Below are 288,358 nucleotides of genomic sequence, written 5' to 3' on the forward strand. Positions count from 1 at the left end.
TTTAGTGGGTGTAGTGCACTTCAGGCAGGCGGACCCAGGCCTATCCCCCTCCCTACCTGTTACATTTGTGGAGGAAAGAGCGAGCCCTCCAAAACCCACCACAAATCCACTGTACCCACATCTAGGTGCCCCCCCCCCTTCATCCATAAGGGCTATGGTAGTGGTGTACAGTTGTGGGTAGTGGGTTTTAGGGGGGGGTTGGGGGGCTCAGCACACAAGGTAAGGGAGCTATGCTCCTGGGAGCATTTTATGAAGTCCACTGCAGTGCCCCCTAGGGTGCCCAGTTGGTTTCCTGGCATGTCAGGGGGACCAGTGCACTACAAATGCTGGCTCCTCCCGTGACCAAATGGCTTGCATTTGGTCATTTTTGACATGGACGTCTTTGGTTTTGAAAATCGCCGAAAATCAGAAATGTCCATGTCTAGAGACATCCAAATCTAGGGACGGTAAAATTTAAGGATTTGGATGTCCCTGACAGTATTTTCTAAATGAAAAATGGACGTCCATCTTGTTTCGATAATATGGGTTTCCCCACCCCTCCATCGGGACGTTTTGCGAGGATGTCCTCAACAAAACTTGGGCGTCCCTTCTGATTATGCCCCTCATGGACTCCCAGTGTACATAGAGATGCTGAAACTACCGCTAGATATTTGGTAAATACCCTGGGAGCTGATGCAAGGCCAAAACACGTGATACTGGAAATGCTATGTGCCCAGACAAAATTGGGATGTGTGTGTAAGCATTCTTCAAGTCCAGAGAGCATAGCCAATCATTTTCCTGAATCATGTGGAGAAGGGTGCCCAGGGAAACCATTCTGAACTTATCTTTGACCAGGAATTTGTTCAGGGCCCTTAGGTCTAAGATGGGACGCATCCCCCCTGTCTTCTTTTGCATAAGGAAGTACCTGGAATAGAAACCCCACCCTTCCTTTCCTGGTGGAACGGGCTCGACTGTATGGGCCTTTAGAAGAGCTGAGAGTTCCTCTGCAAGTACTTGCTCGTGCTGAGAGCTGAAGTAATGAGTCTTTGTCACTAACGCAGGGTGGAACCAAGACAGACTATTTGAAGAACCCACCGGTTGGAGATTACACGGGGCAACATTTTGTGGAAAAACCTCAGTCTCCCCCTGATCGACAAATCATCCAGAACAGTCACTGTTACTTTGGCTATGCTCTGCTGCAGCCAGTCAAAAGCTCACCCCTTGCTTCGACTGGGGAGTTGCTGGGGCCTTAGATGCACACTGTTGATGTGAACGAACACACTGGAATTGAGCCTGTGGAGGCGGGCGAGAGGAGACGGTGTACGTACGTCTCTGTGAATAGTAGACACCCCTCCTCGACTTCTCAAAAGACCTCCTAGAGGAGGAGACAGATGCAGAAGGTGTCCGGCGGGAGAGAGAATGTTTCTTGATTTGGACAGCAACCTCCTCCTCCTTCTCTCCAAAAAGGGTATATCCCTGGCACATGGCATCCACCAACCTCTGCTGAACTGTTGGCTCCAAGTCAGAGACACGCAGCCATGATAGTCTGCGCATCGCTATACTCTGGGCATTGATCCTGGAAGCCACATCAAAAGTGTCATAGGTGCTCCTGGCCAAGAACTGATACAACACTTTCTGCTGCTTGGCCAACTGGCGAGGCAATTCAGTGTGCTCCAGAGGGAGAGTGACTGCCAAATCTAGCAGCTTGCACACCGAGTTCCACAAGTACATGCTCATGAAGAGATGAAAAGATTGAATAAAGGGAGATGAACATAGGGGCCTGAAACATCTTTCACCCAAAAGAGTCCAAGGCTCTAGCTTCCCTGCTCAGGTGCACCGAAGCATAATCTCTAGAATTCTTGGCCCTTTTGAGGGTGGATTCAAACTCCAGGGAATGAGGCAGCTGAGGCTTATCAAACCCAGGGGTACTCTGAATCTGGTGTCAATTTTCTTGGGAAGTACTGGGACAGACAGAGGAGACTCCCAATTCTGCACGACATTCATGTAAGACCTCGTGAAGTGGGACTGCCACAGCCTCTCTAGGAAGAGACTCGTGATCCAGGACCTTGAGCATCTTGGCCCTGGGCTTGTCCTCCACCCCCAAAGGAAATGGAATGGCAGCTGAGATTTCCTTAACAAAAGAGGGAAAGGAAAGGCTTTCTGGAGGAGACTTTCTCCTTTCCTTGGAGAGGAGGAATCAGATGGTATCCCATAAGACTCCTCCTCTGAGAAGTACTGAGGGTCATCATCTGACTCCCAAGAGTGCTTCCCATCAGTATCAGTCAAAATCTCCTGTGGAGAAGGCTGAGACCGAACCTGTCTTGACCTAGAGGAGCCATGTCCCTGAGAGGGGCATTGAGGAGTTGACTCCCGCATTGACTCCGGCGAAGCTTCCTCCACCAACATCGAGGGAGTGCCTCTTTGGGCAGAAGTTGACTCCAGGGCCACACGACACCAGCGTCAGAATCCACAGCACAGGCTGAGGGTCAAGCAGGATTGCAATGGGAGGCATGGCAGGCACAGGCAACCACGACGCTGATGCACTCGAATGAAGCCAACCACCAGTTCAGGGAACAAGGCCTAGATGCACTCATCGAGGGCCAACACCGGGAAAGGCTGGGGCTCTGGCTTAGAGACAGACTTCAGAACTGCTGGGGATTGAGACGGGAGGCTGGTCCTGGCTGCAGGGAAACCGTTGCACCAGCACCTCTTGTATGGAGGGGGAGTGGTCCTCCTGGTGTCAACGTTTCTTGGGTACCGACTCCCTCAGCGCCCTGGAGCTCTTGGCATTGTGTGTCAAGGGAGATTGATGCCGATGCTTCTTGGCCTTCACCCGATGCCGGTCATCCAGGCTCCTCGGTGCCGACAAGGAAGACATCAAATCCTCCCATCGCCTCGGGGTCGGGTCTGACAAAGGTCAGTCCCAAGGGCTCAGTACAGCAGTTGGCACCAAGGCAGATGGAGACCCACTCAATGCACAACTGCTCCCAGTGTCTACAGGTCTAGCAGCCATACAGACTGATGCTCCCGATGCTGTTGCAACACCCGAAGCTGATGCCGATGCTGCTGTCGAGGATTCGAACTGAGCTCAAAAAATCTTTTCTTGAGCCTCTCTGGCCAACTATGGGCCAGATGCACTAAACTTAACGAGCAATTAACGAGCCATTAACGAGCAAGTAGTAAATCCCGGCATGCACTAAAGGCCATTTTCCGACGATGGTAGCAGCTAACAAAAACGGAATGCAGATGAGCAAATTGTGTAGAAACCCCATTGTAATGAGATGCACTAACCTTTTCCGATTGCCTTAACGCTGGAAAATCTAACAAGAGGTCTGTACTTGTTGTTGGGGCTGCGCAGGATTGAAATGTTACAAAAAAAAAATGGGGGAAAAAAGTGCTCGACCTGGAAGTCTCACAGCATGTTTAGCTCAGCCCCCCCCCCCCGAGGTCGTCCTTTACTATATATATAAAAAAAAAGATGAGCTGTGCCTATGGACATCCTTTATGGACGTCCTTCATCCCCCCCCCCCCGAGATCGCCGCCACTCAAGATCGCCACCCATCCCCCTCCCCCCGAGATCGCCGCCGCTTGAGATTGCCGCCCATCCCCCTCCCCCTGCATTGAAATGACAGCTTCCCGCAGCCCCGGCCTCCCCGCCATCTGAGGCACCCCCTCATCTGACGTAAGACGAGGGCGGGCCAGGGAGGAAAGGAGGGAAATCCGAAGGGAGGCGATCAGCTATTGCCTGCTGCAGTGCCTTCACATGGAGGTGAGAGGCGCTGTGAGGGCACGGCCCGGTGGCAGACGGAGGGGGGCGGGTGGAGGGGGGAGCGGCGGCGGCGACAACCTCAAGGGGGGGCGGCAGGGGCGGTGCCTCAGGGGTGCCTCGGATGGCGGGGAGGCCGGGGCTGCGGGAAGCTGTCATTTCAATGCAGGGGGGAGTGGGGATGGATAGCGATCTCGAGCGGCGGCGATCTCGAGGGGGGATGGGCAGCGATCTTGGGGGGGGGGGGGTGAAGGACATCCATTAAGGATGTCCTTGGCATGTGCAGATCAGCCAGCATAATGCTTGGCTGCTCTGCACATGCTTGATAGGCCGACTGGCCGACTGTTTAACGATGGAATAGAGAATGCAAGTGAGCTACAACGAGCAGCTCATTTGCATTCCTTGATGCATGCCCGTTCCTTACTGATTCGCTAAGGGAATCGGTAAGGGAAGGGCTCTAACGATTGTTTAGTGCATCTAGCCCTGAGTCCTTTTCTTCATGTAAAGACACAGAACACAGTTGTAAGGGCTATGATCAAGCCCCAAACACTGAAGACACCAAGCATGGGTGTCTTTACCAGAGTTGGTCTTATTGCACTGGAGACAGCACTTAAAGCCACTGGGAACTTTCATGGACATGGAAGGAAAAACCTCCGTGTCAAAATCAAATGATTCGATGGTGCCGAAAAGGAGCAAAGCACCAGAGAAAAAACAAAGGGAGAACCTGACTGAAGTCAAGGCCTAAATGCAGCCTGAAGACATGGAAAAGGAAAGGAAACTTAAAAGTGGGCAAAAGTAACTAAAAAAATATGGAAAGGGAAAAAGGAAAATCTGAACATAGGAACAAAAAAAAAAAACATGGGGGGAAAAAACACCAAAAAGAACTGAACAGCTCTTTCTGAACCGGGCCTGTGAGGAGCAGAGAAAAATGGTATGCACTCCCCACCACGGTAAAAAAAGATCTGCAGGTACCTGTAGGGTATGTTATATACAAGAGGTAGTTAGCTGACAGAACACTACTAAATAGCAATATCCTGGACTCGTGTCTAGGCGAGCGTACCTCTTTATCCGAATGATAAGCTAGCTGTGCTGGAAAATGGAACAATGCCACAGAAGCAGAGGTGTATCTGGCCTCCAGCGGTAGGGGGGGCCAGAGCCAGAGGGAGGGGGCACATTTTACCCCCCCCCCCGCCGCCACCGACCCCCCCACCGCCATTACCGGACCCCCCCACTGCCACCAACGACTCTCTCCACCCCCCTCCCCCGCTGCCGTTTCTTACTTTTGCGCCGAGGTCCACTTCCTCCTGGGCCTTTAAAAATATTTCTTCAGCTGGCGGGGGACCCAACCCCCCGCCAGCCAACCCGAGGTGATGTCTTTCAAGTTCTTCGTCTGCTGTGGCCGCCGTGGCCGCCGTGCTGGAGTTGAGCGGCTGAATCCAGTTCGGAGTCTGACGTCGCACGACGTCAGACTCCAAACTGGATTCAGCCGCTCAACTCCGCACGTCGGCCACGGCGGACGAAGAACTTGAATACGTCACCTCGGGTTGGCTGGCAGGGGTTGGGGTCCCCCGCCAGCTGAACAAATATTTTTAAAGGCGCAGGAGGAAGCGGACCTCGGCGCAAAGAAAGGGCAGCGGGGGAGGGCTGGCGGCGGGAAGGGGGTGGAGAGAGTCGTTGGTGGCCTTTGTGGGGTGTTGCGTCAGTTGTAGGTAGAGTAGGTTTTGGGTGTGTGGTAGTATATATGGATTTATTTTTTAGGGTAGAGAAGTTTGTAGGGTGTTGGGGTAGTTTGGGGTATTTTTGGTGGGACAATTGGGAGTAGGTTTATGGAGTAGGGCAGTTTGTAGGAAGTAGTTTTAGAGGGTGGGGAAGTTTAGAGGTAGTGTGTCAGTTGCAGGGGATATTTTTTTGGGTGTGGAAGCAGTATGAGGGGATGGTATGTCAGTCTGGGGGTAGTTGTAGGGGACAGTTTGGGGGATATGGCATTTTGCAGTATGGTGGAGCAATTGCAAATCTGGAATTCCTTTTCCAATAGAAATGCATTTGGGCCATTTGTTTTTTTTTTTTTTTTGGGGGGGGGGGGGGGTCATTTCTCTGGAACCCCTGGTCCAATTTGACCCAGTTTGTCTTTTTGCTGTTTTTCTCCACATGCCAAGTTTTATCCTATTCCAGTGGTGTGCTGGAGCAGGCTCTCACAGGCTCGCAAGAGCCGGTTGTTAAGTTCTTAAGAATTTTGGGAGCCGGTTGTTAAAGAAGGGCCCTCCATGGCTACTTTAACAACTGGTTCCCAAAATGTGGGCTTGGGCCCCTTGCTGAATTCTGTTTTACTTTGCTGGTGGGGATGCTGAGCCCTGTCATCCAAGTAAATAGACTGCTGCTGCTCCCCGTGCTTTGTTTCCAGCTCTGGGCAGCAGGCTGAGACTTCTCCAGCATGTGAGAGAAGTTCCAGCATGCTGCTCAGAGCAAGACGTTGGGAGTGGTGGCAGTTCATTTATTGGCTGCCAGCAAAGGTATGCCTAGTGTGCCTGCACGAAGGGAGGGAGGAGAGAGAGGCAAGTGTTGCTCCCTCCTCCCCCCCCCCCCCCGGCCACCCTTGGCCCTTTCAACTGCAGAGCTGGCTACGTCCGGAGAAAGAGCCTGTTGTTAAAAATTTACCAGCACACCCCTGTCCTATTCCATGAATTATTTTCCGCTACAGAAGCTAGAACTTCTTAATTGGATTTTGTGTGTGTTTGTTGGGATGGTGGGGGGCAGCAGATTACATTTCTGGAACTCCCAGTCATGTTTGGCCCATTTTCAAACTTGTGTCTTTTTTAACCTGTTTTTACCTCATGTTAGACTTCATCCCATTCTAATAAATGTTCAGAGAGTTATTTTTCTCCCAGACAGAAGGACAGACAGACAAATATTCTTGACTCCCTTTTGTATAATTCTTTCCAACTTCTGTTGGGTTGGAAAGAATAAAATATAAGGTGGGGTTTCAGCTTCCAGAATGTAAACCATAGTTCCTTATTTCTGGCCTGAGGTAACCTCACAAACATAAGGAAATTAAATGACTCATGTTTACTAAACTGCATTGTGTGCTGCGCAAATGGAAACACAAAAATACAAAACGGAGCCTGTGCTATCTAGTTCAACACATGTAACCTCCTCCGAATTCTGTGACGGACAGGTTAAACTAGTGTTTTGGTTCATGGCTGACGTCATTAACCCTGCTGATTGGTCAGTGATGATTTCATTTTTTGTTACATACGGGCATTTACTGATCTCCTCCTCAGCCCTCCACCCTCCACTTCTTTCTCATTGACGAAAACAAATGGACATTCCACATCTCGTCCTTCTCAGCCGTGCTTTCACCCATTAGTTCCAAGGAAGATCAATCAACTTCATCAACCAATCACGTTAGAGAAGAGGTTTAGACTAGCCCCACTTATACCCGCCTATTCAAGTTCGGTCGCGTTTCAAAACTTCAACAATACTCCGATTCTACTCTTTGGCCGGTCTTTTTTTGCTTCATTTCGGTAAGACGCGTAAAGTAAAATAAACAATGTAAGCTCGGAGACTGTAATGATCGCATACCTAATAAACTAAACCATAGAAGTAACTTACCTCTGTGTGTTTAGGAAGTAAATAACTGCATTGGAGTGAGCGATGAGGACGGCCACAGTATCCATGAGCTCAGGAATCCCAAAATACGTGCTCGTCTATTCGAAAGCTTTACGGGGCACGGACCCGATATCTTTTTAACGGCATTTTCCCTGACAGCTCCCAGAGCCAATCGCTTCGCCCCTGTTTGGCAGCTGCCTGACCAATCGGAGGCGTAGGAAGGTGGCTCGCGCTCTCCCCCTCCCTCCTCTCGCCGTTCCGTTTTCACCACCACCAGCAGTTGCTGCTAGAAGTTAAACGGACGGCGGATATAGGCCGTTCCATGGCGTGGACATGGTCGTTTAGCGTGAAAGCCGAATGAGAGAAAAGTTTCTTTGGTAAGAGGGGGAAACCTTTTCTTTCTTGTTGTTTTAATGAAATGAAATAGGTTGGGGGAAGGCAGCAGGTCAGCGGCCCGTGTTTGCTGGTGAAGTAGATGGAAGCGGTGCGGGGGCTTTACTGAAGGAGGAGGAGAAGGCGCGTTGCCCCCCCTATTAGGCCTCGTCATGGTTAGCGAGGAGAGTTGTAGTAGCTCACTTTCCAGTGCTTAGGAGCAGGGGGGTCTCGGGTTAAGGCTGGAGTAGTAGTAGTTCGGGTTAAGCAGTGTAGCCGCGGGCAGCAGTCCGGGGTGGGGAGGCCGCGTTAGGAGCTGATGGGAGAGTAGATTAAACGTAGCTCTGGGCCTTGTGTTGGAGCTAAATGGCGATGTGAGAGCGTTTGTCTTAACCGTTCTGGTTACTTTAGGGTCTGTTGGTGAGATTCGTTGTGGCCTGTGTTTGTAAATGTTGAAGCAGGTGCTCGGGTTTATTTTCCTTTCGTGTTTAAAGACCCTTCCGTGATATATGGTGGTTGTGTAGATATGTCTGGGTGTAAAAGCAGCTTTTATTCTATCTAGCCTTCTTTTGTATGGGTGTGTGTAAATATTCACCGATTATGACCTTACAAAGGTTGTTCAGTAGAAGATTTCTGCTAGTAAACTTTTATTGGTTTCTATATCTAAAATGATACATGGGATTTAAGTCTTATTATCTGTAGAGTAATGGGAGGCGATACTCTTCCTAGGCTGATTTTCAATTAGTACATCTTAGGCTTTTTTGGGGAGGATGTGATTTAAAATATTTTAGGTTACCGTTATATTTGTTTATCTTATGACGTGAAACCAGCAGTCTTATCACATTTGTTCTTAATTCAGATCTAGACTTTTTTTTTTCAAGTAAGTTCGTTTTCCTAAACGAAAAAATCCCTGTTTGATCATTGAAAGGGAGGTTAAATAAATTATTTGAAATGAAGTGTCTAATAGGACTCCCGTGCTTTCATGAAGGGAAGCTACAGTTTTTTTTGTAGTTCTTTGAAATAATCTATTGCAGTATTGGGAGGAGAGGAGGATAATTACTTGTCCAAGAAGGGAGTTTTTTGCCTCGGGTCAATGTTTACACTGTCTGAAGGGAGATTAGTGATGATGGGAAGGTCAGTTGGAGGCCTAACAAAACCGCCCAGTTTAATCCCTCAGTCGTAGGCTAGGACTTTGCTATTTCAGAGCAGTTAGAAAATCCATCCATCCTGAACGAACTTGACACGAATCTACTGCCAAATGTGTATCATTTTCCCTTTGCTGGATTGACCTCATTGTAGAAGTCTCCAATGCGATAGCACAGTTTTGTTGATGTTATATTAAGCAACATATATTTAGATGTAGACTTTCTTTTCAACAAATAAGTAATGTGTTAAACTTTTTTGAGAGCTTGAGATTATAATAGTGACCATGTAAGGAGTCCGAAAAGGCTCTTATTTAAACAAATACAAGACCTGGGTATTTAAAAAAAAAAAAAAAAAAAAAAAGGGCCATCAACAGTGGTAAACACCAGCTGTGTTTTCCTGCAGGCCGTTAAATGTTCAATCATATGCCTTGTTTTTGAAGCCCAACAAAATACTTTTTTTTCCAGGTGCATTGTGCTCACAACTTATTAGTGTGGATTTATGTTTTGGGATGATCTTGCACACACCCGCACAGGCTTAAAGGACTTCCTGCAATTCAAAATGTCAGATTCTTGAACAGACCTCAACCTGCCATCGTTTTGGCACATCCTTCTTCAGGGGTAGTTCGGCTCTGTTTCTGGAAAACAAAAATAAATGCCATTTGTTCATAGTAGTACATCTGTGGAAATAGCTTGTGGCAAAGTCTGCATTACCACCTGCATTGTAATACAAATTGCTGCTGCAGGCCAGCTTGCCCCATTCCCTGTGTGCACTGCAAATTGATAAACTGATATTTTACCCTGTTCTTTCAAATAATTAAGGAGAGGCCACTTGATATTCAGATCTAAAACCCATGAGTCTGTATTGTTTAAAAAAAAATCCACTGCTGTTAACATTTAAGAAACATATTTTCAATATCATTATTGTGGGCAATGGATAAACACAGTCTGATGGTGAATTTTAAAAACTAGTGGATCTGTTTTAAACAGTGGGCCCCTCCAACTATCGCCCCGCCCCATCTCCCTCCTACCCTTCCTCTCCAAGATACTTGAATGTGCCCGTTCACAGCCGCTGCCTCGATTTTCTCTCCTCTCATGCCATCCTCGATCCGCTTCAATCTGGTTTTCGCCCTCTACACTTGACAGAAACGGCATTCACCAAAGTCTGTAATGACCTGTTCCTTGCCAAATCCAAAGATCATTACTCCATACTCATCCTCCTCGACCTATCCGCCGCATTTGACACTGTCAATCACAATTTACTCCTTGCCACACTATCTTCATTTGGGTTCCAGGGCTCTGTCCTCTCCTGGTTCTCCTCTTATCTCTCCCACCGTACCTTCAGGGTACATTCTCATGGATCTTCCTCCACCCCCATCACGCTCTCTGGAGTTCTTCAGGGATCTGTCCATGGACCCCTTCTTTTTTCAATCTACACCTCTTCCCTGTGCTCGCTGATCTCATCTCATGGCTTCCAATATCATCTCTATGCCGACGAGACCCAGCTTTATCTCTTCACACCAGACATCACTGCGGAAACCCAGGCCAAAGTATCGGCCTGCTTATCTGACATTGCTGCCTGGATGTCCAACCACCACTGAAACTGAGCATGTCCAAGACAGAGCTTATTATCTTTCCACCCAAACCCACATCTCCTCTCCCCCCCACTCTATCCCAGTCGATGACATTCTCATCCTCCCCGTCTCATCTGCCCACAACCTCGGAGTCATCTTCGACTCCTCCCTCTCCTCCGCGCATATCCAGCAGATAGCCAAGACCTGTCGCTTCTTTCTCTACAACATCAGCAAAATTCGCCCTTTCCTCTCTGAGCACACCACCCGAACGCTCGTCCACTCTTTTATTACCTCTCGCCTTGACTACTGCAACCTACTCCTTACTGGCCTCCCACTTAGCCACCTATCCCCCCTTCAAATCGATCAGAACTCTGCTGCACGTCTTATCTTCCGCCTGGACCGATATGCTGATATCACCCCTCTCCTCAAGTCACTTCACTGGCTTCCAATCAGATACCGCATACAGTTCAAGCTTCTCCTACTAACCTACAAATGCACTAAATCTGCAGCCCCCCACTACCTCTCTACCCTTATCTCCCCCTACGCTCCTACCCGAAACCTCCGCTCACAGGACAAATCCCTCCTCTCTGCTCCCTTCTCCACCATCGCCAACTCCAGGCTCCACCCTTTCTGCCTTGCCTCTCCCTATGCTTGGAACAAACTCCCTGAGCCCATACGCAGAGCCCCCTCCCTGCCCATCTTCAAATCCTTACTCAAAGCCCATCTCTTCAATGTCACCTTCGGCACCTAATCAGTTTACCTCTATCCAGGAAATCTAGACTGCCCCAATTGACTGTCTGCACATGTTGTCCATTAGATTGTAAGCTCCTTTGAGCAGTGACTGTCCTTCTTTGTTAAACTGTACAGCGCTGCATAACCCTAGTAGCGCTTTAGAAATGTTTAGTAGTAGTATAGGTGCCTACATAGTTAGCATTGACCAATCTACTTCTGTGTTAAATCAGATTTGTTTGTCTTTCCTATTATAGGAGGGGGCTTAGACAAATAATAGCGTGAATGACTTTGGACATAGTACAGGTGAAGAAAAAAAAAATCAGTGTATTGGCTTCTGATTAGGTAAAAAGAGTTACAACTTTTAGACAGATGGTAAAGTGTAAACATGGGATAAAACCTGATGTGGTATCTGGGTAATATGAGTGAACGATATTTAATGTAAATTGTGAACTCTTCTGTAGATGGACGTCGAAGTTCGTGAAAAAGAACATGTGGTTGTAGTAACACATTCTATTTGACACTATTTTCGTAATGATAATTTTATTAAGGCAACACAGGTGGCTTTAGAAAATAGGATTCCAGAGCCACCTACACTATTATGCAGTGCCAGTGTACACACAAACCTGCTCCAAAATTGGTGTACATGCATAGGGCACCCATTTACGTTACAATCCCTCCTCCACTCTGCCCAAACTTATGCCTATATACAGATCAAAGTCATGTTTTCTTTTTCTTGGTGCATGCTTTCCATGTGCAACTTTATGGGGACACACACAAGCACCTTTTTTACATATAAAGCAAGCCCTATATGTAGAAAAAGGTTTATAAAATTATCCCCCTTAAAGCTTTATTCAGCTTGGCCTATGATGGATCAAACTAAGGAAAGGCAAATAACAGAAACTCATGAAAACTAGGTCTTGATCTTCTTGACCAGGTTTATGGCGTATTTCACTTTTGGACCAATCAAGTTACTTTTTAGTTTTGGTGAGTGTGTGGGTTTTTTTGTTTTTGTTTTTTTACTATGGATGGGTACTTCAGTATAAGAATTGATGGTGGTATGAAAGGGTATTTCTTAGGGAGGGGGATGAGCATCTTAATATAAATATGAGCGGCCAGTCATAATAAAACAGGATAATGTCAAAATTACTAATATGCTTGTTTGTATGCTCTCTAAAGTATATGAAAGAACATTTATTTCTCCGAGGACAAGCAGGCTGCTTGTTCTCACTGATGGGTGACGTCCATGGCAGCCCCTCCAATCGGAATCTTCACTAGCAAAAGCCTTTGCTAGCCCTCGCGCGCCGATGCGCATGCGCGGCCGTCTTCCCGCCCGAAACCGGCTCGTGCTGGCCAGTCTTTTGTCCGCGCTCGGTACGGTCGTGTTACGCCGTTCGCGCCCCTTAAGTTGACCTCGCGCGTCTCTTTTGACTTTTCGCAAAAAAAAAAAAAAAGATTTCAGAAGACCTTTTCGGTCTTTTTCCCTTTCCTCTATTTCCAGTTTTTGCCCCGGTAAGTTTCTTTTCGTCTTCGGGGTAGGCCCTTTTGAGGCCTCGGGTCGAATTTTTTTCTCCCCCTCTTTTTGGTGCCTTACGCAATCACGAGTTTGATCTCGCCGGCGTGATTTTTTTCCGCCATGTCATCGAAGTCTCCCAGCGGCTTCAAGAAGTGCACCCAGTGCGCCCGGGTAATCTCGCTCACTGACAGGCACGCGTCGTGTCTTCAGTGTCTGGGGGCTGGGCACCGCCCGCAGGCCTGTAGTCTGTGCGCCCTTTTACAAAAGCGGACTCAGGTAGCGAGATTGGCCCAGTGGAACGTTTTGTTCTCGGGCTCTTCGTCGGCATCGGCACCGGGAGTATCGAGTGCATCGACGTCGACAGCGTCTAGACCTCCGTCCTCGGCCGCGAGTGCATCGAGGCATTGGGGCTGAGACATCGGAAGGCTGCGTCGGCGGTACCGAGACCTCCACTTCTGCTGATGTTGGACGGTGGTGCTTCGACTGGAGTGCAGGTGAGGGCTGTCCATTCCCCTGCTGGTGGCGGTGAGCCTTCGGGTGGGTCTCCCCCTACCCTGAGGGCTCCTGCGGTACAGCCCCCCCCCCCCCCCCCCCCCCGAGACCGACCTTCTTCGGCCTCGGCCCCGAGGAAGCGACGGCTGGATTCTATGTCCTCCTCGTCGGTGCCGGGAAGCTCCGATGACATGCTTCGTTCCAAGAAGTCGAAGAAGCATCGACACCGGTCCCCTTCCCGTATCGGCACCGAGAGCTCTGGGTCGCCGAGGGAGTCAGCACCCAGTAGGCATCGGCACCGAGAGGACCGCTCACCCTCTGTTCAAGAGGTGTCGATGCGCTCCACTATGGACAGCCCGGAACAGCCTCCACGCCCGGAACAGACTCTGACATCGACACCTGCATCAGCTTCCACGTCTTTCTCCACAGTCGCTCTGCACGAGAGTCTCCGGGCCGTCCTCCCAGAGATCCTGGGAGAGCTGTTGCGCCACCGGTACCGTCGAGTGAGGCGCTGGCTGGCCCCTTGGCCGGGGTGAGGTCTCCGACATTGGTGCCGCTTGCGGTACCGACTGCGGTCGCCTCCCAGGAAGGCTTCCCGTCGACATCGGCGGAGGGAGCTTCGCCAGTGCGGGCGAGGGAGTCTACCTCTCGACGCTCCCACCGTGGCCGTGGTTCCACGGAGTCGAGCCGGGCGCGGCTTCAGACACAGGTCCGTGAACTTGTGTCTGATACCGATGGTGAGGCCTCGTGGGAGGAGGAGGAGGACATCAGATATTTCTCTGATGAGCAGTCTGATGGCCTACCTTCTGATCCCACTCCCTCCCCTGAAAGGCAGCTTTCTCCTCCCGAGAGTCTGTCTTTTGCGGCCTTTGTCCGGGAGATGTCTACGGCCATCCCCTTCCCGGTGGTTGTGGAGGACGAGCCCAGGGCTGAGATGTTTGAGCTCCTGGACTATCCTTCTCCACCTAAGGAAGCGTTCACAGTACCCATGCATCATGTCCTCAAAAAGACATTGCTGGCGAACTGGACCAAGCCATTAAGTAATCCCCACATTCCCAAGAAGATCGAGTCCCAGTACCGGATCCATGGGGACCCAGAGCTGATGCGCACTCAGTTGCCTCACGACTCTGGAGTTGTGGATTTGGCCCTAAAGAAGGCTAAGAGTTCTAGGGAGCATGCTTCGCGCCCCGGGCAAGGACTCTAGAACCTTAGACTCCTTGGGAGGAAGGCATACCATTCTTCTATGCTCGTGGCCAAAATACAGTCTTACCAGCTCTACACGAGCATACACATGCGGAACAATGTGCGGCAGTTGGCGGGCTTGGTGGACAAGCTCCCCCCTGAGCAAGCCAAGCCATTTCAGGAGGTGGTCAGGCAGCTGAAAGTGTGCAGAAAATTCTTGGCCAGAGGGGTGTATGACACCTTTGATGTTGCGTCCAGGGCCGCTGCTCAAGGTGTGGTGATGCGCAGACTCTCATGGCTGCGTGCTTCCGACCTGGAGAATAGGATACAGCAGCGGATTGCGGACTCGCTTTGCCGTGCGGATAATAATTTTTGAGAGAAAGTCGAACAGGTGGTAGAGCAGCTCCACCAGCGGGACACCGCTTTCGACAAGTTCTCCCGCCGGCAGCCTTCAGCTTCTACCTCTACAGGTAGACGATTTTTTGGGGGAAGGAAGACTGTTCCCTACTCTTCTGGTAAGCGTAGGTACAATCCTTCTTCTCGACAGCCTGCGGCCCAGGCTAAGCCCCAGCGCGCTCGCTCTCATCAGCAGCGTGCGCCTCAGCAAGGCCTCTCGGCTCCCTAGCAAAAGCAAGGGACGAGCTTTTGACTGGCTCCAGCAGAGCATAGCCGACATCCAAGTGTCAGTGCCGGGCGACCTGCCGGTCGGAGGGAGGTTGAAACTTTTTCACCAAAGGTGGCCTCTCATAACCTCCGATCAGTGGGTTCTCCAAATAGTCCGGCAAGGATACACCCTCAATTTGGCCTCAAAACCTCCAAATTGTCCACCGGGAGCTCAGTCTTACAGCTTCCAACACAAGCAGGTACTTGCAGAGGAACTCTCCGCCCTTCTCAGCGCCAATGCGGTCGAGCCCGTGCCATCCGGGCAAGAAGGGCTGGGATTCTATTCCAGGTACTTCCTTGTGGAAAAGAAAACAGGGGGGATGCGTCCCATCCTAGACCTAAGGGCCCTGAACAAATATCTGGTCAAAGAAAAGTTCAGGATGCTTTCCCTGGACACCCTTCTCCCCATGATTCAGGAAAACGATTGGCTATGCTCTCTGGACTTGAAGGACGCCTACACATACATCCCGATACTGCCAGCTCACAGACAGTATCTGCGATTTCAGTTGGGCACACGTCACTTCCAGTACTGTGTGCTACCCTTTGGGCTCGCCTCTGCGCCCGGAGTGTTCACGAAGTGCTTGGCTGTAGTAGCAGCGGCACTTCGCAGGCTGGGGGTACACGTGTTCCCATATCTCGACGATTGGCTGGTGAAGAACACATCCGAGGCAGGAGCTCTACAGTCAATGCAGAACACTATTCGCCTTCTGGAGCTACTGGGGTTTGTGATAAATTATCCAAAGTCCCATCTTCTCCCAGTGCAGAGACTAGAATTCATAGGAGCTCTGCTGGATTCTCGGACGGCTCGTGCCTATCTCCCAGAGGCGAGAGCCAACAACTTGTTGTCCCTCGTCTTGCAGGTGCGAACGTCCCAGCAGATCACAGCTCGGCAGATGTTGAGATTGCTGGGCCACATGGCCTCCACAGTTCATGTGACTCCCATGGCCCGCCTTCACATGAGATCTGCTCAATGGACCCTAGCTTCCCAGTGGTTTCAGGCTGCTGGGGATCTAGTAGACGTGATCCACCTGTCCACGAGTTTTCTCAAATCCCTGTATTGGTGGACGATTTGGTCCAATTTGACTCTGGGACGTCCTTTCCAAATTCCTCAGCCAGAAAAAGTGCTGACTACGGATGCGTCTCTCCTGGGGTGGGGAGCTCATGTCGATGGGCTTCACACCCAAGGAAGCTGGTCCCTCCAGGAACGCGATCTGCAGATCAATCTTCTGGAGTTGCGAGCGGTCTGGAACGCTCTGAAGGCTTTCAGAGATCGGCTGTCCCACCAAATTATCCAAATTCAGACAGACAACCAGGTTGCCATGTATTACATCAACAAGCACCGGATCTCGCCCCCTGTGTCAGGAAGCCGTCAGCATGTGGCTCTGGGCTCGCCGTCGCGGCATGGTGCTCCAAGCCACATACCTGGCAGGCGTAAACAACAGTCTGGCCGACAGGTTGAGCAGGGTCATGCAACCTCACGAGTGGTCGCTCAACTCCCGAGTGGTGCGGGTAGATCTCTTCGCATCTCGAGCCAACCACAAGGTCCCTCAGTTCTGTTCCAGGCTTCAGGCCCACGGCAGACTGGCATCGGATGCCTTCCTCCTGGACTGGGGGGAAGGTCTACTGTATGCTTGTCCTCCCCTACCTCTGGTCAGGAAGACTTTGTTGAAACTCAAGCAAGACCGAGGCACGATGATCCTGATTGCTCCCTTTTAGCCGCGTCAGATCTGGTTCCCTCTTCTTCTGGAGTTATCCTCCGAAGAACCGTGGAGATTGGAGTGTTTTCCGACCCTCATCACCCAGAACGAAGGGGCGCTTCTGCATCCCAGCCTCCGGTCCCTGGCTCTCACGGCCTGGATGTTGAGAGCGTAGACTTTGCCTCTTTGGGTCTGTCAGAGGGTGTCTCCCGTATCTTGCTTGCGTCCAGGAAAGATTCCACTAAGAGGAGTTACTTCTTTCTATGGAGGAGGTTTGCCGTCTGGTGTGACAGCAAAGCCCTAGATCCTCGCTCTTGTCCTACACAGACCCTGCTTGAATACCTTCTGCACTTGTCTGAGTCTGGTCTCAAGACCAACTCTGTAAGGGTTCACCTTAGTGCAATCAGTGCATACCATTACCATGTGGAAGGTAAGCCGATCTCAGGACAGCCTTTAGTTGTTCGCTTCATGAGAGGTTTGCTTTTGTCAAAGCCCCCTGTCAAACCTCCTACAGTGTCATGGGATCTCAATGTCGTTCTCACCCAGCTGATGAAACCTCCTTTTGAGCCACTGAACTCCTGCCATCTGAAGTACTTGACCTGGAAGGTCATTTTCTTGGTGGCAGTTACTTCAGCTCGTAGAGTCAGTGAGCTTCAGGTCCTGGTAGCCCAGGCCCCTTACACCAAATTTCATCATAACAGAGTAGTCCTCCGCACTCACCCTAAGTTCTTGCCAAAGGTTGTGTCGGAGTTCCATCTGAACCAGTCAATTGTCTTGCCAACATTCTTTCCCCGTCCTCATTCCTGCCCTGCTGAACGTCAGCTGCACACATTGGACTGCAAGAGAGCATTGGCCTTCTATCTGGAGCGGACACAGCCCAACAGACAGTCCGCCCAATTGTTTGTTTCTTTTGATCCCAACAGGAGGGGAGTGGCTGTGGGGAAATGCACCATATCCAATTGGCTAGCAGATTGCATTTCCTTCACTTACGCCCAGGCTGGGCTGGCTCTTGAGGGTCATGCCACGGCTCATAATGTTAGAGCCATGGCAGCGTCGGTAGCCCACTTGAAGTCAGCCACTATTGAAGAGATTTGCAAAGCTGCGACATGGTCATCTGTCCACACATTCACATCTCATTACTGCCTGCAGCAGGATACCCGACGCGACAGTCGGTTCGGGCAGTCAGTGCTTCAGAATCTGTTCGGGGTTTACAATCCAACTCCACCCCCCTAGGCCCATATTTTGTTCTGTTCCAGGCTGCACTCTGTTAGTTGGATAAGTTGTTAGGTCAATCTCAGTTATGTCCTCGCCGTTGCGAGGCCCAATTGACCATGTTTCTTGTTTTGAGTGAGCCTGGGGGCTAGGGATACCCCATCAGTGAGAACAAGCAGCCTGCTTGTCCTCGGAGAAAGCGAATGCTACATACCTGTAGAAGGTATTCTCCGAGGACAGCAGGCTGATTGTTCTCACAAACCCGCCCACCTCCCTTTTTGGAGTTGTGTCTTCCCTTCTCTTTGTCTTGCTACATATGAGACTGGCTGGCACGAGCCGGTTTCGGGCGGGAAGACGGCCGCGCGAGGGCTAGCAAAGGCTTTTGCTAGTGAAGATTCCGATTGGAGGGGCTGCCGTGGACATCACCTATCAGTGAGAACAATCAGCCTGCTGTCCTCGGAGAATACCTTCTACAGGTATGTAGCATTCGCTTTATTTACCATGGCTTGATAGATATACTGCATAACACCAGTGAATGATTACACTGCAGTTTACTAAGTAAAATAATGGAGAATCCCATGAAATTAATCCTGGAGGGAAGAAGTATATGGAAGAACATGATTTGAAGAGGTTTTAATATAATGTTTCAAAACTGAAAATAGTTTTTTTCCTTAGCATCCCTCCGGATCGGCCCAGTGATTGATTGACTGACTGATGGGTTGTGCACACCTTCCAGCAGGTGGAGACTGAGACTTCTGACTCATGTGATCTAGCCAATAAGCGCCCCTGCCAGATAGAAGAATCCAGTATTCTCAGTCTCCAGCAGGTGGAAGGTGGTAAGCCCTGTCAGTCTCGCTTTCTTTCTATCTGTGTTAAAAAATAAAAAATCAAACAAAAACCTTGTATCTTTCTCTCTCTCTCTCCCTCTCTGTACATCTAGTGGAGGTTGAGGGAACCTTGCAGAGGTAGTGGTCCTTGGGGGCCTTGGGTTACCTCGGGGGTGTTACACATGGGTTGCCGGGTCCCTCCCCCCAGTCCTCCCTGCTTTTAGCTTTATTTATTTATTTATTTATTGCATTTGTATCCCACATTTTCCCACCTATTTGCAGGCTCAATGTGGCTTACAGAGGTCTGTTATGTTAATGCCATACCAGGCTGTCAGATACAATTATTGATGCAAAGTGATTAAGGATGGAAAGAAGTATTAATAAACTAGTTATAGGAAGATATTCGGATTAGAGTGGATTGGTGATGTGATATAGTTGAGCAATGGGGTCTCTTTGTAGGCCTTATTGAAGAGGTACATATTCAGGGATTTGCGAAAGTTGGATATTTCATCGATTGCCTTCAGGTTAGCTGGCTCACTGTGTGGGTTTTTCAGCTGCTCAAACTGTTCGAGGGAAGAGACTGCGTTTGGGAGAGACAGCTGCTTTATTTCTGTTAAAAAAAAAAAAAAAAGCAGCGCATAGGAGGCAGATCTTTTTCTTGGATGGCACAGCTCTTCTCTTTCCTGTTGCCCTGTGTTCCCCTGCCATCCTTTCCTTTACCTGTCGGCTCACGTCCCCAGTGCTTGCTCTCTGGACGTTTTGGTTGCGGGGGGCAGGAGAGTGGAGTGTGCTGCAGCGGTCTGACTGGCATGGCCAAGGAGCTCAGATGCTGCATGGTTTGTCAGCGCCGTGGCGTCGACAAGTATGGCCGCTGGAAGGTTAGTACCGCCATTGAGGGCATCGGACCCGGGGCTTTAGACGATGGTGGTGTTGCTTCCGGGGGCAGCCGATTCGGCTGCGGTTTCCATTTTGGTGGGAAGCGTCGCCATTTTGCCTTCTGCAGCTGAGCAGTCGGCCTCACTCCCCCCCCCGCCCGCAGGTTTTTGCTCGTGCGGCCTCTGTTTCTATGCCTGCCAGCTCTGGGGAGGGTTTCCTCCAGAGTTTGTCTTACAAATGTATAAGGCTTTTTTGTTACATTTTATTTTTGTTACATTTGTACCCCGCGCTTTCCCACTTATGGCAGGCTTAATGCGGCGGGCAATGGAGGGTTAAGTGACTTGCCCAGAGTCACAAGGAGCTGCCTGTGCCGGGAATCGAACTCAGTTCCTCAGGACCAAAGTCCACCACCCTAACCACTAGGCCACTCCTCCACTCAGCTGGCTCCTCCTTCTCCCCGCTTGGGCAGGGGTTGGCAGTGGCAGCTAAAAGGCCTAGAAGGTCCTGGAATCCGGCTGAGGATGGGGACTCGGACCCAGGAGGAGCAGGACTGGTCTCAGGAGGATTCTTTGAAGGACCTTGCTGATTCCCTGGTGGTTCCTAGTCTCTGGAGAGGACCCTTAAGTGCTTCGCATCTTTCACAAAGATAATCTTCAGGAGTTGATTTCCCTAGTGTCCTCCACCTTCCATTTTGAGGAGGAGGATGCCCCTCTCTCACAACCTCGCAAAGTGGATCTTCTATTGACGGGAGTCCGCAAGCCAGGGAAAACTTTTCCAATGCATCAGGATATCAGGGATGTCATTCAAGCTCAGTGGGATGCCCTAGATCCAGCCTTTTAAACCTGTTAAGTCTATGGTCTGCTGTTATCTGGTTCCAGAGGCTAAGTCCCTTTTGATGCCACCGGTGGTAGATGTGGTGGTTTCATCGGTTACGAAATGTAATACGGTGCCTGTGTTTGGAGGTACTGCCCTGAAGGACTTGCAGGACTGTCGGTTAGAGGCTGTGCTCAAGAGTAGTTTTGATCGTTCAGGCTGCCATTTGTGGCTCCCTAGTGGCTAGAGCTTGCTTTTGGTGGTCCGAAAAGGTGCTGGACAGGATGTCTGATGATTTGGCCGCGATTGACACTGATGTGGCTAAGCTAGAGATGGGGTCAGCCTTTTTAGCGGATGCCTTGTAAGATTTATTGCGAGCGTCTGCCAAGTCTGTGGCCTTGGGAGTGGCGGCCATCAGGTCTCTGTGGTTGAGAGGTTGGTAAGCAGACGCGACGTCTAAGTCTAATCTTAGCACGTTTCCTTTCAGAGGCTCCCTTTTATTTGGAGAGGATTTGGAAAAGTTGGTGCGTGGTCTGGGGGAATCTAAGGCCCAAGGCTCCCGGAAGACAGGCCTAAGTCTTCAGGTCCTGGTTCTTTTTCGTGCCGTGGTCGAGGGCGTGATTTTTGGCACTTCATACAGATTAGTTCTGGTCTGCCTCAACAGTCACATTTTTTCCAATGGACCCAGTCCTTTCGTGGCACCCATAGAGGAGGTAAGGACTCAGGAGCCTAGTTCCAGTCTCCCTCATGTTCTTCCCAATGATGGTGTTGGGGCCCAGCCTCTGGTTCCAGTGGGAGCTTGGTTAGCTCAGTTCTTTCAGAGGTGGGCCCACATCACCACCGACCAGTGGGTCTTAGAGGTTATTCGAGAAGGGTACACCTTAGAATTCACGCATCCTTTGGCGGATGCCTTTCTGGGGTCCCTAAGGTGGCCGTCAGGGGAACTCTGGACAGGCTTCCCAGCCTCCAGGCCATTTGTCCCATTCCTGCTGCGGAACTCCGTCAGGGCAGGTATTCCATTTTCTTTGGCATACTCGAGAAAGAAGGTTCTTTCGGTCCGACTCTGGACCTCAAGGCACTCGGGCCCTCAGAGTGTCCTCTTCGCATGGAAACTCTGTGGTCGGTAATTGTGGCGGTCAGGCCCGGAGAGTTTCTGACAGCTCTGGATTTGACAGAGGCCTATCTGCATATCCCGATCCGCCCGTTACATCAGTGTTTTCTATGCTTCGCGGTGCTGAGCCAGCATTTTCAGTTTTGGGTGTTACCTTTTGGTTTGGTGATGGCTCCCCACACCTTTACCAAAGTGATGGTGGTCGTGGCAGGGATCTCCGAAAAGAGGGAATTTTAGTCCATCCTTATCTGGACGATTGGCTCATTCGGGCCAGGTCTTTTCAGGAGACTCAGCAGGTCACAGTCAGGGTAGTTCAGTTCCTGCAGTCTCTTGGTTGGATCATCAGTTTTCAAAAGAGTCGCCTACAGCCCTCGCAGGCCTTGGATTATTTGGGGGTGCGGTTCGACACCCTCCAGGGGCGTGTGTTCCTGACGGAAGCTTGGATCTCCAAGTTGCAGGCCCTGGTTCAGCAGTTCCACTGGGCGGTTCGGCCTTCAGCGAAAGACTATCTCCAGATTCTGGGTTCCATGGCGGCGATGATAGAGGCTGTACACTGGGTCGTGGCTCACATGAGGTCGCTTCAAAGGTCCCTTCTCTGCAGGAGGTCCCCACAGAGCGATTCCCTTTGAAAGAGGCTTCCAGCTCGGGAGCAGACTAGCCTCCTTTGGTGGCTTCGGACTTCCCATCTCACCAGGGGAATGCCGCTGGATGCCCCACAATGGACAGTGGTTACGACGGATGCCAGTCTGAAGGGCTGGGGGGCCCATTGCCTGGGACAGGGTGCTCAAGGCCTCTGGGACCCAGAGGAGGCAAACAGCTCCATCAACCTCCTAGAGATGAGAGCAATACATCTGGCGCTGCAAGCCTTTCGGCCACTCCTAGAAGGCAGGTCAGTCCGCATCCTGTCTGACAATGCCACGGCGGTGGCCTATGTCAATTGCAAGGGGAGGGGGGGTACAAAAAGTCTTCAGTTGGAGCTATAGGCCGCCCTTCTCAGCTGGGCGGGGAGCCATCTTCTGGACCTGTCAGTGGCCCATGTGGTAGGGGTGCAAATTGTGCAGGTGGACTTTCTCAGTTGCAATACTGGAGAGTGGGCTCTCAGTGACGACACGTTTCAGATTCTCGTGCGTCGCTGGGGACTCCTGTCTGTGGATCTGTTTGCCTCTGCAGCCAACGCAAAAGTACTGACCTACTTCAGTCGCTGGAGATACTCCAAGGCTCTGGGAATCAATGTGCTGCTTCAACTGTGGCTGGAGGACCTTCTGTACGCCTTTCCGCTTTGGCCACTGTTACGTCGTCTGATTCAAAAGGTAGAAGCTCACAGGGGTCGGGTGATTTTGATAGCCCCGGATTGGCATCGCAGACCCTGGTACCGGGGCCTGTTGGCTGGTTCCCTTCTCAGGTTCCCGTCCTTCCTGGGTTATTAGTACAGGGGTCGGTTCTTCATCCAGACCCCGGTCGATTTTTGTGTTAGGCTTGGCTCTTGAGCGGGCGAGGTTAGCTAAGAGAGGTTACTCGGTGGGCGTTATCTCTACCATGCTAAAGTCTAGGCGGCGTTCCACTTCTCTTACATTAGGAGGGTGCTCGTGGTGTGACAAGTGGGAGATTCTCCTTTTCACACCTTTGTCGCCCAAATTCTGGACTTCCTGCAATCGAGAGAGGATTGGCACTCTCCTTGATTAAAGTGCAGATCGCGGCATTGGCATGCTTCAGGGGTTGGGTTCAGGGTAACTCCCTGTCTTCGCACTCAGATGTGGTTCGTTCTTGCGGGGAGGGCTTCTTCTAAGGCCTCCTGCTCAGGCTACTTTTCCGCTGTGGGACCTTAATTTGGTTCTCTGACTTGTCTCATCCTCCCTTCGAGCCTCTTGCATCTTGAAGGTCTTGATCTTAAGGTGGTTTTTCTGGTCGATGTAGCTTTGGCTGGAAGACCTTTGGAGCTCCAGACCCTTTCTTGTTGGTCGCTGTTCTTGGAGTCAGGAAGGACTGCGTGGGTTGTGGCCGGTTCCATTATTCATTCCCAAAGTTTTGTTGCATTTCCATGTTTCGCAATTGGTTGTTTTGCCTTTCCTGGGGTCTGGTTCAGAAGAGCAGTGCTGCTTCAAGTGTCTGGAAGTGAGGAGGGCGCTCAAGTTCTATTTGAGACTCATGGAGGAGTTTAGGCAGACTGATCGCTTGTTTTTGTTCTTATCGATGGGTTGTGGAAAGGACTCACTGCTTCTAAGGCCCCTTTTCTGGCTGCCTCAAAGAGATGATAGCTTCTGCTTACCTTTTGGTGGGCAACCCAGCTCCTGCGGGGGTTAAGGCTCATTCTACCAGAGGTCAGGCTGCTTCTTGGGCGGAACGGTGTTTGGTGCCTCTGCTGGAGATTTGCAGGGCTGCTACTTGGGCATCTTTCTCCAAGCATTACAGGGTGGACATGTAGTGTCAGGATACGGAGTTTGGGGTGCAGGTGCTTACCACTGGGTTTGCTGGGATCCTACCCATGATTTCATTGCTCTGTCACTGCCCATCAGTAAATCACTGGGCCGGGCCGGAGGGACGCTAAGGAAGGAGAAATTGGCCTTACCTGCTAATTTGCTTTCCTTTAGTCCCTCCGGGCCGGCCCAGATTCCTCCCATGCAGCATTGGTGTATTGGAGGAAGTTAATGGCATGTGTAGGAGGCCATTGAGGAGGTCTTGCCATGTGTGCAAAGCAGCATCAAGGGGGTCTTGCCATGTGTGCAAGGCAGCGGGGGGTCACTGAGAAGTGTTGGGGTACCACTGCATCTCCATTTACAGTGCACTGTGCTCCCAGACTGCTAGTAGTGCGCCTGCTCTTGAAATGGGGGTAAGTTCAGCTGTGCCATTGGCAGTTGTGACAGCTGGCGCATGGCTCAATGTTGCATGCTAGCTGTCACAACTGGCCACACCTCTTGTCTGCCCATGTCACACCCAGATCCTCCCACTTCCATATGGGACATCTAACCCATGATTTTTAGTAGACGACTGCCTTTTTAACACAGAAGACAGTAGTGTGGGCCCACAATACTGTCTACTGCGATAGTAACTGCTTAACATAGCTTAAATGGCCCCTAAATCCATTTTTTTTTTTTTTTAGGCAGTAACAATTTTACTGCCATGTTTCATTCTTTTACTTTTGAGGCTATTTTACTGTTTAAGTTTCAACAACTTTTTTTTTTTTCCCTTACTGTACCCAACATTATTTGAATTTATTTTAAATGCATACATCACTTTTCTAAGTCTTGGAACGACTAAAAACATAACCGTGGTAGTTCTGTAATTGGTTCCCAGTACTAGCCCTTGAGCAGAAATGTTAAGTTGCGAGTATCTGACCTAGGAACTGGATAACTTGCACATGGAAATGGGACTTGATATACCGCCTTTCTGTGGTTTTTGCAACTGCAAGGCGGTTTACATAGTTTGCCCCTGTATTTGTACCTGGGGCAATGGAGAGTTAGGTGACTTGCCCAGAGTCACAAGGAGCGGCAGTGGGAATTGAACCCAGTTCCCCAGGATCAAAGTCTACTGCACTAACCACTAGGCTGCTACTCCATTGGGCTTTTTGGTGGGGGTTGATTTCCTGAATCTAGAGTAGGAGGGGACCTCTCCTGGCTGTGGCTTTGAAGTGTTGTCTCGGGGCATTTCAAGCCAGGGTCCATTCTCTGAGGACCAGCAGGCCATGTTATTCCAACATGAGGGTGTGTTGGTGCCTTCCCTCCCAGCGGTCAAGCGCCGGTCCCTCACTCATTTTTTTTCCATGGAGCTGAAAAGATGCGTTCACATGGTCCTCTCCTCATGCTGTGTTCTTTACTCTTCGCTTTCGCAGGTGCCTTCCCATGTGGTAATTCTTTGGTTTTTTTCCCTCATAGTTCCCTTAGTTTTTCGGCATTTTTTTGTTTCATTTATTTTTCATGGGTGGTTGCGCTGTTATGCCGCAGCCCCACCTGAGAGCCTCTCTCTTGCATCTTTTGTGAGGGAAGTGGCTGATGCCATTCCATTCCCTGTAGAAATGGAGGATGAGCCCAGGGCCAAGATGCTTGAGCTCCTGGACAATACCGTCCCTCCTAAGAGGCTGTGACGGCTCCTCTGTACGAGGTGCTCAAGGCAGGCCTTGTTAGGAACTGGGCGTCCCTTCTATCTGTTCCTGTGGTCTCCAAGAAGATTGACACCCAGCATCGGATCCACGGTGAATCTGGATTCCATGGTGGTGAACTCTGCTCTCAAAAGAGCCAGCAGTACTAGGGACTATGCTTCGGTGCTCCCAGGCAGAGAAGCTAGAACTCTGCATCCTTTTGGGAGGAAGATGCTTCAGAACATCTCCCATATCCAGTCATATCAGCTCCTCAAAGCTCTAGTTTTTTCTATGGTATGAATGCCAGACCAGATGACGCGGATCGGCATAGTAAACATACATAGTAAACATAGTAGATGATGGCAGAAAAAGACCTGCACGGTCCATCCAGTCTGCCCAAGAAGATAAATTCATATGTGCTACTTTTTTATTTGTACTGTCCTCTTCAGTGCACAGACCGTATAAGTCTGGCCAGCCCTATCCCCGCCTCCCAACCACCAGCTCTGCCACCCATTCTAGGCTAAGCTCCTGAGGATCCCTTTCTTCTGCACAGGATTCCTTTATGTTTATCCCACGCATGTTTGAATTCCGTTACCGTTTTCATCTCTGCCACCTCCCGCGGGAGGGCATTCCAAGCATCCACCACCCTCTCCGTGAAAAAATACTTCCTGACATTCTTCTTGAGTCTGCCCCCCTTCAATCTCATTTCATGCCCTCTCGTTCTACCGCCTTCCCATCTCCGGAAAAGGTTCGTTTGCGGATTAATACCTTTCAAATATTTGAACGTCTGTATCATATCACCTCTGTTTCTCCTTTCCTCCAGGGTTTACGTGTTCAGGTCCGCAAGTCTCTCCTCATACGTCTTGTAACGCAAATCCCATACCATCCTCGTAGCTTTTCTTTGCACCGCTTCAATTCTTTTTACATCCTTAGCAAGATACGGCCTCCAAAACTGAACACAATACTCCAGGTGGGGCCTCACCAACGACTTGTACAGGGGCATCAACACCTCTTTTCTTCTGCTGGTCACACCTCTCTCTACAGCCTAGTAACCTTCTAGCTACGGCCACCGCCTTGTCACACTGTTTCATCGCCTTCAGATCCTCAGATACTGTGACCCCAAGATCCCTCTCCCCATCCGTACCTAGCAGACTCTCACGACCTAACACATACGCCTCTCTTGGATTTCTACTCCCTAAGTGCATCACTTTGCATTTCTTCACATTGAATTTTAATTGTCAAACCTTAGACCATTCTTCTAGCTTTTTCAGATCCTTTTTCATGTTTTCCACTCCCTCCGGGGTGTCCACTGTGTTACAAATCTTAGTATCATCTGCAAATAGGCAAACTTTACCTTCTAACCCTTCGGCAATGTCACTCACAAATATATTGAACAGAATCGGCCCCAGCACCCATCCCTGAGGCACTCCACTACTCACCTTTCCCTCCTCCGAGCGAACTCCATTCACCACCACCCTCTGTCGTCTGTCCTTCAACCAGTTCCTAATCCAGTTCACCACTTTGGGTCCTATCTTCAGCCCATCCAGTTTATTTAAGAGCCTCCTGTGGGGAACTGTGTCAAAAGCCTTGCTGAAATCTAAGTAGATTACGTCTATAGCACGTCCATGGTTCAATTCTCCGGTCACCCAATCAAAGAATTCAATGAGATTCGTTTGGCACGATTTCCCTTTGGTAAAACCATGTTGTCTCGGATCTTGCAACTCATTTTCTTCCAGGAAATTCACTATCCTTTCCTTCAGCATCGCTTCCATTACTTTTCCAATAATCGAAGTGAGGCATACCGGCCTGTAGTTTCCAGCTTCTTCCCTATCACCACTTTTGTGAAGAGGGATCACCTCTGCTGTTCTCCAATCCCTCTGAACCTCTCCCATTTCTAAGGATTTATTAAACAAATCTTTAAGAGGACCCACCAGAACCTCTCTGAGCTCCCTCAATATCCTGGGGTGGATCCCATCCGGTCCCATGGCTTTGTCCACCTTTAGTTTTTCTAGCTGTTGATACACACTCTCTTCCGTGAATGGTGCTATATCCACTCCATTCTCAAATTGAACTTGTGAGAATAAGAAGTCTGTGGTCCTCAGAGAATGCCTGTTACAAATAAGTATCTTCGCCTTATATGAGTACATTGAATATGATTTCATTGCATTCTGATTTTTTTTCATATGTTGATGAAATATTTTGTTAATTCCTGTTAATTTAAATATGATTTGTGTACTTCTAGAGGTTGTCGAACAGGTTAGCAGTGGTCATTGACATTTTTGGTTGAAACTCAATACAGTAGTAGTAGAAAGAAAAAAAAAAGTTTCTGTGGTCTGATTCTGACTGTGGGCAAGCCACTTTACCATTGTCCCTGGTACAAAATAAGTACCTGAATATATGTAAACTGCTTTGAATGTAGTTGCAAAAAACCTCAGGTGGTATATCAAGTCCCTTCCCTTCTGTCCAGTTGCTTGATGGTATAAGTTGTTGTTGTTGTTTTTTAATTTGATACTACTTCTAAAGTTCTGGGTGTTTTTGGACTCACTGAATTTTGAGGCTAATTCGGGGGTTCAAAAATAATTTTTAAAATTGACAATTGTGATTGGTTTATTTTTTATCAGCAACATTTTAGTGTTCAGTCTTGTCATTTTATCTTTGGATTATTGTAACTCTCTGTACTCTTATCAGTAAAACTTATGAAGAAATTGTGCTTGGTCCAGAATACAGCTGTGAGATTGATGTATCAGAGTTCAAGATTTGATCATATAAACTCTTGTTGCTGGATTTACATTGGTTGCCATTGGAGTTACATATTAAGTTTAAATTGTTGCCTAGCATGTAAACCTTTACATGAAAATGTGCCTGAATTTTCCTGATTTGTTACTTTTGTATCCCACATTTTCCCACCTATTTGCAGGCTCAATGTGGCTTGCATAGTACCGTAAAGGCGTTCGCCAATTTGATTTAATTTGATTTAGGTGGTCCAATTGAGAATCGTAATTATGAACGATTTATTATTTTTTCCATCAATTAAGAATATTAAATATAAGCAAGTACACCAAGGGTCTTACCACTATTATGTGGTTGAGGTTTGGAATTCATTACCCTTACATTTTCTTAGCACCTGCAACAGACGAATCCAGAGACTTGTGGGTTGTGACCATCTACCAGCAGATGAAGATAGAGAGCACTGAACTTGTCTTATAGGGTGTTATATCACACCTATACTACTGCTTATACTACTACTTGTACTACTTATACTTATCCCAGTTACTACTCATGGCTCCAGTACACTTCCTCTTCTTGGTACTGGCCCTGCCTAATCTGTTTCCCCACTCAAAACCACTGTACCCTGCCAGAACGCATTGTCTACTCTCTGTATTCGTTATCTCACCATTTGTCATCTCACCATCCCTTTTTTCCTCTTTCCTCTTCACAGCTCTCAACCTTCATCATTTCCTTCCATCCATTCATCCCTCTACTTTCTACCTGAGTACATCTCGCCTTCGTCGCCGTCATCACACCTCTCCTACTTCTTCTCCGTACTCTTGCTCCTTCTCCTGCTCTCCGCTGGGGATATCAATCCCAATCCCGGTCCCCCACATCAGCTCTCACCCTATCTACGCAGGCCACACCATGATAGCTCCAATCTACTCTCTGTTCCTCTCTTCCCTGCCCTTCTCCTGTGCTTTGTGGAATGCCTGCTCTATCTGCAACAAACTCCCCTATATCCACGATCTCTTTATCTCTCGCACCCTCCATCTACTTGCCCTAACTGAAAACTGGCTTCACCCTGAAGACTCAGCCTCCATGGCACAGGGCCGCGACTGAAGCAATCTTTTCTCCCATACTCTTCGCCCGGTGGGCCATGGAGGTAGTATCGGGCTACTACTTTCGCCCTCTTGTAGATTTCAACCTCTCCTCCCACCTCAATCACACTGCTTTTCTTCCTTCGAAGTCCATTCCATCCGCTTATTCGCTCCTCTGCCTCTCCAAGTAGCAGTCATTTATGGCCCCCCCCCCCCCCGCCGATAAATCCCTCTCTTCCTTGTCATCAAGCAGATGCAGCCATTACAGATGGGTTGTGTCCATTAACCAGCAGAGGGAGATAGAGAGCACACTTTTTTCAGTGCCTCATACCAGCTTGCTCCACTGCCTCTCTTCAGTATTCTCTATCTCCCCTAGCAGAGTGGCTGCAGCTTCTTCGAGCTCCATCTAAAATCTGCCTGGAGGTTGCTCCTGTGCTTTTGCCAGTTGTTAGCAGGGGTGTTGGAGGCTATAGCAGCTTCACTTTAAAGGCACATAGGTTTGCCTTTTCCCTGCCTTACCCATACCTCCGTGGATGTGGACACATTGCTTAGCTTTCCCTGTCCTTCCCCACCAACAGGGGATGCAGGCACATAGGTTCGCCCTTTCCCTGCCTTTCCCACTCACCTGAGCCTCCGGAGTTCTATTTACCTCTGCTTTCCTCACAGCGTTAAAAAAAAAAAAAAAAAGTCGCGTAGCACTTTGGCGCTTAGACGCTGGAACAGAGGTTTTTCCTTGCCTTTTTCTGTGGGACCAGAGCTGTGATACTTGGTCCAGTGAGGTAAGAGTGTTTTCTGACTCCTCCGGGGTGGGCCCGCGATCGGGGCGATTTTGGCGCGAACCACCATTTTGAATTTTACTGCCGTTTTCGGCGATGGCTGCGGAGACAGTAAAGCGCTGTTCCAAGTGTGGCAAACGCAGATCAGCAGCGGGGCTCTGTAAATCGTGCTGTACAGACGTTAGAGCCGGCCCGAGCATGGCAAGCGACGATTCTTCGTGCTCTGAGCTGGCAGCGGGCGCCATTTTGAATTTACCACATGGCGCGACCTCCGCTGAGACGGAGAGTCCTGAGCCTGGGGGGAGTCCTCGGAGTGAGGCTGATATGGGAGCTACTAGCCCCGGCAGAGATCCGGGTGCCCAGGGTGAGTTTTTCTCCCCTGATTTTGTCTTATTAATGCATAAAGCATACATGCTTAAAAGAGCTCTCCCACAAAGCCCGGCATGGGCCTCTTCTAATGCCCCCCCGGTGGATTCTAGCCTGGGTATGCCCTCTGAGGCGTTATTCCCTGATAATTGGCAGAATATGAAGCGCAGAAGGGCTCATTCCCCTTCAGAGAGTGCTGCACCTCCATTCTCCCCCCCCCCCCGTGGTCGGGCTGCGAGGTTTCGGAGGACTCTGGCAGGCCTTCATGGTCTGAGGAGCCAGAGTCTGGTGCAGAAGTGACTCAGGATCTGGACGATCCCTCCGCGGTGAGGATTTTCCACCGTGATGAGCTGCCAGCGCTTATTTCTGATGCCCTGCAGGCTCTCTCTATTGAGGACCCTGCCAGTGGCACAGCCTCCTCTGTGAATCCTAGGATGGCTAGTACCCAAAAGCCTGCTCGAGCCTTTCCTTTGCATGACTCCATCCAAGAGCTTATTTCGGCTCAATGGGCTGACCCCGAGGGACCTTTGAAAGTTTCCAGGGCTATGGGGCAATTATACCCTCTGAGTGAGGAGCATATGGCTTGCTTTGCTATGCCTAGAGTGGATGCCCTAGTCACAGCTGTGACAAAGAACTACCCTCCCTGTTGAAGGAGGTGTTGCCCTGAAGGATATTCAAGACCGTAGACTGGAATCAGCACTTAAACGGTCATTTGAAATTGCAGGTCTCACTATTCGGGCATCTGCATGCAGTTGTTATGCTGCTAGAGCCTGCATGGCTTGGTTGCAACAGGCAGTGGAACAGCCTGGTGATGGAGCGGAGCCCTTTTCAGATGTGGCTCCGCGGATGGAGTCGGCCTTGTCCTTTCTTGCTGATGCCCTTTATGATATTGTCAGAGCTTCGGCTAAACACATGGCAGTAGTAGTGGCGGCTCGCTGTCTTCTTTGGCTACGGCGTTGGGCGACGGACATGGCCTCTAAGGAAAGGTTGGTGAAGTTGCCCTTTCAAGGCCTTCTTCTGTTTGGTGAGGAGTTGGAGAAAATTGTGAAGGGTCTGGGTGAGGCTAAACCCCAGCGCTTGCCCGAAGATAGGCCTCGGCCTTCCTCGAAGCTCGAAGGTACCGCCCGGGGCATTCTGCTGGGTTCACTTCTCGTGCCCGTTTTCAGCAGAGGAACTCCTTTCGCTTGGACAAACGTTCCACAGCCACTGGCTCAAGGCCTGGAGTTCAGGGGCGACCCTCTCAATGATGGTGCGCCAGCCCTCTCCTCGAGTCCTGTCATCAGAGGACGTCTTTCCCTCTTTGCCGAGGAGTGGGCCAACATTTCCTCAGGTCAGTGGGTCTTGGACCTGATCAGAGACGGTTACAGAATAGAATTCGACGCCCCTGTAAGAGACGTGTTTGTGGAGTCCCGATGCGGTTCTGCCGCCAAACGGACGGCGGTAGAGGAGACTTTGCACAGTCTGTGCCAGATAGGGGCTGTGACCCCGGTGCCTTCCGCCGTACAAGGTTTAGGCCGCTACTCCATTTACTTTGTGGTGCCACTACAAGGCGGGTCTTTTCGCCCGATCCTGGACTTAAAAGAGCTAAACAAGTCCTTAAGAGTGCGGCATTTTCACATGGAAACCCTGCGCTCCATCATTGCGGCGGTACAGCCAGAAGAGTTTCTCACCTCTCTGGACCTGAAAGAAGCTTACTTGCACATTCCAATTTGGCCCCCGCACCAGATGTTTCTGAGGTTTGCGGTGATGGGGAAATCATTTCCAGTTCCGGGCCTTGCCTTTTGGCCTCGCCACAGCTCCCTGCACCTTTTCGAAGGTAATGGTGTTAGTAGCTGCCTTTCTAAGGCGAGAAGGTATTCGGGTTCACCCGTACCTGGACGACTGGCTCATTCGAGCAAACTCTGCTGCAGAGAGTCAGCATGTAACAGCCAGAGTGGTCTCAGTACTTCAATCTCTGGGCTGGGTCGTCAATTTGGCCAAAAGTCACCAGACCCCCTCGCAGTCTCTAGAATATTTGGGGGCCATGTTCGACACAGCCTCGGAGTATGTGTACCTACCCAAGCAAAGGCGGTGCAAGCTTCAGAATCAGGTCTGTCTGCTCCTGAGGATGCCCGCCCGCAAGCTTGTGACATTGTCCAGCTGCTTGGATCGATGACGGCCATCATGGAACTGGTGCCATGGGCGAGAGCGCACCTGAGACCTCTACAGTATGCTCTACTCCAAAGATGGTCTCCAGTATCTCAGGATTACCAATGCAGACTCTCTTGGCTCCCTGCGGCCCGACTCAGCATGGAGTGGTGGCTCTCAGACAGCATGCTGCGGCGAGGAATGCCGCTGGCGCTCCCCGATTGGTGCCTAGTGGTGACAGATGCCAGTCTGAAAGGCTGGGGCGCACATTGCAAGGGGAAGCATGCCCAGGGTCTATGGACACCTGAGGAGTCGGAGTGGTCCATCAACTGTCTAGAGTTGAAAGCGGTGTTTCAGGCGCTTCTGGCCTTTCAAGTGACCCTGGAAGGATTGGCTGTCAGAGTGATGTCAGACAACACGACAGCAGTGGCCTACATAAATCGACAAGGCGGCACTCAGTGCAGAGCTCTAGCCGCGCAGGCCGAACAAATTTGCCACTGGACGGAGCTGCATCTACAGTTTCTGTCGGCAGCTCACATTGCAGGTCAGAGCAACGTGCAAGCCGATTATCTAAGCAGGCATCAGATCGATCCAGTGGAGTGGGAACTTGCAGACGAAGTATTCCTGCAGATATGTGCCAAGTGGGGCAAGCCTGTGATGGATCTAATGGCGACAAGCACCAATGCCAAAGTCCCGTGCTTCTTCAGCAGACTGAGAGATCCTCGCTCGACGGGGTTGGATGCCTTGGCTCAACCCTGGCCTCCAGGCCTACTGTATGTGTTCCCTCCGTGGCCCTTGATAGGGCGAGTGCTCCTGCGGATTCGGCTGCATCCAGGAGAAGTGGTGCTCATCGCCCCGGATTGGCCCAGGAGGCTTTGGTATGCGGACCTCTGACAGATGCTGTTGGAGGCTCCCTTTCCGTTACCTCTGGTTCCGCACCTGTTGTCACAGGGTCTGGTGGCCATGGAGGATGCCTGCCGCTTTGGTCTTATGGCATGGCAATTGAGAGATAAAGGCTACTCAATGTAATTTCCACTCTCCTGCAGGGCCGTAAGCACTCCACTTACTTGGCTTATGCCAGGATTTGGCGCCAGTTTGAAGTCTGGTGTGTTTCAAGAGCGCTTTCTCCGTTGCGGGCTCCTGTCTCGTCGATTCTGGATTTTTTGCAGGATGGTGTACACAAAGGCTTGGCCTATAATTCCCTGCAGGTGCAAGTGGCAGCATTGGTCTACCTGCGTGGCAAGGTTGAAGGCGTGTCCTTAGCTGCTCATCCAGATGTGGCACGGTTTCTTAGAGGGGTGCTTCGGTTCCTTCCTTCCGTGTGGGCACCTTGTCCAGCTTGGAACCTGGGGTTAGTATTAAAGGCCCTTCAGGTGGCTCCCTTTGAACCGCTTCGGCGTGCTTCAGAGAATGATTTGACAGTTGAGGCTGTCTTTTTTTTTAAGTGGCCATTATCTCGGCGAGACGGGTGTCAGAGCTCCAGACGCTGTCCTGTAGAGACCCTTTTCTGCAATTCTCAGAGTCAGGGGTCACGGTTCGGACCGTGCCTGCCTAAGGTGGTTTCAGCGTTTCACCTAAACCAGCCTGTTTTTCTTCCCTCCTTTGTTGAGGAGGAGTTTCCAAATTCATTTGGGTAGTTGCACCTTTTGGATGTGCGCAGGACTCTGTTGCAGTATCTGTGAATTACAAATTCTTTCAGGACCTCTGATCATCTTTTTGTGCTGTTTGCAGGTCCTCGCAGAGGGTCTTCAGCGTCTAAAGCCACTATTGCCCGTTGGCTCAAAGAAGCTATCTTTTCAGCATATCTGCTGTCTGGCCGGGCTCCGCCTGAAGCCTTTAAGGCACATTCCACAAGAGCGATTTCCTCTTCCTGGGCGGAAACTGGAGCACTATCTCTTCATGAGATTTGCAGTGCTGCAACATGGGCTTCTAAGCTCTCTTTCGCCCGACATTACAGGCTGCATGTGGCTGCCAGGAGGGATGCGCGTTTTGGAGCACAGGTGCTAGCACGTGTTGTGGCTTGTTCCCACCCTATTTAGGAATTGCTTTGTTACATCCCGTACGTAATGGCTTCATCTGCTTAATGACAAGGGAGGGAAAATTAGGTTCTTACCATGATAAGTTTCTTTCCTTTAGTCATAGCAGGTGAAGCCATGAGCCCTCCCTGTATGATTGTCTGTATTGCAGTGATTCTGATTTTAGGTGCTGTTCTTGTTTCCTGAAGTTATATTCCTTCCTTGGGGAGTCAGAAAACAGTCTTCAGGATTGTTGTTACAGTTATAGGAGGATGAGTTCATTCCCTCCAGTTCATGTTTTGGGAGGACGAGTTTATTCCCTCCAGGAGGATGTGTTCATGCCCTCCTTTTTTGAGTTCATGCCCTTGTTAAGGGGCCATCGTTCGCTGTGAAGAAAGTTCATGTAATTCCCATTGCGGTTTGCCATACTGCTTTTGAAGCTTCAAATACTGAAGAGGCAGTGGAGCTAGCTGGCCATGAGGCACTGTGAAAAGTTGAGTGCTCTGTATCTGCCCCTGCTGGTTGATGGACACAATCCATACGTAATGGCTTCATCTGCTATGACTAAATGAAAGTAAATTATCATGGTAAGAACCTAATTTTCCCATGGGCACCCTTCTCCTCCACCGGTAACTCCAGACTCCGTTCCTTCTATCTTGCTGCACCGTATGCTTAGAATAAACTTCCTGAGCCGGTATGCCAAGCCTCATCTCTGGCCATCTTCAAATCTAGGCTAAAAACCCACATGTTCGATGCTGCTTTTTACTCCTAAACCTTCAACTGTTCCCTATCCCTTACTTGTCCTGTCTGTCCTAACCCGTATCCCTTACTTGTCCTGTCTGTCTGTCATAATTAGATTGTAAGCTGTATTGAGCAGGGACTGTCTCTCCATGTTCAAGTGTGAAGCGCTGCGTACGTCCAGTAGCTCTATAGAAATAAGTAGAAGTAGTAGTATCTTCAGCAGGCGGTGGACAGTCTGTCGCAAGGTCCTGGCTTTATCTATTGTGGCTCCTGTTCTTGGTTTTCTGGTTCAGTAGAGCCTGGGGCGCTTAGGCTAAGCAGTGCCTGGCTTTAGGGGGTACAGCTTGTGGTGCCAGGTCCGTCCCCCTCCCGTATCCAGCCACTTTCTCCTTCCTCAGTTTCAGAGTTAAATACAACTTTTGTGTGTACGTACATACACACTTCTCTGTACCTTTTTCTAATTTCACTGTGAGACCGATTTTCAGATCATGCATTGAGAGAGGATATTCAATGCCAGGCTGTTTCTGGTGGTTTTGATGTTCAGCACTGGCCACTTAAAGTCAGACCGAACAAAGATATATCAGGGTTGCATGTGGCCAAATATGTCCACCAAACATGGCCAGTGACGCTTTTAAAATCAGTGTATAGCTGCTGAATATCGGCAGATAGCTGGTTAGCAGGCATTTAATCGGCCAGGTTCTGATCCTGTCTTTTTAAATGCCTCTGAATCTTTTTTTTTTTTTTTTTTGAGATGTGGTAACCAGAATTGCACACAGTATTCGAGATGTGGTCGCGCCATGAAGCGATACAAAGGCATTATAACATGTTCATATTTGTTTTCCTTTTCTAATAATAACATTTCTCTGCATAGTGAACAGAGGGTTTCAATGTATCATCAACGATGATCCCTAGATCCTTTTCATGGGTGGTGTGTCCTAACATGGAACCTTGCATCAAGTAGCTATAATTTGGATTCCACTTTCCCACTTGCATTGCTTTGCAGTTGTTCACATTAAATGTCACCTGCCATTTGTTTTTTTTTGTTTTTTTTATTTTAAGTTTTACAAATAACTTCAAGATAATACTTGAAATCAGCAAAGATGATTTACAAAAGAAAACAACTCGAATATTTTACATCCTATATTGGTTATCAATAAATCTATACTTTAACAAAAAAAAGGGTCAGAAAGTATATGTTCAGTTTTACAATATAGAATATAAGTATTTCTAAATTTATACATCTATAGTCCACAACAGTGAAGGCATATCTGAACCCTTTTATTTATATTTGAAAACCTTTAATTTAGGATTTTTAGAGACAGGGAAGGGAGTTCCAGGAGTTCCTAATATTTACGGAGTAGATGTTACTATTTGTCTTGGCTGACTTGAGGGTATCAAGGCTATTTTAGAGTCCAAAAAAGAATTCAGTTGTTTAGGGTCAAGGAAAACATATCTAATGGAATTCAATTTAACAACACATTTACATGGGAAGTTTAACCAGTAAAGTGCCCCAAGTTGGAAAGCCTTAGATCGTAACTTAAGAAATTCTTTACGCCTTCTCTGGGTTGCCTTAGAGATGTCCGGAAACATTCTTATCTTAAAGTTCATAAAAAGTTGGTCTCTATGAAGAAAAAATTTCTTGAGAATCCAATCTCTATCTGGCTGCAGCACAAAGAAGACTATTAAAGTCATTGGCACCAAACCTAAATTGTCATCTTCTATTTAGATTCAAATCCAAAACATCAAAAGACGTTTCGGGTCTTTGGCCTTCCACTTGTTCTTGTTCCCTTCTTTTATATGGTAATAAATAGTAAATTTTTGATATAGGAGGAAATGCAGTCTCAGGAATTTCCAGAACTTCACACATGTATTTTTTAAAAGTTAATGCAGGCGCAATCTTAGGTTGTTTTGGAAAATGTATCAATCTTAGTGTGTTAGATCGTTGCGCATTTTCCAAATTTTCTATCTTGTTCTGGAGATATGAATTTTCTTTTATCAAATTAGCTTGTACTTGTTGGATAGTTTGTATCTCTTTTAAATTATTCTCCGTTAGTGTTTCCAAATTTTGCAACTTTGTCTCCATTACAGGTATTTTATTTAGGAAGATTTGAGATTGTTCACATATAGAGGAAATTTTTTTAGATAAAGAGTTTTCCAAACTCTTCAAAGCTTCCCAGATAGCTTCCAAAGTGATATTTTCTGGCTTTTTCCCTAAAGCAGACTTACTTGGTAACTCCCTTTGTAAAGTTTCCACCATCAAGCCTGCTTCTCTCATCGATGGCTCTTCAGTCAAGGCTTCTCCTCCACTCGATTCCTGCACTGCCTGTGCAGTTAGCATCGGCAGACTAACTTCCGGGTTGGGTCCCGTTCCGGGAGACCCCGCCGCCTCTTGGAAACTTGGGGCTTCTCGGTCCTTCCTCGGCGTGTCTGCCGGCATGGGAGGAGCTAACCTCTGCTCGGGGCTCAACGTTGTCTCCATCTCTGGACGGGAATGCGGCTCTCCTCTCCCCGCAGTCTCCGTCTGCAGAGCTTCCGCTCCCGACATCATTCCTGGAACCAAGAAGCGTTCAATCAAACCAGGTACCGGCGAAGCAGAAACCGCGGGTCCGGTTCTCTGTCTTCCCCTCCTCTTAGGCATATTGACTTACAAAGGGGTAAACTGTTTTCAGGAAATAAAGGTGCGTAGTTCGGAGCGCTTCTCAGCACTTCCTTCCCGTCGCCATCTTGCCCCCGCGTCACCTGCCATTTGGATGCCCAGTCTTGTAAGGCCCTCTTGCAATTTTCACAATCCTCTTGTGGATTTAACAACTTTGAATAACTTTGTCATCAGGAAATGTAATTACCTCACTAGTTATTGCCATCTCTAGATCATTTATAAATATGTTTAAAAGTATTGGTCCCAGCACAGACTCCTGGGGAACCCCACTATCTACTCTTCATTGAGAATACTGACCATTTAACGCTACTTGATTTTATTTATTTGATATACCAAAGCAGCTTACAGTACTTCATTTATAAGTCAAAACATATTGAATGACAATAACTTTAATATCAATCATATTTGCAATACAGAAAGTCTACTCTCAACCATACGATTGTCCACAACTACTGATACAAAGCCAGGTTTTCACAGCCTATCGAAATTCTAAGTGCCCAAACACCTAACATCTTCAGGCAACTGGTTCCACAGTGAAGGGCCAAAATAACAAAGCCTGTTTTTATAGGGGTTGTCAATTTAACCATAGATAACGAGGGAAGTTTCCTTAATTGCGAGGATTGTAACTGTCCTCAATGGGACATTTTTTTTTTTGTTACATTTGTACCCCGCGCTTTCCCACTCATGGCAGGCTCAATGCGGCTTATGTGGGGCAATGGAGGGGTAAGTGACTTGCCCAGAGTCACAAGGAGCTGCCTGTGCCTGAAGTGGGAATCAAACTCAGTTCCTCAGTTCCCCAGGACCAAAGTCCACCACCCTAACCACTTGGAATTCCTCCTCTAGAAAGATAGGTAAACACTTTCATCCAAAAGACTTTGAATACCAAACATAACATTTTGAAACATCCTAGTTGACACTTTTGCTGTCCCTGCCCCTCTGCATTTGAACTGATTCTTCTTCAGTGCAACCCCCGACTGTTAACTGAAAATTGGCCAGGTTGTGTCTAGCTTCCAATAAAGTTACATTTGAGTGAACATTTGCTGTCTTGTCATTCCTTGGATCATTGCTGCTGTTTGTACTGTCTACTGGTATCTCTCCCACATCTTCCTCAGTGAAAACCAAGGCAAAAAATTAATCTCTCCACTGTGGCCTTGTCTTCCTTGTGCCTCTCTTACTCCCTTGGTTATCTAGCGGTCCAGCTACTTATTTTACCAGCTTCTTGCTTCTAATATTCCTAAAAAAATAAGTTTCTGTCTGCCTTTCTTATCAGTGCTTTGAATTTGACTTTCCTTATGCTGTTTCCTATTATTAAGAGCTAGGTCTAGAATTGTTCCTCCTCTTGTTGGTTCCTGAAGCTACTGTTCTGTAAAGCAGTCCTTGATTTCATCAAGGAATTTTACTGCCCTAGCATGCCCTAATGTAATATTTACCCAGACAATATCAGGGTAATTGAAATCACTCATTATTATTGTGTTCCCCGGTTTGTTAGCCTCTATAAATTCTGATCATATTTTTGCATCTGTCCATCCTTGCCAGGTGCACAGTAGTACACTCCTATTATCTTTTTCCCTTTTACCCATGGCATTTCTATCCATAGGGATTCCAAGATGTGTTTTGTGTCCTGCAGAATTTTTAGTCTATTTGATTCAAAGCCCTCAACGTATAACATTATAATGCTACCCCTTCACCAGTTTGATCCACTCTATCTCGCTGTTCTGCAACTCGCCCTTCGAAGACTTCGGCTCGGGGTTTTGGGTGTGCTGTCTGATTCATTTCAGTTCTTTCAATGAAAAATGAGAGATGTCCTTATCGTGGTTGGCATTAATATGGGGTTCCTGTGATATTGCTATATCCTGGAATATGCAGGGTTGCGAGTTCCACTCTGGTGTTATGCTCGCTTGATTATTATTGCGGCTGCAGTGGTTGATGGGGCATGGCTGCATTTAAATTAAAAAAAAAAAAAAAAAAGGGTATTTTCTGCTACTTCGCCAGATGCATACTGGATTGTTTCAGGGAGCACCCCAGCTTATATTGGTGGTGTCTCTGGTAGAATTTAGTTTTCTATACCTCTGCCTGCTTATAGGAAGGAATAATACCCATTCTTGCAGAACAGTGGAGCTAACTAAAGGAAAGAAAATTATCAGATAATGCACAATTTCTCATAATTTGTAGATGGCTATGAATGCCTGTTCAGGATATCAGTATATGTGGTTCTTATAAACCTAGTTTTTATGTGCATTTGTGTGTATTTAACATTTATAATTATGCATGCTTTATGGTTAACTGCTAGCAGTAAACTATTTGGCCAGTAGATTGTAACTTTTTTATTGGAATAAAATTTTTGTGCAGGTGTTTAATAAGCTTCATAATATAAATCTAACTTAAATACCTTTCCTTATCATGAGCAGCAGATGAATCCATTTACTGATGGGTTGTATTCGCCTACCAGCAGGTGGCGATACAGAACATTGAAAAACCACAGTGACCTTTGGACGGCTAGCCCCAACTGCCTTCAGTATTTCTCTATCTCCCAGCAGATGTGGATGTAGCTTGATCAGCTCCTGGATTTCTGCCTGGGGTGGCTCCTGTGCTTTGCAAGTTGAGCGGGGTTGTTGTGGCTGGTGGTGCCCACTTTTAAAGGCATATAGGTTCGCCCTTTCCCTGCCTTACCCATTCCCCCCCTCCCGGAGTCCCTCAGTTGCTGCCTGCCTCCAACTTTCCTCACGGCATTTAAAAAAAAAAAAAAAAAAAAAAAGGGCGCGCTTTTACAGCGTTGCTATTTCTGAGGCTTACTCCAGAGATTCTGGTTCTGTGCAGCTTGACTGTAGCTCGTTGACTTGGTCTTCTGAGGTGAGAGTGGTGCCCAGCTCCTCCGGGGAGGTTCCTGCAGACGGCGTTCCGAGCGGGGTAAGTTTGGCACGAAGCCGACATTTTATTGCTATATTTCCGCCCAGTCAGGCGATGGCTGCTGAAGGAGTTAAGCGCTGCTCCCGTTGTGGTAAATGCAGGTCAGCAGCGGGGCTGTGCAAAACGTGCTCCTTAGACGCTCGCGCTAGTACGAGCATGGCGAGCGATGATTCTTCCCGCTCGATGGAGCTGGCAGCGGGTGCCATTTTGGAAGCGCCGCATGCCTTGACCCTTGCTGTTGCGGAGGAGTCTGAGTGCAGGGGGACGCCTCATTTAGAGGCTGCTAGAGGAGCTCCAACCTCCGTTTCTCCTAATTCGGGGGTGGAGGGTCAGGGTGAGTTTTTCTCCCCCGAGTTTGTGCTACTAATGCATAAAGCCTTCATGCTGAAAAGAGCTCTGCCGCAGGTGTCTGACACTGCATTGCATTCTCGATCCCCTCCAGGTGTTGATGCCCAGGGGATGGCTACAAATGTTATTTCTTCCCACGAGCGTTGGGAGGACGCTAAACGTAGACGGGTAAATCCCCGTCTGAAAGTGGCGCACCTCCCCCCCCCCCCGTGTTCAGACTATGGGGAGTCTGAGGGATCTGGCAGGCCCTCATGGACGGATGATCCAGATGAGGGTGCCTTGCCTGTTTGCCACTTGATTCGGATGATCTCAATGCGGTTTGGATTTTCCACAGCGATGAGCTGCCTGCTTTCATTACTGACTCCTTGCAGGCCCTCTCGATTGATGATCCTGCAGGGGGCGATGCCTCCTTTGTTAATCTTAGGATGGCAAGTACTAAGAAGCCTACTCGGGCCATTCCTGTGCATGACTCCATCCAGGAGTTTATTTCAACTCAATGGTCTGACCCCGGTGGGCCTTTGAAAAGTGGCCAGGGCTATGGGTCAGCTTTACCCTCTGAGTGAGGAGCAGTTGGCCCCTTTTGGGGTGCCTAAAGTGGACGCGTTGGTCACGGCGGTGACTAAAAAAGACCACTCTCCCAGTAGAGGGAGGGGTCGCTTTGAAAGACATGCAGGACCGGCGGCTTGCATCCGCGCTGAAGCGGTCCTTTGAAATATCGGGCCTTGCCTTAAGGGTATCTATTTGCAGTTCTTATGCAGCCCGGGCCTGTCTTTCTTGGTTACAACAGGCGGTGGAACAGCCCGCCGATGGTGAGGGGTCCCTCTCTGAGGTTGCCCCGCGGATGGAGTCGGCCCTGTCATTTTTGGCTGACGCCCTTTATGATCTGGTCAGAGCTTCGGCTAAGCAGGTGTCTGTGGCAGTTTCTGCCTGCCGCCTTCTTTGGCTGTGGCATTGGGCGGCTGACATGGTCTCTAAGCAAAGGCTTTCGGGGCCTCCTATTATTTGGAGAGGAATTGGAGAAGATTGTGAAAGACCTGGGAGACTCTAAGCCCCAGCGGTTACCTGAGGATAGGCCGAGGCCTTCTTCCAAGGGTCCTGTTTCCCTCCTTTTCCAGACCTCGCTTCCGTGAAGCTCGCAGGTATTGCCTGGGGCGCTCTGCTGGGTTTTCTCAACATGCCCGTTTTCAGCAGAGGAACTCCTTTCGCTCGGACAACCACTCCGCAGCAGCCGGGCCTCGGCCAGGAGTTCAGGGGCGTCCTTCACAATGATGGGACGCCGGTCCACTCCTCAATTCCTGCAGTAGGAGGGCATCTTTCCCTCTTTCTCGAGGAATGGACCAAGATTACCTCGGATCAGTGGGTCCTGCACCTGATCAGAGAAGGTTACCGATTGGAATTCGATGCCCCGGTGAGAGACGTGTTTGTGGAGTCCCGATGCTGCACTGCCATCAAACGGGCGGCGGTAGAGGAGACCTTGCAAGTCTTGCTGCACCTCGGAGCGGTGATCCCGATGCCTCCCGCCGAACGCGGCTGCGGCCGCTATTCCATTTATTTTGTGGTGCCCCGAAAGGCGGGTCTTTCAGACCGATCCTTGATGTACGAAGAGTCAGCGAGGCCCTAAGAGTGCGACACTTTTGCATGGAAACCCTGCGCTCCATCATTGCAGTGGTACAGCCAGGAGAGTTTCTCACGTCTCTGGACCTAAAAGAAGCGTATTTGCACATTCCTATTTGGCCCCCGCATCAGCGATTTTCTCCGGTTTGCGGTGATGGGCCCAACATTTCCAGTTTCGGGCCTTGCCTTTCGGCCTAGCCACAGCTCCCTGTACCTTTTCCAAGGTCATGGTGGTGGCAGCTGCCTGTCTCAGGCGAGAGGTATCAGAGTTCACCCTTATCTCGACTACTGGCTCATCAGAAGTGTCATAGCCAGAGTGGTTACAGTCCTGCAGACTCTAGGCTGGGTAGTCAATATACCCAAAAGTCACCTGACCCCCTCTCAGTCTCTCGAGTATTTGGGGGTCCGGTTTGACAAGGCCTTGGGGTTTGTTTTCCTCCCCGACCAAAGGCGGTGCAAACTTCAGAATCAGGTCCGTCTGCTCCTGCGGATGCCTCACCCTCGAGCTTGGGACTTTGTCCAGCTGCTGGGGTCGATGATGGCCACCTTGGAGGTGGTTCCTTGGGCGAGAGCGCATATGAGGCCTCTGCAGATTGCCCTGCTTCAACAATGGTCTCCGATGTCCCAGGAATATTAATGTGGCTCCCTGCGGCCCGGCTCAGTATGGAGTGCTGGGTCTCCGACAGGATGCTGCGCCAGGGAATGCCGCTTGCGCTTCCTTCTTGGTGCCTGGTGATAACTGATGCCAACCTTTTGGGCTGGGGAGCGCATTGCCAGGGAAGATATGCTTAGGGTCAGTGGACAACCATGGAAGCGGGTTGATCCGTCAATCGCTTGGAACTGAGAGTGATATTCCAAGCTCTTATGGCCTTCCAAAAGACTCTGAAGGGGCTTGTGGTCTGGGTCCTGTCAAACAACATGACAGCGGTGGCCTACATAAATCGTCAGGGCAGCACTCAGTGCAGGGCCCTGGCCGCGGAGGCCACTCAGATTTGCCACTGGACCGAGCTCCACCTGCAGCTTCTGTCAGCAGCTCACATAGGTCAGAGCAACGTGCAAGCCGATTTTCTGAGCAGGCATCAAATCGACCCGGCGGAATGGGAACTGGCAGAAGTTTTCTTCAGATTTGTGCCAAATGGGGGACTCCCGGAATGGATGTAATGGTGTCAAGTGCAAATGCCAAAGTACCTCGCTTTTTCAGCAGAAGGAGAGATCCTCACTCGGCGGGGTTGGATGCACTGGCTCAACGGTGGCCCTCGGGCCTCCTGTTTGTGTTCCCTCCTTGGCCCTTGATAGGGCGAGTCCTCCTTCAGATTTGACTACACCGGGGACTGGTGATTATTATCGCTCCGGACTGGCCAAGGCATCTGTGGTATGCGAATCTCTGTCGGATGATGATGGAGGCTCCATTTCATTTGCCTCTGGTGCCGAACCTGTTGGTTCAAGGTCCGGTGTCTATGCAGGATCCTTGCCGATTTGGTTTTACAGCCTGGCTCTTGAGAGGGCGCAATTGAGAGACAAGGGCTACTCTAACAAGGTCATTTCCACTCTCTTGCATGCCCGTAAGCGGTCCACCTCCGCAGCTTATGTTCGGATCTGGTGCAAGTTTGAGGCATGGTGTGTTTCAGAGGCAATCACACCCACGCGGGCTACAGGATGGCTTACAAAAAGGTCTGTCGTACAATTCCCTATGGGTTCAAGTGGCAGCATTGGCATGCTTTCGAGGGAAAGTCTCGGGCTTATCCCTTGCTGCTCATCCAGACATTGCCTGATTTCTCAGAGGAGTGATGCGGCTTCGCCCGCCTTTGCGGTCACCATGTCCGGCCTGGAACCTGGGGCTGGTGTTGAAGGCTCTCCAGCGTTCGCCTTTCGAGCCGCTTAAGCAAGCTTCGGAGAAGGATGTGACTCTCAAGACAGTCTTTTTGGTGGCCATGACATTGGCTAGACGTGTGTCTGAGCTTCAGGCGCTGTCCTGTCGGGACCCTTTTCTACAATTCTTGGAGTCTGGAGTAACGGTACGTACAGTGCCCTCCTTCCTAAGGTGGTTTGTGTTCCGCCTGAACCAGCCCATTTTTCTTCTTTCCTTTTCTAGGGAAGGTTTTCTGGATTCCTTTGGGCAATTACATCTTTTGGATGTCCGCAGGGCTCTGTTGCAGTATCTACAGATGTCAAATGACTTCAGGACCTCCGATCACCTTTTTGTATTGTCAGGTCCTCGACACGGGCGTCCGACATCTAAGGTCACTGTCAGGTTCTCAGGTTCAAAACACGCAGGCAGGGACTCTGGAGCAATCGTGAGCCCTTGGGCTGCTAATGAGCGGCAGCAGCAGGCAAAACCCACCAACCAACACTGGGCTAGCACGCCGGCGAAGGCAAGGACTGCAGACGCAGACAGGCGAGCCGGAGCACACGGACTGGAACGCACTGGACTGGAACGAGGCTTCACCTACACTTGGCCGCCGTTCTTCAGCGGTTGAGCCCCTGGGTGCAGGCAGCGGGCAGGACTTGGAGGAGAACTGGTACTGGAACTAGGAGGCTGACCACCTGGAAACTCACCCTAGAAGGAACACTAAACAAGCTTGGCCAAAACAGGGTTCAGGATAGGATTCAGGATTCCCAAACAGACCGGACTGGAAGGAAACTGAAAGCAAGCAGGGCAGACACAAGCAGGAGGGGAACTTAAACTGAAGACAGCCAGCCACGAATGGAGGAAGTATAGATACTATACAGGAAGAAGGATTTCTAGACAAGCTTGACTAACCAGGGTAGGGTAGAAGCCCAAGGTGAACAGGGAACCAGGATACAGAAGTGCCCACAGGCACCCAGACAAAAGCAAGACTGAAGTGCAAACTGCACTGGGGAATCAGGTTCTCAGACAGAAGGGAAAGGAAGCCAGAAGCAGACGGTTCAGAAGTGCCCACAGGCACCTAGGCAAAAGCAGAGCTGCAGTGCTAACTGCACAAGGAGTTCAGGGTTCTCAGACAGGAAGGAAAGGGAACCAACAGAACTGGATTCCAGAAAGGAATCAGGAGACAAACAGGGAATACCTACTAGGAACATAAACTATAAAGCAAGGCTAAGCAAGACAACGCAGAAGTGCAAACTGCACCAACACTAACCTGGACCTTTTGGCTTTTGCAAAGCCCTGAATGGAAGAACACCACTTCCTTATCAAGGCCCTGACTGATGATGTCACAACTACTGGACACAGGAAGCATACTGAAGCACAGAGAGGCTTAACACACACAGGTGCAGTATAGTGGAGTAATTAGAGCCACGCTGGAAGCAGCCAGCACACAGACAGAGCTGACTCAGGAAGAACAGACAGAAGCCAGCTAAGAAGCTGACCACCAGAAATAAGGTAAGTTTGAGAGGGGTCACGACCACAATCGTAACAGTCACTATAGCCCGTTGGCTCAAAGAAGTCATTTTTTTTCTGCGTATCTGCTTTCAGGGCGGTCTCCGCCTGAAGCGTTTAGGGCGCATTCCACAAGAGCAATTTCCTCCTCATGGGCTGAAACGGGAGCGCTCTCTCTTCAAGAGATCTGAAGTGTGGCTACTTAGGCTTCTCAGCTCTCATTTGTCCGGCATTACAGGCTGGATGTTGCAACGAAGCAGGACGCGCATTTTGGAGCGCAGGTGCTTGCTCGCGGAGTGGCCTGTTCCCACCCTAAGTGGGGAGTGCTTTTGTACATCCCATCAGTTAATGGATTCATCTGCTACTGATGACAAGGAAGGGAAAATTAGATTCTTAACTTGGTAATTTTCTTTCCTTTAGTCATAGCCGATGAATCCATTATCCCTCCCTGGCTGACTTTGTTGTTGTTCGTTCAGTTCTTTCATGCAGATATATATCTCATCAGGAGAAGTTGGAAACCAGTTTTCAGAATTTCTGTGTACTGTTTTATTACAGGAGGTTGAGATCGTCCCTCCTTTGTGTCATTATTGCTCCTGTTCTGGGGCGTTGTTCGCTGTGAGGTAAGTTTATGTTATTCTATCTTTATGATTCACTCTGCTTTGGAAATTTCAAATACTGAAGGCAGTTGGGGCTAGCCGTCCAAGGGTCACTGTGGTTTTTCAGTGTTCTCTATCTCCACCTGCTGGTAGGCGGATACAACCCATCAGTAAATGGATTCATCTGCTGTGACTAAAGGAAAGAAAATTACCAAGGTAAGAGCCTAATTTTCCCTTGTACACCACAGGCTGGTGGCATATTGATAAATTATAAGTTTACTTGGTTATTAGGATGTCTGAGCCTGTTGCTATGTAGCATTAATCTATTTATCCATGACGTATTGCAATGAATTGTTTATAAAATTTTCACAACAGATAGTGAAAGGCTTAACTTTTTTTTTTTTCCTCCCTCCCCCTCTTTCAGGTTGGATATTGAACATGGGTGCATTTCTGGATAAACCAAAAACTGAGAAACACAATGCTCACGGGGCAGGGAATAATTTGCGTTATGGCCTCAGCAGTATGCAAGGATGGAGAGTGGAAATGGAAGATGCTCATACAGCTGTTGTAGGAATTCCTCATGGTCTGGAAGACTGGTCGTTTTTTGCTGTTTATGATGGTCATGCAGGCTCTAGGGTAGCAAATTATTGCTCGTCACACCTACTAGAACACATCACTGACAATGAAGATTTTAGGGCAACAGAAAAACCTGGGTCTGCTCTTGAGCCAACAGTAGAAAATGTGAAGAGTGGAATCCGAACGGGCTTTTTAAAAATTGATGAGTACATGCGTAACTTTTCAGATCTCAGAAATGGTATGGACAGGAGTGGCTCTACTGCAGTGGCAGTTATGATTTCACCTACTCACATTTACTTTATCAACTGTGGTGATTCACGTGCTCTTCTTTATAGGAATGGACAAGTCTGTTTTTCCACCCAGGATCATAAACCTTGCAACCCAAGAGAGAAGGAGCGTATTCAGAACGCAGGAGGAAGTGTAATGATACAGCGTGTTAATGGTTCATTAGCAGTTTCTAGGGCTTTGGGAGACTATGATTATAAATGTGTTGATGGCAAAGGCCCTACTGAACAACTTGTGTCTCCAGAACCTGAGGTTTATGAAATTTTAAGAGCAGAAGAAGACGAATTCATTGTCCTGGCTTGTGATGGAATCTGGGATGTAATGACAAATGAGGAGCTCAGTGAATTTGTAAAGTCTAGGCTTGAAGTAATGGATGATTTGGAAAAAGTATGCAACTGGGTGGTAGATACTTGTTTACATAAGGTAAGTAATATTTTTTTTTCCCTTCTAGCAAGTTTTTTCTTGGAGTCTGGCAGGCAAGGAATGTGCTCCTCCCTTTCTTTTTCTCCAGAACTGGTCAGTACCCCTCCCCCCCCCCCCCCCCCCCCAATATATTTCAGATACCATGATGCTGGAATGCCTACAAAGACTTTGTCAGTGATTAATGGTTTGAATATAAAAGAACAACCTTGGCAACACTTATAATTAACACAGATCGAAATGGCTATTAAAAATCTGATAGCTATTCCCTTCTTTAATTTAGAGTGCAGTTGACTCCCAAAGAAAGAGATGTTCTTTTTAATGCTTTGCTGTAGTAAAGAAAAAAAAAAGTGGCCTTACCCTACGCCCTTAAGGGGGTCTTTCCATGCACTAAAGCAATTTTTTTTTTTTTTTTTTTTTTTTACTGTAGTAGTAATGGCCATGCACGAATGTCCTCAGCACACATCCATTAAAATACATTACCATGTGAGCACTTATCTCCACCCATTTTGTGTAGTAGATGTTGAAAGAAATAATCAAACTCTAATGTAGATGAGCTGATTTGTGCAGAAATGCCCACCCTGCCCCTCAACTAAAAAAAAATTTTTTTTAGTGTACACAGATTCAGGAATTACTGCAAGATGCCTGAGCCTATGCCACATACCACATTTTAAGCTGTGGTAGGAGCTTGCTTAGAGGTACTGCAGCATAGTAAAAGGATTCCATAATACCTCTTCCTTAGCATATGCAGCAGATGAATCCAGGAACTGGTGATTCCCCCCTCTTCCCCCCCCCCCCCCCCCCCGGATTGTAGATCCTGTGATTCCATGGAATTTTTTTTTTTTTTGAAAGGTTGTGTCCTGCCGGTGGTATTGCAGGCTCGTTCCACGAGGTTGCTATCTACCTCTTGGAAGGAACGGGTGTGCTTTCACTATTCAGATGTTGCCTTTGCCTTTTGAAAGCACACCCATTCTGCCCAAGAGGTAGATAGCAACCTCGTGGAACGAGCCTGCAGTGCTACCGGCAGGATGCAACCTTTCAAAAAAATTCCATGGAAATACAGGATCTTCAGTCTGAGGAAAAACAAAATCACCAGTTCCTGGATTCATCTATTGCTACTAAAGGAAAGAAAATTATCAGCAGGTAAGGCATAATTTTACCATTTCAGAACAGACAATTTTCCAGGCTAGGTGTTTAATGTTAATGGGACCTACAGAACTGCACAGTAACAATGGAGTATCTTGTAATAACTGTCTCTCCCCCCCCCCCCCCCCCCACACTTTCATATGCGTTAGTCTATTTTAGAAGCAGCAGGAGATAAGCTTTTTAAGATTAGTGCATACATGCTTTCTTTTAAATCTAACAGCAAAAACTACCATTCCTTGTCATCAAGCAGATGAAGCCATTACGTATGCGTTACCGTATTTTTCGGACTATAAGACGCACCGGACCATAAGACGCACCTAGGTTTTAGAGGAGGGAAATAGGAAAAAAAAAATTTTCCTTTTTCCCTCCTCTAAAACCTAGGTGCTCCGGTGCGTCTTGTCCGAGTTTTGGACCGCCGTCCCGTACTTACACGATTCCATGTTCCCTGGTGGTCTAGTGACGTCAGGGCAGGAAAGAGCCCCCTCTTTCCTGCCCATCGCGCTGCTCTCCGTGCTCCTCACTGCTTTCTGACGGTCTCGGCGATATTCAAAATGGCCGCCGAGATTCTCGGCGGCCATTTTGAATCTCGCCGAGACCGTCAGAAAGCACTGAGGAGCACGGAGAGCAGCGCGATGGGCAGGAAAGAGGGGGCTCTTTCCTGCCCTGACGTCACTAGACCACCAGGGAACATGGAATCGTGTAAGTACGGGACGGCGGTCCAAAAACACTACCTTCGGACTATGACGCACCCCCCATTTTCCTCCCAAATTTTGGGGGAAAAAAGTGCGTCTTATAGTCCGAAAAATACGGTATGTCCATCAACCAGCAGGGGAGATAGAGAGCACTCAAACTTTCACAGTGCCCTCTTGGCCAGCTAGCTCCACTTCCTCTTCAGTATTCTCTATCTCCCTTAGCAGGGTGGCTGCAGCTTGTTCGAGGTCCAGAAAAATCTGCCGGGAGGTGGTTCCTGGCTTGCCAGTTGTTAACCGGGGTGTTGGAGGCTATAGCAGCTTCACTTTAAAGGCACATAGGTTAGCCCTTTCCCTGCCTTACCCATACCTCTGTGGATGTGGACATATTGCCTTGCTTTCCCTGTCCTTACCCACCAACAGTGGATGCAGGCATATAGGTTCGCCCTTTCCCTGCCTTTTCCACTCATCTGAGCCTCCGGAGTCTTCAATACCTCTGCTTTCCTCACAGCTTAAAAAAAAAAAAAAGTCGCGTCGCGTTTTTAAACGCAGAGACACTGGAACAGAGGTTTTTGACCTGATTTTCAGCAGGATCGTAGTTGTACACTAGATCCTTTGAGGTAAGAGTGTTTTCCAACTCCTCCGGGGTGGGCCCGCGATCGGGGCGATTTTGGCGCGAAACCACCATTTTGGATTTTACCGTCGTTTTTCGGCGATGGCTGCGGACAATGTAAAGCGCTGTTCCACTTGTGGCAAGCGCAAATCAGCAGCAGGGCTCTGTAAATCGTGCTGTATTGGCGTAGGAGCCGGCCCGAGCATGGCGAGCGATGTTTCTTCCCGCTCTGAGCTGGCAGCGGGCGCCATTTTGCTTACACCGCATGGCGTGGCCTCCGTGGACACGGAGAGACCTGAGCCGGGTGGGGCACCTCGAGATGAGGTTATTTCAGGAGTGGCTAGCACCGGACAGGATTTGGGTGCCCAGGGTGAGATTTTCTCCCCGGATTTTGTGCTTTTGCTACATAAAGCATACATGATGAAAAGAGCCCTCCCTCAAGGGTCGCCTGAGGCTCCTCTGATTGCCCCCCTGATGGATTCTGGCCTGGGACTGCCCAGTGAGGCTTTTTTCCCGGATGCTTGGCCTAAAGATAAGCGCAGAAGGGTTAATTCCCCTTCAGATTGTGGTGCACCTTTTTCCCCCCCGTGGTCGGGGTGTGAGGATTCGGAGAACTCTGAAAGACGTTCTTGGTCTGAGGAACCAGAGTCAGGTGCGGATTTACCACAGGATCTGGATGATCCCTCCGCGGTGAGGATTTTCCACCGTGATGAACTGCCAGCGCTTATTTCAGATACCCTGCAGGCCCTCTCGATTGAAGATCCTGACAGTGGCATGGCCTCCTCGGGTAATCCCAGGATGGCTAGTACCAAGAAAGCTGCTCGGGCCTTCCCTTTGCATGACTCCATCCTAGAGCTTGTTTCGGCTCAGTGGGCTGACCCTGAGGGACCTTTGAGAGTTTCCAGGGCTATGGGGCAGTTATACCCTCTGCGTGAGGGACATATGGCTCGTTTTCAAATGCCTACAGTGGATGCCCTAGTCACTGCGGTGACAAAGAGAACTACCCTCCCTGTTGAAGGAGGTGTTGCCCTGAAGGACGTTCAAGACCGTAGGCTGGAAACAGCGTTGAAACGGTCCTTTGAAATTGCAGGTCTCACTGTTTGGGCGTCTGCATGCAGCTGTTATGCTGTGAGAGCCTGCCTAGCTTGGCTGCAACAGGCAGTGGCTCAGCCCGGAGATGGAGCGGAGCCCTTCTTCGATGTGGCTCCGCGGATGGAGGTGGCCTTGTCCTTTCTGGCTGATGCCCTTTATGACCTTGTCAGAGCTTCGGCTAAACAAATGGCAGTAGCAGTGGCGGCTCGCCGTCGTCTGTGCTACGACACTGGGCAGCGGACATGGCCTCTAAGCAAAGGTTGGTGAAGTTGCCTTTTCAAGGACTTCTCCTATTTGGTGAGGAGTTAGAGAAGATTGTGAAAGGCCTGGGTGATCCAAAACCCCAGCGCTTGCCCGAAGATAGGCAGAGGCCTTCCTCTAAGGGCCAGGCGGTCCACTCCTCATACAGACCTCGCTTCCGTGAAGCTAGAAGGTACCACCCGGGGCGTTCTGCTGGGTTCACTTCACGTGCCCGTGGTCAGCAGAGGAACTCCTTTTGCTCGGACAAGCGTTCCGCAGCCGGTGGCTCAAGACCAGGAGTTCAGGGGCGACCCTCTCAATGATGGTGCACCGGCCCTCTCCTCGATGCCTGTCATCGGAGGACGGCTTTCCCTCTTTGTCGAGGAGTGGGCCAAGATTTCCTCAGATCAGTGGGTTCTGGACCTGATCAGAGATGGATACAGAATAGAATTCAACGCCCCAGTAAGAGACGTGTTTGTGGAGTCCCGATGCGGTTCTGCCGTCAAACGGGCGGCGGTGGAGGAGACTTTACAAGGTCTGATTAAGTTAGGGGCAATGACCCCGGTGCCTCCCGCCGAGCAAGGCTGCGGCCGATACTCCATCTACTTTGTGGTGCCGCGAAAAGGTGGGTCCTTTCGCCCTATTCTGGACTTAAAAGAAGTGAACAAGTCCCTGAGAGTGCGGCATTTCCACATGGAATCCCTGCGCTCCGTCATTGCGGCGGTTCAGCCAGGAGAGTTTCTCACGTCTCTAGACCGGAAAGAAGCTTACTTGCACATACCGATTTGGCCCCCACACCAGAAGTTTCTGAGGTTTGCGGTGTTGGGAAAACATTTCCAGTTCAGGGCCTTGCCTTTTGGCCTCGCCACAGCTCCCCGAACCTTTTCGAAGGTAATGGTGGTAGTAGCTGCTTTTCTCAGGCGAGAAGGTATCAGGGTTCACCCGTACCTAGACGACTGGCTCATCAGAGCAGACTCTGCAACAGAGAGCTTACAAGCTACAGCCAGAGTGGTCTCAGTACTGCAATCTCTAGGCTGGGTCGTCAATATGGCCAAAAGTCACCTGTCCCCTTCACAATCTCTAGAGTTTTTGGGGGCCAGGTTCGACACAGTCTCGGGCTATGTGTTCCTACCCAAGCTAAGGCGGTGCAAGCTTCAGAATCGGGTCCGTCTGCTCCTGAGGATGCCCCGCCCGCGAGCTTGGGACATTGTCCAGCTGCTGGGATCGATGACAGCCACGATGGAAGTGGTACCCTGGGCGAGAGCGCACCTGAGACCTCTACAGTATTCCCTACTCCGGAGATGGTCTCCTATTTCTCAGGATTACCAATGCAGACTTACTTGGCTCCCTGCGGCCCGTCTCAGCATGGAGTGGTGGCTCTCGGGCAGCATGCTGCGGCGAGGAATGCCGCTGACGCTCCCCGTTTGGTGCCTAGTGGTAACAGATGCCAGCCTGAAGGGCTGGGGCGCACACTGCAAGGGGAAGCATGCCCAGGGTCTATGGACACCCGAGGAGTCGGAGTGGTCCATCAACCGCCTAGAGTTGAAAGCGGTGTTTCAGGCGCTTCTGGCCTTTCAAATGACCCTGGAAGGATTGGCTGTCAGAGTGATGTCGGACAACACGACAACGGTGGCCTATATAAATTGACAAGGCGGAACAAGGTGCAGAGCACTAGCCGCGCAGGCCGAACTGATTTGCCACTGGGCCGAGCTGCATCTTCAGTGTCTGTCTGCAGCTCATATTGCAGGTCAGAGCAATGTGCAGGCATCAGATCGATCCAGCAGAATGGAATCTGGCAGACGAAGTATTCCTGCAGATCTGTGCCAAATGGGGCAAGCCCGTGATGGATCTAATGGCGACAAGTGCCAATACCAAAGTCCCGTGCTTCTTCAGCAGACGGAGAGATCCTCACTCAGCGGGGTTGGATGCTTTGGCTCAACCCTGGCCTCCGGGTCTACTTTATGTGTTTCCCCCATGGCCCTTGATAGGGCGCCTGCTCTTGCGGATTCAGCTGCACCCAGGAGAAGTGGTCCTCATCGCCCCGGATTGGCCAAGGAGACCTTGGTATGCAGACCTCCGACAGATGCTCCTGGAGGCTCCTCTGCCGTTACCTCTGGTACCAAACCTGTTGACTCAGGGACCGGTAGCCATGGAGGACGCCGGCCGCTTTGGTCTTACGGCATGGCTATTGAAAGGGCGCAATTGAGGGATAAAGGTTATTCCAATAAAGTTATTTCCACTCTCCTGCAAGCCCGCAAGCGGTCCACTTCCGTGGCTTATGCCAGGATTTGGTGCCTGTTTGAGTCTTGGTGTGCTTCCAGAGCCATTGTTCCAGTGCGGGCTCCTGTCTCGCCAATTCTGGACTTTTTGCAGGAAGGTGTACAAAAAGGCTTGGCCTATAATTCCCTGCGGGTGCAGGTGGCAGCGTTGGCCTCCCTTCGTGGTAAGGTGGAAGGCGTGTCTTTGGCTGCTCACCCAGATGTGGCACGGTTTCTTAGAGGGGTGCTTCGGCTCCGACCTCCAGTGCGAGCACCCTGTCCAGCTTGGAACCTGGGGCTAGTTTTGAAAACCCTGCAGGCATCTCCTTTTGAGCCGCTTCGGCGAGCATCGGAGAAAGATTTGACACTGAAGGCCGTTTTTCTGGTGGCCATTACCTCGGCGAGACGGGTGTCAGAGCTCCAGGCGCTGTCCTGTAGAGACCCATTTCTGCAATTTCAGAGTCCGGAGTCACGGTTCGGACCGTGCCTTCCTTTATGCCTAAGGTGGTTTCAGCCTTTCACCTAAACCAGCCTATTTTCTTGCCCTCTTTTTCAGAGGAAGAGTTTCCAGAATCTTTGGGCAGCTGCACCTTTTGGATGTGCGCAGGACTCTGCTGCAGTATCTGCGAGTTACTAACTCTTTCAGGACTTCTGATCATCTGTTTGTTTTGCTATCCGGTTCTCGCAGAGGGTCTCCAGCGTCTAAAGCCACTATTGCCCGCTGGCTCAAAGAAACTATCTTTTCAGCTTATCTGCTGGCCGGCAGGGTTCCGCCTGTAGCCTTTAAGGCACATTCTACTAGAGCGATTTCTTCCTCTTGGGCTGAAACTGGAGCACTCTCTCTTCAAGAGATATGCAGTGCAGCAACATGGACTTCTAAGCTCTCCTTTGCCCGACATTACAGGCTGGATGTGGCTGCCAGGAGGGATGCGCATTTTGGTGCACAAGTGCTAGCGTGTAGTGTGGCTTGTTCCCACCCTATCTAGGGATTGCTTTGTTACATCCCATACGTAATGGCTTCATCTGCTTGATGACAAGGAAGGGAAAGTTAGGTTCTTACCTTGGTAATTTTCTTTCCTTTAGTCATAGCAGATGAAGCCATGAGCCCTCCCTGTATGATTGTCTGTATGCTGTGAATCTGTTTTTCAGGTTCTGTTCTAATTTCCTGAAGTTCCTTCCTTGGGAGAAAGTTGGAAAACAATCTTCAGGATTCATGTTCAGTTTAAATTTAGGAGTATGTGTTCATTCCCTCCAGCATGTTTTTTTTGGAGGATGTGTTGATTCTCTCCAGGAGGCGCGTGTGTTCCCCTCCAGTTCTATAAATAGGAGGATGAGTTCATTCCCTCCAGTGTGTTGGGAGGATGTGTGATTCCCTCCAGTAGGCGCGTGTGTTCCCTCCACTTATACAATAAGGAGGATGAGTTTATTCCCTCCAGGAGGATGTGCATTCCCTCCTTTGAGTTCATGCCCTTGTGATGGGCCATCGTTCGCTGTGAGGAAAGCTCTTGTGATTCCCATTGCGGTTTGCCATACTGCTTTGGAAGCTTCAAATACTGAAGAGGCAGTGGAGCTAGCTGGCCAAGAGGGCACTGTGAAAGTTTGAGTGCTCTCTATCTCCCCTGCTGGTTGATGGACATAACCCATACGTAATGGCTTCATCTGCTATGACTAAAGGAAAGAAAATTACCAAGGTAAGAACCTAATTTTCCCTTCCTTGTCGTCATGCAGATGAATCCATTACGAATGGGTTGTGTCCACCTACCAGCAGGGGGAGATAGAGAACACTGAAAACCATAGTGCCTCATAGGACAGCTAGCTCCATCTGCCTTTCAGTATTTCTCTATCTCCCCAGCAGGGTGGATGCAGCTTCTTCAGCGCCTTAGAAATTCTGCCGGGGGTGGCTCCTGTGCTTTGGCCAGTTGTAGCAGGGGTGCTGTGGTTCTGTAATTGTTTGAGAGCCCAGTTTAAAGGCACATAGGTTGTTGTTATTATTATTATTATTATTTATTGCGTTTGTATCCCACCTTTTTGCGGGCTCAGTGTGGCTTACAGTATGGTATGAATGATGGAAGTACAATTTGTTACAACTTGGTTATGGATTACATTGTGAAGAGTTATGCGAGACAAAGTATTGTTGCAGAATATAACAAAGGATCAAAGCTTTGAAACATTGGAAGGAGACAGCGGGAAGCTAGAAGGGCATTATGTGTGATATACATATATCTGTGGATAAAGGTATGAGTGAGGTTAGATTACGGGGGTGAGAGTTCAGAAATGGATGTATTGATGCATTAGTGAACAGTGAGTGTGGACTTTGTGTTTTGGTTCTTTCCGTAAATTTTATCAAAAAGATGGGTTTTTAATAGTTTGCGGAAGGAGGCTTGCTCGTAGATCATTCTCAGGTTGCGCGGCAGTGTGTTCCAGAACTGCGTGCTCATGTGAGAAAAGGTTGATGCGTGTAGCGTCTTGTATTTTACGCCCTTGCAATTAGGGAAGTGGAGGTTGAGGAAGGTTCAGGATGATCTTCTAGCGTTCTGGGTGGTAGGTCTATTACTCAGACATGTAGGCTGGAGCTTCGCCGTGAATGATTTTGTGGATTAACGTGCGTTCCTTGAGTGGAAGCCAGTGTAGCTTCTCTCGTAAGGGTTTTGCACTTTCATATTTTGGTTTTCCGAAGATGAGTCTGGCTGCTGTGTTCTGGGCTGTTTGAAGTTTCCTCAGTATTTGCTCTTTGCAACCTACGTACAGTGAGTTGCAGTAATCCAAATGACTGAGTACGAGGGATTGCACTAGGCTACGAAAGACGCCCTTTCCCTGCCTTACCCTCCCCCTGAGGTGGATGTAGGCACGTAGGTTTGCCCTATCCCTGCCTTTCCCACCCTTCTCTGCCTCCGGAGTACCTCTCTAGCTGTCTGCCTCCAACTTTCCTCACAGCGTTAAAAACAAAAACGCGCCTTCCTTGTCATCAAGCAGATGCAGCCATTACAGATGGGTTGTGTCCATCAACCAGCAGAGAGAGATAGAGAGCACACTTTTTTTCAGTGCCTCATACCAGCTTGCTCCACTGCCTCTCTTCAGTATTCTCTATCTCCCCTAGCAGAGTGGCTGCAGCTTCTTCGAGCTCCATCTAAAATCTGCCTGGAGGTTGCTCCTGTGCTTTTGCCAGTTGTTAGCAGGGGTGTTGGAGGCTATAGCAGCTTCACTTTAAAGGCACATAGGTTCGCCCTTTCCCTGCCTTTCCCACTCACCTGAGCCTCCGGAGTTCTATTTACCTCTGCTTTCCTCACAGCGGAAAAAAAAAAAAAAAAGAAAGTCGCATCGCGCTTTGGCGCTTACACGCTGGCACAGAGGTTTTTCCTTGCCTTTTTCTGTGGGACCGGAGCTGTGATACTTGGTCCAGTGAGGTAAGAGTGTTTTCTGACTCCGGGGTGATTTTGGCGCGAACCGCCATTTTGAATTTACCGCCGTTTTCGGCGATGGCTGCGGAGACAGTAAAGCGCTGTTCCAAGTGTGGCAAGCGCAGATCAGCAGCGGGGCTCTGTAAATCGTGCTGTAGAGCTGGCCCGAGCATGGCGAGCGACGATTCTTCGCCGCTCTGAGCTGGCAGCGGGCGCCATTTTGAATTTACCACATGGCGCGACCTCCGCTGAGACGGAGGTTCTTGAGCCTGGGGGGAGGCCTCGGAGTGAGGCTGATATGGGAGCTACTAGCCCCGGCAGAGATCCGGGTGCCCAGGGTGAGTTTTTCTCCCCTGATTTTGTCTTATTAATGCATAAAGCATACATGCTTAAAAGAGCTCTCCCACAAAGCCCGGCATGGGCCTCTTCTAATGCCCCCCCGGTGGATTCTAGCCTGGGTATGCCCTCTGAGGCGTTATTCCCTGATAATTGGCAGAATATGAAGCGCAGAAGGGCTCATTCCCCTTCAGAGAGTGCTGCACCTCCATTCTCCCCCCCCCCCCCCGTGGTCGGGCTGCGAGGTTTCGGAGGACTCTGGCAGGCCTTCATGGTCTGAGGAGCCAGAGTCTGGTGCAGAAGTGACTCAGGATCTGGACGATCCCTCCGCGGTGAGGATTTTCCACCGTGATGAGCTGCCAGCGCTTATTTCTGATGCCCTGCAGGCTCTCTCTATTGAGGACCCTGCCAGTGGCACAGCCTCCTCTGTGAATCCTAGGATGGCTAGTACCAAAAAGCCTGCTCGAGCCTTTCCTTTGCATGACTCCATCCAAGAGCTTATTTTGGCTCAATGGGCTGACCCCGAGGGACCTTTGAAAGTTTCCAGGGCTATGGGGCAATTGTACCCTCTGAGTGAGGAGCATATGGCTCGCTTTGCTATGCCTAAAGTGGATGCCCTAGTCACAGCTGTGACAGAGAACTACCCTCCCTGTTGAAGGAGGTGTTGCCCTGAAGGATATTCAAGACCGTAGACTGGAATCAGCACTTAAACGGTCATTTGAAATTGCAGGTCTCACTATTCAGGCGTCTGCATGCAGTTGTTATGCTGCTAGAGCCTGCCTGGCTTGGTTGCAACAGGCAGTGGAACAGCCCGGTGATGGAGCGGAGCCCTTTTCAGATGTGGCTCCGCGGATGGAGTCGGCCTTGTCCTTTCTTGCTGACGCCCTTTATGATATTGTCAGAGCTTCGGCTAAACACATGGCAGTAGCAGTGGCGGCTCGCTGTCTTCTTTGGCTACGGCCACTCCTCTTACAGACCTCGCTTCCGTGAAGCTCAAAGGTACTGCCCGGGGCATTCTGCTGGGTTCACTTCTTGTGCCCGTTTTCAGCAGAGGAACTCCTTTCGCTCGGACAAACGTTCCACAGCCACTGGCTCAAGGCCTGGAGTTCAGGGGCGACCCTCTCAATGATGGTGCGCCGGCCCTCTCCTCGAGTCCTGTCATCGGAGGACGTCTTTCCCTCTTTGCCGAGGAGTGGGCCAACATTTCCTCAGATCAGTGGGTCTTGGACCTGATCAGAGACGGTTACAGAATAGAATTCGACGCCCCTGTACGAGATGTGTTTGTGGAGTCCCGATGCGGTTCTGCCGCGAAACGGGCGGCGGTAGAGGAGACTTTACAAGGTCTGATTCAGATAGGGGCCGTGTCCTCGGTACCTCCTGCCTAACACGGCTGCGGCCGCTACTCCATCTACTTTGTGGTGCCGCGAAAAGGAGGGTCTTTTTCGCCCTATTCTGGACTTAAAAGAATTAAACAAGTCCCTGAGAGTGCAGCATTTTCACATGGAAACCCTGTGCTCCGTCATTGCGGCGGTACAACCAGGAGAGTTTCTCACGTCTCTGGACCTGAAGAAGCTTACTTGCACATTCCTATTTGGCCCCCGCACCAGTGGTTTCTCCGGTTTGCGGTGTTGGGAAAGCATTTCCAGTTTCGGGCCTTGCCTTTTGGCCTCGCCACAGCTCCTTGAACCTTTTTCCAAGGTTATGGTGGTGGTAGCTGCTTTTCTCAGGCGAGAGGGTATCCGGGTTCACCCGTACCTAGACAACTGGCTCATCAGAGCGGACTCTGCAGAAGAGAGTCAAGTAACAGCCAGAGTGGTCTCAGTACTGCAATCTCTGTGCTGGGTCGTCAATATATCCAAAAGTTACCTCTCAATCTCTGGAATATTTGGGGGGTCCGGTTCGACACGGCCTCGATGTATGTGTTTCTACCCGAGCAAAGGCGGTGCAAGCTTCAGAACCAGGTCTGTCTGCTCTTGAGGATGCCTCGCCCGAGAGCTTGGGACATTGTCCAGCTGTTGGGGGTCAATGACGGCCACCTTGGAAGTGATGCCGTGCGCGAGAGCGCATATGAGACCTCTGCAGTGTTCCCTGCTTCAAAGATGGTCTCCGATATCTCAGGATTACTAGCGCAGACTCACGTGGCTCCCTGCGGCCCGACTCAGTATGGAGTGGTGGCTCTGACAGCATGCTGCGGCGAGGATTGCCGTTAGCCCTTCCCGATTGGTGCTTGGTGGTAACAGATGCCAGCCTCAAGGGTTGGGGAGCACATTGCCAGGGAAGGCATGCCTAGGGTCTTTGGACACCCGAGGAATCGGAGTGGTCCATCAATCGCCTGGAGCTAAAAGCGATATTCCAGGCGCTTCTGGCCTGTCACATGACCCTGGAAGGACTGGCTGTCAGAGTTCTGTCGGACAATACGATAGCAGTGGCTTACATAAACAGCCAAGGCGGCACTCGGTGCAGAGCACTGGCCGCGCAAATTTGCCACTGGGCCGAGCTGCATCTACAGTTTCTGTCAGCAGCTCACATAGCAGGTCAGAGCAACGTGCAAGCCGATTATCTAAGCAGGCATCAAATCGACCCAGCGAGTGGGAACTTGCAGACGAAGTATTCCTGCAGATCTGTGCCAAATAGGGGACGCCCGTAGCGGATCTTATGGCGTCAAGCGCAAACGCCAAAGTCCCGTGCTTTTACAGCAGATGAAGAGATCCTCGCTCGGCGGGGTTGAATGCCTTGGCTCACCCCTGGCCTTAGGACCTCCTGTATGTGTTCCCTCAGTGGCCCTTAATAGGGCGAGTACTCCTGCGGATTTGGCTACACCAAGGAGAGGTGGTTCTCCTTGCCCCGGGTTGGCCCTGGTGGCCGTGGTATGCGGACCTCCGGCAGTTGCTGGTGGAGGCTCCCCTTCCATTACCTCTGTTACCTCTGGTACCGAACCTGTTGTCACAGGGGTCGGTGACCATGGAGGACGCCTGCCGCTTTGGTCTTACGGCATGGCTATTGAGAGGGCGCAATTGAGAGACAAGGGCTATTCTGATAGTCATTGCCACTCTCCTTCAGGCCCGCCAGCGTTCCACTTCCGTTGCTTATGCTCGGATCTGGCGCCAGTTTGAGGCGTGGTGTGCTTCTAAAGCAATTGCACCCATGCGGGCTTCGGTCTCGCCGATACTTGACTTTTTGCAGGATGGTTTACAAAAAGGCTTGGCCTACAATTCCCTGCGTGTACAAGTAGCAGCCTTGGCATGTTTTCGGGGGAAGTGGCTGCTTGTCCGGGTGTGGCACGGTTTCTTAGAGGGGTGCTTCGGCTCCGTCCTCCCGTGCAGGCTCCATGTCCGGCCTGGAACCTGGGGTTAATATTAAAGGCCCTTCAGTGTTCACCCTTCGAGCCACTTAGGCGAGCTTCGGAAAAGGATGTGACCCTAAAGACGGTATTTTTGTTGGCCATAACATCGGCGAGACGGGTGTCTGAGCTCCAGGCGCTGTCCTGTCGAGACCCATTTCTGCAGTTCTCAGAGTCCGGAGTAAGGATACGTACTGTGCCTTCCTTCCTGCCCAAGGTGGTTTCAGCGTTTCACCTAAACCAGCCTATTTTCCTGCCCTCATTTTCTAAAAAGGAGTTTCCAGAATCCTTTTTGGGCAGTTGCACCTTCTGAATGTGCGAAGGGCTCTGTTGCAATATCTGCGCATGTCAAATGCATTCAGGACCTCTGACCACCTTTTTGTTTTGTTGTCAGGTCCTCGCAGAGGGTCTCCAGCATCTAAAACTACCCTGGCTCGTTGGCTCAAAGAAGCCATCTTTTCAGCATATCTGCTGTCTGGCCGGTCTCCCCCTGTCGCCTTTAAGGCACATTCTTCAAGAGCGATTTCCTCTTCCGGGGCTGAAACTGGAGCACTCTCTCTTCGAGATATGCAGTGCAGCAACATGGGCTTCTAAGCTCTCTCTTGCCCGACATTACAGGCTGGATGTGGCTGCCAGGAAGGATGCACGTTTTTGGAACTCAAGTGCTGGCTCGTGGTGTGAATTGTTTCCACCCTATCTAGGGATTGCTTTGATATATCCCATTCGTAATGGATTCATCTTCATGATGACAAGGAAGGGAAAATTAGGTTCTTACCCTGATAATTTTCATTCCTTTAGTCATACCAGATGAATCCATGAGCCCTCCCTGATTTGATTGACTGGATTGACTGACTGACTGTTTGACACTGTTTTGTGTTCAGTTGTTCCTGCAAGACATGTTCCCTCATTGGGAGAAGTTGGAAAACAGTCTTCAGGATTTCTGTTCTACTACAGAAGGTTGAGTTCGACCCTCCTTTGTGTTTATGCTCCTTTTCTGGGGCGTTTGTTCGCTGTGAGGAAAGTTCATGTTATTCTATTTTGCAATGTTACACTGCTTTGGAAATTTCAAAATACTGAAAGGCAGATGGAGCTAGCTGTCCTAAGAGGCACTATGGTTTTCAGTGTTCTCTATCTCTCCCTGCTGGTAGGTGGACACAACCCATTCGTAATGGATTCATCTGCTATGACTAAAGGAAAGAAAATTACCGAGGCAAGAACCTAATGTTCCCCACCCCAGGGAGTAAGTAGGCTAGGGTCTTCTGAGGGGACCTTGCTAGCATAGGGACCCCATTTGGAAGAACCCGGAAAATTGGAAGGAACAGTCCTTGGCATTGGCTATGGGATCCCAATGTTACACTGCAACCAGTATTGTGGAAAAGGGTGCTTCAGTGGCAGAACCCCTTTGGAGGAGGATGCATTCATTCTCTGTTGGGGATGACACCCCTACAATTGTTCTGTCTTTGGATGCAAGAGCTAACAGGTAAGATATTTCAAGTGTTAGATTTACTGAGAATTTCAGAGCCTAGAGTTGCAGAAATTGAAGATAGCAGGGATCCCTTTTTGGAAGGGATCCATAACAGAGCTGTCTAATTCCACCAGTGTATTCAGTCTATTATTTCTGTGATGTGGGAAATACTGGAAGCCAGCGTGGAAAGGGCTATTTGTAATCTCTACCCATTGGTCCCAAAAAAGAAGCTGAAATTACCATAGAGAGTGATAAGGCATTCAAGGACGTGCAAGATCACAAACTTGAGTGTCTGCTGAAGCAAGGTTTATGGTATCAGTGTTGGCCCTTCAGGCCACTGTCTGTAGTGCCTGTGGGGCTGAGTCCAGTGAGTACAAGGAAGTATGAATGATGGAGATCAAATTACGTCAGCCAGGCTGTGTCACTTTCATCTAGGAGGTTTCTTTGGCTATGAAATGGTTGGCAGATTTGGCCTCAAATGCAGCTGCTTAGACTGAACATAGTACTCCAGGTGGGGCCTCACCAGTGACTTGTACAGAGACATCAGCACCTCCTTTCTTCTGGTTACACCTCTCCCTATACAGCCTAGCATCCTGGCTATGGGCACCGCTTTGTCACACTGTTTCACCACCTTCAGATCCTCGGATACTATCACCCCAAGATTCCGCTCCCTGTCTGTGTATTTCTGCCTCTCACCACCTAACACATACGTCTCCCTTGGATTTCTACTCCCTAAATGCATCACTTTGCACTTCTTTGCATAAATTTTAATTGCCAAACATTAGACCTTCATGTTTTCCACTCCCTCTGGGTGTCCGTTCAGTTACAAATCTTAGTATCATCCGCAAAAAGGCAAACCTTAATTTTTAGCCCTTCGGCGATGTCGCTCATAAATATATTGAACAGAATTTGGCCCTAGCAGCAATCTTGAGGCACTCCATTACTCGCCTTTCCTTTCTCTGAGTGAATTCCATTAACCACCACCCTCTGGCATCTGTCCTTCAACCAGCTTTAATCCAGTTCACCACTTTGGGTCTTAAACGTCAGCCTCTCAAGTTTAATCAAGAGCTTCCTATGAGGAACCGTGTCAAAGGCTTTGCCGAAATCTAAGTAGATTACATCTAGCAAAGGTCTCAATCCAATTCTCTGGTCACCCAGTCAATCAGGTTCGTTTGGCACAGTTTACCTTTAGTAAAAACCATGTTGTCCCTGATCTTGTAACGTATTGGATTCCAGGAAATCACTATCCTATCCTTCAGCATCGCTTCCATTATTTTTCCAATAACTGAAATGAGGCTTACTGTCCTGTAGTTTCCCGCTTCTTCTCTGTCACTGTCACCACTTTTGTGAAGGGGGACCACATCCGCTCTTTTTCAATCCCACGGAGCCACCCCCATCTCTAAGGATTTATTGAACAAATCTTTAAGAGGACCTGCCAGAACCTCTGAGCTTCCTGAGTATCATGGGATGGATCCTGTTTGGTCCCATGGCTTTGTCCACCTTCAATTTTTCAAGTTGTGGAGCAGCTGGGTTTTTATCTGTGATGCTGCAGGCATACAGGCTGCCATTTGTGGTGGGATATGAGAGCCACATGGCATGAGCTGCTGGAATTGCTGGAGCCCCCAGTGGTGACCCATTTAGAGTCAGGGGCAGACTGGTGGTGGTCTATATGATCTGGTGCATGTCTCCTCTCGCTCAATCTCTGCTTTGCTGGGCCAGAGATAGAGATGGCGCTAATTGCGCTTTTGGACTGCAGATGTAGTCTCCAACAAAGCTTCTCAGCCAGCTGCTCTTTAGAAGACACTTGCACTCTGAGTTAAAATCTTTTATTCAAATACAGACTAATCAAAATCAAATGAGATACCATCTGTACAAGAAATTATATTTCTGACATATAATTATCCATTAATTCCCACTTGGGGAGATGCTTGATCTTTGGAGAGGACCTGGAGAAGCTGGTTAAGGACATGGGAGAGGTCCATCCTCTTAGGCTTCCTGAATCAGCTCTGTCAGACAAGTGCCAGTCTAGCTTGGCTTTGGGACCTAGCAAGTCCTGCATGCTTAGGGTCCTTTTTATAGTCTCAAAAGATCTTGTGACACTGGGTCTTTCTGTTTGGATGAAGTTTCCAGATCGTCCCAATAAGGTTGCATCAGCCCTTGGTGGCTTGGATATGGGGGCAGATTGTCCCTTTTCAGCCATAAGTGGGGCCTGCATCACCTCAGTCCAGTGGATCCTCGAGGTGGTTAAGTATGGCTATTTGGAATTGGTGCATCCTATGCCAGATGCCTTCATGATGTGGCTTTTGGCTTGGTGGTAAAGTGACAGGTTGTTGCTTTTAGACCTGGGGACAGTGGAGCCTGCCCACCTGTGGAGTGGAGGCTTGAACTTAATCCCGTTTATTTCATGGGCTCAAAGAAAGGAGGTTCCTTTTAATTATCTAGTCCTAAAGGTCCAGTATTTTTGGATGGAGATTCATCACTCAGTAATTGCGTTGCTTCGCCTAGGTGACTTCTTGACCTCCGTAGACTTTTTTTCGGAAGCCTATTTCCATATTCCAGTCTGGGAAAGACCACAAGCGCTATCTCTACTTTTGTCTGCCGAGACATCACCTTTCAGTTTCGGGCCCTTCCCTTTGGTTTGTCAACTGTCTGTTGCACCTTCTCCAGTGGTGACGGTGGCTCACCTGTGCCACCAGGGCATTCAGGTTCATCCCTACCTGGACAGTTGGCTGATCTGAGTTGACTCAATGAAAGATTCCATTTGGACTACTACTCAGATCATCTTGCTCTTAGAATGTCTAGGTTGGGTGGTGAGCCAAGTGAAGAGTCACCTATCTCTCTCCTACACCTTGTATTATATGGATGTTTGGTTTGATATGGCACTGTGAGCAGGGTTTTGTTTTATTTTTTTTTTTTTAAGGAAAGCGTATATGGACAAGCTGCAGGCCCAGGAGTGGCATCCTCCAGACTGCACAATCTCCAGCTTTGGGTTGCCCTGTGCTCAGACTCATGTGTGCTCCCTTAAGCTGGTCGTCTTATCTCGATGCAATCCAGTCTGCCAGGATTTTGTCTGCCATCTACTGTTCCATCCCAAAATTCATCACAGTCTAGGCTGGTGGGATGGTCTCAGATATCTCATCTCCTGTGGAAAATTCTAATGGATCTGACTAATTGGGTGGTTGTGACTACTGATGTGAGTCTCATTTGGGAAGCTCACTGCTTGGGCAGAGTGGTACAGGATTGCTGGCCCTTCCTGGAGGCCTCTTGATTTATCAACTGCCTGGAAACCCAAGCAGTGAGATTGATACTGGGGATTGTTCCCATTGATACAGGGAAAAAGTGTTCCTGTAGTGGCAGACAACGTGATGGTCTATACCAACAAGTAAGGAGGCACCAGGAGTCGGACAGTGGCCCTGGAAGTCGCATCCTATGCCTGAACAGAAGTGAATCTGCTAGTTGTCGGCAGTCCACATAGCCGGAATTACCGCATCCAGGCGGACTTCCTCAGCCGATATCTGCTGGATCTAGGGAGTGGGAGACAGGGTAGGGTGGAGCTTATTCTTGAAGTTTGTAAATATGACCACCTTGCCCCATAATATTATTTGTATATATGAAGAAACGTTTCAGGCAAAGCATCAGTTAAGTTGGTGAACACTTACTGGTAGGTCCACACTGATGTACTGAAGGCATCAAATAGTAATAATTCCGTAATCCACATAAGCCATTCTTGAATACGGGCAGTTGCGAACCAAATTAGGTTGTCACTATTTTGTAAACTATAGTGGAACAACAAATTGAACATGTAACTTTTATAACCCATACTTAGAGCAAAGATAACTTCATCATATGTATGCTTACATAACTCATCAGTTATCCATCTGCTGCCCTAATAGAAATTTTGGCAGCAAGCAATAATCCCAATAAGAGATCCACAAAACTGCCAAACTAAACTACTAGAACAAACATTTTAAGAGTGGTGTTTCTTTAAGAACAAAGGGTGGCAGTCCGTAATACAGCAGGCCAGAGAGACTAAATTTGTCTCCAAGCTTGATCTCTTTTAACATTGTTAATTCCAATGCTGTCAGTTTGATGACAGTTGCTGAAAAGTTCTTGCTGGCTCAACATGAAAAGGGAAGCGGAGAATCAATGACTGGTATCACTGCACCATTAATGCAAAAGGAAGCAGTTAGAAGAAAGACAGGGGCAGACTCTTATAAGACGTTTTGGAATGGAATATTTGCAAAGAAGAGAAACAGCAGTACTGATATCAAGTAGTAGCTCCGGAGATGAGGATTTAAGCTGTACAATGGTCTCATGACAAAGACATGTCACAGTTTAAGCTGTTGTTGCAAATTTTTGAGCGGTACTAGCAGGTTTATCCAGGCAGCAAGAAACTAACACTGGCAGGACTACAATAATTTTATTGCTTTTCTACAGTATTGCTGCATTGTAGATTTTTATTTGTCAAAAGTTTGTCTGAATATGTTGCATAATTGATAGAGAACTGATTTATGAAACAAATTTGTTTCTGCATTTGAGCTGCCTCTGCTGTAGATATTAAAATAAAAGGTTCAAACTTTTAGGCAAACAGTTCTAGGGTGTAAGACCTTTGAAAGTCAGCCAGACCTTATTAGAGGTTTTAACCAGGCGCTGGTGGCTGTTCATACTTATGCCCGGTTGAAGTCTCCTCATACAGGCCCAGATGATCAAAAGCCCTGCGCTGTTCCAAACAGCGCCCTAAAAATAGCGCCAGGACAGCGCAGGACTTTTCTGCATTGATGATCAAAGATAATGCATGCAAATCTAAGCAGCGCTATTATCTTTGATCACCATGTTTAAAGTGCGAGAGAATTGTGCTGAGCGCATCCTCCCGCACTTATTTGACAGGTCTGGGCTGTCAAAAACCCAAACCTGTCAAACAGCCTGCCCCGAGGCCCGAACAACGAGGCCCCCCTCTTTTCTGTCCTAAATTTATGCACTAAGCCTGTTAGTGGATTGAATATTTGACTCTGCTGCTTGAGTGTTTCCAGAGTCATGCTGAACTCTGACTTCATTTTCAATGTGTAGATTTTATTTTCTTTCTAAATTTATATTAAATTTTGAGTCTGGCTTTTGTACCCTGTTTGTGTTCTTAACACTTGCTAGTTAAATATGTGACTCTGCATCTTTGCAGAAAAGATATATGTCCAAATACAGCATCTGAACAATTGGCAAACTTAAATTTCTCTTTTGAGAGCCTGCATTAAAAAAAAAAACAAAAAAAGAAAGCATTTGGCGCCAACTTTCCTAAAGCTTAAGAGAAACTTCTAAGATCGTAAGGTCATGCAATGGGTTATGATAAAGTTCTCCCATGACAGTCTAAGCACAAATTAAAGGTAAGTTCCCTTTTTAAATTGGCTGATATGAAGTGCATCTACAGGCAAAATTGTCATTCTAACCCTATCCCAGTCTTGTCCTCTCTAATGTGGGCTAGTTTGCTTGATGTGCAGAAGTATTTAATTTCTGGATTGTAGAAAACGTATGTTTTGTAACATTTAAAGCTTTAGTTACATAGAATTTTCAGATAGCTGTATGATCACTTTAGGGCACTTGAATATTGATTTGCATTAAAAAAAAAAAAAAAAAAAGTAATTTTCTTATAAGTAGCATAATTAAGAACAGGTAGAAGAAAAACATGTAATTTCATTAACTGTGTTGTGTATTTTGTCTTGCAGGGAAGCCGTGATAACATGAGTATTGTACTAGTTTGTTTTTCAAATGCGCCTAAGGTCTCGGAAGAGGCTATGAAAAAAGACACAGACCTGGACAGACATTTAGAGTCCAGAGTTGAAGGTGAGAGAATTGATACTTGTTTTTATATACATGAAATTTAGGGAAACACATTTGAATCAAAAACTTTTGTGAACCATAAGACACTTGTGTGGATCCCGGCTGAATATTGGCTGGGACCTACATGCAAAAAAAGCCAGGTCCAGTGCCCCTACCCCAGCCCATATGTCTAATTTTGGCAGTAAAGTCCCTTGCTGAGATCAGTAATTTTGTATTAATTTTTTTTCTTTGGTAAGCAAACATTTTCTTGAATATACGCAACTGAACTTGGGTATTTTCAGCTGATTTGCAATATGGAAACTTAAAATGATAAATTGAAAAGGATAATTTAATAACCTATCCTCCTTGGGGGAAAAAACTCATTGAACATACAGGATTTTAACTTGATGTCATGCATGCTTTATCGCTTTTGATGCATCTTCCAAATTTTAGGATTCTGTCCTTATCCAGTGTCCAACAGCTTGTAATACTGAGCACCAGGCAGAAGCCAAGGTCCATAGACATCTTAACCTCAGTACATTATCTAGATCACCAAAGTTGCCAATATCCTTGACCCCCTCCCCCAACTTTCTGCACAGCTCATCCCCTGGTGTTGGAGAGGGCATAAAGGCATCCTGAGAACCTGAGACCAAGCCTCTGATTCTCCCCAAGTGACTTGTGCTACACCTACTGAACGTACAGGCACACAAGCAGCATGAAATCAAAGTTCTCATATATACAGTATAACATGGCGCAAAAGGACCTAACAGTTCCACTTTCATGTCAAACTCGCTTAAAACCTTCCAAAAATAGGTGACTAAAAAGACATTCCATACATCAAGCTGATCAATCCATAGACTGGGGGGTTGTGTCCATCTACCAGCAGGTGGAGATAGAGAGGCAAACTTTTGCCTCCCTATATGTGGTCATGTGCTGCCGGAAACTCCTCAGTATGTTCTCTATCTCAGCAGGTGGTGGTCACACACAGCAGCAAGCTCTGGCTAGGCCTCCAAGCCTAATTTTTAGGTTTTGTTGAGTGCCTGGGGTTGAGGGCTCTTTTGAGCAAGTGCAAACCTGGTGGTGCCAGGTCCCTCCTTTTCTCCCCCTCCCGCTGGCTCCGTTTAAAAAAAAAAAAAAAAATTTTAAACGTCTTTAAAGGCGTTTATTTCGACGTTTATTTAAGCGTCTATTGCAGCTACTCACTGGGACACCAGGTCGTTACAAACTCGGAGCGGACAGCAGGTAATTTTTACCTTTTTATAGCGGGCGGGTGTTCCCCGATTCTTCTCCTCGTGGCACATGGGCGTCGGAGGGCGAGGGCGCAAAGGGTCGCTCCCCGGGTCGCTTGAGCGCTTCTAGAGGGGATGCGGGGGTCTTAAAGCCTGATTCGCCCTTGTTGGGTGACAGTTTCGTGACCGATGAATGTCCCGGTCCTTCCTCCGGCGTGGCGGTTTTTCCCGCCATAAACGCCCATCCCCCGCTCCTCGCCTCCGCCATCTTGGCCGGCCACGCGGCTCGGACGGCTTCTTCTTGGGCCGCCCTTGAGGTTGGAGACATTAATGCCATGAACGCCCTTAATTTGGGCGACGGCACAGAAGCGGCTAAAGTTAAGAGCCGTTCTTCCCGCGCGGCTCCTTCGCGGAGTTTCGCGCCGGACGCCATTTTGGATGCGCAGCATGTCTCTCCCCCGCTGTTGCGAGCGCCGGTTGAGAGCGCGCCTAGGGCTGTTGTCCAGGCTGCGGGGTGCACAGTCTGGGGGGTTTCTCCCCCGAGTTTGTTTTGCTGCTGCATCAGGCCTTCCTCATGCACAACGCTGCCCCCGCTCCCTCGTCTGGTAAAGAGGTTGAGGTTCCCAGAGGTAAACGCCCTCGGGTTGATTCCCAGGCCTTGGAGGAATTAGTCTCCTCCGATGTAGATGAGGGCAGCGTGTCTGAGGTCTCCCAACGGTCCTTTGCGGATTCCTTGGAGGAGACGGATCCCCGCTCGGATGGAGCGGATGACCCCTCTGCAGCGCGGCTTTTTCGCCCAGAGGATTTGCCCAACCTGTTGTTACAGGCCCTGGACACTTTGAAGATATCCTCTCCGGAGGACGTCTCTCCCTCAGCCCCTGTTGGCTCTGCCATTATGCTGGGGACGAAGCGCCCGCCTAGAAACCTTCCACGTGCATGATGCCATGCACACCTTAATTTCGGCTCAATGGGATGTCCCAGAAGCGAGCCTTAAAGTGGCTAGGGCTATGTCCCGCCTCTATCCTTTGGCTGTGAGTGAACGTGAGGCCTATCTGTGGCCTACCGTGGATTCTTTAATCACTGCGGTGACTAAGAAAACGGCATTGCCGGTGGAAGGTGGCACGGCCCTAAAGGACGCCCAAGACAGGAGATTGGAGGCGGCCTTAAGGTCGTCCTTTGAGGCGGCTGCTTTAAGTTTGCAGGCCTCAGTTTGCGGCTCCTATGTGGCCAGGGCGTGCCTGACTATGGTGCAGCGGGCTTCCCCCTCGGATCATTCCTTGAGGGCTGATTGGCCAGCCCTGGAATCGGGCTTAGCCTATTTGGCAGACTTGCTGTATGATGTATTGAGAGCCTCAGCTAAAGGCATGGCTCAGACAGTCTCTGCGCGGCGGTGGCTTTGGCTGAAACATTGGTCTGCTGACCACGCCTCTAAATCCCGCCTGGCTAGATTGCCTTTTAAAGGCAAGCTGCTCTTTGGGGTCGAGCTGGACAGAATCGTGACCGATCTCGGCACGTCTAAGGGCAAGAAGTTACCAGAGGTCAGGGCTCGGGCTAGTGCTCGTCCCGGTACCTCCAGAGGACGTTTTCAGGAAGCCCGTCGGTACCGCCCGGGCAGGTCGGGTTCTTCTGCCCCCTCTTCCTTTAAGAGGAATTTCTCCCCCAAGCAGCATTCCTTTCGCAGAGACCGCCGTCCCGGAGGTGCTCCCTCCGGTCCTCCCCCAGGGTCTCGTACCCAATGACGGGGTCTTGGTCCACGCCCCAGTGCAGATTGGAGGACGGCTGTCCTCGTTTTCTGGCGAGTGGACCACAATAACTTCAGACGCTTGGGTGCTGGGAAGTCATCAGAGACGGCTACAAGCTAGAGTTCTGCCGACCCTTAAGAGACGGTTTGTACTCTCTCCCTGCAAGTCTCCGGTCAAAGCTGTGGCAGTGCAACAGACTTTGGACAATCTGATCCGCCTGGGTGCGGTCGTTCCGGTGCCAGAAAGTCAGCTTGGCAAGGGGCGTAACCTCCATTTACTTTGTGGTACCAAAGAAAGGAGGTTCTGTCCGGCCTATCCTCGACCTCAAAGGGGTCAATCGGGCCTTGAAAGTGCGGCACTTTCGCATGGAGACTCTCCGCTCTGTTATAGCGGCAGTGAAGGCAGGGGAGTACCTGGCATCCTTGGACATCAAGGAAGCGTACCTGCATATTCCCATCTGGCCTCCTCATCAACGCTTTCTGCGTTTGCAGTCCTGGGCCGACACTTCCAGTTCAGAGCCCTCCCGTTCGGGTTGGCTACTGCTCCGCGGACCTTTTCCAAAGTAATGGTGGTCATAGCGGCCTTCCTGCGAAAGGAAGGAGTACAAGTCCATCCTTATCTGGACGACTGGTTGATCCGAGCCCCCTCTTATGCAGAGTGCGGCAAAGCTGTGGACCGGGTAGTTGCTCTTTTGAGCTCCCTGGGATGGATCATCAACTGGGAGAAGAGCCAGCTGCGCCCGACTCAGTCCCTGGAGTATCTGGGAGTTCGATTCGACACCCAAGTGGGCAGAGTGTTCCTGCCAGACAATCGGATTGTCAAACTTCAGGCTCAGGTGGACCAGTTCCTAGTAGCCTCTCCTCTTCGGGCTTGGGACTATGTGCAGCTGTTTGGCTCTATGACGGCCACGATGGAAGTAGTGCCCTGGGCCAGGGCTCATATGAGACCACTACAACACTCCCTGCTGCAGCGCTGGACTCCGATGTCGGAGGATTATGCTGTGCGCCTTCCCTTGGATCCAGCAGTGCGCAAGGCGCTGAGCTGGTGGATGCAGACATACAAGTTGTCTGCGGGAATGCCTCTGGTGACCCCAGAGTGGATTGTCGTCACGACGGACGCCTCGTTGTCGGGCTGGGGAGCCCACTGCTTGGGAAGGACAGCGCAGGGGCTCTGGTCTCCTGCAGAAGCAAAGTGGTCTATCAACCTCCTGGAACTCAGAGCCATTCGGTTGGCGCTTTTGGAGTTCATCCCAGTACTGGTGTTGAAGCCTGTACGGGTCCTGTCGGACAATGCCACGGCTGTGGCCTATGTCAACCGCCAGGGAGGTACCAAGAGCGCCCCTCTAGCCAAGGAGGCTATGAATCTTTGCCAGTGGGCGGAAGCGAACCTGGAGCAAGCTTTCAGCGGCCCACATTGCCGGAGTCATGAATGTCAAGGCGGACTTTCTCAGTCGCCATACCTTGGAGCCCGAGAGTGGCAGCTATCTGCTCAGGCGTTCTTGGACATCACGAAGCGCTGGGGCCAGCCGAGCCTAGATCTGATGGCGTCATCGGCCAATTGCCAAGTGCCGCGCTTTTTCAGCAGAGGACGGGACCCTCGATCCCTGGGAGTAGATGCTCTCCTCCAACAGTGGCCGACACAAGAGCTCCTCTATGTGTTCCCGCCCTGGCCCATGTTGGGCAGGGTGCTAGACCGGGTGGCAAGGCATCCCGGCAGAGTAATCCTGGTGGGTCCGGATTGGCCCAGACGTCCCTGGTATGCGGACTTGATCAGGCTCTCAGTCGACGATCCTCTGCGGCTGACAGTGGAGCAGGGCCTGTTACATCAGGGTCCCGTGTGATGGAGGATCCCTCCCCCTTTGGTCTTACGGCCTGGCTATTGAGCGGCAGCGTCTGAGGAAGAAGGGCTTCTCAGACAAGGTTATCGCCACTATGCTAAGAGCGAGGAAGCGCTCTACTTCTACTGCTTACGCCAGGGTTTGGCGTATCTTTGCAGCGTGGTGTGAAGCAGGCTCTCTTTCTCCCTTCACGGCTCCAATTTCTTCAGTGTTGGCGTTCCTGCAAGAAGGTCTGGAGAAAGGCTGTCGCTCAGTTCCCTTAAAGTCCAGGTAGCGGCTCTGGCTTGCTTCAGGGGCCGCCTGAAGGGTGCTTCCCTGGCTTCGCAGCCAGATGTGGTGCGCTTTCTCAAGGGAGTTAATCACCTGCGCCCTCCTCTGCACTCAGTGGTGCCTGCGTGGAATCTCAACCTGGTGCTAAGAGCATTGCAGAAGCCGCCGTTTGAACCCTTGTCGAGGGCATCTCTGAAAGACCTGACGTTGAAAGCAGTCTTTTTGGTGGCTATCACTTCAGCCAGAAGAGTTTCCGAGCTCCAGGCGCTCTCATGTCGAGAGCCTTTTCTGCAGTTCACTGAGGCAGGAGTGACTATTCGCACAGTGCCTTCCTTTCTGCCCAAGATTGTTTCTCGCTTCCATGTGAATCAGCAGCTCTGTCTCCCTTCCTTTCGTAGGGAGGACTACCCAGAGGAGTACTCTGCTCTTAAATATCGGGATGTGAGACGAGTCATCATCAGATACTTGGAAGTGACCAATGATTTCCGGAAGTCGGATCATCTGTTTGTCCTGTTTGCAGGTCCTCGTAAGGGTCTGCAGGCTGCTAAGCCTACAGTGGCAAGATGGGTCAAGGAAGCCATTGCAGCGGCTTATGTGGCCTCGGGGAAGGTGCCGCCTATCCAGCTGAAGGCTCACTCCACAAGAGCTCAGGCGGCCTCGATGGCAGAGGCCGGTTCCGTCTCCTTGGAAGAGATATGCAAGGCGGCAACTTGGGCTTCGGCCCATACATTCTCCAAGCATTACCGCTTGACTGTGGCTGCTCGGGCGGAGGCCCGGTTTGGAGCTTCAGTGTTGCGGTCAGGGATTTCTAGGTCCCGCCCTGGGTGAGTACTGCTTCGGTACATCCCACCAGTCTATGGATTGATCAGCTTGATGATATGGAAGGTAAAATTATGTATAATCATACCTGATAATTTTCTTTCCATTAATCATAGCTGATCAATCCATAGCCCCTCCCAGATATCTGTACTGTTTTTATTCTGGTTGCATTTCAGGTTCAAGTTTAGTCTTCAGTTACTTCAGAAAGACTTCGTGTTCAAGTTTTTTCACTTGGATTCTTCAAGAGTTAAGACGAGTTTGTGTTACAGTGAGCTGCTGCATTCCTCTCCCCTCCGTTTTACGGGGCTGGATTGAGACTTAAATTCTGCCGGCACTCCCTCCCGCTTCGTGCGGCTGTAGGGCAGCTTTGTACCCCTCCCGCTTCGGCGGTGTTAGGGTCAGTCAGCTCCTCCCGCGGTTGCGGTTTGCAGGATAAGCCAGATTCCCCCGCATCGGCGGGTGTGGTGTCCCTCCCCCGCTCCGCGGGGATGAGCTGGACGGATTCCCCTCCCCCACTTGTGTGGGGATGAGCTGGGTTAATTCCCCTCCCCCGTTTCGGCGGTGGTGAGCTGGGCAGAGTGTCCCTTCGTGGGTGTAATTCTCTAAGTGCTGAGTCCTGCGGATGGAGCTTTGATATCGACATACTGAGGAGTTTCCGGCAGCACATGACCACATATAGGGAGGCAAAAGTTTGCTCTCTATCTCCACCTGCTGGTAGATGGACACAACCCACCAGTCTATGGATTGATCAGCTATGATTAATGGAAAGAAAATTATCAGGTATGATTATACATAATTTTACCTTTAATATCAAGCTGTGTCAACAGCAGTCTTCGAGGAGCAGTTCATTCAAAACAACAACAAAAAAAGTCAAGTAGATGGTGTGATTCTTTGATGAAACACAGTGGCTTTGATTTGTCAATGTATAATAGGCCCAGCCAGTCTTGGTGTTCATGCACTTGCCTACAGCAGAGATCAAGAGACCTCTAAGGGTCTAGACGTCAGTGTCTGCCATGCTGTTGTCTACATCTAGTCCATCTGAAGAGGAAGCTTCACCAATATATTGTAGATCCTTGATCTTTTCATGCTCACTCAAGGCCCATTCATACCAAGGAATGTAGGTTGAGACAGGCAGCTGGTGTATTTTTGTGGAGTTCAGAACTTCAGACTCTGAAAGCACTTGAGACTTTGAGCCAGAGGGTTCCACTGGCTTACTGTTAGATCCGTTTTCCCCATATGAAAGGAAAACGTGTACAGCTGAGGAACTCTCATTCCTTGCATTTATCAGGAAAATGGCAGAAGCTATTCAGTTAGAGACTTTGGAAGAACCCAGGGTAAGAAAACATTGGTGGTCATCCAATTCCTCTCAGCCCTCACCGTTGGAAACTCTGACGGTGCTTGTTCATAGAATCCTCAAGGAAGTGTGGATGGACCATAGTAACATAGTCACAGATGGTAGATAAAAACCTGAATAGTCAATCCAGTCTGCCCAACAGTCATATTTATTATCAATTCAAGATTAAATCAAAAATGTGATATTATATACTTGATCATGGTCTTTCTTTGGTGTTTCTGGGACATAGACTGTAGAAGTCTGCCCGGCTCTGTCCTTATGTTCTAATTACTGGAGTTTTTATCAAAGCCCACTCCAGCCTATCCGATTCTGTCTTTTCATTTGTGGGACACAGACCGTAAAAGTCTGCTCATCACTGTCCTCATGTTTCAAATTACTGGAGTTTTCATTGAAGCTCTCTCCAGCTCATCCTACAACCAGATTGCTATATGCGGGACTCAGACCATACAAGCCAGCCCAGCACCAGCTGCCATCTAAGCACAACTTGACATTCAAATGTATATGCAGCCCTTTGTTTTTTTTTTTTTTTATACCATTCATTTTCTGATTAGAGATCCTCTGTGTTTATCCCATGCCCTTTTGAATTCCGCCACAGTTTTTTTTTTTCTCTCTCCACCACCTCCCTCTGGAGGGCATTCTAGGAATCAACCACCATCTCCATGAAAAATAATTTTCTGACATTACTCCTGAGTTTACCACCCTGCAACCTCAGTTTGTCTAGTTTTACAATTTTCCCTTCTCTCGAAAATATTTTGTTTTTATATTAATACCTTTCAAGTATTTAAATGTCTGTATCATATCTCCCCTGCTCTCCTCTAGGGTATAGATATTCAGGTCTTCATTCTCTTTTCGTATGTCTTTTGGCATAAGCCCCATATCATTTTTGTCGCCTTCCTCCTGACCACTTCGTCATCTTACATCTTTAGAAAGATACGACCTCCAAAACTGAATACAGTATTCCAGGTGGGGCCTCTTCAGTGACTTGTATAGAGGCATCAACACCTTCTTTCCTCTGCTGGTTACACCTCTCCCTATACAGCCTAGCATCCTTCTGGCTACGGCCACTGCCTTGTCATGCCTTCAGATCCTCAGATACTATCACACCAAGATCCCTCTCCTTGTCTGTGCATATCAGCCTCTCACCACCTAACCCCTACTCCCTAAGTGCATCACTTTGCACTTCTTTGAATTGAATTTTAATTGTCCAACTTTAGACCATTCTTCTAACTTTTGCAGATCCTTTTTCATGTTTTCCATTCCCTCTGGTGTGTCCACTCTTACATATCTTGGTATCATCCGTAAAAAGGCAAACCTTACCTTCTAACCCTTCAGCAATGTCGCTCACTAATATATTGAACAGAATTCAGCCCCAGCACTCCACTACTCACCTTTCTTTCCTCCGAGTGAATCTCCTTAACCACCACCCTCTGGCTTCCGTCTGTCAACCAGTTTCTAATCCAGTTCACCACTTTGGGTCCTAACTTCAGCCTGTCAAGTTTATTCAAGAGCCTCCTATATTCAGAATTGCTTCCTGCTTCAGCAGGGAGATAACTGTTTTTAGGTGACCCCCTGTCCTCCAAGGCATCACAGAACTGCCAGATTGAAGGTGGGACTTATCCAGTATGTCCTTATAGGTCTTCTCTAAATACTTCTCTTTTTGCTTCAGCTTTTCCAAGTCTTTATTTTAGCCTCAAGAGATTGGGTGCATTCTCTGAGAGTCGTAGCTCCTTGCACCGAGCACACATGACTTGCATTTCACTAATTTAAGGATAATCATACTTGCAACTTTTGGTGCAAGAGACTTAATTACATCCTTTTCACTGCTGGACGGGTGTCTGTGTCTTAATATTGGTTGGTTGTTAAGATGTTAGGGATACTAGACTAATATAAAGGGTCTTAAGATTATATGGTATATTTCATGCTTCTGTTTAGTGTTTGCTTCTCGGAAGATCAGTTTGCACCCTCAGCACTGACAAGGCAAATGCTTGCTGTAGGAGTACCTCAGCCTTCCTATCCTATGATTTCTTCAAGGGGAAACTGTTCTCCACTGAGATGGTGGTTTGTCCACCAGGGCAGACAGAGCAGCTGTTCCAATTCCTCCTGCTGTAGCATGTAAAAACATTCCATGTTCTTGCTGTCCTTCAGCATTACCTCAGGAGCATCCCATTGCACAAGCACCATTATTCTATAAAGGTCCTTATGGAGAGGAAACATCTTAGGCCTCTGCAGACCTTCCAGAATCAGGTTGTCATCTATTACCATTTCTACTGGCACTTCTGACGTATGCAGAAAGGAAGCCACCTGAAATATGAGGGGCAGTAGTTCCTCATTCCTAAAGACTGGATTGACTAGAAAATCATCCACCTTTCGGGGAGGGGGGAGACTGTAGGAAACAACCCTCTTAATCCTCATTTGGCCAGCTCTCATCCAGCATCTAGGCGAGAATTGAACCTCTTGGTTCTATGCTTGCAGGACCTTCCAATCTGGGGCATTTCTGATCTCTCGCTGTGAGACTCAGAGGTCCCTTTTGCCTCCAGAACACTTGGTCCATAGTCCTCCGGGTTGCTTAGGTAGTTGGATTTCAAGGCCTTGTGCAACCAGCCTGTAACTTGTTGCAGTATCAGCTTCCCTTTCCCCAGAGGTAATTCCTGTGTTAGAGCCAGTCCCCACTGCTGAAGCATGTTGCTGGCAGGTGACATGGCAATGGATCCTGCTGATGGGAAAATTGTTATAGCAGGTCTGGCATGTGCTAGTTTTGATTCACAGTTTATTCCCTTGGTGATATCAGCCCAGCCATGACTTCCTGATTGAGTAGAATAGCCTTCCATGCTTCTCATGCAGCAGGTTCCACATGTCCTCCCCTTAGCATAGCACAGATCAGTCCAGGACTTGCGGGTTATGCCCATCTTCCAGCAGGTGGAGATGAGGGCACTGAGTTTTACTGTGCCTTAAGAGCCAGCCCACCGAGAACCAATTCAGTATTCTGTATCTCCAGCAGGTGGAAGATACGTTGTCCACGTCTCCTGAGTCTTGGACTGGTTTCCCTTGTTTGAGCCTCTTCTCCTGTGCCAGATTCTGGTGTCAGTTGAGTAAGGTATGCCTCCCTGGAGTTGGGCCAGCTCAGGAATACCTAGTGATGCTAGGTTCCTTCCCTCCCTGCTGCCTTTCTGGCTGGTCTCTTTCCTCTATTACAATAAAAGTAAATACAAGGGTTTTTTGAGCCAGGGGAGTTTGGCTGAGTTGCCTGTCAGCCGATTGACATCTGCAGAGGAGCCTTTGGTGAGCTGTTTCGGGGAGGGGCCCTGTTTGGGGGAGTACCTGTTTCCCCTGTTTGTCTTGACAGATGGCGGCTCCCTCTGAGGCAGTGAAGCATTGCCCTCAGTGCAAGCACACAAATCCCTTTCAGAGCAGTGTCCCGCATGCTCCTCAGCTCCATGTCGGAAAAAGGCCCCAGAGAGGGAAGCGTTATGTCAGGTTGAGCAGGGAGTGGAGCAGGAGCCACATGCCGGTTCCATCCCGGGTGCTCGGTTTTTGTCGGCCAGTGCAGGTCAGGCAGCCATCATGTTTTCCTGTGTTGATTTTCCCGGGCCGTGTCAGGAGGCTGGAGTGGAGTCGGGGCTTGGCCCCTTGGGGGCCATTGGTGGCCCTTCCTCCTCTTTATGCAGCTCAGAACCTTCCAGAGCAGAAGCAGCTGGTCTTGAGGAGAGCCCATTCTCTCCCAAGTTTGTCCTCTTGATGCACAAGGCTTTCTTACTCGAGGACTATTAGACATGGGGTGCCCTCTCTGGGAGTCTGGTACAGGTTCAGGAAGAAGTGCCTCCGTCCTTTAAGCGGCTAAGGGCTTCCCGGGCCGTGGAATGGGACTGCGAGTCCTTGGTGTTGGCGGCGCCGTCCGGGCACCCTTCCTCTCCTCTGGGTGGCAGGATTGGGGGGAGCTCTTGGGAAGGGGGAGCTTCCACAGGATGTAGGGGATAATCCCTCAGTGGCCTGAACGTTCAGAAAGGAGAAACTTGTGGCCTTAATTATTTGGCCCCTGGAAGTCCTGGACATTTCTTCTCCGGTGTACCAGTCTTCTGAAGTGCCCTCGCACTTCATTGTGTCTGGGTCTAAGAAGCCCTCCAAGACCTTTCATATTTGAGGCCATGCGAGATTATCTCGGCCCAGTGGGATACCCCGGATTCGGGGCTGAAGGCCATGGCGAGCCTTTACCCTCTCCTTCCTGAGGAGTTAGAGATGCTTAAGCTGCCTGCAGTGGATTCCTTGGTCAAGGCAGTAATGAAGAAGACTACTGTTCCCGTGCAGGGTTGGAAGATTGAGGTGGTGTTGAAGATGGCCTTTGAAGGGGCCATATTATGTGGTTGTTATGTAGCTAAGGCCTGTCTTAAGCTGGTGCAACAGGCGGCTGATGCCTCCATGGACAGGGACTTGGATTTCCTGGAGTTGCCTATTCTGGAAGTGGGTCTTGCCTATCTTGCGGACGGTCTTTATGGCCTGCTTAGTACCTCTGTGAAGCAGATTGTGCTGGCTGTCTCTGCCCGTCGCTTTCTGTGGCTTCGAAACTGGGCAGTGGACATCATATCTAAGTCGCTCTTAACTAAGCTCCCCTTTCGGGGCAAGCTTTTGTTTGGGGAGGACTTGAAGCACTTGGTTAAGGATTTAGAGGAGTCCAAGTCCCATCACTTACTTTAGGATCTCCCTAAGCCTGCTTTCTGCTCTTCCCAAGTTCGCACCTGTTTCTTGGAGTCCAGATGTTATATGCCAGGGCACTCTTCGGCCTTCTCCGAGTCCCGTGTTCATCAGTGGCAACCTTCCTTTTGTTCTGAAAAGCGGTTGGGGGGGGGGGGGGGGTCAGGCTTTCCACCCAGTCTATACGTCCTGCTCCTCCTAATGAAGGTTTCCAGGGTCAGTGGCTGCTGGTCAGAGTTATACGAGGAGTGGGCCCGCATCACTGCAGACCAGTGGGTCCTGGAGATCATTCGGGAGGGCTACAAACTGGAGTTTCTCTCCTCTCGCAGATTATTAGAGTCCCCATATGGTGCCCTTTCAAGGAAGTGGGTGGTTTGCAGCCCTCTAAAGAGTCTCTTGTGTCTTGGAGCAGTGGTCACAGTGCCTCCTGAAGAGGAGGGCCAGGACAGGTATTCGATCTATTTCATTCCATCCTATCCTGGACCTTAAGCAAGTGAACGAGGCTCTGCGAGTATATTTCTGGATGGAAATTCTTTGCTCGATAGTGGCCTTGGTTCTGCTGGGGGAGTTTCTGACCACTCTGGACCTCATGGAGATATACTTTCACATCTCCATTTGACCTCCATGTTATTGTTTTCTTCGTTTTGAGATTCTGGGAAAGCATTTTCAGTTGGGGGTCTTATTTGGTTTTTCCACGGCTCCCAGAACCTTCTCCAAGGGTGATGGCGGCGGCTTTCCTTTGCGTCGAGGAATCAGGCCAGCCTGGAAGTGACCAGTGAGGTGGTGTCTCTTAGTTGGGTGATCAGTCTTTCCAAGATTCAGCTGACTCCCTCTGTCCCTGGAATATCTCGGGGTTCATTTCGATGCGCAAGCCGGCAGTGTGTTTCTTTCTGTCTCCCAAGATTTTGAAGTTGCAGTAGCAGATTGGGCGCGTGTTGAACCCAGTTTACCCCAGGGCATGTGATTATATGTAGGTTCTGGGCTCGATGGCAACAACTCTGGAGGTGGTGCCATGGGCTCAGGCTTATATGAGGCCTTTTCAGTCTTCCCTTCTTTCCCACTGGTCTCCAGTTCATTAGTCATACAACTTCCATCTCCTGTGGACTCGCCAGGTGCAGAGCAGCTTGTCCTGGTGGCTGAGGGCTCCCAGTCTGCAGAGGGGTCTGTTGGTGACACCTGACTGGATCACTGTCATGACAAGACACCAGTCTTTCGGGCTGGGGCACCCAGTGTCTTCACCTCTCAGCCCAGGGTTGGTGGTCCTTGACAGAGGCTTCCTGGGGTCGATCAGTTGCCTGGAGTTATGTGCGATTAGCTTGGCCCTGCTCGCCTTTGCCCCAGTGTTGCCTCATTGACCAGTCTGGGTTCTCTTGGACACTGCAGCCATGGTGTTATGTGAAGGGGGGGAGGGGGGCACAGAGTATGGCCCTGGCCTTGGAGGCTCATCTCCTTTTGCTGGATTGCACGTCACTTTCGGGTGCTTTCGGTAGCGCACATTGCAGGGAGTTTGAATGTGCAGGCAAATTTTCTCAGTAGGATGACATTAGATCCAGCAGAATGGGAGCTCTGTGGCCAGGCATTTTTAATCATTTCATTGACCTGTGAAGTTCCCTTCATGGACCTCATGGCAGTGAGGTACAACACCAGGGTTCCCCCACTTTTTCAGTCTCTGATGGGAGTTCAGCTCCCTGGGTCTGGATGTCTTCCTTTATCTTTGGCCGCAGGATGAGCTTCTGGATTTTCCCTCATTTGCTGATGATAGACTGGGCCCTTCATTACATTGCCATCCACCTGAACAGAGTGGTTCTGTTGGCTCCAGATTAGCCCAGGAGGCCGTGGTATGCAGACTGTGTTAGTCTTCTGGTGACTGAGCCACTCGTTTTGCAGATGGAGCCACTGGAAAATCCTTCTCGCTTTGGCCTTGCTATTAACGGTCACGGATGAGGCGTAAAGGTTATCAAGAGGATGTGATTTCGACTCTCCTGTAGACTAGGAAGCGTTCAACCTCTATGGCCTATGCCTGAATATGGAAAGTGTTTGAGGCCTGGTGTCAGGTCGATCTTGCCCTTTGTCTTCTATCCTTTGGGATGGCTTTAAGCAGGGTCTGGCCTTGAACTCCTTGAAGGTTCAGGTGGTGACTTTATCCTGCTATGGGGCAGGGTGGGTGGCTTATCCATTGCTGTTCACCCGGATGTTGCTTGCTTCCTATGGGAGGGGGGTCAATTGACTGCAGCCTCCATTCCAGCCTGTCTGACCTCTGTGGAATCTTGGTCTTGTGCTGAAAGCTCTACAAAGGGCTCCCTTTGAGCCCTTGTCTGGTGTGTCGATAAAAAAAAATCTCACCCTTAAGGCGGTTGTCTTGATGGCTATTGCCTTGACACTGAGGGTGTCTGAGCTTCAGGTTCGCTCTTGTAGGGAATCCTTTCTGACTTTTCATGAGGATGGTGTTTCTGTCTATATGGTGCCTTCCTTTCTTCCGAAGGTGGTCTCGTCCTTCCATCTGAATCAGGCTATTGTGTTGTCTTCCGTCCACAAGAAGGATTTTGGGTGTGACGTTTTGGGCCTTCGGCTCCTGGATGTGCATCGGGTGCTCCTTCGCTACTTGGAGCTAATAAATGACTTCAGGCACTCTGATCATCTTGTGGTTCTTTTTGCCAGTCTCAGGAAGGGTCTTGCTTTCAAAGCTACCATTGCTCGGTGAGTTAAGGAAGCCATTTTGTCCACTTATCTGCTATCTGGCAGTACGCTTCCTCCGGTCCTTTGAGGGGATGACTACTTCCTTTGCAGAGTTACAGGCTGTCCCTTTGGCAGACATTTGTAGATCAGCCACCTGAGCTTCCATTGCTACTTTTGCCAGACATTACAGACTAGATGTTGTGGCTAGGGCGCCTGTGTCCTTTTGGGTCCACCGTTCACTGCGTGGATTGCTTCGGTACATCCTGCAAGTCCTGGATGGATCTGTGCTAAGCTAAAGAAAAAGAAATTAGTTCTTACCTGCTAGTTTTCTTTCCTTTAGTAGCAACCGATCGATCCAGGAGCCCTCCCTTGTCTGTTTTGCTTGTTTTCCTTTGAGGTGAAGTCTGCTCTCCTGATGTTCCTTGCGATCAATGGTTTGTACAGGTTGAAGCTTGTTACCTCTCAGTTTTCGGCTAGTAGAGGAAGGAGGCTTTTCTGGCTGGCTTGTTCTTCTGTCTTTGGACTGCTTTGATAGCAGAATGCTGAGTTGGTTCTTGGGTTGGCTGTTAAGGCACTGGGAAACTTGGTGCCCTCTATCTCCACCTGCTGGCAGACAGGCATAACCCTCAAGTCTTAGATTGATCTGTTGCTTCTAAAGGAAAGAAATTGAGCAGGTAAGAACTAATTTCTCAATCTCTGTCCGGCACGATTCCCCCCCCCCCCCCCCCCCCCCCCCCCCCCCCCCCCCCCCCCCCCCCAGCATCTCTAAGGAAGGGCTTCCCATCACAGCCATGGAACTCCTTTTGACTTGTCAGCTGACCCCTGCTGTAGGCATCCTCTTATTCGAACTGGCCTTGAGTACTTTTCTCTTCTCCCCTTTTTAAAATTTATTTTATTGTTTTGGATGATAAAACCTTATGCCACTGAGTTGGTCAGAGCTCATTGGGTAAAACACAGGTAGGTGGAGGGAAGGGGGGGGGGGGTGAGAATAACTAAGGGAGGGAAATGGTGGACACTAGCTCCTCTACTCCTAGTTACCACCTCACCCCAGCAGCAGCCCCTGTGAGGATCTCACTACCTTATGCGTGCCAACCCCCAGAAGAGACACCTGTATGTCTGAGTCCTTGCCCCAGGGTCTATAGTCTGCTCAAATAGGGCAAGATTCTTGTTAAACCATTGACCACAAACCTAACCTGCATTATAGGGAGCCAAGCCACCCTGCAGTCTTCCTGCACTAGTCGACACTGCTACCTTCAACTGCAGGCAGTGGATACTGCAAAGTTACAAGCTGCACTAGGTGTTTAAATTGGTGATGTCACTGAAAGTCAGTGTTCTGCATGTGAAATAGCAAAACCCACTTATCTGGACTGATCTAGCAGGATAAATAAGGAAGTATAATTTTTGAATTTGATTATATTTCTCTAAGCATCTTGAAGTAAAATAAAATTCAAAAACAGAATTATACAAAATAAAATTAATAAACCAACATTAATACTGCAACTCAGTTCATGCAGTTTAGTTCCATGTGTATGATTCTGAACAGTTCTAGCTGGTTATTTCGTGGAACTTGAGCTTGTTTGACATTACTGCATATAATTTATTATTTCATGTAATTGTATTTTTAGTATGTTAGACCAGTTTTGCTTCTGTTTATTGGATCAGTCAGGTGGAACACTGTTTTTGAAGGCTTTATTATTTTACTACATAGTTAAATTTACTAACATATGTTTTGCACTAGAAATTATGGAAAATTCTGGTGAAGAAGGAATGCCGGATCTTGCTCATGTAATGCGTATTTTATCTGCGGAGAATATCCCAAATTTACCACCTGGGGGAGGCCTAGCTAGCAAGTAAGTATCATAAAAACAAAAGAATCGGATGGCCACATTAAAAACAACAAACAATTAATACATATATATTCAATTTTAAGCAGAGCCACATGTTATGCATGAATTATGGTGATTTAGCTCTCCTTTTTACAAAGCCACACTAGTGATTCCCACATGAAAAATGCAATGAAGCCCATAGAAATTGAGTGGGCTTGGTCATATTTGCTGTGCCAGAATCACGCGCAAATGGTGGGCTTTTTCTTTTTGGGGAGGGGGGGGGGGGGAGGATTAATGGTCCAGGAATGGGCTTTGAGTTATCTTGAAGATCTCCTTCTCCAGGAGTTGGAATTAAAATGCTGCTAAGCTCAGGAGTGGTGGAGGAGGAGAATTATTCTTAGAGGACAGGCAGACTAATATTCTCACATGTGAGTAACGTAGCCCGCGTTGTCCCAGTCTGGAGCATATAACATTCACAGGGTCGAGGCCCTTCCCTTCCACCGTGGAGCGGAGGTTAAGCCCACTGTTTTTCCCTGCCAGTCCAGCGCTTGCGGCAGTAGTGCTATAGAAATAAGTAGTAGTTGTAGGGTACTGGGCTGCTCCTTTCATGGGGTCCTCAGGGCCCTCCTCGCTACTGGAGCGACCGCCCATGCTCTCTGCATCGCTGTCCCGGTCCAAGTGGCAGCTGCGGCCACCATTGAGTCTTTCCTTTTCTTTTGAACGTTCCCAGTCACTTCAGTGCAGTTTCCAATGTTTTTGGACTGGGGTTTTTTTTTTTTTTGGAAGGGGGGGGGGGGGGCACTGCATCTGCATTGAGGTTGGTGGTGACGTCGGTGGTTGCGTCAACTTGTGGAACTTCAGCATCCTCCTCATCGGTACCGAGCATCATGGATGCTGATGTTAGTAGAAGTATTGCCATCAATCTCCCTCAATACATGGTTCTGGAGACTCCGGGGTACCAAGGCATCAACACCGGCAGCATATCCAGCAGCTGCCCTTATGTGGGTCTCTGATTATCAGGGCCAGATTCCTTGCTCCCTGAGCTGCTGGTGGATGGAGTGCATCAGCATCGAGGGTGCTTGCACCTGCCATGCTCCTCCAGTCATCCCTTCACAGGTTTTGGCCTGAGGTGAGGCCTAAGATGCCGGTGCTGCATGTGGCACTGGTTTTCGACACCTGTGTCAGTGTCGATACAGGGAGTTCAATCAGTCAAGACTGCGGCCCACTCCTTGGCGCCCCTCTCGGCGTCATAGTTCAGACATCCTCAGTATCGACTTGTCTCTCTTACCGATGCCTCGATTTTCCAGTTGTCGTTGATGTGGGCACATCAGGTCTTGCTGCTTGAGCTTCTGGCTGGAGAGTGCTGATTGCGCCTATCATGCCTCTCGACTCAGTCGTGCGTGGCCCTTAGTCTGCAGTGAGGCCTCAGACATCGGTGTTGCATACAGCATTGGCATCAACAGATGCCCTCCCAGGATACAGCTCTCCAACTTCACTTTTTGGAATTCTGAGAGGTCTTCAACACACTTAAATTTTCAGTGTGAGGCTGAGCCATTTTGTACTCGTTCCCACAACCATTCAGGTTGCCATGTGCTATCCTGACAAGCAAGGGAGCACCTGACTACACCTTCTGTCAGAGGGCCATCCAGATAGAGCAGGGGCTGTCTGTTTGAGACTGCTTTTCAGAGCCACTCATGTTGCAACCACATCCAACAACCTGATCATCAGAATCTGCAAAGCCATTAATCCACATGAGTGCTTTTTCAAATGGGTGTTATCTGCATTATATTCTAACTGTGCAACACCCCTTTGTTGCATTTCTTGACAAATCATGCCTGTCATGCCATTCCTCAGTTCTGTTCTAGGCTGTAGACCGACAACAACCTACCATTGGTTTCCCTCCTCCTTCCTTGTTGTCTTCTGTATTCATATACTCTCATCTCTCTCATAGGGAGACTTCTACTGCTGCGAAGGCAGGACTGCAAATCCAGGATTCTAGGCATTCTTACTGGGCCCGACATGTCTAGTTTCCTCTACTACTGCACTCTCCGAGGATCGTAAAACTTAGAATATTTTCCAACCGTCATCATTCAGAATGAGAGTTCTACATTCCCTCCTCCAGTCTCTAGACCTCATGGACTTGGATGTTAAGGCTTCGCATAAGCTTCTTTGTGTCTTGAGGGTGTCTCCTTAGTCTTGCTGTTTTTCTGAAAAACTTCCACTAAGGGGTGATCCTTTTTATAGTAATGGATGTATGTCGGTTACAGTGCGGCGAAGGGAGGGGCCTATACCTTTCTCTTTTTTTTTTTTTTTTTTCTTATCCAGCACAACCCTATGCACATACCTTCTGTTTTTCGGAGTTTTGTCTGCAACCTTACTCGGGTGAGTTCACCACTGTACCACTGTATATTCAGTGCTTCTCATCACGTGGGGGATATTCCCATCTCTTGGTTTTTGTCACACTGGTACGGGACCACAACGTCTTTCTAACCGATTTTTACTCTCAGCTCCTTTTGAGCTGTTTGTTTTTCTTGCCTCTTGATGTCCTTGGCCTGGATGGTCTTGTTTCCAGTGTCTTTTTTTCTTCGGCTCGCAGGGTCAGTGAGCTTCAGGCCCTGGTGGCAGTTCCACCTTACCCTGATTTTCATCACTATAGAGTATTTCTCCGCATGCAACCTCAAATCCTGTGGGTTGTGCGGGGGTTTTTAATTTCTATTGGGTGTCTGTCTGTCATGTCATTTCCTGCGGTCTCATGCCCCTAGCGAGCGTGCACTGCACAGCTTGAACTGCAGGTGAGTTTTTTGTCTTTTTGCATGTACTGGTCTAAGAACCAAAGGAAGTTTTTTTCCAAATTTATTTTTGTTTCCTTTCATCCTGACTGGATATAGTTGGCTACCAACTTATTTTCTTCTACTTAAGCCCAGGCTGGGCTGCCCAGGAGGTTTCTCTATGTCTGAGCTCTGGCTCCGTTAGTCTCTGTTGGGAGCTTATGTTTTATTTATTTGTTTATAACATTTGTATCCCACATTTTCCCACCTATTTGTTAGACTGTTAACGAAGAACAAAGTTTTTATTTCACACATTCACATCTCTTTACTGCTACAGGTGCATTCTTTCAGCACCATGCCTGGCATAAGTTGATTTCAATAGATGGTACTGTAGAGTTAGTTTGGGTTTTAGAATCCAACTTCACCCGCCTAGGCCCATTTTTATTTTATCCCAGGCTACACTTTTGGCGATTTGCATCTGGATTCAGGTTTATCTATGTTGTGACCTCGCCATGGCAAGATATACTTTGGGGCTCATTTTCAAAGCACTTAGCCTTACAAAGTTCCATAGTAACCTATGGAACTTTGTAAGGCTAAGTGCTTTGAAAATACGCCTCTTTGTAATTAACTGTGGATTTCAGTGAGCCTGGTAGCTAGAGATTCCCCACATGTGAGAATATTAACCTGCTTGTCCTCAGAGAAAGCAAAGATACTTACTTTGTAGCAGGTATTCTCCGAAGATGGGCTATATATTCTCATATACCTTCCCATCTCCCCTTGGAGTTGTTTCTGTTTCATAGTAAAGTATGCTATAGTATAAAACTGTTGGTCACTTGCTCTCACGGTGGGCAGGAAGGCACTCGCGCATGAGCGATGGAGCACAACTTTGCTCTTCAAAGAGCTCTGTGAAAGCTTGTTACAAGCTCCGGACCAGGGCAACGCAGGCTGCGTTACCCACATGTGAGAATATATAGCCTGCTGTCCTCGGAGAATACCTGCCATATGACTGAAAGCCCTTATTCAGTAATTAGATTATATCTTTATTAGTACAGCAACCATTCAGAGCTCAAATTAAAGGTAATTTTGCACTAGAGAGTTGCATGGGCACAGAAATGCAACTCATCCCTGCCAGAATCTAACCCGTCCCTGTGAGTGATCTCCGTCCCCGCCCGGCCCTGTGAGTGATCTCCTTCTTCCCCGCCTGTCCCCATAACAAAGGAAGTATGTATTTCTGAATGCTAATTTAGTCTTTTTTGAGTTTTAATGAAAATACAAAATGCAAACATCCACCAAGTAAGAGGACACAAACCAGTCAGGAATATTTGTCAGTTATTTCTTTAGTCCATTCAGAAACAGAAGTCCATCAACAGTGTGTGGCCCTAGCTGTGATCGTCTATCCTCAAGAACATGCCCAGCTGATGAAAACAACCATTTGGATGATGTGCTGTCAGCAGGCACTCCAAGGACTCGTCTGGCAACTCTAGAAAGATTTTTCCACTTAGTTGTTTTTGACTTCCAGTAAGACAAGATGTCATCAGTAATTCCATCAGTGGTAGTCGTGTATGCATCCACCTGAGAAAAAGCAGATGGTATCATTTTGAATGTGATTGTGAAGGCATATTTTGCAAGTACAGTAGTATTGTCATTACAAATAGAACATATTGAAATAGCTAACAAAAGAAAATATATACATACCTCAGATATATTTGAAGATGAAGAAGAATAGAGATCTCCCAAGAAATTTTCCTCTAGTTTCATCTTTTTATTGGGTTGCCGCAAGACAGACGAGTCATCTGGAAGTGGAATGTCTGCTGCTGGCAGTCTATCCACCATCTCTTTCAAGCTGGACAGTGCCTGTGCATATTCAATTGGTGCTAATGTTCCAAAGTTGTTAAAACGTGGATCCAGCAAAGCAGCGGTACAATGCAAACGATGAATTGTGAAGTATTTATTCAGCATGTTAAGTAGATGTTTTTTTAGTTGTGAGATGATGGTACTGTCAGAAGCCTTTTGAGTGCAATGTTTTTGAAGCTTTATTTTGGTAGGTAACACCAGATGCAATGAAGGGCTTTTGTCAGTAGAGAGGCATTTTGTGGCCACTTCAGCTGGATCCAAAACTTGAATGACATCAGCCAATAAATCTTCATTGATATGAGCCAGCTGACGAAAAGAAATTTCTATTAAAACCTGGCTCAGCACTCAGAGTATGGAGATCTGAAAAATTTGTTGCCACTGATTTCAGTGTTAACAGCATACTGTTCCATCGTGTTACCACACATTGTTTAAGTGTTGTTACTAGCTGATTGTTAATTTTTGTTCTTTTTGCCAATGTCACTAGTTCTTTCGAAGTGTCAATGTTGGGCAACCTCAGGTGGCAAACCAGTGCCATATGAACTTGTCTGCTGTTGTAGTCCATGTGACAAAACAAGATTTAGATTGACATGAACATCCAAGCCACATGTTTTCTCCAAACGCATCCTTCATATTATTGGCATTGTCCATAGTGAACACATTGTCTTGACGTTGAACACAAAACTCGTCCAGAATCGACTTCACTGTCAGTTTTATATTTTCTGAGGTATGATTTTCGTCCAGTAATCGAGTAACCAAGATACACTATTCAGTTTGCCAGTTATCAATATACTGTAATGTCACACTTACGTAGCTGTGGTTGCTTTGTTTGTGTGTCCAGAGGTCAGTTGTCACACCAAAATGTGGCATCAAAGTTAGCTTGTCGATGTGTGATCTTCTCTTTCTCAACACCATCAAGATGACGAGACACAGTTGACCCACAGGGCATTACTTGGTCCAGGTCAACGTTCCCATATTTAGCACCAGTGGAGATGAGCTTTGATGCTAAATTCCTGAATCAGTCTCCTTCAACAATAGAAAAAGGCCTCACATCTGTTGCACACATGGTGACCACAATGTCTGCCACTTCAGATTTGATGTTTGCAGGTACTTTGTTAGTATTACTTGATAGAAAAAAGCCTGGTATAGCTGTAATCTTTGTTGCTGGCATACGGTTTGCACAGTAGTCCTTGTGAGCTCCAAGAGAGAACTGTCTTGCATCTCGAACGGAGCACAAAAGGCAGTTCTTTGGCATCGATCAATACCGATTTAAAGAGATTCCATACATCACCCTTGCCCTTATTTTTTTGTATATGAAACACAGTCGCTGTTTGAATCAATAAGTATTTGAATGTTGGCTTTCTTTTCTGTTGCCATACCTACCGAGTGACAGCCTCTATAAAACAATACAACACAGAAGAAATAAAAATAAAAAATGTATTTACTACTGTACTGAACAAAATGCCATCATGAAAGATCATGGTGGAGGTGTTGGGTTGGGCTTGATGCAGCAGGGCCAGCCTTTTCTCTTTCCATGATCTGAGGGCCAGTGTTGCCATATGGCAAAACATTTTCTAGCCTGACTCATTCCAGAAAGTAGCCCAGCACTTTTGAGACAAAAAAAAGCCTTTGTATTGCTCCATGAGTACTTGAATACTGTGTGCAGTTCTGGTCACCGCATCTCAAAAAAAGATATAGTGGAATTAGAAAAGGTACAGAGAAGGTTGACGAAAATGATAAAGGGGATGGGACAACTTCCCTGTGAAGAAAGGCTGAAACAGCTTGGGCTCTTCAGCTTGGAGAAAAGATGGCTGAGGGGAGATATGATAGAGGTATGTAAAATACTGAGTGGGGTGGACAGTGGGCACGCAATGCAGTTACAAGTAATACATTTAAAACGAATCGGAGAAAATATTTCTTCACTCATTAAACTCTGAAATTTGTTGCCAGAGAGTGTGCTAAAAGCAGTTGTTTAGCGGGTTTTAAAATAGGTTTGGACAGCTTCCTAAATGAAAAGTCCCTAGACCATTATGAAAATCAACTTGGGAAAATCCACAGTTTATTTCTGGGATATGCAGCATAAAATGTACTGTTTTGGGATCTCGCCAGCTACTTGTGACCTGGATTGGCCACTGTTGGAAAGAGGATACTGGGCTTCATAGGAGCCAACTTTTCAAAATCATTGGCGGTGCTAAGCCCAATGGAAATAACCCCCTGAGTCTGTCTCAGTATGGCAACACTTATGTACTTATGTGTACGAATCCAGATCAAGAATAATATACTGAATCTTAGAAAAAGGGCAGTAAATCCATAAAACAAACTAAAGTTTTTTCCATACTAAAATAGAGAGAATTGGTCACCAAACAGCACAATGCCCTCAACAAAAGAAGCAAGTGGGTATGCTTTAGCTGCAGTAAAAACAGCTCACAAACAGCCAGTTCCCACCATGAGAGAAATAAACTGCCTATACATATAAAAAAATAAAAGTAGTCAGCTGAGCTGACTCACCTCTGTGCAGTTCTGTTCTGTGGATGACTGTCACTCACTCAGTCACTAGTACTTATTGCCCCTTCTGGTCTGATTCTGGTCACAGTACCACAGCTGCTGAACTCCTGCTGCCTTCCAGTTCTTTCTTCAGTGCCACAGTTGCTCCGTCCTGCTGCCTCCCTCTCTCTCCTCTGTGCCACAGCTGATCTGCTCCTGCTACCTCTGAGAGGAGTCCTCTCCTCCTGCTCAGCTTGTGCCTAGTGCTGCGTCTCTTCTCCCTGCCACAGCAGCTCCTGCTGCCTCTGAGAGGAGTCCACCTCCTCTCCTCCTGCAGTGCTCATGCTGCTGCTGTCCTCCTCTCTCTGTCCTCTCCTCCTACAGTACTGCTGCTGTGCTGCCCATGTGCTTCCTCCTCTGAGATGATTGATTGAGTCTGACTCGTCTGACCTCACTGCCTTTATTCACTGGTAGCGGACCTGGCTGGAGCCTGCTGTTCTCACTCAGCAGTATGACATCATTTCCTTTGAGTCTTACCCTGGCATGCAATTAATTAGAGACGAGAGAATTTTAAATTAACGGTCCAACTTTAAAGTTGGATGGAAAGGAGAAAAGAAACCCAAATCTTACATGCACAGCGCATACTGGAGGAGTGGCCTAGTGGTTAGGGTGGTGGACTTTGGTCCTGGGGAACTGAGGAACTGAGTTCAATTCCCACTTCAGGCACAGGCAGCTCCTTGTGACTCTGGGCAAGTCACTTATCCCTCCATTGCCCCATGTAAGCTGCATTGAGCCTGCCATGAGTGGGAAAGCGTGGGGTACAAATGTAACAAAAAAAAAAAAAAATTAAAATTCAAGTAAAATCAGTTACATGCAGGCAGCACAATCGGCAGGAAATTCTAGAGAGAACAGGTTCAGAATCGGATAAATATTCAGGCTTTACAGTTAGTGCCAGTGTTAGTGTATGATACTGAGGTCTGACTGACAGAAGTGCCTGGAGGACTCCTTACAACTTGGGCAAATCTCCTGCACGTGTTGAACTTGAGTTGTGACAGAGAGAGACCCGGGTGAAAACGTGCAAGTGCTCGTCAAGGACGTTCTTTTTTTTTTTTTGAGATTATGCATGAAGGACGTCTAAGTGATTTGGCCGTCCATGCGACGCAGTTGAGGACGCCCAAAATGTGGATGTTTCTCTGAGAAGGACATCCACACATTCGCTATGCCTGACACCCCCCTTGAAATTTGGCTGTCCCTGCGATGGAGCAGTTGAGGACGTCCATCGTCCGATTTAAAGAGGGGCGTCCTTCTCTTCCCACTGGTCTCCTTTGATCTTTGTTCACAGCAGCCCCAGCCAGGCATTAACAAGAGGTGCAGAAGACCTCTGATAGTAAGACGATAAAGTTTCCACCATTCTCCTGCTCTGAGTGACGCGACATTGAAGGAGAGCTTGGTGTCTCCGCCCACTAAAAGAAGTAGTAGCCAATGAGCTTCTCCGCATGGTGCACACACACTTCCTCCCAAGTGGCGATTGGTGAACCAGCAGCATGATCACAATGATGATGGAAGTACGTTGTTGAGATGGGGGCACAGATTGACAGAAAAGCAGCGGGCTCTCGAACAAAGGTATGTGTGTGTCCCCACGGGAATCCCACCAGAACCTCCTTCATCCCCAAGGGAATCCCACATGCATATTTCCGTCCCCGCAGCACTCCCGCTGACCCTGAGGGAATTCCTGTGGACACTGTGGTATCCCCGTAAACCCCGTTATTTATTTATTTATTTATTGCATTTGTATCCCACATTTTCCCACCCATTTGCAGGCTCAATGTGGCTTACATAGTGTTATAGTTTTGCCATTCAAGGATATTAGATATGATTAGTGATGTAAAAGTGTTAAATAGGGAAAAGGTTTAGGTGGATAAGTGGATAAATAAAAATGTTAAAGAAATTAGACTGTCGTTGCTGGGCGAGTTGGCAAGGTGATTTAGTAAGTTATGGGTTTTCTTTGTGAACCTTGTTGAAAATTTAGTAAGGTTATGGGTTTTCATTGTAAGCCTTGTTGAAGAGATGTGTCTTCAGAGATTTTCGAAAGTTGGTTATTTCTTCGATGGTTTTCAAGGTAGTAGGTAGTGCATTCCACAACTGCGTGCTCATGTAAGAGAAGGTACATCAGCTTGTATTTTAGTCCTTTGCAGTTGGGGAAGTGTAGATTCAGAAATTTGCGCGATGATCTTTTGGCATTTCTGGGCGGTAAGTTCCTGTGCAGATTTGCAGACTTCTATTTTGTACTTTTCTAATGTTTTGTATAGGTACAAATTAATTTAAAATTTCTTTGGTTAGGTTCAGATCAAGACAAATGATTATATCCAAGTTTATAATTGATGGAAATGAATTTGTATTAGAACTTCAGTGTAAAAGTTTAGGAGTTGAACTAGATAACTTGTTTACAATGCAACCGTATGTCTCGATTTTGAGAAAAACTTACTGTACCTTAAAACTTAGAACTGTTAAGAAATATTTTGTACCTGACACTTTTAGATTTTGTTCAGGCATTAGTGCTGGCTAGATTTGAGTATTGTAATTTGGCTCTAGCTGGTTGTTCTATGAGACTTAGATCGACTGCAAGTTATGCAAAATATGGCAGTTACCATTGAGTATTGTAATTTGGCTCTAGTTGGTTGTTCTATGAGACTTAGATTGACTGCAAGTTATGCAAAATATGGCAGTTACCATTGAGTATTGTAATTTGGCTCTAGTTGGTTGTTCTATGAGACTTAGATCGACTGCAAGTTATGCAAAATATGGCAGTTACCATAATTTATGGTCTAACACATTATGATTGTGAAAGAATACTATCAAACTATATTGCCAATTAAAGAACGTATTAAATTTAAAGAATGTACGATCTTGTCATGAGCAACTGCTTTATTATATGATGGGTCTAGTAACTTTCCTTTTTAGATTTCAGACACAAAATCAGTTCCTTTTACAATTTCCTAGTGTTAATGCATTAAAATCAATTAAACATTTTTCTGCATCACTTACACAGCTTCTTTTTGAAATGCACATAGCTTCTTTTTGGAACTCACTTCCTTTAGTTTTATGATGCTGTTTACATTATCTATTGTTTACAAAGAATTTGAAAACATTTTTGTTTCCACAGACATGCCTGCCTTGCTGTACTTTCTGGACTTGTTTTAATTGTTTATATTGTAATTTCCAGAAAATTGGATCTGGTATTCTTAAGTTTTGTTACCTGCTTTGAATTGATAAGGGATATGGCGGGCTATAAGACGTGTTATAACATAACATACATAATTCTGGTGCTATTTAAAAAAAAAATAGTTTGCTTTCAGATTGGTATACTTTAAAAGTTGTAAATGAATATAACAAACCTCCCTACTCGTCCATATTAGCTGCCTTCCCCCCCACGCCTGCCCGGCCGCATACTTCAACTCACCCTAGGGATAACAGGGACAGGACTGATCCCCAGTCATTCCTACCCCAGTGGCTCCCTCACTGACAACTAGTTGTAGTCTTGTTGTACTAATGCTAGGGTGTTCAAGCTACCATATGAGGTAACCATGGAATGATTTGGGATCGCTCCTTCCCCTGTCACTGCTGGGACCCATCTTCTCTAGCCCCTAGCTCTTCCATTTCATATCTCACTCCTTTCTCAGCCTCCTGTTGCCTTCTGTCTACATTTTCATATGGAGCTATTGCTTTTAGTGACTTCCTGTTCGGTCCCTCTCAACATAGCTGAGGCTTATTTTTACATACTCAGAGACAGTCGCACAGTACCTGAGATTTTGTGTGCCGAGTGGTCATTATCAGTTTAGGGCACTTCTTCGGCTTGACGATGGCCCCTAGAACATTCCCCAAGTTGATGGTTGCAGCATACCTGCCCAAAGAGAATTTGGGTACACCTTTACTTGGATGAGCCAATCAAATTCTGAACATTATTCCTGGAAGGCACAGCCAGTCTCATGGCAAACCATTGATTGAGAGTGAACTTCACCAAGTTACTTGGTTTCCTTACAAGATCTCAAGTTAATATCATTTGCCATGAATGTGGGTGCTACATATCTCATCGGGAGAGGGAAAAACATCTAAAGGTTGAAATTGGTGAGCAAAATGTTTTTGGTTAGCACTAATGTTTAAACATATATTGATAATGAATGAGACTATGCTGCATTTATAATAAAACCACTCTTCAGAATGTACCATATATAACTGCCGTTTGTGATACTAGTGTTTAATCATGAAGGACTATAACCTGTACGGAATGGCAGGTGCAGCTCTGATTGCTGTGTTGGGGTGAACTGGATGAACTGCATGTCTTTATCTGCTGTCATTTACTATGTTACTGTTTTGTGCAACTCAAGCCCCTAGATCTTGGGGCTGTCTACAGGTTCTTGGCTCTATGGCTGCGATTGAGGAGGTAGCTTTGTGCTCAAAAGCTTATGAGGCTGCTCCAATATGATTTGCTATCACATTGGTCCCTGCATCTCAAGGGTTTAGGCTTGGCTTCCTCTCTCTTCATTCCTCATTTCCGTTCAATGTGTTTTGAGGGGTATCCCCCCCCGGACCTATCGAACTGGATGTTAATATTGACTGATGTGAGCCTATTTGGGGGGTGGGGGTAGTGTTGGGGGCTTCATTGCCTGGCTTGGTCAGTAAGGAGCTCTTGTCCAGTCTGAAGTGTTGTGACCTATCAACTGACCTTGGAATAGTTTCTGCTGTTGAGAGGAAAGGCATTGTGGGTGATGCCTGACAGTGCCACAACAGTAGCCTATGTGAACAGAGGGAGCAGTGAAGTGTTGATTGTCTTGGAAACTGGCCAACTTCATGCATGGACAAAGGACTTCCTCAGCAGACATCTTTGGACGAGTGGGAGCTCTTTCTCACAGCCTTTCAGTTGATAGTGGAGCTGTAGGGAACTCCAATATTCAACCTCATGTTGACTCAGCAGAATGTGAATGCCCAGTCACAGGAAGGAGCAGGAGGCAACTGGTCTGGATGCACTGGTGTACCCTTGGCAAAGTCTACATCTTTCCCCCATGGCCATTTGTAGGTTTAATCTTACACAGGATTGGAAGGTATTGATTTCTGGATATTCTAATTGCCCTGGATTTGCCTTAATACCTTGGTATGTGGATCTAGTGTAACTCTAGTTGTGTTGCTTTAAAGACTGGGCTACCTTCGCAAGGTCTGGTGCTCATGGAAGACCAGATCCTCTTTTGAGAGGTAGTGTCTGAAACGAAGAAAGTTTTCAACCTTCATTTCTACTATACTGAAGGTGTGTTTCCTTAGCGTCCCTCCGGACCGGCCCAGAATTTGACTGATGGGTTGTGCATGCCTTCCAGCAGGTGGAAACTGAGAAAACAACTGTGACTCTAGCGAGCCAATAAGAGCCCCTGCCAGCTAGAGAAAGATCCAGTAATCTCAGTCTCCAGCAGTTGGAAGGTGGTGAGTCCTTCAGTCTCAATATTTTCTTTCTATTCTGTAATTTTTTTTCTCTTTGTGGTAAAGGTTCTTTGATTTATTCCTGTTCATCTTTAAAAAAAAAAAAAAAACCAACAACTTGGTTTTCTGAGGCAGAGGCCCATGGGGGTCTCTTAGTGCCTCGGGGGTGTTACATTCGGGAGGCCGAGTCCCTCCCCCATAACCTCCCTGATGATTGCTCATGCTGGCTGCTTTATTTAATAGCTAGCATTCTTTATTTAAAAAAAAATTCTTCAAGCTCTTCACGGGAGGAGCTTTGGAGGTGGGGAGAGGCAGCTACTTAAAAAAAAAAAAGAAAAGTTGGGCTAACCGGTCTGCTGTTTCTAAAGAGAGCCCTGTTTTGGTCTGTGTTTTAAAACAAGCAGGGCAGCTCCTTCGTTCTAATCATGCCTTTTCTTACTGCTTTGTGATCAGCTGTTTAGCGATGTCGGAAAAACTCCGCCGCTGTTCCGTTTGTCAGCGGCAGGGTCTTGGTGCGGGTGGTGTCTGTAAGTACTGCACCGCTGCAGAGGATTTAGTGGTGCAGGAGCCGGGAAATCGTCGGGGGGGGGGGGGGGGGGGGGGTATTCGCGCGTTTCAGCAGCGGGTGAAGTAAGTTTTCCTCATGAATTCGTGGTACAGATGTACCAAGCTTTTCTGCTGCACAAAGCTGCTCCGGTGGACCCTCCAGGAAAAAGATCTCTGGAGGGTGCCTCTTTGGCTAAAAAACGGGTTAGACACCCTGAAGAGGCAGAACAGGATTTTTCTTTTGCTCCTGATCAGGAAATACCATCCTTAGAAGAGGAGGCATGGTTTCCTGAGGAGCAGTTTTCTAAGGAGCTGGAACAGGAAGCAGATGGAGAAGAATCTCTTCCTGTGGGAGAGGATCCTTCGGTGGTAAGGATTTTTCATAAAGATGACCTTCAGGAGCTTATTTCTCAGGTTTCTTCTACTTTGCGTTTGATAACCAGGATATCCAGGTGACCGAGCCTAGAAAGGTGGATTTGCTGGTCAAGGGTATTCGCAGAGCAGGTAAGTCTTTTCCTATGCATCAAGATATTAGGGATATTATTCAGGCTCAGTGGGAGGTTCCTGATTCTGCTTTTAGGCTTGCAAGATCTATGGTCAGACTTTATCCACTTCCTGATTGGGATAAAGATATTTTGCGCCCCCCAGTAGTGGATGCAGTAAGTTTCTGCGGTTACTAAGCAAAACACAGTGCCCGTGGATGGTGGAACAGCGCTTTGAGATACCCAGGATCGCCGTATTAAGGCTTTGCTGAAGAATTCCTTTGATGTGTCTGCTCTGGCAGTGCAGGCAGCAATTTGTGGGTCCTTAGTAGCGAGAGCTTGTTTCCAATAGTCAGGGTTTTGGACTGTTCTTCGGATGATCTTTCAACTATTGATGTTGAAGTGGCAAAGATAGATGGGTTTGGCCTTTTTGGCGGATGCTCTTTACGATTTGTTGCGGTCTTCTTCTAAGTCTATGGCTCTGTCCGTTGCAGCCTGTCGTACTCTGGCTGCGTGGTTGGTTGACGGATGCAGCTTCTAAGTCCAAGCTTAGTAAATTTCCCTTTAGGGGTTCTTTTCTGTTTGGTGAAGAATTAGACAAGTTGGTGCATAGCCTGGGTGAGGCTAAGGTTCCAAGGTTGCTGGAGGATCGTACCAGAGATACTGGCCATGTCAATTTCTCAGGTCGTGGTAGAGGCCGTGATTTTCGTCGGTATCGGCTGGGCAGTGTTTTTCCGGTGCAACGCTCCAGATTTTTTCCAAAGGACTCAGTCCTTTCGAGGAGGTCGAGAAGCAGGGAGTTCCCTTTCTTCCTCCTCCTCCCATCCTCAACAATGAAGGTTTGTGGGCCCAGCCTCTAGTCCAAGTAGGTGCTCGGTTGGCACAGTTTCGAGGGAGGTAGGCCCAGATTTCTTCAGACCAAGTGGGTTCTAGAGGTTATTCAAGATGGGTACGCCTTAGAGTTTGCTCATCCTTTGTCAGATGCTTGCTGTTCTCACATCAAGGCCGGAGCTGTCAGAAGCTCTCCGCATACTTCTAAACCTTTGAGCAATTTGTCCAGTTCCTTTGGCAGAACAGCGTCAGGGCCGTTAATCCATTTACTTTCTGGTACCCAAGAAAGAGGGTTCTGGCCGATTTTAGATCTCAAGGCGGTCAATCGAGCCCTCAAGGTGCCCTCGTTTTGTATGGAGACTTTGCGGTCCGTCATTGTTGCGGTATGCTCGGGAGTTTGTCTCTCGATCTTACAGAAGCCTATTTCCACATTCCTATTCGTCCTGCACATTGTTTCCTGCGTTTTGCAGTGCTGGGTCAGCATTTTCAGTTTTGAGCTCTTCCCTTCGGCTTGCGACTGCTCCTTGTACGTTTACCAAGGTCATGGTAGTTGTAGCTTCGGCTCTCAGAACGGAAGGCATTTTGGTCCATCTTTACTTAGGCGATTGGTTGGTCCGGGCAAAGTCTTACCACAAGAGTGTTCAGGTGACAGCTCGAGTGGTAGAATTCTTACAGTCCCTAGGTTGAGTAGTCAATATGCAGAAGAGCCGTCTTCGGCCTTCAGTCGATAGAGTATTTGGGAGTCCTGTTCGACACAAAGCAGGGTCGTGTGTTTCTTCTGCCTGCCCGTGTCCTCAAGTTGCAGTCTCAGATTCGTCAGTTCTTGCATAATTCAAGGCCGTTGGCAAGGGGACTATTTACAAGTTCTGGGATCCATGGTGGCAACAATCGAGGTGGTGCCCTGGGCCAGGGCTCACATGAGGCCTCTCCAGAGGTCTCTTCTGTCCAGATGGTCGTCCCAAACTGATTCTCTTCATCAAAGATTACCACTTTTCACTCCAAGTGAAGACCAGTCTTCGATGGTGGCTTCGAGAGGCCAATCTGACCAGGTATGCCTCTAGATCAGCCCAGCTGGACTGTGGTGACGACAGATGCCAGTCTCCACGGCTGGGGAGCTCACTGTCAGGGACAGTTCGCTCAGGGTCTCTGGTCTCATCAGGAGACGTTTTTTTTCAATCAACCTGTTAGAGACCAGGGCAATTCGTCTGGCAATTCATCTGGCGCTCCAGAGGTTTCTTCATCTTTTGAGAGGCGGAGCAGTCCGAGTGATGTCAGACAATGCCACAGCGGTAGCATATATCAATCGGCAAGGAGGAACGAGGAGTCTACCATTGGAGCGAGAGGCGTCACTGTTGCTTCAGTGGGCGGAGGTCCATCTGATAGCTCTATCAGCGGCTCACGTAGCAGGGGTCCTATATGTTCAAGCAGATTTTGTCAGTCACTTGCTCGATCCTGGAGAGTGGTCGCTAAGCGAAGTGGCGTTTTGTCAGCTGATCGATCGTTGGGGTTGTCCCAGGATGGATCTCTCTGCCTCTGCCGGCAGTGCAAACCTTCTTCTCTTCAGTCGTCGCAAGGATCCCAAAGCGCAGGGCGTAGACGCTCTTCTTCAGTCCTGGCCAACTGGTCTACTGTACGCTTTTCCTCCATGGCCTCTGGTAGGGAGGCTGGTTCAGAAGGTCGAGACTCAGGGGGCGTCTGATCTTAATAGTACCAAATTGGCCTCGCAGACTGTGGTACGCTGACCTACGGCGTCTTCTGATAGATGTTCCTGTCAGATTTCCTGTCACGCAAGATCTGTTGACACAGGGTCCGGTCGTTCATCTGGATCCGGATCGATTCTGTCTTACGGCTTGGCTTTTGAGAGGGCTAAGCTGACTAAGAGAGGTTTGTCCGCTAAGGTCATTGCTACTATGCTTCACACTCGTCGCCGTTCTACCTCTTTGAATTATGTGCGTACCTGGAAGATTTTTGAGGCGTGGTGTAAGGAGTTTAATCTGTCTCCTTTCCGAGCCTCTGTTCCGCAAGTTTTGGATTTTTTGTAGCAGGGCTATGACAAAGGTCTAGCTTTGGCCTCTCTTAAAGTGCAGATTGCGGCTTTGACATGGCTTTGACATGGAAGATCTCTAGCTAGTCATCCGAATGTAGTGCGTTTTTTGAGGGGGGTTAATCTCCTTCGTCCTCCGTCTCAATGTTCTTTTCCTCGTTGGGATCTGAATTTGGTGCTTTTGGTTCTTGCTAAGCCTCCCTTTGAGCCTTTGTCGTCCTGTATTCTGAAAGACTTGGCTCTGAAGACAGTATTTTTAGTGGCCGTCGCTTCGGCTAGGTGATTTGCAGGCGTTGTCGTATAGATCGCCGTTTTTGGCGTTCTTTTCCGATCGAGTAGTTTTGCGGCCAGTTCCTTCCTTTCTTCCCAAGGTTGCGACTCGTTTTCATGTATCCCAGCCGGTGGTATTACCTGTGTTAGGTTCTTTCTCCGTCTCAGAGGAGCAGCGGCTTTTGAAGTGTTTGGATGTCAAACGGGTGTTGAAATACTATATCAAGTCTACTGTTGGCATTTGACGATCCGATCATTTGTTCTGATCAGAGGTTTATGCAAAGGGTTCATGGCCTCTAAGCCCATTATTTCTCGGTGACTTAAAGAAATGATTGCCTCAGCTTACCTTCTTTCTGGGAAAACTGTTCCAGAGCATGTTAAGGCTCACTCTACAAGAGGTCAGGCAGCCTCTTGGGCAGAGCGTTGTCTGGTGCCTCCGAAGACATTTGTAGGGCAGCGACTTGGTCGTCTTTGCATTCGTTTTCTAAGCACTACCGTTTGGACGTCAGTCGTCGGCAGGTTGCTTTTTGAAAGCATATCTTAATGGCAGGGCTACTAGGGTCCCTCCCATAATTTCACTGCTTTGTTACTTCCTATCAGTCACATACTGGGCCAGTCCGGAGGGAAGCTAAGGAAGGGTAAATAAGGCCTTACCTGCTAATTTGCTTTTCTTTAGTCCCTCCAGACCGGCCCAGATCCCTCCCTTCAGATAATCTGTGTTTTTTCAGAGGTTAAGAAAGATTTCCTTGTTTGGAGCTGTGTTGCTAGTTTTGTAGTTTATTTCTGTGTTCAAAAAAAAAAAAAAAAAAAAGGTATTTTATAGGATCATATGTTTGTAGGTACTCACCCTATGTTGGCAATGTGCTGGTGGCTGCTCAGTTTTTTGGACGCACAGGTCATTTATTTCTTCTGTGTCTTTACTTCTGCTTTGGTACTTTATTACTGGATCTTTCTCTAGCTGGCAGGGGGTCTTATTGGCTCGCTAGATTCAGTTTTTTTTTCTCAGTCTCCACCTGCTGGAAGGCATGCACAACCCATCAGTCACATTCTGGGCCGGTCCGGAGGTACTAAAGGAAAGCAAATTAGCAGGTAAGGCCTAATTTATTACCCATGTTGTCTGTTTCTGATTAAGTTAGTCTGGAAATTATGCTACAGTGAATGTTGTCTACATTATCCTAATGGAAGTGTATTCAGTGAGAAACCATTTGACAGCTTTTCCTTTATACAGTGGAATAAATTGTCTGTAGAATGTAGAGTTACTAGTTATATCCTCTTTCACTGCTCTGAGAGATTTTATAATTGTAAATTTTTAGGGACAGCATTGGATTGACTTTTTTATGTATTTTTAAAAATCCTGATTTGAGTTTTTGAATTTCTTTAGTAAATTACTGAATTTATTTCTTCACTTTTGGCTTGGATTTAGTGGGATAATAAGAATTTAGATAAGATTAGTTTGGCTAAGATAAAGAAGAGTACATTTTTTATATATGTATTTAAGACTCATTTCCTTTTTATCACAATCTTTGGAGCTATAGTTGTGACAACAGTGGATGTTTGAAGTTTTCCTAAGTAGTGGAGGAGTGGCCTAGTGGTTAGGGTGGTGGACTTTGGTCCTGAGGAACTGAGTTTGATTCCCGGCACAGGCAGCTCCTTGTGACTCTGGGCAAGTCACTTAACCCTCCATTGCCCCATGTAAGCCGCATTGAGCCTGCCATGAGTGGGATAGCGCGGGGTACAAATGTAGCAAAAATAAACAATGATGGGATCAGATGTCAGTTACTTCACACATTTTCATGGCTCCTGGTTTCTAGTTTTGTATGTACATCCTTATAAGTGAACATATAGTGATTTTATCATAGTTTCTCTGATGTAAAACTTACATATTTTACTGTGAATTAAATTATTTTTGTAGGTAATATATCATACTTAAGGACTTCCACATGGGGGTCAATGTGTTAGTTTTTAGTCTGCATCTGACAAAGTGGATTGTCTTCAAAAGCTTAAGCCTTTGTCGGTATATTTGAAGTTCCTTAATTTAGCTTGTTTACATTGAAAATTGCATTTGTTTACTAAAAGATGTGTTTTTTAAAATTATTTTTAGGCGCAATGTTATTGAAGCAGTTTATAGTAGACTGAATCCACATAGAGAAAATGATGGGGTAAGTGTGCTTGCTTTATATTCTCTTTTTAAATTGAAATAGTTTGCTTAATTGAAAATTTCACTAACATTAACTCCTCAGTATTACATCTTTTATTTTTAAAAAAATGTATATAATCATATATCCTAAAATGTTGTAATGACACAAATCATTGACATACTGTATTTACAGTTAATCATGGCACTGAAAACTATGAAAATGTCTTTTCATAAAATTTTTAGTTCCAATATGCAAAATGCAAATCAAATGCAAAAATTTCTATGTATCAAAATTTATACCATTGTCTGAGATTATGTATTCCAAACATCATGAGTAATGCCTCTCCCCGTCCCCCCTCCCCCCAAATAAAAATGGCCATGAAAATGATAAACTCTAGAATCTGTGGGGAAAAATCTAAAAAAGTAAAATATGAAAACAAAATACGTTCAAACTTTCTTTAATTTTATTATCATTGGTATTGTCATTATATATTTCTGCATTTATACCCCACATTTTCCAAGCTGTTGGTAGGTTCAATGTGGCTTAAATTTAGCATAGATATAGTGGATTACAGGTTTTTGTGGACGTAGATGGGGGAAATGGTTAGTGATCTACTAGATTAGGTATGATCATAGTAAAGGAATTTTCTGAGAAAATGTGCTTTCAGGTGTTTGCGAAAGGTTAGATGTTTGTTGATTTTTAGGTCTTTTGGTAGTGAGTTCTATAGTTTGATGCAGATATTGGCAAAGTTAGTCAAGTATGTAGATTTGTATTTTAGGCCTTGACATTTTGGATAGTGGAGGGTGAGATGATCTTGCATTGATGGTTGTGTTGCATATTGGTAAATCTGTTAGGCCGGTCATGTATTCTAGTGTGAGACCAAAGATTATTCTGTAGACTATGAAGCAGATCTTGAAGATGGGTGCTTTGATGGGTAGCCAGTGTAAATTTTGGAGTAAAGGTCTTGCGCTGTCAAATCGTTTTGCCATGATGAAATTTTCTGCTGTATTTTGTGCCGTTAGGAACAGACCTTGAAAAAGTTACATACATCCTGCATAGATCCCATTGCAGTACTCTGCATGGGCTAGGACCAAGGTTTGGACAAGCGTGCAGAATGTCTCTTGGGAAGTAGCTTTTTTTTTTTTTAATTTGTTTTCCACATTGTATGAAACATTTTCTTTGTAGTGATTCCTATTTGGGTGTCGAAGGATAGATTGCGATCTATGATTACTCCTAGGATTTTCAGTTTGTCTGCTTTTGGGATGGGTGTACCCATAGCGCTGATTGTTGGGACGTGTTCAGTATTGTGAGGTGATGTAAGTATTAGGCAGTGTGTGTGGTTTTTTTTTTTTCCCTCTTCAGTTTTAGTTTGAAAGCTGTTGCCCATGATTCCATTGTGTTGATGCTGTTGTTCTGGTTGTAATTTCTGATAGGTCTTTTGAAAGGGATGAAGATAGCCACATCAACTGTGTATATGAAGGGGTTGAAGCCTTGTTTGGATAGTGGTCAGGTTAGGGAGACCAGCATTAGGTTAAATAGTAATGGGGAGCCCTGAGGGACTCCATATTCTGCTTTCTGTGGGTGGGAGATTGATGAGTTTGTCTTTACTTGATAATTTCTGATGGTGAGAAATCCTTTGAACCAATTCAGCATCTTCCCTCCGATTCCAGTTTTGTTGAGTACTTTGTTGGATTTGGTGGTTGACCATGTGGAATGCGCTAAACATGTCGCACTGTAGTAGGAGGATGTTCTTTCCAATCGAGATTTCCTGTTTGAATTTGGCCATGCACGTGATTAGCACCGTTTCTGTGCTGTGATGGGGCCTGAATACTGATCGGGTTCCATGTAGTATAGAGAATTTAGTGACGTAATTGGTTAGCTGATTGGCAGCTATTCATTCCATAACTTTGGTCATTAGTGGTATGGATGCTATACTGGTCAGTAGTTTGTTGTGTCTTATGTTTTTCTTGACGTCCTTAGGGATTTGTGTGAGCATTATTTTGCTTTGATCCTTCGGTAGTCGGCCATTCTGGAACATGTAATTCAGATAGGAGGTTAGTTGGTCTATGAACCGATTAAGGGGTATTTTTATGATGTAATTGGGGCATGTATCCAGTGTACAGTAAGCAGTGGATAACATTCTTAGTATTTGTGCTATTGTCTCATTGGTGGTTTGTCTGAAGTTTGTCCGTGTCCTGTCTGCTGGATAATCAAGTTAATCTATGAAAGTTTTGAAGTTGGTATTGTCCTGTGGTAGATTTTTCCATAGGTTGAGAGTGAAAATCTTTTCTTCAAAATATTTGTCCAGTTCATTTGCTAGTGGAGGATTTTCATTTGCTGTTATCAATGGTTTAGTGTTTAGTAGGGTGTTTACTAGCTTATATAGTTTTATTTTTGTCTTTTATAGTCTGGCCCTACCTGATCTCTATAGAACTCCTTTTGGTCTGTTTTATTTTGATCTTATACCTATTTGCTGCTGTCCTTGTGATTATAGTGGTTTCATTTTTTTCCCCCTCCGTATTCGTTCTCATCTTCTACAGTGAATTTTTTGCTTTCAGTTCCTCGTCGTGCCATGGGACTGTGTTGCGTTTTTCTGTGGTTTTAGTTAAGATGGGGGCTATACTGTCTAGAACTGTAGTGCATCTTTTGTCCCATTGTAATAGAAATTCTGGGGATTCTGTTGGTGGTGACCACTGCTTTTTGTAAATAGAAGACCAGAATTTGGTAGCATCCACCTTTTGTGATTTGTATGTGGTTCGTATTTGTGTTGGTTTGATCCTCTGTTCTTTCCAGTAAAGGGACATTTCTAATTTGAAGTGGTCAGATCACAGGGTTTTTGTTCATCTTTGGTTTTATATTTCAAGGTCTTAGTTTGGTGAGAATCTGTATGCTAGTAGGTCTAATGCTTGGTTTTTGACGTGAGTTGTGGTCACTGGTGGTTGTTGGAAGTCCCAAACTTGGAGGAATTCATTGTATTCTCTGGTGCTTCCTCTGTTCTGATCTTCTAGATGTAAGTTAATATTTCCAATTAACATCATATTTGGGTTGGCTATACAGATGTTGTCCGTGAGGTTTGTTTGAGCTGCATTCCAATTATCTGGGAGCCCTATAGAATATGATACAGCACAGGTGGTTTTGTTAATCTATATATATAAAAGGCACCACTGAAGCCTCCAGCCGGAAGTGTGAAGCGCCAGAGATATCCGGTTTCCCCATGAGTGAAGGAAAACAGCACAGCAGGAAATCCCAGGAAACAGTGAAGGACTCAGAGGGGGGAGGGGAGAGAGATGCCCTCACTCTCTCTGTAACAAAAACACAGAACAGCAGGAGGAAACACTGAAGGACTGGACTCGGAGGGGGGAGGGGGAGGGAGAGAGAGAGGGCAGAGGGCAGGGACACACACTCCCACATGCACACTCTGAAGAAAACCTTGCTAGCCCCCGTTTCAATTGCATCAGAAACGGGGTTTTTTTTACTAGTGCTATTTCTTCGGCGGTGAAGAAGAATTTGTATATTAGTGTGATTCTCCCTTCTTTTTTCCACATTTCTAGTCTAGTGCAGTATTTTATAGCCTGGGGGCATAGATCTGTGATGATAGGGTCGTCGTCTATCGTGAATACTGTTTCGTTAAGGAAAATCATGCCGAGGTCGTCATCTAATATTGTCTTTTATTGTATCCATTTTTATTTACTGTCAATCTGGCATTTATGTATCCAATTGGTATTGATAGGTAGGTATTGTCTTTTATTGTATCCATTTTTATTTACTGCCAATCTGGCATTTATGTATCCAATTGGTATTGATAGGTAGGTATTGTCTGTTGCGTTGCTTTGGAGATGTTCACTAGTTGCCGATCAGATTGGTTTTTACATTTAGTTCCTTTTCTAGTCATCTGCTGTGTTTGGGATGACGGTGAGCCGTGATCTCTAAATGCGTCTCTTTGCTTGTTTGATACCTGCTCTGGAGGAAGGCGGTTTTTCTAGTAGGATTGTTTAGGTTGCATAGGATTGGGATTATCTCCTGGTGTTAGGACTCCTACGATGGGAAGAAATGTTAAAAGACCTGTTAAAAGACTTGTGAAGTGCATTTTTTTTCTATTTCTGTGTTTGAGAGATGTATAGATGTAAGGGAAGTTTTGGGGATCCCCGATCAGGATATTACATGTGCTGGTTCGATAATTCAAAGGTAGTTCTGTGGCACGTTGCCAAGGCGCCAATTGGAGTGAATGCTTGTAGTTCCTATTGCCTCCATCTCTGGAGTAGTTGTCTCTGCTGGCTTTTGTTACTCTAGTCTTGGTTTTATCTACTGGGGTGATGTCATGTCCCAAATTCTCACCAGGTAGGTTTGTAGGTTAATGGCAGGACATGTTCGATTTTTCTCCTGGTCGTTAAAAGGGTTCCGTATCAGTTTTTCCCTCTGGGAATCCCGATGCTACCTGTGCTTTTCGTAGCCTGTGCATCCTCACTGTTCTCTATTTGGTTTATTGTCCATTGGGGGGGGGGGGGGGGTCAATAGCTGGATGTCTCCGATGGTGGGCTTGCTTTCTGGAGCCTTGAGCCATTCACCAGTAGTGGTTTGTTAAATATTATAGCCCTCTTGGGTACCTCAAGCCTCATGCACTTCTCTGCTTCCAGTCCTCCAGTTCCTGCTCCTGGTTCACTAATGCTGGTGAGTTCATCTCAGGTCTAGGAGGGGCTCGATAGCTGTGAATACTTTATTTCTTTGCTGAGTGATCACTCAATTCTGGCTGATAGCACTATTGGAGGGTAAGCTTCTGCAGGAGTTGGGGTTCGCTAAGTGTTATGGCCACTGGATATCTGGATCTCTTGCTGTTCGGCAACCATAGCTGCCATGAGTGTTCATCGTCTACCAACAATACTGAGGAATGAAGCTGCCATGAGGGTTCATTGTCTACCTACAATGCTGAGGAGAGACTCTGCTCGCTAGGTTAGAGGAGTCTGTCTGGGTGGTGTGCTAGGAGCCGAGTAAGATGCTGTTGTGTTACTAATTGTTACAGTTGCCGGGTACCTAGGTCCTCACGACTCTTGTACTCCAGGTCCTCCTGCTCTTGCTCCCACTTTGATGTACTGTCTGCCAACAGAGCGGTAAGAATCAGAGCAGAGCCTCTCCTACTGTTGTCGCTGACTCTCAGCTGTGAAAGTGTGCTGCGCCACCATCTTGTCCACTATAGCTCTCCCTTGCCTCTCTGATCGCCGCCATATTAGGTAACACTGTGCTCCCACAAGGGGCTAAGCGTGTTCCACCAACTTCAGGGATGAACTCCGCGCACCATGGTAGAGAAACGCTTTTTTCCTGACGGTGCAAGTGTGCTGCGCTGCCATCTCAGTCCACTGTTTCTTTCCCTTGCCTCTCCTATCACTGTAGCGAGGAATGTCCCGCTGCGACAAAGGGCTTACCGTGTTTGACTAGCTGTTCTCCAGTTTACTTTATTGTATTCATGTTTATATTAGGCCACTTTTACTGTTATGCTGTTATAATTGAAAGTTTTATGTTAAAACTGTACCTGCTGTACACCGCCTTGGGTGAATCTCTTCATAAAGGCAGTTAATAAATTCAATAAATAAAATATAGGAAAACACCACATAGAAAAAAAATGCAGATAACTTACAAAAAGTACGTTAAGAACAACAAATATGATTGAATAAAAAGAGTGAACCCAACTAATTGCATAAATGAAAAGATGATAAAACCAGACCAGGAAACAAATGCACTTTCAGCTTTCTTTTGATATGGGAAGAAATTTGAATTAAGACTGTAAGACATTCTGCATCTTGGCATCTGGATATGAAACTTTATTCTGCTGTAGCATCCTCCTTACCAGCGGTACTCAACCAGAGTTCAGCATCCCGCTCGATAATGGTCACTTTTATGCCTGGATGGCTCCAACCGCTGCCTCAACCGCCATGTTTTTTTATTATTCATTTTTTTCTGTCTCACCCTGTCTGTAATCCACAGCTACAGGTATGCACAGGGACTCTATATTATGTAATCTCACCCTGTCTATGCAGCAAACAGTCTACCTAGTGTACAAAATAACAATAAAAAATTAAAGTGCACTTGAAACCGAGTCGATGAGCCCCCAGATGTTAGTTATGGTCTGTGGCTCCCAGAAGTCTGATGTCAGCTTTGGCTCTCTTCTAGGTCTGGGTTCTTTTCTTTTGGGTCCTGGGTCCAGTTCTTAGGGACAGTGGGTTTCATAGCACAATAATACAACACAGAAAAAGGTATTTATGTAGAAATAAGCTTAATAGGTTTACAGCACTTGGGGCAGGAAGGTAATACAGCATTGCTTCTGTGTGTCTGAGTCTGCATGATCAAATGATCAATGTTCCAAAACAGCAAAGAAAACGTGAAAAATACTTAACTTCATGTTGATTTGCATTCAGTCTGTTTTCTCTGGAAACAAATGGCATTTGTTGTAAGGCTTAAGGAAAAAACTAAGGTAAGGCAGTGTAATACAGCCCCTCTACTGTTAAATTTTATTCACAGTGTACTCAGGATATGTTAATGAGTTAATTTAATATACCATTATTAGGCCTACCATTGAATTTTATGTGGCCCGCAAGACCATTGGAAATATACAAAGAAAACATTTGTAACAAAAGTTTTGTCAATTTTAAATACTGTATTTTGCAAATGTATTCAGAATAGCCACTCTAGCAGTTTGTTTCCATTGTTTTTGTTAAATTTTGTTATTTATCACAAGTGGTTGGTGCAGCTCTGTGCATTTCTTGTTCTAACGTTATATAATGTTACAGCCTGCTAGGGATAGTTCTGGCATTCTTGCGGCCCTCTGTGTATAAAAAGGGAAAGGAAAATGGGACTTGATATACCGCCTTTCTGAGGTTTTTGCAACTACATTCAAAGCGGTCGCCCAACCCTGCTCTAGGCAAATTGCAAGTCCTTTCAAAATAAAACTTCCCTTCATAAGGGATGTTGAAGTAACCTGTAAGGGTAGCAGTATTAAAACTGGGTTAAAGCAATAGTGGTAAAACAGATTCCAAAACTTCGTTAAGATCTGTTTCTGAAGAATAACAAAATAATCATCACTTGTAGTTTCTCAAAGCTTCTGTAACTGTTAGGGATCTAATTAGAGTATATCACTGTAGCTTTTACCTTTCTCTAGTAACTGCCACTCAGGTACATCAGAGTTTAAGAATTCAATAGAAAAAAAATCAGTGATTCCTTGTCATCAAGCAGATGCAGCCATTACAGATGGGTTGTGTCCATCAACCAGCAGAGGGAGATAGAGAGCACACTTTTTTCAGTGCCTCATACCAGCTTGCTCCACTGCCTCTCCTTCAGTAATCTCTATCTCCCCTAGCAGAGTGGTTGTAGCATCTTCGAGCTCCATCAAAAATCTGCCTGGAGGTGGCTCCTGGCTTGCCAGTTGTTAGCCGGGGTGTTGGAGGCTATAGCAGCTTCACTTTAAAGGCACATAGGTTCGCCCTTTCCCTGCCTTACCCATACCTCCGGGAATGTGGACACATTGCTTAGCTTTCCCTGTCCTTCCCCACCAACAGTGGATGCAGACACATAGGTTCGCCCTTTCCCTGCCTTTCCCATTCACCTGAGCCTCTGGAGTTTCTCACCTGAGCCTCTGGAGTTTCTATTTACCTCTGCTTTCCTCACAGCGTTAAAAAAAAAAAAAAAAAAAAGGAACAGAGGTTTTTCCTTGCCTTTTTTCTGTGGGACCTGAGCTGTGATACTCGGTCCAGTGAGGTAAGAGTGTTTTCTGACTCCTCCGGGGTGGGCCCGTGATCGGGGCGATTTTGGCGCGAACCGCCATTTTGAATTTTACCGCTGATTTTGGTGATGGCTGCAGAGAATGTAAAGCGCTGTTCCAAGTGTGGCAAGCGCAGATCAGCAGCGGGGCTCTGTAAATCGTGCTGTACAGACGTTAGAGCCGGCCCGAGCATGGCGAGCGACGATTCTTCGCGCTCTGAGCTGGCAGCGGATGCCATTTTGAATTTACCACATGGCGCGACCTCCGCTGAGACGGAGAGTCCTGAGCCCGGGGGGAGGCCTCAGAGTGAGGCTGATATGAGAGCTACTAGCCTCGGCAGAGATCCGGGTGCCCAGGGTGAGTTTTTCTCCCCTATTTTGTCTTATTAATGCATAAAGCATACATGCTTAAAAGAGCTCTCCCACAAAGCCCTGCAGGGGCCTCTTCTAATGCCCCCCCCCCCCCCCCCCCCCCCCGGTGGATTCTAGCCTGGGTATGCTCTCTGAGGTGTTATTCCCTGATAATTGGCAGAATATGAAGCGCAGAAGGGCTCATTCCCCTTCAGAAAGTGCTGCACCTCCATTCCCCCCCCCCCCCCCCCCCCCCCCCCCCCCCCCGTTGGTCTGGCTGTGAGGATTCTGGCAGGCCTTCATGGTCTGAGGAGCCAGAGTCTGGTGCAGAAGTGACGCAGGATCTAGACGATCCCTCCACGGTGAGGATTTTCCACCGTGATGAGCTGCCAGCGCTTATTTCTGATACCCTGCAGGCTCTCTCTGTTGAGGAACCTGACAGTGGCTCAGCCTCCTCTGTGAATCCTAGGATGGCCAGTACCAAAAAGTCTGCTCGAGCCTTTCCTTTGCATGACTCCATCCAAGAGCTTATTTCGGCTCAATGGGCTGACCCCGAGGGACCTTTGAAAGTTTCCAGGGCTATGGGGCAATTGTACCCTCTGAGTGAGGAGCATATGGCTCGCTTTGCTATGCCTAAAGTGGATGCCCTAGTCACAGCTGTGACAGAGAACTACCCTCCCTGTTGAAGGAGGTGTTGCCCTGAAGGATATTCAAGACCGTAGACTGGAATCAGCACTTAAACGGTCATTTGAAATTGCAGGTCTCACTATTTGGGCGTCTGCATGCAGTTGTTATGCTGCTAGAGCCTGCCTGGCTTGGTTGCAACAGGCAGTGGAACAGCCCGGTGATGGAGCGGAGCCCTTTTCAGATGTGGCTCCGCGGATGGAGTCGGCCTTGTCCTTTCTTGCTGACGCCCTTTATGATATTATCAGAGCTTCGGCTAAACACATGGCAGTAACAGTGGCGGCTCGCCGTCTTCTTTGGCTACGGCATTGGGCGGCGGACATGGCCTCTAAGGAAAGGTTGGTGAAGTTGCCCTTTCAAGGCCTTCTCCTGTTTGGTGAGGAGTTGGAGAAAATTGTGAAGGGTCTGGGTGAGGCTAAACCCCAGCGCTTGCCCGAAGATAGGCCTCGGCCTTTCTCTAAGGGTGCGGCGGTCCACTCCCCTTACAGACCTCGCTTCCGTGAAGCTCGAAGGTACCGCCCAGGGCGTTCTGCTGGGTTCATTTCTCGTGCCCGTTTTCAGCAGAGGAACTCCTTTTCGCTCGGACAAACGTTCCGCAGCTGCTGGCTCAAGGCCTGGAGTTCAGGGGTGACCCTCTCAGTGATGGTGCGCCGGCCCTCTCCTCGAGTCCTGTCATCGGAGGACGTCTTTCCCTCTTTGCCGAGGAGTGGGCCAACATTTCCTCAGATCAGTGGGTCTTGGACCTGATCAGAGACCTGTAAGAGACGTGTTTATGGAACCCGATGCGGTTCTGCCGCCAAACGGGTGGCGGTAGAGACTTTGCAAGGTCTGATTCAGATAGGGGCTGTGTCTCCGGTACCTCCCGCCGAACACGGCTGCGGCCGCTACTCCATCTACTTTGTGGTGCCGCGAAAAGGAGGGTCTTTTCGCCCTATTCTGGACTTAAAAGAATTAAACAAGTCCCTGAGAGTGCGGCATTTTCACATGGAAACCCTGCGCTCCGTCATTGCGGCGGTACAGCCAGGAGAGTTTCTCACGTCTCTGGACCTGAAAGAAGCTTACTTGCACATTCCAATTTGGCCCCCGCACCAGAAGTTTCTGAGGTTTGCAGTGATGGGAAAGCATTTCCAGTACTAGGCCTTGCCTTTTGGCCTTGCCACAGCTCCCCGCACCTTTTCGAAGGTTATGGTGGGAGTAACTGCCTTTCTAAGGCAAGAGGGTTTTCGGGTTCACCCGTACCTGGACGACTGGCTCATTTGAGCAAACTGCTGCAGAGAGTCAGCATGTCACAGCCAGAGTGGTCTCAGTACTTCAATCTCTGGGCTGGGTCGTCAATTTGGTCAAAGTCACCTGACCCCCTCGCAGTCTCTAGAATATTTGGGGGTAGGTTCAACACAGCCTCGGGGTATGTGTACCTACCCGAGCAAAGGCGGTGCAAGCTTCAGAATCAGGTCCGTCTGCTCCTGAGGATGCCCCGCCCGCGAGCTTGGGACATTGTCCAGCTGCTTGGATAGATGACGGCCACCATGGAACTGGTGCCCTGGGCGGGAGCGCACCTGAGACCTCTACAGTATGCTTTACTCCAAGGATGGTCTCCAGTATCTCAGGATTATCAATGCAGACTCTCTTGGCTCCCTGCGGCCCGACTCAGCATAGAATGGTGGCTCTCAGACAGCATGCTGCGGCGAGGAATGCCGCTGGCGCTCCCCGATTGGTGCCTAGTGGTGACAGATGCCAGCCTGAAAGGCTGGGGTGCACATTGCAAGGGGAAGCATGCCCAGGGTCTATGGACACCCGAGGAGTCGGAGTGGTCCAACAGCCTAGAGTTGAAAGCGGTGTTTCAGGCGCTTCTGACCTTTCAAGTGACCCTGGAAGGCTTGGCTGTCAGAGTGATGTCGGACAACACGACAGCAGTGGCCTACCTAAATCGACAAGGCGGCACTCAGTGCAGAGCTCTAGCCGCGCAGGCCTAACAAATTTGCCACTGGACCGAGCTGCATCTACAGTTTGTCGGCAGCTCACATTGCAGGTCAGAGCAACGTGCAAGCCGATTATCTAAGCAGGCATCAGATCGATCCAGCGGAGTGGGAACTTGCAGACGAAGTATTCCTGCAGATATGTGCCAAGTGGGGCAAGCCCGTGATGGATCTAATGGTGACAAGCACCAAAGCCAAAGTCCCGTGCTTCTTCAGCAGACTGAGAGATCCTCGCTCGACGGGGTTGGATGCCTTGGCTCAACCCTGGCCTCCAGGCCTACTGTATGTGTTCCCTCCATGGCCCTTGATAGGGCGCGTGCTCCTGCGGATTCGGCTGCATCCAGGAGAAGTGGTTCTCGTCGCCCCGGATTGGCCCAGGAGGCCTTGGTATGCGGACCTCCGACAGATGCTCGTAGAGGATCCCCTTCAGTTACCTCTGGTTCCCAACCTGTTGTCACAGGGTCCGGTGACCATGGAGGACGCCGGCCGATTTGGTCTTATGGCCTGGCGATTGAGAGGGCGCAATTGAGAGACAAAGGCTATTCCAATAAAGTAATTACCACTCTCCTGCAAGCCCGCAAGCGTTCCACTTCCGTGGCTTATGCCAGGATTTGGCGCCAGTTTGAAGTCTGGTGTGCTTCTAAAGAGATCACACCCCTGCGGGCTCCTGTCCCGCCGATTCTGGACGTTTTGCAGAATGGTGTACAAAAAGGCTTGGCCTATAATTCCCTGCGGGTGCAAGTGGCAGCGTTGGCCTCCCTGCGTGGCAAGGTTGAAGGCGTGTCTTTAGCTGCTCATCCAGCTGTGGCACAGTTTCTTAGAGGGGTGCTTCGGCTTCGTCCTCCCGTGCGTGCTCCTTATCCAGCGTGGAACCTGGGTCTAGTGCTGAAAGCCCTTCAGGGTGCTCCCTTTGAACCGCTTTGGCGTGCTTCAGAGAAGGATTTGACACTGAAGGCCGTCTTTTTGGTGGCCATTACCTCGGCGAGACGGGTGTCAGAGCTCCAGGTGCTGTCCTGTAGAGACCCTTTTCTGCAGTTTTCAGAGTCCGGGGTCATGGTTCGGACCGTGCCTAAGGTGGTTTCAGCGTTTCACCTAAACCAACCGATTTTCTTGCCCTCCTTTGTCAAGGAGGAGTTTCCAGACTCTTTTGGGCAATTGCACCTGTTGGACGTGCGCAGGACTCTGCTGCAGTATCTGCGAGTTACTAACTCTTTCAGGACCTCTGATCATCTGTTTGTTTTGCTATCAGGTCCTCGCAGAGGGTCTCCAGCGTCTAAAGCCACTATTGCCCGCTGGCTTAAAGAATCTATCTTTTCAGCTTATTTGCTTGCCGGCTGGCCTCCGCCTGATGCCTTTAAGGCGCATGCCACTAGAGGAATTTCCTCTTCTTGGGCTGAAACTGAAGCACTCTCTCGTCAAGAGATATGTAGTGCAGCAACATTGGGCTTCTAAGCTCTCTTTTGCCCGACATTACAGGCTGGATGTGGTTGCCAGGAGGGATGCACATTTTGGAGCGCAAGTGCTGGCGCGTGGTTTGACTTCCCACCCTATCTAGGGATTGCTTTGATACATCTGTAATGGCTGCATCTGCTTGATGACAAGGAAGGGAAAATTAGGTTCTTACCATGATAATTTTCTTTCCTTTAGTCATAGCAGATGCAGCCATGATCCCTCCCTGTCTGATTGCTATCTGCTGTAAATCTATTTCAGGTTCTGTTCACGTTTCCTGGAGATTCCGTCCTTGGGAGAAAGTCGGTAAACAGTCTTCAGGATTCTTGTTCAATTAAAGGAGGATGACTTAATTCCCTCCAGTTTCATGTTTTGGAGGATGAGTTTATTCCCTCCGGGAGGATGTTTCATTCCCTCCATTCTGAGTTAATGCCCTTTGTTGTAGGGCCATCGTTTGCTGTGAGGAAAGCTCATGTTATTCCCATTGCGGTTTGCCATACTGCTTTGGAAGCTTCAAATACTGAAGGAGAGGCAGTGGAGCAAGCTGGTATGAGGCACTGAAAAAAGTGTGCTCTCTATCTCCCTCTGCTGGTTGATGGACACAACCCATCTGTAATAGCTGCATCTGCTATGACTAAAGGAAAGAAAATTATCACGGTAAGAACCTAATTTTCCCTTCTGTAAGTGGTCATGCCTGCATCTATGAGCCATCAGTTCTAATGCATGGAGAAAATAGATCTGATGATGTCCCAAAAAGGGAAGGTATTGCAACATAGTAGAACCAGGCTGACATTTAGGGCAGGCTATCTACAAGTGTATAGTACAAGAAAAGGAGGCTAAAATTTTGTATTGTTACTTTTTCTTATGGTTCAACATTTTTATTGATGACAACCAGGATATACAAGACCTGTGAGACATTTCAAGATCTGAACAGCTGACACAAATAAACAATACAACATTATCCGTCATCAAGTTTTACATTATTAATAGGTCTCCCAACTCCCCCCTCAACTCTCCCCCCCCCCCCCCCCAACTTCACCATAAAGATAAAAGAGAAACAACCAATGAAGGAATAACCTCTTATCAGAAACGTATTAGTAACCACACTCCTTCCAGTGCTACGAAGATCATGTTCTATATTATCAGCAATGGACCTGCAGTTCCCAAATGATATGGTTAGCACCCTTTCCTGGGGCCCAAGCTGGAGAGCCTGTGTTCTGATGGCCCTCCCTCCTACCACCCCAAGGTGATCTCTTACCAAGACCTAATACGAGTGCATTGAACTAAAAATAACTCCCCTCCCCCCTCCCTATCCCCTTCTGCCTGAGTGACCTATGAACCCACCGAGTCAGTAACCTCGTTCTTACTTAAGTGACACAAGTTGCTGAAGTAGGATCCTTTAACGCGCTGAGTTTATTAAGAATGTAACTTCGTGCTTTGGGAGACATCACATTAATATAATCTGTCCAAGTTAAATAAAAATGTTTTTGTGTTTTGAAATTAAGCAGAGCATCCTGAAGCTCCAACAAAAGTAAGGCATGTAAACGATTACGCCATTGCCAGAAAGAGGGGGCCCTCTCCAATGTCCAATTCACCAGGATACATTTCATACCAACCACAGAGGCCTTGTGAACAAGTGCATTTTGGTAAGCTGTACCCCCCTCCACCGGACTTTGGCATCCCAGCAAAATGCATTTTGGCAAACGCCTGATCCGGGATCCTCCTACACCTTCCAAAAACCGTAATATCCGTCTCCAAAAAGCCTCAGTTGCAGGGCATTGCCAAAAAGCATGGTAAAAATCACTTTGGTTCGCCCCACATCGCCTACACTGAGCCGATTCTAGATACCCCATCCGGAATAAACGGGACTGTGATGTGTATGCTCTGTAGATTACTCTAAACTGACATTCCCGAAGTTCTACACTCCTAGTCCATTTCCCCACCCCTCTCAACCCCCGCAGAAGATCCCGGGTTGAGACCTCCGTCTGTGTGTCTTCTGCCCACCTAGCAGCCACTTTCCCTAAATCTCTCTGTGGGCGGGTAGCTATCAATCGCTTATACAACAGGGAGATGGATACAGGGTCCCCCGACGGTACCTCCAAAAGATCTTCCAGCTTGGTGGCCACATCGACACCCAGCGTCCTCTTAGGCAAAGAAGCTACATAGTGTCGTACCTGTTCGTAAGCAAATCTGGAGCTCCAATCTGTTGGATTTAGACCAAGGTCCTCCATGGATTTGATTGCTCCAGCAGGCTCCAGTACCTGATGTAAAAATACAATCCCCCTCTCACCCCATTCCCTCAATCCAAGATTTTCAGTGCCCGGACGAAAGGCGTCATTTCCTTGCAGGGGGAGAAGCCTACTACACCCACCATCAAAGGCCCAAATCTTAGCCAGGTCCCTCCACAACGCCCTCAATGGTCCTATCAAAACAATTGATCTAGCTTGTGCCTCCACTTCTTTCCCCCTCGCATGTAACATATAGAAAGTATGCCTTGGCCTACACAATGCCTTTTCCATGGCCACCGGAGTGTATGCCTCTGTCTGCTGGTACCAATCCCCTAAATGACGTAATAAACAAGCTATATTATAAAGTTTAATATCAGGGACTCCAAACCCCCCATCTCTCCCTTGTCCCATAAGGTACTCAAACTTAATCTGCGGTCTTTTCTTAGCCCAGAAGAACTTAGAAAGCATACTATGTAGTGCACTTACATCCCTTTGCTTAAGGAAAATCGGTATCGATTGCAGAAAATATAACCATTTAGGGAACAGCACCATATTAAACAACGCGATGCGTCCCATCAAAGACAATGGTAACCCTTCCCATCTCCCAAGAGTCTCCCTTGTGCTATTTAGCAAGTGTGCGATATTTGCCTCCCCAAGTTGTCTAGGGTCTTTGGTGAGTTGGATTCCTAAATATTTAAAGGCCGTTCCCGCTCTTTTAAAGGGGCATTTTAATCTCACCCACTGGTCTTCCCTCATATTAAGGGTCATAACCTCTGATTTCTCTAGATTAAGCCGAAATCCAGAAAAATCCCCAAACTCCGCAAAAAGTTCCATCAATGAGGACAGCGAAACCTGGGGATCCTCTAGAACTACTAGCAGATCGTCCGCAAAGGCTGAAATCTTAAAAGACTCTTCCCCTATCTGCACTCCTCTCACCTCCCCTGTCCGCTTGATGTCCCTAATAAGGGGATCCAACACCAATATGAAGAGAAGTGGCGAGAGGGGACAACCCTGCCTAGTTCCACGGGCTATCTGAAACGGGGCCGAGGCCCTTCCATTCACCCAAACCTCAGCTGTCACTCCATGGTATAATGTTTTTATTGCATCATGGAAGAACCCCTCTATTCCATATGCCCGCAAGATGGCAAACAGAAAATCCCATTTGACATGGTCAAAAGCCTTTTCGGCGTCAAAACTGATTATTAAAGCTGGAATCTCCTGGTGATGTATTGTTTCTAAGGCCCCCAGAACTTGCCTCATGTTGCGTACTACTGTTCTGCCCCGGACGAAGCCCACCTGTGACTCTTCCACCACCTGTGGCAAAATTTTTGCTAATCTGTTTGCCAAAATTTTTGCAAACAACTTTGTCTCAAAAGGCAACAAAGAAATAGGTCTATACGATCCTGCACTCAAGGGGTCTCGGCCTGGTTTTAACAAAACCACTATTTGGGCCCTTCGTAGTGATTCTGGTAGTGCACCTATCTGTATGAACCGATTAAACACCACCGTAAGGCATGGTGCTATGTCCTCTGCAAGAATTTTGTAAAATTCAGCAGACAGCCCATCCCCCCCAGGCACCTTAAACAAAGGGCTATCTCGAATACCCCAGCTCACCTCATCCTCTGTTATATCCCCCTTGAGACTATCTTGATGGCTCTCCGCAATTTTAGGAAGTGATTGACCTGCTATATAACATTCCGCCTGAAGTCCCTGCTCATCTGGCGCCGAGTACAGCGTCTCATAAAACTGCCTAAAGACTTCATTCACTCCCTCTGACGTATGCTGCAATCCTCCTTTTGCATCCCTTATCTGAGAAACAAAACGTGACCCTCCCACCTGTTGTACTAACCGGGCCAACAGCTTCCCTTGTCGATTAGCATGCTTGTATAATTGGTATCGGAAGTATTGATTAGATTTTTTTGTTTTTGCGTGTATTAATTGATTTAAAGCAGACTGAGCTTCTAATAACTGAGATTTATGTATGCTCGAGGGCTTCACTCCAAACCTCTATCGTGCCTTCCCGACTATCTTTCCCAACTTGAGAATCTCTGCCTCCCTAGCTTTTTTCTTATGGGAGTAATAGGAGATAATGGTGCCTCTCAGCACGGCTTTGGCTGCTTCCCAAAATAATACCGGGTCCCTTTGATAAGTGTCTTTATTAAACTCTGTGTACTCACGCCATTGGGCTTGTAGATAAGAAGAGAACCTCCCATCATAGTAAAGTTCCCTAGGGAATCGCCATCGGGCTCTCTGTGCTCTCTCCTGCCCGCAAGAAAAGGAGATCCACACAAACGCGTGGTCCGACACCTGGGTCGGTCCTATCTCCACCTGTTCCAGTTGTGTGACTGTACAAGATGAGACCAGGATATAGTCAATGCGTGAAAGCGTATCATGGGCTCTCGATAGGTGGGTATAGTCCCTCTCCCCCGGGTGAAACAAGCGCCAAGCATCTACCATATCCAACAAGGAACATAGCTTTGGGACTCCCTTTCTCATATTCACTGGGCCTACTCTAGAAGTCCCCGTACTGTCCAATAGCGGATCAAACACCGAATTAAAGTCGCCCCCCATAATTATGGGCATCTGGTCGAAGGAATGTATCCGGTTTACTATGGTTTGGTAAAACTGTCTATCATATTGATTTGGCGCATACACATTCACCAGTAGCAGGGGTTGATTATGCACTTGGACCTCCACCATGACAAATCTACCTTTCGGGTCTGTAACCACCCTCTTCCTGACAATAGGGAGCCCCCTGCGGAATAGTATGATGACTCCTGCTTTTCTGTTGGTCGTTGGGCTCTCCACGTAATCTCCCACCCACCATTTGCATAGTTTTTTGTGTTCCTGTCCAGTTAAGTGTGTCTCCTGTAGCATTGCTATGTGAGTTTTTTGTCTGTTTAAGGTTTGTAAAATCTTACTTCGCTTGATCGGGGAGGTCACGCCCCCCACGTTCCAGGAAACCACCTTAACCATTTTCTGGTAAAAGCATGCCAATAATCCAGTTAATTGCAATATAAGAGAGAAGGTGTCCCAGCCTCCACCCTCCCCCACACTTGTCTTCCCCAGCAACAATTCCCCAGATCCTCCTGCCACTTGCGCCGCGCTCACTCAGGCAGAATTCCCCCCCTCCCCCCCACCCTAGCCCCCCGCCCCTCATCTGTACCCTCACCCACTCCCTCGAGTTCTCCAAGGAACTCATCACGTATAGGTGCACTAGCCCCTATCAAAATGATTCCTTTTTCTCTTTTTAGGGGAACCCACCGTTAAACTTTCAACTCCTCTCTCCCCTTCACATATCAAAACATTGTACCCCTTCACATATTAAACCATTGTACCCCATCTACCTTGATCAGTATACTTTTGAACACTTATTGTAGTTACAGTTTACATTTTAATCTTAGCAGACTGTTTATTAACTTATCAAAGCCATGGCTGGCTCTATTAGAGTCTCTGAAATATAGAGTCTTCTTTCAAACATTTATTTGTTTCAGGCCTCAAACAACATTTGCCTGAACCCCGTCTCTCCACAGTACCTTTCAATCCGTGTCTCCCTGTATCAGGTTTTGGAGGAAAGCAGAAGCTGTCGACACGTTTTCAAAGAACTTTACTGTACCTCCATGGTGTACTCTCAGCTTTGCAGGATATACCAGAGCGAACCTGATCTTCTTCTCATGAAGTTGTGTACATACTGGTGCAAACTCCTTTCTTGCTGTTGCCACCCTCGAGGAATAGTCCTGAAAGCAGAGAATTCGCTGACCGTCATGTTTAAGTTCTCCTCCTGCTCGTACTGCTTGTAGAATAGCCTGTTTGTGCCCATAGTTGAGGATTTTCAAAATCACCGCCCTAGGCCGCGCCGCTCCTTGCCTCCTTGGCCCCAGTCTGTGTGCTCTCTCGATTCTCAGGGGGCCTGGCATATTATTCAACTTCAGCGTGGTTGGAATCCAGGTTTCTAGGAAACTGCCCAACTCCGACTCTTGGATCTGCTCTGACAAACCGATCAGGCGCAGGTTATTGCGCCTGGATCGGTTCTCCAAATCGTCGATTTTATTCTCCAGGTCCAATATCCGTTTTTGCAGTGCTTCCACCGGCTGCACCTCAGACACCATGCGGTCCTCGATATCACTAATCCTTTGCTGGACATGGTCCAGGTCCAGATGAAATCCATCTAGGCGTTCGTGCGCCGAGTCCGCCCTGTCATATATTGCTTGCAATTTTTTGTCCAGGGCTGCCTCAACTGCGGCTGTTACCTCCGCCGTAATTTCGGCTGTCCATGCCGAGCAGACGCTGGAACTCGGCGATTGCGGTGCGGCCGCCATCTTAGGTTCCGCGGCCTTGCTTTTTTCTTTTTTTTGAAGTTTCGCCGCCATCCCGCTTTCTCCGGTCACTATCGCCAGCCAAAGCGCAGCACCGAAATCAGCTCTGCGAGCCCAATAAGATTGAATCCTTCGGATCCCCGATGAGGTCAGATAATTGGCAAAGATGCGGGGGACTAGCAGGAGCTCAGCACACACACGTCCTCACTCCTGCATCGCACCACGTGATCGTCTTGTTACTTTTTCTTAAATGTCAAGGCTTTGTCCCTGGTGCCACACACAGCACTTCACTCTTAACTACATATTGTGTGATTTATCCAATTTGCAGTGGGCTAGACTGGAGCTCTGGCTGAAAGTGCCAAATGTCTCTGTATATAGACTCATTTCAGAGGCTTGACCTATACATTTTAAATTAGTTCTTTCTATGAACAGCACTGTATCTACCCTACAAAAGGTATAGATATCTACCCTACAAAAGGCACAGCTGGTACTCGCAAACTATTTAATTCTTACACATTCCTTATCAGCAGCAGATGAATCCATTAACTGATGGGTTATGTCCACCTACCAGCAGGTGGAGATAGACAACACTGAAAAACCATAGTGCTCTATGGATGGTTAGCTCCATAGGCTTTCAGTATTGCTCTATCTCCCAGCAGGTGTGGACGTAGCTTGATCAGCTCCTCGAAACATTCTGCCTGGGGTGGCTCCTGTGCTTTTGCCAGTTGAAGCAGGGTGGTTGTGGCTGGTGGTGCCCACTTTGAAGGCATATAGGTTCGCCCTTATCCTGCCTTACCCGTCCCCCTGCCTACCGGAGTACCTCTGTTGCTGCCTGCCTCCAGCTTTCCTCACAGCGTTAAAAAAAGGAATACGCATTGGTTCTGCATGGCTCGTTTGACTCTGTCTTTTGAGGTGAGAGTGGTGTCTAGCTCTTGTGGGGAGGTCCCGCGGACACCGTTCCGATTGGGGTAAGTTTTGGTGCGAAGCCGCCATTTTACTTATATAATTCTGTCCGGTCGGACGATGGCTGCTGAAGCAGTTAAACGCTACTCCCGTTGTGGTAAACGTAGATCAGCAGCGGGGCTCTGTAAGCCGTGCTCTTTAGACGCTAGAGCTGGTATGAGCATGGTGAGCGATGATTCTTCCCGCTCAATGGAGCTGGCAGCAGGCGCTATTTTGGAAGCGCCACACGTCTCGACCCTCGCTGTTGCAGAGGAGTCTGAGTGCAGGGGGACGCCTCGGTTAGAGGCTTTCAGAGGAGCTCCTGTTACCATTTCTCCTGATTTGGAGATGGAGGGTCAGGGTGAGTGTATCTCCCCGGAGTTCGTGCTTTTAATGCATAAAACTTTCATGCTGAAAAGAGCTCTGCCGCACATGTCTGACACTGCGCTGCTACCTGGTTTCCCCCGGGTGTTGATGGCCTGGGGCTGGCTGATTTCCCCGAGCGTTGGAAGGACGCAAAGCACAGATAGGTAAATTCCCTGTCGGAGAGTGGCGCACTTCCCTTCCCCCGTGGTGGGGTGGTGTGGATTCTGAGGGTACTGGCAGGGCCTCTTGGTCTGAAGAGCCAGAGGAAAGTGTCGGTTTGCCACTGCATCTGGATGATCCCAATGCGGTGAGGATTTTCCGCCGCGATGAGCTGCAGGCCCTCTTGATCCTGCCAAGGGCGAGGCCGCCTCTGGTAATCAGAGGATGGCGAGTACTAAGAAGCCTGCTCGAGCCTTTCCTGTGCATAACTCCATCCAAAAGCTTATTTCAGCTCAATGGTCTGAACCCGAAGGGCCTTTGAAAGTGGCCAGGGCTGTGGGTCAGCTTTACCCTCTAAGTGAGGAGCACTTGGCCCCTTTGGGGATGCCTAAAGTGGACGCCTTGGTCACGGCGATGACTAAGAGGACCACCCTCCCCATAGAGGGAGGGATTGCCCTGAAAGACATACAGGACCGGCGGCTTGAATCCGCGTTGAAACGGTCATTGGAAATCTCGGGCCTCGCCTTAAGGGCGTCTATATGCAGTGCCTATGCTGCCCGGGCCTGCCTTTCTTACTTACAACAGGCAGTGGAGCAGCCTGTGGATGGTGCAGAGTCCCTCGCAGAGGTTGCACCGCGGATGGAGTCGGCCCTGTCATTTTTGGCTGATGCCCTCTATGATCTCGTCAGAGCTTCGGGTAAACAGATGTCTGTGGTGATTGCAGCCCGCCGCCTTCTATGGCTACGGCATTGGGCGGCTGACATGGCCTCTAAGCACAGGCTGGTGAAGCTTCCCTTTTGGGGCCACCTGTTATTTGGAGAGGAGCTGGAGAAGAGATGTGAAAGTCCTAGGGGACCCTAAACCCCAGCGCTTACCCAAGGATAGGCCGAGGCCTTCTTCCAAGGGTTCTGTGTGGCCCTCCTCTTCCAGACCTCACTTCCGTGAAGCTCGCAGGTATCACCCGGGGTGCTCTGCTGGGGTTTCTCAACGTGCCCGTTTTCAGCAGCGTCTGGTTCAAGGAGTTCAGGGGCGGCCCCCTCAATGACAGGGCGCCGGTCCATTCCTCGATTCCTGCAGTAGGAGGACGTCTTTCCCTCTTGAGGGGTGGCGGTAGAGGAGACCTTACAAGTCTTGTTGCACCTTGGAGCGGTGATCCCAGTGCCTCCCGTCGAATGCGGCTTCAGTTGCTACTCCAGTTCCTTTGTGGTGCCTCGAAAAGGCGGGTCTTTCCAACTGATCCCCGACTTAAGGCAGTCAGCGAGGCTCTAGGAGTGCGACATTTTCGCATGGAAACCCTGCGCTCCGTCATTGCAGCGGTACAGCCAGGAGAATTTCTCACATCTCTGGACCTAATAGAAGCTTACTTTCACATTCCTATTTGGCCCCCGCATCAGTGGTTTTTCTGGTTTGCGGTGTTGGGAAAACATTTCCAGTTTTGGGCCTTGCCTTTTGGCCTCGCCACAGCTCTCCACACCCTTTCCAAGGTTATGGTGGTGGTAGCTGTTTTTCTCAGGTGACAGGGTATCCGTGTTCTCCCATACCTCGACGACTGGCTCATCAGAGCGGAATAGGCAGACGAAAGTCGTCTGGCCACAGCCAGAGTGGTCTCAGTACTGCAATTTCTGGGCTGGGTCGTCAATATACCCAAAAGTCACCTGACCCCCCTCTCAATCTCGCAAATATTTGGGGGTCCGGTTCGACACGGCCTCGGGGTTTGTCTTTCTACCCGACCAAAAGCGGTGCAAGCTTCAGAATCAGGTTCGTCTGCTCCTGCAGATGCCTCGCCCGCGAGCTTGGGTCTTTGTCCAGCTGCTGGGGTTGGTGATGGCCACTTTGGAAGTAGTGCCATGAGCGAGAGCGCACTTGAGACCTCTGCAGATTGCCCTGCTTCAACGATGGTCTCCAGTGGCCCAGGATTATCAACGCAGACTCGTGTGGCTCCCTGCGGTGGCTCTCGGACAGCATGCTGCGGCGAGTGATGCTGCTGGCGCTTCCCGATTGGTGCCTGGTGATAACCGATGCCAGCCTGGTCGGCTGGGGAGCACATTGCATGGGAAGCTATACCCAGGGCCTGTGGACACCCGCGGAATCGGGGTGGTCTATCAATCGCTTGGAACTGAGAGCAATATTCTAGGCTCTTCTGGCCTTTCACAAGACTCTGGAGGGGCTGGCTGTGAGTTCTGTCGGACAATACGACAGCTGCGGCCTACATAAATCAACAGTACGGCACTCAGTGCAGAGCGGAGGCCGCTCAGATTTGCCACTAGGCTGAGCTACATCTGCAGCTTCTGTCAGCAGCTCACATAGCAGGTCAAGGCAACGTGCAAGCCAATTTTCTAAGTAGGCATCAAATCGACCCAGCGGAGTGGGAACTGGTAGACGAAGTGTTTCTTCAGATCTGTGCCAAATGGAGAATGCCCGTAGCGGATCTAATGGCGTCAAGCGCAAATGCCAAAGTATCGTGCTTTTTCAGCAGACTGAGAGATCCTCGCTCGTCAGGGTTGGATGCCTTGGCTCCTGTATGTGTTCCCTCGGCCCTTGATAGGGCGAGTCCTCCTGCGATTCTCATTGCCCTGGATTGGCCCAGGCGGCCGTGGTACGTGGACCTCCGGCGGATGCTGCTGGAGGCCCCTCTTCCTTTGCCTCTGGTACCGAACCTGTTGATGCAGGGCCCAGTGGCCATGGAGGATCCCTGCCGCTTTAGTCTTACGGCATGGCTCTTGAGAGGGCGCAATTGAGAGACAAAGGCTATTCTAACAAGGTCATCTCCACTCTCTTGCAGGCCCGCAATCGGTCCACTTCCATTGCTTATGCTCGGATCTGGCGCCAGTTTGAGGTGTGATGTGTTCCAAAGGCGATCATACCCACGAGGGCTACGGTCTCGCCGATACTGGAGTTTTTTGCAGGATGGTTTACAAAAAGGCTTGGCCTACAATTCCCTGCGAGTGCAAGTGGCAGCATTGGCATGCTTTCGAGGGAAGGTCTCTGGCCTTTCCCTGGCCACTCATCCGGATGTTGCCCGATTTCTAAGAGAGGTGCTCCAGCTTCGCCCGCCAGTGCATCTGCTGTGTCTGGCTTGGAACCTGGGACTGGTGTTGAAGGCGCTCCAGTGTTCGCCCTTCGAGCTGCTGAGGCAAGCTTCAGAGAAGGATGCGACTCTAAAGAGTCTTTTTGGTGGCCATAACCTCGGCGAGACGTGTGTCTGAGCTCCAGGCTCTGTCCTTTTCGAGACCCTTTTCTGCAATTCTCAGAGTCTGGAGTTACGGTGCGTACTGTGCCTTTCTTCCTGCCTAAGGTGGTTTCAGCGTTTCACCTAAACCAGCCCATTTATCTGCCCTCCTTTACTAGGGAGGAGTTTCCGGAATCTTTTGGGCAGTTACATCTTCTCGATGTTAGCAGGGCTTTCTTGCAGTATCTGCAAATGTCAAATGACTTCAGGACCTCTGATCACCTTTTTGTCTTGTTGTCAGGTCCTCGAAGAGGGTCTCCGGCATCTAAGGCCAGTATAAGCCCGTTGGCTCAGGGAAGTCATTTTTTTCTGCGTATCTGCTGTCAGGGCGGTCTCCGTCTGACGCATTTTAAAGCGCATTCCACAAGAGCGATTTCCTCTTCGTGGGCCGAAACAGGAGCACTCTCTCTTCAGGAGATCTGTAGTGCGGCTACTTGGGCTTCCAAGCTCTCCTTCGTCCGGCATTACAGGCTGGATGTTGTAGCGAAGAGAGACACGCAGTTTGGAGCACAAGTACTTGCTTGGGGAGTGACAGGTTCCTGCCCTAACTAGGGAGTGCTTTTGTACATCCCATCAGTTAATGGATTCATCTGCTGCTGATAAGGAAGGGAAAATTAGGTTCTTCCCTTGGTAATTTTCTTTCCTTTAGTCACAGCAGATGAATCCATGATCCCTCCCTGTCTATTTGTTCAGTTGTTTCCTGCAGACATGTTCCCTTGTTGGGAGAAGTTGGAAAACAGTCTTCAGGATTTCTGTTCTGTTACAGGAGGTTGAGATCGTCCCTCCTTTGTGTGATTATTGCTCCTGTTCTGGGGCATTCATTCGCTGTGAGGAAAGTTCATGTTGTTCGACTTTCAGGATTCACTCTGCTTTGGAAGTTTCAAATACTGAAGGCAGATGGAGCTAGCCGTCCATAGAGCACTATGGTTTTTCAGTGTTCTCTGTCTCCACCTGCTGGTAGGCGGGCATAACCCATCAGTTAATGGAGTCATCTGCTGTGACTAAAGGAAAGAAAATCACCAAGGTAAGAACTAATTTTCCCTTCTACAGTATAGCATAATTTGTACAGATATCAAAAGTTTTTCTAAAGGTAAATACTGATGTATTTTTTGTTAGCGTGTTGCTAGATTTAATGCTGTATAAAAGCAGCTCCATAATACATCTGTGGATGCATCTATTAATAGTTCTGTTGGACAAAAAAAGTATACTGGGACCATGACTGACCAGATTACTGGCTTTTGTACAGATTGTCTTAGGTGTATCCGTAAGCTAACAAAAGACTGTGTGCATGAGAAATTGTTGCCCTATTTAATTATGTTCTGTACCTTTAAATTGTGGAAGGTGGTGATGGAACTCCTATTGTATGAGGAAAGTCTAAAGAGGTTAGGTAGGGCTCTTCAGCTTGGAGCTATAAGGTCTACAAAATCCAGAGTAGAGTGGAACAGGTAAACTCTAATTCTTTACTCTTTCAACAAGTAGAAAGACTACCATGAAGTTGCATAGTAAGTAAGACTTTTAAAACAAATAGAAAAATAATTTTTTTCACTTAATACACAAGCTGTGGAGCTCATTGGCAGAGGATGTTATAAAAGCAATTAGGGTAGCTGGGTTTATTTTAAAAAAATTATTCTGCTTATTCCAGTGTTCATGGCAGAATACAATCAAACATACACAATTAAGAAAAAGCACATAAAATACATCACAAAACATGAGCTTTATCCAGACTTCACAACCAGGGTCATATTAAATCCTTCTGGGTCAAATTAAACTCATGAGTATGCTTTCTGAAAAGGTCGTGATATTTTGTAAATTGCCGTAGCGAGTCAATTTTGTGTAAATCTAAAGATAACAAAATCCATAACCTTGGGCCATTAATATGAAATGTGGATGAGCAAAATCCAAGAAGACTCACTGTTTGAAAACTGGGAATGTCAAGTAAATATTTATCTATTGGTCAGAGATTTTGCATTGGTTTCAATAAGTTCCTGTAAAGCCCATAACCTGTAATGGAAACCCGGAGAAAGCTATTTCATGTATGTGAGGGTCAATAGCATGGAATCTTGCTATTTGGGATCCTGCCAGGTATTTGTGAGCAGGATCTAGGGCTAGATGAACCTTTGGTCTGACCCAGTATAGTAATTCTTATGTTCTTATTGTTCAGACAAACTTCAGTAGCCACATCACTTTAAGAATATGTGGAAACTGAATTAAATGAACACCTCTGCAGATGCTATCTGTAGAACAGACTGGAGGCACATCGATTAGATAATGTAGAGTTTACATTGCTATGGTTTGTACTGTATTCTGAAGAAGAAGAATTTCTAGCAATGATTTTAAAACATTGAACATTCCCTCTTTATATTTAAATTTTGCCATTCCTTTTCCTTCTAGACCAGTCCAGACAAGTGAGTTATGTTCTCTGATCAGCAGATGGAGACAGAGAACACTGACATTTCAATGACATCACCAGTATAAAGTGTGATGCAGCTGTGGAACTTGTCAGTATTTCTATGGGTAATACATTTGATATTCCTCCTTCCTGTGGTATAACCAAAGTGGTTTACATATTATATACAGGTACTTTCACTGTTCCTAGAGGGCTCACAATAAGTTTTTGTACCTGGGGCAGTGGAGGGTTAAGTGACTATTGCAGGGTCACAAGGAGCTTCAGTGGAACTCATACGTAATTCCCCTGGTTCTCAGCCCATTGCGTGAACCATTAGGCAGCTATTTCACTCTGCTTCCAGCAGATGGTATAGACTGGATAAATCTAGTTCTTTAGGCCTGACTCCAAGTAGTACAGTCTACGAACTGTAGTCCCCTGGCTCAGGATGCTCTCGATTCTCAAGACACACCAAGTCAGTCAGGTTTTCATGATATTCACAATGATTATGCATGGGATAATTGGTATCCATTATCTTCATTGCATGTAAATTTATCCCTTGTATAGAACTAGAGGTCATGAGTTGAGTTTGCAGGGTGGGAGACTTAGGAGCAATATCATGGAATACTTTTTCACAGAAAGAGTGGTGAATGCTTGGAATGCCCTCCCCAAGGGAGGGTTATGAAGATGAAAATGGTGACTGAGTTCAAGAATGCGTGGGATAAATACAGAGGATCACTATATAGAAAAAGGATGGAATCCAATTAAAGCAAGACTTAAAGCTCACTCGAGCTGAGATCATTTGACAGCAGCTTCAGAGATTGGGGAAGTAAGACCAGTGCTGGGCAGACTTCTACAGTCTGAATCCCATAAATGGCAAAAACAGATCACAATCAAGGTTGGATTGGCTTTCGGTGGCATATCTAGTAGTAGTAGAACTGATGCTGCGTAGAGTTCTATATATTGTGTGCCCCCAAATTGGCAGAGAGATTGTGTATACCATTGATTAATCATAATGAAGTGGAACCTGTGCAGAGTGCCAGATTCAACTCTGGCTACCTTGTTGGGCAGACTGGATGGATTGCAGGTCTTCATCTGCCGATATGTACTATGTTTCTTGTAGATATCCTGAAAACCTGAATGGCTTAGTATGTCTTGAGGACTGGGTGAAGAGCCAATGGCCTAGGGACTCTTAGTCCTGGTGAAGTTTGGGAGGGCTTGGTTCCTTGTGCAACGACAAGCCTCTGCCTATAAGTCTTGGGTTGGTGCTTCTAGCTAGACAGGGCCTCTTCAAGCGGGAGTGTGTGACTTTTCCCACCCTACCTCTGGGACTGCGCAGGCAGGACTTGATCCTGGAGAGCTAGATACATTGTTCTTGGGATGGAGAATATGAGCTCTCGGGGTTCCTTTCCCACCCTTAGTGTAGGGGCTATACCTCCATCTCTTCTGCCTTCCTTCTCAGCTCTGTCTGGAAATGAAAGTAAAGACGGGGACAGTTTTGGGGCCTCTGTCAAATAGGAGGGAGATACCTTGGAGGGCTTGGGCAGCAAGGGGTTAGGGGGGCATTGGGACTATATGGCAAGACTGGCAGTTGGGGCCACTAACCTGGAGTGTGGTGACAAGTGGGCAGAGAGGGATCTTTGGTATACTCTGGTTTCACTGGCTTTGGAGCTGGCTGCTATTGTGGTAGCAGGAGCGGCCAGCCTTCCTTGCTACAGGGCGATATACTGGTACTACTTATTTCTAAAGCGCTACTAGACGTACGCAGCACTGTACACTTGAACATAAAAGAGACAGTCCCTGCCCGACAGAGCTTACAGTCTAATTAGGACAGACAGGACAAACGAGATAAGGGAATATTAGTGAGGATGATAAAATAAGGGTTCTGAACAAGTGAATAAGGGTTAGGAGTTAAAAGTAGCATCAAAAAGGTGATGGAGCTTGACGTACCGGCTCAGGAAGTCTATTCCAGGCATATGGTGCAGCAAGATAAAAGTCTGGAGTTAGCAATGGAGGAGAAGGGTGCAGATGAGAGATTTACCCAGTGAATGAAGTTCCCGGGGAGGAATGTAGGGAGAGATGAGTGGAGAGGTTCTGAGGAGTTGCAGAGTGAATGCACTTATAGGTCAATAAGAGGAGTCTGAACTGTATGCAGAAACGGATAGGAAGCCAGTGAAGTGACTTGAGGCGAGGGCTAATATGAGCATAACGACACTGGCGAATGTTAGTCGTGCAGCAGAATTTTGAACAGATTGAAGAGGAGAGAGATGGCTAAGTGGGAAACCTGTGAGAAGCAAGTTGCAAAAGTCTAAGTGAGAGGTGATGAGTGTGGATGAGGGTTCTGGTAGTGTGCTCAGAAAGGAAAGGGCGAATTTTGGTGATATTTATAGAGAAAGAAACGACAGGTTTTAGCAGTCTGCTGAATATATACTGTTGGCATGTCTCTTTGGTTTCCCTGCATGTGGGAATGGTGACTCTTTTTTTTTTTTTTTTTTGAGCCAGCCAGACAGTTTGCTGCACACCTACCTCTCTCAGGTGAGGGTCGGGCATTGTGCCTCAGTGTCTGCGTGCATGTTCTGGCAGAAAGGTACTTAGGATGGGGCTGAGGCTTTCCTTCTCAGTGACACCTCCCTCACCCCCCTTTTCATGCTACAATCCCCTTTCTATTATCAAACAGGTTTGACAGGGTGCCAGAATCCTTTGGGAAGTGATTTTTCTTGCAGTTAGGATGCTACTAGACTTGCAACACACATTGAGTAGACTTTGTGGCATGCCTCTGGAGAGGAGCCCTAGCATGCTATGCAAAAATATCCCCTGCTCTAATAATTCTGGGTTCTGGCCAGGCTCAAGGTGGGGCATGTTGGTCTTGGCCTGCTGATGTTGATGGCAGTTTGATCGGGTCTGATATTATAGAGAGTATAGTGGCTTCCTAAGGTTAGCAGGCGGTAGTAGCAAGCCTGACAGACTTGCTATCCAAGAGGCAGTTGCTAGGTCAAGCATGATCCTGGTAACTGCTAGTTCTAAAGAAAAAAAAAAAAAGAGAGCTGCACTTGCACTCCACCTAGCTTATGTAGATATCCTTTTGGCAGTCTTGTCATGCTCATGGGTAGACTGGTGGACAGGGGATGTTTGTTCTCACAAAAAGGGCTGAGGCCTCCATGGGGTTTTTCTGAGCTGCTAGCTTGTTTTTAAGACTGGTGGTATTGAAAAACTCTCGTTGCCCTTAGGATTCAGGGACTTGGGCGGCAGAGCTAGACTCTCGGGGGTAGTATTAAGTCCTCCCTCCCTTCCCCTTTCAGTTGAATTTTTTCCTAGCCAGCATCTCCTTGATCCATTCTCTTGTTCTGGTTTAAGGTGGTCATAGCTAAATGTTGGTTTTCTTCCTGATACCTTAATAAGAAGGTGGATACCCTTAAGGGACTTGCCCTCCTTAGGGACCATAAATGAGAGTAGATACAGCATTCATGGACCCTCACATTGAAGATGCCACAGGCTTGTTCAAAAAAACTTCCAAGCACACCTGGGTAAGTTTGCCTATATGTGTTACGTTTTATGAACTCCAGAAAGAAGCTGTCTTTGGCACAATGCAAATACAGCAAGCATTAGCAGTATATTTGAGAGACTGAGATGATATACATACCCTTAGGAGTGAGGTTATTCCTGTCATGGTGTGCGCAAAACTAAACCATTAGGACAGTGGTTCCCAATCCTGGTCCTGGAGGCACCCCAGCCAGTCATGTTTTCAGAATACCCACAATGAATATTCATGAGGGATTCAATACATAACAAAGTAGTTAACCGACTAGTTAAGTAAGAAAGGAATGCTGTCAAAATGATAGGAAAGAAAAGAGGAAAACAAAGAGGAGAAACCACTTCAACCATAAACAAATGCAACACACAAAAATATAACATACTTGTCACAGAAATGTGAAGCACGCATAGGCCACCCCACCCTATCAGCCACCACCACTTCATCTGCAAACTTGCCAGAAGTCTTAATAAACAAGTGTGTGTTTTTTAAAAGGCCTTGAAACCTTTAAAAGTAGATTCTAGTGGAAGAGAGAGTGGAGGAGTGGCCTAGTGGTTAGAGTGGTGGACTTTGGTCCTAGGGAACTGGGTTCGATTCCCACTGAGGCACAGGCAGCTCCTTGTGACTCTGGGCAAGTCACTTAACCCTCCATTGCCCCAGGTACAAATAAGTACCTAAGCTTCATTGAGCCTGCCATGAGTGGGAAAGCACGGGGTATAAAAAAAAAAAAAGTGTGAGTAAAAGGGCTGTACAATAGAATTAGAGTCCAACCAGAACTGCTTTTTTCAGATTTCCCACTGGAACTGTCTGAAAGCTTTTGGCCAAAACCAAAACTGCAGCCAAAACGCCATCTGGTTTTGGTCAACACCAAAGCTGAAACTGAAAACTCAAGTTTGCTAATGTGAACCACTGAGGGCTGTTGGGTATTGTTAGAGCTTGCAGTCTGTATATCTGCTAAACCCATGGTATCCAAGACAAAATATAATGTAAATAATTAGACTGTATTTTACCTCTAAGCAAAATAGCCTTCACACACAGACCCGCAGCTCACAAAAAGTAGAATTAAAAAGCCATGGTGCTTTACGGAGTTTATAATCCCAAATTTACAGACTTAAATTCCCACTAAAATTTTGTATCAAAAGCATTTATTTGGAGCACTCTATTTACCATATAAACTATTGTGTAAGATCATACTTGAATTACTTGCAATCCCAGTACAAAAAAAAAAAAAAAGTAGCCCCTCCCCTCCCCCTAGACTACTTTAGAATCCCAGGTGATCTAGAGGCGTAGTTGTGGAAAGAAGAATGCCCCAGTTATGGGAGATATCTTGAGAGCAAAGCTAAAATGGATATGAGTAACTGGGGACCACTCTTGCCCCAACTACACCCTTAGACCACCATAGATTTTAAGATAGGCCTGGATTGGCTTATGGGTGGGGGAAAGAGAGAATGAAACAGGACAAAGTACAAATTTTTGACTTCCACCAAAAAAACATGGTCATTTTTCAGCGAAACCGAAAAACAAAATAACTTTTTGGCTGAAACTGGGCAGCAGAAAGATTTTGGGCTAGTTTTGACACTGAAACCAAAATTGGGTCGGCCTCTTAGTAGAAATGCCTGTTAATCATTCTCCCTTTCTGTAGTCTTGTTTTCCTTACAGGTTGCTATGTACAATAATTATGTGGCTTGAGTCCTGCTATGTTTGGTCCAGTGTTCTTTGGAAAGTACAATAATGTTCCTATAGTTCTCCAAGGACAAGGAGGTATGATATTCTCAGAAATGGGGGGTGTCATCTGACGGAGCCTGGTGTGGACATTGCCAAAGTATGCTGCCACTTCAAATCTTTAAGGCAGTGGGACCGGCATTCTTTTGTTTTCCGTGGAGCAGAGAGGTTGCATTTTTTTCTCTCCTCAGTTTGTAAACTTTTTGCCTTTTGGTGCCTTCCCTTTTTGGGTTAAATTTTCCTTACAACAATTTGTTTTTGTCGTAGTTTAATTTATGATTTATGATTTTGATTTATTTTTTTAAATTTTCAACCCAAGTGGCCTCTGAGACCTTCCGTCTACTTGTGAACCATCGCCTTTTCTAGGATACTCGATTAGTCGAGCTCCCGGGGCCTTTGATCCTTTTGACCTTGCATTGGCAGTTTTTTCCCTCCATGTCTTCCATGAATCGCAGTCAGGCTTCCGCCCACTCCATAGTACAGAAACGGTGCTCGTCAGTCTACTCTCAAACTTCAGGCGGGAGATGGCTGTCAGGAAAAGTATTCTATTGCTGCAATTTGACATGTCAAGTGCCTTCGACATGGTGAACCACACTATTCTACTGCAGCTCCTGGATTATTTCGGTACCAGTGGCAATGTACTGAATTGGTTGAAGGGCTTCCTGACCACCAGAACCTACCGAGTCAACTCCGGAGGACGTTTATCACCTTGACCAGCTGTCTGTGGTGTACCTCAGGGTTCACCGCTTTCTCCTACACTGTTTAACTTAATGCTAATTCCTCTTTCTAAACTTGGCCTCCATCCGTTCATTTATGCGGATGACATCACCATCTACGTTCCATTCAAATAAGACTTAGCTGAAATAGCTGCCAACATCAGCCTTGGATTACAAACTGTACGTGCCTGGGCGAACTCCTTTAAATTGAAGCTCAACACAGAGAAAATGCATTGCCTTCTACTCACATCACCTTACACCAAGTACAATCCTACCACCTTAACTGCACGTGGGCTTGACCTGCCAATCTCTGCGTCTCTGAAAATTCTAGGAGTAATACTTGACAGAAATCTAACTCTGGTAGATCACACCAATGCAGCCGTAAAAAAAGCATTCTTCTCTCTTTGGAAACTGAAGCATATAAAACCTTTTTTCCCCTAGAGAAGTATTTTACAATTTAGTGCGGTCTCTTGTTTTGAGCCATCTTGATTACCGCAATGGTATCTATGCAGGGTGCATGGAACTACTTCTTTAAAAATTACAGACTGCTCAAAATACCGCTGCAAGATTGATCTATGGTAAATCGAAGTTTGTCAGCTCCAGACCATTACGAGAAAAACTGCACTGGCTACCTGTCAAGGAACGTATAACATTCAAAATTTGCACCCTGGTGCACAAATTCCTTAACGGCAAAGCTCCAGCTTATATGGATAAACTTATCCTCTTGCCACCAAGGAATTTGAGCAAATCTTCCCGATCCTACTTAAATCTCCACTACCCCTCGTGTAATGGCCTCAAGTATAAAACCAGCCACACATCTACCTTTCCCTACATCAGTGCACATTTGTGGAATGGTTTACCAAACTCAGTAAAAGCTACCTCCGAACAATAGGCTTTCAGAATCTCCCTGAAGACCGCTTTGTTCAGGAAAGCTTACACTGCAGCTCCACACTGCCTTAATGTTTTCTGAACTATTACTGTTAGTGACCATACTGCGTTCCTTACTTCCTTTCTCACTTCTCTCCCTCTGTCTCTGCCCACCGACTACCTCGCCCTTAGTGTGTCTGTTTATCTATTACTAGATTGATGTGTCTTTCTATACTGCTGTTAACCTTTTTGAACTAATGTAAGCCACATCGAGCCTGCCCATGGGTGGGAAAGTGTGGGATATAAATGCCATAAATAAATTCCATCAAAGATGCTCTCATCACCTCCGATCTCTGGGTCATACACACAATCCAACACCGCTATGCTCTGTGTTGGCAAAAAAGAACACATTATCCACAAAGAGAGTCTCATTTCAACTCACTCCAGCTCCAATCATTACAAGAGGAGCTCTTGCCCTCCTCTAGCAAAATGCAATAGAACCAGTTCCTCCACCAGACAGGGGTTGAGGATTCTACTCCAGATATTTTCTGATTCCCCAAAGGACAGGAGGAATGCATCCAATTCTCGATCTATGAGACTTAAACAGATTTCTCCCCATGATACAGCTCAATGATTCTTTGCTCTCTAGACTTGGAGGCATATACCCACATACCTATTCTACCTGCTCACAGGAAGTATCTTCGGTTCCACTGTGGGTTTTCTACACTATCAGTACAAGGTCTTACTGCTTGGCATGGCCTCACCGCCTTGTGTCTGATAGTAGTAGCTGCAGTACTTCGGAGATGGGGCATGCACGTCTTCCCTTACCTGTATGACTGGTTAATCAAGGCAGCCACTCGGGAATCTGCCGCTGCTTCATTGAAGTCAACAATACAACTCCTAGAACTTTCAGATTTGTAGTCAACTACTTCAAATCACATCTTCAACTAGTATAGACTTTGGAATTTGTAGAGGCTTTTCTCAACACAACTCAAGGTCAAGTGTTCCTTCCTCAGCAGAGGGCAAACAATATAATACATCTCACACTCGGGTATTCCAGGCGACTCGTATATCTGTACATCAGATGCTCCACATACTTCATCACATAGCCTTAATTCATGTAACACCATTGGCTTGCCTTCACTTTTGAATTCCTCAATGGACACTCTTCACACAATGCACTCAGGCCATGGGACTCCTTTCTGCCCGTATTCAAATAACTGCATGGCTCCGCCACTCTCTTTAGTGGTAGTTGGTGTCGCACAATGTAACGTGAGGCAACCCCTTCCACATCACATGGTTCTCGCCACAGATGCTTCCATGACAGGGTGGAGAGCACACCTCAATAGTTTCTATACACAGGGTTCTTTGTGTCCGCAGGAGCAGGGATATCGTATCAGTCGCAAACTGGAACACTCACAAGGCCTTCGAGGGTCGAATTCTCAACCAGGTAATACTAGTACGCATAGACAATCAGGTGGCCATGTATTACCTAAGCAAGTTATGAGGAACCGGGTCTTACCTCCTTTGTCAGCAGCAGTCCAGATATGGACATGGATGTTTCCCTGAAACATATTCCTGAAACATGTTCCTCAGAGCTGTTTACTTAGCCAGAAAGCAGAATGTCCTGGCAGACAAACTCAGCAGAGTCCTTCAATCTCATGAATGGTCTCTCAGCACCTCAGTTCACCAGATATTTCAGAAGTGGGGACTACTGACTTTTGTTTCTCTTCAGAACAAACTTCCCCAATTCTGTTCCAGACTCTATGCTTCTAGTTGCATAGCCCCAGATGCCTTCCTACTTCACTGGGGAAAGGATCTTCTCTACGCTTTTCCCCCACTGCCCCTAATTGGAAAAATGCTTCTCAAACTGTCGAGACAAGGAACCATGATTTTCATTGCTCCTTACTGGTTTCAACAAATTTGATTTCCTCTACTCCTAGAGTTGTCATTCAAGGAACCATTCAAGTTGGATCCTTTCCCAACCTTCATAACAAAGGATCCTTTCATCCGAACCCTCGTTCTCTAGCCCTCATGGCATGGTATCTGACGGCAAAGAATTGCAATCTTTAAACATTCCCCATGCAATCTCTCAGATACTTCTTGCTGCCAGAAAACCCTCCACAAGAAAATGTTACCACCTAAAACGGAAAAGGCCTCTTAAGTTGCTCAACCCTCTACCCTGATGGAATACTTTATCAGTCTTTCTAATTATGGCCTCAAGACTAACTCAGAGTATGTTTGAGCGCCATCAGTGCATTTCATGCTAAACTTGATGATAGACCAGTTGCAGTGCATCTCTTGATGGCTAGATTCATGGAAGGTTTACATCACACTATACCTCCCATCAAACTACCTCTGGTGGTATGGGATCTCATTGTTCTCACCTTTCACTTAAGTACATAAGTATTGCCGTACTGGGACAGACTGAAGGTCCATAAAGCCCAACATCCTGTTTCCAACAGTGGCTAATCCAGGTCACAAGTACCTGGCAAGATCCAAAAAAAAGTACAATACATTTTATGCTGCTTATCCTAGAAATAAGCAGTAGATTTTCCTCAAGTCTATTTTAATAATGGTCTATAGACTTTTCCTTTAGCAACCATCCAAACCTTTTTAAAACCCTGCTAAGCGGAGATCACGTGATGAGTTGAAGAGAGCAGACGTGTTGCAGCTCTCCTCTGAGACCTCGCCCTCCCACCCGCACCCGGCAGCGAGGGCCACGGTTCCAAATCACCACCCCAAGAGGAGGAGAGTGAAAGGGACTTTATGGACCAGTTTGTCACTCGATCAGAGTCCAGCATGCCTCCAAAAAGCGGAAAGAAAGAGGAGAAGACTAGAACGCTCGATTCCAAGATGGCCGCGAACCCGACACCAGAAAAAACCCCTGCGGAGTTTACTGAGGCACAGTTGCAGCAACTGACTGTGGTGGTCAAATCAGCAATGGAACCACAACTTCACCAACTACAACTCTCGGGGCAGCTCACCGCTTTTGAATCGCTATTAGCGGAAACTACAAAGCGAACGGGTGAATTAGAACAGCGAATGTCGGCGGTGGAGGATGAGGAGGCTGGAATATCGTCGAGGTTGACGGAACTCGCAGAGCTGGTGCAGAAACACTCACAGCTTGTAGACGACTTGGAAAATCGATCGAGGCGAGATAATTTGCGGATTATCGGGTTCCCGGAATCCACTCCGGAACACCACTTACCAGAAGTACTAGAGAAGTGGCTAAAGTTGGAATTTGCCTTGTCGGATAGTGTTGAGCCACTGTGCCTTGAAAGAGCCCATCGTGTGGGACGCAAGACAGGCCCAAATCAGAGACCAAGAGTAATTATGATAAAAGTACACAATTACATCCATAAAGTGGAAATTTTACGTGGGATGCGGCAGAAAAGAGACTCTCTAGTCTTTGAAGGTACTCCTGTTAAAATATTTCAAGACTTTTCCGCTGCACTACAAGAACGACGCCGAGCATTTGGGCCTACATGTAAATCTTTAGCTCTCACTAAACAAAGATTTGCCTTGATATATCCTGCGATCCTAAAAGTATATCACCAGGAGAAATGGCAGACTTACAGAGCACCACAGGAGGTCCCAGCAGAATTACTTAGATCCCTTCCTCCTTGAGGCTGAAACTTGGACAACCAGAGAGATCTGGGTGACAAAGAGCTCTAATTGTTGGAGTAGTGAGTATTCTAGTGGAACGGGCCAATGTAATTAAGGTTAAACAAATTGATGTTTTGGAGTGCCGGGTAGTGGGGGAGAGGGGAGGTCATCATCATTGATTTCCATAAGAATTATAGTTGGGTTAATAGTTAGTAACAGGTTGAATAAGGGATTAGGTCAGGGAAGGGGGGAGGGGGGCTGGGTTGGGAAGGGTGTTAGGTTGAGATACAGTGGGGGAAATAAGTATTTGATCCCTTGCTGATTTTGTAAGTTTGCCCACTGACAAAGACATGAGCAGCCCATAATTGAAGGGTAGGTTATTGGTAACAGTGAGAGATAGCACATCACAAATTAAATCCGGAAAATCACATTGTGGAAAGTATATGAATTTATTTGCATTCTGCAGAGGGAAATAAGTATTTAATCCCTCTGGCAAACAAGACCTAATACTTGGTGGCAAAACCCTTGTTGGCAAGCACAGCGGTCAGACGTCTTCTGTAGTTGATGATGAGGTTTGCACACATGTCAGGAGGAATTTTGGTCCACTCCTCTTTGCAGATCATCTCTAAATCATTAAGAGTTCTGGGCTGTCGCTTGGCAACTCGCAGCTTCAGCTCCCTCCATAAGTTTTCAATGGGATTAAGGTCTGGTGACTGGCTAGGCCACTCCATGACCCTAATGTGCTTCTTCCTGAGCCACTCCTTTGTTGCCTTGGCTGTATGTTTTGGGTCATTGTCGTGCTGGAAGACCCAGCCACGACCCATTTTTAAGGCCCTGGCGGAGGGAAGGAGGTTGTCACTCAGAATTGTACGGTACATGGCCCCATCCATTCTCCCATTGATGCGGTGAAGTAGTCCTGTGCCCTTAGCAGAGAAACACCCCCAAAACATAACATTTCCACCTCCATGCTTGACAGTGGGGACGGTGTTCTTTGGGTCATAGGCAGCATTTCTCTTCCTCCAAACACGGCGAGTTGAGTTCATGCCAAAGAGCTCAATTTTTGTCTCATCTGACCACAGCACCTTCTCCCAATCACTCTCGGCATCATCCAGGTGTTCACTGGCAAACTTCAGATGGGCCGTCACATGTGCCTTCCGGAGCAGGGGGACCTTGCGGGCACTGCAGGATTGCAATCCGTTATGTCGTAATGTGTTACCAATGGTTTTCGTGGTGACAGTGGTCCCAGCTGCCTTGAGATCATTGACAAGTTCCCCCCTTGTAGTTGTAGGCTGATTTCTAACCTTCCTCATGATCAAGGATACCCCACGAGGTGAGATTTTGCGTGGAGCCCCAGATCTTTGTCGATTGACAGTCATTTTGTACTTCTTCCATTTTCTTACTATGGCACCAACAGTTGTCTCCTTCTCGCCCAGCGTCTTACTGATGGTTTTGTAGCCCATTCCAGCCTTGTGCAGGTGTATGATCTTGTCCCTGACATCCTTAGACAGCTCCTTGCTCTTGGCCATTTTGTAGAGGTTAGAGTCTGACTGATTCACTGAGTCTGTGGACAGGTGTCTTTCATACAGGTGACCATTGCCGACAGCTGTCTGTCATGCAGGTAACGAGTTGATTTGGAGCATCTACCTGGTCTGTAGGGGCCAGATCTCTTACTGGTTGGTGGGGGATCAAATACTTATTTCCCTCTGCAGAATGCAAATAAATTCATATACTTTCCACAATGTGATTTTCCGGATTTAATTTGTGATGTGCTATCTCTCACTGTTACCAATAACCTACCCTTCAATTATGGGCTGCTCATGTCTTTGTCAGTGGGCAAACTTACAAAATCAGCAAGGGATCAAATACTTATTTCCCCCACTGTACATGATTTATGCACATTGTACGGGACTTACTGGGCTCACATGGGACATCTATATAATAATGGGGGATATACACATAAGGAGGCGAATTGGATCACGGGGTTCCTTGGGCGAGGCTGGGCGCCCGAGGAATGGTGTCAACCCTTTAGAATCAGCGATGGAAAAGTTCCACAAATGTAGCAGTTAAGTCCATCCGCTTCTCCACGTGGAACGTGGGAGGTATTTCAACCCCGATTAAAAGAGCAAAAATCTTATCAGCCCTAAATTGGCATAAAACGGATGTGGGTTGCTTAGAAGAAACTAGACTCTCGGTGGCAGAACATGCAAAGTTAAAATGCCAGTGGGTGGGGGAAGTACACTCATCCGCATCTGGAGACCATAAAGGTGGGGTGGCCATATTAATTCGGAAAGGGCTCGCGGCCAAGTCAGAGGTAATTGCAGTGGACCAGGACGGGCGCTATATTCTGATTCGGATATGGATACAAGACAGGGAATTTGTGATATTGGGTTTATATGGCCCAAATACATATGATCCAAAATTTTTTGCCCAGTTGGTCCAAGTGTGTATGCCCTACCTCTCGAAGCAGCTAATGGTGATGGGCGACTTTAATCTGGTGGCTCAACCACAATATGATTGTTCTAACCCTCGCTCGGCATATAGAGGAGGTCCGAGATCACATGCCCTATCTCACTTAATGCAAACATTAAATTTGGTGGACACATGGCGTGGTTTCCATCCAACAGAACGAGACTACACCCATGAATCTCGTGCCCACGGGACTTTCTCCCGACTAGATTATATATTGGTTTCTCATACCACCTTCCCATGGGTGTTGAATGTGGAAATTGGCCCGGAGGAGATCTCGGACCACTCCATTGTGTGGATGGATGTGGAATCCTCAGGGTTCTATCAGCAGGAGAGGAGGTGGAGATTTCCAGTTCACCTGTCTCAAGATAAAGATTTTAGATCATATTTAGCTCAGAAATGGGAGGATTATTCCAATAATAATGATCAACATAAAGATCAACCAGACTTATTTTGGGCAACTGCCAAAGCAGTGCTGCGAGGCGATATTATAGCCTATGCCTCAGCACATAACAAGAAAATTGCCTCAGCAATATTAAAGCTAGAAAAAGACCTAAATAGAGCCAAAAAGCAACATCTTAAACACTCTACTGCATCCACAAAGGAACAACTTCACACAGTCCAGGTGGCCCTTAATTCCTTGTTACACCAAAGAGCCCGACGTTCCATGGCATATCAAAAATATAAATTTCAACGATATGGGGATCGGTCGAGGGCCTTTTTAACGAGGTTGACTCAATCCGGGGGACTGCGGAAACCCATAGTTATCCTTAGAGACCATAAGGGAAAACTCCATAATAAGAGTGAGGAGATAGCTGGAATCCTCAAGAACTTCTTTAGCTCCCTATATGAGTCGTCTCAGACAGTGGGCAGCAAAGAGACCATTCAATTTCTGGACCAGGTAGGCCTACCACACTTGACAGAAGAGGAGCAGGGTGATCTAGAACGTCCCTTAAATCTTAAAGAAATGCAAGATGTGATCAGATCTTTACCTGTTGGATCAGCACCAGGGCCAGACGGATACTCCGGGGAGTTTTATAAGCTGTTACCCCCTTCCTTCTACCCTAGGATACACGAATTTTATGAACAGATCATTGGGGAGGGTACATTTCCATCATACTTTAATAAGGCATTTATTACGTTAATTCATAAACCAGGCCGTCCGGAGGATCAGGCTAACTCTTATAGACCTATCTCCTTAATTAATGTCGATCTCAAGATCCTAGCCAAAATTATAGCTAATCGACTATCAAACATTCTACCCAGATTGGTTGGAGAGGAGCAGGTGGGCTTTGTCAAAACCAGACAAGCGGCTAGTAATGTTCGTAGATTATTACTGGCTATGGCATCTAGCCAACAACACCAAATTCCAACTTGTATGTATTCCCTCGACGCTGAAAAAGCGTTTGATAAGATCGAATGGGAATACATATTTACTGTATTGACACACATAGGGATTGGTGGGTGGATTTTTGGGGCCAGAAGAGCTCTGTACTCAGACCCGGAAGCAGCAGTGCTAATTAATGGAGTACAGTCCCAATCTTTTCACATAAAAAAGGGTACTAAACAGGGTTGCCCTCTTTCACCATCACTCTTCATATTGGCTATGGAACCCCTGCTGAGGGCCATCAAACACTCGGGAGAGATCCCAGGGGTGCGAGTAGGGGGAGAAACAATTAAGGCCTTGTCCTTCGCAGATGACCTCATGATTATTACCACACAGCCGCAGACTACTCTGGGAAAGTTGCTGGATATGATTCAAGAATTTGGGAGAATGTCAGGTTTTATCTTAAATGTGCATAAATTGGTAGGCCTCAGGGTTTTTCCCACAACTAAGGGCGCACAGGAATTGGGCACTCCTTTATCATGAGCGGAGAATAGAATTAAATACCTGGGTACGTATATAACTCAGGATATTGCAAGACTATATCATGAGAATGTAACTCCTTTGATGGAGATGACTTGTCACAAGTTGAAGCTGTGGACAGATTACCCTCTGTCCCTACTAGGAAGAATAGCACTGTACAATATCCTGCTGGTGCCGAAGTGGATTTACATCTTCCAGACGCTGCCTCTCTTCTTCAGGCCTGAAGACGAGAAGAAATTGAATAAGCACCTACAATGTTTCTTATGGAGGAAAAAGCGGGCCCGACTATCCATTAAGTCTCTGTGTGTCCCGGTGGAGCATGGAGGGCTAGGACTGTTGAGCATTCGTTATCTCACTATAGCCAGTAGCATGAGACTTATTTCAGACTGGTTTCGGTCAACATCGGTATTCTCGGCTACTCAAATGGAGACGACTCTCACCCGGGATACTCATTTAGTTGCCTGCTCCATGTGGGAGGAGGCCCATTACCACCCATATTAACAGACTCGTATATCCTCCCCACGGCAAAAGCAACCTGGAGGTGGATCTGTCGTCACCTTCAGTTTTCAGCAAGAACGACTCCATTTATGGCTATTTGTGGTAATCCAAGCTTCCCACCAGGGAATATCTATCCTGCTTTTGCCAGATGGCGGAGGAACAGGCTAATGTATTTAGTCCATGTACTAACAGAAGAGGGTCAGATGCGGTCGTTTGAGGAGTTACAAAATCAATTCAGACTACTACCCTCGGATCGTTTCCATTATTACCAACTGAGACACTACGTCCATAGCATTCCATGGACAACGCTAACAGAAGACGTGCAGGAAGAGCTGTCCTCCGCCTTTTCTTTGCAATCACAAACAAAAGTGCCAATGCGGATACATCACAGACATATTAGAGACTCAGTACAGGAACCCAACTATTTGGCACTGGCAGCGTCTTGGAGTGAGGAGCTGTCGGTGTCAGTGTCAAGACCAGCTCTCCAAGACTTTGTTCGCAGTATCCAGAGTTCCTCAAAATTGGTGTCGTATCAAGAGATGGATTATAAGTTTATAATGAGGATACATATGTCACCTCGAAGGGCATTCCATGCAGGAGTGTCCCCGGACGGAGCATGCCCTAAGTGTTTGGCCCAGGGCGCTACTCTGGGCCATATGTTTTGGTCCTGTCCCAAGATAACAGCCTTCTGGACTAATTTATTAAAGTATACTTCGACACTGTGGCACACATCATGGAAACGCACTCCCCTTTTATTATTTGGAAAACCATTACTGACCACTCCCATACCAGCAGGATATAAAGGATTTGTACGCAGAGCAACTACAATAGCGAAAGCAGTCATATTGAAAGAATGGATTTCCTCCAAAAATCCTACCATCCAACAATGGCGCAGTAAAATGATTGACTATATGAGGTTTGAGTGGAGAGAGGCTAAGTCTGACTCCAGGTTTTCAGAATCTGCCTTCTTTCGTGTTTGGACACCCTTTTGGCAAACGCTCACGCCAGCCGGAAAAGGTCACCTTATGAACATGTGAAGCCCTGTGAGAAATTAATGTATATGTTTGCTAACAAGTATCTCACTATCAAGGGAAGGAGGGAGGGGGGAGGTAGGGAGGGAGAAAATGTGAGCAATTTCCTTTCATTTGGCAGAGTTGGCAGCTATATGAAAGATTTAAATGTTCCCAACATAAGTTGCAATGGTTGTTACAACAAGTTCAAATTTTGTATAATGCTTTATTTTTACACTTACTTGGTTGTAATTGATTATCTGACTCACAATAAACAGAAATTGAAATAAAAAAATAAAACCCTGCTAAGCTAACTACTTTTACCACATTCTCTGGCAATGAATTCCAGCGTTTAATTAAACGTTGAGTGAAAAAACATTTTCTCCGATTTGTTTTAAATTTACTACTTTGTAGCTTCATTTTGTGCTCCCTAGTCCTAGTATTTTTGGAAAAAGTAAACAAGTGATTCACGTCTACCCGTTCCACTCCACTCTTTATTTTAAATACCTCTATCATTTCACCCCTTAGCCATCTTTCCTCCAAGCTGAAGAGAGCCCTAGCCACTTTAGCCTTTCCTCTTGGGGAAGTCATCCCATCCTCTTTTTTATCATTTTTGTTGCCATTTGCTGTACCTTTTCTAATTCCACTATCTTTTTTTTTGAGATGTGGTGACCAGAATTGAACACTATGCGAAGTACAGTCGCACCATGGAGCGATACAAAGGCATTATAACATCCTCATTTTTGTTTTCCATTCCTTTCCTAACAGTACCTAACAATCTATTTGCTTTGTTAGCCGCTGCTGCACACTGAACAGATGGGTTGGGTTGCCAGGTACTTGAAATCTTTCAGGTGCTCTACACTTCCCCCTCAGAGTCAAGTTGCCCTGTTTGTCAGCGAGTGTTGCCATTAGTGAAAACTAGGCTTTAGGACACTGGGCTAGTGATTCATGGCTTTGCTTCAGACATAATTGTGTTTCTTCTAGTGCACTCTCCACTCTCCATTGGTAGGGTCCTACATTAGTCAATTGTTATAGGGTTGTTTCCCATCAAGCTCTGGGAAGAGTATCTAGACAAGTGGTTGTCAGTTCACCCTGACATGGGCCTGCTAGCCTGGCAAAAGGGTTTCATTTTAGTACGAATAGACTGGTGAGAGTTCGCTGGCAAGTCTGTGTCTGATGTCGGGGCCAGAGCTAGCCTGCAGACTCTTCAGGCTTTGTCAGAGGAGCTTCCTTCAGTTTCCCCTGGAGGTCCTGGCAGCAGCAGCAGCTCTCAGAAGTCCTTATTGTTTGGAAGGACTTCTGGGACAGTCCCTTTTTGGGAACTGTGATGTACAATGTCTGGTAAAGGTGTTTCTCTTCTGATTCAGGTGAGTCACTATTGTGGAAGGACTACTTATCAGTCTCCCAACTACAGGACAGGCAAGAGCTGGATCTGACCCCTGACGCAGGCAGTGCCTCTGCCAACACCCAGACCCGTATTGGGTCTTTATTTGTTGGTGCTTTGGAATAAAGACTAGTTCTTCCTACATATTTGAAGCTGTGTGACTTCCTCTACTTTTCTGGAGTTCGGCCGTTCAAGCTGGCCTTATTGGGCCCTTATAGTTGGGTTATTAGAGCTATTTGCACAGTTGGTCATATCTGTGGGCCATCTCCTCTTCCATTGATACTTTGGTCTTAGTCCTTGTAGCAGGATCTGGGATGTAGTTAAGTCTTACCTTCTTGTCTAGGGCTGCAGTTCAGTGTTATTGGAAGGAGTGGTCCTTTAAGGCTTGGCACGTCAGTAGGTTTTGGAGAGGTTGAGGGTTTAGGTGTTCCCAGATAGCAGTTCCTTGGTTGTTGAGTTGTAGTCCTGTTCTGCAGGCAGGCAGCATTGGTATGGCACTGTCAGTTGTCAAAGGCTCAGGGGTTATTGTTTTGCTCCACTTCTGGATAGTCATAATAGGGTCCATGGAGTGGTGCAAGAGTTTTGGGGGCGGTTTGCCACTTTACTAATTTCATTCCCCTTGCGTTTTCTCTCCTTTCCCTCCAGATTGTGAGGGGTTTGTCATTGAAAGAGGTTGGTATCATTGAGAGGCATTTTCCAAGAGATTGTTTTCCACCCACCCAAGGCTTTAAAGCTATGGTATGTTTCACCTGTCTGGACTTGGTCTAGCAGGATAAAGAAGGTGAAATTTATTCTTACCTGCCAACTTCCTTTCCTTGAGTCCTGCTAGACCAGAGCCTGCCCAGGAAGGATGCAGCTAGACATTACCTCTTGGCATCATCTAACATATGAGGAAATCTCTCAGGACTTCCTAAGCATGATTCCCAGGAGGAAGTTCCCAGTCCTGGTAGGGCTTGGAACTATATAATTCTGTTTTAGTGTTCTATAATGCTGCAGTATGATAAGCTATATTCATGTTCTGTAATTGCTTTACTAGTACTCTGTACTGTGCACTCTGGTAGCATTGTGTTGTTGGACTATAAACTGTGATGTCTTGCAATGCTGTTCAAGTTTTGCAGATCTGCTTTGACAATAATATACTGACAAGTTCCAGGGCTGCAACCATACCTTTATACTGGTGGTGATGTCTCTGAAATGTGAGCATTCTCTGCCTCCATCTGCTGGTTGGGGGATATGACCCAATCATCTGGACTGGCCTGGCAGGACTCAGTTGATAGATGAGAACAATTTCACCTTCATATTTGCTTAATGTAACTGCAAGGCAAGTATAACTAGTTGTAAATCTTAAACTTTATAATCATTACTAAATTAAGATAAAAACATGTAATGTAATAGTAAACAGTGTTCTAGCCGTTCAGTAAAATAATGAAATAAGTCTTTTTTTTTTTTTTTTTTTGTATTATAAGGTTTATGTATCTAAATCTTCAGAGCATTATGTATGAATTAGTATTGGGGACATCAGTTTCCTCATGCAAGAACCTTTTTTGTAATTATAAACATAGCATGATAAGTACCTGTATATACTATGTAAACTGCTTTGAATGTAGTTGCAAAATCCACAAAAAGGCGGTATATCAAGTCCCATTCACTTTCCCTTCTATTCCATATTGAAACTTGGCCAGGAAGTGGGTTTTGTATGTAATAGCTAATATAGCTTCTAGAAACAGATTTTGATTTTTGTGAAACTTTTTATAAATATCTTTGTGTATGAGAGAGTTTTCTTTAGCCATAAGCATGTATTTTAAATATTCCTAAGTTGAATTTGAAAGAGATTTCAAGTTAACTTTGAGGCTTGTTTAGTAAGGTGCAATAATGTTTTGCCCTTACTGTACTTGAATGATGTAACACTGGTAAGTGCAAAGGCTATTTGATAACTGTTGGGCGTTCCCGTCTTATTCCCTCCAATTACCACATGGAGTTCTTTACAGTTCATTATTTGTAATTAGCAGTATGTCACCTGTTCTCCACCCATAACTTGCTTGATTCCAACCTGCAGTCAGTTAAAGCACAAATACCATGCTTGAACGATGATAATGTATGTATGTGTTTACCATGCTCGTGTGTGCTAATAAGCTTGCACCAATTTAGGGTTTGAGTCATAGCACACTTAAACAGGATCTTTTATATGGATAGTTGTTTCATAAAGTGTGTGTTATTTTTTTACCAGTTACTTTCTTGCTGTGTTGTTTTTGAAATATATCAATAACTTTGTAAACATCTATCCTAGCCTATCTGACACTGGGGTCTTGAATCTTTTTTTTTTTTTAATGTATATATAAATTTATATATATAGGACTCCTGTGGAGCAAATAGAAGTGGAACACGGGGAAAATTGGTGGAAACCCTCAGGCAACTGAGAATTAAACATAGGGGAAACTATCACCACGTTCTGGAGGAGATGCTGAGTAGTTACAGGCTAGCTAAAATGCAGAATGAAGAATGGAAAGTTGTGCAAACTGAAGCTGCTTCTTCAAACCCAGTGGCAAGCAACCATTCAGAATCTGAGCATCATCTTGCTCAACTACAGAGTGTTAATGAAGATCAGGGACAAATAAGTGGCAAATAAACATGACAATGAATCTCCTTTTTATGGTACCTTCAGCTTAATTAGTTTCTTAACTATAATGTGATACAGTATTTATTTTCTTAGTGTTACTCTTGACCTGCAGATTCAATCTCTCTTTTGATTTTAAAAATTCCTTGAAAAATATTTTCTCATAATGCAATATTTTTACTTTGTAATCTGCTTATTGATGTAGATGTCTACCAAGCAATACACACGTTATCTATATAAAATATATATATATATATATATCATGAATTTTTAAATAATTTACTAGCACATGTAAATTCTAGAAGGTTTTATCAGGATGTATTAAGAGGCTTCCTCAAAACTTCTGTTTTTACAATACTATCAGCTGCATGTTTAATGCCTTGCATGTTTTTGTCAATATCTAAGCCTGTTCATTTGTAATTGACTGAGTGGTGATGTCGACGCTCTAGCTTTACTTTATCTGTCATTTTAAAGAATATTGTATCATTTATCTTTTATACTTTTCACTACGTGTGGCTTACCTATAAATAAAATGTTTTAAAATTTGTAATTGTGGAGTGTGTGAACTGTGTGAATTCCAGATCAAGAGCATGATATAACATATGTCTTTCACAGCTTTACTGCTTCATTTTTAGCATTAGAGATGATTTAAATTTCTATTGCAATAAAACAGATTTGGCTCTGCTAAAACTATCTGATATATGGTAACAGTGTAGATTATCTAATTCTAACAGATAAAAGTTTTCTATTCTTATGTTCAATGAAACATAAGTAAAAATTTTTGAGCCAAATTCTGTATCTGATTTTTGAAATTATTCGTTATATAAATGTATTCACATGCTTTAGAAGAATAAAACACATGTTCTCTAGTTGACTGAAGACTAGCTGTATGCTTTTGTGTGTCACATAGGTCAATATGCATAATCATAAGGAAAGAAAAATTGCTAAATGATATTAGTAACTAGTAAAAAAAAAAAAAATAAGTGGAGTAGAACAGGTACATGTGAATAGTTTGCTTTTCCAAAAGTGCACGGGCTAGGGGGCACACAAAGTTTCTTAATACTTTTAAAACAGGTTGGAGAAAATATTCAATCAATGTATAATTATGCTCTGGAATTCATTGCAAGAGAATATGGTAAAAACAGTTCAGGGTTTTAAAAGGCTTTGGGCAATTTCCTGGAAGTCCGTAAAACATTAAGAGGGCGTGGGGAAAATCCACTGCTTTATTCCTTTGATAAGCAGCATGAATCTTTGGGATTCTGCCAGGTACTTGTGACTTTGGCCACTGTTGGACAAGATACTCTATATGATGGACCTTTGGTCTCTCCCAGTACGGCTTTGCTTATGTATTTATGTCATAGAAAAATATGCTGAAAGACATTACCTAAAAGATGATGATGATCCTGCTTAAGAAAAAATGTTTGGTTTGCTGCAAGACCACAAGAAATAAGACGATGTAGAATTTTGTAAACATTACAAATCTTTAGACTGATGTGTGGTTTCTAAGGATTCATAATTTTGTAGGAGATAAAATGCAGATTTTGTTTGAATACAACTTTGTTCATGTTCCCTTTAATTGGAAGGCAACTGTAATATGTTTGAAAATAAAGGGTTTTCTCCTTTTTTTTCCCCCCCTATAGGGTGCTGGAGATCTAGAAGACCCATGGTAGCCTTAAAAACCTACTAAAATGTTTGTCATTCGGGAAAATGAAAAAACTTAAGTTGGTTTTCTTCGATACAAAGGAACGATTTTGGTGGCTCAACACATTATGGAATGGGCAAAACATTTTTACATCATTTGTTCATTTTTGTTTTCTGATATTGCCACTCTTAACATTGCCTGTACTGCAGTATTTTTACCAGTCTCAGACTTACTGGTTACATCTGTATCATGCTTTGAGGGTTTGGGGGTTTTTGTTTTAACAATGAAAGAATGATGTTGCAGGCAGATTAACAAGTGTACCCTGAGGTGCATGGGACTGTAGATGTGACCTGAAGATACATTATGATTTTTAACAAAACTCTCAACATAAGCATGTAAGAGTACAAATAATTGTTTGGGACATTACATATTTTTACTGTACCACATTGGGAGGGTTTTTGACAGCTTTCTGGTTTGGAGCCAGTTAAAAGTAGGTGATACCGCTGTATGATGTGTATTTGTGGAGGCAATGGGAGGTTGTTCCAAGTTCATTACTGGACTGTTCAGTTCTTTTACAACATCTGAGTTTTGATGTGTTGCCTACTGCTTGCTTGAAGATAAGCACGTTTGGCAAAAACATGGCAAAATTTAACTTGTAAAATCCAAATGAACTTTATGCATGATATACAACACATCCAACTGTTGCTAGACAATTTTTTTCATACTGAACTGATAGACTTATGAATACTTGTAATTAGCTTCTGACATCTCACTGCTGCAGATTTTTAAAAATGCTGAAAACTTGCCTTTATTATAATGTAAATTGTGATTTTGTTCTATATGTGGTTTTCTACAGTTTGATTCCTTTCAGCGTAAGACGCAGACATAAGTCTTGTGTAATATGGGTATAATTTTAAATTGCATTATTTTCAGACCTCAAATTATCACTTTGAGATTATTATAAATACAGTTAAAATTGTTTTAAATCTTAGAAAATATTAGCTTTTCAGAGGTTCAGAGACCTTTCATTTTATAAGCAAATGGGTATGGTACTGAGTGACTGTCATGTAAAGGTACTTGAAGATTTAGTTTAATTCTATTTTTGCAATAACCTTTGATTTCTTTTCTGAAGCCTTTGAGTTGTGCATGTATTGAATTCATTTTATTCGGACAATGAAGAAAAGTAAAGTATTTATCTAAAAGAAACTATTGGGGCAGAGAAATGATGAATGTATCAATCTGTAAATTATTTACATGCTGTGGATGCCTTGTAAACATGTTTCAACAAGGATGTTTCCCTTGTGTGTTTAAGCTGATGATAGTCATCTACTGGTTTGTATAAAGTGGAATTTCTTTGTTTCTGTAACTCCCCCCCCCCCCCCCCCCTCCATTGACAAGTCTGTACAACCATTCATTTTTCATATTGGCACCTATGCTAGCTTTCCCAATCATTTGTGTCATTGTATATTTGGCTTTGGATATTGTTTGGTCTGAGGATCATTGCCACAATATATTTTATTTATTCATTAGATTTTAGCCTTGTAAGTTAAATTGTTCTCAATGAGGAAGTTAATAGGTCCCATAGTTGGTTTTGGGGATTGTTTTGTTTAAAGATAGGGAATGAAGAATGCAAAATGGTTTGTTCAAACTGTCTGCTTGGTCCTGTACTGATCTTACCTTCCCAGTACAATATTGTGGTGTTTCATACAACACGGTGAACATAACCAACTTGTTATCTTCAATAAAGGATTGCTAAAAAGTGTGATCTATGGGTACTTAGTCTAAATCTGTTTTCTCCAAACAGCAAGGTTAAAATATTTGCTTTGTCTAATTTAAAACTATTATAATTTTCTCTATTACTACACAGGTTTGAATGAGGCACAAGTTGCTGTCAGATGCTACTGGGATGGAAACAGCTCTCCCATAGCTCAGAACAGAACTAGTGGAAAATTCTGAGCATGCACAGAAATCTTTTTCATCCCCTTGCTTCAACAACATGAAGAAAGTCTCTTCCAGGGAGCTATGCTGTCTGCAAGGATTGCTCCTCTAGCAGTTCTACATGGCTCTACATATGCATACTTTTTTCAGAAGAGACCAGGGATTTCTTCTAGTCTACCAACTCAAAAATAATCCAAGCTCATAGCTATTTTATTTGAAGCAGATTAATTAAAAAAAATGTATAACCTGCACATCTACAACCCTAAGTAGTGAACAATTTACATTCATAATATACATTACATAGACATACATCAAAACAATATCTTCTAAAACATCAAAGTCAATGACATCCAAACAGTCCCAGACTTGCCTCTAGATGTGTGTGAGCCACCTCATCCACTCACTATGTGATATCTGATACTGTTTAGAGAGTATCTTCGTACACCATTATTGCCAGGCATCTTGCATAGCCATGAGCATCTGGTACACAAGAAGTTACTTATGCTAAGTTCACACATGACACTTAGCACTGTAAACACTTTAAGGTGAAGATACTTGTACCATTCTGCAGCGTCTTTCTGCTGTGGCATCAACTTACATTATCCTCTAGGTGAACCAACACAACCTAGGGTATGTGAAAGGCTTCCCATTTAATTAAAGGTGCTCTCTCCCTTTCTTTGACACATACAGTAGGCTCAATAAGTCTTCTGCTAGGCCTTGCCAAAGAGAAAAATCAGATTATTCCTGTTCAGCTGAAGCATCCTTTCTCCTTTTCATTGAACAATTGGAACTGACCTATTGGTCATGGGTCAAATACACTACTAGAGGAATAGTGGAAAAATAGATTCCTTAATGTTCACATTTTATCAAATCTAGATCGCACCTTGGCTTTCTGTTCTTCCTCACTGGGTCTTCCCTGTTCTCCAGAGGAAGAAGTCCTTATACTGTGCTAATCTAGTACAATAGAATTTATTCTGTTAACTGAGAAAAGTCAAGCATACTAATCTAAATGTTTCCTCATCCCAAAGATAGTTGGGGGGGGGGGGGGGGGGGGCTATGCCTTATCTTGGACCTCGGAGACCTCAACTTCTTTTCTCCTCAAGAAAGAGGTCATAATGAACACCCTTGCTACAGTCCACTCCTGCTTTGACAAACCACTGTTTTATTTTTATCTTGAGGATAGTTCATCCTAATTGCAGGAAGTATGTCTGTCTCATCCTTCAGAACAATTGTTTGGATTGTTTGCTGCTCCCAAGATGTTCACCATGTGTCTTGTGGTTGTGAGCTCATTTGCACAAGCCAGGACTCCTGATGTTTCTATATCTTGAAAAACTGTCTTCTATTACACTCATTTCTAGTCATCTTCCTGAAGACTGCAACTTTGCATCTGCATCAGTTCTCCAGTATTTTTCCCCCATTGTCTACTAATTAGCCTTTCTGCATACAAAGATGTTATTTATAGGAGATTGTATCAAAATGGAACAAGCAAAACCTTTTGCAGGACAAAATGGAAAAGCTAATACCCAGATGAGTGTGGGTCACATTGGAACCTACTTATATGGCCTCGTCAAAGCTTATATGGTGCATTTTGCTAGATTCAAAACAAGATCACTACCAAATTTCAATAGAATGTAAAACCTAGCTTGTCTGTTTAACCTCAGACCATGTTGCGCTAATGGACTACACGAACAAGTCTACTTAAAGGACTTGGCTTTGCTCTTGAAGTGCATCAGTGCATACCAACCACAGAAGCTTTTACCATTTGGTGGGCTAAATCAGTGTGTGGTTGTAAGCAGAGAGACTGCTCTTCATCAGTCTTCTAGAATTGGGAGCATGCCTTTTCAAATGTTCATTCATCTCTTTAATTCTAATCCAAATAACCAATTAAGTGGCAGTGTGTTACATAAAAAAGGAGCTGTGGAGTTCCTTCAACTGTGTTGAGAGGTAGCATAGATTTGTGACTGCACTTCTCAATTGTATAGTAATCAAAGCCATTTACTACTAGTAAATAAAAAAAACAATTCAGAGTCCTTGACCCCACAGAAATGGTCTCTAGATCCTTAAACTCTACATTGCATTTTTTTTTTAAAATCTGGCAAACTTGCTGGCAGTGCATCCATTTTAGCTAGAATAGGATGCAGTGGCCATACACTGGGCTTGGCTCCTGCTGTATGCTTGCCAAGCCATCTCTAAAGACCCTACACAAATTCCAAAGGAGGCCCAACACAATGATTCTTCTGGCACATTAATGCCATCATCAGAACTGGCTTCTTAGTTTTACTTCTGCACAGGCTTCAGATCTTTCCAGCATTAACTAAGCAGTCTTCTTCAATCGTGAGTTCTTGCTTTTGACACCATGGCAGTTTGGTAGTACCTAGTTGCCTCATTGAATCTGCAACATGACATTTTTGTGTTAAGAAAACTTTCCAAGAGATAACACACTTTGAAATGGAAGAAGTTTTAGTCTGGTGCTTTACTATGCTCAAGAACCCTTCACGAGTCTTCCAAATTGCATACTCCATATCTCTTCCCTGTTAGCTAGAACTGCAGACATCTGTTAGTGCATCTCAATTTGCACTCGACCTATCATGGCCTAAGATTGAAGTGTGGCTTCACATTGTTCTGGTGTTTCAGAGTCATAAATGGACTTCACGTGAAGCCACCTCCTTCCATGGGACCTGAGTATCATCTTTACCTCTGTAATAAAACTACCATTGCATCAAATTAATTTTCATATTTCAAAATTCTAACCTGAAGTGTACTTGTAGCCACCTCAGCTGGAAAAATCAGTGGCCTTGGGTATATATGAACCTTTGTTTCATCATAGGGTAGTCCTACACATTCAACCTAAATGTGGAAGACTTTTTCATGTGGATGAAGAAAGTGCTGTTTTTGTTTTATCCTAAACACTAATATCAATGCAAGAAGTCCTTCCACTTCTGCCTGCATATGGCCTACTGTGTTTAAAAACAAGACTCTTATCAAAGTCTACCCTGCTATTTATACATTTCAGGCACAGCAATCTTTGAAACACTGTGACAGAGTGTACACTAGCTATTTAACTAATTCCCTGCCTTCAACAATGTTATGAGCAGACTGTTATCCCTTTAGGTAGCACACTTAAATCTCATAAAATAAGAGCCAGTGCTACTACCGTAGCTCTGTTACAATCGGCTTTGTAGAAAAGCACATGCAAAGCTACGTGCTGTTCACTCAATATCTTCATGCTACTGCCAGGACCAGTCTTCAGTTAAAGATGGTGCTTTTCAGTCAAGCAGAGTTGAGCAGTCTGTAATCTCTTCAGCTCTCTCATAGTCATCAGGTTGGGCTGCTCTTTAGTAAGGAAAAGTTACGTGCAAACTAGAGCAAACATGAGTGTATGTGTCTGATTCACGTAAAACTATAGTTCAGAGGGCCTAGATTTGATGGGTGAGAACCAACATTCTTAATTCTTCGTGTTTACTTCAAAGTATGCATTCATTTTAGAGTTTTTTTTTTTGTCTTGTGTAATTAACACTTTGAGTACTGAGACCGTGCTTCAGTAGCTTCAAAAGGGTTAACATCTAATAGATTAGAAGGAAATTAGCTTTACTCTGACCATGAAGAATTTTTCAAAAGACAGCATCTTGAAGACACATGATCAGAAACAAAAGTTCTGAATCTGTTGGAGTGACGTAGTGACAACTTCAAATAGCACATCTATTTTATCCTTTCAGCTGGGAGCAATAAACTGAAAATCACCTACAATGTTGAGACAGAATTAAAAAAATATATACTTCTCTAATGGATGAAAAACTTTTTCCTATTTGATTACACTTTAATGTTTTGGCTATTTTATAGTTTCTTTTTAAGTCAAACCAGAAGCCAAGTAAGGCAATGTAATGGATATGGATATAGAAAAATGTACAAAAGATTAGTTCAGAAGTGTTTCAGATGTATTTGCTAGAAATGTAACATTGGTCTTGCAGGATCAGCCTGGAAAATCTTATCAATACCTGTCCAAAGCAAGCTGTAGTATCTTCAGTGGGGGTTTTTTTCAGTCTGTTCCTGAATGAATACTATTAGAGATAATGCTATCTTAGAGGCAGATGCATCAAGCAAACGTTAAAAAATCTAAATCGTTAAAGTCCCTAATGATTTTGAAAAAAACAAAGAATGCACCAAAAAAACGTCGCACATGCTTGGATCGGTATTGAAAAGTACAATGTATCAAAGAATTGTAATACACGTCGGTAATCTGCCCCTAAATCATGCGCAGAGCAGCCAAGCGTTATGTTAGCTGCTCTGCGCATTCCACAAACAGTCAAAACACAAGCAAATGGCTCCCAAATCAAACCAAAAATAAAAAAAGGGTCGGGAGGGGGCAAAGGCGCTCATCAGGAGCGTCCTGTATGGCCGTCCTTGCCCCCCCGCCGCCCGAGGTCGCCGTCCCGTCCCCCCCCCCCCCGCTTCCCCCGGCACTATAAATTAAAAAGTAAAACATACCTTTAGCAGCCCCGGCCCCCCTCCCTTCCTCACTACTCTGTCTCCCCTCAGCTCCGCCTCCTGACATCCTCTGCCCCCCTCCCTCTTACCGGGCCTGTGCAGCGCCTCTCTCGTCTGTCCGAAGGCGCTGCACGGGCAAGAAGAAAAGCTGATGCCTGGCTTCGGTCGCGCGTCTCTCTCCTCCTGGGCCTGCCCCCGTCTGATGTCAGATTACTGACATCAGACGGGGGCAGGCCCAGGAGGAGAGAGACGCGCGACCGAAGCCAGGCATCAGCTTTTCTTCTTGCCCGTGCAGCGCCTTCGGACAGAGGAGAGAGGCGCTGCACGGGCCCGGTGGAGGGGGGGAAATGGCGGCGACGACCTCCAAGAGGGGGCAGGACACAGGGCGGAGGATGTTGGGAGCAGGAGCTGAGGGGAGACAGAGTAGTGAGGAAGGGAGGGGGGCCGGGGCTGCTAACGGTATGTTATGCTTTTTAATTTATAATGCGGGGGGGTGGGGGGGAACGGCGACCTCGGGCGGGGGGGGGGGGGGGGAGGCAAGGACGGCCATACAGGACGCTCCTGACGAGTGCCTTTGCCCCCTCCCGATTCTTTTTTTGATTTTTGTTGGGTAAGGCTCAAACATGCTCTGGATATGCAAACACTACATTGATGTGGTTTATGACACGTTTTCTTTAAGCTTAAACACTGCTCTTTTGGACATATGTAATGCTACGTTCTTTTGACTAATCACAGCGCTTTTAGCTCTGCTAATGCGCTGGGATTGGCTCGCAGTTTGTTAGTTTTTTCACTTTACGATTTTTCCTGGCACACAGCTGTCCTAACGAGAGGTACAGACCTCTCGTTAGATTTCCTGCCTTTTTCCTGCGTAAAGGCAATCGGAAAAGGTTAGTGCATCTCGTTTCAATGGGGTTTGTACACAAATTGCTCATCTGCATTCCGTTTTTGTTAGCTGCTAGCTTCCTCGGTAAAAGCCCTTTGATGCATGCAATGGATCAAAATTTCCTCGTTAAAGGGTTGTTAGAGGATCGTTAAGGTTTAGTGCATCTGGGCCTTAGTTATTTGGACCGAGGGAGGAAAATAAGTATTTTTAGAGCTCCTTCAGTATGATCAATCAAAAGTGATTGGGCTCAAAATGGACTGCACCATGGAAAAAGGAATTTAGATGTTCTAATCATCCACTGTTGATTGACTGTCTTTGTAAAGGATAAAAACCTGATAGGTACAAGTATCCATAAGTTCTAGTTTCTTTCTTTGGCATACTGAAGTCTCTGTTATATGCAGCCAAGTTATAGGGTATCACCATGTTCTGAAGAAAATGGTATGCTGCCTTCTAAGATACCATGATGCAAGATGTGCTAGCACATACACAGAATCTTACAGGTGCCCACATGGCAAGGTGAGAACATAATGGGTTCACACTTAGGCCTCTCTCTTAATATAGTATATAGAATGTAATTCACCTTGAGCTACTACTGAAAAAGGTACGAGCTAAATTCAAATGGTGCCTACTGGATAAATGCTTGAAAAACACCACTTTGTCTAGTACACTGTCACCCTCCCCTGGCTTATCTTGTATTTTTCACTAAGGTCGTGTGTTTTCTGTTCTGATTCTTAAATGGCACAAAGTATTTAATTCAGCTGGTAGTGGTACCTGTGGGAAAGAAACACATAAATGCTAAAATTTTTTGGACCCTCAAAGGAAACACTAATTAGCTGGAGGATACCTAAATTTACAATTTCTGTATTCACAAGGCTTACGTATATAGTAAATGACGGCAGATAAAGACCTGTACGGTCCATCCAGTCTGCCCAACAAGATAAACTCAAGGCGTTCATCAATATATCTCAAGCTGATCCCAGTGCACCACTTACCTAGTTGTATTTTCAGAGTATCCACAATGAATATGCATGAATTAGATTTGAATGCAGTGTTTCCATTATGGATACCCTAAAAACCAAACTGGCTAGGGGATATTCTAAGACCAGTTTCAGAAACACTGATTTTTTATATTTTTACACGCACATGCATTTGAAAATTGCTGGTAGTACTTGTTTCAGTAGACAGCTGATTCTTTATAATCTCCATTTTACCTTTTGTATTTTTTTGCAGATGTATGTAACATTTAAATTTTTTATTCCTATCATTCTTAGAGATTTATATTGTGTAGATTTTATGGTTTATCTCTTCAATCTTAATATTTTAAATACATATAGTAAACTTTACCTTTTAATAAAATGATTACTGTCAAATGGTTTTAATGGGTATAGTAATTTACAGTTCAGTCCTATTAACTGATATACTAGAATTATTTAATCACTAGTCGCATAGTGTATACCAAATATGTGCAGTGATATACTAAGACATAATTGAAATACTCCTTGGAGTTTACAGTTTGGTCATGTTTTATCTGTTTTGACTAAAAAGAGACTTGGAGTGGAGTGTGCGATGCTATGATTGAAATGATTTAAGTAGGTGGGATTAATTTTACATTCATATGATGTAATAATCTAGAACTGTTTTAAGGTGAATGCTTACTGTGTAAGTTGTTAATAAGTTTTTCTGTTAATTAGGCTTATAACCCCATTTCTGTCTGAGATAGAGAAATTGACTCCCCAGTCTCTGTGTAGATTCAGGATTATTGTTTTCAGGCACCCTGTTTCCATTCTACTACAATAGGGAACCCGAGGAAAGCTTTCTCTTCTTTTACATTTTTCTTAATGTTTTTCTGTAAATGCCTGGTAAATGGGGTGGTGACCTTCTAGCGAGTGGGCAGAGCTCAGAACTAGCTGTAAAGGTTGAGCATATATGTTCTTGCCTGTGTGCAACAGTCTCCTTAGTTTCTTAATTTCTTTTTTTCTACTATGTTGAACACATGAAAAAAAAAAAAGCTTTCCTCTTAATGTTAGCATCTATTTTCTGCTGGTTTTGTTTTCTCTTACTGCAGCACCGACCAAGAAAGGGATCCAGGTGGCGGTGTTGATGATACGTTGAAATCCTCTGCTCAGTGTGCAAATAGAATGTTAGGTATTATTAAGAAAGAAATAGAAAAGAAAAATGAGGACGTTATAATGCCTCTGTATTGACCGCACCTTGAATATTGTGTTCAATTCTGGTCACCGCATCTCAAAAAAGATACAGTGGAATTAGAAAAAGTACAGAGAAGGGCGACAAAAATGATAAAAGGGATGGGATGACTTCCCTATGAGGAAAGGCTGAAGTGAGTAGGGCTCTTCAGCATGGAGAAAAGATGGCTGGCGAGAGATATGATAGAGGTCTATAAAATAATGAGTGGAATGGGCCGACATAAATCATTTGTTTATTCTTTTAGAAAAATACTAGGACTAGGGGGCATGCGATGAAGCTACAAAGTAGTAAATTTAAAATGAATAGGAGAAAATCTTTCTTCACTCAAATGTGTAATTAAACTCTGGAATTCATTGCCAGAGAATGTGGTAAATGCGGTTAGCTTAGCAGAGTTTAAAAAAGGTTTGGACGGCTTCCTAAAGGAAAAGTCCATAGACCATTATTAAAATGACTTGGGGAAAATCCACTGCTTATTTTTGGGATAAGCAGCATAAAATGTATTGAACTTTTTTGGGCTCTTGTCTAGTATTTGTGACCTGGATTGGCTACTGCTGGGCTTGATGGACCTTGGGTCTGTCCCAGTGTGGCAATACTTATTTACACAAGACAGTTGGGGTTTTGACCCTGCTCCTAGTGCAGTAGAAAGATCCAGAACTTTGATGCACTCTAACAGCCTCATGATACAAGCAGGGTGAATACAAGCGTTACGGAAGAATATCTGCATTTGAAATTATTGTCTTGGTTAGCTTTGTAATTTCTGAGGAAGAAAAAATGCTTCTGCTTTCACAGAAAGAAGAGAAGAAAGTGATCTGCACCTACTTTGGCTGACTGCTGGTTAGCTTTTTAGTTTGTGAGGAAGAAAAAATACTTTTGCTTTCATAGAAGGAAGAGAAGAAAGTAGTCTGCATCTAAGTTGGCTGACTGCATACTCCAGTAGATCATCTATGGATGTTGCCCCTACCTCCATGCACAGTAACTTCAAACTGCAGAGCTAGGGGGCTTCCAAAGCAGTATGCTTTCTTGTCTGAGTTCCAGGCCTGAGATGCAGGCATCTTCAATACAATAAACTTGCAAAAGTTTGACTTTAAGGCAACTTCAAACCCCATCTTCTAAAAGCTAAGTGGGGTATAAGTTTTTAAAATAATGTGCTGGAGTAGCATAGCTTCCTCAGTGGACATACTCCTCAAGCTACAACTGCTAGGTAGAAAACAACACAAGCATCTCCTTAGGTCGCAATACAGCCGTAGTGCTGAACTGTGTTATCTACCCTTAGTTCAGATACTGCAACAAAGTGCCCAGTGTTGACACTCCTTTTGCCGTACAGATTTTATTGTGCTCTGATCTGTACAGATCCAGTGTTGACATGGGCCATCTCCAGTCATAGGACAGACATCCAAATTGTCATCACCTGTGCAACAAACTTCAGTCTAGCCCTCCCTAGTGTTGAGCCCAGTTCTGGTTACAGCAGTTTTTTTTTCCTGTCTTATCAGAGCAGTTGCATTTGACTACTGTAAAGCTTTTCCATCAGTTCAGAATCAAGAAAAATGCATAAGAGGCAGTTAACACTACTTAGACGGTGTTCCATTCCCTTTAAGGAGTGACCTGCTGTATGCAATTTTTTTTTTTTTTTTTTTAGTGAGCACTGAAAATAGACCAGACAAAATAAAAAAGGGGGGGGGGGGGTGTCCCCCTGAGCTATGTAAGAGTTTGGTTCTTCTGATAGGATTTATGCATATGATATATATTTATTTTTAATTGAAAATTCTGTGACAAAGTATTCAGCTGCTATGTCTACTACTACTACTTGACATTTCTATAGCGCTACTAGGGTTATGCAGCGCTGTACAATTTAACAAAAAAGAGGCAGTCCCTGCTCAAAGGAGCTTACAATCTAAAGGACGAAATGACAAGTTGGAGTAGTCTAGATTTCTTGAGTAGTGGTTAGGTGCCAAAGGCGACATTGAAGAGATGGGCTTTTAGCAGGGATTTGAAGATGGGCAGGGAATGGGGCCTGGCGTATAGGCTCAGGGAGATTATTCCACGCATGGGGTGAGGTGAGGCAGAAAGGGCGGAGTCTGGAGTTGGCGGTGGTGGAGAAGGGTACTGAAAGGAGGGATTTGTCTTGAGAGTGGAGGTTACGGTTAGGAACGTAAGGGGAGATGAGGGTAGAGAGGTAGGGAGGGGCTGCAGATCGAGTGCATTTGTATGTTAGGAGGAGAAGCTTGAACTGTATGTGGTACCTGATCGGAAGCCAGTGAAGTGATTTGAGGAGGGGGGGAGATGTGAGTATATCGGTCCAGGTGGAAGATAAGACGTGCAGCAGAGTTCTGAACAGACTGAAGGGGGGATAGGTGGCAAAGTGGGAGGCCAGTGAGGAGTAGGTTGCAGTAGTTGAGGCGAGAGGTAATGAGAGAGTGGATGAGAGTTCGGGTGGTGTGCTCAGAGAGGAAAGGGCGAATTTTGCTAATGTTGTAAAGGAAGAAGCGACAGGTCTTGGCTATCTGCTGGATATGCGCAGAGAAGGAGAGGGAGGAGTCGAAGATGACTCCAAGGTTGCGGGCAGATGAGACGGGGACGATGAGGGTGTTGTCAACTGAGATAGAGAGTGGAGGGAGAGGAGAAGATGGTTTGGGTGGGAAGACAATAAGCTCTATAATTGAGGACTCTAAAACAATGGATGAGAGCAAATTATATTAGTTTGAGTATGGCCAAGACCCAAGTCATTCTGATGTCTAGTTTTGTATTAGTTGATGCTCCAAATTCTTTCTGTAGTAATTCAGCAGGATAATTTGGTCTTTGGATGTCATCATAGATTTCACATTAAGTATGAAGTTGCAAGGGGTCTGTAAAAACATGAGAACTGAAAGAATAGATCCTACAGGCCGCAACTCTCTCCATTATATCTAACTCGGACTACTGGTGGTCCCTGCAGAAGACCATGCCGTTCAGCCAATCTAATGCAGATTTGTGCAGGAGCCTGTAGGTGTAGGTTCTTAGAATGCTGGAGACTACTAGAAAGATTGGAAGCTATGACATGTTTTCAGCTTGGGTGGTATTGCTTCCACCGATCTGAAGTACTAGGTTCTTTTTTTTTTTTTTTTTTGTAATCTGGTTTGTCAGAGCTCTTGATAGTATCTGTTTATAAAATCACTTAGTTGTAATTTTACTGCTTGCCTCTGAAAATTCGACAAGCTCCTGTGGAGTCTAAACATACCTGGGGCTCAATCACACTGAGATTTCTTTGGCAGTGAGGGTTAACATGAGGCTGCAGAGTTCTGGCTTTTTCCCAAGTTCATCCCTTTGCATTCTTGATGCTCATTAGTATGTGACCTGTTGTGTTTAGATGTGTTTGTATATTAAAACATTGGAGATTTTCTGAGTTTTCCATAATTATTGTTATCCTTCTTTGAGGACAGAGTGGCTGAAGGGACTTCACTTCTAATCTGTACTTATTTCTTTTTATTTTTAAACTAGTAAAAAAAAGCCCCGTTTCTGATGCAAATGAAACAGGGACTAGCAAGGTTTTCTTCTGTGTGCATGTGGGAGTGTGTGTGTCCCTGCCCTCTGTCCCTTCCCCTGTGCTCTCTGCCCCCTCCTCCCTTGGAGTCGAGTCCATCAGTGTTAAGTTTCCTGCTGTGTTTGTGTTACAGATAGTGAGGGCTTCTGCCCTCTCTCCCCTCCCCCTCTGAGTCCTTCACTGTTACAGAGAGAGCGATTTGATTTCGTGCTTTGCTGTGTTTTCCTTCACTGTTTGTGTTACAGAGAGAGCGAGGGTGGGGCAGACACTCATGGGGAAACCCCCGGCTGGAGGCTTCATTTAGAACGTTGGTGGTGCCTTTTATAGATAGAGATGATACAACCTAATGGTTAGAGCACCAGTCTTGCAATCCAGAGGTGGCCGGTTCAAATCCCACTGCTGCGCCTTGTGATCTTGGGCAAGTCACTTAACCCTCCATTGCCTCAGGTACAAACTTAGATTGTGAGCCCTCCTGGGACAGAGAAATATCCAGAGTACCTGAATGTAACTCACCTTGAGCTACTACTGAAAAAGGTGTGAGCAAAATGTAAATAAATATTTCAAGCGTCCCTCACATGATTAACAGTAGAATTTACAATTTCTGTGTAGTTGGATTCTTTTCATCAAGGGGATGCAAGGGCAGGCTGGACTGCTAAGGAGCAACAAGCCTGCCCAGCTAAATTGTACCAGTGAGCTGTGCAGAATCTCAGATTATCCATAACTGCTGTTACTTTCTCAAAACTGATGCTACTGCTGTGGCTGGTGCTCACTAGCCCCAGCACAATGTAAAATCCCATTCAGTAGGCTCCAGCAAGAGCGAGTGGTTCGCCTGTTGAATGCGGCATGTGTCGTGAGAGATGGGGGAGTAGAAGGCAGCTTTAGATTCCTAGCACGCCAAAACAGTGAGTGAACTTTGCCCCGAAGTGAGCGATTGCTCATGTGCTCACCTTAAGGGAACACTGCTCAGCGACACTAATCTAAAAATCTAACAATGTGTCTGCTCCTTACCCTCAGAATCCAGACCACAAGAAAAGGCTCTTTACCTCTGCCTTCGCTGCATTTTGGAAATTTTTCAGCACACCCAGATTATCCAGATCTTGATTTTTATCCCACAAGAATCTTCAGAAGAGGAATATTCCATGGAGCCTCAGGGTAGTAATGAATCTCCCTATGGAGCTATTTCTTTCTTGAGATTCATTCAGCACAGGTCCAGAGAAGTTCACATCCATATAGAGCAGAAATCAAAACCTTGATCAGTGATTTTGATCTTTTAAAACAGAGATGCCAAAAGTCAAAATAGCCACTCTAAAACATGGCTTTTTATATTAGCAACATTCTTTGATTTTTGACAGACTCCACTAACAATTTGGCCTGCCTCTAAACTATGGCCTTTACTGAATACAGGTGATTGAAATTTTATGAAGTATAACTGTCTCTTCTATAGTATTTAAGTTGGCAATAAAGTAGATGAAAAAAAGCATAACACTTTCTATTATGCCATCTGGTAAAGATTGTAGTTTGTTGAATCATTTAAGTAGAAAGATATTTCAGGGTGCCATGTTATGTGCATGAATTGCAGCCTATCAGCTCTATATTGTTCAATACCTACATGTCTTTCAGAATCTGAAGGGTGTCTTCCGAGTCACAGTCAACTTATTTCCCAAAGAGGCATTTAATTGCAGAATGTATGAGTTGTAATTTGTGGAGCTGGATCTATTGAAGACTATGGCAAGGGGGAGTTACAGTAATCAAGTTCAGGGATAATCCACAAGGAGAAGTAATGCAGAGAAGGTACTTCTAGCGTAGACCTGAGCGAATGTATTAGGCAAAGGGTAAAGAAGCATTTAGAGACGTGCTATCTGAGAGCAAAAAGTATGTATCTTATCTAGTATGACTCCAAGAATGTTCACAATGTCTCTTAGCAGAAGTTTAATGCCATTATATAAAACTGAACCCTTCTAAATCAAACGCCATTATCTTCCCTTGGTGCATTCTACCTTAACTTTCATTGTGACCAGCTGATTGGTAGAGAACTAGTCAGCAATTTTATTCAGTTTAGATGAAATAGGGTTCAATGAAGGGAGAAAAGGGGGATTCCAAGGGAGAGATACTGAATATCATCAGTATATGAAGAATGCAAAACCAAGTGATGGAATAGGAGAGCCAGAGGGGCAAGGAAGATATTAAAAACGATAGGTCCAAGAATAGAGCCTTGGGGCATACCTGATGTTAGAGGATGTGAAGTGGAAGAGGAATGATTGCAGTAGACAGTAAAAGATTGATTAAAGAGAGAGAGGACTCAAATGAGGGAACCATACTGGAAATATGCAAATCAGAGATTCAATGGAGCAGAAAGAATGGTTAGCCAAGTCAAAAGCAGCAGAGAGGTCAAGAAAGGTAAGAAGTGTATCCCTGCCACCATCTAGAATCTGTCTAATTATATGTAGTGAGACCGAGCGAAGTACTTTCAGCAGAGTGACAAGAACAGAACCCAGTTGGATTGGGGGTGCAGAGCTTTAGCCTTCTCAAAGAAATCAGATAATTATTAAGCTCCAAATTTCTCAACTATCGATAGGAAGAGGAGGTTAGAAATGAAGCAGTAATTAGAAAATGCTTCCTGGATGCTAAAAAGATCAAGGGGATTTCACCCCAGCCTAGAAGTAAAGGTGCTGAACAAGTATCTGGCAAAACAAAAGTTCAGGATTCCCTTGGGAGCCCTCTTCCCATCATTCAGAAAGATTAACTGTGGCCTCTGGACTTAAAGGATACCTATACCCACATACAGATACAACCTAGTCAAACCATTTGGCTGGTGGAGCTGTTTGTCATAAATTACCCTGTCCCAACTGTGCTATCCCAGAAATTGATTTATTTTTTTTTTAGCCCTGCTAGCCATTACTTAAGCAAGTGTATACCTCCTGCTGCAAAAGATAGAAGCGCTAACTTGGTGGTGCCAGAGTCTGCATGTGTCAACATGGCCTCACTATCATTCCCATGGCACACCTCAATTTGAGACAGGCTCAGTGAACCCTGTCTTCCCAATGGATTCAAACCAATGGGAACCTCAGGATGTAATCACTGTGACCTCCTCTGAAGGAGTCTCTTAGTGGCTGATTTGCAGCAATTTTGGCAGTAGACTACCATTCCAAAGTCTTCTGAAAAGACAGTTGTGACAGGTGCCTCTAACTTGGCATGGAGAGCACACCCAGAGTTACTGGTCTGCTCAGGAGAAACAGACCAGATACATCTCCTAGAGCTAAGAGCTATTTGGAACATTCTAAAAGCTTACAGAGATAGTTGACAAACCAAACTATTTTGATCCAAATAGACAATCAAGTTGCAATGTACTACTTCAATTTACCCTTTACATGGTGATAAGCCCATAAGTTTGTACCTCTGTGTCAGGAAGCAGGTCAGGATGTGGAAATGGGCCATTTCCTATGGGATGATGATCAGAACCACTTACCTGGTAGGAAAAACAACTCTGGCAGACAGCTGAGTTGGGTCATGCAACCTCACAAGTATCTCTCTGCATGGGAGTGGCCCAGGATTGACTAAGTGGGGCATCCCCTCAATAGACCTTTTTTGCCACTTATCTGAACAGGAGACTAGCCTCAGATGCCTTTCTGCTCAATTGGGTGAGGTTCTTCTGTTCACGTGTCCTCCACTCCTCACAGTGAAAACTTCTGAAATTGGAGCAGGATTGGGAACCATGGTTCTGATTGCAACTCACTGGCTGAGGCAGATCTGATTTCCACTAGTTTTGGACTTAGCCTCCTAAGATCCTGGAATACTTTTCAATGCTCATTACGCAGACTGTGGGTTCTTTCAGCATCCCTAACTCCAGTCCCTAGCCCTTACTGCTTGGAATTTGAGATGTTAGAGGTGGACTCCCTGAACTTACCAGAGGGTGTTCCTCAGGCCCTGCTTACATCTAGAAGACATTCCACTAGGAGATCAAATGGTTTAAAGTGGAACAGGTTTGCCAGCTGGTATGAGGGCAAGGCTCTAGATATCTTTTCCTGCCCTACACAAAAACTGCTTGGATAGGTTCTGCATTTGTTCATTAGGTCCCAAGACCAACTCCATAAGAGTTCACCTCAATGCAGTTGGACTTATCACCATGTAGAGGGTAAATCCATCTCTGTGTAGCCTTTAGTTCGCTTCAGATACATAGTAGATGACGGCAGAAAAAGACCTGCACAGTCTATCCAGTCTGCCCAACAAGATAAACTCAAATGTACTACTTTTTGTGTACCCTACCTTGATTTGTACCTGTCCTCTTCAGGGCACAGACCGTATAAGTCTGCCCAGCACTATCCTCGCCTCCCAACCACCAGCCCCGCTTCCCACCACCAGCTCTGGTACAGACCGTATAAGTCTGCCCAGCATTATCCCCGCCTCCCAACCACCAGCCCTGGCACAGACCGTATAAGTCTGCCTAGCACTATCCCCGCCTCCCAACCACCAGCCCCGCCTCCCACCACCGGCTCTGCCACCCAATCTCAGCTAAGCTCCTAAGGATCCATTCCTTCTGAGCTGGATTCCTTTATGTTTATCCCAGGCATGTTTGAATTCTGTTACCGTTTTCATTTCCACCACCTCCCGCAAGAGGGCATTTCACGCATCCACCACTCTCTCCGTGAAGAAATACTTCCTAACATTTTTCTTGAGTCTGCCCCCCTTCAATCTCATTTCATGTCCTCTAGTTCTACCGCCTTCCCCTCTCCGGAAAACGTTTGTTTGCAGATTAATATATTTCAAATATTTGGACGTCTGTATCATATCACCCCTGTTTCTCCTTTTCTCCAGGGTATACATACATGTTCAGGTCAACAAGTCTCTCCTCATACGTCTTGGAACGCAAATCCAATACCATTTTTGTAGCTTTTCTTTGACCGCTTCCATTTTTTTTAACATCCTTCGCAAGATGCGGCCTCCAAAACTGAACACAATATTCCAGGTGGGGCCTCACCAACGTCTTATACAGGGGTATTAAAACCTCTTTTCTTCTGCTGGTCACACCTCTCTCTATACAGCCTAGCAAACTTCTAGCTACGGCCACCGCTTTGTCACACTGTTTCGTCGCCTTCAGGTCCTCAGATACTATCACCCCAAGATCCCTCTCCCCGTCTGTACCTATCAGACTCTCCCCGCCTAACACATACGTCTCCCTTGGATTTCTACTCCCTAAATGCATCACTTTGCATTTCTTCGCATTGAATTTTAATTGCCAAACAGACCATTCTTCTAGCTTCCACAGATCTTTTTCATGTTTTCCATTCCCTCTGGGGTGTCCACTCTGTTACAAATCTTGATGTCATCCGCAAAAAGGCAAACTTTACCTTGTAACCCTTCGGCAATGTCACTCACAAATATATTGAATAGAATCGGCCCCAGCACCGATCCCTGAGTCACTCCACTACTCACCTTTCCCTCCTCTGAGCGAACTCCATTTACCACCACCCTCTGGCGTCTGCCCGTCAACCAGTTCCTATTCCAGTTCACCACTTTGGGTCCTATCTTTAGCCTGTCTAGTTTATTCAAAAGCCTCTTGTGGGGAACCGTGTCAATAGCTTTGCTGAAATCTAAGTAGATTACGTCCATAGCACGTCCTTGATTTAATTCTCCAGTCACCCAGTCAAAGAATTCAATGAGGTTCGTTTGGCACGATTTCCCTTTGGTAAAACCATGTTGTCTCGGATCTTGCAACTTATTGGTTTCCAGGAAATTCACTATCCTTTCCTTCAGCATCGCTTCCATTACTTTTCCAATAATCGAAGTGAGGCTTACCGGCCTGTAGTTTCCGGCTTCTTCCCTATCACCACTTTTGTGAAGAGGGACCACCTCTGCCGTTCTCCAATCCCACGGAACCTGTCCCGTCTCCAAGGATTTATTAAACAAATCTTTAAGAGGACCCGCCAGAACCTCTCTGAGCTCCCTCAATATCCTGGGGTGGATCCCATCTGGTCCCGCTGCTTTGTCCACCTTTAGATTTTTAAGTTGTTCATACACACTCTCTTCTGTGGGGCTAGCTTTTTCTGAAACCTCCCCTCAAGCCCCTTACTGTGTTCTGAGATCTCAACATTGTCCTGAGCTGAAGAAAGCTCCTTTTGAACCACTTGATGCCTGCCAACTTAGGCCCTTCCAGTTCAGGTACTTATTTTTGGTGACTTAGCCCGCAAAGTCAGTGAGTTCCATGTCTTAGTAAATGATCCACCTTACACTACGTTTTATAGTGACAGAGTGGTTTGCACAAGCATCCAAAGGTACTGGCAGAATTCCATTTTAATCAGTCTACATTTTCCCAATGCCATATGCTCAACAACACGGCGGCTTATATGGCAAGGTGACCACTACTAAGACAGTACCAGCCAAGTGATATTATCAGCCAAGATCCCTTGAGAAAAGCATTCGAGAAACGGGTGCCTGTCAGGGTCCCGTTGGCTAATGCAGATCTGAACAAGTGTTCCAGGAAAGTCAGATATGTCTGATTTACTGCCTGCTATTTATTATCTGCCACTTTCAGAGACAACATATATGAAAAAGCCCCTGTGTGCACTGAGTGATTGGATACAGTGGTGTCACTGCATCACAGTGATATCTAAGACTTAAACATGTAACAAGAAGTACACAAAACATTTACGAAAAATACCAAAAAAATTTGAAGAGTCAAAATCACATGTTTATGAAAACTTTGATCAAGATTTGGTAGGAGGGGGTTTTTGTGAATGATTACATTTGGCACCACTGGGCAATACCCTAATATCGGGTTGTAAGAAGTCACACGAGAGCCCAGGTGATTTTATGAGACTTTTTCTCCCCCTCAGATCAAATTAAGATTTAATTGTGACATTCCTGGTGAACTATTTGACTATCGTTAAGCAGTTTGCTTATTGTCGATGGATCAGCATCATGTTATACCTATTCTGGTCGCCACATCTCAAGAAAGATATAGCAGAATTGGAAAAGGTGCAGTGAAGGGCGACTAAAATGATAGTGGGGAAGGGACGACTTCCCTATGAAGAAAGATTAAGGAGGCTAGGGCTTTTCAGCTTGGAGAAGAGACGGCTGAGGGGAGACATGATAGAGGTATATAAAATAATGAGTGGAGTGGAACAGGTACATGTGAAGCGTCTGTTCACGCTTTCTAAAAATACTAGGACTAGGGGGCATGTGATGAAACTACAGTGTAGTACATTTAAAGCAAATCGGATAACATTTTTCTTCACCCAACGCATAATTAAACTCTGGAATTCGTTGCCGGAGGACGTGGTGAAGGCGGTTAGCTTGACAGAGTTTAAAAAGGGGTTAGACGGTTTCCTAAAGGACAAGTCCATAAACCACTACTAAATGGACTTGGGAAAAATCCACAATTCCAGGAATAACATGTACGTTTGGGAAGCTTGCCAGGTGCCCTTGGCCTGGATTGGCCGCTGTCGTGGACAGGATGCTGGGCTCGATGGCCCCTTGGTCTTTTCCCAGTGTGGCATTACTTATGTACTACTGAAGGTTTTTCCAATATACCCATAAGAACATAATGTAAGAATAGCCATACTGGGTTAATGTGGAATTGGTTGGGGATTGTGCCTTACATTTAACAGAGAAGTAGCTATTTTTTATGCTAACACAACACAGTTAATTCCAACTAAATAAGTGTAGCTAATTGCATCATCCTTTCTGCATGCGTTTAATTTTTGTGTGTGTGACAGTTTTTTTTCTCTGCTTTAACTGAACACCCAGTACATTTAGGGGCCCTTTTACTATGGCACAGTTCGCGTAATGCGAGCCTACCTCGCAGTAAAAGGGCACTACTACGGGATGTGCTGAGGCATCCTGCTGTAGTTTGGACTTCAGCACATTACTCCGGTAAAAAATATTTATTTTTTGCCGTAGGAGGCGCGCCTGGGAGCAGAGAGTAAGTATGCCTGCACTAATCGGGTAGCACCAGCACACTACTGCATGTTACTCGATTGGTGCAGGAGTAGCATGGGAGCACCCTTACTTTCTTCTAAATAGGTGGCAGTAAGGGCTTCCGGCGGTAATGGCCATGCACTAATTGAGGAATTAGTGCATGGCCATTACAAAAAAAAAAAACCAAACATGGCCGTTTTACTGCATGGGAAACCACTGGCCACTTTTTTTGCGCAGCTTTGTAAAAGGACCTCAATGCAGTGGTTGTGCTGTTACTACGCATTCATTTTGGTAATTATTGCATGGTAACCGCAAAACCTTACCGCAAGATAACATGTAAGCCTCAGTTTTCAGAATCCAGATTTCTCTCCTGCTACTAAATTGTCAACATAGTTTATGTGGGAGAAAATATTTGTATTTTATCCTGTAAACTTAATTTTTAAACTGTTCTGAGTGAATATATTTTCAAAACAAAGAGGCTTTGATTAAGCTGCTGGACTTGGAAGTGTTCACTAGTCTCAGGAATCTCAGCGTTTTGAAGGAGACCTATTGTTCTTTTTATTAATAATTAAATTGGCAATGTTTAGTTTCATTTGCAAAGCAAGGCTTAGAAAATCTCTCACACGGGTCCATTGTAGAGGTGATCTGTGAAAAGACTTTTTTCATGCAGAAGCAAAGGTTTCTGTCTGCTTTAGTTTTCTCTTGCCGACTGTACTTTGACCTAGCAAGATTACTTAAGTCAGCCAAGCAACTGCAACATTGCTGTTTTAGGGAACCTGACTTATAGACTGCTACTCTGATATATATTTTCAAAAACAATAACTTTCCGGAAAAGGGGACATTCCCAAATGGCCAAAGAACTCGAAAGCCATGCCACTGAACTGAAACAGAAGAATGGGCTGGAGAATATTGGATTTGTTCCAGATGAGGAATCTTTGGAAACTGAGAATGACAGCAGGCAAGCTGAGAACTCGGAAACTTGTGCAATTAGTGTGCGGGCACCAGTGATCTTGAGAGAAGGTTCTACTGTTTTAGAACCTTATGCGGGGATGCCCAAAGAGGTATTGCTCCAGTTTTCATGCCAGGCTCGTTACAGAGTGACCAGAGAGATCATTTTCTGGCTCATCATTGTAGCTACTCTAGTAATTGTGGCCGCTACAATTGCCATTATAGCCTTGTCTCCAAAGTGCCTTGGCTGGTGGCAGATTAGTCCTATATACCAGGTTTATCCAAAATCTTTTAAAGACAGTGACGGTGATGGAAGTGGTGATCTGCCAGGTAGGTACCAAACTTCTTTATTTCTGTTTTCATACCTGTAACTGAAAATGGCCTCTTAATCATATCAGATTATTGTTTGCTGGCCATTGTATCGCGGGTGCAGTTTCAAATCTTGCTGTTGCCTCATCAGACCATTTATATTGCTCCCAGATATTTAGCAAGGTTTCTGATTTCTTATACTCCCTGCTATTCCCTAAGGCCTGTGCAAAGTAATAGTCTCATGCTCCTGCCCAACCTCCACCAATATACGTTTTAGGAAGCTGGCTTTTGGTTACCAGGCCTCTGCCTCATGGAACAACCCCCTCCCCCCCCCCCCCCCCCCCCCCCAGAGACCTTAGACTCTATCCCTGATGTTTGAAATTTAAAATGACATTAAAGACTTGGTTCTTCTCCCAAATATTTTTTTCTTGAGAGTCCTTGGCTGGCTTGTGTTCTGGGGGTCAGTTTATCAGCTCTCGTTTGGTTGTCCCACCACTCATGCCTTCTCTGTAGTTCTTGTATGTGTTTGTCTATTACTATAGTATTAAACCATAATTTTGGTTGCTATTTTTGTTATAGAGCTGGCTATGTATTTGAGTCAGCCGATAAGTTTAGCCACTGCCGTTTACCTTGTCTGTTACTTATGTCTTCTGTATCATTATTTCTGTTGTCTGGTTCCTGTGTCTGCCTTGCTTTAGAAACATAGAAAGATGATGGCAGATAAAGGCCAAATGGCCCATCCAGTCTGCCCATCCTGTGTAACCCCTAACTCTGCCTCTTCCTAAGCGATCCCATGTGCTTATCCCATGCATTTTTAAATTCTGACACAGTCCTCGACTCCACAGCCTCCACCGGGAGGCCATTCCATGCTTCCACCACCTTTTCCATGAAATACTACTTTCTTAGGTTACTCCTAAGCCTATTCCCTCTTATATTCATTGTATGCCCAGAGTTTTCCTTCAGTTGAAAAAGGCTCACTTCCTGTACATTAATGCCCTTGAGATATTTAAATGTCAATCATATCTCCTCTCTTCCAGCATATACATATTGAGGTTCATAAACCTGCCCCTGTATTTTTTGTGTTGCAGACCGCTTACTAATTTTGTAGCCACCCTTTGTGATACAGATGTTTTTATTTTGTGATTTACTGCTGGTATGTTAACTACATTAACCATTTTTGAGACACAACAGCAATCAAAATCTTAAACATTATTAGTGATAAAATGTCCATTTACTACTTTTACTATATCTGTTGGGTTATTGTTACTCCATGATGATTGTACCACAATAGGAAAACGTTCAAATTTGCAAGTGGTTTCCAATCTGATACCTTCAAATTTCAAACTTTAATGTTGATCAGGCAAGTTTAGGATTGATATAAGCAAAGGGAGACCAATTATGATAGTCTTACTGAGATATACAAATCCTCTTGATGCTTATGAAATTAGTCTTGATAAAATCAGTGGATTGAGGTATTGACAAAGAAATGAGGGGGAAATGCATTTAAATTGAATATTGAGTCAAGAATTATTAGGACAAGAATAGAGAATAAAACAAAACATATAATGCCTTTGTATCTCTCCATTTTGTATCCTCACCTTGAGCATTGTTTGCAATTCTGATTGATGCATCTCATAAAAAATGTTGTGGAAAATAAGAATAGTACAGAGAAGGGTGGCCAAAATGATTAAGGGAATCGAATGGCTCTCGTATGTTTATGTTTAATAAAACTTGATATATTGCATATTTTAAGGATATAAGGATCTATGCGGTGTATAACAAATCAATACATAAAAACAAAGAAAAAGAACTCTATTAATAAATAGGACAGAATCGATTTGATGCTGCTTATTTGACCTATTATTGGTAGTGTACAGTTTGTTTTCTGATTTTTTGTTTTGTTCAATAAAAATTATTTAAACACTAGTAAAAAAGCCCTGTTTCTGATGCAAATGAAACGGGGGCTAGCAATGTTTTCTTCTGTGTGCATGTGGGAGTGTGTGTGTCCCTGGCCTCTCTCCTCTCCCCCCTCTGAGTCCTTCACTGTTACAGAGCCAGCGATTTGATTTCGTGCTCTGCTGTTTTCCTTCACTGACTGTGTTACAGAGAGGGCGGGGCAGACACTCATAGGGAAACCGGATATCTTGCCCCCTTCACACTTCCGGCTGGAGGCTTCATAGAACGTTGGTTTTGCCTTTTATATAGAGAGATAAATAGGGCAGAATAAAACATTCATACCAAGAACACAGAATAGTAATTTAGTTGCTGTACTCCAATGGCCAACTCTCAGCAGATGAGAATTTTAGCCAAAGACCTATTGATAGAAATAAGTTTTGAGAAATGACTTGAGAAATGGTTCTTCGTGATGGACGTGGCTTGGTAGATTGTTCCAAACCATAGGGACTAGAGAAAAGAAAGCAGAGTAACAGGTTGATTCGTAATGGATTTGTTTAGGGCTGGGTAAAACTAACCAGTTATCAGCTAATGAACAAAGGTTACGTGAGGGAGTGTAAGAAGTAATTAAAGCTGAGAGGTAGGCGGGGTCACCAGTGTAATAAGCCTTACGAGCAAGGATAAGAATTTTGAACGGAATGCGATACTTATTAGGAAGCCAATGCAAACTAAAGAGTAGCAGAGTTATGTGGTCTTTCCTTTTAACGTAATCATTTTGGCCACCCTTCTTTGTACTTTTCCTATTTCCACTACATTTTTTATGAGATGCATCAATCAGAATTGCACACAACGCTCAAGGTGAGGATACAAAATGGAGCGATACAAAGGCATTATATGTTTTGTTTTATTCTCTATGCTTGTCCTAATAATTCTTGACATTGTTTGCTTTTTTTTTTTTTTTTTGTCTGCTGCTAAACACTGAGCAGAAGATTTCACCCTATAATCCATGATGATAACTAAATTCTTTTCCCCAGTGGTGACTCCTAATGTACAACTTTCCTGTGAAAACTCTTAAGCAACTTTCAGGTTTTGATAGGAGGTACAATCTCCCAAGCAATTGTACCTGTTAATATGTCAGACCATTAATGAGTCATGGACCATGCAAACAAATGTTATCTGATTTTCAAAAGGTCTAGGTTCCTAACTTTGAATGAGATGTTTAGACTTTTCAATTAAAAGATTTTCTGGTACCGCGCACCTAAATCTGACCCAGCACCATACCTGCTTTCATAATAATAAATAAATTATGTGCAGGGGAGATTCTCCAGCCCCTGGGCGCTCTTTTTGACTCCAGTGCTTGCCATATCTAAAAGGGGAAGCCACTAGCTTCTCACATCACACCTCCCGATAATACCCTCCTACTGGTAACCCTACCTTCTCCGATCCCAGTCTGGAGAAGTCAGCTTTGATGACTTCTGATTTCAAAAGTATTAATTTATCTACTTCACTGCTCAGAGCTGAATTCTGACAGACAATATGGAAATCAATCTGTTTCACTAAGTGAAGTGAATAAATGCTATTTATGTCCCATTTTTATATTACCTTTCCTTGAAGGCTGCAAAGCAGTTTACAATAATATTCATATGGTAACAAACCACACATGACAAAATAAAATATATCTTACAGTGTATTTTCATAGTAATTATGATTAACAATAAAGAAAATAATCACAAACTGATACTACTTCTTCCCCACATAGTTATAATAATCTTATATAATAAAACTCACCCTCAACGTTCTGAGGACACTGACGTCACTTCCGTCATCAAAACGGGTTCGAAGGGTTCGTGGTGGTGAAGCCACCGAAATTGCCGTCTCGAGGCCCCGCCCTCGCATCAAACATGATGACGTCGAGGGCGGAGCAATGGCGTCACACACCGAGGGCGGAGCAATGGCGTACGGTGCATTCAGGAGGTGCGGAGCAATGGCGTCAGAACGACGAAGGGGTCGGTAGGGAGGGAGGGAGAAGGGGGGTGTTGGGGAGGAAAACCTTGCTAGCGCCCGTTTCATTTGCTGCAGAAACGGGCCTCTCTTACTAGTAATAAATAAAACAAACAACTTTAAGTGCTCATAAACATGGCCATGCGATCTTATGTAGTGTCATAAGCTTTGTCAGATTTGAAAGGCTTTACAAAATTAACTGTCATAGTAAAAGTATCAAACATTGTGTTCATGTATTTGCTCCAACAATATATTATGCAGTTCCCAACTTGGATCACATTTCGCTATCACCTTTTCTGCAGTGAGGCATTCTTAGACGTGGAGGAAAGATGAGAACATAAGAATTGCTGTATTGGGTCAGACAGAAGGTCCACCTAGCCTAACATCCTGCTTCCAACAGTGGGCAATCCAAGTCGCAAGTACCTGGCAGAATCCCAAAGAGTAGCAAGATTCCATGCTATTGACTCCAGGGATAAATAGTGACTGTCCCTGTGTCTACCTTAATAGCAGTTTATGGACTTTTTGTAAACCACTAAACAGCTTTTCACATCCTTTTGAAACAAGTTGCAGAGCTCAACTATTCATTGAGTGAAAAAATATTTCTCCAGTATTGACTGGATAAATGCTACACCAGGGAATGCTAGGGTAGTAAAATTCTTAGATGTAATAAATGACTGCTTCTTGGAGCAGCTGGTCCAAAAACAGACAAGAAGGGGAGCTATTTTAGATCTAGTCCTTAGTGGAATGCAGGGAATTAGGTAATGGTGTTGGATCCACTGGGAAACAGTGATCCTCAGGAGCTTAACCGAGATTGGATAGCAGAGCCGGTAGTGGGAGGCAGGGCTGGAGGTTGGGAGGCGGGGATAGTGTGGGGCAGACTTATACAGTCTGTGCCAGAGCCAGTGGTGGGAGGCAGGACTGGAGGTTGGGAGGCAGGGATAGTGCTGGGCAGACTTATACGGTCTGTGCCAGAGCCGGTGGTGGGAGGCGGGGATAGTGCTGGGCAGACTTATACGGTCTGTGCCAGAGCCGGTGGTAGGAGGCGGGGATAGTGCTGGGCAGACTTATACGGTCTGTGCCAGAGCCAGTGGTTGGGAGGCGGGGCTGGTGGTTGGGAGGCGGGGATAGTGCTGGGCAGACTTATACGGTCTGTGCCCTGAAGAGCATAGGTACAAATCAAAGTAGGGTATACACAAAAAGTAGCACACATGAGTTGTCTTGTTGGGCAGACTGGATAGACCGTGCAGGTCTTTGTCTGCCGTCATCTACTATGATCAAATTTGAGCCGATATCTGGAGTGAAGTTACTAAGGAAATCTACTGTAGCAGCATTTAATTTTCGAAAGGGTGACTATGACAAAATGAAGAAAATGGTTAAAAAGAAGCTGAAAGGGTTGGCAGCAAAGGTTAGGACTAAGTCGGGCATGGATGTTGTTTAAAAATACCATCATGGAAGCCCAGACCAGATATATTCCATGTATTAATAAAGGTGGAAAGAAGAGCAAACAACAGCCAGCTTCGTTAAAAGGTGAAGGGAAAGAGGTTATTAGAGCCAAAACAGCATCCTTAAAAGAATGGAAAAAAAGATACAAATGAAGAAAATAAGAAGCAACATAAGCAGTGTCAAGCTAGATGCAAAGCATTGATCAAGAAGGCTAAAAGAGAATATGAAGAAAAACTTGCACTGAGACAAAAACTCATAGTAACACCTTTCTCAGCTACATCAGAAGCAGAAAGCCTGTGAGGGAATCTGTGGGACCATTAGATCACGAAGGAGCAAAAGGGGCACTCAGGGAGGACAATGCCATAGCAGAGAGATTGAATGAATTCTTTGCTTTGATCTTTACGGAAGAAGATGTAAGAGATCTACCTGTACTGGAAATGGTTTTCAAGGGTGATGATGCAGAGGAACTGAAAGAAATCTCGGTGAACCTGGAAGACGTACTGAATGACAAGTAAAAGAGTGATAAATCACCTGGACCAGATGGCATTCATCCAAGAGTACTGAAGGAACTTAAGCATGAAATTGCTGATCTGTTTGTTAGTGATCTGTAACATCTCATTAAAATTGTCCGTAGTACCTGAAGATTGGAGGAGGAGAAGATTGGAGGGTGGCCAATGTAACGCCGATTTTTTAAAAGGGTTCCGGGGTGATCTGGGAAATGACAGATCAGTAAGCCTGACTTCAGTGCCGGGCAGAATAGTAGAAACTATTATAAAGAATAAAATTACAGAACACATAGACAAACATGGTTTAATGGGACAGAGTTAGCATGGTTCAGTCAAGGGAAGCTTTGCCTCACCAATTTACTTAATGTCTCCTCCTCCTCCTCCTCGATCCTGGGGAACTGGGTTCAATTCCCATTGCAGCTCCTTGTGACTCTGGGCAAGTCACTTAACCCCCAGGTACAAATAAGTACCTATATATATTGTAGTTGAAAAAACACAGAAAGGTGGTATATCAAGTCCCATTTCTCAGGGCACAGACCATTAAAGTCTGCCCAGCACTATTCTTGAACTTTCCATATCTATTCAATTACAATTTATTTATTTTATTTATTTATTGTTCACTTATATCCCACATTTTCCCACTCATGCAGGCACAATGTGGCTTACAAACATTAAATAAAATACAGAATAGGAAAACTTAGAAGAATATACAAGGAGTATGCAGGGGGAGAAGCATCTAACGGTGAACTAGCAGGGTAGGAGCCAGGGAGGGTGCATCAAGCAGCAGTATAAAGTGAGGAGTAGGTCTTGGCAAAGAAGTAGGTCTTCAACAACTTCTTAAAGAGGGCGTGGCCCACTTGAGTTTTAAGGTGTTGCGGGAGAGCATTCCAGTGCTTAGGACTCCAATAGCGAAAAGACGAGGCGAAGATCCTCTTGTACTTGACACCCTTACAGTTTGGGAAGTGAAGGTGGAGGAAGGAACGAGCAGCAGGGTTGGCATTCCTGGGCGGGAGGTCGATCAAGGGGTGCATATACTCCGGGGCAAACCCATAGATAATTTTATGGGTCAAGGAGCAGAGTTTAAAGGCAATACGCTCCTGAACAGGCAGCCAGTGTAACTTGAACCGTAAGGGTTCGGCATGTGCAAAGCGTCGCTGTCTCAGGATGAGTCTCGCAGCAGTGTTCTGAACTGTTTGGAACTTTTTCAACAGAGAGGCCTGGCAGCCCGCGTAAATTCCACTGCAATAGTCCAAGTGGGAGAGGACAAGCCAGTGGACAAGTGTGTGGAACAAATCTCTAGGAAGGAAGTATCTGATATGCCAAAGCCTCCACATGGCGTGAAACATTTTTTTGGTGACCAAGTGCACATGATTGTCCAGCTGGAGGTGTGTGTCCAGTTGCACTCCTAAAAGCCGCAGGCTTGTGGCAATCGGAAGGACAGAGCCCAATACTGGGAGCACCGTGTCAGTTACTGGAGTGTGGATGGACGAGAGGATGAGACACTGTGTTTTGTCCTTGTTTAATTTGAAACGGAAGACCTGAGCCCAATGTTCTAAGGTGGAGAAGCAGGCATCAATGAGGTGAACAATTTCTGACACGGTGGTGCGAAAGGGAATGTAGACTGTAATATCGTCGGCATAGATGAAAGGGTTAAGGTCCAGTTTTGCGAGAGCAGCAGCTAAAGGCATCAACATAATATTGAATAAGACTGGTGAAAGTGGGGAGCCCTGCGGAACCCCACAGGAGGCCTTCCACGGATCAGAAGTAATCGAGTTCACTGAGACCTGGTAAGTTCTTGTTGTTAGCCCGCGAACCAGTGTAAGACAGGACCTCCTATACCAAAAGAGTCCAGCAGATGAAGCAAGATTTCATGGTCCACCATATCGAAGGCACTAGACATGTCAAACTGAAGCAGTAAAACTTTCCGACCAATGGATAGCTCTTGCTTAAAGTTAGATAAGAGGGTGACCAGGACAGTCTTGGTGCTATATTGAGCTCGGAAACCAGACTGAGAGGGGTGTAGGATATCGAAGGCAGTCAGGAAGTCGTTGAGCTGGACGTTGACCATACTGTCCATTAACTTGGTAACAAGGGGAATCGAAGCCACTGGGCGATAGAGACGACGTCTGGTTTAATCTTTAGATTCTTCGGAACAGGGGTGAGAAGGATATTACCATGGCCTGGCGGGAAAGATCCAGCACTTAACATGAAGTTGAGGTAAGTAGTCAGATCTTCAACAAAACACTTCGGTGCAGCTTTCAGGAGATGAGTCGGACAAACATCCAATCTACAGGGTTTGTTGGAGAACTTAAGTAAAGCAGCAGTTACCTTGTCAAGTGATAAGCAGGTGAATTTGGTCTAAATGTGATCTGCCGGGCAGACACCCGTTGGCATAGTCAAAGATTCCAGGAAGTCGTCCACATCAGAGAGGCAGCTCACAGTTGAAGACTATAGGGTCAGTATTTTCTCATTGAAATAAATTGCAAGTTGGGAAGCAGAAGGAAGATCAGCACTGGAGAATTCTAGAGTACGGGTATCAAGGAAAGAGTTTATCAGCTGATATATCTTTGTGATGTCCCGGCCAGCAGACTGTAGCATAGCGGAAAAGTACTTTCGCTTTGCTTGACGGATGGCATACTTATACCTGCGGTGACTGCCTTTCCAAGCACCTAACGCAACATCCGACTTCCGCTTATGCCAGGCTCTTTCCAGACGTCTAGTCTCTGTTTTTAAGGCTCTGAGATCAGCCGAGAACCAGGGTGTAGAGTTGTGGATGTGGGAAGTCTTGAGATGGGTAGGTGCAATATGGTCCAGCACAACCTTGCAGTGGTTCTCCCAGTCAGAGAGATAGGTTGGCCCTACAACAAAGGGCATTAACTCAGAATGGAGGGAATGAAACATCCTCCTGGAGGGCATAAACTCATCCTCCACTGAGACATAACTGAAGAGAACAAACTCATCCTCCCGGAGGGAATAAACTCATCCTCCAAAACATGAAACTGGAGGAATTAAGTCATCCTCCTTTAATTGAACAAGAATCCTGAAGACTGTTTTCCGATTTTCTCCCAAGGACGGAATCTCCAGGAAACACGAACAATCAGGGTGTAGACCGTAGAAGTCTGTCCAGCACCAGTTTTGCTTCCCAATTACTGGTGTCACCACCCAATCTCTGCTAAGATTCCGTTGTATGAAATTAGTGCATGGCTTTTAATTTAAAAAAATAGGAAAATCAACCTTTTTCTTACTGCAGTAAAAATGGGCTTAGCATAAGGAGGAGATCCATGAAAGGGTGTGCTGAGGTCACTGTTTACTGTAGCTTAATAAAAATGCCCCTATGTCTCTAATGCTCATTCTCCAGTCCTGAAAGTATTTCAGTTTCATTTGTTTTCTTGCTCCCTTCTATCTCTCTCCTTCAGAGTGGACACTGAAAGACTTTGTCTTCCTTTTCTTTCTGTTCTCTTGTTTCCTTCTGTTCTTCCCTGTCTCCTCTTCCTGCCTGCTTTTCTTACCCCACCCTTAGTGGTAGATTCACCCGTTGGTAGAGTTTATTAGATAGTAACAAGTCTCAATGGCAAGATATAGAAAATTGGGTTATTCACAAAATGTCTTCATATTTTTTAAACCCAATTTTCCTAATGTACATAAGAACAACCATATTGGATCAGACCAATGGTCTATCTAGCCCAGTTTCCTGCTTCCAACAGTGGCCAATCCAGATGACAAGTGCCTGGCAGAAACCCAAATAGTAGCAACATTCCATGTTACCAATCCCAGGGCAAGCAGTGGCTTCCCCTATGTCTATCTCAATAGCAGACTATGGACTTTTCCTCCAAGAACTTGTCCAAACCTTTTTTTTTAAACCCAGATACTCTAACCACGGTTTCCACATCTTCTGGCAACAAGTTCCAGAACTTAACTATTCTTTGAGCGAAAAAATATTTCCTCCTATTTATTTTAAAAGTATTTCCATGTAATTTCATTCAGTGTCCCCTAGTCTTTGTACCTTTCGAAAGAGTGAAAAATTGATTTACTTTTACCCGTTCTACACCACTCAGGAATTTGTAGATCTCAATCATATCCCTCCTCAGCCGTCTCTTTTCCAAGCTGAAGAACCCTAACCTCTTCAGACTTTCCTTAAAGGAGAGGCGTTCCATCCCTTTTATCATTTTGGTCACTCTTCTTTGAACCTTTTCTAATTCCGCCATATTTTTTTGAGATACGGTGACTAGAATTGAACACAATACTGAAGGTGAGGGTCACATCATGGAGCAATACAGAGGCATTATAATATTCTTGTAATTTGTGTTCAAAATTACGTAAGTTTATTTAGCGCTTATAGCATTTATCAGTATCTTCTTTTTATATATGTTATTTTTCTCTTGCTAAGAAGTTTTTATTTCCAATAGGTATTCAAGAAAAACTGGATCATATCGTGTATCTAAATATAAAAACTATTTGGATTGCTCCATTCTTCAAGTCTTCGATTAAAGATTACCATTATGCTGTTGAAGACTATAAAAGTATTGATCCCAGTTTTGGAAGCATGGCAGACTTTGAAAATTTGCTGGCTGCCATACATGATAAAGGTAGGCAGGAGTGAGAACTTAAGTAAACATGTTCAAGGAAAACAATAAATCAGAAATCTTAAAATGTATACATAGAGGGGCATAATCGAATGCAAATGCCCATGTGTAAGAATGTCCATCTCCGAGAACGGGTCATGAAGGGGTGGGCCGAATCGTATTTTCGAAAAAGGTGGACGTTTATCTTTAGTTTCGAAAATACGGTTTGTGCCAGGCAAATGCATTGGATGTGGGCATTTTTGAAATGTGGGCGTTTGTTTGAGCTGGGCGTTTTTGTTTTTCAGCGATAATCGAAACCGAAGTGTCCCAGCTCAAAAATGACCAAATCCAAGGCTTTGGGTCGTGGGAGGGGCCAGGATTCGTAGTGCACTGGTCCCCCTCACATGCCAGGACACCAACCGGGCACCCTAGGGGGCACTTTTAAAAAAATAGGAAAAAACATTACATTACCTCCCAGGTGCATAGCTCCTTTACCTTGGGTGCTGAGAACCCCAAATCCCCCCCCAAAACCCACTCCCCACAACTCAACACCATAGTGTAACATGGCTAACACACGAAAGGGATCTAAAATGGACTTACAAAAATGGCCACTACCTCGTGGACTACCGGAAACAAAACAGGGCACACTCTGACCCAGTAAGCAGAGGGAAAAGCACCATGGGAGAAGAGCCTACCAACTACCAACATCGTGAGAGTGTAACACAAGCTAGTGAAATCACGGAGCCCAATACCCTACACCCACCACAATGCAATGCTGATGTGACCCTGCAGTGCACCCGAGAGCCACATCTGACCCAGGGAAAGGCTGTGAGAGGATCGAACACATTCTGCTGTCATGGAGGTGGGTACGGAATTTGAGGGTGGCATAAAGGCTGGGAAATAAGGTTTTTGCAAGTGGGGTTTTTTTGGTGGGAGGGGGTTAGTGACCACTGGGGGAGTCAGGGGAGATGATTCCCGATTCCCTCCGGTGGTCATCTGGTCATTTAGGGCACTTTTTTGGGACCTGTTCATGAGAAAAAAGGGTCCAAAAAAAGTGTCCTAAATTCTCACTAAAAACGCCTTTCTTTTTTCCATTATCGGCCAAGCGCGCCCATCTCTGCTCGGCCGATAGCCATGCCCCAGTCCCGCCTTCACCACGCCTCTGACATGCCCCCGTCAACTTTATTCGTTCCCGCGACAGAGTGCAGTTGAAGACCAAAATCGGATTTCGATTGTACCGATTTGGCCGCCCACGGGAAATGGACACCCATCTCCCAAACATGGGTGTTTTTCTCCTTTCGAAAATAAGTGTTTCACTGCCTTTTGGGACTTGTTCAGTGATGTGGAGGGGCATAATCGAATGTCGCTGGCGAAATAGATCGCCGGCGATGTATTTTGGCGGCAGCGCAACAGCTGGCCGGAACCGTATTATCGAAAAAGATGGCCGGCCATCTTTTTTTCGATAATACGGTTTAGCCCAGCCAAATGCCAGAGTTTGCCGGGTTTGAGATCGCCGGTTTTGTTTTCAGCGATAATGGAAAAAAATGCCGGCCATCTCAAACCCGGCGAAATCCAAGGCATTTAGTCATGGGAGGAGCCAGCATTTGTAGTGCACTGGCCCCCCTCACATGCCAGGACACCAACCGGGCACCCTAGGGGGCATTTCTAAAAATATTTTTAAAATACCAAAAAAGCTCCCAGGTGCATAGCTCCCTTACCTTGGTGCTGAGCCCCCCAAATCCCACCAAACCCACTCCACACAACTCTACACCATTACCATAGCCCTTATGGGTGAAGGGGGCACCTACATGTGGGTAGAGTGGGATTTTTTTTGGGGGGGGGGGTTTGGAAGGCTTAACATTTACCACCACAAATGTAACAGGTAGGGGGGGGGGATGGACCTTGGTCTGCTTGCCTGAAGTGCACTGCACCCATTAAAAACTGCTCCAGGGACCTGCATACTGCTGTCAGGGAGCTGGGTATGACATTTGAGGCTGCATACAGGCTGGTAAAAAAAAAGATTTTGATTTGTATTTTTTTTTTAGTGTGAGAGGGGGTTGGTGACCACTGGGGGAGTACCGGGAGGTCATCCCCCATTCCCTCCAGTGGTTATCTGGTCAGTTGGGGCACCTTTTTGAGGCTTGGTCATGAAAAAGGACCAAGTAAACCTGGTGAAATACTGCTTAACGCCGCTTTTTTTTTCCATTAACCGCGAAAGCCGGCCATCTGGTAGCCATGCCCATGCCCGCCCATGTCCTGCCTTCGCTACGCCACCGACATGCCCCCTTGAACTTTCACTGGCGAGGCGACGGGAAAGCGGCGATACTGTCAAAAAAGCCGCTTTCGATTATACCGATTTCGCCGCTTTTGAGAGATCGCCGGCCATCTCCCGATTTATGTCGGGAAATGGCCGGCAATCACTTTCGAAAATAAGCCTGTTAGTGACAGCCCTATTGTGCAGAACTCAGGGTTGAGCCTTGGAGAGAAAAAACATACTCTTGGTATGGACAATATCTACTTCTTTGGAATGCTTTAAATGGTGAAATCTTGGAAGAGAATTCTCTCCCAGCTCTCTCTGAGCAAAAAATTTCACCCAGGGATAGAAAGATGCAATGAAAGTAGGGTAGGAAACTATTTAGCTTTAGCCTAAATTTCAAGATATACAGATAAAACTAGGGTTTTTTTTTTACAGCCTTCTTTATAATCTGTTGTCTTTGCTTTACAAGGTTTAAAACTGGTGATGGATTTAATACCTAACCATACAAGTGATAAACACAATTGGTTTCAGTTAAGCCGGAATCGAACTGGGAAATACACGGATTACTACATCTGGCAGGATTGTTCATTTAAAGATGGCCAAGCAACTCCACCTAACAACTGGGTAAGTATTTGTCTTGTCTATGAGTTGAAAATGGGAATAGGCATTTAAGCCATGTGCAATAAAGATTAGTAACAAACAGAGTTTGGAAAAGAATGTACTACTTTTCATTATAATCAGCAATGTGATTCAAACCAGCTACATAGAGGTGGTACATTCAACTTTCATATAGTTCTGGCTATGAGATCTGGAGTGGAGGAGTGGTCAGTGGACAACTTCTCTTCTACATGGAGGAGTAGCCTAATGGTTAACGCAGTGGGCTGAGAACCTGTGGAACCAAGTTAAATTCCCATTGTGGCTCCTTATGACCCTGGGCAAGTCATTTAACTCTTCATTGACCCAGGTGCAAAAACTTTGTGAGCCCACTAGGGACAGAGAATGTAATCCTATATAATAATACTCACCTCCAACGTTCTATGAGCCTGGCTGCCTGTGTCCGTAACTTTGAGCTCCGAATCCCCAGCTGACGTCACTGGACGCATTACGCTGAAAACCCAGGGGACGTGATCAAGTTGGAATCTGTTTGTGTGCGTGCGTCAGACATCAGACGCACGAGCACAAACTGATTCAAACTTGATCACGTCATTCGTCCACACCGCGCGGCTGAGAAGAGGAGATTTCGGCTGGCGGGGGTTGGGGTCCCCCGCCAGCACAGGTACGCGACGGCGGCGGGGGAGATTTGGCGGTGGGAAGGGGGGGCTCGAGAGGATCGCGACAGGGGGGTCCAGGGGTCAGGAAATCCGAGGGGGGGGTCTGCAAATCGGAGGGAGGAAGGCAGGGAGGTGGGCTCTGCAAATCGGAGGGAGGGAGGGGGGTCCTGGAATTTGGAGGGAGGGGGTCTGGAAACGGGGGAGGGATGGGGGTCTGGAATTCGGAGGAGGGGAGGAGGGGGGAACGCACCACCTGTACAAAAACTAAAAAAATTTTAAAAAAAGGAGGGACTACCCTGGAACTCGGAGGGAGGGGGGGGTACGACCCTGGAACACGGAGGAAGGGGTGACCCCAGGCACACACACTCTCTCTCACAGACACACACTCGCACACAGTCTCACTCACTCTGTCACACACACACACTCGCAAATTCACTCTCTCTCTCTCTCACACAGTCACTCTCTCAAACATACACACTCCAAGGAAAACCTTGCTAGCGTCCGTTTCATTTGTGCCTGAAACGGGCCTTTTTTATTAGTTGCATATAATACATATAAACTACTTTGATTATACTATAGGAAGGCGGTATATCAAATCCATGGCCCTTTACCCTTTTAAATCTGTTTATGGATTGTGACTCAGAAGATTAATTGAGATATATCATACAGTTGTGTTTATGATGGCTCAGATTGAAGCTCATCACATTAAACCAGGGGTTCTAAATCCAGTCCCTGGAATACACCTACCAGCCAGGTATTCAGTACATCCACAATGAATATGCATGAGATAATTTTGCATGCAAATCTCTTATGCATATTCATTATGGGTATCCTGAAAACCTGACTTGCAAGGTGTGTCCCGAGGACTGAGTTGAGAAAACCTGCTCTGTACAGACGTATGTGGAGAGATAATGGAGGTGGCAAGCCAGGTATGGGGTGGTGGCAAACCAAAATGGCATTTCCATACATTATGCTCATCACATCACAGCCCTCCCCTTCCTCCATACTAACTACAAACTAACAGAATCCTTCTCCTCGGTCACAAAGGCAGAACATGGGCAGACTCTCTCATAATATGGAATAAGAAATCACAGATTGGAAACAGAAAATTGGAATGACTATCTCCTCTTTAGATGACACAAAAAAAAAATTCAAAGTATCTTGAGAAATAGGAGAAAGTTAATCAATTCCACCTATACACAAAAAGTAGCACATATGAGTTTATCTTGTTGGGCAGACTGGATGGACCGTGCAGGTCTTTTTCTGCTGTCATCTACTATGTTACCATGTATGTTACATTCTCTTTCTTATAAAACACTTTAGAAACAGGTGGCATGAATTGTGTAGGGACATGCAGGACTTCGGTAGCATATCGCTTAAACATATCTAACCGTGAAATTTCAGGTATACGCAGGGCTTTTTTTGAGGGGGTACTGAGTACCGGCACCTTTTCCATTGTCTGCTAAAATTGACCCATGGACCCCAAGTTTTAATAAAAAAAAGCTCAGGCTCCGCACAGCAATTCTGCCTTGTCATAGATTCTGTGACTGGTTGCAGAGGGCCTGGCTATTGTGGGGTGGATCCCTCAGTGATCACCCCACCCCTGAAGAGTGGCTTTGCATTTGAGTCCCGGCACCTTTTTTGCTAGAAAAAATGCACTGGGTATACAGTGGTGGAAATAAGTATTTGATCCCTTGCTGATTTTGTAAGTTTGCCCACTTGACAAAGACATGAGGCAGCCCATAATTGAAGGGTAGGTTATTGGTAACAGTGAGAGATAGCACATCACAAATTAAATCCGAAAATCACATTGTGGAAAGTATATGAATTTATTTGCATTCTGCAGAGGGAAATAAGTATTTAATCCCTCTGGCAACAAGACCTATACTTGGTGGCAAAACCCTTGTTGGCAAGCACAGGCGGTCAGACGTCTTCTGTAGTTGATGGTGAGGTTTGCACACATGTCAGGAGGAATTTTGGTCCACTCCTCTTTGCAGATCATCTCTAAATCATTAAGAGTTCTGGGCTGTCGCTTGGCAACTCGCAGCTTCAGCTCCCTCCATAAGTTTTCAATGGGATTAAGGTCTGGTGACTGGCTAGGCCACTCCATGACCCTAATGTGCTTCTTCCTGAGCCACTCCTTTGTTGCCTTGGCTGTATGTTTTGGGTCATTGTCGTGCTGGAAGACCCAGCCACGACCCATTTTAAGGCCCTGGCGGAGGGAAGGAGGTTGTCACTCAGAATTGTACGGTACATGGCCCCATCCATTCTCCCATTGATGCGGTGAAGTAGTCCTGTGCCCTTAGCAGAGAACACCCCCAAAACATAACATTTCCACCTCCATGCTTGACAGTGGGGACGGTGTTCTTTGGGTCATAGGCAGCATTTCTCTTCCTCCAACACGGCGAGTTGAGTTCATGCCAAAGAGCTCAATTTTTGTCTCATCTGACCACAGCACCTTCTCCCAATCACTCTCGGCATCATCCAGGTGTTCACTGGCAAACTTCAGACGGGCCGTCACATGTGCCTTCCGGAGCAGGGGGACCTTGCGGGCACTGCAGGATTGCAATCCGTTATGTCGTAATGTGTTACCAATGGTTTTCGTGGTGACAGTGGTCCCAGCTGCCTTGAGATCATTGACAAGTTCCCCCCTTGTAGTTGTAGGCTGATTTCTAACCTTCCTCATGATCAAGGATACCCCACGAGGTGAGATTTTGCGTGGAGCCCCAGATCTTTGTCGATTGACAGTCATTTTGTACTTCTTCCATTTTCTTACTATGGCACCAACAGTTGTCTCCTTCTCGCCCAGCGTCTTACTGATGGTTTTGTAGCCCATTCCAGCCTTGTGCAGGTGTATGATCTTGTCCCTGACATCCTTAGACAGCTCCTTGCTCTTGGCCATTTTGTAGAGGTTAGAGTCTGACTGATTCACTGAGTCTGTGGACAGGTGTCTTTCATACAGGTGACCATTGCCGACAGCTGTCTGTCATGCAGGTAACGAGTTGATTTGGAGCATCTACCTGGTCTGTAGGGGCCAGATCTCTTACTGGTTGGTGGGGGATCAAATACTTATTTCCCTCTGCAGAATGCAAATAAATTCATATACTTTCCACAATGTGATTTTCCGGATTTAATTTGTGATGTGCTATCTCTCACTGTTACCAATAACCTACCCTTCAATTATGGGCTGCTCATGTCTTTGTCAGTGGGCAAACTTACAAAATCAGCAAGGGATCAAATACTTATTTCCACCACTGTAAGTGTAAAATATATCACTACTACTACTACTATTTAGCATTTCTATAGCGCTACAAGGCGTACGCAGCGCTGCACAAACATAGAAGAAAGACAGTCCCTGCTCAAAGAGCTTACAATCTAATAGACAAAAAATAAAGTAAGCAAATCAAATCAATTAATGTGTACAGGAAGGAGGAGAGGAGGGTAGGTGGAGACGAGTGGTTACAAGTGGTTACGAGTCAAAAGCAATGTTAGAGGTGGGCTTTCAGTCTAGATTTAAAGGTGGCCAAGGATGGGGCAAGACATAGGGGCTCAGGAAGTTTATTCCAGACGTAGGGTGCAGCGAGACAGAAGGCGCAAAGTCTGGAGTTGGCAGTAGTGGAGAAGGGAACAGATAAGAAGGATTTATCCATGTCTACATAGTTGATTCTCCAAATTTTTCATTTTTTACTTCTAGATTGGTGGTTACTATGACACTGGACTATGATCGGGATTAGATTATGCGTTTGTATTTCAGGCATAGGGAAACTACCTTGTGTAATTTGAAAGTTAGAATTGTTCCTGGCGTGGCTCAAGCTACTCAAAAACGATGCAAGCAGTTTCCCTCTACCCAGCCCCTCTATTGCCCTTCTTTCATCATCTTTTCAGCCTCGCTCACCTCCCTCAGGCACCCATCCTTTTCTCTTCTCATATCCCTCCCATCTGTTTTCACTGTTTATGGTCCTCAAGTCCTCCTCCTGCTTATCCTTCTGCTCTGCCCTCATCCCCCCCTCTTTGAGTTCCTGTTATTCTTCTCTGCTCGCCTAAGTATTTGAATCCATGTTCCTCCTTTTTGCCCAGTCTGAACATCTCTCTTCGTTAGCCTAACAGTAAGTCTTGCTAGGGTTGTGGTGTCGGTTGGCTACAGCTGCACATTATCAGTTTGAACTGCATGGGCTCTTCTGTTTCAAACAGCGACTATTTGAATGGCACAGGGTTCTGTAGATAACAGTGCCCCATGTTTCAATCACACAGCCACAGGAAGAAGGCTGTAACTGGAGCCCTAGCCCTAGCCTGACCAAGTTAGAGGTTTGGGCTGGTTCTAGAAAAGGCCCTATGTTGGCAGATGCTTTTCTAAAATACTACCAGAACTGGACACATCCCAAACTGGATAGCTCAATTCCAATTTCTACATTTTATCTAAAATGAGGCTGGCTATCTTTAATAATTTTTTCTATTTTAGATATGATTTTATTTTAGTAATTATTGCCTATACTATATTTTATTATTACAGCTTTGTCTATATTGTATATATTAGCTGATTTAATGGGAAATCTTAGGCATAGGATTATTGGCAGTGGTGTGCTGGTAAACTTTTAACAGGCTCCCCCCACCTCGGCGCCCCCCCCCCCCCGTCCACCACTGCGCCCCCCCCCAAAAAAAATTGCAGAGCTGGCTATACCCAGGGGGGGGGGGGGGGGGGCAACACATTACTCTCTCCAGGAAAAAAAAATTAAATGATCCCAGGTTCCAATCTAATTCATGTTTAATATGGGATAAAATGCCATAAATAAGTAAATAAACATAAACTTTTAACGTTCAGCACCTGATTCTCAAAGTGGACATATTCCAAACACTATAATGAAAATAAAATTATTTTTTTTCTACCTTTGTTGTCTGGTAACTTTGTTTCTCTGATCATGCAGGTCCAGTATCTGATTCTGCTGCTCTCTATCTGTTCCCTTGACTCCGTTTCCAGGGCTTCCTTTCCATTTATTTCTTTTCTTTCCTCCTTTCTTCTTCATTTCTGGTCCTCCGCATACTTGACTGTACAGTGGTTCCAGATTCTGCCTATTTTCTCCATCTATGTGCAGTTTCTCTCCTCACTTCCTTTTCCCTCATCTAATCTCCTTCCTCTATCTTCCCTCCATGTCCAGCATTTCTTCTCTCTCCCTTCCCTCCCCTCCATCCATGTCCAGAATTTCTCTTGCTCTCCCCTCCATCCATGTCCTGAAATTCTCCTCTCTCCCCTGCCCCTCTCTATCCATCCATACCCAGCAATTCTCTTCTCTCCCCTGCCCCCTCTGCCCAGCAATTCTTTCCTCTGCCCATCCATGCCCAGCAATTCTCTCCCCTGCCCCCCTCTGCCCATCCATGCCCAGCAGTTCTCCTCCCTCCCCTGCCCTCCCGCTCCCATCCAGGTCTAGCGATGTCCTTCGCCCCCCCATCCTCCCCTGCCGCTCCCATCTGTCCGTTTCAATTACCTGCCTCAAAGCGCCGCATTATCTAAAGCCTGCCTGTTGGCCGTCTCCAGCTGCCTGCCTTCCCTGCTTGCTTCTCAGGAGTTGGTTCGCGCCCTTAGTCCCGCCGCGGGAAAAGGAAATGACATCAGAATGATGTCAGAAGCGGGACTAAGGGCGCGAACCAACTCCTGAGAAGCAAGCAGGGAAGGCAGGCAGCTGGAGACGGGCAGGCAGGCAGGCTTTAGATAATGCGGCGCTTCGAGGCAGGTAATTGAAAACTGACGATGGGAGCGGCAGGGGAGGATGGGGGGGGGGGCGAAGGACATCGCTAGACATGGATGGGAGCGGGAGGGGAGGTAAGCATGGCGCCCTCCTGCCATGCTTACCTCGTGCAATGGAGCCGGCTCGCCCCCTACAACAACCGGCTCGCAAGAGCTGTCAAAATTTAACAAGCGGCTCTTGCGAGCCGGTGCGAGCTGGCTCCAGCACACCACTGATTATTGGTCTAACACATATTTATGTACCCATTCTGTGGGGTATTTTATTCATAGCAGTATGTGGTGGGGGGGAGGGGAGGGGTCAAGTCAGTGGCGCTCCTAGAGGGGCTGACACCCGGGGCGGATCGCCGATGCGCCCCGACCCCCGGTGCAGCGCAACCCCCCGGTGAAAGGACACCCCCCCCCCCAGGGAAAGAACCCCCCCCCCCCGGGTGCATGCCACTGGGGGGGGGGGTGCCACGCGCCGGTCAGCGTCGTTCGTTTCCATGCTCCTTCTGCCCCGGAACAGGTTACTTCCTGTTCTGGGGCAGAGGGAGCATGGAACGAACGACGCTGACCGGCGTGCCTCACCCCCCCGCGGTGTGCACCCGGGGCAGACCGCCCCCACTTGGTATGCCACTGGGTCAAATGATGCCTCACACAGTGGCAGGCTGAGCTCTGTGCAGTCCAAGAGTAAAAACATTGATTTTGACTGCTAGAAATATTTGGTGACTTATCAGAGGTCACTTGCCAGCATCCTAAAGAGCCCAATTTGATCAAATGAAGCCAGTTAAAATGCCTTTACTTGTGGGCAAAGCTAGGAAAACTTCATGGCAACAAACTGCAGGAATGCCTTCCTGTTGAAGATGGTGTCTCTGGGCCCATAGCTGTGGCCTCGCTCAGTCCCACATGAAGTCTTTCACTAACTCTAGAGCCAACCACGTCAATTTTATTTATTTATTTGCTGCATTTGTATCCCACATTTTCCCACCCATTTGCAGGCTCAGTGTGGCTTACAAAATGTTACAACGACAGTCACATTAATGGAATAAGAATTTCAGAATATAGATACAGATAAGGTGCATAAGAATATCATGTAGGATTGGAATTGGATAAGTAGATAAAACATACGTACGTGCAGGATGTCAGACTCACAGAAACAGAAGCCTGCGCGGCCGCATTGCTGATCTGCAAGGGCAGGCTTCTAGATGGAATGTTGCTAGTGGAGGAGTAGCCTAGTGGTTAGTGCAGTGGACTTTGATCCTGGGGAACTGACTTCGATTCCCACTGCAGCTCCTTGTGACCAGTGGCGTAGCCAGACTGCCAATTTTGGGTGGGCCTGAACCCAAAGTGGGTGGGCACAAAAGTTTCTCTCTACCCCCCCCCCCCCCCCCCCCCCCCAGCAAAATGTAGTCACAATCAGATGCATTTGTCACACAGGGTAAAGTGCTGCTTTTCAGTGCATCAGATTTCAGACAATTTATTTAATAGCCTTAACACCCTTTTCAGTGAGCTCCTGCCTCAGGTCAGTATAATGCTGTTACGGTATCCTCTCCTGACCTAAGGAAGGAAGTATTGGTCTCTGAAACTTTCTTAACACCATATTACTTTATCCTAAATTAAAAATAAAATTATTTTCTTTACCTTTGTTGTATGGCCATTTACTTTGTCTCATTGTGTCTCTAGATTCTGCTTTCCTTCGTTTTCGCTTAACTCTTCTGCCAGGGTTTCCTGGCCATTTGTCATTTTTCTCTCCTTTTTCTTTGCTTTCTTCAATATTTTTCTGCCTCTCTCTGTGTCCAGATTTAATTCATTCTTACTATCCATTCTTTAATTTCCTTCATCTACTTATGGCTTTCATCTTTTTCTCACCTTGTTCTCCCCATGCCCCTTCCTCTTATTCTCCAATCTTTCACTACTCCCCCTTTCCATGCAGCAGCTCTCCTCTTTCTCTCCCCATCCTTCCAGTGTCTCCCCTCTCTCTCCCCATCCTTCCAATAGTCTCCCCTCTTTCTTTCTGCATCCTTCCCTCCAGTGTCACCTCTTTCTCCCTACCCTTCCATCCAGCGTCTTCCCTCTTTCTCTCCCCATCCTTCTACCCATCTACCCTCTCTCCTGATCCTTCCATCTAATGCCTCTGTCCCTCCTTCTAACCAGTATCTATCTATCTACCCTTTTCTGTTCAATGTCCCTTCTCTCTCCACATCCTTCCAGTCTCTCCTCTTTCTCTCTTCATCCTTTCATCCATCTCCCCTCTTTCTCTCCCCATCCTTCCATCCATCCAGTGTCTCTCTCCCCATCCATCCGTTTTCCCTCTTTCTCTGCCATCCTTCCATCTGTTTTCCCTCTTTCTCTGCCATCCTTCCATCTTCTTCCATCTCTGTACCTCTATCTTCCTCCATGTTTAGTATCTCCTTTTCTCTGTGTCCCTATATTACTCTGTCCATCTTCTCCCCTCTCTATGTCTCCAGTGCCAATATATCTCTACCCTCTCTGACCCTACCCCATCCAGCTTCTCTCCCTCTCAATCCCCCCTCTTTCCAGCATCTGGTTTTGTTGCTTGATTTCCTGCCTCCCTCCCTCAAGCTGTAGGTTTAATATTCCCTTTTCCTTCATCTCCTTGGTCTGGTATCTCTGTTTCCCTTCCCTCCTTCCTTGTGCTGTACCAGCAGTTCTCTCCCTTCCCTCCAGTTCTCCTCCCATGTCCTGCAGCTCTCTCCCTTCCATCCAGATCCCCTCCTCCTCTTCCTCCCACATCTAACAGCTCTCTTCCTTCCACCCAGATCCCCTCCTCCTCTTCCTTCAGCAGCTCTCTCCCTTCCATCGTCCCCTCCTTCTCTTCCTCCCATGAGCAGCAGCTCTTTCCATTCCCTCCAGTCCCTTCCTCCTCTTCCTCCCTTGTCCAGCAGCTCTCCAACCCCTTCCTCCTCTCCCTCCCATGTCCAGCAGCTCTCTCCCTTCCATCCAGTCCCCTCCTCCTCTTCCTCCCATGTCCAGGAGCTCTCCCCCTTTCCTCCAGTCCCTTCTTCCTCTTCCTAGCTTGTCCAGCAGCTCTCCAGCCCCTTCCTCCTCTCCCTCCCATGTCCAGCAACTGTCTCCCTTCCATTCAGTCCCCTCCTCCCCTTCCTTCAGCAGCTCTCTCCCTTCCATCGTCCCCTCCTTCTCTTCCTCCCATGTCCAGCTGCTCTCTCCCTTCCCTCCAGTCCCTTCCTCCTCTTCCTCCCTTGTCCAGCAGCTCTCCAACCCCTTCCTCCTCTCCCTCCCATGTCCAGCAGCTCTCTCCCTTCCATCCAGTCCCCTCCTCCTCTTCCTCCCATGTCCAGGAGCTCTCCCCCTTTCCTCCAGTCCCTTCTTCCTCTTCCTAGCTTGTCCAGCAGCTCTCCAGCCCCTTTCTCCTCTCCCTCCCATGTCCAGCAGCTCTCTCCCCTTCCATCCAGTCCCCTCCGCCTCTTCCTCCCATGTCCAGTAGCTCTCCCCATTTCCTCTAGTCCCTTCTTCCTCTTCCTAGCTTGTCCAGCAGCTCTCCAGCCCCTTCCTCCTCTCCCTCCCATGTCCAGCAGCTCTCTCCCTTCCATTCAGTCCCCTCCTCCTCTTCCTCCCAGGTCCAGCAGCTCTCTCCCTTCCCTCCCTCTTCCCTCCCTTGTCCAGAAGCTCTCCAGCCCCTTCCTCCCATGTCCAGCAGCTCTCTCCCTTCTATCCTGATCCCCTCCTCCTTTTCCTCCCACCTCCAGCAGCTCTCTTCCTTCCCAGTTTCCTCTAATCCCCTTCCTCCTACAAGTTTGACTCTGGCAAAAGTATCCCTTCCCTTTCCTATATCCCCCCCCCCCCCAACCAACCAACCAACCAACCACAAATCCAGCACTTACTCTTCCAGGCCCACCCATCCAAATCCTTCATCGCTGTTGCTGCCTTTTCTCCCACGGCTCCGGGGAACGGCCGTCCGGGAGGCAGCGATCAGCATTGCCTGTCAGTGCCTGCCCTGAAATTGTGCTTCTCTTCTCCCCAGGCTTCGCCACGCTCTTTTCTTCACTCATCGCGCAGCGCTGCGCTGCTATTCAAACAGGCAGCTCCGCTCCTCTCTGCCGCGTCCATCCGGCCCTCTGATGCACTTCCTGTTTAGTAGGGCCGGATGGACGCGGCAGAGAGGAGCGGAGCTGCCTGTTTGAATAGCAGCGCAGCGCTGCGCGACGAGCGGGGCGAAGCCTGGGAGAAGAGAAGCACAATTTCAGGACAGACACTGACAGGCAACGCTGATCGCTGCCTCCCGGACGGCCGTTTCCTGGAGCCGCGGAGAAAGGCAGCGACAGCGATGAAGGATTTGGATGGTGGGCCTGGAGGGAAAGTGGGTGGGCCTGGGCCCGTCCAGGCCCACCCGTGGCTACGCCCCTGCTTGTGACTTTGGGCAAGTCACTTAACCCTCCATTGCCCCTGGTACAAAATAAGTACCTGAATATATGTAAACCGCTTTGAATGTAGTTTGCAAAAACCTCACAAAGGTGGTATATCAAGTCCCATTTCCCTTTCCCTTTTTGTGCGTTTTTCCCTTTGACTTTTATTATTTTGAAAATGATCACAAAAGAAATATACACTGAGCACAAAATGTCTATGCAATGGCCATTTTCGAAACAAAAAGATAGGCATTTTTCTGGTTCGAAAATCACTACCCAGCTCATTTTCAAAAGAGATCGCCAGCCATCTTCCGACACAAATCGGGAGATGGCCGGTGATCTCCTGAATCCAGCCAAATCTGTATAATCGAAAGCTGATTTTGGCCGGCTTCAACTGCATTCTGTTGCGGGGCCAGCAAAAGTTCAAGGGGGCGTGTCGGCATGGTAGTGAAGGCAGGGCGGGGGCGGGACGGGGGCAGGACAGGGGCGTGCGTTGAGATGGCCGGCTTCGCCTGATAATGGAAAAAAGAAAGCCGGCCATCACGAGAATTTGGTCCGCTTTATTTGGACCCTTTTTTTTCAGGTCCAAGTCCCAAAAAAGTGCCCGAACTGACCAGATGACCACCAGAGGTAATTGGGGATCACCTCCCCTGACTCCCCCAGTGGTCACTAACCCCCTCCCACCCTCAAAAAAACAACTTTAAAAACTTTTTTGCCAGCCTTAAATGTCATACTCAGCAGTTTTAGTGGGTGCAGTGCATTTCAGGCAAGCGGACCCAGGCCCATCTCCCCCCTACCTGTTGCATTTGTGGTGGAAAATGGGAGCCCTCCAAAACCCACCACAAACCCACTGTACCCACATCTAGGTGCCCCCTTCACCCCTTTGGGCTATGGTAGTGGTGTATAGTTGTGGGGAGTGGGATTGGGGGGGCTTAGCACCCAAGGTAAGGGAACTATGCACCTGGGAGCTATTTTTATTATTTTTTTTTAATTTTTAGAAGTGCCCCTTAGGGTGCCCGGTTGGTGTTCTGACATGTCAGGGGGACCAGTGCACTACGAATCCTGGCCCCTCCCACTACCAAACGCCTTGGATTTGGCTGTATTTGAGATCGCCGGCTTCAGTTTCCATTACGGGCAAAAACCGATGCCGGCCATCTCAAATCTGGCCATCTCTGACATTTGGCCGGCCCCAACTGTATTATCGAAAAAAAGACGGCCGGCCATCTTTTTCGAAAATATGGTTGGCGCCGCCCCTTCGCGGCACCGTCCTCTGAGATGGCCAGCCCCGTTCAAAAATGCCCCTCCACGTTCCTCACTTGATTTTTGGATGTTTTTAGCAAAATGTCCAAAATTGAACTTAGATGTCATAGTAACATAGTAGATGACGGCAGAAAAAGACCTGCACGGTCCATCCAGTCTGCCCAAGAAGATACTTTTTTATTTGTACTGTCCTCTTCAGGGCACAGACCGTATAAGTCTGGCCAGCCCTATCCCCGCCTCCCAACCACCAACCCCGCCTCCCACCACCAGCTCTGGCACAGATTGTATAAGTCTGCCCAGCACTATCCCTGCCTCCCACCACCGGCTCTGGCACAGACCGTATAAGTCTGCCCAGCACTAGTCCCACCTCCCAACCACCAGCCCCAGCACAGACCGTATAAGTCTGCCTAGCACTAGCCCCGCCTCCCAACCACCAGCTCTGCCACCCATTCTAGGCTAAGCTCCTGAGGATCCCTTCCTTCTGCACAGGATGTCATATCAAAAATGTCCCTCCACGTAGCTGTTAATAAAGACATACTTTATTTTCTGTGTGGACAGGTCAGTGTATACGGAAACTCTTCATGGCAGTATGATGATATGAGAAAACAGTGCTACTTTCACCAGTTTTCGTAAGGAGCAGCCAGATTTAAATTTACGGAATCCCACTGTAAAAGAAGAAATCAATGTGAGTATCTTACCCTGCACCGGTAAGAGTCTTGCTTTCTATGTCGTATTTTGTGGTCATTTAGGAACTGAATAAGAATGGAGGGTTCAAGACTTTAATTCTATCTACAGATACATAACTGGATATATGGAAGTCAACAATTAATAAATGTAGATCATATATAGGCAGTGGCGTTCCTGGGGGGGGCTGGCACCTGGGGCGGATTGTCGATGCGCCCCGCCCCCGGGGGCAGCGCCCCCCCCCGATGCAGCGCGGACACCCCCGCAAAGGAACCCCCCCCCCCGCCGGGTGCACGCCGCTAGGGGGGGGGGGGTGCCGCGCGCGTCTGCCCTCCGTTGTTCCATGCTTCTTCTCTGCCCCGAACAGGAAGTAACCTGTTCCGGGGCAGAGAAGAGCATGGACCAACGGAGGACAGGCGCATGCAGCACCCCCCCCAGCGGCGTGCACCCGGGGCGGACCGCCCCCACCGTCCCCCCTAGGAACGCCACTGTATATAGATCTATATTCAGCCATGGCAGCCAGCTTATTTTGTTAAACTTTGTCTGTGTTGTTGAAAAATATGCGTATTCAGCTTCACCACACATAATTACTGGTGCTGAATACGTCTGTAATATACTGACTGCCACACACTGTTAGTGGCAATATTCAGCCGCTATCCATATGAGATTGATTTTAGGCCTATGCATGTTAATGATCCTAATTGTTCAAACTATTTTTTTAAACAAAAAAAACAGCACCACGGGCCTTTAAAAATGGAACACAGTTCTTTAATGAATGAGCCTTGACAAAAAGACCCGACACGGGCCACGTTTCGGTGACTAGCGCCTGCGTCAGGGGTCTACATAGAATACAAAACACAGAAATAATATATTTTTAAAATTTTTTTTAACATATAATGAATAAAACCAAAGATTAATATTTAGACTCATCAAGCATACGTATATAAGCCTGTATAAACACCTAAAGCATTTAATATTTTAACATTGCATTTAATATTTTAACATTCTCATATATTATTATATAGTAATTTGAAAATAAATGGATAATTAATCAAAACAAAAATGGTAACTCACCACAGTGATGACATGGAAAACTTGGGGAATAACTCGAATATATTCCTCTACAATATATTATTCCTTACTTTTGGACCAATTTTTTTTCATATATTAATATTATATGTTTAAAACGCTTATTTTAATTATTTATATTACATTTTATAAAAAGGTCATATTATACAGTGGGGGGAAATAAGTATTTGATCCCTTGCTGATTTTGTAAGTTTGCCCACTGACAAAGACATGAGCAGCCCATAATTGAAGGGTAGGTTATTGGTAACAGTGAGAGATAGCACATCACAAATTAAATCCGGAAAATCACATTGTGGAAAGTATATGAATTTATTTGCATTCTGCAGAGGGAAATAAGTATTTGATCCCCCACCAACCAGTAAGAGATCTGGCCCCTACAGACCAGGTAGATGCTCCAAATCAACTCGTTACCTGCATGACAGACAGCTGTCGGCAATGGTCACCTGTATGAAAGACACCTGTCCACAGACTCAGTGAATCAGTCAGACTCTAACCTCTACAAAATGGCCAAGAGCAAGGAGCTGTCTAAGGATGTCAGGGACAAGATCATACACCTGCACAAGGCTGGAATGGGCTACAAAACCATCAGTAAGACGCTGGGCGAGAAGGAGACAACTGTTGGTGCCATAGTAAGAAAATGGAAGAAGTACAAAATGACTGTCAATCGACAAAGATCTGGGGCTCCACGCAAAATCTCACCTCGTGGGGTATCCTTGATCATGAGGAAGGTTAGAAATCAGCCTACAACTACAAGGGGGGAACTTGTTAATGATCTCAAGGCAGCTGGGACCACTGTCACCACGAAAACCATTGGTAACACATTACGACATAACGGATTGCAATCCTGCAGTGCCCGCAAGGTCCCCCTGCTCCGGAAGGCACATGTGACGGCCCGTCTGAAGTTTGCCAGTGAACACCTGGATGATGCCGAGAGTGATTGGGAGAAGGTGCTGTGGTCAGATGAGTCAAAAATTGAGCTCTTTGGCATGAACTCAACTCGCCGTGTTTGGAGGAAGAGAAATGCTGCCTATGACCCAAAGAACACCGTCCCCACTGTCAAGCATGGAGGTGGAAATGTTATGTTTTGGGGGTGTTTCTCTGCTAAGGGCACAGGACTACTTCACCGCATCAATGGGAGAATGGATGGGGCCATGTACCGTACAATTCTGAGTGACAACCTCCTTCCCTCCGCCAGGGCCTTAAAAATGGGTCGTGGCTGGGTCTTCCAGCACGACAATGACCCAAAACATACAGCCAAGGCAACAAAGGAGTGGCTCAGGAAGAAGCACATTAGGGTCATGGAGTGGCCTAGCCAGTCACCAGACCTTAATCCCATTGAAAACTTATGGAGGGAGCTGAAGATGCGAGTTGCCAAGCGACAGCCCAGAACTCTTAATGATTTAGAGATGATCTGCAAAGAGGAGTGGACCAAAATTCCTCCTGACATGTGTGCAAACCTCATCATCAACTACAGAAGACGTCTGACCGCTGTGCTTGCCAACAAGGGTTTTGCCACCAAGTATTAGGTCTTGTTTGCCAGAGGGATTAAATACTTATTTCCCTCTGCAGAATGCAAATAAATTCATATACTTTCCACAATGTGATTTTCCGGATTTAATTTGTGATGTGCTATCTCTCACTGTTACCAATAACCTACCCTTCAATTATGGGCTGCTCATGTCTTTGTCAGTGGGCAAACTTACAAAATCAGCAAGGGATCAAATACTTATTTCCCCCACTGTATAATACTGGCTATAACTAAATTTCATATTCATAAAAGCTTAAACTAACAGGTCAAAAATAATTTTTTAAAACATTTTAAAATGTACAATAAATTTCAAACATTACACTGATAATATTATAAACCTTCAAAAACATTCAAATCAGCACAGAAATGAATAAATATATAAATCTTCAAATATAAAAAAGCCAAAACTATAATATCTAGTGGCATTACTTGATCTTAAGTTAAAAAAAAGAACCATTTTGTCGCTACTCAAAATTCCATTTGCATAATTGATTGCAATTGGCAGATAACAAGATGAATAACAAATTCAAAAGTATTTTATTCCAAAAGTAAGGAATAATGTATTGTAGAGGAATATATTCGAGTTATTCCCCAAGTTTTCCATGTCATCACTGTGGTGAGTTACCATTTTTGTTTTGATTAATTATCCATTTATTTTCAAATTACTATATAATAATATATGAGAATGTTAAAATATTAAATGCAATGTTAAAATATTAAATGCTTTAGGTGTTTATACAGGCTTATATACATATGCTTGATGAGTCTAAATATTAATCTTTGGTTTTATTCATTATATGTTAAAAAAATTTTTAAAAATATATTATTTCTGTGTTTTGTATTCTATGTAGACCCCTGACGCAGGCGCTAGTCACCGAAACGTGGCCCGTGTCGGGTCTTTTTGTCAAGGCTCATTCATTAAAGAACTGTGTTCCATTTTTAAAGGCCCGTGGTCTGTTTTTTTTTGTTTGGACTTTAGTTTGTACTTCATTCCCTCTCTTTTGTTATATCAAACTATTTTTTTTGTCATGATTGAAGTTTAACCTATTACCTTTAGCTCTTATCATAGGACAAACTTTCCTCTTGTAACCTAACCTAATCTGTCCCTTTGCCCCAACTATGTATTTCTCCTAGCCGGAACTGGTAATCACCACTTGCGGAATTATGTAAGCCACATTGAGCCTGCAAATAGGTGGGAAAATGTGGGATACAAATGTTATAAATAAATAAATAATACGGATGGGTTGATATTATATTTGAGTTGTTATATTTTTATTTATTGCATTTGTATATATGTTCACTGCATAGAACAGCTACATAAATGTAGATGAATGAATAAAGATCTGTATGATAACTTTTTTCCATAAAATACAAAATCACTTACAGCGGCACGTTTGTGGATCACCGTTTAATGAAAGCCGGATCCTATTTTTGAGTTCAAATAATTTTTATTACATTTTTTTAGGTATTTATTTATTTTTGTTACATTTGTATCCCGCGCTTTCCCACTCATGGCAGGCTCAATACAGCTTACATGGGGCAATGGAGGGTTAAGTGACTTGCCCAGAGTCACAGGGAGCTGCCTGTGCCTGAAGTGGGAATCAAACTCAGTTCCTCAGTTCCCCAGGACCAAAGTCCACCACCCTAACCACTAGGCCACTCCTCCACTGTTGCTACTATTTGAGATTCTACATGGAATGTTGCTAACATTCCATGTAGAAGTCGGCCCTTGCAGATCACCAATGTGGCCGCGCAGGCTTCTGCTTCTGTGAGTCTGACGTCCTGCACGTACGTGCAGGACGTCAGACTCACAGAAACAGAAGCCTGTGCAGCCTTCTACATGGAATGTTGCTAGTGGAATAGCAACATTCCATGTAGAATGTCCAATAGTAGCAGCATTCCGTGTAGAATCTCCAATAGCAACATTCCATGTAGAATCTCCAATAGTATCTATTTTATTTTTGTTACATTTGTACCCTGCGCTTTCCGATTCATGGCAGGCTCAATGCGGCTTACATGGGGCAATGGAGGGTTAAGTGACTTGCCCAGAGTCACAAGGAGCTGCCTGTGCCGGGAATCAAACTCAGTTCCTCAGTTACCCAGGACCAGGTAGGCAGCATGGAGCCAGCATTTCAAAAAATAATACCGCAATATTGTCTTTTCCACTGAAATGAAAATGGTGCACAGATCAGTGCCGCCTACAACTAAATCATTAAAATCATTATAGTCATTTCGAATGATTTTTGAAAGGAGGAAAAAGAGCCTCACAGAGCTCCTAGACGAGGAACCGTCTATCGGAGCTGAAACGGACGCAAAGCTGTCCTCTGTTCATCATAGGCTCAAAAAAAACCTCCAAAAGGAATCTCTGTTACACGGCTGCTCGTGCTCAAAAACAGATCCTATCCTGTGTTGCACTTTACACATCAAACCAGCAAAAATTACCGAAAGAACACTTATCTTTCACGCTGGAAGACTTGGACCCCGTTTCTTTCTGCCGCACCAAGCCAGTATTTGCCAGTATTTCAAACACATAACATATTACTAAAGAATTCATATAACTATCCAATTATTCCCATTTATCATAGGATACTTGGGGGTTATGTTTACTCAGGTGCGTTAGCGTTTTTAACACGCCTGTAAATTTAAGGCACGTTAAACACTAATGTGCCTATACATTTCTATGAAATTAGAATCGTTTCAACCTTAATGGAGGGGGTTATCATGAACTGTTCCTTATCAATACCCAACCCCAATCAATCCTAACAGTATCTTTTATATAACACATTAAGGGTCCTGAGTATTGGATCCATCAGGTAATCATGGCTCCACCATTCAGGCTATATATGGACCAATGACGAATACATGCCCACTATAAAGAAATACTACTACTACTACTAACTAGCATTTCTAAAGCGCTACTAGGGTTACGCAGCGCTGTACAATTTAAACATAGGACAGTCCCTGCTCAAAGAGCTTACAATCTAAAAGACAAGAAAACAATCTAAAGACAAGTGAACAATCTAGAGGACGAGTGAACAGTTAGTCTGATAGGGTGGATAGATTGGGGTATTTTATATATCTCGAGTGGTTAGGCGCCGAAGGCAGCATTGAAGAGGTGAGCTTTAAGCAGAGATTTGAAGATGGGTAGGGAAGGGGCATGGCGTATGGGTGAAGGAAGATTGTTCCAGGCATGGGGTGAGGCAAGGCAGAATGGGCGGAGTCTGGAGTTGGCAGTGGTGGAGAAGGGTACTGAGAGAAGGGCTTTGTCCTGTGAGCGGAGGTTATACCTGGCTTAAGTATATAGACTGAATGGTGGAGACACCTTTATACATTTCTATGGGCACGTTAGTGTTTATTGTACATAAACCATTTACGCACGTTAAAAACTCTCACACACCCATAGCGCCGCTTAGTAAACGTAGGCGCTGATGTGCCCTATGGCATTCTTTTATACCCTCGTGTTTACGATATAGCCAAATTTCACCAATAATGCTCAGTAATGGCAATATAGCCCTTCCCTCTTCTGATCTCACTGCCAGTGACTTAGCTGGTTATTTTTCTGGGAAAATCTTTGATAGTTATTTATAATTTTTTCTGCAGACTTCTGAGGTAGGGGTGAGGGGGTAGGGTGTAAAAACTCACTTTTTTGTATAGATGTTTAAGTATGAATTACGTAGCAACAGCCTGTGAAAGGATTGCACTTTGATCTTATGGTCTGCTGTCATCCAAAGCTTAGTAAGCAAAATTCCTCGATAATCAGATGTAAAGAATAAAAAAAATAGGACAACCTTTGAACTGCCATAAATATATCACAGATCCATATCCATTAACTTTGGTAACTTTGTTTTTCATTTTAAACACTCTGACATTTGAGTCACTATTACTGAGACTTGAAAGAATTTGCACTTCTGAATTCATTTCTCTGTCTGCCAGTTAGTAGATAAGAGGATTACTAGATAAGCAATTATACATTAGCAAAGGCAAGTGAGAAGAAGGAAATGATATTCTACCTGGTTTCAAAGTTTGCTCAGGTCTAAATTTGTGACACTAGAAGGAAGTGGAACTGGGAGCAGGGGGAGAAAGTGAGAGGAACCATGCAAGAGCAACAGGAGAAAAGGGTGCAGGATTAGGGAGCAGAATTATTGGTTTCTGCTCTGCTCTAGGCTCACTTCCTTCTCTCCTCTTACCCTGCAGGTTGTTGGAAGGGAGATGTGGAGCCGAGGGGGGGGGGGGCAAAATTCCCCGGTCCCCAGGGTCTCGTTCTCTCTCTCTCTCCTGCTGCTGACGGGCCCCGCGTAATCAGGCCCGACAGGAGCAGGAGAGAGAAAACTCCAGCGCCAGGTCCCCCTCCAGCGCTGCTCTTCGCTTGCTTCTACTGCTGTGCTGAGCAGCTGCTTTTCCCCCTCAGGCCATGTTTGGTTTTGAAACCAAGCATGCGCGATGAGAGAGAAAAAGCAGGGGCAGGGATAGAGTGGAGCAGCACTGGATTCTTCTGCTGGCGGGGCCTCTGGATCCCCGCCAGCCCCAAGGTACCCCAGTTGTGGCAGCAGCGATTCTTGGGGGCGGGAGCGGCGACAATCCGGGGCGGCAGTGGCCCTGCCCCAGGCCCAGCGGCAGCGGCCCTGCCCTGGGCTTGGCTCAGTCTCTCGGTGGCCCTGTGTGGAGCAGAACACCTCTGCTGCCCTGGAATCTATGGACCTGCATTACAGCCTGTCCCCCAGAAATTAATCTTAGGTTTACTGAAATGTATTTAAGATGTTTTAATTAGATAATTTTTGTAACAGATTAATTTTCTTGACTGCTAAGGATTACCTCCAGGTACAGGTTAATCTGGCCCTTATGCTTCATCTCATCTAGATACTCTGGGGGTCTCACTCCTTGAAAGCAGGACAGCAAATTGTAAATTGCTGCGGTATAGGTAGACCTGATTTACAGAAATGTGACAGGAACGGAAGGAAGGCTAATCTCTTTTCAAGTCTCCTTGTCTCTTCCTTTTTAAGTACATTGATGGATTTGCATAATATACAAATGTGTTATATTCAGCAGCACTATGGGCCGGATTCTGTAAATGGCGTTGAAAAATAGGCACCGGGAAAAATCAGCACTTGCTGCTATTCTATAAAGGGCACTCCGGGATGAACACCCTTATAGAATTGTTATTACATTTGTACCCCGCGCTTTCCCACTCATGGCAGGCTCAATGCAGCTTACATGGGGCAATGGAGGGTTAAGTGACTTGCCCAGAGTCACAAGGAGCTGCCTGTGCCTGAAGTGGGAATCGAACTCAGTTCCTCAGGACCAAAGTTCACCACTCTAACCACTAGACCACTCCTCTAGCAGGGATTCTCATTCCCAGCTATGTCCGTGAGGACTTCCATCAGCTGAAACCTGGTATAAATCCTGGCACGCAACATGGGCACGCATCCTCCAAATTCTATAACACTGCAGGTATTCGCTGCATGAAATTCATTGGAACGTCCCTGACCCACTCGTGCCCCTCTAATAAATACGGTCTGTTTTGGGTTGCTTGTGAGAGGATTTGGGTATGGATCGTTGTAGAATTGCTCGCAGCCAGATCCGTACATAAATCCAAATTACTGCCAATTAATGGCAGTCATTGATTGTGAGCAGCCAATTATTGATTGTTAGCAGCTCATTAGCTAATTTACTTGCACACGGATCTCAGGAACGAATGTAAATTTGGGCACCATTTATAGGGAAAGGGAAAGGGGACTTGATATACCTCCTTTCTGAGGTTTTTGCAACTACATTCAAAGCGGTTTACATATATTCAGGTACTTATTTTGTACCAGGGGCAATGGGGGGTTAAGTAACTTGCCCAGAGTCACAAGGAGCTGCAGTGGGAATTGAATCTGAGGGTATATGTTTAAGTAGTGCTCCTAAATATATAGGTCCATAAAATAATGAGTGGAGTGGAATGGGTAGACGTGAAGCATCTGTTTACGCTTTCCAAAAATACTAGGATTAGGGGGCATGTGATGAAGCAACAAAGTAGTAATTGGAGAAAAGTTTTCTTCACTCGACGTGTAATTAAACTCTGGAATTCGTTGCCAGAAAATGTGGTAAAGGCAGTTAGCTTAGCAGAGTTTTAAAAAGGTTTGGACGGCTTCCTAAAAGAAAACTCCATAGACCGTTATTAAATTGGACTTGGGGAAAATATTTCTGGGATAAGTAGCATAAGATGTTTTGTACTTTTTTTGGGGTCTTGCCAGGTATTTGTGACCTGGATTGGCCACTGTTGGAAACAGGATGCTGGGCTTGATGGACCTTTGGTCTGTGCCAGTTATGGCAATACTTATGTACTGATGCATGTACTTAGGTAAGTGGTAATTGCATTACTTCTTTTTTGCTGGCCTACTCTGTGGGTAGAAGTTATTTGGAGAGTGGCTGATTTTCACTGCTCTTCAGATGACCTTGATTCCCTTGGCTAGGGCTGCTGAGAGACTGAGCCAGGCCCAGGGCAGGACCGCCGCTGCTGCCCCCCAGATGCAATCGGTGGGAATCAGTGCCAACTGCATAAAAGTCTTTTTAAAATTATTTCAGTAATAAATGGAGCTCAAGAAAGATAAGAGAAAGGGAGTTACGTTAACCTCCCCAGGTTCACATGGTCCCCTGTCTGAACAAACCTCTCAAGTCTTTCTCTGCTGTGACAAGACTAGACTAGACTACTGTAATATTGTTTACCTCACCTGTGCTCATTCAAACCTTAAGAGACTTCAGACTCTTCAAATACTGCCATCAAACAGTAATTTCATTGGCTTTATCACGCCTGGAAATGTGACCTTGTTTCTCTCCTCTTCGTTAAATCTCATTGGCTCCCGATTAACAAACGGATTATCTTTAAGCCACTCACTCTTACTTTCTAAGCATTTAGACTAGGACATCCTTTATACTTATCCAGCCTTACTATCCCCTACTCCCCAACACATCTTCTCCGATCAGTTAATGATCACCGTCTCTGTCTCCCCAGCCCCATCAACTGGAATTTACTCAGCATTGGGCCTTCTATTTTGCAGCCCCTATTCTTTGAAATTCCATGTCACTCCTAATCCACACTGAATTGTCTTTCAAGCAGTGTGTTTCTTCTAGCAAAAAAGGTGCCGGTACTCAAATGCCGGGCCACCCTTAAGGGGTGGGGTGATCACTGAGGGACTCACCCCACAATAGCCAGGACCCCTGGAACCAGTCACAGAATCTATGGCAAGGCAGAATTGGTGTGTTGAACCTGAGCTCTTTCATTAAAACTTGGGGACCATGGGTCAATTTCAGCACACAATGGAAAAGGTGCCAGTACTCAGTACCCCCAAGTACCCCCTCAAAAAAAGCCCTGTTTTCAAGAAGTTCAAAATAGCCTTAAAAACCTGTTTTTTTTTGTCAAGCTTTTGATTCCATGTGAGACTTCATCCATCTTCCATCACTGTTTCTAGAGCGTCCTTCTTTCCCCCTCCTCTCCTCTCTTCCGCATGCCTACTTTTTTCTTCTTGTAGCTGTGTGATTTGAACCTTTCCTATACATATTGTAGTTACTTTCTGCCTTAAGCTTTGTTTTAAGAGTTGTACATCACTGTGATCTGCCAGTTAGTTAATGGTAGTATAAGAAATCCAAATAAACTATTGTCAGTTTGCTTTCAGTGTCAGTGGTTGTGGAGCATAAAGCCAAGAAGTTGATAATTGATCAGGGAGGGGTGGAGTGTTTTTGCTTTGCAGGAGAAGTTGATCAGTAAGCTAAGGCTGTTCACACCCACAAATTTTATAAAACACACACGTACATCACTGTACTGCCCCTGCTCTACTTGAACTATGCACATGGGAAAAGTCCACCTGAAGTGCACATAATTATGTAAAATCTTTTTGGTATGAGTGCTTACACACATATAGGGGTCCTTTTACAAAGGCACGCGAAAAAGTGGCTTGCGGGTTTCGGGCTTGCACAGAATCATTTTTCAGTGCACCTGTAAAAAAGGCTTCTTTTTTTTTTTCCTGAAAATGGACGTGTAGCAAAATCAAAATTGCCGCACGTCCATTTTGGGTCTCTGACCTTACCACCAGCCATAGACCTAGCAGTAAAGAATTTGAGCTGTAAGGACCTATGTGCGTCAGATGCCACTTGACGCGTGTCCCCCCCCCTCCCCCCCAAAAAAAATTATTTTTCAGATGCACGTAGCGGACGCACGCCAGAAATGAAATTACCGCAAGAGCCATGCGGTACTTGGGTGGTAAGTCCATTTTGGCACACGTTGAGCGCGCTTAGGTGCCTACGCGGCTTAGTAAAAGGGGCCCATATTTAGCTAGAGGTTAAGCTGCCAATAAATGGCGTGCTCCCTTAGTAGGTAGCTTAAATCCCTAGTGATAGTTTCACAGGAGTCAGAGGTGCCATTTTGATCCTGGGCCACCAATGGACAGGGATCACTCCTTACCACAAGACTACTACTACTACTACAAATCATTTCTATAGCGCTACCAGTCGTACGCAGCGCTTCACAATTGAACATGAAGAAAAGACAGTCCCTGCTCAAAAGAGCTTACAATCTAAATCAGGACAGACAGACAGGACAAATAAGGGATAAGGATAGGACAGACAGAAGGACACATAGGGAAAGGGACTATTGAAGAGAGGAAGACAAGATAAAGGTTACGAGTAAGTGACAAGTTAGGAGTCAAAAGCAGCATCAAACAGGTAGGCCTTAAGCCGGGATTTGAAGGCGGCCAGGGATGGAGTTAGACGTAACGGCTCAGGAAGCCTATTCTAAGCATAAGATGCGGCGAGATAAAAGGAACGGAGTCTGGAGTTAGCGATGGAGGAGAAGGGTGCAATTAGGAGAGATTTGCCTAGTGAACGGAGTTCCTGGGAAGGAGTGTAGGGAGAGATGAGGGTGGAGAGGTAGTGAGGGGCAGCAGAGTGAATGCACTTATAGGACACCACGAACCTCTGTTAAGAGCTAGGGGAGAAGGGTGGGAAAACCTTTTGAGTGATGTTGGGAGGTCCAGGAAGGGAGTGGGGGATATTTTTATGAGATTGTTGGGGAGAGGTCTGCGGGTGGGGAGTGTTGCTGCTGCATGGGACCCTTATTGCATTGCCAAAATTGCAGCTGCAGCTGCCCCATTAGCAACGCACTTAACTTGCAGTAAATGCTCTTCCTGTGCAATAACCGCAGGGGCAGATGCTAGTCACATCTTCAATAGCTACTGCACAGACTTTGCACCTACAACACTTTAATTACGTCATTTAACATGTACTTTGCATTTACTGCACTTTAGTAAACAGACTTCTAAATTTATTTATAAGAATGTATGTAATGCTTCTTTTGGACAATGTGCCATTCAAAGCCGTTTATAAGGAAAATTACATAAAATTCCATCTTCAAATCTGGTAAGGAGTAAAAACATTGTGGATGCCTTACAAGGGTTTTTGCTCAAATGAATGGTGGCAGAACTCACCAGGGAAGGGTCAATACTGGTTGCAGTATTCATAAATGACGAACCTGTGCCTAATGTCCAGGTAGATGCCTACATGGGCGGCAGTGATAGTCACATGGTGTGGTTTGATGCAAAAGCAAAGGTAGAGTCCAGTCACATGAAACTCAAAATCCTGGATTTCAACATGCTGACTTCAATAAAATGAGAAATTACTTGAAGGAGATGCTGGCAGAGGGGGAGGAAATAAGGGAAGTGTGTGGCAGCGGCCAAAAAAGCAAACAGGATGCTAGGAATTATTAGGAAAGGGATGCAAAATAAAACCAAGAATATTATAATGCCTCTGTATCACTCCATGGAGCAACGTTCAATTCTGGTTGCCATATCTCAAAAATGATATAGAGGAATTAGAAAAGGTTCAAAGAAGAACAACCAAAATGATAAAAGGGATGGAGCTCCTCCCATATGAGGAAAGGCTAAAGAGGTTAGGGCTGGGAGGGAGGGACGGAGGGCCCTTGGAGCTGGGAGGGAGGGACAGAGGGCCCTGGGCCTTGCAGCTGGCAGGGAAGGAGGGGGGCCTTGGAGCTGGGAGGGAGGGACAGAAGGGGGCCTTTGAGCTGGCTGGGAGGCCTTCGAGCTGTCTGGGAGGGAGGGACGGAGGGGGGCCCTTGGAGCTGGAAGGGCATGGGGCCTTGGAACTGGGAGGGCAGGCAGGGGGCCTTGGAGCTGGCGATGCCTCCACCTGCGGCCCTTCCCTCCCCGACACTGGCCCCACCCATCCCCCTACGTGCACGTCGCCCCCCTCCAAAATCGCCACCCCCCATCTGCTCCCCTCCCCTCCCCCCTCTTACTGGGGTCCCAGTGGCAGCAGTGAAGAGCCTCGCGAGTCTGCTGCCTTCTCTTCTCTTCGCTCTCAGCTCTGACTCTGGTCCCTCCCTTGCAGAAACAGGAAATGAGGGCGGGACCAGAGTCAGAGCTGAGAGCGAAGAGAAGGGAAGGCAGCAGACTCGCGAGGCTCTTCACTGCTGCCGCTGGGACCCCGGTAAGAGGGGGAGGGGAGGGTAGCAGAGGGGGGTTGGCGATTTTGGAGGGGGGGCGACGTGCATGTAGGGACATCTCTGCCTGCTCCCGCTGTTCTTCAACACACGTCTCTCACTGGGATCGTAACCCCCTGCTGACGTCAGGCAAGCAGGGTTCTACTGCTGGCCAGTGACGTCAGCAGGTGGTTACGATCCCAGTGAGACACTTTAGAACGTTCACATAGCAAATTATTATATTAGATATGGTTAATTGATATCCCTAAAACTATGTGCCTCCATTTACACCAAGAAAAACATGGCATAAAACCCTGCATGTAGATTTACAAGCACTGGGTGTTCCAGTTTGTAAAATGACTGTTCATGCTGGTCATCCTCAGCGCATGGACACCCATCTCACGTATTTTTGAACAGGAAATCCTATTAGTTCATAAGATCATGACTGTAGGGAGGACTAAGTAGAGGGAGAAAGACTTGCGGCATAGGCGCCCGGTATAAGAGGCTTGGACAGGCTAAGCCTCCCCTGCTGTGCTCTGATGGTTTTAAATTGTTGATTTACCTCCATCCTCACAGCAGGAGCTGCAGTGAAAGCCCTCTAGCCTTGTCCAGTTGTAGAAATTGGTTTATGGTTTGTTTACCTTACTGCTGGGAGAGCGGGGGGGGGGGTTGGCTGGAGGTGTCCTGGGTTGCCAGGGAGATATTTAACGAGGATGACTTCCTGACCTGCACTGAGGACAGATAGCAGCAGATACTGGGCCAGCATGATCAGAAAAAGTCACCAGACAACAAAGGTAGAAAAGATCATTTTATTTTCATTATAGTGTTTGGAATATGTCCACTTTGAGAATCAGGTGCTCAACATTAAAAGTTTATATTTATTTACTTATATATGGCATTTTATCCCACATTAAACATGAATTAGGGTGTTTTGTGGCTCTACATGAGAATTGTGATGATATGATCCCTTGTTTCATATTGCTGACGGTCTGCATTTTCCGTATGGGTGGTATATTGGTGTATTAGGTTCTGCCCAGTGTAATATTTATGGTACAGTAAGGTTCTGAGTGTGTTTTTGCACAAAGTTGTGCACAGTGTTTTGCAGTTGAGCGATTGTGGTTAGAATATGCTTTGAGCAACCACTTTATTCTTTGACATATGTTACATATCTAATATCTAAATGTAATAAAAGGTATTAATTGTGATTATTTTATTTATTTATTTTTTCTGTGTGTTATCAGACAATTATGGATATAAGCTCTGCCCCTGGCTCCACCCCCTAACCCGCCCCCTTTAGCCTCCCCAAACAGTTGGGCCACTGACCGCCTATGTCTTGCGGGTAGAAGCTTACAGATATCCATTATCCCAAGCAGCCTGCCTTGTCAGGTGATCTTTTATATGGAAACAATGGTCCACGTTTGACTGTGTGATCCTTCTCCCCAGTATGTCTCCTTTGAAAAATGTTCCGTAATACAATCTGTAGCTATGCACCAGTTGCCACTATGATTTCCTCTGAGATTCTTCCACAAACATACCGCTATATAGGAAATTGTTATAACTAATGACATAATTTACTGTATCTGTCTTTTTGTGTGTGTGTGTGTTTAGGAAGTTATCAAATTCTGGCTTGGCAAAGGAGTTGACGGATTAAGAGTTGATGCTACGAAATTTCTGCTAGAAGCAGAAACTCTTAGGGATGAGCCTCAAGTAAATAAATCACAAAGCCCGGTAAGTTTCTTTCCAGTACTAGAGAATATTTTATAACTACAGAGAAGAATGCACTTATTTAAAATTGTATTCAGAAAATAAATAATTCTGTATTTTCCTCTCAAAAAATCCTCGGCTTTTAAAAGACAAAGTAAAAACCATATAAATACTGAAGACAACCATTTTGTTGTTCCCAAATTTGTTCTCAGGGAGCCAAAATGTGGGTGGGCTGGCTGGAAAGGAATTGTGTGTGTGGTATGTGTGTTGTGTGTGTGTGGGGGGGCGCTGATGCAAACGTTGGCTCAAGGCGCCTCAGTCCCTTAAGCCAGCCCTCATAATAACCTCTGTTCACCTGTAATAATAAAGCACTTGAAGGAGTGTGTGAGAAGCCATGTTGTTTCTACCATTGGTGCATATTATATAAAGAAAAGTTGGTGCCTGTTTTCCTTTATTGAATGCTAGTAGAACCAGGTAGACAGGTTCTTAGGCACAAACATAAATTCCAGCCATAGAGCTGGCAGGATGTTATGTACATAAGTTTGTATAGCACGTATGCTCCACCCAAAGCCCACACATAGGTATGCCCACTATTATTTCTGCTAATGATAATGTGATTGACGATTGATTGTTTCTTTTGTATTATGTTTGTATTTCTGTTTTATGATGTTATTCTATTTGTTTGTGTATCTGTGGATGTTGCTCCACCTAGAATTTGCAAGATAGTGCAGAATAATAAATGTTGTAATAAATATATAAAAATAAAGGCACATAGTTCTAGAATAGGGCTTAGGCGTGCATCCGGCATATACATCTGGAATTGAACTGGATATTTGATTGAACTATTCACGCTTGATTTAAATTTTAATCTGACTGAATAAGTATTTGTTCATTGTGCTTACGTCTTCTGACTGCCATCTCCAAGCCACTTCCACGCACAAATTTATACCTGCTCTTAAAAAGGTAAAGATATGTGCAAAGTGTAAAAATGCACTACGAATTTTGGAAAATACATATGCACACTGGACTCCATCTCTGCTCTGCCCAAACTTTATCCTGAGGAATGCTTCCATACAAATAATGTAAGAGGCGTTTAGCTTAGTGGGGTTTAAAAAGGGTCTGGACAGCTTCCTAAAGCAGTACCTGCTCCAGCCTGCCTGCTCCAGCTCATCTGCTCCAGCGTGTTCCAATCCACCTGAACCAGCTTCTCCCTGCCTGTCTCAGTCCATCTGCTCCAGACTGCCTGCTCCAGCTTCTCCATGCTCGTTCCTATTCATCCGCACCAGCTGCTCCAGCCAACCTGCTAGCTTGTCAGCCATTGACTTACTTGCCTACTAGCTTACTAGCCCGCTAACTCACCAGCCATTGACATACCTGCTCTCCAGTTTCTCCCTGCTCACTCCTGTCCTCCTGCATCAGTATGCTCCAGCCCGCCTGCTAACTTGTCAGCCCTTAACTTACCTGCTCTCCAGCGTCTCCCTGCTCATTCCTATCCATCGGCACCAGCATGCCCCAACCCGCCCGCTAACCTGTCTCCCACTGATTTACCTGCTGACCTGCTAACTTGTCAACCTACCTGCCTCACTGCTTGTTCCAGCCCACCTGCCTCTCCCTGCTCGTTCCTGTCCATCCGCACCAGCCTGCTTCACCCCGCCTACAAGCTTGCAGCCACTGCCACACTTGCCTGCCTCCTAACCTGCCAGCCACGCACTTACCCACTCTCCAGTACATCAATCCCACCAATTCCAAGCCTCCGGCTCTTCGCTCTGTCACTACACTTACACCTGTCACACTGTAACCACTACTTATGGCCCCTGTCCACATCTTCTTCCTTGCCCTGTCCCTTCCTAATCTTTTTCCCCTCCCCTTACCGCTGTCTACCGCTGGAACCCATTGCCCTCCTGTGTTCCCTCCCATCCTGCCCGCTACGGCATCCCTCACCACCTCACCATCTCTCCTGTCCCCCTCCTCCTTCCTAGCCCTTAATCTCCAACATCTCCTTCCTACCATTAACCCTTCACCATTCCTCCTATGTGCACCCCGTCTTCGTCGCCTTCGTCGCCCGACCTCCCCCACCCTCCTCCGCACTCTCTTGCTCCTCCTCCTGCTATCCGCGGGAGACATTAACCCTAATCCAGGCCCCCCCCACCTGTCCTCCTCCTTTCCATTCAAACGCTTCCGTGATGTCTCCAACCTCGTCCCTATTCCCCTCCTCCCCCCCTCTTCCCTCCCCTTCTCATGTGCCTTGTGGAATGCCCACTCGATCGGCAACAAACTGCCCTTCACCCACGATCTCTTCATCTCTCGTTCCCTCCAACTGCTCGCCCTAACTGAAACCTGGCTCTCCCCTGACGACTCTGCCTCAGTCGCGGCCCTCTGTCATGGAGGCTATCTCTTCTCCCACACTCCCCGCCCAGATGGCCGCGGTGGAGGCGTCGGGCTACTTCTCTCACCCTCCTGTAGTTTCCAACCCCTCCTCCTACCGCAGTCTCACTGCTTCTCGTCCTTCGAAGCTCACTCCATCCGGCTATTCCATCCATTACCACTCAGAGTTGCAGTCATCTACCGCCCCCCTGACAAACCCCTCTCTTCATTCCTTACTGACTTCGACGCTTGGCTCACCGTCTTTCTTGATCCCGCATCTCCTTCCCTCATTCTTGGTGATTTTAACATTCACGTTGACAACCCATCCAATGCCTACGCTTCTAAATTCCTTACTCTGATATCCTCCTTTAACCTCCGACTATGCTCTACCACCCCTACTCACCGTGATGGCCATTGTCTCGACCTCGTTCTCGTCTCTTCCTGCTCACCTTCCAATTTCTGCACCTCAGTCCTTCCTATCTCAGATCATCACCTAATTACCCTCACACTTCATCACCCTCCCCCTCAACCTCGCCCAACTATAACCACGCCTTTCAGGAATCTCCAAGCTGTCGACCCCCCTACCCTATCCTCCCACATCTCCAATCTCTTCCCTTCCATCTCGTCTTCTGAATCTGTCGACACGGCTGTCTCTACCTACAATGAAACTCTCTCCACCGCTCTGGATACCCTAGCACCATCTGTCTCTCGCCCCACTAAGCGCACTAATCCGCAGCCCTGGTTAACCCCCTGCATCCGTTACCTTCGCTCCTGCACCCGATCTGCTGAACGACTCTGGAGGAAATCTCGCACCCTATCAGACTTCACCCATTACAAATTCATGCTATCCTCCTTCCAATCCTCCCTATTCCTTGCCAAACAGGAATATTATTCTCAATTAACCAATTCTCTTGGCTCCAACCCTCGTCGCCTCTTTGCCACTCTCAACTCCCTACTTAAAGTACCCTCCGCTCCCACCCCTCCCTCACTCTCTCCTCAATCACTAGCTGACCACTTCCGCGATAAAGTGCAGAAGATCAACCTTGAATTCACTTCCAAGCCTTCTCCTCCCTGTGACTTCTTAACCCACTCCCTCAACCAACCTAACCCGGCCTCCTTTTCCTCCTTCCCTGAGATCACCGAAGAGGAAACTGCTCGCCTTCTTTCTTCCTCCAAGTGCACCACCTGTTCCTCGGATCCCATTCCCACCAATCTGCTTACCAACATCTCTCCTACAGTTATCCCCTCAATCTGTCACATCCTCAACCTCTCTCTCTCCACTGCTACTGTCCCTGACACCTTCAAGCACGCAGTAGTCACACCACTTCTCAAAAAACCATCACTTGACCCCACCTGTCCCTCCAACTACCGCCCCATTTCTCTTCTACCCTTCCTCTCCAAATTACTTGAGCGTGCTGTCCACAGCCGTTGCTTTGACTTCCTCTCCTCTCAGGCTGTCCTCGACCCGCTTCAATCTGGCTTTCGCCCACTACACTCGACAGAAACAGCACTCTCTAAAGTCTGCAATGACCTGTTCCTCGCCAAATCCAAAGGCCATTACTCCATCCTCATCCTCCTCGACCTATCCGCCGCCTTTGACACCGTCAATCATAATTTACTTCTTGACACACTGTCCTCATTTGGGTTCCAGGGCTCCGTCCTCTCCTGGTTCTCCTCGTATCTTTCCCAACGCACCTTCAGAGTATCTTCTAATGGCTCCTCTTCCACCCCCATCCCGCTCTCTGTTGGGGTTCCCCAAGGATCTGTCCTTGGACCGCTTCTCTTCTCGATATACACCTCTTCCCTTGGCTCGTTGATCTCATGTCATGGTTTCCAGTACCATCTCTATGCCGATGACACCCAGCTTTACCTCTCCACTCCCGACATCACAGTTGAAACCCAGGCCAAAGTTTCAGCCTGCCTTTCCGACATCGCTGCCTGGATGTCCAACCGGCATCTGAAACTGAACATGGCAAAGACTGAGCTCCTTATCTTTCCACCCAAACCCTCTTCTCCTCTTCCCCCACTTTCCGTCTCTGTTGACAACACCCTCATCCTCCCCGTCTCTTCAGCACGCAATCTCGGAGTCATCTTCGATTCCTCCCTCTCCTTCTCTGCCCATATCCAACAGACAGCTAAGACCTGTCGCTTCTTCCTCTATAATATTAGCAAAATTCGCCCCTTCCTCTCTGAACAGACCACCCGCACCCTCGTCCACTCACTCGTTACCTCTCGTCTTGACTATTGCAACCTTCTCCTCGCTGGCCTCCCGCTTAGCCACCTATCCCCCCTTCAATCTGTCCAAAATTCCGCCGCACGTCTTATCTACCGCGTGAACCGATACTCTCATATCACCCCCCTCCTTAAGTCGCTTCACTGGCTCCCAATCCACTACCGTATACAGTTCAAGCTTCTTCTATTGACCTTCAAGTGCACTCAATCTGCTGCCCCCCATTACCTCTCTACCCTCCTCTCCCCGTATGTTCCCACCCGTAACCTCCGCTCTCAGGACAAATCACTCCTATCTGTACCCTTCTCCACCACCGCTAACTCCAGACTCCGCCCCTTCTGCCTCGCAGCACCTTATGCCTGGAACAGACTTCCTGAGCCCATACGCCATGCGCCCTCCCTGCCCATCTTCAAGTCCTTACTCAAGGCCCATCTCTTCTCCCTTGCTTTTGGCGCCTAACCACCTTCCCCATTCCTGTTACCTACACTGACTGCGCAGTCTATTACCGTTAGATTGTAAGCTCTCTTGAGCAGGGACTGTCCCTCCCCGTGTTTAAACTTGTACAGCGCTGCGTAACCCTGGCAGCGCTATAGAAATGCTAAGTAGTAGTAGTAGTAGTAGTAAAGGAAAAGTCCATAGACCATTATTAAATTGACTTGGGGAAAATCCACTGCTTTTTTCTGGGATAAGCAGCATAAAATGTATTGAGATTTTCTGGGATCTTGCCAGGTATTTGTGACCTGGATTGGCCAATGTTGCAAACAGGATGCTGGGCTTGATGGACCTTTGGTCTGTCTCAGTGTGGCAATACTTATGTACTTATGAGTAAGCACATTCTTTTTCTGTGCTGCATTTTTATAAACGCCCTTTTCTACGTGGGAAAGCTTTATAAAATTATCCCCACTGAGGGCAGTTCTATAAAGTACTGTCACCAATACACAAAATATACCATTCTCTTTCTCACCGCCTTATTCCCTACTCCCTATCTAGAATGCTTTGCTCATCCCAGAGCAACTACTGAGAGATCTCATCATTCCACACCATTTGCTACAACTTTATTCATTTGCTACAACTTTATTCATACCAGAATCTTTAGTGAATCCGGCCTCACTCTCTGGATTGCTCTTTCCGCCATGGTACTCTTAGAAGAATCCTTTGTCAAGTTAAAATCTAGTTTTAAAACCTTTTTATTTACCGATGCCTATAACCCTAACCCTACCGTCTTCGAGCCCACCAGATGGTCAGCTCCAGTTGATGCTACTTTGGACTTCTCTATCTCTCTTTCCCTCTTTCCTATGAAATGTCGTATTTCCCGCCACACTATCCCCCAATTCTATAAAGGTCACCACAAATTACACATGAAAATGTAGGCGTGTTCCCGATTTGTGTGTGCAATTTAATAGAATTATTGGCACTAATTAGATTTGGGACCAACATGCATGAAGTTAGGCATGGGATCCACACTTAAAATTTACATGCACCCAAAAAAGGGGGCATGGAAATGGGAGGGTCATGGGCGTTTCGGGGCAGAATGGGGGCGTGGTTTCAAGTTACATGTGTAATCACAGAATAATGGTGCTCCATGTGTAAACTTAGGCGCTGGCATTTGCACCACATTTTCAATGGTGAAAACAGCCTGCCTAAATTTACACACAATGCTCCGCTTAAGTGTGTAGTCTGTAAACCACACCGAACTATAGGCACGGCTTATAGAATACCATTTACATGGGTATTTTTTGACACTGATATTTTTAGTCGCCATCCCCCAGATTCTATATAATGTACCTAGAGATCCGTGCCGGAATCCAGGCGTATTCTATAACAATGTACGTAACTTAATTGGCTTAGCAAGCTAATTGGCGTTGATAACAGTACTTAACAAGCAATAATAAGCACTAATTGGGCGCCGGTGGAAGTCCGCTCTTGCTCCCCCTGCGCCGTCAACCTGGCTCAACTTGGCTCCGCTTCTGCCCACCAGGTGCCCAGTGCTGGAATTATCCCCATAATGTAGAAATTTTGTAAAAGAGGGGAATTCTGTGCAATCTTTATGTTGCATTCTTCTGCAGAATTATCTATATTTGCAGGCTAGATTCTATATATGGTGCCAGAAATATCGGTGCAGAAAAAAAGCGCTATTCTATAAACCGCGCTTAAAAGTTACACATAGTTTATAGAATAGCGCTTATGCTCAGGAATCACGCTTATCTTTAGGCATGGCCATTTGCACCAACTGAAATGCAGTGCAAATTTATGCGTCTACATTAGGCAAATATCCCCGTTGTTGTATAACAATGTGCATTAATTTTAGGAATGCCTCCATTCCGCTCATGACCTTCCCATATCTGTGCCCCCTTTCTCAAATCACACACAAATTTTAGGCGTGGATCTCATGCCTAAGTTTACATAGTAAAATTCAATTCAATTAGTGCTACTAATTGCTTGTTAAAAAGCCAATTATTGGTGCTAATTAGCTTATTTAATTAACTTGCATTGAGCACGCCCAAATTTGCACACGCAATTCTTTGGCAACTTTTGCAGAATTAGGGAGTATATGTACTGAAAGGGACACTGCCTGTATTATACTTTTTACCTTCATTTCTGCATCAGTTTTCAAGGTGAAAGTACAATGTTCTTTTCCTTTGAAAATCCCTGTGGGTTTCATTTTGGAATTCTGTTCCTTTAACTATTACTATACTACTATAAATCACTTCTATAGCGCTACCAGTCGTACGCAGCGCTTTACAATTGAACATGAAGAAGACAGTCCCTGCTCAAAAGAGCATATTGGAACAGAATTGAATTAGTTAGGTTTTCGTAAAATACTTTAAAACATTTTTATCTGATAAATGATAAATTTAGCTTTTTTTTCAAAGATTATGTATTGATATTTGGTGGTTTGTTGATTTAAATTGTATTATGCTGTACATTACACTGAACCCATTTTTGGGGATTTAGCAGTATACAAGAGTTGATGGGTATTGGCATTAGTGCTTGTTGACGTTCATGCCTACTTTCTTCTGTGAGTATTTTTACCAGCAAAACCCCACATATGTAGTTCTGAAAATAGAGATCTGTGTGCCATTGCACCCCTAAGAATAATTTGTGCATTTTTACCTGCACACAGGACGGGCAATTTTAAAATACCCACTTTCCATGAGTGAAAACTGCTTTACTTGTAGAAATGGGCTATTTTAAAATTGACTACTGCCTGATCATAGGCCATTCCTTCAATTTTTACCATTTTCCCCAGGAAAATATTGTATGTTGCTGCTCACATTCATGAATGTGCTTTAAAAAGTCTATCAGTGGCATTTTTTTATTCTTAAAGGACACAATTACGACCTATTCGGAGCTTTTCCATGACTATACCACCACTCAAGTTGGAATGCATGACATGGTTCGTGGCTTCCGTCAAATCATGAATGAATATAGCAGAGAACCTGGCAGATACAGGTAACCAAACTACATGCTTTTTACTTTCTTGAAGTATTCTGGAATTTTCTACCTAGTATGCATATGTGTGAATCTTCTTATTTAGACACCATTGCATATCTATTTTATAAGGAAAGGGGAGGAAGTAGGGATTTTGGATTTAAGTTCATACCTTTTTCAGTTGTAAATCGAGTGGAGTTACATTTGGGTACGGTAGGTATTTCTCTATCCCTGAAGGGCTTACAATTTAAGGTTGTATCTGATCATAGAAAGATAATTTACTTGCCTAAGATCACAAGGAACTGCAGTGGAATTGAACCAAGATTACTTGGTTTTCAGCAGGGGCGTATCTGAGGTTCGGCGGTAGGGGGGGCAGGGGCTAGAGTGAGGGGGCACATTATAACTCCCCCGGCCACCGCCCCCCGTCAACCCTTCCCCCCTACCGCTGTTAACCCTCCCCGCCTACCGCCGTCAACCCTTTCCCCGCCTACCGCCGTCACCTACCCCCGAGGTCCTCTTCCTCCTGCCGGTTTTTAAAAATATTACTTCAGCTGGCGGGAGACCCCAACCTCCGCTAGCCCAGCCGAGGTCTTGTTTAAGTTCTTCATCCTCATGCTGTGAAAGCTGCATCCTTCCAGTTGGATGGAGTCTGATGTCGCAGCACGTTGTACCAACTGGAAGGATGCAGCTTTCACAGCACGAGGATGAAGAACTTAAACAAGACCTCGGCTGGGCTGGTGGGGGTTGTGGTCCCCCGCCAGCTGAAGTAATATTTTTAAAAACCGGCAGGAGGAAGCGGACCTCGGGGGTAGGTGACGGTGGCAGGCGGGGAAAGGGTTGACGGCGGTAGGCGGGGGAGGGTTAACGGCGGTAGGGGGGTCCAGGGCGAAATCTGCGGGGGCCCAGGCCCCTGTGGCCCCACGCAGATACACCCCTGGTTTTCAGGCCACTGCTCTAACCTTAAAATATGGATTTAAAACATATCTACATGTGCAAATATGTTTTAAATTCCCACTGCAGCTCCTTGTGACTCTGGGCAAGTCACTTAACCCTTCATTGCTCCTGGTACAAAATAAGTACCTGAATATATGTAAACTGCTTTGAATGTAGTTGCAAAAACCTCAGAAATTCCCTTTTTGTGCGTTTTTCCCTTTGACTTTTTTTTTATTTTTGAAAATGATCACAAAAGAAATATGCACTGAGCACAAAATGTGTATGAAATGGCCATTTTCGAAACAAAAAGATAGGCATACTTAATACCTCCTGTGGCCACCCCCCTTTTTACCACCTCTTGTCCTCTTGGACTTCCCTTCTTGTTACCTGCCTCTCCCTCCCTATCCCTCACTGCTACATTCTACTCTCGCCCTCTTTCTATCCCCGATCTATCTTGCTTGTGTCTGCCTGTGAGTCCCTACCTAATCCCCAATTCCCCTCCCCTTATCCCTGACCGTACCACGCCGCCACCTGTTTGCATGTCTGATCACTTATAGGGCTCGATCAGCTTCCTTGTTTCTAGAAAACCTGCATAACCTACTCCCATATGCAGCCTTCACTTATAAACTGACACTTCTGACTTTTAAAATATTGCCCTCTGGGCAGCCTCCCTACCTACTACTACTTGACATTTCTAAAGCGCTACCAGGGTTACGCAGCGCTGTACAATTTAACATAGAAGGACAGTCCCTGCTCAAGAAGCTTACAATCTAAAGGACAAATGTACAGTCAGTCAAATAGGGGCAGTCTAGATTTCCTGAAAGGTATAAAGGTTAGGTGCCGAAAGCAACATTGAAGAGGTGGGCTTTGAGCAAAGATTTGAAGATTGGTAGGGAGGGGGCTCAGCGTAAGGGCTCAGGAAGTTTATTCCAAGCATAGGGTGAGGCGAGGCAGAATAAGCGGAGCCTGGGGTTGGCGGTGGTGGAGAAGGGTACTGAGAGGAGTTTAATAATACCTTACACACCACCTAGAAGTCTCCTCTCCTCAGGATAATTTGTTATCCCCTCACACTGACATATCTGCTTTGACACCATTTGTACAAAGATCTTCAGCATAAATAGACCCCAATTTTGGAATGCCCTACCACTTCACCTTCATTTGGAGAGAAACTATGAGAAATTCAAAAAATAGGGTTTAAGACATTCCTGTTTAAGGATGCCTTTGGGTCAGAGCCTTTGATTTCTGGGCTCCTCTTTGCAAGATGGCTGCATGTGTGGGTGGCCCTTCCTATTGCTACTGCATGACGAGGTCTCATTACTCCTCCCTACTGCTCTTCTCCTTTCTACCTCCCACTTATTTACATTCATTTGCTGTCCTATTGAATATTGTAGTTCTTTCCCTTTTCTAAATTTTGATTGATGATTGTGAACTTCTCAGATGGCTGTATAGCAAGTGAAATAAAGAAACTTGAAACTGACACCAGCTATTTTCAAGTGATCCAACAAGATCAACAGTGTCAAAGCTATCAATATTAGCACTGAATCACTACTTTATCCCTTCATATCCATAAATTTATTTTTTTATGTAAAGGCATTTATAATCCACCCATCATGATATCTGAGTGAAGTACAACTTAAATATACATAAATCATCAACCACCATCAATCGGGTTGCCTCTGTGTTCCATATCTTTTCCAAAAACCTGCCTAACTTTGTTTGGAGGAAAATGATGTTCAATCCATCTCCAATCTAAATTGCTACAGTCCTTTCTAGTAGGTAATTTACTAAGGGGCTCATTTTCAAAGCACTTAGACTTACAAAGTTCCATAGGCTACCTTCAGGCTTATTTTCGAAAGAGAAGGGCGCCCATCTTCCGACACAAATCGGGAGATGGGCGTCCTTCTCTCAGGGTCGCCCAAATCGGCATAATCGAAAGCCAATTTTGGGCGTCCTCAACTGCTTTCCATCGCGGGAACGACCAAAGTTCACGGGGGCATGTCAGCACCGTAGCGAAGGCGGGACTGGGGCGTGATTAAGAGATGGGCGTCTTCGGCCGATAATGGAAAAAAGAAGGGCATCCCTGATGAGCACTTGGCCAACTTTACTTGGTCCATTTTTTCTTGCGACCAAGCCTCAAAAAGGTGCCCGAACTGACCAGATGACCACCAGAGGGAATCGGGGATGACCTCCCCTTACTTCCCCAGTGGTCACCAACCCCCTCCCATCCTAAAAAGAAACTTAATTTTTTTTTTGCCAGCCTCTATGCCAGCCTCAAATGTCATACCCAGCTCCCTGACAGCAGTATGCAGGTCCCTGGAGTAGTTTTAGTGGGTACCGCAGTGCACTTCAGGCAGGCGGACCCAGGCCCATCCCCTCCTACCTGTTACACTTATGGTGGTAAATGTGAGTCCTCCACAACCCACCCAAAACCCTCTGTACCCACATGTAGGTGCCCCCCTTCACCCCTTACGGCTATGGTAGTGGTGTACAGTTGTGGGTAGTGGGTTTTGGGTTTTTTGGGGGGGGCTCAGCACCCAAGGTAAGGGAGCTATGCACCTGGGAGCAATTTCTGAAGTCCACTGCAGTGCCCCTTGGGTGCCCGGTTGGTGTCCTGGCATGTCAGGGGGACCAGTGCACTACGAATTCTGGCTCCTCCCACAACCAAAGGGCTTGAATTTGGTTGTTTTTGAGATGGGTGTCCTTGGTTTCCATTATGGCCGAAAACCGGGGACGACCATCTCAACATTTAAGTCAACCATTTCTAAGGTCGACCTAAATGTTGAGATTTGGGCGTCCCCGATCGTATTATCGAAACGAAAGATGGACTCCCATCTTGTTTCGATAATACGGGTTTCCCCGCCCCTTCGCGAGGCCGTCCTGTGAGGGCGCCCTCATGAATACTTGGGCACCCTGTTCGATTTTGCCCCTCTAGTTAACTTTATTAGTCTAAGTGCTTTGAAAATACACATAACATAGTAGATGATGGTAAATAAAGACTTACATGGTCCGTCATTATGTCTAACAAGTTAAACTCATAGCATATGGTATGATGCAATATAACCTATGCATACTCGATCGTGATCTGACCTTGCCATTATCAGGGCACAGACCATAGAAATCTGCCCAATACTGACTTTATTCCCTAACTACTGGAGTTACCGTTGAAGCCCACTCCAGCCCATCGAGATCTGTTCCACTTTAATTGGGACATAGACTGTAGAAGTCTGTCCAGCATTGGCCTTACTTCCCAACTAGTGGAGTTGCAGTCGAAGCCCCACTCCAGCCCATCCAGATCTGTCTAGCTATAATCAAGGCACAGAATATAGAAGTCTGGCCTTATTTCCCTAATACTGATGTTGCCGCCTAAGCACCACTAAGTTTGTTCTGATTCCTTCCTCTTTCCAAATAGGAATCCTTTGTATTTATCCATGCATTTTTGAATTCCATTACTCTTTTTGTCTCTATCATCTCCCACTGGAAGGCATTCCAGGCATCCTCCACCCTCTCCATGAAAAAGTACTTCCTGACTTTACTCCTAAGTGACTCCTGCCTAAGAAAGGGAAAGTTTGAGATTGTCTTACAGTTTTCCAAGATTACCTGTTGTTCTCCACGAGTATCAATGTGAATGACAATAAAACTAGGCTTGTTTTTCCGAAGCAGGCTGTGAAAACTGTAAGGCCGTTCATAGCTATTCTGCATACTGTTTCTTTAATTTGTAATTTTTCAATTTGTATTTTATATTTTTTAACTTTTAATTACTTTTTATTCTTCAGTTTGTTAGGGTTGATTTTTTTATTTTTTTCCACTGCAGCTCCTTGTGACTCTGGGCAATGAAGGGTTAAGTTACTTGTCCAGAGTCACAAGGAGCTGCAGTAGAGAGGGGTGGGGGAAATAACATACCTTTAATCACGTGATTAACCACAATTAAAATTGTAATCAAAATTCAGCCCTAAATAAAACATATATACAACATAAAATACATAATTTAAAATACATTTAAAACTCTTACCCCTCCTAAACCTACTCCCTTACCTTTCTCCTCCTAACCCAAAATCACCTCAGAACAAGCTATTACATACAAAAAATAGCACCTAAGTCTTTTTCCTGAAGCATAAGTCTCTCCACTCCTTAACTCTTTTGTAATTTACAGCTGAACCCTGAGCTCCAAGTAATGGCCAATCTGAGTTTTCCAAGAGGTGAGGTGGAAGATGTCCTTGCTGTGAAGATTTCAGAGTCCTTGAAAATTCATAAATAAGGTTTATGTCAATCCAATGATCTAGATGAGGGGTAGGCAACTCCGGTCCTCGAGAGCCGAAGGCAGGTCAGGTTTTCAGGATATCCACAATGAATATGCAAGAGATAGATTTGCATACCATGGAGGCAGTGCTTGCAAATCTATCTCCTGCATATTCATTGTGGATATCCTGAAAACCTGACCTGCCTGCAGCTCTCGAGGACCGGAGTTGCCTACCCCTGATCTAGATTATTCAGATGCACAAAGATTAAACAACAAAACACAAAAAGTAAGGCTGGCAAGAGCCAAGTGCATGGGGTGCTTTTGGAGTGAGGGAAAGAGCTGTAGTCAGAAAGACTACATGATAGAGGGAGAGTTTTGTAGCACAATTTATGCAGAATATCTGCTTGCAATGTCTTAAACTTGAAAATATTAGGAAAAATAATGCATCTTATTTTTTTTTAACATTCTATTTGTGCTATTTTGTTAAAGGTTTATGGCTACAGAGTCCAATGACGATAAGGATGTTGAAAAGACCATGATGTATTATGGAACATCTTTCATCCAAGAAGCAGATTTCCCTTTTAACTTCTACTTCCTTGAACTGAATAAAGAAATATCAGGAAATTCCATCTCTTCTCTTGTAGAATTGTGGATGAAGAATATGCCAAAGGGAAAATGGCCTACCTGGGTTGTAAGGCTCTGGACATGCACGATACATACCACTTTAACGTACTTTGTAGCCATTCAAGTTTAGTTTTCGTTTTGGGGGAGGGTTGGATCTGCAGTTGCCATCTGCATTTTTGGATTTCCGGGGCTCAGTTGGAACCATGGCTGGGATCTAATCCCAGAGGTTTTTCTTTATAACTACCTAGGAATCTTTTCCCCCAATGTTCCAATTACCAGTTAATTTAGTCCAGTTATTGCAGTGGCAATCCTTAATTTGGGGGTCATGACCCAGGACTCCTCTCAAAAGTTTACTTTTATACGCTCATAATCTGGCTATTAGGTGTCACTATTGCGCAATAACTATAATTTCCTCCTGTCAGGGACTATGAATGCTACATCTGCAGTATTCCAGCCCTCAGTGATGCCAGGGAGTATAAAATCTATGCACTGTCACATAATAGTGTGCAGCACCATCACTCAGCTCACTTTTCAACTTCTTAATAAAAATAAAGTTTGGTATACAACGTATACACTATAGTAATGACTAATTAGCCTCAGTTGTTCAATTTATTTACTATAGTGTGCTGCTAGATAAACATGCTAGGGCACTATTTCAGGTTACAGTATGAGAAAAGCAGTGCTAACTAATATTTTGAAATGCTGTTAGCTGAGTTTTGATTTAAAAAGCTGTATTTGATATCTACTACTCATATTATATAGCTGGGACACACACAAGAAAGAACTACATTTAAAGGCAGCATTCTTGGTTGATGGTTTCTTTCTTTGTGAGTGTGATGACCCAATGCCTGTAAACACAAAGTCCGTTCCTTTTTCCCATCATTCTCACTGACCTCTCTGCCCACTTTCCTCAAGGCACACTCAGCTTACTCTGTGCCTCTTCCCACCCTCCCAATCACCCCACCCACTATTTGGATTCCTACTTCCCTTTGGCTTTTGCAGTCTTCCATGCACTGGCTCCTATGGTCATTTTTCTATACTCTTCCTTCCCTTCCTGGTCCAATGACCTCACATTCATGTCCCTCCTTATTGGGTTGGGATCATTTCCCCAGTTTTCTACTTCTAGGTCTTGTATTTTCTGTCTTCCAGAACCCTCCATCTCTTTCTAGTTTCTTTTGGGACAGACAACTAGCACCGGATCTCTGCTGGTTTCATAGTCTTTTTCCTAAATTCCTCTTTGCTGGCCAGGAGATCCTCTGGCTTTCTCCTCTGAGATTTTCACCTCCTGTGCCCATGATTACATTTCTGGAACTGTAAGACCAAAAAAATCAATGTATTATCTTTAACTAGGACATCTTTGGCTTTTCAGATTAATGTATTAATTTATATTTTTTATTTAGGTTGGGAGCCCCAGCTATCAACGAATTGCATCTCGTGTTGGAAAAGAATACATCAATGTAATAAACATGCTCTTGCTAACTCTTCCTGGGACACCTATCACATACTATGGAGAAGAAATAGGAATGGAAGACAATGCTACATTACAGAATCAGAGTGAAGGCGTTTTTGGAGAACATGATCCTGTAAGTGCTACATAACGTCAAAAGAAAAAAGTACATATGCTAATAGCTCATCTTCGTTCCAAACTGCTCTCATGTTCTTAGCAGAAAGTGCTTTTGACTTAGGTGAGGAAGATATAAGCAAAGAGAACAACAGCAGACTGCAAGTTGACTTTTGCCACCATGAACATCCAAGAATGTGGAAGACAGGACACTGTCTTGCCATATTTATTGCATTTGTATCCCACATTTTCCCACCTCTTTGCAGGCTCAACGTGGCTTACAATACATCATGAATGGTGGAAATATATAAGAGAATATACATTTAGTATATTACATAAGGATATTGGGTAACATGATAATGATGAAACATGATAGTAGTGTAGCAAGCAAATATTTATTTATTTTTATTACATTTGTACCCTGCGTTTTCCCACTCATGGCAGGCTCAATGCAGCAGGCAATGGAGGGTTAAGTGACTTGCCCAGAGTCACAAGGAGCTGCCTGTGCTGGGAATCGAACTCAGTTCCCCAGGACCAAAGTCCACCACCCTAACTAGTAGGCTGCTTACAAGACAATTCTGGATATATGTGTAGGAGTTCACATTTGTTGATCTTTGTGGTATGCCTTGTTGAAGAGATGGGTCTTCAGTAGTTTGCGGAAGTTAGTTAATTTATAGATCGTTTTCAGGCTGCGCGGCAGTGCGTTCCAGAATTGTGTGCTCAAGTAGGAAAAGGTTGACGCATGCGTTAGTTTGTATTTTAGACCTTTACAGTTGGGGAAGTGAAGATTGAGAAATGTGCGGGATGATTTTTTAGCATTCCTGGGTGGTAAGTCTATCAGGTCTGACATGTAGGCTGGGGCATCTCCGTGAATGATTTTGTGAACTAGGGTACATATTTTGAACGTGATGCGTTCTTTAAGTGGGAGCCAGTGTAGCTTTTCTCATAGGGGTTTTGCACTTTCATATTTTGTTTTTCCGAATATGAGTCTAGCTGCAGTGTTCTGAGCTGTCTGAAGTTTCTTGATTATTTGTTCTTTGCAGCCAGCGTATAGTGCATTCCAGTAGTCTAGATGACTGAGTACCATTGATTGTACCAAGTTGCGGAAGACAGTCCTTGGGAAGAAAGGTCTTACTCTCTTTAGTTTCCACATTGAGTGGAACATCATCTTGGTTGTGTTTTTCGCGTGACTCTCAAGAGTTAGGTGTCGATCAATGGTAACTCCAAGAATTTTTAGGGTATCCGAAATTGGAAGGTTCAATTTTGGTGTGTTAATGGTGGTAAATTTGTTCGTATTATGTTGAGAGGTGGTGATTAGGCATTGGGTTTTTTCTGCATTGAGTTTCAGTTGAAATGCATCCACCCATGAATGCATGATATGTAAGCTTTGGTTGATGTCATTGAAAATTTCCTTTAAATCTTGTTTAAATGGGATGTAGATTGTTATGTCGTCTGCATATATGTATGGGCTGAGGTTTTGGTTTGATAGAGGCTCATCACTATGATTCTAGCAGGCATATTTTCAAAGCACTTAGCCTTCCAAAGTTCCATAGGTTTCTATGGAACTTTGGAAGGCTAAGTGCTTTGAAAATATGCCTGTCCGCCACCCAAACCTAGACCAAGTTGTTCTGGAATGCAGTCCTTGAAGACACTAAGGACCTACCTGATTTACTACAGCTTTTCACACTATAATAAGCTTTGCTATCCTTTAATGAGGCTGTTTCTTTCTGATTTTCCTGTGCTTATTTTACTCCCAATGCAGTAAGAGTTTTTAATATGGAAAATTCTGGAGTAAAACCTCCCTGCTAAGAGGTAGCACAATCAGCATGTAAAAAGGCCAAGTCCAAAATTGCTACTGATATTTTTAAAAAACTGCACTCAATTTTCATGTGTTTTTTTTTTTAACTTCCTTTATAGTGCTGAATCTTTATGCCGTCTCGGGCTGGTGTAAAAATTCTAGTGTAGGGACAAAAGGCTATGTGTCTCTGTGTGAGTGTAAGCTTACTGGAGCAGAGTCTCTTACATTTATCTGTATAGTACTATGTTCACCTAGTAGCACTATAGAAATGTTAACGAGTAGGAATGCCCTCTAAATAGAAAACTGTCACTGGATCAGGTGGAGTAGAAAAATATGTAGTGATAATTTTCTATCTTCAAAGTACATTAGTGTTTAGTATTTACTCCACCTGACATGGAGATTCTTTTTGTTTTTGGTCTAGGTATTTTTTATTGAATTTTTAAAGAATTACAAAGCACAGAAAAACCTTTGAACAGAACAACAAACAGTAAAATTCGAGATAAACAGCAGCACATGAGGAACAGCACAAATAGAGTAGATAATGTGTACTCTGGAAACATCAAGGTGGTTTGTCAGTAATGTTTAGATACTTCGTTAATGCAGACCATTTCTTGGGAACCGTACAGGAGTAGATTGCTAGAAAATCTATGTACAATTCAAATTTGTATGTAGAGTAAATTAGATTCCACCAGTGCTCATATTGTATTAGATGGAGAGACAAGTATCTCCAGTCCACCCGATCGAAGGCCTTCTCCACGACCAAAGAGACAGAAACAATGGGGAAAGGCCTTGAGGAGGAGACAGAAAAGTAGAGTGTTATCAGCACCATATCTATTTTTAATAAAGCTGGCTTGGTCCTGTTGAATAAGCAGATGAATAACTTTCTCCAGTCTATTAGATAGAAGCTTAGCATATATTTTTTAGTCCAAATTTAATAAAGATATGGGTTGATAATTTTGGATGAGTTGGTGATTTGGGTTTGGCTTCGGCAAAACCACAGTATTTGCTTCACGGAATCGTTATCAGAGCTTGATAAAATTCTTGGACTTTAGTTGCCACAAAGCTCATAAAGGGTTTATAAAATTCAGCGGGCAGGCTATCTGGGCCAGGAGCTTTGGATGAGGGCAATGATTTGATAGCCCAAGACATTTCTGAAACATGAATGGGTTCGTTGAGTATTTTTTGGTGGTCTGGATTAAGTTGTGTATCTTAAGGTTAGAGAGGAAATCTGCAATATCTGCACCTGAAGCAGAACTTTCTGAAGAGTATGATTTTGAATAAAAATCTGTGAATGCTGTAAGGATTTGAGATGTCTCGGTGTAAACTGATCCTGAAACAGATTTTATATCAGCTATTCATTGTTTAATTCACTTTCCTTTTAAATATGAGGCCAGGACTTTGCCCACTGTATTTGCTTCAGAGTAGTAAACTGAGCTTTGTTTGAAATGAATGGCAGAGTCCTTATAACCTGGGAGTTGTACTCAAATTTCAGTAGTTGAAGTTTGAAAATGGACACCTGAGAGGCATTAATATACATGGTGGATTCCAGAGAATGAATAGTTTTTTTCTAGTTGATCTAGAGAGGCATTGTGATTTTTCCAAAGGAGGGCTGAGTAACTGATAACAGTACCCATGTAACCAAGCTTTGTAAGATTCCCATATTTATTTATTTATTTGTATTTTGTTCACACCTTTTCCAGTAGTAGCTCAAGGTGAGTTACATTCAGGTATACTGGGTAAAGTGACGGGTCATAATTCAGTTCAAAATATTCTGTGGACTTCTGCGATATGTGCTTGATGAAAGACTCATCAGACAGAAGAGTAGAATTAAGTTGCCATGTACTGGATTTGTGTTGGTCTAATGACCAGTCAAGGTCACAGGTGACTGCAGCGTGTTCTGATATAGAGATTGTGTGAATTGTAACTGAATTCAGAAGAGGAATAATACCTTTAGATCCAAAGAAATAATCAAGTCTGGTGTAAGTTTGGTGTGCATCTGAATAGAAAGAGTAATCTCTTGTAGTAGAGTTCATGAGATGCCATAAGTCTGTCCAACCATTCACTTGCATTAGGGAGGTTAATGCAGATCTGACACCAGGTTTAACTGCTGGAATAGATGAAGATCTGTCCAGGAGGGGGTCGAGGGGAAGTTGAAATCACCTCCAAGAATCATGTGATTAAATAATGCAGATGTATTAATAGTAGGAAAGAAATTAGGGTAATCCGAATTTGGTGCATATATATTGAGGAAAGTAATTGATGTCCCATTGATGGTACCTACCAGAAGAGACCAGCAGCCGTTGAGATCAAAGGTATGCGAGGAGAGTTTGAAAGGGAAAGATTTAGAGATTAATGCTATCACATCATTTTGCTTTCCTTTAGCACATGCTGCGTAAAACTGATCATACCATCCACCTGATAACTTCGAGGCTTCAGTGAAGTCCAAGTGTGACTCTTGAAGAAAGCAGATATTTGATTTCAACTTTTTGAGATATAGTAGGATTTTCTTGCACTTAATTGGGTGAGAAATGCCTTTAACATTTAAAGTTGTAAGGCATAGCTTGCTCATGGTGTATATTGGAATGGATAAGATCTGGGTCTGCATACAATATGTGTAGACAGCATAATAAAAGTAAAGGAACCAGTGTCTCGCTGATAATGTGAAGCTGTTAAATGAAACAATGAATCAAAAACAAACAAACAAAAAACCCCCCAACCTATAAAGTTAACAGAGTTTACAATGAGGAACAGGATGATCGGGGTCGAGTGCATCCTGATGGCAGGACGAAAGCTCAACCGTCAGCTAGATGTGAGTTATAAATCTCTCTTGTCTGTCCCCTTCTCCTCTACTGCTAATTCCAGACTCCGTTCCTTTTATCTCGCTGCACCTCACGCCTGGAATAGACTTCCCAAGCTTGTACGTCTAGCCCTGTCTTTGGCCATTTGCAAATCCAGGCTAAAAGCCTACCTCTTTAACACTGCTTTTGACTCCTAACCACTACTCACTTGCCCTGTACCCTTTTATCCCCACCTCTTTAATTCCCTTACCTCTTAGTTGTTCTGTCTGTTTGTCCTATTTAGATTGTGAGCTCTTTGAGCAGGGACTGTCTTTTCATGTATGGTGTACAGTGCTGTGTATGCCTTGTAGCGCTATAGAAGTGATAAGTAGTAGTAGTAGTTATAAAAATCGGATCTGGAGCTACACAGCCATGTGAATTAGAATGAAGACAAATAATAGGCATTAGTAAAAGGTGCCCAGAAAAATCATGGACTCTTGGTGGAGTGATCATGAAGGAATTTTTGAAGTTCTAGTGGATCGCTGTAGTGCTTGGTGGTATTTTGAAATGTAACTCGCATCACCACAGGATAGAAAAGGCCATGTTAGGCCCCCATGACCTTGAGTTTCTGGCACATGTCCAAAAACATTTTACGTTTTTTTAGCAATAGGTTTTGATAGGTCTGATATGAGATAAAGCTTGTTGGTAGTTTAGATTTTGCAGCTTGAAGGATTTGCATTGCTTGATTGTATCTCAGAAATTTGATAATTATTGATCTCGGATAAGATTTACCCAGTGGAAAGTTAGCAGTGATCCTGTGTGTGTGCTCAATATCAATAGGTATATCACGGGGGATATCTACCAGTGTAGGTAGGAAAGATCGTAAAAAGGCTATGCCTTCCTTCAATGAGCTGTACTGATAATAGGATCCTCCTTGGGAGGTCATCACCCAAGAAAAAGATCTAGGTGGTGGTGTAGACATAAAGTTTAAACCTTCTGTCCAGTGTGTGGTGGTGGCAGCCAACAAAGCAAACAGGATGCTAGGAATCATTAGGAAAGGGATGGTAAATAAGACCGAGAATACTATAATTCCTCTGTATTACTCCATGGTGCACCTTGAGTATTGCGTTCAGTTCTGGTCACCGAATCTCAAGAAACATATAGTGGAATTGGAAAAGGTTCAAAGAAGAGCGATCAAAATGATAAAGGGGATAGAACTCCTCTTATATGAGAAAGGCTAAAGAGGTTAGGGCTCTTCAGTTTGGAAAAGAGACGTCTGAGGGGAGATATGATTGAGGTCCTTTTTCCATTCTTTGAAGGACATTCTTTTGGCTCTAATAGCCTCTTTCATTTCATCTTTTAACCATGCTGGTTGTCATTTTCTCTTTTTTCCACCTTTGTAAATAACGCAGAATGCATCTGGTCTGGGCATGCAAGATGATATTTTTAAACAACATCCATGCCTGATTTAAAGTCCTAACCTTTGCAGCCGATCCTTTTAGCTTCTTTTTTTAATCATAGTCACCCTTTTGAAAATTAAATGCTGATACAGTAGATTTCCTTTGTGACTTCACTGCAGATATTAGATCAAACTTGATCATGCTATGATCACTGTTTCCTAGTGGATCCAACATGTTACCTTTTGTACAATGCACTGCATTCCATGACGGCTAGATCTAAAATGGCTTCCCCTCTTGTTGGTTCCTGGACCAGTTGCTCCAAGAAGCAGTCATTTATTACCTCTAGGAATTTTGCCTCCCGAGCGCTCCCTGATGTAACATTTATCCAGTCAATATTGGGGTAATTGAAATCACCCATTATTACACTGTTGCCCAGTTTGCCAGTTTCCTAATTTCTGTAAACATTTCTTCATCTGTCTGTTCGTTCTGTCCTGATGGACAGTAGCACAGCCCTACAAGAATACTCCTTCCCTTCACACATGGAGTTTCTGTCAATAATGATTCCATGTTGCTATCTGTTTCATATAAAGTATTTATTTTGTTTGACTCAATTCCCTCTTTAACATATAGCGCAACTTTCTCTCCACTTTGATCCACTCTATCATTGCAATATAATTTGTACCCTGTTAACACAGTGTCCTATTGATTGTCCTCCTTCCACCAGGTCTCTGAGATGCCTATTATATCTAAATCATTTAGGGCTATGTACTCTAACTCTCCCATCTTATTTTTTAGGCTTCTACCATTTGTATACATTCACTTCAAATTGCGTTTTTTTCTTTGCATCTGTAAGCTGCTTAGAAGTTGACAAGGATAATGTGCATCCTTTACTCTGCTCTCTCATTAAGCACTCCTGGCTTTCTTTCACCTTGTTGAACTCTCTCTATTGGGATTTCCTAAATGTCCTGTTTCAATAGCATTCTTCAAGGATACTCCACACCAAAGCACGCACTCCTGGCTTTTCCCACCAGTTTTAGCTTAAAAGCTTCTCTATCTCCTTTTTAAAATTTAGAGCCAGCAGCCTGGTTCCATCCCGGTTAAGGTGGAGTCCATCCCTTTGGAACAGTCACCCCCCTTTTTCAGAATGTTGCCCAGTTCCTAACAAATCAAAATCCCTTATCCCTGCACATTATCCCAAGCATGCATTGGGACTTGGAGGTCTGCCTGCCTCTTGGGTCCTGCACAAAGAAACGGGGAACATTTACAAAAATACTACCCTGGAGGATCGGGACTTCAGCTATCTACCTAAGAGCCTAAATTTGGCTTCCAGAACCTCTCTCCCACATTTTCCTATGTCACCGGTACCCACATGTACCAGGACAGCCAGCTTCCCCCCAGCTCTATCTGAAATCCTATCTTGATGATGTGTGAGGTTGTCCACCTTTGGACCAGGCAGGCAAGTGACCAGGTGATCCACATATCCACCAGCCACCCAGCTCTCTACATGCCTAATGATCGAATCACCAACTATAACAGCTGTCCTAACTCTTCCTTTCTGGGCCAAAGTTCCTGGAGACACATCCTCAGTATGAGAGGATATTGCATTCCCTAGTGGGCAGGTCCTGGCTACACGATTATTTCCTACTTCATCAGGGTGATGATTTCCTTCTAGGAGACGTCCAAGGCAGCACAGGGGCTGCCAGACTAGAGGTTGTCCCTTTAGGTCCCCTCTATATACCTCTCTGTCTCCTTCTACTCCAAGTTTGCTACTCTAGCCTCAGACTTGTTCTTTGAGAGCTAGGAGCTCTTTGCATCAGGCATACACACAAGAATTAAGAACATAAGAATAGCCATTCTGGGTCAGACCAATGGTCCTTCTAGCCCAGTATCCTGTTTCCAACAGTGGCCAATCCAGGTCACAAGTACCTGGTAGAAACCCAAATAGTTGCAACATTCCATACTGCCAATCCCAGGGCAAGCAGTGGCTTCCCCATGTCTGTCTCAATAGCAGACTATGGACTTTTCCTCCAGGAACTTGTCCAAATCTTTTTTAAAACCCAGATACGCTAACTGCTGTTACTACATCCTCCGGCAAAGAGTTCCAGAGCTTAACTATTCGTTGAGTGAAAAAAAAGTCCTCCTATTTGTTTTAAAAGTTTTTCCATGTAACTTCATTAAGTGTCCCCTAGTCTTTTTACTTTTTGAAAGGGTAAAAAATCGATTCACTTCTATTCATTCTACACCACTCAGGATTTTGTAGATCTCAATCATATCTCCCCTCAGCTGTCTCTTTAGCATATAACTTCTCGCCAACTGGGAGATAATCATACGTGTGATACTCAGTGCAAAAGACTGGATAGCACCCCTCTCGCTGCTGGACTGCTGTCTACATTTTAGTATGAGTTGTTTAATAATTTAAAGATACTAGGGATATTAGACTAATATAAATGAGCCTTTAGATTATATGGTATAATTGTGTGATTTATTTAGTGTTGCCTCTCAGAAAGTAATGAAATGTAATTACAATTCTGTAATTAAGACTCCTCTTTGTTTTCCTAATTATAATATCTGACTATAAATGAAGAGATGTGCTAGGGGAGGGTGGATGGGAATGAAGACTGAACTGGGCCCTGCTGTGCCTTCTAGAGGCTATCTGTTAATGCTGTAGCAGAAAGTTCAAGTTTTAAAACTATGGAGCAGGGGCGTATCTGGAATCCGGCGGTAGGGGGGGCCAGAGCCAGAGAGGGGGGGCACATTTTTGCCTCCCTCCCCCCCCCCCCCGCCGCCGCCGCCTCTCTCCACCCCCTCCCCGCCGTCAACCCTCCCCCGCTGCTTACTTTTGCTGGCGCCGAGGTCCCGACCCGCAATCTCCGTTTTTCGTCTTCCTCCGTGGCCATGCTTCCAGGAAGTAACGCTGCAGTGCTGATTCGTTGACTCCAGTTCGACGTCTGACGTCAGACGCTGAACTGGATTCAACGAATCAGCACTGCAGCGTTACTTCCTGGAAGCATGGCCACGGAGGAAGACGAAAAACGGAGATTGCGGGTCGGGACCTCGGCGCCAGCAAAAGTAAGCAGCGGGGGAGGGTTGACGGCGGGGAGGGGGGCCAGGGCGAAATCTGCGGGGGCCCAGGCCCCTGTGGCCCCACGCAGATACGCCCCTGCTATGGAGAAAGGGGTTTTATACTATGGAAACTAAACTGTCCTGCAAACTAAAGTTATAACTCTAAACTGGGGTTTCCTGTGATTATCATCTCTGCTCTACAATGATGCTATGGTAAACTCTAGAATAATCCCTTAACTGCTAGCCTATGGAACTGTAACAGAGACTTTAAATGTATTTATTTGCTGCATTTAACAAACAAAACCCTATTCCTTAAACTGCCTTTGTTTAATAAGTAGAATAACTTAAAAATAAAGACACTGAAATTACCTATTTAACTCTAAGGGCCTCTTTTGTCAAGCAGCGCTAGCGGTTCCTGTGCAGCAATGCCGACAGAGCCCATTCAAAGTGAATGGGCTTTGTCGGCATTACCACACTGGGAGCCGCTACCATGGTTTGACAAAAGAGGCCCTAGGTCTACCTTTCCCCAAGTTTAAAAGCAATTTCCCAGCCAAATTACCAGTGAAGTTCTATCCTGCTCTTGAAGTCCTCACAGCACCTCGTCTGCTAGTTGAACGGAAGCAAAATAGAAAAAGACTAGAATGAGCTTCAGATGAACTAATAGTCTGAATTTTTTTTTTTTTTAAGATTAGCCTGAATTTAACCACAATCACTTGTTAATAATAGCATCAAGCATATGTAATAGTGAGGTTTGATTTTATAGAGTGAAAATCCAGAGAAGACACCAATGCAATGGGATCCTAGCCAGAATGCTGGCTTTAGCCAGGCCAACACAACGTGGTTACCCATTAACGAAGATTACCAAACTATCAATGTTAAGGTAGGTATTGGACATTCACATTTGCCTCTAATTTAAATGAAATACTATGCTTTTCATTTAAGGTAGTTATTTGTTTCCCTTCCCAAAAGAATGTGTTGATTTTCTGAGCATAACATGAATAATGGAATGAACTGATGGCACTGTTAAGGAATCACTTTTGTAAAGGAAAAATGTGGTATGTTTTGCATCTGTATCTGGGAAGCAACTCTTTTTTTTAGCTTTATTATTAAAACTAGTAAAAAAAGGCCCGTTTCTGACACAAATGAAACGGGCACTAGCAAGGTTTTCCTCGGAGTGTGTATGTTCGAGAGAGTGCATGTGACAGTGACTGTGTGTGAGAGAGAGAGTGAACGTGGGAGTGTGTGTGTGAGAGAGAGATAGAGTGAGTCTGGGTGCGAGTATGTCTGTGAGAAAGAGAGTGTGTGTGTGTGTGAGAATGAGAGTGTGTGCAAGTGCATATGCGAGACACAGTGTGAGAGAGAGAGAGTGTGTGTGCAAGTATGTATGTGAGATACAGTGTGAGAGAAAGAGAGTGTGTTTCACACAGATACAGTGTGTGCGTTACTTGCAGGACGCTGAGCTCTGGCTGTGCTTCAAGGAACTGACCAATCCTATTTAATAGAATGCACCTCCAACATTCTGAAACCGAGAAACCTTGTGTGGTTGGTCACTTCTGCTTGTGATGAACCCGGAAGTACGTGATGTCAATTCAGGAGATGGATACAGAGAGCAGAAATGCCTCAGCCATGCAGTCAGCTTCAGAATGTTGGAGATGCGTTTTATTATATAGGACTAGTAAAAAAGGCCCGTTTCTGACTCAAATGAAATGGGCACTAGCAAGGTTTTCCTCGGAGTGTATATGTTTGAGAGAGTGTAAGTGAGAGTGACCGTGTGTGAGAGAGAGTGAATGTGTGAGTGCGTGTGTGTGTGAGAGAGAGAGTGAGTCTGGGTGTGAGTGTGTCTGTGAGAGAGAGAGTGTGTGTGTGAGAATGAGAGTGTGTGCAAGTGCGTATGTGAGACACAGTGTGAGAGAGAGAGAGAGAGTGTGTGTGAGACACAGACTCTCTGTGAGACTGAGTGTATGAGACCAAGAGAGTGTGTGAGTGACTGTGACACATAGAGAGTGAATGTGATACAGTGTGAGACATAGAGAGTGTGAGAGACAGTGTGTGAGAGTGAGAGAGAAAGACATTGACTGTGAGAGAGATAGAGTGTGTGAGAGAGAGAGTGTGTGTGTGTGTGTGTGTGACAGAAATACCTCCCTCCCTCTCTGGTGTCAGCCCCCCCACCCCCCTCTCTCTCTGGTGTCTGAGCGTTACTGTGCAGGACGCTGAGCTCTGGCTGTGCTTCAAGGAACTGACCAATCCTATTTAATAGAATGCACCTCCAACATTCTGAAGCCGAGAAACCTCGTGTGGTTGGTCACTTCTGCTTGTGACGAACCCGGAAGTACGTGATGTCAATTCAGGAGATGGATGCAGAGAGCAGGAATGCCTCAGCCATGCAGTCAGCTTCAGAATGTTGGAGGTGCGTTTTATTATATAGGACATCCAAAACCTCACCTGGACATCCTGCTTTGCCTCTTGTTAAAGTTTACGTTTTCCTAACTTTTTGATACTGGCTACTCTCTTCTAAGTTTGGCAGTGTGGAACAGACTGTCATGGGACTGTAACTATTTGCTATATCACAGTTCGTCTCCCTCCCCCTCCCCTGCTGCCCATACCTTAGCTCCTATCCTGGGTGCTGCTTCACTGCCAGTTAGTTTAGTCTAGATTTAAAGGGTAGAAATCAATTCCATTTAGGATTCACTCTGTCATAGGTACCACTGATACATAATGAGTGGGATTCTATTCTCCTCTGAAGCTATGAGTGCTGTCTTCATAGCACCCTAGCCCTGCCAGACTGACGGAGAGGAGTCGGATTTAGGATCAAAAACCACAGAGACCAGGCTGACCACTTTCTAGTCAAACGGCCATGAAACATTTTAGGAGGCAACATCTTCTGTTTCCCCCTACCAATAGCGGCTTGGTTCTATGCTGCATGATGGGTTCACCTTTTTCTTGATACTGCTGCTAAATTCATCCATGCAATCCTAGATCATGCAGAGAACCACGGGCACCATAATCAGGTGCAAGTAGTTCTGCTTTGATACCATTGATGACTTATGTGTGATCAACATGGCAGCAATATGCAATGATAATATTTTTGCAGTCCTGTTCTATCGGAAACGTGTAGAAACCAGGGCAGTTCAGCCTGTGACATTGAACAAATTCACAATTATGAAAACCATCATTGACTTTATCGACGTACTTGTTTTTCCAGTTTTAGCTAGCATTCTAACTTCATTTTTGGATTGGTAGCAGATGCACACGTCAACATACTCATAGGAGTTCAATATCAGTGGGGCAAGTCACATAGGAACCGCTCTTACCCCTAATCTGGGCGTGGACCTGGTCAGCAGGACTTTTCACTGGCCACAGAATATCTGCTCAGACTGCCTTGGCGCACTGTCCAGGTAGTGCTTGGGTGGTCCGGTGGTGGAGTCAGGAGTTACCCAGTTAGCAGTGATATTCAGGTAACTGCCCAGATATGTAATATAATAGACGAAAGCAGATAAAGATCTGTACAGCCAATCCAGTCTGCCCAACAAGATAAGGTATGATACGTACACTTGATCTTGATTTGTCCTTGCCATTTTCAGGGCACAGACCATAGATGTCTGTCTGGCACTGGCCTTGTTTTCAAGTTATGGAAGCTGAATAAGCTGAATCTATCCAGCCACGATAAGGGCACAGACCGTAGAAGTCTGCCCAGCATTGGCATCGCTTCCCAATTGGTGGTGTTGCCATCTAATCACCGCTACTACTACTTACTGTAAATGGGGTATTAAAAAATAAAATGATTTGTGTCCCTTTTAAAAGGGGCTTACCGGTGCACTCTCCCGACGTTTTATTATTTTTTTGGAACGGCCCGCGTTGGTGTAAGCGCTGCACAGGAAATAAAGAGGGTTTTCAGGCTTCAGGGGTGAAAGGTACCAAAGTTTACATCAATTAGACATGTTGCCTGTTTGTATATGTTTGAAAAATGTTTATTTTGTTTTAAAATGCTGTAATTGTGCCCTGGGGGGAATTTGGAATGTTGGGCTTGTGCTGGTGGAACTCTCAGGAGAAAAACAAAACAGCTCAGGCTGGCAGTTGGGTGGTGATTGTAGTGCTAAGCAGACCTGTGACAGTGAGCAGCAACTGGTTGTCACTGGAAATTGAAATATAAATTGAATTGTAAGCTTAAAATACTTTGGTTGTGCTTAGAAAGAGTGGTTTGGATGTCTGGCATTTAATTTTGAAAGCCCGACGCGTATTTAAGGGCTGGTAGGAGATGTTTGATGTCTGTTTGACTAGTTTTGGGATGGTAAATCATTTCAGCATCATCTGTTTCCTAAGGGAGTAAAGTTTGGAAGTGCTGGAAAATAAGCTGTCCCTGATAGAAAGTTTTAAATGTAAGCAAAGCAGTGCGGCTCTGAGGCCATTTCTGTAAAGAGCTACTCTGAACTTTAAAAGTACATTCTTTGGAGAGATTGTCTATGGCAGCTCAGATGTAAAACTTTAAATCTGAGTTTCATCATTGAATGGGTCTGTGAAACCGTCTGAAGGTTTTTTTTTCCTTCTGTGTAACAAGGAGGATCTTGAAGAATACTGGTGGTTGTGGAAGTTGTGACACCAAACACAGAATTAAAGAATCTTTGTACATTAGGGGATTAAAAATTCCAACATTTTGTGGGAGGGTATAGAATAGGGAAAAATAATTATTTGTTTATTTAATTGGGATAGCTAGCTAGGGAAAATATTTAGGTGAATGTGGCAGATGTTAGGTACTTTAGTTAGGGTTTAGGGTTTTTGTTGTTGATTTTTTATTAGCTTAGTGTAGTAGGTATTCTTCAGCTCCTGGTTCCTGCTCCCTGGCCAGGGATCATCACAACTGAGAATTAAATGGTACCCAACGTTTAAAAGAGAGAAAGAAGGAAGAAGAGGAAAACTGCAATTAAAGTATCCTTTTGGGCATCACTAAAATAAAGAATCAACTCTTAATAAAGGACATATATTAAACAGTACATTCTATTGCAGTATACACTAGTTAAGTTAAAAACTGATATTTATCTGATTGGTTTAGTTGAGGAAAACTGATATGTAAAATGTATTGATTGTTTGCTGACATTTATAATTTCTAAGGGTATAAAGAAAAGAATTGTCACATGTCATTAATGTACATTGATACAGCTGTTTATTGAATCTTAAAAAAACGTCTTGCATAATAAATTATTTTAATTTCACTATTAAGGTGCAACATTGTCATCACTTTGAAAAATTTGAATTAACATTAAGGGAAATACATTTATAAAAATACTGAGTTGCACCCTATACAAAATACAGAATATAAGATTTCCCTACTTTTCTCTGTATTTCCCCAATTGGTGAGTGTTGAGTGCGGGGCCTTTTCACCGTGATCACAACCCTTAACTATCTGCTGTAAACCTCACCCATAGGGGATCTACATTACTACTACTACTACTTAACATTTCTAGAGCGCTACTAGGGTTACGCAGCGCTGTACAGTTTGACAAAGAAGGACAGTCCCTGCTCAAAGGAGCTTACAATCTAAAGGATAAAATGTCAAGTTGGGGCAGTCTAGATTTCCTGAATAGGGGTGTAGTGGTTAGGTGCCGAAGGTGACATTGAAGAGGTGGGCTTTGAGCAAGGATTTGAAGATGGGCAGGGAGGGGGCCTGGCGTATGGGCTCAGGGAGTTTATTCCAGGCATGGGGTGAAGCGAGGCAGAAAGGGTGGAGCCTGGAGTTGGCGGTGGTGGAGAAGGGTACTGAAAGGAGGGATTTGTCTTGAGAGTGGAGGTTACGGGTAGGAACGTAAGGGGAGATGAGGGTAGAGAGGTAAGGAGGGGCTGCAGATCGAGTGCATTTGTAGGTTAGTAGGAGAAGCTTGAATTGTATGCGGTACCTGATCGGAAGCCAGTGAAGTGACTTGAGGAGAGGGGTGATATGAGTATATCGGTCCAGGCGGAAGATAAGGCGTGCAGCAGAGTTCTGAACTGACTGAAGGGGGGATAGATGGCTAAGTGGGAGGCCAGTGAGGAGTAGGTTGCAGTAGTCAAGGCGAGAGGTAATGAGAGAGTGGATGAGAGTTCGGGTGGTGTGCTCAGAGAGGAAAGGGCGAATTTTGCTAATGTTATAGAGGAAGAAGCGACAGGTCTTTGCTATCTGTTGGATATACGCAGAGAAGGAGAGGGAGGAGTCGAAGATGACTCCGAGGTTGCGGGCAGATGAGACGGGGAGGGTGTTATCAACTGAGATAGAGAGTTGAGGGAGAGGACAAATGGGTTTGGGTGGGAAGACGATAAGCTCGGTCTTGGCCATGTTCAGTTTCAGGTGGCGGTTGGACAGCCAGGCAGCAATGTCGGATAGGCAGGCCGATACTTTGGCCTGGGTTTCCGCAGTGATGTCTGGTGTGGAGTGATAACAGGATTCCTTTTAAATTCTGTTACCGTTTTCATCTCCACCACCTCCTGCGGGAGGTTATTCTAGGTATCTATCACACAGTCTGTGAAAAAGTACTTCCTGACATTATTGCTGATGCCCCCCCCCCCTGCAAGCTCAGTTATAGTTAGAACAGAAAAACACACTGTCCTATATTTATCTGGTTACCTAGCCAGGTACAAGTCTGAAAAGCATCAGTACCCGGGTAAGTAGTACTAGACAACCTAAATCCGGATATTCAGCACTGCTTTTGAATATCTGCATGTAAAAAAATCAGCGGCGGCTGGCATTTAAAAAAAAAATGCTGACCACTGCAGGCTCAGTATTACTCCCATGGTTTTCAGCACCTGAAGAGATGAACCCATTTGTCATTGCTGTCAACTGAATAAACTGTTATAAATTTGTTACAGGTTCAACAGGATGAACACAACTCAACTCTGGGTTTGTACCGGGAATTAAACTTGCTTCGCCAGGAGGAGTTGCCTATTCACAGAGGGTGGATGTGCAGCATATGGAACGATACCAATATTTTTGCCTATGTAAGGGAGCTTGATGGCTTAGACAGAGGATTTTTGATGGTGCTTAATTTTGGAAATGCATCAACTGTAAATATAAAAACAGCAATCCCTGAATTTGCAGCATCTGCTCAGATACGACTAAGTACTCAATTTATCAACAATGGCAAAAGTGTAAATACTCAAACAATTATCACTGAGAAAGGAGAAGGGCTGGTCCTTGAATATAAAACAAATAACCTAATTCACAGTAACGAAAAGTTCAAGAATAAGTGCTTTATTTCAGAAAAAGCCTGCTATTCTAGTGTCGTAAATCTGCTGTACAGTTCTTGCTAGATGTGAAGGCCCATTTGACAGAATTTTGAGACTGGAATTGAGATGTTCAGGTTGGGATATACTCATTTCTGGTAGTATTTTACAAAACCTCTGTTAAACAAGGAGGGGTCCTTTTACTAAGGTATGCTAACGCATTTAGCGCATGTTAATGATTAGCATGTGCTAAAGGCTGTGCAGCCCATTGTATATCGATGGGTTGCCTGGCACTTAACGCACACCAATTCATTACTGTGCACTAAATCTGTTAGCCAGTGCTTTTTTTGTAGAAAAAAAGGTGCCGGTACTCATTATGGGTGGGGTCACCACATAAGGCTCCACCCCTATGATAGCCACACCCACAGTAGCCATACCCCTTACACCAGCCATGGCGCATATAAACAGACATCATTGAAAATATTATACTAGTATAGGAGAAAAAAATTTGATTTTTTTTCATTATAAATCATTTCTGTAAGCTGTTACATCTCCAGCACACCCAGTGCAAAATAAGACAGCAGATGTAAATTCTCAAACTGGACATATTCCAAACACTAAAGTGAAAATAAAAGGATTTTTTTTACCTTTGTTGTCTGGTGACTTTGTGTTTCTATCCATATTGTCCCAGTCTCTGATTCTGCTGCTATCTGTTCTCTTAACTCCATTTCCAGGGCTTCCTTTCCATTTATTTCTTTACTTTTCTCCTTTCTTCTTCATTTCTTGGCCTCCATCCATAAGTAAAAGCTGTATCCTCCTCCTTGGAATTGACTGGAGGAGGTATAACGTGAATCCAGCTTTTGCCTATTTTCTCTATCCATGTACAGTTTTTCTCCTCTCTTCTCTTTCCCTCATCTCCATCCAGGTGCATCTTCTTCTTTTTTCTTTCCTCCCCTCCATCCATGTCCAGCACTTCTCCTCTCTTCTCCCCTCCATCCATGTCCAGCATTTCTCCTCTCTTCCCTCCCCTGTATTCATAGAAAGCAATAATTCTCTCTCCCCTCTCCTACATCCAAGTCCAGCATTTCTCCTCTCTCCCCCCAAACCCCTCCATCGATCCATGTCCAGCAATTTTCCTCTATCTCCTGTCCTTTCCATCCATTTCCAGCATTTCTCCTCTCTTCCATGCCCTCCCCTCCCATCCATCTGCATCTCCTTCCTGTCTTCCCTCCCCTTCATCCATGTCCAGCATGTCTCCTCTCTCCCCTGCCCTCCCCTCCCATGTCCAACAATTCTCCTCTGTCCCCTGTCCTCTCCTGCCATCCATCTCCAGTGATTCTTCTCTCCTCCCTTCCCTCCCCTCTCATCCATGTCCGATTTTCCTCTCCCCTGCCCTCCCCTTCCATCCATGTCCAGCGAATCTCTCTTCCCTGACCTCCCCTCCCATTCATGTACAGTATGTCTCCTCTCTCCCCTGCCCTCCCCTCCCATCCATGTCCAGTGATTCTTCTCTGCAACCTGTCCTCTCCTGCCATCCATGTCCAGCGATTCTCCTCTCTCCCCTGCCCTCCCCTGCCATCCATGTCCAGCGATTCTCCTCTCTCCCCTGCCCTCCCCTCCCATCCATGTCCAGCGATTCTCTCTTCCCTCCCCTCCCCTCCCATCCCATCCATGTCCAGCGATTCTCCTCTCTCCCCTGCCCTCCCATCCATGTCCAGCGATTCTCCTCTCTCCCCTCCCCTCCCATCCGTGTCCAGCGATTCTCCTCTCTCCCCTGCCCTCCCCTCCCATCCGTTTCCAGTGATTCTCCTCTCTCCCCTGCCCTCCCATCCGTTTCCAGTGATTCTCCTCTCTCCCCTGCCCTCCCCTCCCATCCATGTCCAGTGATTCTCCTCTCTCCCCTGCCCTCCCATCCATGTCCAGCAATTCTCCTCTGTCCCATGCCCTCCCCTCCCATCCATGTCTAACGATTCTCCCCTCTCCCCTGCCCTCCCCTCCCATCCATGTCCAGCGATTCTCCGCTCTCCCATGCCCTCCCCTCCCATCTGTGTCCAGTGATTCTCCTCTCTCCCCTGCCCTCCCCTCCCATCCGTGTCCAGCGATTCTCCTCTCTCCCCTCCCCTCCATGTCCAGCGATTCTCCTCTCTCCCCTCCCCTCCATGTCCAGCGATTCTCCTCTCTCCCCTGCCCTCCCCTTCTATCGATTCGTTCCCCAGCCCGTCCTTCTTCTCCCCTGCCTGCTATGAAGCAATAAAGAAAGGCTGCAGGCAGCGATTGAGAGAGGCTGACAGTGTTGGAGCCTCCCACTACGAGTCCCGCCTATGCACTTCACAAAGCTTTACACATCAGTACCGCCAGTTAAGTACTGAGGCTGAAATTTGTGACCAGCTCTAGGAAAAGGTGACTAGAGCAGCAGATTCATAGGGTTGAGAACGGTCGATTTTTTCCATGTCATGGATCCATAAGCAATCCGAAAAAGTTACGTTTGAACTTAAAAAAAATTTTCCACATAAAAGGATGGGGTTTGGACTGTTGTACCACGTGAGAGGGGCATTTTTGAAAGGGACGTCCAAGTTGCGATTTGGATGTCCTTGCAAAACGGTGAAATCAAGGGGTGGGGAAACCCGTATTTTCGAAACAAGATGGACATCCATCTTTCGTTTCGAAAATACCGTCAGAGACATCCAAATCCTTAAATTTGGACGTCCCTAGACATGGACGTTTCTGACTTTCGGCGATTTTTGAAAACCAAAGACGTCCATGTCAAAAACGTCCAAATTGAAGCCATTTGGTTGTGGGAGGAGCCAGCATTTGTAGTGCACTGGTCCCCCTGATATGCCAGGCCACCAACTGGGCACCCTAGGGGGCACTGCAGTGGACTTCATAAATTGCTCCCAGGTACATCACTCCCTTACCTTGTGTGCTGAGCCCCCCAAAACCCACTACTGTACACCACTACCATAGCCCTTACGGGTGAAGGGGGGCACCTAGATGTGGGTACAGTGGGTTTTGGAGGGCTCGCTGTTTTCTCCACAAATGTAACAGGTGGGTGGGGGGGGGGGGGGGTATGGGCCTGGGTCTGCCTGTCTGAAGTGCACTGCAGTACCCACTAAAATTGCTTCTGGGACCTGTATGCGCTGTCATGGCCCTGAGTATGACATCTGATGCTGGCATAGAGGCTAGCATGACATATTTTTAAACATGTTTTTTGAGGGTGGGAGGGGGTTAGTGACCACTGGGGGAGTGACGGGAGGTCATCCCCGATTCTCTCCAGTGGTCATCTGGTCATTTCAGGCACCTTTTAGTGCCTTAGTCGTAAGAAAAACATGTCTGGATGAAAATGTCCAAGTGTTTGTCAGGGACCTCCTTGTTTTTTTCGATTAAAGGTCAAGGACGTCCAAGTGTTAGGCATGCCCAAGTCCTGCCTTCGCTACGCCTCCGATACACCCCCTTGAACTTTGGCCATCCTTGCGACAGAGTGCAGTTGGAGACGTCCTAAATCGGGTTTCGATTATAACGATTTGGACATCCCTGGGAGAAAGACGTCCATCTTCCGATTTATGTTAAAAGATGGACGTCCTTGTCTTTCGAAAATGAGCCCAATAGTGTTTTCTCTGACTGAATTTATTAAAACCTTGTACTGTGTTCCCAGAGACTTTAATCACCTTTTCCCAGAGATGATCAACATTTTTATTATTTTTTAATTTACTATGTTAATTTTACAGATGGAAATAAATAATGCAGTGAGGGGGAGATTAAGAAGAATTACTTCCTTAATCTCTTGTGTAAAACTCTGGCTGAAACAAACCCTTTGACAAAAATCTGTGTTATGCCTCTGAACTGCTGCCAAACCCAATGGGGAAACTTTTCCACAAATGTTTATTTCCATTGCAAAACAGGGGATACACATGTAAATGCCATTCTTTACACTTGAAAATGCTTCTTAAGGAACTGCCTGTATCTAAATATCTGCTATACTGTTGAGGAAGCTGGAAAAAAAAATCCAAACTACAATGCAGTGAAGAACCACCAAAAGATTAAATTTAATTCTAAAAGTACAGGGAGCTGATATCGAGACTGTGGGAGGCAGCCTGGCGGCGAACCTGGAAATTCAATGTCAAGCTGGTGACCAGCATTGAATTTCCAGGGTTTTTTTGACCGCTACAAACATAGTTGGTTAAGCCAATATTCGTTGGCTGACCAGCTAAGTTACAGTGGCCAAAGACAGACCCGCAAAAATAGGTCTATCTGGCTGCTAAACTTAGCTGGTCAGTGATGAATATTGGCGCTAACCAGCTATGTCGTGCGACATAGTCAGTGACTGAGGTAGCTGCTAAGCGGTAATATTCAGCCGAGTTAGCTTGCTCTCTCAAGCTGAATATTAGGGCTTAGCTGGCTTAAAGTTATTAAACTGGTTAAATAGTACTGAATTTCGGGTGGTAGAACATGCTCTGCTAAATTAGACTGATTTAAACCTTTGATGTGAATGGGGTATTTAGTTACCAGAAAAGGCTACATTGGTCAATCAGTTGAGCCCTTTCTAGAGAATGCATACTCAGTCAGTGGTTACGCATTGCAGAGTGACTTAATGGTTTAAGTACTGGGCTGAGAACCATGGTAACCTGGTTCAAATCTACAGCAGATCCTTGTGACCTTGGGCAAGTCACTTAAATCTCCACTGCCTGAGGTAGAAATGTAGAGTGGCCCATATTAAAGATACTTTAATGATACATAAGCAGGTGGAAAACTTGGAAAAGTACATACATAACATAGTAAGTGATGGCAGATAAAGACCTGAATGGTCCATCCAGTCTGCCCAACAGTCACATTCATTATCAATACAAGATTAAATCAACAATGAATGTGATATTATATACTTCATCTCTCCTTCTTGTGCTGACATTATACACTTCCCTCTCCTCTTGTCTTCTTCCTTTCTTTCAGGGCATAAAATTTGATGTTTTTGAATTTTCCAAATACTTATCTTTTATCATCTATGATTTTATTGAGGTCTTATTTGAGGGATGTGTTGAACCTGGCTAATTGGTTATATCTAAAGTATATTGAGTTTCCTTTGTTACTAATTTACCTAATGGCCAACCAGGTGAGAATAGTTAACAGATTTCTTGGAATCTTCACAGGATCTCATGTCTACTAGAGCAGGGATGGACAACCTCAGTCTTTGAGGGCTGCATCCAGGTTGGGTTTTCAAGATTTCACCAATGAATATGCATGAGATTTGCATACAATAGAGGCAGTGCATGCAAATAGAGCTCATGCATATTCATTGGTGGAATCCTAAAAACCCAACTGCTTTGCGCCGTCAACGACCGAGGTAGCCTACCCTGTACTACAGCAAACCTAGTGGCCACGTTTGGAACTGATGTGGATAAAAGTTTAGGGGTTTGTTTATTATTTATTTGTTGCATTTGTATCCCACATTTTCCCACCTATTTGCAGGCTCAATGTGGCTTACAATTTCCGTCATGACTTATGCCATTTCAGAGTACAGATACAATTGGTAATATATATAGAAACATGGATGATATGGAGGGGCATAATCGAACGAAAACGTCTATCTCCATGGGCGTTTATCTCCGAGAACGGGTCCGTGAAGGGGCGGACCGAACCGTATTTTGGGAAAAAATAGACGTCCATGTTTTATTCGACAATTTGTGAGCTGGGCGTTTTTGTTTTTCAGCGATAATGGAAAATGAAAGCGCCCAGCTCAAAAACAAATAAATCCAAGGCATTTGTTCGTGGGAGGGGCCAGGAGTCATAGTGCACTGGTCCCCCTCACATGCCAGGACACCAACCGGGCACCCTAGGGGGCACTTTTACAAAAAAAAACCAAAAAGGTAAAAGAGCTCCCAGGTGCATAGCACCCTTCCGTTGGGTGTTGAGCCCCCCAAATCCCCCTCAAAACCCACCACCCACAAGTCTACACCATTACTATAGCCCTAAGGGGTGAAGGGGGGCACCTACATGTGGGTACAGTGGGTTTGGGGGGCGGTGTGGAGGGCTCCCATTTACCAGCACAAGTGTAACAGGTGGGGGGGGGGGGGATGGGCCTGGTCTACCTGCCTGACGTCCACTGCACCCCCTAATAACTGCTCCAGTGACCTGCATACTGCTGCCAGGGAGGTGGGTATGACATTTGAGGGTGAACATAAAAAGTTGTGAAACGGCATATTTTTGTGGTGGGAGGGGGTTTGTGACCACTGGGGGAGTCAGGGGAGGTCATCCCTGACTCCCTCCAGTGGTCATCTGGTCATTTAGGGCACTTTTTGGGGCCCTATTCGTGGAAAAACAGGGTCCAGGAAAAGTGCCCTAAATTCTCGCTAAAAACGCATATTTTTTTTCCATTATCGGCGAAAGGCGCCTATCTCTGATCGCCCGATAACCACGCCCCAGTTCCGCCTTCACCACGCCTTTGACACGCCCCATCAACTTTGTCCGCATTCGCGACGGAGTGCAGTTGAAAACGTCCAAATTCGGCTTTTGATTATACCGCTTTATTCGTTTTTGTGAGATAAACGTCTATCTCCCGATTTGGGTCGCAATATAGGCGTTTTTCTTTTTCAATTATAAGCTGGATAATGAACAATTAGGTACAAAAGAGAAGAACATGCAACTGGTATTACATATTGAACATGGTAATACATAATAAATTAGGCAATACTATATAGGGAGAAAATAATCTAATTAAGTATATGGTGGAGAATTACAGTCCCATTATGAATCATTATGGTATGTCATGTTAAAGAGATGTGTCTTCAGAGCTTTACGGAAGTTAATTAGGTTTTGAATAATTTTCAGGTCAAGAGGTAAAGCATTCCACATTTGCGAACTCAAGTATGAAAAGCTGGACGCATGCATTATTTTATATTTTAGGCCTTTTACAAAGGTGAACTAGTGTTTTTAGTGCGTGCTAAAAATAAGTTTGCGCTAAATGCTAGAGATGCCCATATATTCCTATAGGCGTCTCTAGCATTTAGTACATGTTAATCATTAGTACATGCTAAAAACGCTACTGTGCCTTTGTAAAAGACCCCTTTAGTGCTTAAGTCTTTTTATTTTCCTTTAGAAAAACAAGAGTTCCTTTTTAGGGTCTAAAGATTAATATCTTTGCTAATGTTTCCAGGGCTACAAAACTTAGAAGGAAGCAATTTTTGCAACTTAAAAATCATTTCATTTATTTCCCACTCAGACAAAACAGATCATGTACAAACATATAAAATATAGTAAAACAAACATAAAACAACAGTCACAACAATTAAAAAAAACATCAAACACTTCTCATTTCATAAAAGCTTGTACAAAATAATTTGCTTTTAAGAACTTCCTAAACCTTAAATTACCAGGAAGCTGGTTCCACATTAGTGGCTCTGCAACAGAAATAGCATAATCACGGCTGGTAACATAGTGATAATCCGATGTAGATAGCACAGCCAAAAGTTTTCATACATGGAGGGGCATAATTGAAAGGGGCGCCCAAGTTTTCCTGAGGACGTCCTTGCAGGACGTCCTGGCGAAGGGGCGGGGAAACCCATATTATCGAAACAAGATGGGCGTCCATCTTTCGTTTCGATAATACGGTCGGGGACGCCCAAATCAAGAAATTTAGGTCGACCTTAGAGATGGTCGTCCCCGATTTTTGGTGATAATGGAAACCGAGGACGCCCATCTCAGAAATGACCAAATCCAAGCCCTTTGGTCGTGGGAGGAGCCAGCATTCATAGTGCACTGGTCCCCCTGACATGCCAGGACACCAACCGGGCACTGCAGTGGACTTCAGAAATTGCTCCCAGGTGCATAGCTCCCTTACCTTGGGTCCTGAGCCCCCCAACCCCCCCCCCCCCCCCAAAACCCACTCCCCACAACTGTACACCACTACCATAGCCCTTATGGGTGAACGGGACACCTACATGTGAGTACAGTGGGTTTCTGGTGGGTTTGAAGGGCTCATATTTACCACCACAAGTGTAACAGGTGGGGGGATGGGCCTGGGTCCACCTGCCTGAAGTGCACTGCCGTACCCACTAAAACTGCTCCAGGGACCTGCATAGTGCTGTCATGGAGCTGGGTATGATATTTGAGGCTGGCATAGAGGCTGGAAAAATATTTTTAAAATGTTTTTTTGAGGGTGGGAGGGGGTTAGTGACCACTGGGGGAGTAAGGGGAGGTCATCCCCGATTCCCTCCGGTGGCCATCTGGTCATTTAGGGCACATTTTTGTGGCTTGGTCATAAGAAAAAAGGACCAGGTAAAGTTGTCCAAGTGTTCGTCAGGGACGCCCTTTTTTCCATTTTCGGTCAAGGACGCCCATGTGTTAGGCACGCCCCAGTCCCGACTTCGCTACATCTCTGACACGCCCCCGTGAACTTTGGTCGTCCCCGCGATGGAAAGCAGTTGAGGACGCCCAAAATCGGCTTTCGATTATGCTGATTGGACAACCCTGTGAGGACGCCCATCTTCCGATTTGTGTCAAAAGATGGGCGCCCTTCTCTTTCGAAAATAAGCCTGTTAGTCAACTATGTTTTTGACCCCAGACACAATAGGAAGTTATGTATGATGAGGTCTACATTGATTGCTCTGTTTTTCTTGTAGTACAGTGCTGTATTGCATTGGGTTTTTGGTTTAATATGGGTTTATCTATTACTTAGAAACAAAACATTAGAGGTCCTTTTTCTAAGATGTGTTAATGGATTTAGCACGCACTAAATGATAACACCTATTATATTCCTATATTTGCCTTATCATTTAGCACATGCTAAATCTGTTAGCACACCTTAGTAAAAGGACCCCTTAATGAAACAAATATAAATAAGTAACCTAAGTACCTGTTATTATTAAGTGGGCTGGATTGTGACTATTTGTCTTTATAAAATACTAACATAAATCCTGAAGAGATTGTGCTTACATTGCAGGCACAGACATTACATCTCATCGGGAGCAGGTTTAAATGCCTGTGTGGTGACTCTAGAAGTATTTGGATTTAGCTCATGCTTTTTCTCAGTACTGCAAGTTGAGTTACATTTAGGTACAGTAGGTATTTCTCTATCCCTAGAGGATTTATAATCTAAGTTTGTACCTAATGCAATGGAGAGTTAAGAGACTTGCCAAGATCTCAAGGAGCCACAGTGGGATTTGATTCTCAGCCCACTGCTCTAACCACTAGGCTACTCCTCCATTAAATTAAGGAATTTTGGGGGCCTTTACTTTGGTAAATCTTTTACACTTATCGTTTATTCATTTACTAGACCATCACTTATTACAAAAGTAAATCAGAACAGTTTACAATATAAAATAACACTAAAAACAGTACATAAACATACTCTGAAATCCATTTGTGATAGTAAAGCACTACAAAAAGTCAACATACGTACAGATTTCACAAACTGTGGGTGTTTTTTTTTCCCTTTCAGTTTGTTTTACTTTTCCTATATTTGGGTTTTAGGTGATTATTTCTAGTGACTCTTGAAAGAGATGTGTTTTCAAAGCTTTACAAAAATGAGTATAAGAGTCCTCAAGTCTAAGTTCTTTAGGAAGACAGTTCCAAAGAGACGGAGCTAGAAAAAGAATACCGATGTTCGTGTTGATTCCCATCCAGCTTTGGATGGAGATGGAATTACAAGTCTATTATCTGTCAAAGACCGCAGTGTCCAAGTTGGTGTATAGGGAATAGTAAGGTTAGACAGATATGATGGACTAAATGAATAAAAAGCTTTGTGTGTCAATATCAGATATAACAATGGAGTCATCCTATCATATTTTGAAGCTCTACAGATAATAGGAGCTGCTGTGTTTTGTATCATCTGTAGTCGTCTTAGATTAAATTTTGAAAGACCTGCATACACACTATGTTACAATAGTTTTAGCAGGAAAACTTAATCTATGGTAAGTACAAAGGCTGTGCAGTAATTGGTGGAGCATGCTTAACATTTCCTTTGCAGTTGTCGCACTGTAATGTCTCTTACTGCATTTTAAGATGGCTTGCAGTTAGCGCAGATTCACTTAATGGCTCCTCTTGAGGAGGCAGTAAATGAATTCCTACTAACTGCACAAGTGACAGCATGAGGTAAGCAGTCCGTGCTTGTTCTCTGCCCTTAACCTACCAGGTCACATCCTCTAACACTGCATACAATTTCACGTGCACACAGTGGCATTCCTAGGGTGGAGCGCCGATGCGACCCCCCCCCCCCCCCCGGTGAAATGACGGACACCCCCACCGGTGCATCTTTACCTGCTGGGGGGGTGCCGCGCGTCTGTCGGCAACGCTCGTTCCCTGCTCCCTCTGCCCCGGAACGGGTTACTTCCTGTTCCGGGGCAGAGGGAGCAGGGAACGAGCGTTGCCAACAGACGCGCGGCACCCCCCCCAGGGGCGAAATGACGGACACCTCCCCCCGGCGAAACGACCCCCCCCCCCCCGGGGTGCATCTTTACCTGCTGGGGGGGGGGGGGGTGCCGCGCGTCTTTCGACTTCGCTCGTTCCCTGCTCCCTCTGCCCCTGAACAAGAAGTAACCCGTTCCGGGGCAGAGGGAGCAGGGAACAAGCGTTGCTAACAGACGCACGGTACCCCCCCAGCGGCGTGCACCTGGGGCAGACCGCCCCCACCTTGGTACGCCACTGAGTGCCCATTAGCATATGGTAACAGCACATTAATTTGCATGTTAACTACTTAAAGAGCCCCTTTAAAATCTACAAGCTCTGCCCAGACCATGTTACATGCTCATGCCGGAAAAAAACCCACAAGAAGTGGAAAGAACATGGAGATCCCACGGAGCAGACAAAGCCTAAAAACGAAGAGAGGGAACTGGATCAGGCTCAGGACTCCAAACTGAAATAAAAGGTGTTTAATTCAGGTGACTCGACACTACAGTAGCGTTTTACATGTTATTTATCTTCCTTTACAAACGGTCTTTTTAAAGACCAGCTCATGTTTATTTTACCAGACGTATCACCAAGGATAAGATGGTTGTCAAGCGTACACATTAAGACTTCTGACGCAGGCACACCAGTGCCGAAAAACGATACCGTGTTGAGTCACCTGAATAAAACACCATTTCAATTTGGAATCCTGAGCCTGTTTTTGAAGAGCCTGATCCAGTTCCCACTCTTCGTTTTTAGACACGCTCATGCCATCATGTATACATTTACACCAAGTACAATTTTATAAAAGCCATTTTATGTGCGTGTACTGCCACATACACATTACACTAAAATGACTTACAGTGGTGGAAATAAGTATTTGATCCCTTGCTGATTTTGTAAGTTTGCCCACTGACAAAGACATGAGCAGCCCATAATTGAAGGGTAGGTTATTAGTAACAGTGAGAGATAGCACATCACAAATTAAATCCGGAAAATCACATTGTGGAAAGTATATGAATTTATTTGCATTCTGCAGAGGGAAATAAGTATTTAATCCCTCTGGCAAACAAGACCTAATACTTGGTGGCAAAACCCTTGTTGGCAAGCACAGCGGTCAGACGTCTTCTGTAGTTGATGATGAGGTTTGCACACATGTCAGGAGGAATTTTGGTCCACTCCTCTTTGCAGATCATCTCTAAATCATTAAGAGTTCTGGGCTGTCGCTTGGCAACTCGCAGCTTCAGCTCCCTCCATAAGTTTTCAATGGGATTAAGGTCTGGTGACTGGCTAGGCCACTCCATGACCCTAATGTGCTTCTTCCTGAGCCACTCCTTTGTTGCCTTGGCTGTATGTTTTGGGTCATTGTCGTGCTGGAAGACCCAGCCACGACCCATTTTTAAGGCCCTGGCGGAGGGAAGGAGGTTGTCACTCAGAATTGTACGGTACATGGCCCCATCCATTCTCCCATTGATGCGGTGAAGTAGTCCTGTGCCCTTAGCAGAGAAACACCCCCAAAACATAACATTTCCACCTCCATGCTTGACAGTGGGGACGGTGTTCTTTGGGTCATAGGCAGCATTTCTCTTCCTCCAAACACGGCGAGTTGAGTTCATGCCAAAGAGCTCAATTTTTGTCTCATCTGACCACAGCACCTTCTCCCAATCACTCTCGGCATCATCCAGGTGTTCACTGGCAAACTTCAGACGGGCCGTCACATGTGCCTTCCGGAGCAGGGGGACCTTGCAGGCACTGCAGGATTGCAATCCGTTATGTCGTAATGTGTTACCAATGGTTTTCGTGGTGACAGTGGTCCCAGCTGCCTTGAGATCATTGACAAGTTCCCCCCTTGTAGTTGTAGGCTGATTTCTAACCTTCCTCATGATCAAGGATACCCCACAAGGTGAGATTTTACGTGGAACCCCAGATCTTTGTCGATTGACAGTCATTTTGTACTTCTTCCATTTTCTTACTATGGCACCAACAGTTGTCTCCTTCTCGCCCAGCGTCTTACTGATGGTTTTGTAGCCCATTCCAGCCTTGTGCAGGTGTATGATCTTGTCCCTGACATCCTTAGACAGCTCCTTGCTCTTGGCCATTTTGTAGAGGTTAGAGTCTGACTGATTCACTGAGTCTGTGGACAGGTGTCTTTCATACAGGTGACCATTGCCGACGGCTGTCTGTCATGCAGGTAACGAGTTGATTTGGAGCATCTACCTGGTCTGTAGGGGCCAGATCTCTTACTGGTTGGTGGGGGATCAAATACTTATTTCCCTCTGCAGAATGCAAATAAATTCATATACTTTCCACAATGTGATTTTCCGGATTTAATTTGTGATGTGCTATCTCTCACTGTTACCAATAACCTACCCTTCAATTATGGGCTGCTCATGTCTTTGTCAGTGGGCAAACTTACAAAATCAGCAAGGGATCAAATACTTATTTCCACCACTGTATAAATTACCCCCTGAAAGCCAAGTTTTGATCATTTGGAACAACTAACTATTGGAGCATTGTCTTCAAAATATGCACACAGCATTACTCAGTGAAAAAATTATTAAAAAGCTATTTTGAGTGGTATGTAAGCACTTTTTCAGCAGTGGACAGAGCTAGAATCACATCTAGGCTCAGCCTAGGCTCTTTCTTGAATCACTAGTAAAAAAAGGCTCATTTCTGACACAAATGAAACGGGCGCTAGCAAGGTTTTCCTCGGAGAGTGTATGTTTGAGAGAGTGTATGTGAGAGTGACTGTGTGTGAGAGAGAGAGAGTGAATGTGCGAGTGTGTGTGAGAGAGTGAGTCTGGGTGTGAATGTGTCTGAGAGAGAGAGAGTGTGTGTGTGTGAGAATGAAAGTGTGTGCAAGTGCGTATGTGAGAGACAGTGTGTGAGAGAGAGTGTTTCACACAGATACAGTGTGTGCAAGAGAGTGTGTGAGACACAGACTCTCTGTGAGACTGAGTGTATGAGACCAAGAGAGTGTGTGAGTGACTGTGTAACACATAGAGTGAATGTGATACAGTGTGAGACATAGTGTGAGTGAGAGACAGTGTGTGAGAGTGAGAGAAAGACATTGACTGTGAGAGAGAGAGTGTGTGTGACAAGAGATACCTCCCCCCCCTCTCTGGTGTCAGGCCCCCCCTCTCTCTCTCTGGTGTCTGAGCGTTACTGTGCAGGACGCTGAGCTCTGGCTGTGCTTCAAGAAACTGACCAATCCTATTTAATAGAATGCACCTCTATCATTCTGAAGCCGAGAAACCTTGTGTGGTTGGTCACTTCTGCTTGTGACGAACCCGGAAGTACATGATGTCAATTCAGGAGATGGATACAGAGAGCAGGAATGCCTCAGCCATGCAGTCAGCTTCAGAATGTTGGAGGTGCGTTTTATTATATAGGATTCCTTCTGTGAACTGTGTGCTATTCAAGGGATCGAGCCTGGCTTTCCCATTCTTTTCACCACTCTGTGGAGAAATGCTGTTGGACTGACCTCATTAAAAGTTGTGCCTAACAGGTTTGCACCTGCTGTGTACCACCCAGAGGAAAGCTTCCCTGTAGGTTTGTTGCTATGCTTTGTGAGTTTACATACTGCTTTGTGTATTTGACGTATGCGCTTTTGGAACTATGCACTGTGGACTCCTGATGCAGGCACTCCAGCTGAAACGCAGCCCGTGTCCAGTCCCCGTAGTGGTTGTGTACCTTTTCAAGTGTATTTATGCTAACCCTTATTAATTAATCTAAGAGACTGTTTTGGTTCCACACTGGTCTTTGGTCATCTTTGCTGCTTTTCGGTTTCTGTTTCTCCATTTGTAGTACCCTGCAGAATGTAGATACAGGGTTCAGCAGAAACTAGATTTATTGATCAAGTTATTCCCGTATCCAAAAGAAATTTTTAAAAATGTATTCATCCAAATATCAAAAGGTAAGAGATGACAGAAGAAAAAGACCAACTGACCCAGCCAGTTATTCTGTCTCTGCACTGCTAACAATACATTCCAGTTGCCAGCCAGTCTGTTCATAAGATTTTATGTTTGTTACTTGATCTATGTAAAGTTGTTTCTTGTGATAAACTTTCTTATAATAGTATAAATAAACTCATACTAATTTTTAAGAAGTTTGGTTGATAATCTCTAATAAATGTGTGTATAGATCTTTTTTGTTATTTGAAGGGTAAACAGTGGGTAATCTTTCAGCAAGGGTTCATAGCTCAAGAAAGAGGACAAATGTGTGCCCTTAGTACATGGACACAGTTGTTTTTAATGGATTTTGTCTATTTCAGACATGTGCAAGCAGCAATCAGTTCTCTATTCTGAATTGGTGTGCCCCATAAAGTAATTTTAAGACATATTTTTGTTTGGCAGGAGCCTTAAATTGGACAATTTTCACTGTATAAAAGTAGCACAGTTTTGTCACATTTCAGAGGTTTTCCCCCCAAATCTTACAACAAAAATATGGATTTAGATTTAACATGTATGAAATGTGGTGGTGAAAACTTGCAAGTTCTTTGAAACTTGCCTATGTAGGACTGTCAACTTAAAAGACATGCTAGCCAACAAACATAAACTGTATAAAATATTCAAATACAGTTAATTTTATTTTACAAATTTTTAAAACAAGATTTATAAAGTCTCACACTGCCATCTTATAAAAAATGAATCATGAATTAAAATCAAAGAAAAATGAGGTAGTGTTGCATCCATACAATTCAATAGTTTTCAATAATAAAATTGGCAATTTCCTTGATTGCAGAAGGTGCCATCTTATTTTGGAGAGTCTTCTTTAGCAAGTCCAAGTTCCTTATACAAAAAGGCAAAATGTCTTGCAATCTAAAATGAGAGAATTTTATGTAAGTTGTCTTATTCTATAAAATAAAATCTACCATGTCTCCACTGCTTTTAGAGACTTATTAGTGGTTGTCACTTGCAGGAGCATAGCTACCACTGAGTTAGGCAAAAAGACCAGGGCCACCCAATGGTAAAGACTGCCTGCTGTCTCTAATTGGCTTCCTGCTCTCCGTCCCTTTGGCAGGCACTGTGTTCTCTCATTTCCTCTACCCCACCTTCCTGCACAAGTCCAGTGTCTCTCTCTAGCCCCCTTCCTCCTGGCCCACCAAACTTGCCAGCAGTGATAAAAGCAGACTGCCTCTAGCTAGCCCCACCAGAGCCTTTCCTCGGTTATGCCCACCTCCTTTGATGTAACTTCCTATGGGTGAAACACTGCAGAGGAAAGACCTAGCAGGACTAGCCAGGGCAGCCTGCTTTCATCACTGCCAATGGGAGTCTGAAAGACTGCCGGGGAGGGGGGGATGGTTAGAAAGACTGGGAAAGGAGAGATGCAGAGCCTGGGGAGAACTGAGGGAAGAAAGAAACAAGGGAGGGAGGGAGGGAGTAGAGGGGAGAGCAAGTGAGAGAGACACTGGTTCCATGGTGGCAGGGCCACCAAGATTCCCCCAGGCCCAATGCTAGCAATAGAAAAGCCACTTTCAAGCTTCCAGTGGCAGGCACAGGCAGAAAGCTGGACTGGACTTCTGTTCCTATGTGCTGAGATATCACATTAACTCTGCTCTGCTAAAGTACTTCCCATTGCCACATAGGCAGGTGGGGGATGGGCAGAAGGAAAAAGGACCAGTGGCCAGCAGAGTTAACAAGATAACCCAGCACACACAGGAGCAGGAGACAGACTGAAAGAGCAGTAAGTTACTGCCGGGTAGGAAGATATGGACAAAGAAGGCAGATGCTGAACTTGAGGTGGAGGGAGGATAAGGACAGGGCACAGAGGAGATGGGCAAGTCTGAGTTGCACATGAAGCATCTGGACATAATCAATATTCTTTGCTCCAGAAAAAAAAAAAAACAGATTTCTTAAGGTCACATATGCAAGTTCAGGTCTTCAAAAACAAAGCTATCTACAGGCTCCTTTTATAAACCTGCGATACCTGATTAGTGACGTGCTGAAAGTGAAGAAGCCCATTCAATCCAATTCAATCGGTAGTGCCGCTTTGTAAAAGGAGCAATATTTCACAGGACCCCACAGTTATCCACAAAGGAAAGATATTCAACATAAAGGGATCTTTCACTTGCTCATCTTCCAATGTGGTATATATCATTCAGTGTAAAAAATGTAACGAAGGATGCTATATTGGAGAAACAGGCCAGATGCTTAAGACAAGATTCAATTTACATAGACATCACATGAACAGTACAGCCAGTAGGGCCCCCACCCCGGTGGGACAGCACTTCACAGAACCAGGACACTGTACCAGTGATTTCACAGTGAGAATACTGAAAGGTAACTTTAAAACCACACAAGAACGTAAGACCTTTGAAGTCAGAATGATTGAATATTTTAACACCCAACAGAAAGGACTTAACAAGGATCTGGGGTTCCTAGCCCATTATAAACCATAAAGCTGTATGTCTCTGTTGATCACCCCACCCCTCACCTATCCACACCCATCCTGTTAGAATATCAATGATATGCTTTGATGTCCCCATGCATACCTCCGACCCACCCCCATCCTCCCACCCTGTCAGACTGACATAGTAATGCTTGAATGTTTTCACTTATATACACTGTCAGCTAGCACATTTGCTTATTTCCGATCTGACGAAGAAGGGCAACCTTCGAAAGCTAATCAAGAAATGTATTAAGTTATGTCCAATAAAAAAGGCATCATCTTATTTTCTTTTCCATGTTTTATTTTGTTTGATTTCTATTGATAACCTTAAGAGTGGACTAACATGGCTACCACACTCCTCTACTTAAAAGGAGCTCTAAAAGCGTTGACCTATCCTGAACTTTACTGGATGACTCCAGTAGCACAGATATATCCTAACTGTTGCTCCTCCCCATACCTTGATTTTCTCTAAAAGGAAGAAAGTACACCTTATTAAATGAAGGCAAAATTGAAGTAAATAAACCTCAAACCTCAACTAAATACTTCTCTGTCTCTAAAGCAGTCTGACCCAACACTGGGAAAATTTAATACTCTCAGATTAAGACATCTGGTATGATTTTTCATTTGCTCCAACTCTCTGTGAAGAACAATCTTATCTTACAGTAACACATTAATAAAAGTCTTTGATTCCTAAACATCTTTCTCCAAAGCACCAATTTTTTCCTGATATTCCTTCCCAAGACCCTCTTGACTATGGGCCAGTTATCCAACAGTAGTTAACAAGGAACTCAGGTCAGAACACCACTTAGTTATAGTGGTGCCCAACTTCAATAGCATAGCCTAGATAACATGTAGGGAGACTTCAGCAGTGGAGCCATCTTTTGAAGGTCCAATTAAGCTCTTTGGGCAATACTCGAGATTCTAGTGATAAGAACAAAGCCTTGCCATACTGTGACTGAAAAAAAGGTCCATCCTGTTTCCAACAAGTGGCTAATCCAAGTCACAAGTATTTGGCAACATAGGTGTCCTTTGAGGAGGTGAAGAGGGAGGGGGGCATTGCCCCTCCAAATGAGCTGCCTCCCGCTCGAACACCCCAGTTGTCAAATTCAGCCGGCACTTCCAACACTCCTGCCACATCGTATCACATCACATGCCCCCTATAAAGCAGACAGACCATTCCATGGTGGTAGAACTTTTGGCTCTTTTGAGAACAGATTCAAAGATGTATTATATGATCCCTTGGGCAGAAAGGCTTGGACATTAATGTCTTTTGGGAGCAACATATTGCAGAATACTATGTTCACAGCTTCTTACCAGCTCTTTATGGGCATTTACTTAGAAAACATTTGGGCTCATTTTCAAAAGAGAAAAATGTCCGAAAAGTGGCATGTCTGCCTTTGGACATTTTTCTCATATTCTGTAATATGAATGTTATATTTCTGATACTGTATCATACCACTGACATTACTAGGATTTTATGTGCCTAAGTTTGCATTTTTGATTATATTTTATACTTACATTGGTCATTTTACTGTTACACTGTTAACACAATGTAAGTTGTTTATGTCAACCTGTACCTGTTGCACACTGCCTTGGGTGAATCTTTTCATAAAGGTGGTTAATAAATCCTAATCCATCTATAAACAAATATATGTGGAGAGAAAAGGAGGCCCTATTACTCTGTAAAGTGTAGGTATTTTCCTTACTCTCATTCTTCCCATCAAGACATGAATTCCACTGTTCCCCTAGACAGCAGGAGCCCAAACGTCCCAGCTAGCACAGAAGCCAAAACTAGGGTTGACTGCCTCAAGAATATAAACATATTCCAGTATCCATGCTGGACAATCTTCCAGTAGGATGGGGTGCTAAAGTTTTTCACAGATCGTTGGTTCCTCATAACCTCCAATTAGTGGATTCTAAAAATCATATGGCAAGGATATCATCTGTACCTATTCAACATAGCATCAAATTGTCAACCAAGGGCATCATCTTAAAACTGTCAACATTACAAGATATGTACTAGGTGCTCTCCCCTCTCTTTACAGGCGAATGCGGTCGAACCTCTTCCTCTAGGGAAAAGAAGGAAGGGATTTTACTCTAAGTATTTCCTGACCTTGAAAAAATGAGAGAATTCCATCCTATCCTAGACCTAAGGGGACCCGGACAAGTTTCTAGTATGAAAATTCATTAGAATGGTCGACTCCCCCCTGATGTGGTTTTGCATGCTTTAATTAGACTGTATGTTCTTTTTCTTGTGTATTTTTCCTGCATATTGCTTTAAGAATTCTTTGTAATTATTGAAAATTCTTATAAATACAAATCATTAGCATGTGTTCCCTGGGCACCGTAATCCTTTCTTCAAAAAGTAGACTGATTATGTTTTTCTGGACTTAAAGGATGTTTACGTTCACACAGAGCAGGGGTTTTTAACCCAGTCCTCAGGGCACACCCAGCCAGTTGGGGTTTTCAGGATATCCTGAAAACCTTGACTGGATGGGTGTGCCCCGAGGACTGGGTTGAAAACCTTCTACATAGAGTACATTCCAGTCACAGTGCTGTTTTTTTTTTTTTGCACTTTATTTGGTTTTGTGTAGTGGTCAAATGTATGTCAGCAAATTGAGAAGGGTTGTTTGAATGATTTACTTTAGTGTATCAAACAGGGGAAGCCAATGAAACCTACAAAAAGTAGTACAAGCAAAGCACAGAAGTTTCCAAATGTAAACCGATGAAGTCGTACCAATGAGAAACTTCAAATTTCAGATTAGTGCCCCAACTTCATTGGTTTACATTTGGAAATATTGACTTAATCCACGTCATGAATAAATTTTTGAAAAAAAAAATACAAAAAGTGGAAAAAATATGAATATAAACACAATGTAATTATAAGGAGGTTTTTTTAAAGACTAATGAGGAAGCCTGCTCAGTTTAAAGTTCATCTTTAAAACAAGGCAATATGCGGAACATTTTCCTCCTTTATTGAATAAGGGTTTTGTTAAAGATATTTGGACTTTGTGCTAGATAGAAAAACTTGCATTGGCTAAATATTGGAAATTTTCCTTATAGCAAAGTTTATTGTATATTATTAATAACTGATAAAATTTGCAATAGGAACCAACCCAAAGTAGAGTAATGCAGAAAGGTCAGTTAATAGCAGATTACTATTTCATCTTTGTCTGTGAGAGTGTGAATGAGAGTAGTTAATTACAGAAGGGCTGTCTCAATAATGTGAGCATTACAAAATACCAATTGATTTGGATGAAGACTATTGGTCTTGTTTAAGTAATCGTTCAACTGAACTATGCAGTGTTCACTTATTTTTGGAAGAAAAGGCAAGTTAGCTACAGGGTGATAGTCAGTATCCACAGAAATACTAATCGAGGTGTGTCCGATTCTAGGGCAAATGCGTTTTTCCAAAGTAATGGAACTCCTCCGATGAAGCAGATCATAAGAAGAATAAGGGGGAGCATGGATATTTCAAAAGATGTAATACATTTAGAGGGTAAAGGATCTTGGGGTGCTGTCATATACCTAATAGAATGTAATGTATCCGGAAGGGTATCTAGGGAAGGTTGGTTCCTTTATGCAGAGCTTGATTCAATTGAAGCCTCCCACAGTTTCATGAGATTTTATCTTGGTATTAACCCAGCTGACAAAAAGCTCCTTTCGAGCCACTCGGTATCTGTGAACTGAAATATCCGATTCTGGAAGGTCCTGTTTTTGGTTGCAGCAACTTTAGTGTGCAGTGTAAATGATCTCCATCCTCTAGTAACTGATCCATCTTACATTAAATTCTACCACAAGATGGTTTTGCATACTCATTCTACGTTCCTTCCTAAGGTAGTGCTGGAATTCCATCTTAATCAGTACGCCCACAAAGGTAAAAGCATATTGCACACTCTTAACTGATGCAAGAGAGCCTTGGTCCTCTCTATATGGGGTGGACTAAAGCCCTTCAAAAGTACACCCAACTTTTAATTTTTTGGCCCTAACAGGATGGGGGCTGCATTTCCTTCACCTATGTCCAGACAGACTTTACTCTTAAGGGTCATATCACAGCACATAATATCAGAGCTATGGCGACGTTGCTAGTCCAGTTGAGATCAGCCTCCATGAAGGAAATCTGCAGGGCTTCAACATGGACATCTGATCATACAATTACAGATCACTACTGTTTAGAAAAGGAAACCTGAGGTTTAGTCAGTCCTCCTGAATCTCTTTGGGATTAGAATCCAACTCCAAATCCCCCTTATAGGGAAGTCGTATCATCCCCTTTAAAATTTTCATCACCCTTCCTCTGTACTTTTTCTAATTCCACAATATCTTTTTTGAGATGTGGAGATCAGAATTGCAATATTCGAGATGCAGTCGCACCACGGAGCAATACAAAGGCATTATAACATCCTCATTTTTGTTTTCTATTCCTTTCCTAATAATACCTAACATTCTATTTGCTTTCTTAGCCACTGCCCACTGAGCAGAGGGTTTCAATATATCACCAACTATGACGCCTAGATCTCTTTCCTGGTCGGCGACTTCTAATGTGGAGCCTTGCATTACATAGCTATACTTCAGGTTGCTTTTTCCCACATGTATCACATGCCCCACCCATGCACTTCCCCCTTTGAATGCCCCGCTATACAACTTGCATGCTCACATTATAGACTACCTCTGCACGTGAATGTTACTGAGCTGCAAAGGTTAAGAGGGGTATCCTTTATGCAAGTAAGTTTATCTGGAGTAAGCAGGGTGGGGTTAGGGAGGGATTTGCATTTATGTGCATACTTTTGAAAATTTGATCATATGCACATAAATTAATGCTCAAAATGTGTGTATGATAAAGAGCAGGTATAAAAGTGCATTGCTCTGCTGGGATAATTTTCAAAGAAGTATGTATGAATGAATGTTTGCTTTCAAAATCTGGCACACAAAATATTCATGTGTACAGTTATAGAATTAACCACATATTGTAGAAGACATACCTCATTTAATGAATCTTCCCAACTGGCTGGATTACAATGACTCCCTCCTGGGCTAACGTCAAAAATCAGATTAGGTGTCTGGTATCCTGAAACATGACAGAATGACTGAATGTTCATCCAGTCTGCACAGTGCATGTTCTTTTTTTGTTTCAGAAAGTTTAAGGTCATCTAATTACAGGGCCCTTTTAATAAGACACGTTAGAATATGGGCTTAGCGTATTTTAACATGGGATTTCTCCAGGTGCTAAGCCCACTTCTAATGCGGCAGTATTTTAGGCATTCCCCCCCCCCCCCCCCCCCATTTAACAAGGTTATTTATTGATCCAATATGTGGTACAAACAAGAAAACCACAGGTAAAATATAACTTAGTAGGTAATGAACTGAAACAAAACAACAGCCACACAAAGCCAGAAAACAGCCGGCAAACAGTACAATAACCAAAACATGGGGGCAAGTACTACCTCCTTATGTTAGAATTTTATAATGGAAAAAAAAAGGTGCCTCCATGACCCCCTGCCCCCAAAATTCCCATCCCATCCTCCCCTCCCAAAAAGACGACCTATATATGAAACAGGAGAAGAGCATACAAACCAACTCAAACTGAGCACAGAGCAGCAAGGGGGACCCTGCAGTTTTTCCCATTTTACCAATGCCTTGAGATGGACTGCTTGCAGTTTATTCGTAACACAAATGTAATGTAATCGAGCCTTCTAGCCTGTAACGAAGGAGGCTCTGGGCGCTTCAAAAACTCAGCTAAGGTAATCCTAGCTGCAAATAAGACATTGCTGGACCCCCAAATTTGTGCAATAGCCATTTTAATTTTTTTTCCAGATCGCGTGCTGATGAAAAAGGTTAATGCAAGAGCACTTCCCGCCTCCTAATTATGAGGCTCAAAGTGTTCTCATGTTAACTCCACATTAGTCAATTAATGTGAGCTAATGCAAACAAACTATCTGGTTAACGCTTTCATGCCTATTCTCTACCCGTGACATGCACCAAGCAAAAATATTTTTCTAAAAAAAAAGCTAACACACAAGTTATGGCACGCTGACAGGCAACTTACTGTAAAACACATGGGGCCCCCTTTTACCAAGCTGCGGCAAAAGGGGGCCAGTGCTGGCGTCGGTATGTGTTTTACACATGCCGCGTTGAGGCCCCCTCTTTTACCGCAGCTGGTAAAAGGGAAGTTTTGCTTTCCTACAGGAAATGGCCGGGCGTCAAGTAAAGCACTTGCCGCGCGGCCATTTCGGGAGGGGGGGGGGTGCCCTTACCGCTACCCATTGAGGTAGCGGTAAGAGCTCCCGTGTTTACCCGGCGTTAACAGGGCAGTGTCGATTACTGCTGGGTACACTCCGGCGCTACAAAAATAAATTTTTGTAGCATCAGAAATGATGGTGCGCTAGGGGTGGGAAGCACTGCCGGGTTGCTGTGGTAGCCCAGCGGTACTTCCTGTGTAGCAAACAGTAAGCCCGCATTGGGCTTACCGCCGCTTAGTAAAAGGAGCCAGTGGTAAGCCTTTTTTCCTGCATTAAATGCATGTTAATGTGTATCACGGTTTAGCAAAAGGGCTCCTACATGATTTGATAATATTTTGACAAGAACTGTTTTATGAATACTGAGGTAAATATTCATCTATTCAGTTTGGCTAAGTGAACCGGCAGAATATAAAGATATAGCTTTATACAGATAATTTATGTATATAGCTATATATAATATATGTCCACCCAAAGAGATATAAACCAACAAACAGTAGTGTGTAATCAAACCTGATCAGGAGACACCGAGAAGAGAAAACTAAAGATAAAGCAACACCAGTGCGGTAGCAGAAAATTTTTAATTATCAAGAACACCGGTGTCAGGGGTACAATAACTGGAGTGACAGCAATATGAAACCAACATTAAAAGCTTTGTCACTACTATGGAATGCACAGCGCAAACATCTGAGCTCATAGCCATAAGCCATTTGATTTAAAAAGGATCCTGAAGTGATTTCAACCTACACAGCAAAGGATACTTGACCAGAATTTATCTGTAAACCTATGTAAATAATGTCTTTGAACCTCTTTTCCTTTTCTCACAATTCAGTTTCCTTCTAAGCTTGGTAAAAAACACAACCGAGTCACCAAACCATTGAGGGCTGTCATGGCTCCCTCTATGGCAGGGGTCCTCAAATCCAGTCTTTCAGGATTTCCAACGAATATGTATGACATCTATTTGCATCCGCTGCATGCAAATAAATCTAACACATGTACATTGTGAAAATTCTGAAAACCAGGGTTGGGTTGTGGACCTCAAGAACTGGATTTGAGGAACTACAAGGCTACGAACACAAACCAATAAATGTGGGTCTCCAGCATGGTAGCACAGCCTTCAGGTTAAACAAGTTATTTAGATCTTACTTCTTATCCAAACAAATTAATTCTCTTGCATATTTCCTAAATTATGGTATTACTCATATACTAGCAACGCTATATTATCACATACAGTTTTATAATGCTTATGTTGACATTACACTGCTCCACACTATGACCTCTTCTTTTATAAGGCCTTCAAACTGCTCACTTTCTCCCTTTTCACACAAGGAACAACATTTATTTATTTATACTTATATCCCACATTATCCGAATTCCATTATTCAGTTCTATATGGCTCACGTTGAGAAAGAGCAAATTCAGGGGTCCTTTTACTAAGCTGCGCTGAAAAATGGCCTGTGCTAGTGTAAGCGTGTGTTTTGGACCTGTGCAGATCCATTTTTCAGCGCACCTGTAAAAACGCCTTTTTTCTATTTTGACCAAAAATGGACGTGCGGCAAAATGAAAATTGACGCGCGTCCGTTTTGGGTCTCAGCCCTTACCGCCAGCCATTGACTTAGCGGTAAGGTCTCACGCATTAACTGGGAAGTAATGGTCTACGCACGTCAAATGCCTTTTAACACCCGGTAGCGCCGCGCTCCAGAAAATAAAAAGTTATTTTCTGGCGCGTAGCGGACACGCATCAAAAATTAAATTACCACTGGGCCACGCGTAAGCCGGGCGGTAACTTGGAACTGGTGCGCGTTGGGCGCGAACAGGTGCTTATGTGGCTTAGTAAAAGTGCCCCTCACCACTAGGAGTGGCCTAGTGGTTAGGGTGGTGGACTTTGGTCCTGGGGAACTGAGTTCGATTCCCGGCACAGGCAGCTCCTTGTGACTCTGGGCAAGGCACTTAACCCTCCATTGCCTGTCGCATTGAGCCTGCCATGAGTGGGAAAGCGCGGGGTACAAATGTAACAAAAAAAAAAAATATAGTGTTAAATGTAAAAATGTAAAGCAACAGAGAAGTTACAATAACAGTTTTACCCCGAGTACATCTCAGACACTCAACTTGTACTCTAAGAAGGCTCCACATGACCCAGTTATGGACCTGGTGGTATTAAGACAGCTGTGCAGTTAAACGTGCGGCTTTCATGAATATAAAACATGATATTACCTTCTTTTATAGGGTTACAAGAATAATCAATTACATTTTTCCGAAGTCTATGAATATATCTTAACAATCCCATCAGTGGTACTCGTTGATCCTTTTCATAAGCTGTGATTATCATTGAAGGATAATGCTAAGAGAATGATAAAGAAAGAAAAGTGAGATCATAGTGACCGTCTGACTACAATGGGCACAAGTCATTTAATGCAGACACAGTTTTTTAAATGGTAATAAGTCTTTTCATGTATAACATTAGCTACATGCTTGAAGACTTTTTATGCTCAACAATGAGCCAGAGTCCTGCATAGGGACATTATGTTTAATTCTATAATAGCTTGACTTGGTAATTAAATATAAGAAAAACACACTTTCAATTATAACTATAGTGAACCAATTTAAACTGTGCACAGATGTTTTGCTTACAAAAGCAAATTCTAGAAAGCTTATTTGTTCAGGTTTTTGATTCTTGATATACTGTCATAGAGTATAAACTATCATCCTATATAATAATTCTCACCTCCAACAGGATGTGCTTGGGACCGTGCCTGCCGGAAGTGGTCTGCTAGGCAGGCACGCACTGACCTCAGTGACAGACAATTTGGCAAAGCAAAACAATCTGAGTGCTGGCCATTAGGACACAGGGTTGATAGGAGAGTTTTAAAAGACTGAAGGAACCGAAAGTGTTAAATGGGGGGAGGGGGGGAGTTCTGAACGACTGAAAGACATGAACATTTGGGAAAGGAAAACAATCTGAATGCTGACCATTAGGACACAGGGTAGATAGGAGAGTTTTAAAAGACTGAAGGAAACGAAAGTGTTAAACTGGAGAAGGGGGGGGGGGGGGGAAGTTGTGAATGACTGAAAGACATGCAAATTTGGGACAGGAAAACAATCTCAATGCTGGCCATTAGCACACAGGGTACATAGGACAGTTTTAAAAGACTGAAGGAACCAAAAGTGTTCGGGGGGGGGGGGGGGGGGGGGGGGGGGGGGCAAGTTCTGAATGAATGAAAGAAATGAAAATGTACGAGAGGAACACAATCTGAATGCCGGGCATTTGTACACAGGGTAGATAGGACACTTTTTAAAAAAATGAAGGACGTGAAAATATTACATCTTGGGGGAGGGGTGAGGAGGAAAGCGGTGGGGTATCCAGATACTGGGCGTTAGGGCCACTGGGGTACATAGACTTTTGAAAGCCTTAAGGAACCCAAAGTGTGGTAAGGAGGAGGAAAAGGAGGGGAGGGAACGGGGTGAGGGGCATTAGGAACAGGGGAGGGGGCCCTGAAACACACTCTCATTCTCTCACACACACTGTCACACAGACAGTCTCACTCTGTCACACACCCGCACATTCACTCTGGCTCTCTCTCTCAAACATACACACTCCCAGGAATACCTTGCTAGCGCCCGTTTCATTCGTTCCAGAAACGGGCCTTTTTTTTTACTAGTATTCAATAATGCAAGAGATTAAGAAAAGGAACTACAATTTCCATAGGTAAGGAGAAGATAAAGCAGATAACATGCCTGTAGGCTAAGGTACACAGTCAACTGCCTTAAAAACTAGGGAAAGGGACGAAATGAAGGTGTTAAGGCATAAACGGAGTGGCCTAGTGGTTAGCGTGGTGGACTTTGGTCCTGGGGAACTAGGTTCGATTCCCACTGCTGGCACGGGCAGCTCCTTGTGACTCTGGGCAAGTCACTTAACCCTCCATTGCCCCAGGTACAAATAAGTACCTGTATATAATATGTAAGCCGCATTGAACCTGCTATGAGTGGGAAAGCGCGGGGTACAAATGTAACAAAACAAAAAAAAAACCCATAGGCCTGTCTAAATAAGTAAGTTTTCAAAGCTGCTTTGAACTGGGATCCTTGAAAGTGTAGTTCCAAGGGAAGAGAGTTTCAAAGAGTAGGCCTGGCGACCAAAAACAGGGACTTACGCAGAGCAGCCAACAAGATCAGACGGGGGGCCAGGACAACCAGAAGATGTTGAGTCCCTGAATGGAGATCTCGAGAGGGCAGATATGATGACAGATACTGTGATTTTGTATTGTAAATTACCCTAGGGCAGATTCACTACTGGAACTTTTATTATAAAGGACCAGTTTTATTAAGGATTTCCATCATCATAGGCAGGGGAATGAGAGAAAAACCTAGATGAATAAAGTCCGCAGTACGTGTTTTTCAATTAAGAACTATTAACTTACAGGCTTATCTATTACTGGTCAGTTTATAAAATGACTTGCTCACCTTTGCCACTGCGATCTTTGACCCAAAGTTAAATACAATCGAGTTAATATTTAAACTCAATTGGTGTTTAAATATATTCTGGAAATTCAGTGCTGGATGATAGCACAATATATCTGGATATACTGCAGACTGCCACTGTTTATTTATTAGGATTATAAGATTGGGATTATCACTGTTAATCCGGATAATGGTATATTCAGTACCGCTATATAGAGTACCACCTGGACAATTTAGGAGTGCAATGTTTCTGTCCTAAAGTGTCTGAATATTGCCAGTATCAGATATTTGTGACCGTCTCTGGAAAAACATGACCAGAACAATCTCTCCAAAATTACTTAATAAAAATCACACACAAGGTTAGAAAATCATAGATTAGAGTGGAGGAGTGGCCTAGTGGTTAGGGTGGTGGACTTTGGTCCTGGAGAACTGAGGAACTGAGTTCCATTCCCACTTCAGGAACAGGCAGCTCCTTGTGACTCTAGGCAAGTCACTTAACCCTCCATTGCCCCATGTAAGCCGCATTGAGCCTGTCATGAGTGGGAAAGCACGGGGTACAAATCAGTGGCGGGGGGGGGGGGGGGGGGGGGGGGGCGGTCCGCCCCAGGTGCATGCCGCTGGGGGGTGTCGGCGCCTCGCTGGTTTCTTGCTCTCTTTGCCCCCCCCCCCTGTTCCGGGGCAGAGAGAGCAAGGAACCAGCGAGGCGCCGACACCCCCAGCGGCATGCACTCGGCAGATTGGCCCTCCCGCCCGCCCCTCACCGCCTTCCAGGTATGTTCTCGCAGGGGGGGTTGTGCTACGGAGGGTGCGTCGCGCTGCACCCGGGGGGGGGGGGGGGGAGCAGCGGCAACCTGCCCCAGGTGTCAGCTGCCCTCGCGACGCCACTGGTACAAATGTAACAAAAATAAAATAGATACTATTGGAGATTCTACATGGAATGTTGCTATTCCACTAGCAACATTCCATGTAGAAGGCTGCGCAGGCTTCTGTTTCTGTGAGTCTGACGTCCTGCACATATGTGCAGGACGTCAGACTCACAGAAGCAGAAGCCTGCGCGGCCACATTGGTGATCTGCAAGGGCCGACTTCTACATGGAATGTTGCTAGTGGAATAGACATTCCATGTAGAATCGCAAATAGTAGCACTACTACTACTACTACTATTTGACATTTATAGAGTGCTACTAGGGTTACGCAGCGCTGTACAATAAACAAAGAATGATGGTCCCTGCTCAAAGAAGCTTACAATCTAGAGGACAAGACGGACAAGGAGAGCAGACAAGCAACACACTCCATTAACCCTCCATTGCCCCATGTAAGCCGCATTGAGCCTGCCATGAGTGGGAAAGCGCGGGGTACAAATGTAACAAAAAAAAAACAAAACAAAAACTAAGCGTACAGAACACAGTCACTCCATTTTGATTTGGACCCATGACGTGAAAATTGACCATTCTCAACATTTTGGATCTACGACTTTAGTCATGTTTTTTTCCAGAGATGGTCAAGTTTTTCACTCTGCCCTCACTCTGTCCCCAGACCAGCCTGATGCTATTTAGCTAATATCCCTATTGATCATTTGGGTACTTTTCCCCAGAGATTGGGACACGGGAGTTTACCATGAGAACAAACCTGTTTACCCTATGGAAATACCTTTAAACCTGTACTTTTAAAAGATAATCAAACTTTAATAAACATATAGCCTATAGGAAACTTCCTTATACAATATTGACCCGCAGTTCTGAAGTGCTGTGAAGTTTATTAAAACAGTCACTCAACGTGGCCACATTTCACCCAAAGGATGTGTCAGGGGAAAATCTAGTACATAAATAAACATATTGGTTAAAACCATATAAATCATAAATAATATCAATACAAATAAAATCAGCAACTCATAAAACAATAACTCATATATGTGCATATATAGGTCTACCACATGCACACGAATAACTAAAAAACAACAAAAAATAAAACATAAATAATATGCAAAGTCTTCAAACAACCCACCATGTCATTTAAGTGCACAGCTAAGCCCAGCTTTTTTTTTACGTTCTTGTATATGTGGTAGACCTATATATTCACATCATAAATTATAGGTGTCACTTTTATTTGTTTGAATATGTCACTATCTCCCATTTTAATATGTTTGTTTTATGAATTGGTGATTTTATTTGTATTGATATTATTTATGACTTATATGGTTTAGCCAATATGTTTATTTATGTACTAGTTTTTATCCCTGATTGGGTGACTGTTTTAATAAACTGAACAGCGCTTCAGAACTGCTGGTCTGCTTGTTTGTGTATTGCTATGCTTAGTGCAGATCATCGCCTCTCGTTGGGGTGATAGTATCTGAGGATTTGAAGGTGACGAAACAGTGTGACAAGGCGGTGGCTGTATCTAGAAGGTTGCTGGGCTGTATAGAGAGAGGTGTGACCAGCAGAAGAAAGGGAGTGTTGATGCCCCTGTATAAGTCGCTGGTGAGGCCCCATCTGGAGTATTGTGTTCAGTTTTGGAGGCCGTATCTTGCTAAGGATGTAAAAAGAATCGAAGCGGTGCAAAGAAAAGTTACGAGAATGGTATGGGATTTGCGTAACAAGACGTATGAGGAGAGACTTGCTGACCTGAACATGTATACCCTGGAGGAAAGGAGAAACAGGGGTGATATCATACAGACGTTCAAATATTTGAAAGGTATTAATCCGCAAACAAACCTTTTCCGGAGATACGAAGGCGGTAGAACGAGAGGACATGAAATGAGATTGAAGGGGGGCAGACTCAAGAAAAATGTCAGGAAGTATTTCTTCACGGAGAGAGTGGTGGATGCTTGGAATGCCCTCCCGCGGGAGGTGGTGGAGAGGAAAACGGTAACGGAATTCAAACATGCGTGGGATAAACATAAAGGAATCCTGTTCAGAAGGAAAGGATCCTCAGGAGCTTAACCGAGATTGGATAGCAGTGCCGGTAGTGGGAGGCGGGGCTGGAGGTTGGGAGGCGGGGATAGTGCGGGGCAGACTTATACGGTCTGTGCCAGAGCCAGTGGTGGGAGGCGGGACTGGAGGTTGGGAGGCGGGGATAGCGCTGGGCAGACTTATACGGTCTGTGCCAGAGCCGGTGGTGGGAGGCGGGACTGGAGGTTGGGAGGCGGGGATAGCGCTGGGCAGACTTATACGGTCTGTGCCAGAGCCGGTGGTGGGAGGCGGGGATAGTGCTGGGCAGACTTATACGGTCTGTGCCAGAGCCAGTGGTTGGGAGGCGGGGCTAGTGCTGGGCAGACTTATACGGTCTGTGCCCTGAAGAGCACAGGTACAAATCAAAGTAGGGTATACACAAAAGTAGCACACATGAGTTGTCTTGTTGGGCAGACTGGATGGACCGTGCAGGTCTTTTTCTGCCGTCATCTACTATGTTACTATGCTGTTTCTTATACAGTACTAGGCCATTCTACACAAAGCCAATCTAATACTGAAAAAAACAAAAACAAAGTAATTCCCTCCCCCTCCATGAAAAACTTCTAGAAGGTATTCAAAGTGAGTTATGCGTCTGCTGGCAGTCGGCAGATACAGAAATTGCTTCCCATATATTTTCAGTTCTTATGAGGGGCTATTCTACATTTGGGCACTTCCATTTAAGGATGTGCGCTGAGAACTTATTCTACATAGGCATATCTGGCTCCTCATACTCTGTTCAAAAGTCCAGCAAGGTTTCTTCTTTCAATAAAATTACTACTGATGCAAAGCATGGAGGAAAAAGCCTCAGATCCCCTACCTCCATCTCTTACAACAACTTTTTCAGGTGGAAGGATTTTTCTGGGGTCCAATTTTCGTCATCGGCTTAAAAGCTCCGGTTATAAATCATAAAGCCCTGTGTCGTTATGCATATTTTCTGGTTAACCTGTATAAGTGACTTTCAAAGAATAAAATATTTGCAAAACAGATTTAAATCAAGAAACGTCTTGATAATCCAAACACCGACTGTGGCCAAAGTATGCACTTTCAAACAGCCTAAAACACGAAACTTTGGCCACAGTCGGTGTTTGGATTATCGGGACATTTCTTGATTTAAAGCTCAGTTTTGCATAAGTAAAAACCTACTGCCTGAAAAGGTTGTGGTAATAGGTGGAGGTAAGAGATCCGAGGCTTTATGCCAACTCCTAGCCGCTAAGTTTCTTTAGCATAATTTTTTTAAAACGTCCCGACCTCGAGACTGCAGCGTGAAACGCTGGCTAACGTCGGTCTGGGGACTACTTTGTTGTGCTGGAGGCGGCTAGATAAGTGCACTTTACTTTTCTTTGAAAACTGATGACTAGAAGTCGTGATTTAGATTTGATTGTTAGCACTTACATAATGGAGGGTGTGTTTTTTTTTTTTTGCCAATGATGACGAGTTGTTAGCTCTAAAGGTGACTGATCTGGAGGTCTTTGAGGCTTTTTCCACCCACCCACCCTTTCTTTTTGTGTGGATTTATGTCACAGACTTCTGTACCTATTGAGGATTGTATTGAGTATTTATGAATTGCGGGATTATTTCATCCTCAACCCATTTGTTTTGACTGTAGCACATGCTGATGTTGCCTTTAGTGTGTGGCCATTAATAAAAATTGCTGCGTGAACACTTACCGCCACCCATTTTTGTAGGCGTGAAGGGCTCAAGAGTAATACTGCACTAACCAGTTAGTGCGCGGTAATATAGATATTCAGGAATGCCCCCTCCTCCCTCCCAAAATAGAAATATTTTTGGGCGTGTGGATTAACTAAGATAGTACTTACCGGAGGATACCATTTTAAGCTGCGTTAGGTGCGTGTTGATGTCTAAGGCAGCTTAGTAAAAGGGCCTCTATATAGATTAAGTGCAAAGCTGTAGAATAGCATTTAAGCCCCCTGCTGGCATTTCCATAGGTAAGTGTACACTTTTGCACATAAGTGTAGTATTCTATACATTTAAGCACATAAATGAGGGCACCTAATTTACAGAATTGCCTTTCACATGCATAAGATCTGGCCTTTTAACTCGCTACACTAGGCTTGTTCAACCTTTTTCTATCAGAGGCCACATTTTATATTTTGTAATAATCTTTGGAGGGCCAAAATACGCACTGTTGAATGTTTCCTCAAATTGTAGCAAAATACAATGGCGCATTGTCCTCTCCCCAGCTTTCACCCTGTCTCGCTCTTGCATATGTAACCCTGTAGGAGTATTTCCCTGTGTGTCTCACCTTGCGGGCCTTGGCCTGTATAATCCTATGACAGCAAATGGAGGCTGTACACTCTGACCCACACATCTCTGTGTCAGCAAGAAACAGCTTTGCAGCTTGTGGAAAATTACAGCAGAAGCTCAACACCAAGGACATGCTGTGGGCAAAGCAGGCCCCCTTATCTCCCTGAGAGGCTGGCTCCAGCAAGGCGGGTGAGAAACAGAAAATGCATACCAAAATGTAACAACTTGAAGGTCAAGAACAACGAACTGTTCTTGCCACGCAGTGAACCAAGGAAGATCCAGATTGGTCCCGGCTGGTCACCTGGGCATCAGGGACTGAGGAGAGCGGGAACAACGAGAGAAGAGTTAGTAAGAAGCCTTGGAAGAAGGTGGAGGTGAAAAGAAGACCAGTGAGACCTAATAAGGTCCACCAACTGATGAACTGTGTATCTGGAGGAAAGTATCGTGGTTCAGCTGTACCTGCCCTGCGTGACCTGTGACCACCTTATCTGCTGCAGAGTTCCCTTCCAGCTGCGACTGAGACTCGCTGTGAATCCAGCTTGAGTCTGTGAGGTGTCCCGTGTCAGCTCCCGAGAGAAACGACCCTGAGGTCTAAGCCTGGTGAGAAACACGGTGATTCATTTCCTACTAGTCGGGGGCTAGTTAGTGGTATTTACCTGAGCAGAAGGCTGGTGCTGTCGTACTTGTGATTAGGAGAAGCTGCTAATAACTGTACTACCTCGTAACATAGTGTGACTGATCAGTGGTGTAATTTTACCTGGTAACCAGTAAGAATTAGTGTTTAGTAGTGTGACGTATGAGTGTAATTTTTATCAGCCAGTAATTTTGTAATCAGCCAAAGCTTGCAGAGTTCTATTTTGTATACCTTAGCTCTATTTTCTTACCTGACATACTATAATAAATCTAATATATATATATCTCAGCCTACAGTCTCAGTTACAGTTCTTTCTAACGGAAGTATTTGGCTAGGTTCCAAGGTTCCCACCCCTAGACCTAACACAGGATTATTTGCTTGCAGATAGTTCTGCTTAGGGGAACCTGGACACAGGTAATTTATTATCTGTGCAATTATCCTACAACCCCCCCTTCACCCAGTCTTTCTCCCCTCAGCCTTCACCCAGTTTCTTTTCCTTTACCTGGCTTCAGCTGCAGAAGAAACAGTGGGATTCCTGCTTCCCTACTGGCTCTTGGGAAGTTTGAGTCATGCAGTGCTGGAAGTCTGGCAGTTTCAAGTCTAACACTGCATGGCTCGTGCTTACAGAGAACCAAGTTGTGGTGGAGAAGCGGGAATCCTGCTGTAAGCACCACAAGAATTGCCAAGCTTCTGAGGACCACAATGTGGTCCATGGGCCGTAGGCTGGACAAGCCTCCACTATACAGATAAAATCTGTCATTGTGCAGGAGCAATGGTGGAGCTAGCAATCATTCGTTTAGTTGGCGATATTCAGCTGCTAAATGGTTACTGGCACCACTAAATATATGTATTAAGGAGTAAATTCTACAAGTGTCACCTAAAATTCAGCGCTGAAAATTTTACACGCTGAGCGATATTCTATAAAGGGTACGCGTCCATTATAGAACAGAACTTAGGGCATAAACCGCACCTAACTTAAGGCACCAGAAATTACATCTACTAAAAACAGGTGTAAATCCCAGAGCTTAAATTAGGCGCGGTTTGGATGAATTCTATATTTATGCGTGTAAAATTTTGGACCACCAACTAACAATTCCCCCCACTCCCCCCCCCCCCCCCCAATTTACATGGGTTTGTATTCTATAACGATCCAAGCATAAATCCAATCTGCATATAAATCCTAATTAAGGCCAATAGTTGGTTATTAGCAGCCAATTATTGGCACTGATCGGCTTGTTAAGCAATTAAGTGGAGGAGTGGCCTAGTGGTTAGGGTGGTGGACTTTGGTCCTGGGGAACTGAGGAACTGAGTTCGATTCCTGGCACAGGCAGCTCCTTGTGACTCTGCGCAAGTCACTTAACCCTCCACTGCCCACTGCATTGAGCCTGCCATGAGTGGGAAAACGCGGGGTACAAATGTAACGAAAATAAATACATAAAAATAAATTGAGTGTGCAAATTGGCTACATGCACCGATTTGCACACGCAACTTTAGACACATTTTATAGAATCCGGGGGGGGGGGTTAAGTGACGAGGTTGACACTTAAATTTAAACAGTGGCCACCTCGGCTTTAAATCAGGCCACTAATTTATTTCATTCAAGACCAGCACAAGAAGAGGTGCTGGATAGCAAATCAGGGTGGACTGGAATCTAAAACATAACCCCATTCTGTTTTTAGGGCAGGAGCTAATACCTGTGGCTTAATATTCTGATAGGGGCAGTAACTCTCTATATAATCCAGATATTTTTCATCAGTTAACGGATTACCCCACTCTTCCTGTTCTTCGACTGTTAAGGGTAGAAGGGGGTCCAACATTGTATTCAGAACATCAAGAAAAGGGGCCTGGAAAAAAAAATTAAAGAAAAAGTCAGTATTTTATCCTTCTCTTCAATATTTCTCTTTTTTTCACCTCCTCTTGCAGAGGTAGATCAGTCTTTGCAGTAACCTGCTGTAGCAGAAGAGAAACTGCAACTACCCAGGTGCAGAGCAGGAAAAATCCCAAATGCCTAAATTTGGTACCTAATTCAGCTGGTCTGGACCCAGAAACAGTACCCATTGTTCCAGGTAGCTCTGAGAATACATGCTGCTCCTGCAGTCAAGACTGAAGAAAAAATACCACAATAGCCAACCTAGGCCCAAGGAGAGAGATTTCAGTTCAGGACAGCCTCCTGTCTCCAGATCCCATACAGGTGGGACAGTGGTGGGAGAAGGGACAGTAAGAAAATAGAGGAAGGAAACGGAATGGAGGGAGAGCATCAAGCACAGAGCAAAAGGATTTTAAAAATGTAGGCAAAAAAGTCACATTAACATAAGCACCCCAAAATAGACCCCTCTCCTCCAAAAAACCCCATACTATCTGTATCCTGTTATACAGTGGAGATCCTTTACATGTTTTAAAATTGTAAACCGACTTGTTGATCCACATGAAAGTGCGGCATATCAAATAAACTATTAAAATATATATATATATATACATATATATATACATACACACATATCTATCTATATCTATATATACATATATATATTTTTTATGGTAGTATTTATATCCCACAATATTCCAACTTGCATTGGTTCATTGTGCTTACATTAGTAATGGGGAAATTAACAGAACACAATATATGTTATGTACAAACACTTATTTTTTGTGTCTCTAAAATGTATGGCTGTAACCTAAATTCCTAAAATGTTAATAATATTTTTCCAGGCCTGCCAGGAACCAGTGCCACAGATAGTATTAGGCCAGCGCTGAATTTTCAAGATTTCACATTTTTGAGGTTCATTTTTTCTTTTCTTTCTAGGGCAAAGCGTGCTAAGCAGTTTGGGATCCTTTTACTAAGGTACATTGAAAAATGGCCTGCGGTAGTGTAGGTGTGGGTTTTGGGCACGCGCAGGTCCATTTTTCAGCACACCTGTAAAAAAATGCCTTTTTTCTATTTTTGCCGAAAATGGACGGGTGGAAAAAATGAAAATTGCCATGTGTCCATTTTGGGTCTGAGACCTTACCGTCAGCCATTGACCAAGCAGTAAGGGCAGTAATGACGCGCACACAAAAAAAAAAATATATTTTTCGGACGCGTGTAGTGGACGCACCGAAAATGAAATTACCACAAGGGCCATGCGGTAGCCGGGAGGGTAACTCGGAACTGGCGCACATTGGGCGCACGTAGGCGCTTACGCGGCTTAGTAAAAGGGCCCCTTAATATAGAAATGAGCATGTGCTAACAGTACATGGTGTTTTACCACTCTGTGCTTACGGCAGCTTAAAAGGGCTTACTGTGGTATGCACCGAGGTGACCTGTGGTAAAATCCCAATCTGTGTGCACAAACCATACACTAATAAAGATTCTGCATTTTTCTCAAAGGGGGCGTGTCTAGGGGTGGAGAGTGGGTGTGACAGCGTGAATCAGCACAGCCACATTACCACATGCTGATCAGTATAGGACCAGCGCAAGCCCTTACCACCTACAAAATGGTAAGGGCTCATGCACTAATTTTTGTTAATGGACATTTTCCAGCTGTGGTAAAAACAGCCTGAGTAAGAGCATGCTAAGGCCACTTTCTATCGCAGCTTTGTAAAAGGACCCCAGGGAATAAGTGTGGACTGCACCTTCCAATTAACACATGAAAACTTACTGTGCATTAACACGGCTCAGTTAATACCATATGAACAGATGATGGTAACTGCATTACAGATAACGTGGATACACTTCACACAGTAAATTTATTGCCTTTAACATTATTTAAATAATTATTTATTTATTTACTTAAGAAGGCTTGATATACTTCCAGAATATAGAAATATGACGGCAGATAAGGGCCAAAAGGCCCATCCAGTCGGTCCATCCTCAATAACCACTAACTTTCCTTTCCTAAAGGATCCCACGTGGCTATCCCACATTTTCTTAAATTCTGACGGTCCTCATCTCCATAACCTCCACAAGGATACCATTCTACACATCTACCACCCTTTCTGAGAAAGAGTACTTTCTTAGATTCCTCCTAAGTCTATTTCCTCAACTTCATCGTATATTCCCTCATTCCAGAGTTTTCCTTCAATTGAAAAATAACAAAATAAAGGAATAAAATTCCTGTATATTAACGCCACTGAGGTATTTAAACGTCTCTATCATATCCCCTCTCTCCCGCCTTTCTTCTTGCATATACATGTTGAGGTTCCTATGACTGTCCCTATATGTTTTATGACCGAGACCGCTTACCAATTTTGTAGAAGCCCTCTAGACCAACTCCATCTTGTTTATATCCTTCTGGAGGTCAGGTCTCCAGAACTGCACATAGTACTCTAAATGGAGCCTCACCAGAGACTTATACAAGGGCACCATCTCTTTTTTCCTGCAGGTCATCCTTCTGGCTTTGACCGTCACTTTTTCTACCTGTCTGGAGACCTTAAGGTCATCAGACACAATCACCCCCAAGTCTCGCTTTTCTTTTGTACACAGAAGCACTTTACCCCTTATTGTACTGTTCCCCTGGATTCTTGTAACCCAACTGCATGACTTTAGTAATGTTTCCTTCAGGGTTATGGTAGCATCATCATCATCATTGAGGATATGAAATCCATCGCTAATTAATGAGTGCATTTGGCGTAAGGGTTAGGGCCGTGTGCCCTAAAATACAGGGGATGTGAGTTTGATTCCCACTGCGGGTGTTTGGGGTTATTCTTTAAGAGTGGAGGAGTAGCCTAATGGTAAGTGCGGTGGCCTGAGAACCTGGGGAACTGAGTTCAATTCCCACTACAGCTCCTTGTGATTTTGGGCAAGTCACTTAACCCTCCGCTGCCCCAGATACAGAATAAGTACCAATATGCAAACTTGCTTTGATTGTAACCACAGAAAGGGGGTATATCAAGTTTCATTCCCATTCCTTTTAGTCTGTTATTGAGAAGGACATGGAGGAAGCCACTGCTTGCCCTTTGATTGGTAACATGGAATGTTTTACTAATTGGGTTTCTGCCAGGTACTTGTGACCTGGATTGGGCCACTGTTGGAAGCAGGATACTGGACTAGATGGACCATTGGTCTGACCCAGTACGTCTACTCATATTTTCAAAGTTCTTGCTTTGCTGCAGTGTCACAAGGTAGTTTTTATAATAAAATATAACTTGCGTGAGGGCGGGACACAGGGAGGGAAGGCCCGAAGGGAGGCGATCTGCAGACTGCCGCTTCTGCTCTTCTTTCACACAGAGCGAGGTCGAGGTGAGGTGCTATGATTTAAATTCAGGGGGGCCCGGCCCGGTGATGGACGGAGGGGGTGGTGGTGGTGGCGACAACGGCAACCTCGGGAGGGGGGTGGCGGGGTCCCAGGCCCGGCCCAGTCTCTCGGCGGCCCTGAGTGGGAGGGGTTGGAGGAAAGGAACCATGGGAGAAGAGGAAGTGCTAGTCCATCAGAGAGGAAATCATCCAAAGGATGAATGGAACAACCAGGTTTTCTGGAGGATCTAGTATTTTTAAAAGGATATGTTAAGGGAGAGAATTCTCTAGATGGGGCGGGGGTGGAGTCCAGATAGCTAAAGGCAGTAGAATGTGTGGGAGGATGATAGGCACACTCTTGACAGTTACCGTGTGTTAATTCTTGCAATAAATGCACCGAAACTGCACATTTTTACTACACTTTAGTAAAAGGTTCCCAAAGCTATTTTCCATCATTGTAACATTCAAGGTGATGACAGAAAGACAAGCTGAGAGAAACCATGGGAGGCAATGACAATACTCTTGCTGGTGAGACCCTCTGAAGTCATACTGGATTCGCTGTGGTCGGCCATGAAGCCTCTATATACTGTGCTCTGGGGTACTCCAGTAGTGGCAGATAGTTCTCAACATATAAAGAAGCTTGAAGATTCAGCCACACGATGTGCTTTGAAACGTGGGGAAATGGATGCTAAGGTATGTCAGCTGCAACAAGTTCAATATCATTCGAACAAGAGAAATTATCTATCAGGAATTTAAATGAGTGAATGCTGAATATTCCACAGACAATAACATCCACTCATAAGGAACTATTTTATAAATTTCTGAAGGAAGAACTTCAGTATAAAGAAGAGATGTTGCCTCCTTTATATAAAATCTATTACTTTTTCAAATTCCTAAGAAATTATCAACGCTACAGCATCTTTCTCTTGAGGAGGTGTCATCTCGAGAGTTGAATTTGACTGAAATTTTAGAATGTTCTACTGTGGAGGTGTTTTCCCAAACTACATTGCTGGTCAGTTTTGCTTTCCTCCAGGATAAGTATACATTATAACGTCTTTTTTTCAAGATCAAGAATCATTTTTTCCTTGGTGGAAAACTTTCTCTCTTTGGATGTATCAAGAGCGATCCAAGGAAGGCAAAAACAGTTTCTTTTCCTAGATATGGGAACAAAATTCCAGCTTAGATATCCATGTAAATGTGTTATTCACCAGGGCCCTTTCACGAGGCGGAGGTAAGCCCAACGCAGGTTTACCACTTGCTAAAAGGGAAGTACTGTTCGGCTACCACAGCAGCCCGGTGGTAGTTCCCTCTCCCAGTGAGCGCCATTTCCGGCATGGCAAAAATATTTCAATTTTTGTAGCGCCAGTGTGTACCTGGTGATAATCTGGCAGTGCAGTGAGCTGCCCGGTTACTACTGGGTTAGCACGGGAGCCCTTACTGCCACCTCAATGGGTGGTGCTAAATGCTCCCCCCCCACCCAGAAATGGCTGCTTGGCAAGTGCTTCACTTGCTGCACGGCCATTTCTTGAAAAAAACCTGCCCTTTACCTGCTGTGGTAAAAGGACTTGGTGAATGCCAGCACCGGCCCCCTTTTGAAGCAGCTTTGTAAAAGGACCTCTTTGTAAACTGCACTTATATATCTTAAGAATCTTCACAATTACAGTATTTTCTAGAAGGGAAAGGAGCAGTTTAACAAGGACTATGGTGGCTTTCAACAGAACAGATAATGATATAATTAGAAGCTACCTCAGGTCTTGTTACTATATTTGGTTTGATGTAACTAATTTCTCAGTTATTTGGTAATCTTGTCCAAGGGACATTAAAAATAATTATTTTTTCCCCTTAATTGAAAAATATTCTTATTTTTCTTATAATTATTGCAATATTCTTTATTTCCTTCAAAGTTTTTCTTTGATATCGAACGTGCTTTAAAATATATATAAAAAAATAAAAATAAAAAGACAAGTTGGTACACCTAGTATTTTCAAAGCACTTAGACTTACAAAGTTACGTGGAGGGGCATTTTCGAAAGGGACGTCCAAGTTGCGATTTTTATGTCCTTGCAAAATGGCGAAATCCTGGGGTGGGGAAACCAGTATTTTTGAAACAAGATGGGCGGCCATCTTTCGTTTTGAAAATACCATCAGAGACGTCCAAATCCTTAAATTTGGATGTTCTAGACATGGACGTTTCTGACTTTTGGCGATTTTCGAAACCAAAGACGTCCATGTCAAAAACGTCCTAATGAAAGCCATTTGGGCGTGGAAGGAGCCAGCATTTGTAGTGCACTGGTCCCCCTGACATGCCAGAACACCAACCAGGCACCCTACGGGGCACTGCAGTGGACTTCATAAATTGCTCCCAGGAACATAGCTTCCTTACCTTGTGTGCTAAGCCCCTCCCAAACCCACTACTCACAACTGTACACCACTACCACAGCCCTTACGGGTGAAGGGGGGCACCTATATATGGGTACAGTGGGTTTGTGGTGTGTTTTGGAGGGCTTGCTGTTCCCTCCATAAATGTAACAGGTAGGGGGGGTATGGGCCTGGGTCCGCCTGTCTGAAGTGAACTGCAGTACCCACTAAAACTGTTCCTGGAACCTGCATGCGCTGTCATGGACCTGAGTATGACATCTGAGGCTGGCACGACATATTTTTAAAGCTGTTTTTTGAGGGTAGGAGGGGGTTAGTGACCACTGGGGGAGTAACGGGAAGTCATCCCCGATTCTCTCCGGTGGTCATTTTTTGTGCCTTATTCGTAAGAAAAACAGGTCCAGGTGAAAATGTCCAAGTGTTTGTCAGGGATGTCCTTGTTTTTTTCGATTATGGGTCAAAGATGTCCAAGTGTTAGGCACGCCCAAGTCCCGCCTTTGCTACGCCTCCGACACGCCCCCTTGAACTTTGGACATCCTTGCGACGGACTGTAGTTGGAGACATCCAAAATCGGGTTTCGATTATACTGATTTGGACGTCCCTGGGAGAAGGACATCCATCTTCCGATTTATGTCGAAAGATGGACGTCCTTCTCTTTTGAAAATGAGCCCAATAGTGACCTACAGAACTTTGTAGTCTAAGTGCTTTGAAAATGAGCCCCCTAATCTGCTCAGTTATTACAGTCTTCGTTGTCAAATATATATTCAACAAAATATCATAGCTGCTTGCAAATGCTTTTCTTTTATCCAGGACAGAAATATCTGTTTTACTTCTTTCTTTATTATTTAGATTTCGCTCACACCTTTTTCAGTAGTAGCTCAAGGTGAGTTACATTCAGGTACTCTGGATATTTCTCTGTCCCAGGAGGGCTCACTATCTAGGTTTGTACCTGAGGCAATGGAGGGTTAAGTGACTTGCCCAAGATCACAAGGAGCAGCAGTGGGATTTGAACCGGCCACCTCTGGATTTCAAGACCGGTGCTCTAACCACTTGGCCAGTCCTCTACTCTTTGCATTCCACTCTCTTGAAAATGAGCCTGCAAGATTGCCACATAGTTCTCGTCCAGAACCCCATCTTTCCCGCATTTCCTCTCCACATGCCCTATTTTCATTTCATCTCTGTTCCCTTTCATATCAGTCTTTCTCCTTTCTTGTGCTGTA

At 45.6% G+C, this 288,358-nt stretch overlaps 3 protein-coding genes across 5 annotated transcripts in view; 2 read left to right on the plus strand and 1 right to left on the minus strand.

Annotated features, from left to right (window-relative positions):
- The first annotated feature begins 7,180 nt into the window (after positions 1 to 7,180).
- PPM1B (protein phosphatase, Mg2+/Mn2+ dependent 1B) lies at positions 7,181 to 153,445 on the plus strand. 3 transcript variants are annotated; one of them, XM_030195800.1, is made up of 6 exons: positions 7,181 to 7,266; positions 47,367 to 48,226; positions 68,515 to 68,632; positions 84,960 to 85,071; positions 103,891 to 103,948; positions 149,778 to 150,678. In XM_030195800.1, exons 2-6 carry the CDS (start codon positions 47,381 to 47,383, stop codon positions 150,048 to 150,050), a joined length of 1,407 nt encoding a protein of 468 aa, XP_030051660.1. In that variant the 5' UTR covers positions 7,181 to 7,266; positions 47,367 to 47,380; the 3' UTR covers positions 150,051 to 150,678. The 3 variants fall into 3 exon arrangements, with proteins under 3 accessions (XP_030051660.1, XP_030051659.1, XP_030051661.1); XM_030195799.1 differs by lacking the exon at positions 7,181 to 7,266 and adding an exon at positions 7,482 to 7,728 and having other exon boundaries at positions 149,778 to 150,673; XM_030195801.1 differs by lacking the exons at positions 7,181 to 7,266; positions 149,778 to 150,678 and adding exons at positions 7,497 to 7,728; positions 151,679 to 153,445.
- Positions 153,446 to 173,301: 19,856 nt separating this feature from the next.
- On the plus strand, positions 173,302 to 246,637 carry SLC3A1 (solute carrier family 3 member 1). Its single transcript, XM_030195803.1, is given in 11 exon segments — positions 173,302 to 173,900; positions 184,129 to 184,308; positions 187,011 to 187,165; positions 199,735 to 199,800; positions 199,802 to 199,861; positions 214,554 to 214,673; positions 222,572 to 222,696; positions 228,335 to 228,536; positions 229,870 to 230,052; positions 239,832 to 239,948; positions 245,903 to 246,637. Coding segments are annotated over 11 exon segments (2,079 nt in total). The 5' UTR covers positions 173,302 to 173,470; the 3' UTR covers positions 246,344 to 246,637.
- Positions 246,638 to 261,255: 14,618 nt separating this feature from the next.
- PREPL (prolyl endopeptidase like) overlaps positions 261,256 to 288,358 on the minus strand; it is a 98,219-nt gene continuing 71,116 nt past the window's right edge. The window contains exons 11-14 of the mRNA XM_030195804.1: positions 281,246 to 281,395; positions 271,465 to 271,591; positions 267,997 to 268,082; positions 261,256 to 261,447 (exon numbers count right to left, since the gene is read on the minus strand). Coding sequence (XP_030051664.1) covers positions 261,382 to 261,447; positions 267,997 to 268,082; positions 271,465 to 271,591; positions 281,246 to 281,395 — 429 coding nt within the window. The 3' untranslated portion in view covers positions 261,256 to 261,381. The remainder of the gene's footprint in view (positions 261,448 to 267,996; positions 268,083 to 271,464; positions 271,592 to 281,245; positions 281,396 to 288,358) is intronic.

The sequence above is a fragment of the Microcaecilia unicolor genome, chromosome 3 (assembly GCF_901765095.1).
Source record: "Microcaecilia unicolor chromosome 3, aMicUni1.1, whole genome shotgun sequence".
Classification (NCBI taxonomy): Eukaryota; Metazoa; Chordata; class Amphibia; order Gymnophiona; family Siphonopidae; genus Microcaecilia; species Microcaecilia unicolor.

Bases quoted from the DNA above. Each gene is read 5' to 3' on its own strand.
- PPM1B (XM_030195800.1), top strand. From the start codon at position 47,381: ATGGGTGCATTTCTGGATAAACCAAAAACTGAGAAACACAATGCTCAC. The intron at 48,227-68,514 runs GTAAGTAATATT...TTTGTCTTGCAG, and splicing joins TAGATACTTGTTTACATAAG to GGAAGCCGTGATAACATGAG. The intron at 85,072-103,890 runs GTAAGTATCATA...AATTATTTTTAG, and splicing joins GGGGGAGGCCTAGCTAGCAA to GCGCAATGTTATTGAAGCAG.